Source organism: Drosophila mojavensis, unplaced genomic scaffold (assembly GCF_018153725.1).
Source record: "Drosophila mojavensis isolate 15081-1352.22 unplaced genomic scaffold, ASM1815372v1 contig_231, whole genome shotgun sequence".
NCBI lineage: Eukaryota > Metazoa > Arthropoda > Insecta > Diptera > Drosophilidae > Drosophila > Drosophila mojavensis.
This window is the reverse complement of record NW_025318772.1, coordinates 1,274,487-1,562,844: the sequence shown is the minus strand read 5'-3', so window position 1 is coordinate 1,562,844 and position 288,358 is coordinate 1,274,487. Positions and strand designations below refer to the sequence as shown.

The 288,358-nt window shown below is 39.3% G+C and overlaps 19 protein-coding genes, 3 long non-coding RNA genes and 7 other non-coding genes across 62 annotated transcripts; 19 read left to right on the top strand and 10 right to left on the bottom strand.

The window, feature by feature from the left end:
• Nucleotides 1–4,753: 4,753 nt before the first annotated feature.
• On the top strand, nucleotides 4,754–4,852 carry Trnal-uaa. The gene is given in 2 exon segments: nucleotides 4,754–4,791; nucleotides 4,808–4,852. It is a non-coding gene; the product is annotated as a tRNA-Leu (tRNA).
• Nucleotides 4,853–8,516: 3,664 nt separating this feature from the next.
• LOC6574600 lies at nucleotides 8,517–9,812 on the bottom strand. The gene has a single exon (XM_002000601.4). It carries the CDS (start codon nucleotides 9,537–9,539, stop codon nucleotides 8,616–8,618), a length of 924 nt encoding a protein of 307 aa, XP_002000637.1. The 5' UTR covers nucleotides 9,540–9,812; the 3' UTR covers nucleotides 8,517–8,615.
• Nucleotides 9,813–12,857: 3,045 nt separating this feature from the next.
• Nucleotides 12,858–13,508, bottom strand: LOC6574598 (calmodulin-related protein 97A). The gene has a single exon (XM_002000599.4). The coding sequence runs from the start codon at nucleotides 13,403–13,405 to the stop codon at nucleotides 12,953–12,955; it is 453 nt and encodes a 150-aa protein (XP_002000635.3). The 5' UTR covers nucleotides 13,406–13,508; the 3' UTR covers nucleotides 12,858–12,952.
• A 1,257-nt stretch (nucleotides 13,509–14,765) lies between these two features.
• Nucleotides 14,766–15,863, bottom strand: LOC122757001 (calmodulin-related protein 97A-like). Its single transcript, XM_044008021.1, has one exon. The coding sequence runs from the start codon at nucleotides 15,299–15,301 to the stop codon at nucleotides 14,852–14,854; it is 450 nt and encodes a 149-aa protein (XP_043863956.1). The 5' UTR covers nucleotides 15,302–15,863; the 3' UTR covers nucleotides 14,766–14,851.
• On the bottom strand, nucleotides 15,451–16,094 carry LOC6574597 (calmodulin). Its single transcript, XM_002000598.4, has one exon. It carries the CDS (start codon nucleotides 15,949–15,951, stop codon nucleotides 15,451–15,453), a length of 501 nt encoding a protein of 166 aa, XP_002000634.1. The 5' UTR covers nucleotides 15,952–16,094.
• A 44,145-nt stretch (nucleotides 16,095–60,239) lies between these two features.
• Nucleotides 60,240–61,269, bottom strand: LOC6574596. Its single transcript, XM_002000597.4, has one exon. The coding sequence runs from the start codon at nucleotides 61,186–61,188 to the stop codon at nucleotides 60,709–60,711; it is 480 nt and encodes a 159-aa protein (XP_002000633.1). The 5' UTR covers nucleotides 61,189–61,269; the 3' UTR covers nucleotides 60,240–60,708.
• A 301-nt stretch (nucleotides 61,270–61,570) lies between these two features.
• Nucleotides 61,571–63,543, top strand: LOC6574595 (nuclear pore complex protein Nup58). The gene is made up of 2 exons (XM_002000596.4): nucleotides 61,571–62,731; nucleotides 62,788–63,543. The coding sequence occupies exons 1-2, from the start codon at nucleotides 61,733–61,735 to the stop codon at nucleotides 63,520–63,522; spliced, it is 1,734 nt and encodes a 577-aa protein (XP_002000632.1). The 5' UTR covers nucleotides 61,571–61,732; the 3' UTR covers nucleotides 63,523–63,543.
• A 56-nt stretch (nucleotides 63,544–63,599) lies between these two features.
• On the bottom strand, nucleotides 63,600–65,283 carry LOC6574594 (developmentally-regulated GTP-binding protein 2). The gene is made up of 4 exons (XM_002000595.4): nucleotides 65,108–65,283; nucleotides 64,778–64,978; nucleotides 64,051–64,715; nucleotides 63,600–63,989 (listed from the first exon to the last, which is right to left on the bottom strand). The coding sequence occupies exons 1-4, from the start codon at nucleotides 65,169–65,171 to the stop codon at nucleotides 63,828–63,830; spliced, it is 1,092 nt and encodes a 363-aa protein (XP_002000631.2). The 5' UTR covers nucleotides 65,172–65,283; the 3' UTR covers nucleotides 63,600–63,827.
• Nucleotides 65,284–65,549: 266 nt separating this feature from the next.
• Nucleotides 65,550–71,124, bottom strand: LOC6574593. The gene is made up of 6 exons (XM_032733574.2): nucleotides 71,026–71,124; nucleotides 70,141–70,305; nucleotides 68,093–68,773; nucleotides 66,752–68,023; nucleotides 66,053–66,695; nucleotides 65,550–65,992 (listed from the first exon to the last, which is right to left on the bottom strand). Exons 1-6 carry the CDS (start codon nucleotides 71,050–71,052, stop codon nucleotides 65,745–65,747), a joined length of 3,036 nt encoding a protein of 1,011 aa, XP_032589465.1. The 5' UTR covers nucleotides 71,053–71,124; the 3' UTR covers nucleotides 65,550–65,744.
• A 3,118-nt stretch (nucleotides 71,125–74,242) lies between these two features.
• Nucleotides 74,243–78,401, top strand: LOC6574592 (glycine receptor subunit alpha-4). Of its 2 annotated transcripts, XM_015167541.3 has the most exons (5): nucleotides 74,243–74,433; nucleotides 75,880–75,969; nucleotides 76,024–76,478; nucleotides 76,907–77,550; nucleotides 77,646–78,401. In XM_015167541.3, exons 2-5 carry the CDS (start codon nucleotides 75,899–75,901, stop codon nucleotides 77,922–77,924), a joined length of 1,449 nt encoding a protein of 482 aa, XP_015023027.1. In that variant the 5' UTR covers nucleotides 74,243–74,433; nucleotides 75,880–75,898; the 3' UTR covers nucleotides 77,925–78,401. The 2 variants fall into 2 exon arrangements, with proteins under 2 accessions (XP_015023027.1, XP_002000629.1); XM_002000593.4 differs by lacking the exon at nucleotides 74,243–74,433 and having other exon boundaries at nucleotides 75,145–75,969.
• A 2,200-nt stretch (nucleotides 78,402–80,601) lies between these two features.
• On the top strand, nucleotides 80,602–87,589 carry LOC6574591 (serine proteinase stubble). Its single transcript, XM_032728189.2, has 6 exons — nucleotides 80,602–81,216; nucleotides 84,589–84,666; nucleotides 84,728–86,213; nucleotides 86,674–86,784; nucleotides 86,845–87,157; nucleotides 87,217–87,589. Exons 1-6 carry the CDS (start codon nucleotides 81,186–81,188, stop codon nucleotides 87,373–87,375), a joined length of 2,178 nt encoding a protein of 725 aa, XP_032584080.2. The 5' UTR covers nucleotides 80,602–81,185; the 3' UTR covers nucleotides 87,376–87,589.
• A 346-nt stretch (nucleotides 87,590–87,935) lies between these two features.
• On the top strand, nucleotides 87,936–122,009 carry LOC6574588 (nicotinamidase). 2 transcript variants are annotated; one of them, XM_015167540.3, is made up of 7 exons: nucleotides 87,936–88,236; nucleotides 106,872–107,061; nucleotides 108,489–108,675; nucleotides 118,977–119,081; nucleotides 119,880–120,014; nucleotides 121,207–121,647; nucleotides 121,711–122,009. In XM_015167540.3, the coding sequence occupies exons 2-7, from the start codon at nucleotides 106,976–106,978 to the stop codon at nucleotides 121,828–121,830; spliced, it is 1,074 nt and encodes a 357-aa protein (XP_015023026.1). In that variant the 5' UTR covers nucleotides 87,936–88,236; nucleotides 106,872–106,975; the 3' UTR covers nucleotides 121,831–122,009. The 2 variants fall into 2 exon arrangements, with proteins under 2 accessions (XP_015023026.1, XP_002000627.1); XM_002000591.3 differs by lacking the exon at nucleotides 87,936–88,236 and adding an exon at nucleotides 106,676–106,726.
• Trnav-cac lies at nucleotides 88,810–88,882 on the bottom strand. The gene has a single exon. It is a non-coding gene; the product is annotated as a tRNA-Val (tRNA).
• Nucleotides 89,046–89,118, bottom strand: Trnav-cac. The gene has a single exon. It is a non-coding gene; the product is annotated as a tRNA-Val (tRNA).
• An 11,821-nt stretch (nucleotides 122,010–133,830) lies between the features above and the next one.
• LOC6574587 lies at nucleotides 133,831–134,416 on the top strand. Its single transcript, XM_015167539.3, has 2 exons — nucleotides 133,831–134,061; nucleotides 134,168–134,416. The coding sequence occupies exons 1-2, from the start codon at nucleotides 133,959–133,961 to the stop codon at nucleotides 134,293–134,295; spliced, it is 231 nt and encodes a 76-aa protein (XP_015023025.1). The 5' UTR covers nucleotides 133,831–133,958; the 3' UTR covers nucleotides 134,296–134,416.
• Nucleotides 134,417–150,378: 15,962 nt separating this feature from the next.
• Nucleotides 150,379–198,999, top strand: LOC6574585 (glutamate-gated chloride channel). 25 transcript variants are annotated; one of them, XM_032733641.2, is made up of 13 exons: nucleotides 150,379–150,890; nucleotides 175,283–175,425; nucleotides 176,374–176,486; nucleotides 182,476–182,546; nucleotides 186,042–186,111; nucleotides 186,177–186,413; nucleotides 186,580–186,714; nucleotides 189,771–189,923; nucleotides 190,078–190,242; nucleotides 191,568–191,674; nucleotides 192,835–192,959; nucleotides 194,097–194,201; nucleotides 198,910–198,999. In XM_032733641.2, exons 2-13 carry the CDS (start codon nucleotides 175,364–175,366, stop codon nucleotides 198,929–198,931), a joined length of 1,365 nt encoding a protein of 454 aa, XP_032589532.1. In that variant the 5' UTR covers nucleotides 150,379–150,890; nucleotides 175,283–175,363; the 3' UTR covers nucleotides 198,932–198,999. The 25 variants fall into 25 exon arrangements, with proteins under 25 accessions (XP_032589532.1, XP_043864124.1, XP_043864121.1 ...); XM_044008189.1 differs by having other exon boundaries at nucleotides 191,568–191,673; nucleotides 192,801–192,959; nucleotides 194,085–194,201; nucleotides 198,910–198,998; XM_044008186.1 differs by having other exon boundaries at nucleotides 190,078–190,257; nucleotides 191,568–191,673; nucleotides 192,801–192,959; nucleotides 194,085–194,201; nucleotides 198,910–198,998.
• A 55-nt stretch (nucleotides 199,000–199,054) lies between these two features.
• Nucleotides 199,055–201,558, top strand: LOC6574584 (4-coumarate--CoA ligase 1). The gene is made up of 2 exons (XM_002000587.4): nucleotides 199,055–200,354; nucleotides 200,462–201,558. Exons 1-2 carry the CDS (start codon nucleotides 199,687–199,689, stop codon nucleotides 201,435–201,437), a joined length of 1,644 nt encoding a protein of 547 aa, XP_002000623.1. The 5' UTR covers nucleotides 199,055–199,686; the 3' UTR covers nucleotides 201,438–201,558.
• A 1,406-nt stretch (nucleotides 201,559–202,964) lies between these two features.
• On the top strand, nucleotides 202,965–204,832 carry LOC6574583 (4-coumarate--CoA ligase 1). The gene is made up of 3 exons (XM_002000586.4): nucleotides 202,965–203,152; nucleotides 203,217–203,728; nucleotides 203,790–204,832. The coding sequence occupies exons 1-3, from the start codon at nucleotides 203,009–203,011 to the stop codon at nucleotides 204,745–204,747; spliced, it is 1,614 nt and encodes a 537-aa protein (XP_002000622.1). The 5' UTR covers nucleotides 202,965–203,008; the 3' UTR covers nucleotides 204,748–204,832.
• A 1,472-nt stretch (nucleotides 204,833–206,304) lies between these two features.
• On the top strand, nucleotides 206,305–208,205 carry LOC6574582 (luciferin 4-monooxygenase). The gene is made up of 3 exons (XM_002000585.3): nucleotides 206,305–206,491; nucleotides 206,542–207,053; nucleotides 207,114–208,205. The coding sequence occupies exons 1-3, from the start codon at nucleotides 206,348–206,350 to the stop codon at nucleotides 208,066–208,068; spliced, it is 1,611 nt and encodes a 536-aa protein (XP_002000621.1). The 5' UTR covers nucleotides 206,305–206,347; the 3' UTR covers nucleotides 208,069–208,205.
• A 477-nt stretch (nucleotides 208,206–208,682) lies between these two features.
• Nucleotides 208,683–211,232, top strand: LOC6574581 (4-coumarate--CoA ligase 3). Its single transcript, XM_002000584.4, has 4 exons — nucleotides 208,683–208,934; nucleotides 209,006–209,400; nucleotides 209,978–210,094; nucleotides 210,171–211,232. Exons 1-4 carry the CDS (start codon nucleotides 208,782–208,784, stop codon nucleotides 211,135–211,137), a joined length of 1,632 nt encoding a protein of 543 aa, XP_002000620.2. The 5' UTR covers nucleotides 208,683–208,781; the 3' UTR covers nucleotides 211,138–211,232.
• Nucleotides 211,233–212,222: 990 nt separating this feature from the next.
• On the top strand, nucleotides 212,223–214,221 carry LOC116804858. The gene is made up of 2 exons (XR_004364877.2): nucleotides 212,223–213,828; nucleotides 213,885–214,221. It is a non-coding gene; the product is annotated as an uncharacterized LOC116804858 (long non-coding RNA).
• A 2,556-nt stretch (nucleotides 214,222–216,777) lies between these two features.
• Nucleotides 216,778–228,149, top strand: LOC116804857. 4 transcript variants are annotated; one of them, XR_006356848.1, is made up of 3 exons: nucleotides 216,778–217,081; nucleotides 220,784–220,869; nucleotides 227,844–228,149. It is a non-coding gene; the product is annotated as an uncharacterized LOC116804857 (long non-coding RNA). The 4 variants fall into 4 exon arrangements; XR_006356849.1 differs by lacking the exons at nucleotides 216,778–217,081; nucleotides 227,844–228,149 and adding exons at nucleotides 220,296–220,410; nucleotides 221,190–221,398; XR_004364876.2 differs by lacking the exon at nucleotides 216,778–217,081 and adding an exon at nucleotides 220,303–220,410.
• Trnav-cac lies at nucleotides 218,303–218,375 on the top strand. The gene has a single exon. It is a non-coding gene; the product is annotated as a tRNA-Val (tRNA).
• Trnav-cac lies at nucleotides 219,098–219,170 on the top strand. Its single transcript has one exon. It is a non-coding gene; the product is annotated as a tRNA-Val (tRNA).
• On the top strand, nucleotides 219,416–219,488 carry Trnaa-agc. The gene has a single exon. It is a non-coding gene; the product is annotated as a tRNA-Ala (tRNA).
• Nucleotides 222,504–280,898, bottom strand: LOC6574576 (uncharacterized protein DDB_G0271670). 3 transcript variants are annotated; one of them, XM_002000583.4, is made up of 5 exons: nucleotides 280,172–280,898; nucleotides 267,849–269,416; nucleotides 230,591–230,694; nucleotides 225,049–226,382; nucleotides 222,504–222,849 (listed from the first exon to the last, which is right to left on the bottom strand). In XM_002000583.4, the coding sequence occupies exons 2-5, from the start codon at nucleotides 268,714–268,716 to the stop codon at nucleotides 222,786–222,788; spliced, it is 2,370 nt and encodes a 789-aa protein (XP_002000619.2). In that variant the 5' UTR covers nucleotides 268,717–269,416; nucleotides 280,172–280,898; the 3' UTR covers nucleotides 222,504–222,785. The 3 variants fall into 3 exon arrangements, with proteins under 3 accessions (XP_002000619.2, XP_043863869.1, XP_032589423.1); XM_032733532.2 differs by lacking the exon at nucleotides 222,504–222,849 and adding an exon at nucleotides 223,557–224,669; XM_044007934.1 differs by lacking the exons at nucleotides 267,849–269,416; nucleotides 280,172–280,898 and having other exon boundaries at nucleotides 225,049–226,378; nucleotides 230,591–230,676.
• On the top strand, nucleotides 233,023–233,096 carry Trnat-agu. The gene has a single exon. It is a non-coding gene; the product is annotated as a tRNA-Thr (tRNA).
• Nucleotides 275,499–277,252, top strand: LOC122756977. Its single transcript, XR_006356847.1, has 2 exons — nucleotides 275,499–276,677; nucleotides 277,089–277,252. It is a non-coding gene; the product is annotated as an uncharacterized LOC122756977 (long non-coding RNA).
• A 4,660-nt stretch (nucleotides 280,899–285,558) lies between the features above and the next one.
• LOC26528688 lies at nucleotides 285,559–286,936 on the top strand. 3 transcript variants are annotated; one of them, XM_032728093.2, is made up of 3 exons: nucleotides 285,559–285,748; nucleotides 285,793–286,251; nucleotides 286,715–286,936. In XM_032728093.2, exons 1-3 carry the CDS (start codon nucleotides 285,743–285,745, stop codon nucleotides 286,919–286,921), a joined length of 672 nt encoding a protein of 223 aa, XP_032583984.1. In that variant the 5' UTR covers nucleotides 285,559–285,742; the 3' UTR covers nucleotides 286,922–286,936. The 3 variants fall into 3 exon arrangements, with proteins under 3 accessions (XP_032583984.1, XP_015023011.1, XP_015023012.1); XM_015167525.3 differs by having other exon boundaries at nucleotides 285,560–285,748; nucleotides 285,812–286,251; XM_015167526.3 differs by having other exon boundaries at nucleotides 285,561–285,748; nucleotides 285,807–286,251.
• The last annotated feature ends 1,422 nt before the right edge of the window (nucleotides 286,937–288,358 follow it).

Genomic DNA, 288,358 nt, shown 5'->3' with positions numbered 1-288,358 from the left:
AACTCCTTTGGCGCCCTGCCAATCACTGGGACTGGAGCTGCCAGCTCTGGCAAACAGCTGCTCTAATTTTTATCAATTTAATAGACTTTTTATGATCCTAGCCATTATCTCACCTGTTTTAATTATATTTGTTTTGTCTGCTACCGAAAATGTGTTGACTGCCGCTTGCCGTCCCGAACAAACATTCAACTTTAATTGCAGCCATAAATATTTTCGATACCCTAACTGAGCTTTCGAGCACATAGACTAAAATGTTGATCCTAAAAGTTGTGAAGTCAAAAATTAAATATTATAATCATAATTGTTTTATGTGTGACTTTGGAAATTAGTATATATAGTACTATACAAAGGTTTGCTGCGATATCATTTTGATATGAATTTATATATTTTGTTCGTATTGCTTATTTTTAATTTTAGCACATACATAGGTATATGTATATATTGTAGAGTATTACTTATTCTACACATTTCAATTAAATAGATTTTTTCTTGTGCAGTTTCAGTCGCCAGCCACGTGACGATGGCTGCCTGTAAGCTTAGCTGAGCCACCTAAGGCGCTCTGCTGCGAATTAATTTAGCTTTTGAATGGCTTCTGTAATTAAAATGCGGACAGCGGTTAAGGGAAAAGTATCAGGTGAGAGAGGTGGCAAAAAGAGGAGGCAAACCAGCCTTGGTAAGAATATATGTATCTTATCATTTTTGCAGATTTAGTCGCAATTTGAGTTACACGAGCTTCAATTGACAAAGTGCTACGCGGGCTAACTGACAAGCTGACTGATGAACTGCAACTGTCGGATAGACAGAGAAAGAGGAGAGGGAGAGGAAAGAGGGAGCGGTAACATTTTTCAGGCTTTGCTTTGCAGGCTTCAAACTTCAAAACAATTTAAAACCTTCGCTCTGGATTCTGTTGCCTGGTTGCCTCCTGCCCAGTTGCCTCCAGCCTGTTGCCTGGCTGGTTGGTTGGCTGGATGCTGTCAATTGCTGTCGCCCCAAGCCGACTCTCTGGAGTAGCTCGAGCATTTTGGTTTTGTATTATGCAATACGGAAATACTGTCACTGGAAATGTCCTTACCTGCCTAACGTAGTCGCTGCCGTTGCCATTGCCGTTGCCGTTGCCATTTCCCTTGCTCCATAAATCAACTCAAGTGCCTACGCCCCAGTTGATTTATTTTTGCCCTGCCAAGTCGCTCGCTCCTGCGGTGGGGCGGGGCCGATGAAAAGTGGGTGTGGGCGTGAATGCGGAGGCCCTGGCATTTGCCTAAAATATTTAACCGGCACTTGTGCACAACAATTCCAGTTGCCATTCGTTCTGCTGTCTCCAGCTCCCTCACTTCCTCTGACTATGCCTGCTTTTATTTCCTCTCTGGCTCACTTTCTCTCTCTTTGGGTTTTTGTTGTATTTTTATTAAATTCTCAAGTGGCATTCGCGTTGGTGAATTTCCACAGAGCGCTGCCCTTTTCCCATTTGTTTTCTTTGCTATTTTTCAGCCAAAAAGTTTCTTTGTCAATTTCCCGTATAATGCACAATAATAATAAGAGAAAGTTAAAGAAGGAACTCGAGTTGAACTTGAATTTAGATGGGGAGCCAGCAAACACAGCAGCTACAACAATTTGTGGCAAGTGATTACCTTAGGCATTTTGCGGCTCGCAAATTGCGCCGAGCTCAAGGGTATACCACAGCCTCTTAGCCAGCCATTGTTCCTCTGCCTGCCCTTGTTGTTCCTGTTTGCTGTAGTTAAGCGTCAGGCTCGCAGAGCGGATCAGCAGCAGCATCAGCATCAGTATCAACATCAGCATCAGCATCAGCATTTCCCACAGGCCAACAGCAAATTTTAATTTTTAATTTCGTTGCGCATAATAAAAATACCGTTACAGATACACACGTAGCATGGGAGTTGCCGCAGCACGTGTTGTATGGCCAGCAAATAGCCGAGTGGCAGCAGCAGGAGCAGGAGCAGGAGGAGCATTAACGACCTCTGGACACTTAACAGGCATTTGCATGTAAATTTAGTTGCAGCTAATAGCTTATTCAGGGCTAAAGCCTTCAAATCAAATAATGAAATCAACCAACAAAAATAAGTTACAGCTAATGGACAGCGCTTTCTATTGATACGCTAAAATGCTGCAATGCTTAAACAATCTATATGTAAATATATATATATTTTTTTTTAGTAATTGAAGTGATTATCCAAACTAAAATCTAAAATTTATATCTGCTGTGTGGTGCACGAAGCATTTCATTTATTTGCCCCGAAAAGTATGCTATATTTTAATATAATATTTTGCAAATTATGATATTTGTTACTTTGTTACATGTGGTAATATTTTATTAAAATTTTGCAGCTCATTATTGAATCTCTATAATTTTATTCAGGCTTACTTACTAACTGTCAAACTTAGTTTATTAAATATTATTGAATTAATTGAAATTTTGTACGCTTCTTAAAATATTTTCAGCTAACAATTATATCGAATATCCTTAGCTTATGTTGACGCGTAATTATTTTCGATGGAAACCAAACAACAAGAGCCAAAAGTACGAAAACAACAATAATTACCCAAAAAGTTTGTACAACAGCACGTAAAATTCAATTTCATGGGCAACAGAACAAGCGCACCAGGTTACAGTAGAGGCTGTAATTAAACGCGAAATTGGGTGTATATTTGAGCGAGAGTGCGTGCATGTATGCATGTAAGTGTGTGTGTGTGTGTTTGTATGTGTACAAAAATTACAAGGCAGGTGAGCTAATTACAAAAATTTGTTGTGTGAGACAGCTGTTTGACTGCGTCTTTCGGTTGCACAAATACACAGCTAAATGCGAAACGACATACAGTGTCTCTCACAGACACAGACACACACACACACACATAAGCAGAGACACATAAACACCCAGCGAATGCCTCATAATGCATGTAGCTAATGAGATTTTGATAGAAACTGATGAGCGGGTGAGAGCAACAACATAAAAGACAGACAAATAAGAAAACTCTAGTCGCGACTGCTCGACGATGAGATCCCCTAAGCCCTTCGGAGAACTGATATTCCAATCATTCGATTGCACACACACCCACCAAGCATAGTTATTGATGAAATTTTCTTGCAGTTGGACATTCCTAAACTTCCAGAATGTGATAATCACATTGATATATAAATATTTGTTTAATATATAACTATTTATTTATTTATTTATTATTGTTATTATTATTATTATTTTTTTTTTTTTTTTGCAAACTTGAGGGACAGTGGGTGGACAAAATATAACTAAAATCGAAATTGTATGAAATATGAAGATGAGATCGACGCGATCACACGAACAAACGGACAGACGACTCAGCTTGTCGCCTCGATCAACAATATTCCACGCCTTCATTTGTCTGTTACATACATTTAAAGAAAACCAGTATTGCCTGATTTCGCATTTTCAATGGATTCAGGGTATCCAAAATTGTTGACAGCTGGCTGATTATACGTGGACTCTTTTGCAACGCATCAAACCAGCCAAGGGCATAAGAGAGAGAGAGAGAGAGAGAGAGAGAGAGAGAAAGAGAGGGAGTTTGAGAGTGAGAGAGAGAATGAAAGATGAGTCGTGTGCAAGTGTCAGTCGGTTGACAAAGAGCATAATTTATGAAGCAGCAACAAAGTGTTGCTTTCAAATTGCATGCAAATGAAGGCGAAAAGAGAGCGTGATATGTGCACTTAAATAAATTGAAGCCTGAACCAGAAATTGCATAAATAAAATATTTACTGTTATATATGCTTATGTGATGCAATGTAAATATATTTCAAAAGTTTTCCAGTTAATTAGACCTGTTGCATAGACAAAGGCTTGAAGAGATTGTAGACTTCCTCTTGTGGCATACAGCTTGTCTCAAGTAGGTGCTTTAGTGTCAGGCTGGTGCCACCTGCAGCTGGCAGAATAACAGTAAAGAATCTTAAGTTAATGCAGGGTCTAAGTAGATCAAGTCTTTTTTTTTCATATTACTCTGTTAAATATTTGCAAGCACTTTTGCAAAATACTTGGCAGATAATTCCAGCTCTCCTCCTGATGGAGCTGGTGCAACTGCAGTTGACTGACACCATTTGGTGGTGCGGCAACTGTTGTTGGCATTGTTGCTCTTGTTGCATGAACTGCGCCCGCTTAGCGTTTACATCTTGGCTTAAAGTCTCGGTTGTTGCAGCACCTGCGGCAGCTGCTGAAATAAATCTGAGGCGGAAAACTTTGCCAAGCGTCTGCAGTCGCTTGCATGCGGCATGCGGCATGCTGCGTGCGGAATGAGGCATGAGGCATGCGTCTGGCGACTGCCCAAGTGTTATTTACCTTTTCTCTTTGTTACTTTGACTACGCCCGAGCCAAAGTCAGTGCCTTGGGACATGCACCATGAAAAGTTCACTTCAAGTTAACTTTTCTCTCTCTCACTTCCTCTCTTTCTCTTCCTCCTCTCATCATACTCTCTATTACAGTGGGAATTCTCAGCGAACAGTTGTTCGATGTTTGTGCTGCATAATTAAACAATTGTCTGGAATATCGTGTTGCAACTTTGACAGCGCCTCAGCTTGGCCCCAGACGCAAACACAACTGTCAACTGACAAAGCGATGAACACGGCCTGATTTATGAATATGTGTAAGCAGATTCGCATAATGTTGCGCTAAGCAATTGGGGCTTGAACTGATTTGAGCAGAGGAAATAGTTTACAAAGAAATCGAAGCTATAATACAAATTTCAAGTTGTTTTCTTACTCCACTCCCAACTTGTCAGAATGACCGAGCGGTCTAAGGTGCCAGACTTAAGTATAGCTTTGTAAGCATTCTGGTCCTCTCTGAGGGCGTGGGTTCGAATCCCACTTCTGACAAACTGATTTTTTGCTTTTTTTTTTTTTTTTTTTTTTTTAACGAACATTAAAAGCAACGAGGCTTAAAAAAAAAACAAAAATCAATAAACATATATATTTATACGTCATAGACAAATTAATTAAAGTATTTTTCTTGAACTCTAATATAATGTAATGTAAAAGTATATCAGTATATGTATATACATAAATTCTTTAAGCATTAGAAAATTTATTGCAAAAATATCTAACTTTTCACATTTAAAAAAAAAAAAAAATTATAAATACATTTTCTCAATTTAAGTCAATAATATATGGTTGTAATATATAAATACACTATCAACGAATTCTAGCAGATATACGGTATGATTAATTAATTATAATCATCAACTCTTAATTCGTATATATTAATTCACTTATTTAAAAAAAAAAAAAAAAATATCTTTTCCATCTTATATTTAATCAAACAAGGAAATCCAAGCACGGAATCTAGAAGATCTCGGCATTGCTTTTAATTTAATTTAGCCGAATTAGAGACGCATCTCCTGCTCCGTCTCCACATTTAATCAGGCTAATAGCACTCAATGGGCACACAGCACTACTATCATTAACAATATCAACCACAATACCAAGAGGAGCAAGTGCTATAATTAATCTAGCTGTGTAATAACCGCCATTAAGCTAAACAAACGGAATTTGGACATTTCCCAGTTGCTGTTGTGCATAAATTTCAATTTGACGAGCCGAGCAGAGGTAGGCTTACAGCACAACACCTGATTTGCCCTGCCCCGCCCGTGCTGCCTCAGCGCGTATTGCCAATTAAATGACTGCCCTTTAGCGAAATGTGCTGCAGCGGCCCGGGGAATTGTATTTTGTAAATATCATAGCGGTGGCAAATGTTTAATGATACGAAATTAATGCGCAAGCATCAACGACAATGTGGCCAAGCGGGGGCGTGTATGCCACAGCCCACCTAAATGTTAATGACAGAGGCCCCGGGGTGACTTCATTTATGAATTCGCTGCGTATACTTAATATCGATAAGTGGGTGGCTAAACCATTCAGTTAGGTAAATTTTGCTTAAACTTAAAGTTCTCTATCTGCATCTGTATCTGTATCTGTATCTGTATCTGTATCTGTATCTGTATCTGTATCTGTATCTGTATCTGTATCTGTATCTGTATCTGTATCTGTATCTGTATCTGTATCTGTATCTGTATCTGTATCTGTATCTGTATCTGTATCTGTATCTGTATCTGTATCTGTATCTGTATCTGTATCTGTATCTGTATCTGTATCTGTATCTGTATCTGTATCTGTATCTGTATCTGTATCTGTATCTGTATCTGTATCTGTATCTGTATCTGTATCTGTATCTGTATCTGTATCTGTATCTGTATCTGTATCTGTATCTGTATCTGTATCTGTATCTAAATCAAATTTTTATTTATTAGACACAAACAAGCACAACTCAGCAAGACTTTGCCCCAATCTGAACATCCACACATACACTTACACACACACACAGATGAGTTATGTTATTTGCGTGCTAGCAACAAAATGTGATTCTTTTGCTCAATTTTTGTGGGCTGACTGTCACGCCCACATGGCTCAAACAATTGGCGCCAGTTTGCTTGAATTTCAGCTAGAAAGTCGCAAATAAGTATGTATTTGGCTTTTGCCGCAATTTGTTGACTCAAACAACAACAGCAACAACAATAATAATAGATTCTCAGTTACGGTTTCGGGTTTCATTTTTATGGAGAGAGAAAGAGAAACAGACAGGGAGAGAGAGAGAGAGTTGAGTGCGGGGTGAAGGCCCGAAATTTTTATTGTCCAGCAAAAAGCGAGGAAATACGCATGAAATTAGATTTGCTTCATCGAATTGATTTCATTTGTTTTGATTTGTTTCTGAAAATACGCAAATTGGATACGAAACACACACCCACGCACACGCCCGCATACACATACACACACACACAGAGAAGTGGCTGCCTGCCATGACTGAAATGAATACATTTTGGTCAAATGGTTGAGATTCGACATTCTCATTGTCGTTGAGTTAGGGGCGTTGACAATGGGGCGTTGCGGTTTATGTTTTCTGAATAGAAAGGCAGTCAACCCTAACGCAGCACCGCCAGTAAATCGCACAATACACAATGTGAGAGGGAGGAAGGGAGCTAGAGACAGAGAGAGAAAGAGAGTGAGAGAGAGGGAGTGTCTTTTCGTCTGAGTTTTAGTAGTTTTTGCTGCTTCAGTCGCTGTTCGCAATTGAGCGATCAACACTTGGCGCTTGTTTTGGCATTAAGTGTGAGTATATAAACATACCTATGTATATATATACTCACACATATACATGTATATAAAGACACATTCTTCTGTCGAAAAACAGTCAGTGATTTAGGCCACATGCGGCTTAATATGCCAGGCATTAAGCCACCGAAATGGCAGCCAAAACGAACCGAAAAACAAAACTCTTGCCGCTCAATCAACTGGCCAAAATCCGCAAAAGCAAAACCCTTTTTTGCCCCTGTAGGCATGTCCATCGTTCTGCTTGGGGGATTAACAGATCAGCGGCTTAAGTGACCCACGAGCCAACGGAAATGCTTGGCCTTTGAGTGCTTGTCTGCAACTTTTTTGGAAGTTCCCAAACAACTTATTCAGGACTTTGCACTTGATGGCCCAATTAATGACACTCCAAAAATGTATTTGTTCACAATTTTTTTGCAAATCTATTTTTTTTTATTTTTTTTTTTTTTTTTTTTCTGGTACATACGTATATTTGATTTATTTTGTTTCATTATAAATAACAAATACTCTGGCAACAAATACTGTCCAGCCAGCTCTCCCGCAGTACCCATTGTAAAACTACAAAATATTGAAAACGTGCACAGAAAAGGAAACTTTTGGGTGCCACGCCCTGTCGCAATCCCATTACCCGCAAACAAGGGGCCCTAAGCTGACAAAAAGTCTGTCAAAACTTATAACGAAATGGCTTTGGTCAAATTGTTTTATTGTCCCTGTGCGTCCTTTGTGGCACCACCTTCCCAGCATCCTTCGGGCTTCGCCCACATTGTTTGGCGCTAAAAACTCTCAAAGGATTTCCCTTTGGTCGTACGGCTTATAGAAGAGTCGTATTTCGCATTAAATTACCATGTTGTGGGCTGGAACGCCGCCAGACATCTCAATACATGCTTAACAATAATGTGACCATGGGCGGCACATAAACGAAACCTGATTGCGAGCCATATGGGCGTAATATAATAAAAGAGAGTATACCTACATGTATATGTGTATAAATAAAATATTCAAATGACTCATTAAGAAGATTGTTTACTGCTTTAGCTTAGATGAAGAGCTTCAGAGTAGAGTCTGTGGCAATGTGAATGAAATTATTCACTATAAGTCAAAATTTCTCTATAGTTAAAATTTCTGAAAGATATAATTTTTTAAATAGCTGAATAAGGAAGCGATTCGAATCTAATGTCGGAAAAATGATGCATTTTATACTATAGAGCAGAGCCAAGTAGTCTCGAGTCTACCAGCCATAATTTACAAACACTATTTTATTTTACCTAGGGTTGAGATACAGATCATAAAAAATATACTTCAAGTTGCGTTCGACTAGTTTTAACGAAGTTCGCTTGCAGCAGGATAAAGATAAATCACTAAACATTTAAAAATTTCATTTATAAGTTTAATAAGAGAATTTTAATTGTAGAATTAGAAAATAGAAATAGGTATATATACATATAGTTCAACTAGAATTGCTGCGCACAATTTCCAATTACTGCTGCAGTTGGTCATGTTGCTCCTGCTGCTCCTGCTGATGATGTTGCCGTTTCCTGCGACGCCTGCTTCGTGCCGTGCGTCGTTCTCTGGCCTTTTTGCGTGCCTCGGCCGCAGCACTGAACGCTTTGTAGGCCGACTTTTTGATCTTCTGCAGCTCGTTGCAGTACTCGAGATGCTGTTTCTTCAGCATTTCGATGCGTTTGCGGGCCACGTCCGCCAGTTGCGTCTTCTCGTCATAGTCCTGCTGAGCACCCGCCGCAGTTGCCTTGGCGTGACTGAGATTCTCCTCGGCAATCTTCAGTCCGTGCTGCATGGCCGTCATAACCTCCTCTGCCTTGCTCGCCGACATCTTGGCGGAATTGAGATTGGTTTGGGCACTGGCAATGCACTCCAACTCCTGGCGCAGCACAGACTCCGCCTCGACTATTTCTGCCTCAAGCTGCTCCACCACCTGTTGCTTGCCGGAGAGCGCAGCTTCCGCCGCCTTGGCAGCGGCATTGGCCCTATCTGCCAGCTGCTGCTTGACCATGTGCGCCACCTCCGCCGCCGCCGACTGCTGAGTGCCGTAGGCCTGCTCCGCGTCGCTGGCGGCCTTCTGGGCGATGTTCGTAGCCGATAGCTTGGCATTTGTGCGTCCTACCCCAATGTCGCACTTAGCACCTGCTTTCGCGCTCTGCATGTCGGTGCCTGTATCGCGGCCTGGATCAGGGTTGCGTCCTCCAGGCGTATCGCACGTCTCATCCATTTGGGCCATGCTGTTGGTGAGCCGCTTCTGATGTGCGTGGCTGCGGCTGTGCAGCAATTGGGGACGCCGTTGCTGCATAGGCGTGGCAGCTGCGGCCGCCGGACTTACGAGAAACTGGAGTAGGCGCACTAGCAGGAACAGGTTGAGTGCCCGGGTCAGCTGTGTAATGCGCATAATTACGTGAGCCTTCAAAGTTACTGTAAGTTTTCCTTCCCAGTTGCCGCTCGAGCATTTTCACATTTCAAGTAGTTTGCCAAGTCAACTTTCAGAATGGAAAAATAAAAATGTTACACACCGCCAAAGTAGGCGGCGGCAAAAAAAGTCACAAACGTTGCAGCGGGAAATGGAAAATCACCCACAGTGCATAACTTTTCCACGCAATTTAACGCAATGTTTCCTAAGAGCAGCGAAGACACTTGGGCTTTCCCTTGCAACTTGAAGTCAACTGACAGGCTGGAATAAAAACTGTATGTATGTATGTGTGCATGGGAAGTACGTGCCAGACAGCCAGCACTTCCAGATATGCAAGAGAGGAAAAACTTAGAGGCATCCACCTATTGGGGCTTCAAGTGACATAACAAATATATTTATATTTTGGTTTGTTATAAATTGATTTGTATAAATAGAAAAATGTTGCATATACAAAATTTATTTGTATAAATATTATGCACAAGTGTTAATAAACAGTTTATATAAACATTTTATATACAAAATATTTCTATTTACACAGGTAAATGTACAACTGTAAAAAAAAATAATAATAATATGAACGCATGATAATATTTAAATATTGATTTTTTTTTATTGCAATTAAAGGTAAACATTCATTTATTATTAAATATAAATATCTAAAAAACAATTATTTGAATAATTTAATTAATATAGTATAGTAGTCAGCACTTTATTAAAGTTTAATATTTTTTATTTATAAAAAAGTTTTATAACAAATTAAATATTTTAATGTTATTAAGAGAAACTATGAATCTTTATATAAGTTTTTTTTATGATACATTAAAATACTATGTTATAGACATATAAGTATTTATTAATAAAAAAAAATTTTTTTTTTATATATTTACATTGTTTTTGTTTTACTTACTTATTTGACATTAGAGTTAATATAAAATTAAAACTAACTTCTGCTAACGCAAATATAAAGTATTGTAATATTTCTCTTAGGGAAACTTTTACAATTTCCATTTAAAAGTTGATTATTGTCTATAACTATTTTCTGTTCATTTATTTATTTTTTTTTTTATTTTTTTTTTTTATCTCATCTCAAGTTATTTCACGCTTTACAACACTTAAGTTTGAGCGTGTTTACTGTGCCCAAATGCGTTCGCCTGAGATAGTTGGCCACTTCTTTTTGGGCTGTAAAATTAATTGGGTCATCAAAGCCGCAGCGGCTTTGCCTATCTGCAACTGTTGTGTGCTGCGTGCGCCCTTTCGTCTCGATAAGCTATCAGCCTTATCGAAAGGGTTGGTCGAGCTGTTTGTTAGCTCGCCAAGTCCCCAGACGATGATTTGAGCTTCCATTTGTGCGTTGATCTGTTAATCCGAAAAGGGTAACCGCCGCACGAAAAGAAGGCTTAGGCATATGATTGAACGACAGCACTTCGTGTTTTTAGTAGTCGTAAAAGAGGCTGGGATTTTGGTTGGTGCGATGCGCCTACCTTGGAGAGCATTTTCGAAGGTTAGTTACTCAACTTGATTGGGATTTTAGGCTTTGCCAGTTTTCACCACCAATTAACAGGGAATCGTTGCAGGCTCTAAAATATTTAACTGAAGTTGAGTTACTGCAAATGGACACTTGACAACCGCAGCTGGCAGGACTCGCCTCCCTGCCCCGCCCACTGGCCGTACTGCCAAAAACTCATTTGCTTGCATCTCTGGTTGCTGTCATGTGGCCTTTGCACATTTACAGAGTGCTCGACGCGTCCTTCTGCTCGTACTCGTCCTCGTCCTCGCCTTCGTCCTCGTCCCTGTCCCTGTCCCTGTCCCAGTCCGTGTCACTTGCATGCGCCTTTTTGCGTGGCCAAGTACATGTGCAGAAGTGTCCCAAATGACACTCCGAGTGGGCGTAGGTGTATGAGTGTGAGTGTGTATGTGAAATGGGTGTGGCAAAAAACCGCAAAAAATTCTACATGAAATCGATGTGCACGAACATTTTTGGTGAATGCATAAGAAAATTGCAATAAGCATTCACGAACCCGGAACACGCTCTAAAAAGTAGACCCAAAATATTCATATACCGCTTCTTATGCTTCAAAAATAATATTCGAATCAAAGTTACATGTATTTATTATTTAAATTATAATATTTTTTAATTTTTAATTTAAATTTATTTCGATTTCTGTCTAGGCTTAATAAAACAGAAATACCTTGAATGGTTCATTAAAAATGTTTGCAATTTTTGTAGAAATAAATGAGAAATCACTTTCATTTTTGATTTAAATTGCAAATGCATTCAAACATATGTATATCCTGGACTTAATTTTCAACTGTATGCTCGATTTCCATTGCATCTCATTAATGCCAAAATATAATGACCCCATGCTGGGGCTGTCATCCTTTATCATTGGAATGCTCTGACAGAACCAGCTACAACAACTAATAAACATCTTCACCAGCACACACACACATACACACTCACACACACACACACACACACACACACACATAGAAATTCAATTTCCTTTGCCAGTCGCTGGACCCCCACAAATGGCATCTGTCGTCATGCTGAGCCCCAGAGCCTCTGTCTGTCGGGATATAGTCCGCATTCCCTAACTGCAGTCTGCATGTCGTCCTGTCTTTACAGCTCGCTCTCTCTCTCTCTCTCTCTCTCTCTCTTTTTGTATGCATATTATATTTATGGTCTAGCAGAAGTGCTTATTGATGTTGCATCTAAAATTGAAATCTGAAATTTTCTTTTAAATTGTTTTTGGTATTCGAGTTGTTTTTTCTTATTTTGGACAGTTTACACGAAAAGTGCATCGATTGCAGTTTCAATGATCTTGGAATTCTAATTAAGGTTAGCTGGCATTTTGTTAAACAATATGCAAAAAATAGTAGCAAGCCGAGCGGCCAGTCAGAGCTGCCATGCTCTGCCCTAAAAATTGAGAAAAAAAAAGTTGCAGGCTGAAGCCCACTGCGAATAGAGTTTTGACGCATAGGTAAATTGAATACAAGCAACAGGAAAATTGCTCGCAGGCCACAAAGGTGCTCTGCTGGCAGGCATTCCCAGCCCGACCACATATAGCACATGGCATCGAGTTTTTGGACTTGCATGAAAAGTCTCTCCCAGTTCTCGACCACAAGAAGTGAAACATGAAATTTACGCAAAAGCGAGCTAGCAATGGAGGTAAGCCAGCCCAAAGACAGCCTGGCTGAGTGCACTCGAGTTCCAGTTAACTAATATTGCTCATGACAATGTGGTTAGGCTCTTTGAGCTTCGGCTGAGGAATCATCAAAGAAACCGCAGACTAAGGCATGTTCGGTTCAGTTAATTTACTTAGTGCTTTCATTTGAGACTGCCTAATTGGGAACGAATGTATCATCTGAGAAAGAAATATTCCGCAGGGCAGCTGTTATTTCGGTGATATCATATAGATGAACTCTTCGTAGTCGATTTTGCCATCGCCATCGAAGTCGGCCTCTCGTATCATATCATCAATCTCCTCGTCGGTTAACTTTTCGCCCAAATTGGCCATCACAAAGCGCAGCTCGGCTGGAGATATGAAACCGTCCTCATTCCTGTCAAAGATCATGAATGCCTCTCGGAACTCCTCGTCTAAATCATTCTCCTGCGCATGTCTGCACATGAGGCTACAGAATTTATCAAAGTCGATTTGCTCCTTGCCAGTGACATCAACATCGTTCAACATATCCTTCAGTTCAATATCGGTGGGATTTTGGCCGAGTGATCGCATTAAATTTCCCAATTGCCGAGAGTTAATCACGCCAGAATTTTCTTTATCGAAGAGAAGAAAGGCCTCTTTAAAGTCTGCAATTTGCTCTTCAGTTAGGTCCGCTGGATTCATTGTTGGATCGCTACGCAACTAGTATCAATTTCGTAATTTACTAGAGCTTGTTCTATTGAAAGATTTGAGTAGTAATCGAATAATATTGTATTATATTTGATATATCAAATCAGCTGGACAGATTCTCTTCGCCAACTCAGTCTCCTATAGTCAGTGTTGCCAGCTATAAAGCTCCGAAAGAAATTGGATTGTGCATAAAAGCATAAGCTGAAACAGGCTTTAAATATTTTCTGCAAGTATTTCCTTAAGTATTTCCTCTTAATTTTAAATGCTTCACTGAACGATCATTAAATATATGCACTTATTTCACTTCACTTTGCTGTACTGCACGACTGACCCCCACCAGGCCTGGGACGACTGAAGAAATGCTTCAGCTGCTGCCCATATATAGGACAACTTTGAGTCAAACACGAAGTCGCTCTCAAATGTCCGACGCCAGGTAGAGATCGTGTCTGTTGATCTTTGATTGACTAATGAGAGCACTCTCTGCTGCGATCGGCATTCTAGCTTCGTTTTACGTAAATATAAATACCGAATGAATACTGCTGCATACATGCAGACAACTTAAACGATCTTCTATTGCTCTTCTGCGTCCCTTGCCTTTGTTAAGCAGGCAGACAGAGACACGCAGAGACACATAGAGAGACAGATATACAAGCAGATATATAGGCATACGCTGCTCAAGAATATATATGCTTAATAATGAAATGTTCATATGCTAAATAGCTTATGTATATTAATATTTCAAATTATTATATGACATTTACAGTCTTCTACAGTTGTCTTAAGGACTAGGAATTCTGAATTGTCTACTTCAGTTTCTGGCTCTTCTATCCCATACGAATTTTCAATGAATTTATTATAAATAGGCTAGATCTAGCCTGAAATAGGATAAGCTGGCAACACTGCATATACATAAGTCCTATTTATCAGCCCATTCATGTGAGCTGAATTATCAAACTATGTACTACAACGTGCAGCATAGCATAATAAGAATTTGCATACATTTTTATATATATAAAGAGAAATATAATATTTCTACATATACATATTAAATTACATATATTCGTATCACTGAAGTGATCATCGCAAAGGTAAGCAAACACGAGCTATAGCCCAGCCTGCTCGACTAAGAAAGCCCTTGAATCTGATATTCTATGCATACAAACACACGCACATACATACATACTCTATCCACTCAGTTCGTGGCCCTCCTGCCTCCTGCCAGCTAAATAAATTTTCACAAAAACGAATATATATTCCAGAGTATAATAAGCATTGCACATAGTGAACTTGTGGCTACATAACGAGGTCAAGCACACACACACAAACAAACAGGAGAGAGAGAGAGAGCGAGCCATATTTGCAATAGTAATTTTAATTTAAGAAATTTTCGTAATTGGTTTTAGAAAAAGATGAAGTAAAAAACGATTTGCTAGAAAGATTTTACTTTTGAGTTATCATATAGACGAACTCTTCGTAGTTGATTTTGCCATCGCCATCGAAGTCTGCCTCACGTATCATGTCGTCGATCTCCTCGTCGGTTAGCTTCTCGCCCAAATTGACCATCACAAAGCGCAGCTCGGCTGGAGATATGAAACCGTCCTCGTCCTTGTCAAAGATCTTAAATGCCTCGCGGAGCTCCTCGTCGGCATCGCTGTCCACCGACTGCTTCGACATCAAATTGCAGAACTCAACGAACTCAATCGAGCCATTGCCAGTGGTGTCCACCTCATTGACCAGATCCCTCAGCTCGGCATCGGTGGGATTCTGTCCGAGCGAGCGCATCAGATTGCCCAGCTCACGAACGCTGATCATGCCCGTGTTGCTCTTGTCAAAGAGGGCGAACGCCTCTTTGTATTCGGCAATTTGCTCCTCAGTCAGATCTGGATTCATTGTCGGATCTACTCGTAAGGACTAGCAATTTCGTGTTTTTAAATAGGGCACGTTGTATCCAAATGTATGAGTGACTATTGACTATATGAATTGTATGTTGATTTCGAATTTTTAAGTAGTGAAAACTGCTTCGCACCGCTTGCTCAGCTCTAACGTTCACTCATCATAGTGACGAAGTCTCTGTAAATAATGTTGCCCTCGGTATTCGAATTGGCATCCAACACAATCTGGTCCAGGTCGTCCTCATCCATCTCATCGCCATATGCGCTCATTATGTGCTTGAACTCGTTCTCGTGTATCCAGCCGTTACCCTCTCTGTCGAAGACCTTGAATGCCAGTATAACCTCATCCTCCGGCGTCTGGCCCTCGTAGCGCACGGACATGATGTGCAGAAAGTCGCTCAGGTAGAGCTCATCCGTGCCATTGGGATCGTATTCATTGTAATAGTCCTGCAGCTCATGCTCAGGTGGATTGTGGGCCACAGCATGCATTATGTCCTTCAGCTGCTTCATGGGTATTATCCCCGTGTTATTGGTATCGAACAGGGAGAACGCCAGCGTCAGGTCGGCCTCCTGCTCCTGGTTAAGACTGTGCGTTCTTATGATGCGCTCCTCCGGCGGCGGCGTGGCAAAATCAAAGTCCATTTCCATCCTGAACGGGTCTCCAAAAAGGTGTCACTTGTAATAGAATACTACCTCTAAAATTTGGCTGAAATAAATTGTGAATTCTTTTTGCACTGAAACTATGTAAACATTAATATAAACTGAAATCAATTGAGTCTTAGATCTTGGCCTACTCAAAGGGGAAACAGTTAGAGATAGAGCATGGTAGAGTTAAGAGCAATTATTAACTAACCATAAAGTAATTTGCGAATCTAAACTAGATCTAGGTTGGGCACATGTCGACATAGCTTAATGCATCGCCATAGTTCATACATATAAATATTTGTCCAGTTTACCTTGCAGGGCTTCTATTATAAATAATCGTTTACCTCTGCTGTCCGAAGAACATATGCAAATGAAACCACGCAATCCCATCAGAGCTGCTTGTTGTTGTGCTTGGTGTGCTGCTGTTGCTGTTGTTGTTGGCTGTGTTGCCTGATTATGCCACGATTATGGGCAAGCAAGGGCCTCGGTGAGCTGTTGCCCTTGGCACATGCCGACTCTCACCCTCCCGACCCTCGACTCTGGACTCTCTGTTGTGCCATTGTTGGTGTTGGGGCCGAGACCAAAGCTCATTCATAAGCTATGCACTGAAATTTTGACAATGGCCATCGTGTGGCCACCTATACAGGTGACTTTCCATTAGCAACAGTTTCAATTTTGCATAGTTGTGAGTGCACATTGCATTCCAGCTGGAGACAAGCCGAAAGTCATTTGCAGCCAGAAATTATGTAAATTGTGCAATTTGGATTTTACTCATTGGACCCAATAGCAGAAACAAGAAGACCACTAAAAAACACCATTACATGCAGTTAGAAGGCGGCACGTAATCGAGCAGGTAGCGAAACCTGTCCGAAAATAGCCAAACATTTTTAATTAAAAATTTAATTAGGAGAGCAACTGAGCAAGGCATATTTGGGGGAGAAAATTGCGTAGAAAAAATTGTGCCTAAACTGCAAACGGGAGAGGAAGCAAAGATAGATAATTGAAAATGCCAGAAACTTAAAGAGTATTGAGTGCATATATGTACATAACAGGATATAATGGTAAAATGTAAGTAATGCAGAGAAGGAGACTTAGATCTTAGCCTATTCAATGGGGGAATAGTAAGAGCAAGAGCATGGAGAGCTAAGAGCAATTATTATTATTGAGTGAATATATACATTTATATTATCATTGAAAATGAGAAATCAAGATATAATGGTAAAATGTAAGCAATGGAGAGAAGGAGAGGAAGCAGACGTGTCACGTGTGAGCAGGTTGTTTGTATCGGTATTGTAAGAACCTCTTGCTTTTATCATTAGCAGGCGTAGGCGCACACATAAAGAGAGAAAGAGAGAGTGAGAGTGGGAGTGAGAGAGATAGAGAGAGTGTGTCGCACTTCATAGACTCTGTCTATGGGAACCAGAGCTCTGCTTCCTTTTTGACATATTTTTATTTAATTCCACATATTTAATATTTAGCGATCTTTGTTGTTAACACAATGAAATTAATATAGGTAAATAATATTATATAGACATAAAGAATTTCTCATTTATGTTCTTAGTATTTGCTCAGACCTAGAGATAAGAGTGTCTACTCTAGATTTTTAAAAACTAAATAAAAATCGTATGACATTTAAAGCTTTACTTTATTCTGTATCCCCTTATTATACAATCAGTTAATTAAGTTATACTGTGAATATTCCGCGTGCAAATCAGCCAAGTTTTTGAAAAAGCGTGCAAAGCTTGCTTCATTGTATTAAGTGTAATGAAGGCTCTCGAGGGATTAAACGTAAGCACCTTCATTATCGCTGCAATGCACAACCTGAGGGTATGAATAGAATCATTCGCATTGATTGACAAATTCAATTTCAGTGCAGTTGGTTAAGTGGATTGTGGTTACGTTGGCGGTTTTCTATTTTTGTTATACTAAAACCACCACCCCGCTAGCACCCTCCAATGCCGTACCGCACCACCCGTTGTCAGCTGACTGCAGTGGAGGCGCGCTGCTCGATTGCATTCAATGCCGATTTCAATTAAGCATATGAAAGCAGCGCTCGGCCACACAATGTGGCACCCGGCAACAATTGAGTGGGTATGGCCACAGAGCTGCCCATTGGCTGCTATCATGTCGGGTCAGTCATTGTCAGTGGGTCGGCAAAGTAGTGCCATGAAGCAAAGCGACGCCTGCGGAGCAGAAGCAGAAGGAGAAGAGATGAGGCCACTGGGCGCCAGAGCGTTTTCAATATGCGTTTTTGTGCCTCATTTTAAGTGTGCTTCTGTGTGTGTGTGTGTGTGTGTGTGTGTGGCATGTATTGTGCTGTTGTTGAGGCATGTGAATGCCTCTCTGCCTGGCAGCGGTTGCACATGCTTTTGGCCAAGCTGTTGCCATATTTGGTTTGTTAATCTGCCTTTTGCCACTGAAGCAGCAGCTGCCGATTTTCATTAAAGGCAGCGAGGCAAGTGAAGCTCTGCTTTCTGTGGCACTTGGCTTTTCTTTTTGCAGTGTGTCTGTGTGCATAGCACACACACACACAAGCGCCAGCAACGTGTTAGCCCAGCCCCCGATCAAACATTCTAAATGGCTCGCAGCAGACTTGGAGACCCAAGCAAAGCCTGGCAAAGCAAAGGAAATGGCGAAATCCTGCCACGCCCAGCAACAATGCAAGTCAATCTCAATGGGTTTCAACTCTTTGCCGGGACTTTGATGCGGAACAGTGCCAGGATACACAAGCCAGCCCGAAGTGCCAAAACAAATATGTAGTCAATAGCAGTGTCTAAACCTGAACTCAGGCACCATAAAAAATAAAGAAGAAGAAAAAACAAACAGAAATGTAAGCCAGCTGTTGCTCTCATGTCTGGGTGACTTAAATGACTCTTCGATTTATTAAAGGGTTCAGTTTTAACGACTGTGCAATTCGAGAATATTTTTAAATTTTGCCCTCCTTGTGGTTGATATCATCTTTAGTGATATCACGTTGGTGAATCTCTCCGTATTCAATCGGTATTGATCACCATTCAGGGCCCATTTCTTCAGCGTCTCCCAGTAGGACTTTTCTATCAAGAAGAGCTTGAATAAAGATTCAGATCCATTGCCAAATAGAGCTTACCTCCGGAAATCAGCTGGAAGCTAAACAACAGCAAAAAAATGAAAGTTAATAAAGAACTTTTGGTTCTCATATTTTCAATTTGAAGGAAACCTTACGAGCTGAGATAACTTCACTTTTACTGCAACTGCATAAATATATTTAGTTTTATTTGGTTAGCAAATGTGACGAATCAATTTAGTATTGATTAAATTGCACTTTGTAAAAATACATGTAGAGAATAAAACCAAGAATAGGAAGGAGGAGTATAGAGAGACTCAGGAATTTCGTATTATTTGAATATATAAATAAAAAATTTAATCCATTTAAAGCTACATAAATGGGTTTTATTTATTCTATATGTATATACGCTTGCTCGCATTGGTAAACAGCTCAATTAGCTAGTTCGCTTGCTCTCGGATGTTGTTAATTCTAAAAACCGAGATACACACACACACTCATACACACACAAACACACACGCAGCAAAGTTTTGTTGACTTTGTATATGGGTCCTTTCGGCCATGTAAGATTCTTGTTTGCTTATGACACAAATTGCATTTGTGGATGACAACAAAAGCTTTGGTCATGCCAACAAGATGATTAAATTACTCATACGCCCCATGAGCCGTGCGCGCGCACACACACACACATACACTGCAGACGCCAGATGCCATGGCCAAAGTTTACTGCGAGTTATTATTATTGTTTTAGTTTTTGTTGCCGCCCGGCATTTAGTTAATTAAGTTTTACTGCAGCAGCAACAGCTCGACATGGCCATTTAATTAGTTTTTAATTATATATACATTCTTTTCGTTTTCGTTTTTTTTTTTTTTTTTTTTTTTTTTTTTTTTTTTATTTAGCAGTTAACGCTCAGCTCTAAGCGCTGAACGCCGAACGTTGAACGCTTTACAAACTGGACACCAGAGTTGGGTATTTGTTTTGAGTTCATTTAATTTTATTTGTATTTGGTAGAAACGACCATGCCACCGTAACCTAAGCAAGCCCCCAGCGTGAAGCGTTCCTCATGTAGCACATTATTTTTACAGGCTTTGTGTTGAGCAAAGTTTTTGCTTAATAGGCCAGTCGCAGCTTGGGCTGGGTAAATGAGTTTTGTTTAAAATTAATAAAATTTAAGCATGCTATTTAGCAAATGCCGCAAACTTCGTCAGACAATGCCAGCCAAAAGTATGCAGCCAAGCATTTTAATTGAATTTTTCAACAGGCCAACAGCGACAGCAAAAGCAACAGCAACATCATCAGACCAGGCGCTAATTGAAATAGCCAAGCAAATATTGCACTTTTCTGCATGTTTAAACGGCAGTCGAGTAGAAGAACCAGCAGAATTGGACGGCGGCAGCTGCTCTGTAAAAATATTTACACACTACGCTGTTCCATAAAACACCGCAAAACAATAAAATTCGCAATTAACCAAATGGAAAGCACCGCCAGAAATGCAATGAGGAATTGCTGCTGGCTCATGTGAAGTGCATACAATGCGAAAAGGCATCACACACACACACAAACAACTCAAACAACAATGAGCAAAAAAACAACAACAGCAATAAAGCAACATTTTAGGAAAAAATTTCCACAGTTATGTATATATGTATATACCCCTCGACCATTATACCCTGTAAAAGTATTGAGTGTAAGTTTTAAGTGTTCCATTTAAACTTTGGCAATCGAGTTTCACTTATCAATCGTTTAGCTAGTACTAAATTAAATTTGTTGCACTTGAAAAAATATTTTTAATTACTTTTTTTTTTTGGTATTATTAAGTTTATAAATTGAAATAAGAATAAAATTGTTTTTTTTTTTTTTTATTATTATTATTATTGAGCAGTTTTTATATGAGATATAATTTCAATCTGTTCATTGCTATTATTTTTTTATTATTATTATTTTTTTTTTTTTTTTTTTAATGTAAATCTCTCATTAAAAGTATTTTGTAATTTTTTTGTTATCTTATAAAAGTACAAAAATTTTATAAATTTTTTTTTAAATTCTTATCTATCGAATTTCAGGTCTTAGCCAGTGCTGCCAGCTGTTGTAACGTTAGCCTTCGTTCCGCATTCATTCCGCTTTGCCCAGCACAATTCAAGTCTTGAACAAAGCAAAACGAAAAATGGATCGAAAGGCAACGCTTTTTCATAACTCAAATTGCAAAAGGCTAAAATGCGACTGACTGGAAAATCAACACAAAAGCCAGCACAACAATGAATGGCAGCAGCAGCAACAACAACCAAAACAAGAGGCAACTGGAGTCAACTTTGATTTCCTGCGAGCAAACACAATGATACTTTGCAATTAACACTACTGCTTTGAGGCACTGTTGTAAATGGAACACCACGGCAGAGCCTCAAGAAAAACGCCGTTTTATCAAAACGAAGCATGACTAAACCCATATAATTAGCAGCGTATCCAGCTGGCCATATATATACATATATATAATAAGCTGTGCTTAGATATCGGCAAATAGTTAGAAGACCAAATGGTCATGCATCGCATTTTATTGCCAACATTTTTACTGCTAGTGCTATGTTCCTATCAACAGCAGACCACAGCAGGTTAGTCTACTGACCTAAATATATAAATATGCCAATATACAATCTTATTTATAGATTGCGGCATCAAACTCAGTTCCTCATCGTCATGTCCAGCGATGAAGAAGCAACTGCCCACGTTCCTAGAACCACAGGATGAGCTCAATCAACTGGACGAATTAGTGAGAAATAAAACCTTGAGGGACATGATATGGACAGCTATTAAATATATATTTGCACAATTTTTCAAATCAATCTTCAAGTGAATGTAATTAATAAACGTATTGCTTGCTATCTAATCAGAGTTCATTTGAATGCTATAGACAATGATCTGAATTTCTCTCTGATTTTGTGTTTTGCCTGAAGTAGGCGTCTGTCAGATACAATTTGTATTATTGTTGCTCGCATTTCCAGCTGTGCGCTTGCTTATTGTCTCTCCCAGTGCTCCACGGTGCTATTGATAAACGGCTTAGGCAGGCATATACATACATATACATATACATAGATATCTGTATACATTACTGGAATTCCTTGGGCTGTCATTTCAGATTTGGCTTTGGCTATGGCTTTAGCAGGTGCAAATTTAAAGTCATAAAATGCAATTTGTTTCTGGGAAGTGCAGGAAGTTGTTAGTTGGCAACAACATGCTGTTGCAATTGAAGTGTTCGCAATTATCACATAGTGTTAAACAACAACACATGCAACAACAACAACAACAAATGCCACTCGTGCGCCAAGCAGCAGCAACAAGGTGTCAACGAGAACAACAATTGCTGCAACAGCAGCTGCTGGCAAGTGTTGCACTTTTGAGGACCGTGCTGCAAATGGAGTGTTTACAGCAAAAAAATGGGCAGCACTGGGAGCTCGCTGTAAGGGAACAAAGGTTGCTATTGCTGAAGCGGCTTCCTCTGCGCATGAATAAATGTTAAAACACAATCGAGAGCCATAAATTTCGAGCAGTCATCAGGTAAAACAGGTGTGAAAAAGTGAGAAATGCAAAAAACAGAAAGAAAGTAAATAAAATAGTAGCAAAAATGAAAAAGAAATAGTTCAAAGCGAACAATGCGAATGAGAACAATGGCCAGGCCCAAGGCGATGGCGCCTCAGTCTAATTGGTATAATAAAATGTCATAAACGGAAAGAGCAGTGGACCTGGCCAGTTAAGCTATGAGGGAAGCTGACAGGCTGAGGCTAGGACAGCACAAAGCGAACTAGAGAGGCTGCGGGACAGGGCAGGTGAAAGTGTTGGCCGATTGGTTTCAGGTCGGCTGACTAAAAGTTTTGCAAAGACTTAAAGCTTCCGGCTCAGCGGCGATAGATAGACTGTGCACTTGGAATAAAGCAGGACTTTGGGGGCATTGCTGCACAGGAGAGATATGGAAATGGCATTAAGAAAAATGAGTGAAAAAATAATAATGAAATTACTTTTAATAAGACAATGAATGGGGCACACAATAGGTGAACTGACTTTGCGAGTTGCAACTAATTAAAGTTGCAGGAAAACTCTGCAGCAAATGATGAACTGAGGGCCGATAACAGCAGGTGCAGCTCAAGTTATTCCTTTGTGCAACTTTTTTATTTAAATTCTAATTTTATAATTTAAATTTTATAGAAACTCTGTTACAATCCTTTAGCTGTGAATTTATTTCATTCTACTTACCCTAAGTTCTGCTATATATTTCAATTAGTTCAGCCTTCATCACTTGTCCTTCATGCTGCTGAATCTCTCCCATCTATTTATACTTATATTTATTATTATTTTTTTTTTTTTTTTATACCCTGAACCCATTGAAAATGGGAAATCAGGGTATAATGGTTTTGTTAAAAGTATGTAACAGGCAGAAGGAGGCGTGGCAGACCCCACAAAGTATATATATTCTTGATCAGGGTGACGAGCTGAGTCGATTTGGCCCTGTCCGTCTGTCCGTCCGTCCGTCCGTCCGTATGTATGAACGCGTCGATCTCAGCAGATATAAGAGCTAGAGACTTGAAATTTTTTTTCCTAGGTCCGTGTATATCACGCGCATATCAAGTTTTTCTCTATATATCGATAACTACTCCCGATATTTTATTATCGATTAAAAACCTTATTGAAAGCTAGTTATTTAATTATATCTCCTACACCTTTAAAGCTAGAGCTTCCAAATTTTCAATGGAAACTTATATGTATTTTATATAATTTCGATTTTTGTTGTAATTTACCCCCCACCCCTATATTCACCCCCTCACCCTCACCTTTGTAAAAGGCGTATTTCAAGTACTAGAGACGTGTGCTTTAGAATGTGCACACATTTTTACCATATGATTACGCTCTGAAAGTTTCATTAAGATTGTACATCTAGAAATTAAATTATTCAACAAATAAATTCTTATAATGTTGCCCACACTGCAGCGCAGCCCAAGCGCAGTCGCTGCTTACTGCGCAGTTAGCAGAGCGCGTTCTAATACGTGCGTGTGTATGTATGTGTGTCGAAAAGAAGTGCAGACTGATTAGAATATCAGATTAGAGGGTTCAGGGTATTTCCTAGTCGAGCAGTCTCGACTAGAGTCTTCTTACTTGTTTTTTTTTCAATTTGTCTTTTATCATTTTCATTGCATTTCCCCCCATGCATGCACTATTTCTTCTATTCCATGGCATTAGTTGTTGGTATTTCTCCCAGTGTAATTTATCAAGTCATTTTTTTTTTTTTCTTTATACCATCCAAGTGAGCCAATTGTCAAGGATGCCATGCTGCCCGCTGCGCCCATATATCAACTGTCAATTCCTGTGCAATGCTTTGCCGTCACAATCAACGAAATTAGTTTCATTTCCAACAAATGGCAAGGCAGCAGAGACCACCCGAAAGCCAGGCAAGCCACAATCACAATCGACCCACATAGCATGAACTGCGCTTAAAGTTTAGCTGGCTCAAACTCCCTGTCCCTCCATCTCTCTCCCTCCCTCTCTCTAACTCTGATTTTTTTTTTACAATCTCTGACTGCTCCTCTCCTATTCAGTTTCCTCATACTTGGCATTCGCTGCTTTTGATGGCTGCTTTTGATCTTTTCCGTGCTCTGATAAATGATAAGGGGCTTGGACCGAGCCGGCAGGAAACGCAACAAAAAAAGTGCGCCAAAGTGAAGAAAATTGCGCCTCAGCTGTAAGGCCCGCATCGTCTAACAAGAGAAAGAGAAAGGGAGAGTGGCAGAGAGATAAATAGCATTCAGGTAAGATAAAAGTGCGACTCGGATTTATCGCCTGATTTGCTTCTTAAATTTACTAAATAGAATAGAAAATCGGCAGAACGAGCTTAAAAAAAAGAAGTAACACAACTCCAATGTCCATCATGGTGTCAATTAGCAGTAAAATGTTGATGCAACAGCACACACCTGTCCTGCCTCACCTGCCTGTCAGCATTGTGATGCCATGAATAATGCTTGTCTGCAGCGCTTCATAAGGCCGACTTCGTGCTGCAGCACAGAATTCAGAATTATGCACGAGTCTTTCACATTATGTCCGTTCCCTTACATTTATTTTCATAATGAGCCTTCACCTGCAGCTACTGTTAATTGAGTATTCATAGCTATGCACAGAGTGCAGCGTAAGTGACCTACCCGCTTGACCCTTCATGCGGCCAGCATACAAAATATCACTCATACGCAGCGTGTTTGCGGCCCGTTGGGCCTTGTTTACGCCACCACCCGCCGCCAGCCGCGTGCACCACTTGCTGTCCATCAATATTGCATTCGCCGTAGTTGCTTGTCATGTTTCGAGCATTCAGATATTTATACACCCACATAGTTTCAGATCCACGCAGTGAGAAACGAAATATGGCAAAATTTTAATTCAATTCGTGCCAATCAAATAAAAAACAAGTGAATATGCTATATTATTAAATTTAACTAAGGAAAATAAATAAACAAAATTACTATTATTATTGTCTATTGAGTCTATTGTAAGAATACTTCAATTGAAATGCTTACAAAATTTGTAAAGTACCACCAAATGAAAGAGCTGTCAAATCATTTGAAGTATTACCAATATAAAAATGTCGATGCTAACTAATATTTCTCCCCTAACTAACTCTATTCCACAATTTGTTTCCATACTTGCATTCCTTTAGAATTTTCTTCATTTTTTGCTGAATTATTTGGTGTATTCTTGGCTCATCCATATTATCCTGTCCAATCCATTTCCATTTCTGGCAAATTTCGTCATCTTTTTTTATGACACATATCTGCAGAACATTTCCCCATCGCTCCACCTTTCTGTTGTGCTGTATTCCCCTCTCTATTTTTTAGTGTGAGTAGTCCAAGTGCTGCCCCCCCCTCGCGCTCTCTGTCGGCACTTATTTTTCTTCTTTTTTGTTGTTTGCCATTTCATTGTCTTCCTGCAGCGGAGCAGATGAAACAGGACGATGATGGGCTTGGATGCTGGACGGTAGCTCAGCTTCTGTTTTACATTGCCATACACTCGAGTATTTGCATTTGTTTCTGCTGCACCTTTTTTTCAGCAACTGCTGAAATGCCCCTCGTACCACAACGTATTCAAGGCCCGTAGCTTGTTTTAATTTCGTTCTTTTTTATACAATTTCTGTTGTTTTTTTTTCTGTTGGTTGGTTGAAAGCGGGAGGCAGGCAACAGGGATTTCGATGACATCGCAGCAAAATTGCAGCTCACAATTTTTTCAGCCGGCCTCGATGCTGCATTTCAATTGAATTGTCAGCGTTTTGCCGCAAAAACGAACAAAAATGTGTCATAAAATGTTGGCTCGTTAAGAAGTCACGCATTCAGTTAAAGTGAAATCCCGCCGCAAAAAAATTGTATCCAAAAATGTAATCAGAAATTCTTTTAGGATTCTTGCGGTAATGCTGAGGTATTCAAGTACCTTCAGCAAAACCTAAAGCGATTTGTTTTTAGTCAACGAAGATGAAATAGTTTTCCAGCTAGCTGAAAACGCAATATATTGATTGATTTAGTATATAGTATATAACCTTTGAAATCAAAAAAGGATAAAATTTAAGAAGGAATTTCAGTAAGCCTATGTAACATTTTATTTATTTATTTATTGTCGCAATGTATTTAATTCTGAATAACAAGTTTTAAGCCAGAGTGACAAAGGCCTTCAGTCAGACTTATTTTTTAATTTATTTTTTTTTTTCCTATGTTTTCTGTATACATTCTATACATTATAGATATATATTTTGTTTGTTAATTATTTTTTATTATATTTTGTATATTTACTTTAACCTATGTAATACCTTTGCCATAATACTTTATAATATCTCAGATAATAAAAATATATATTTACTATAAAAAAAAATAAAAAAATAAATAAATAAATAAATAAAAAATACTATAATAAAATTCAGATTTCATTAACATTTTGTTGTTCCTTAACTAAGCTTGCATATTAAATGCAAATGTAATTCGTGAGTAAGATTTCACAAAAAGAATAATTGACACAGATGCATAATGCGCAATGCGAAAAAAAAAGAAATTACAATTAACTGATGCGTTAAATAATTTAACAGCTTAATTGCATTGTCTGGTTGACAATTGAATGCTGCCACTTAAGCTGAAATAATTAATTATCAGCTTCATAATGCGTTACGCCTGTCAGCTGTCAGCTGCAACTTGCAAGGGAATTGAACAGCAAACATTATGGATGGAAAAACAAATAAATAAAGTGGAAACTTATTTCAGTTTCGGTAATACCCTCGACGGGCCCAGCTGTCAAATGATATAAACTCATCGTCGACAAGGAAAACGCTCGATATTCTATTAAAAATCGAGATAGAAAAATAAACACAGCGTTGACAAATCGGACAGCCAAGCCGAAACGAGAGGAAGATAAAGTGTGAGCAGCCATAAATTCAAGAAGAAGACAACATAAGCCAAAGTAGCGCTGCTCTCTCCAGCTCCCTGGCTGCTGATGACATCATTTTCCATTACAAAGATAAAGCTGCATGCGTGTCTGTGTGGAAAGCGAGACTGTGACTGAATGTGCTCCATGTCCAAGTCCAGCTCGGTCTTGAGCTAAGCTGTCTGTTTGCCATGGACTTTGGCCATAAATAAGTAAAAGTAAAGCAGGCACTGGCCCAGCCACAGCTGCAACCAACTTGGCCAACTGGCAGCCCGGCCACAACTCAAGGCGCCGCAACTAATCAGCCGCGGCGAAAGGCGACGCGATGCGACGCGTCGCTGGCAAATTGCAATTTGTACGCTGCAAATTGGAGAGTGTATCCAGACAGATACCTAAGTGCTCCATCGATGCGTGCGAGTATGTGTGTGGTGTCAATTAAGCTTGCTTGAATTAAAATTGCACGGGCTGCTTGTGAAAGATTAAATAGCGTCCGGCAATGTGACGTATACATAACATGAACGAGCAGGAGAAAAACTTAATTTCTTGAATCAAATGTCGCAATATGATTACCAATCAAAAACCAATCAGAAATTTATGGGTATTTATTTTTAAAATTTAAATAAGTACAATTCGTATTATTTTATGGCGTAGAATAATTGTTTATGTTAAAATTATGTATGTAAGCACCGCTGTGTCTATTTCTTTGTCTGACATTATTCTCATGCTAAGTTCTGTTAATTGTAACGGAGATTCTTTCGTGTATGCTTTAAGTTCATTTTCGGCTGCCTGCGCTGCAGCATATATTCATTTGAATCGAATAGGTTATGGGCCCAGACAGCGGAAAGTGAAAGCTGTGCTGGTGATTGAAAAAATCAAACACGAGACTCGATTTATTAGTTAAAGCGTGTGCCAAACTAATGTGTGCAAGATGAGTTCAATGTTTGCAATTGAGAAACTAGATAGTGAAAACTATAGTTCGTGGTCAGTGCAGATGAAAAGTCTGTTAATTCATTCTGACTTGTGGTCGGTGACATGTGGACGGTTATTGAAAAATGAGAACGATACCGTGGAACAGAAAGCGTCGTTTGATAGCAAAGATGAGAAGGCTCTAGCTAGCATTTTGTTATCTGTAAAAGCGTCGGAGATAAACTATATAAAGCACTGTGGAACCGCGAGAGAAGCGTGGACAAAGTTAGCCGAGGTTTATATGCCGTCGGGACCCGCGCGTAAAGTACAGTTGTTCAAGCAACTGTTGTATATGAAAATGTCAGCTACAGACAGTGTTCGTGAGCATTTGGCTAATTTTTCTAATGTCGTAGAAAAGTTAAGAGAGATACAAGTGCAGGTGGCTGATGAAATGCTTGTAATAATATTACTAGCAAGTTTACATGAAGGGTTGGACAATTTCGTAGTCGCTATCGAGACACGAGACGCATTGCCTACATTTAATGCTCTAAAAATCAAATTGATGGAAGAAGGAGAGAGGCGCAACGTAGGCGACGAGGGTGAAAAAAGTGAGAATACAATTTTTTCGTCGCGTCCAACAAACGGTAAACGAAACAAGACAAAGAAAGACCCGAAAGACATGAAGTGTTGGCTTTGCGGGCAAAACGGGCATTTCGCGGCGAAGTGCAGATTAAAAGAGAAAAAGGGTGTTAAACACAACGAGAGCGAAAAAGCGATCGAAAAGAGCGGTAAAAAGGCTTTTTCGGTGTTCTCTTTTTCTAGAAAAATCCAGTTGACAAAAACTGTCTGGTGCGTGGACAGTGGTGCTACAGCTCATTTGTGCGCGGACAAATCAATGTTTATACATATGCGTGAGCACAAAGAGAAAATAAAACTAGCAGGCGATAATTACATAGAAACCGAGTGTTGCGGGACAGTGTTGCTTAAGTGGAGAAATAATACGATCGAATTGCGCGACGTTTTATATGCGAGAGACTTACAATGCAATTTTATATCTGTGTCAAAGGCAACTGAAAAAGGGTTAAAAGTAATTTTTGTGAAAAACAAAGTGTTTGTTAAAGACAGTAACAATGAAAACTGGCTAGTTGCAGAAAAACATAATGATTTGTTTTTGTTTGAAAGTAGCATGAACACAGTAGTAGCAGCTAATGTAAATGCAAATGTGAATCAATTGGTGAAATGGCATGATCGGTTCGGGCATCTGAATTTTGATAGCCTAAATAAAATGATCAAACAGGGCATGGTTCATGGACTTCCGGCTAGTGTGTGTAATACAAATGACTTTGTGTGCGAAACGTGTGCAAAAAGTAAGATTTGCGTGAAAAGGTTTCCAAAAGTGTCAGAAAATCGCTCAAAAGAATTACTAGCGTTAGTTCATACAGACATATGTGGACCCATGCGTACGGCATCACAAGGTGGAGCGCGCTATTTTGCAACGTTTATTGACGATAAATCGCGCTATATGTCGGTGTACATGTTAAAGAATAAAAGTGATGCATTTGAGAAATTCAAAGACTTTAAGAAGTTGGCTGAAAATCAGACTGGCAAACGCATAAAGGCTATAAGAAGCGACAACGGGCGTGAGTACCTGAGCGGTACATTTGAAAAGTTCTTATCGAGCCATGGTATAAAAAGACAACTAACTGTTCCCCACACTCCACAACAAAATGGTGTGGCGGAGCGCGCCAACAGAACACTGGTGGAAATGGCGCGGAGTATGATGGTGCATGCTGGAGTTAGTGAATCTTTTTGGGGCGAGGCGATAATGACGGCTGCGTATCTTCGCAATAGGGCTGAAACTGCAGCTTTGATTGGCAAAACTCCATATGAGGATTGGTATGGGAAAAAACCGAGCGTATCCCATTTAAAAGTATTTGGTATGGAGGCTATTGTTTTAAATAAAAAGCATAAAAACAAGTTTTCAGCAAAAGGCGAGCAGCATATGCTGGTAGGTTATTCTGAGACTGCCAAAGCTTATCGTCTGTACAACCCTGTCAAAAGATGCGTTGTGTTATCCCGAGACGTTGTGTTTTTAGAGCACAAGTTCAGGACGGGATTGGAGCACGATCAAGGATCATCACGTAAGTCAGATGTGCTAATCCTTGAGCCAGATGAAAAAGCTGATTGCGAGCAAGATGAAGAAAGTCACGATCCTGATGAGCAGCAGCAAAGTCCAACAGTTGATGGGCAGTGTCAAAGTGGTGACGAAGAAGATGCTGAGGATGAGCAGGTGACAGGTAAAAGAGGTCCAGGGAGACCACGAATTGTTCGCACTGGGCGTACAGGTCGTCCACGAAAAGAGTACAATGTTCTGAATGTACTGGATGCTCGAAATGTTGTTGTTCCCACATGTGTTAGGGATGCATTTCAGTCAGAGCAATCTGAAAACTGGAGATCGGCGATGCAGAAGGAGTATGATAGCCTGAAGAACACTGAGACATGGAGTCTGGTCGATCTTCCAGCAGGCGAAAAGCCTATTGGTTGTAAATGGGTTTTTACCACCAAGCGTGATGAGTATGGCAACGTTCAGCGATTTAAAGCTAGATTGGTCGCAAAAGGGTGCGGACAGCAATACGGAGTTAACTACATGGAAACGTTCTCTCCAGTGGCACGTTACTCCTCAATCAGATTGGTGATTGCGTTGGCTGTCGAGCACGAGATGCATCTGCATCAGATGGATGTTTCTGCAGCATACCTGAACAGCGAGCTACACGATGACGTGTATATGCGACAACCAGAGGGCTTTGTCGACGTTACTCATCCCAAGCGCGTACTGAAGCTGAAGAAGTCGTTGTACGGCTTGAAACAGAGCGGTCGGGAGTGGAACCAAAAGCTGGAGAGCACTCTATTGGAGATTGGTTTCGTCCCATGTGCAAGTGAACCGTGCATTTATACAAGCAAGATCAAAGGGTATTTGAATATTATTGTTGTATATGTTGACGATTTTATACTTGCATGTACCAGAGAAGAAGATGTGGCCCACATTAAGCAGCTCATATCAAGCAAATTCGACGTGGTCGATGGTGGTGAGCTACACTACTTTCTGGGGATGGAGATTGAGCGAGATGGCAAGACTGGTAGTCTCTCCATAGGCCATAGGCAGTACATTGAAGATCTGCTGAAGGATTACGGCATGCAAGACTGCAAGCCAAGCGCGACTCCGTTGGAAACTGGGTTCCAGACGAAGTGCGATGATGTTGACTGCGGCCAGGTGGATAAAACACGCTATCAATCGCTCATTGGTTCGTTATTGTATTTGGCGTTGACTACACGGCCAGATATAATACACTCTGTGGCTAAGCTGGCGCAGAGAAATGCAGATCCGCACAAGGAGCATGAGGTTGCTGCCAAGCGGGTGTTGAGATATCTAAAAGGTACCTCAGAGTTGAGACTACACTATAACAAAACGGGTGTGCCTATACACTGTTTTGTTGATGCGGACTGGGCTGGCGACAGTAACGATCGGAAGTCGTTTACGGGTTGGTCATTCTACCTTGCTGGAGCAGCAGTCTCTTGGGAGTCCAAGAAGCAGAATTTGGTCGCCCTCAGTAGCACAGAGGCCGAGTACGTGGCACTTTCTACAGCAGCCAAGGAGGCGGTATACGTTAGAAAACTGGTCGACGAAATGGGACTCGGGCCGATGACAAAGGTTCTGATTTACAGTGATAATCAGAGCGCACAATGCCTTGCTAAAGATGCAAAATATCATTCACGTAGCAAGCATATTGAAATAAAATACCATTTTGTAAGGGAAATGTACAAAAATAAAGTTATTGATATAAAGTACATTCCCACAGATGAAATGAAAGCAGATGTATTGACGAAGAATTTATGTAAAGTCAAACATGAGAAGTTTACTGAAATGTTAGGTTTAAAATGAAACATTTTTGTAAATAGACATCGCGTTGAGAAGGAGTGTTAAAATTATGTATGTAAGCACCGCTGTGTCTATTTCTTTGTCTAACATTATTCTCATGCTAAGTTCTGTTAATTGTAACGGAGATTCTTTCGTGTATGCTTTAAGTTCATTTTCGGCTGCCTGCGCTGCAGCATATATTCATTTGTATGTTTTAGTCTCTAATAAACCTCTGAATCGAATAGTTTAAAAACGCAGCAAAGTAATATAAAATCGAATAAATAGAGACGCGTTGTAAACTAATAGTAATAGATAAAAAACTAACTTAAAGTATTTGAAAATCGCTCGTGTGCAGTTGAGAGTCTCGCCTGAAGGCCTCTGTGAAGAATCTCAATTAATTTTGGCCAGTCAAAAAAAAAAAAAAAAAAAAAAAAATGCCTGAAAACATGCTAAAAGCAACTAAGAGTAGCTAACCAAATGAAGCTAACTAGATTGCGCCAAGCAATTTGCAGGCATCAAGGCGTCGACGCCTTGCCTTGCCAAGACGAGGGCTGACAGAAAGACAGCCAGACATCCAGACATCCAGACAGACAGGCAGGCTTGACGTGGCCAACTTTTGTGTGGCACTAGGGAGGTAGGCAAAAGGGTGTGGCAAGCACACATCAATGGCAGCTGCCAAGCTGTGTAGTTGCAAATTTGATTAGCTGCTAATTAATCTCATTAATTGAGACGACTCCGAGTTTAGTTTGCGAAAACTGTCGACAGCTGCGTGCGGAAATTGTCAGAAATTGTGCGGAATTGACTACTTAAAGGCGCCAGGCAGCCGCATCCTGTCTGCTCTGGTGTCCTGCCATTGTTTACTCGCTGGCTGCGAGCTGGCTGCATTTATTTTAGCTGCTGCAAACAGTTTTTATAGCTGACGTTTCTGCCCTAACTCGATTCGATGAATATATACGATAGATAGCTGCTGGTCCAAAGCGGAAAAAGGATAAGCAACGAGATAGAAATTTCAGCTACAAATTGCACTAGCCAAAAATTGTTAGCCACACAAATTGCAGGCAAAGATGGAAAGGTAAAATAAAACCAGAAAAGTGTGCTTAAAATTTTCTTGCAAAAAGTAAACAAAAACCACAACTATTTGTCGGTGTGTGTGAGAGGGAGAAAGAGAGAGAGAGAGGGAGAGATAGAGAAAGAGCTGTAAGCAAATATGCAAAAACTGTGAATTTGTATTCAATTTCTGCATTGGGCTACCAAGCGGGCTACAGGTCGATTACACCAGCAGCACTCCCCACACACATACACATACACACACACACAGTATCCTCTCCTTTTAGCAGCCTCCGATTTGAGCTGGCGCTTTCTAAATGAACAACGGACCAAGTGACCAACCAGCGAACTGACACAGCGTATTTGAAAATTGATTACCGGAACATCCGTGCGCTGACCGGAAATGCACAAATGCAATTCCAACTGCAGCCATTCACACAGTAAGCGTATATGTGTGTCTGTGTCTGTGTGTGCATCGCATATGAATAACTGTTTTGCATCAAGCAATTGTTTGAAATTTCAGCACCAGTGGCATTAAAGCGACGCCAACTGGAACCGAATCAGAAATATACATATATCAGCTATATGTAAATAAAATACTTAGAAAAGAGACCAAATTTATTAAAGCCTTACGAAGCACTGACACATTTCTAACCAATTTTATTTTATTTCTAGCCAAACAAAACAAACACATTGCATTGCAATGGCAATTCGCTGAGTTCATCAAATATTTAAAACTATGCGAAAACTGAGTAAAATGAAATGAGCTTAGAGCTTTAAAGCAAATTAAATTGAATAACAAATTGAATGTTTTATAAAATTTATAAAACAGCTAACTTTTTCAATGGCTCTTTGTCAGTCAAAAAATCTAACTCAAAATCTATAAATATATGCAAAATTAAAAACAGAAAAATAATCAACATTCAATGTGCATAAGAGCCTCGATAGACTGACTGATAAAATAAACCAAAGTTATTTCACTTAAATCCTGGTCTGAAATTCATATTTGATATTAAAGGAGAAAGGGATATTTGGTATTAATTATTATTATTATTTATTCATTATTAATATTAAAATTAGACTTTAGCCAATTAAAATTAGACTTTCAGATTCAGTTTAAACATATATAGCCAGATTATAATGCCTTATCCCAACTTAATTCCCACAAAGAAACTTTCAGTTGTATCTCTGTGCAATCTAACCAGCTTGGTTTTACTTCCTTTTAGCTCAAGTAATATGAACTTCATGCGGTAAATTGCAACTGCAACTGGCTGTAAATTTTAATAAAATCAGCCAACATAAAATGCCAAAACTTTTCGCGCACCTCAGCGGCAATTTTATAAACAACGAACGCGAAAAAAGGAAGAAGAAAAAATTAATTTACACGCTGCATGGGAAAAGAGGAAAAAGGAAGGGGGAGAACGGAAGGAAAACAGAGTTTTTGTTCGCCAAATGGCGCCAAACTATGAAAACTAATTTAAGTACTTAAAGGACGTATGAGGTGCAGGGAAGACAAACAGAGTGAGAGAGAGATAAAGAGAGAGAGGAAGAGGAATAACAAAAGAGAAACACATTGCAAAATGCAAAACTTGTGTTGACACGACAGCTAGGCGCCAGCCACGACCCTTGGCGCACCTGGCTGGATATGGATTACAGGGCGAATGCATAACACAGACAGAGAGTTAACATTTCTTTGACAGAGTGACAAACTTCGCACGTTGCACAAAAGACGGCAACAAAACTTGCGCAGATTGCTTGGCGGCCCCTCCGGAAGCACCCCCCCTCCCCATCCCCCCCTCGTCTATACCGGCATCTAGATTTCTTTTGGGGTTGCGGCTGCGTTCTTTATGTGTTACACTAACCTAGTACTTAGTGAAAAGTGAAAAACCAGTGTTACACTGTTGAGCTCTTAGCGGTAAATTGTTGCGCCAGAGACAAAAGTTTTCTTCATCTTCTCTTGCTTCTCTTTTATACTTTTTTGTCTGCTTCACAAATGAACAACAACAAAATGGAAAAAGGGTTACGAGTGGAAGGAAAGGAGGGAGGGGGGAGCTGAACTCCAAACAAAATGTGTCAAGCAAGTGCAATGCTTCAAGCTCAAATTTATGCAAAGTGCGTCAGTTCGTTTGACGAGTCGGGGGGCCAATATACGGGGCACAGCTCTGAGAGACAGCGGGCGGGCGACTAATGGGGCGAGCAGCTCTCCCTGCCGAGCACTCAAAGTGAATTATAATTTCAATGGAGCTACGCAGAGTCTCAAGAACTAACTAGAATTATATTGCAAACTTTAAGTAGAGAGAATATTAAAAAAAAAAAAAAAAAACAAACAAAAATATATATATATTTATACAGAAAAAGTTATTGTGGAAATTTGGCCAAAACCAACTACAGATGAACTATAAAAAAAGAAAAGTAGTATATAAAAAAAAAAAGAACTGTAGGACAACTAGCACATAAATTTATTTAAAATATATAGATATATATGAATGTAGATATCAATTTGATTATTCCTTATGTGCAATGCATTAAAATATATCAATTAATAAAATTTTGCTAAAATAAAACTTTATTTATTTGGTTTCTTAAATTCCACTTTTAAAACAATTGTAATTGCCAACACTTAAACATATTATATATACCTACAAAAAAAAAATTAAACTTATATATTTATGGATTGAATTAACCAACAAGACCTTCTTCTGCAGGGTATGCTGTGTGCGATTTACATCGCTTGCAGTTTACCAAAGTTAATCAGCAATTTTTTTTATTATTCTTTTTTTTTTTTGGGCGATAAACTTTTACAAGGACAATAGTCGGGGATGCTTTGCATGGGGAAGAACGGGAAGCAGCGAGATGCATGTACCACACGAAAAATAACAACTTTCAGCCAAACGAATTTTTAGTTCATGAATAAACTGCAGTTTTTTGTGAGGACAAAATAAAGAGAGCATTATATATGAAAGTGGAACATGTTGTTGGCTTTGATGTACTCGAAGATACCCTATTTTTTATTATTATTTTTTTTTTATGTATTACAGGGCAAACTGAATAAAAATCATGCTCAAATGAGCTTTAAAAAATAAAACATTTTCACAGCTGTAAACGAACCGAATTAATAAAATTTTTTTTTTTAAATCATGCTAATTTCTTAAACTTCACATATATTTTGCACATGATCTAAACCTTTCAAGAAATTTCTGCAGCGAATTATACACAAATTGTTGCTGAAAATCATCAGCTAAAACGCCACGTGGCTGACAGATTGACAGATTGTCGGCCTCAATACTCCTGCGGCAGTTGCTACTCCTGCTGTTGCTGTTGCTGTTGCTGTTGCTGCTGCCAGCTGTTGGAATTCTAGTCTTGTGGCCCAGACAAACGGCAATAATGCGCGATGCTTTGAGTGACATAGGAGTTGGCAATGGCCCCGAGTTTGTTTGATGTAATCGTAGCTGAGTGCTGCAAAAGCAAGAGGAAACCAGGCAAAGCCAAAGCGAAAGCAAAAGCCTCCCACCCAAGCAGCATCAATTGGTTGCCGGCTATTCCTGTTGCTGCTCCTCTTACGCCTCCTGCTGCTGCTGTCAAGTGCTGCTGGGTCTTGTAGAGTTGTCACTTCAGTGCGATAGAGTGGGGCTGCGGGTCAATTGACTGTAAGTAGCTTGGAGCACAGTGCTGCTCCTGCTGCAGCAGCAATCTGCTGGGCATTAGGATTAGAAGTGTTTATGCAAATGCGGACAACTTTGAGTGATTGCCAGACGGTGGACAGCGCTTACAGCGTGCCGAAGATGGTTGTTGCAGAGCCATCCTGAGTGGCAACAGCTGCAGTCGACCCGCCGTACCCGCCGTACCCGCCGTGCCCGCCTCCTGCGCGTGGCATGCAACAATTGTAAAATGCGATAGAAATTCCTGCTAAATAGCTTACATAAATAGCTTGTAAAATGTTTAGGGATTTGCCTAGCAACTGCAGCAACAATGAAAAGAAAAAGAAAACGTGAGAAAACGCAACGGAAATCTATGCTAGCCACCCCAACAAAAGTTGTTATACACAAATTTTAAGTTTGTATTAGCTTCAATGAGCAATAGCTCAAAAACAAACAAATCTAAATATTCAATGATAAATCTATAGCTCAAAAACATTTCCATTGCCTATGATTTATTTCCCGTTGAGTTAGCCTTGCTCAAGTTCTCTTCTTCTCTACTTTCATTCATATAAATGTTTTCTGCTTCAGCTTTGCAATTTTCCTTTAGAGTCATCCAGATCTTAAGCAAATTTAAACTTCAGCTACTTTTCTACGGAATTGATTTAGCTTTAACTTCTCTTTCACCTTTATTTGCTTTTGCTTTAACTTCCCTTTCACCTTTATTTATTCTCCTTTTCAGCTTCAAGTGTTTCTGCCTTTCATTCTCTCACCTTAAATTTATTTCGCTTTTTTCTTCTCTTACTTTTGTCTCTCCCGCTCTCTTTTCCTCTTTCATTATCTGCACATCACTCATTGCCTAGTTTCCCCTCGCGTTTCTCGCTTGCTGTGCATGTCACGTATTCGACGCGTTTAAAATCGCCTATGAAACGCGCACTGCCTCAGACGGCAATAAAATTTCAGCCATTACGCGAATTTATTTGCGGTTATCCAATTTGGTCGCAATTGCAATTAATTTCTCCCACATTGTCAACCGACTTTTGTTGCTACCACGGTGCACTGCCACAGTGTTGCGTGCCAGCTAAATGGAGGACGCTTTAATGAAATTGAGCGTTGTCTAATAATTTAATTAGGAGCGGCTCAAAATAAATATTGCCCGACTGCTTGCAATTTGTAATCAAATCAGTGCGCTGGCTGGCGCAACGCTTGACACAATTCCTTTTGCCCTTTGCGCTGCAATCGTTGAGGCAAAGGGCGTGGCTGGAGAGCCGGGCTGCAATCCTAACCGCAACAATAAAAGTCCTTGGCAAAAAGCATTTCACTTTCACGCCGCACGAGTCGAGACACAGCCAGGCTGAGACCAGGCCAACAGATTTCGAGTAAGTAATTGCTACAGTTCTCACAGCAATTCTCACTGCCTCCTGCCACTTGCCACTTGCCACTTGCCACTTGCAACAGAGCCCCATCCTTCGTCATCTTGCGCTCTGCTTGCTACGTTTGCTTAATTGTCTGCAGTTTCCTTTTCAGCTGGGCTACACTGTGATTTTTCTCTTTTTATGCTAGCCTTTGCCTCAAGTTCAGTTGAGCCTTAAGGCAAATCAATTAAACTGAACCCACAAGTAAATGCAGCACACCAAAGGCCAGCAACTGCAGCAATAACTCATTCAGCTGTGGCTTTTTGCTGAGCTGCTGCATAAAGTGTTGTGCAAATTGTTTGTCTTGGGCTTAAAATGGAACAAGGCGCACGCTATTACACCTCTCCCTCTTGCTTAGAGCTTGAAGGAGACAAGAGACAATCAGGCTGGGCTGAAACTGAAAGATTTTGCTATCGTTAACTCCATTCAAGCGAAGCTTGCGAATGATGCTGCATAGTTAAGCTAATAAATAACGGAATATGACAATTCTGAACACACTTTCAATTTATTCAAAGCCTGATTAAGTACTACAAATTGCTCAGCTGCCAACTGCTGTTAGCTGAATGAAAATTAACTATTTAAATCAGTTTAAAGCGTAAGCCAACTGGCTCAAACTGGCAGCTGGCTTGCAATTTCTTTTATGCATAGGTAAATGGATTGAGCTGCACACACACACACACACAACACTCACTCACTCAGTTATGTATATGTATGTATTGGCCGCCCGCAGGCCGTCAGTCAATTGAATAGTTGGCCCAATCGAGTCCAATCAGGGCCAGCTGGTGCTGCAGCTAGCTGATTAATTTATGCCAATATGCAATTTTCACACCAACGGGCAGCGGGCAATGACAGCTCAAGCGCATAATTGCATGGTGCCTGCTTATTTATGAGGTCAGCTGGACGCTGTGCACTGAGAGCTGTGAGCTGTGAGCTGTGAGCTGAGAGCTGTGAGCGATGCGGGCAGGGAAAGGGGCTGTGCGGAGGAGGGCTAAAAGGAAAGTTGGTTATGGAAAATGGCTTTAAGTGCAGTCGATGCCCATAAATTGAGCCGTCAGCTGGCAAATACAAGTTGCATAAATTCATTAAATGTCACGTGTATGTAGAGCAGCTGCTTTAAGAGGTCTTCCATTAATTGCACTGCACGCTAAGAGCACAAATAGCCGAAGCCAGAGCGAGCAACACATTTTTGAGAGAGCCACATGGAGAGATTGCCAGATTGGCAGATTGGCAACTCGCAAGTAAAACTACAAATTTATGCAAATTGCTCGAAAATGCTAAACACTCTGAAGCTGAATTGAAGTTCTCAATTTCTCACTCCATCTCGTATCCTGCTCAGCCGCCCTCTCTCTCTCTCACACTCACTCACTCACTCACTCACTCACTCTCTCTCTCTCTCTCTCTGTCTCCGTCTTTGTTTTTATCGGCAACGTTTAGTCTATGCACGTGTGCACTTTATGGCCAACCAAAGAGAAGCTACAGCAAATCCCAGCCACGTGTGGCAGTTGGCATTTTGATTAAGTCAACACGCCTCTCATTCAGGAATGGAAGGCAGAAAAAAACAAAGCATACATTCGAGCGCGGCCAGATTACGTATACGACGTCTGAGCCGCGTCGACTGTCAAATGAAAATCAAAACGACTCGGACAATGTAAGCACTAAAGCGGAATAGTAAGAGCAACAACAAAGTGTTCAAATGTCAACCGCAAACGTCAAATGGAAGCCACAAAGAGCTCACAACGAAACTTGAATGCCCTCGTCGTAAAGTAATTATGGTAAGATAATGTACACAGGCGTTGAATAGAAATTGCCTAACTATAATAAAAGTAGACTCACATTGAGACATGCCAAAGTTTCTTTTTCAGATAACATTTATTTCTGATATTGTGACTCCACATTTCCCTATTGATATTTCTCTTCCATATAAAAACAGCAAAATATATATGAAGAGCAAATATTTATAAATTTAACAAACATTCAAGTGCCTGAAAAGTCTCTATGTTATCCAACTAAATCCTAGGCAGATCAAGTAAGCAAAGTCTAAGATCTACATATAATTTGCCAAGCAGCAAACGCGACCACTTGAACGTGAATTGGTTTAGATTGCTCTTTGCCACGAACCAATCAATGTCAGTCGCCGTCAGTCGCTGTCAGTCGTCAGACGCTCAGTTGATGGCTCGCGGTTGAAGGTTGACGTGCGCTGCCCGGGCAGCACATGTGGCGGGCTGTACGCTAATCAGCAGAAATCTCAAGCTGCCTCGCATATGACAGCAGGCGATGAGAGCTAACCGAATTTAGGGGAAGCTCGCGCTTAAAGGGCCATGAAATTTACGCCTGACAAATGATGCTTGAAGGCCAAGTTAAACGGGTCGTTTGTGGCTTTTGCTGCCATTTCTTGTTCGCTCTTGCCATTTTGTATAAATTTATTTGAAATATTAGCAGGGACGGCGTGCTTAAGCCTTTTCTTCGTTTTTCTCTTTATTTATTTCATTTTTTTTTTTTTTTTTTTTTTTTTTTATACCCTGAACCCATTTTCAATGGGAAATCAGGGTATAATGGTTTTGTTGAAATGTATGTAACAGGCAGAAGGAGGCGTAGCAGACCCCATAAAGTATATATATTCTTGATCAGGGCGACGAGCTGAGTCGATTTGGCCCTGTCCGTCCGTCCGTCTGTCCGTATGTATGAACGCGCCGATTATTTAAGATATATAAGATATAAGAGCTAGAGACTTGAATTTTTTTTAATGCCCGTATTTACAGCGCGGATATCGAGTTTATCATTAAAAATCGATAACTCATCCCGATCTTTTTTATCGATAAAAACGTTTGGAAAATCAGTTTTAAAATTATATCTCCTACATCTTTGGAGCTACAGTCTCCAAATGTTGAATGTATATTTATATGCATTTTATACAATTTCGGTTTTTGTTAAAATTTACCCCCACCACTATATCCATCCCCTCACCCACATATTTGTATTTCAAATATTAGAGACTTGTGCTTTGGCAAGTGTACGCATATTATTGTTGTTATTAGTTTCATGAAGATCGTACGTCCACAAAAAAAGTTATTAAACAGGGGGGATCAGGGGATCTCGTAGTCGAGCAGTCTCGACTACAGCTTTCTTACTTGTTTTTTTTTTTTTTTTTGTGGTTTTTTTCTTATTCGGCTGACAAGCTTTCAACACGAAACTCGTTTTGTGACATAATAAATAATTGTGGGCACTTTCTGTGGCATAATTTATGCAGGTTGAAAAGTAAAAAGTGGCCCGGGCTTCGAGCGAGTGTGTGTAATTGAAAGTGCAGCAAAAACAGAGTCATAAAGCAGCCATATTCATCAGACATAAAACAACTTTAAGACGGGTCCGCTTACCAGCATTTACGCCACCAACAGGCTGCTGCACCCTTATCCTTGAACTGGAATTTGACCATGGCTGTTGATTGTCCTACTGTCTCGTGTGGCCGCCATAAATTGTGTGCAACATCTACATAATATCCCCTTTCTGGCAGCTCGTGTGTGGGGCTGTCATTGCCGTGCATATTAGCGCAGTTTAACGCATATTTATAACACCTACACACCCAGGCTAATGATCAAAACGTGCCACACACACACTTATACATGTGTACATACGTGTGAAGCTGGCTCAGATTAGTATTTATTTTTTTCTGGCTCGAAGCGAACGAAACAAAGTGCTAGTAACATGAATATGCGAAAACACGAAGGAAACGCATTAATTAAATTTCGGTTTGAAAAGGCAAACCGAAAATTCGTAACTCTTATTTACGGCGCCCAAGAAGAAAGCGCAAGCAAAAGGGGAAGCCCCGAAAGGGAGGCGGGCATAAAGAGAATCATGTTTCGTGCCCGCACATTACAAACAGATATACATATATGTAATAAGTATATATATATAAATATATATGTGTGTGTGTATTCGGCCGACATTTGATTGAGAATTATGTATGAGGAGCGTGAGTGGAAGAACTGAGGAAGCTCGGCCCATTAAAGAGGCCGCGCGTGAAAACGAAACCAAAGCCGATGCTTGCATTATTTATCAAGGCCAACCGCCTCCCATTGGGCGCAGAAGAAGTGAGAGATGAGCGATGTAATAAAACCCCATAAGAATGGCAAGTCGAACGGCCGCGGCTTAACCATATTGCTGATATTACAAAACAAAGATAATCATATAATGAGCAAAAAGGCGAAGGAATTCAATTCAATTATTATGCGATAAACAGCAGTCATTAAATATTAAAGTGCTAATGGAAATGCAACTTACTCTACTCTATATGTACAGAGAAATCTTGTGCGAGTGTGCCGCACGTATGGCTTACAAAGGAATGGAAAAGGAAGAGAGTGAGAGAGAGTGAGAGAGGGAGAGGTATAAAGCATCCCCAGAGGAAAGTCAAAGAGAAAGTTGCCCGCACATTTCCAGAAGAACGCTTCACTTTTAAAACAAGTTTAATTTCGCTTGTTCCAGTTTCATTATTTTAGATCCAGCAGGAGTATATTTAGTTTTTTATTCCACTGTTCCAGCTTAAAGTTGAACTGTCGTCTACTAGTTCCACTTCAAGATAATTCCATATTGATTTTCAAGTCATATTCGCACAGTTTCTCTTTGCTCTTTTCAACTATCGTTCACTTTTTTGGTTGCTCATGATCGAACTGCTTCTTAAGCGTATTTTATCGCTTACTATCGAGATCTTATGCTAAATCGCTTTTTTTCTGAAGAATAAAACCTTTATTTTGCTTTCGCACAAAATTCTGAGAAACTGAAATCCAGAACCTGGTGAACAAACAAATTTGCTTACGCTGCCAAAAAAAAAAAAAAACAAAAACACATATATACGAAACAGGGAGCTGAAACTACATTCACATGGAAAGCTAGCAAAACAACAACAAAAGCTTGTTTACTTTTTATGTTGTCTGCAAAGGCCCGAAAAAAAAAAAAAAAAAAAAATTTATATGAGAAAAAAATGAAAACGAAAATAAAAGGAAAACTACTTGGCACTTGTTTACCGTTAGCCGTGGCTTACGCCATACACCTGGCGCCATATCCATATGCCATATGTGCTTTATATGCATATCTTAGCATGGCCAGGTGTCTCTCTGAATGTGTGCCACACCCAGCCACGTCCATCCGCACACACACACACGCACACTCCCTCACTGAGACCTGAAATTGTGCTCTTGGCCATATTTGTTGGCTCGCACGCTTGGCTTAAAGTTGGCGAGCTTTTTGCCACGCCACACGACTCGAGGGAAATTTTATAGCAGTTTCCACATTTGTTTAGCGCTGTTTAATTTTAATTTATTTTATTATTTGTCGCAAAGGTTAACAATGCTTCGTGATGCATAAAATTATGACAGAGCCCCCGGGAGGAGGTGGGTCTTCCACGTATTCCGGGCGAAATATTTTGCAGCTAATTTTACGCATTTCTAATTCAATATTATACGCCATTATGCCTTGCGGTCGGATTGGCTTTAAGCTTACGGCTTACGCTTTGAGGTTAGGTTCTCCGTCGGCCCGGGTGTTCGAGCGTAGCCCGAGGCCCTTTAAAATATATAGTTGAGTGCTTCGGGATTGTCAAGTGCTGCTTTTCGGGATTTTATACATGTTGCGGTTGGCCCTAATACAAAATTGAGAATTAACAAGCATTTGTGATTTCGAGGTTAACCTGCCAACACTTTGAGGCTAGGTTGCTATCATAATTTGAGGTTAGGCACGGCATTAATTACCCCACTGAAAAGTTCATAATTTGTTTTCGCTGAAACTTGATTCATTTGTTATTTGCGGTCGTGGGAATTAGTCCGTATATAATTGATTATAAATTGGATTATTATATAGCTTGTTAATTAACCACTAGTAGTAAAATAATATTAAAATGAAGCAAAACATTTCTTGAATATCTTAAAGCCGAAACTTGATTTATTTTCATATGATTTACATATATTTGCATTACATTTATTAAATTCATTTAAATATTGGAGGTTTGCAACAAAAAAGGCAATGCAATGTAATACTGATATCAATTAATTTTGCAATTCATTTTATTTAAAAACTATAAAAACCTTTGATAAGTAATTAAACTGCTAAACAATTCTATTTCAATTTTCATTTAGCTTGCTCGCTCTCACTCTCTGTCTCCCTCTCTCATTCTCTCAAAGCAGATATTTATTTAGAGTAGAGCAACATTGAAATTCGCTCTAAGGCTTTGCTTTCACAATTTCCATTTTTAATCTCTATTTCACATCTAATTTGCGGCTTATTTTGCACACGATGTACACCTTAATTATACATATATTATTTGTTGGAGCAATCAAAAATGCGTTGCGCTGATTACAAAATTGTTGTAATTCCTATTTTGTGTTTGGGCAATTCATGGAATCGCTGGCGAAAACCACTCAACATGCAAATCAATTGAAGGGGCGCGCCATTACACCGCACGCTGCTGACAGTCGGCGCATCGGCCGTAACCAGATGTTAAATATATCATGTAATCGCTGACGTTCAAAGTTCAGTTTAAACAACATTTGTGGCAGGCAGCGCAGCCAACTGCAGCTGAATGGAAAGGCAGCAGCGCGATCTAAACAGAGACAGGTTTTAGCCCGGGAACTGGAGCCTTCACTCACACATAAATATATAAATATAAATATACATAATATATATTTATATATGTATATACATTTGGGATACACATGTACAAATGTGCACATTTTTTTAGGTTTCGTGTTTCGTTCTATGCTTTATTTATGCCATGAATAAATGCAAATTTTCCAACACCGTCGCAGATTTTGCAACAGGATAACGACAAGAGTCGCCGCGTGTCCTTTGCATAATAATAACTTGTAAAATGTCATGTAGTGCGAGTCAGTGGGTGTGTATGTGTGCGTGTGTGTGTGTGTGTGTGTGTCCTTTTGCTACGCCTTGCCTTGCCTTGTTTCTGCTTTAAGCTTTTGGCCGTGTGCTGTGTGCCGTGGGCGAATTAGCATTTAATACAAGAGAGAGAGCGTGCCATAAGGCCAAGTGCATTAAAATTGCTAATACTCACTCACACTCATTTATAATGCAACACTGGAAACGCCTGTTCTATATCTGTATATATCAAAAACATCTCATCGCAAGGTATTTTTTTAATATATTTTATTTTTAATACATATATATATACATTAGGATTTTACAAAGCAAAACATTAGCACACAAATTAAATTGCGATGACGGGCAAATAAATTGGGGCTGTGGCAGGGGCACAGCAATGGGCTGTAGCTGAGAGTGGAGTGAGGCTAGGCATGAGGCTGGAAGTAGGGTTGTGGCTGAGGCAGGGGCACGGGCAGGAGCAGGGGCAGGGGTAGCCATGTGGCTTCCACATTAATGTAATGAGAAAGAACAAAGCCATTTGTAGGAGCAAAATTATTTAGGTTTGTAAATGTACTAAATTAATGAAATATGATAGCCGCAGCATACGTATAGGCATATCAACTAAACAGAAATGTGTCTTCAAGGTAAGAGACTTTGCCGCAATGTAATTAAATTGAGGACATTTCATTAATGCTACGTTTCCTCAAGCATATCTATTTCCCATGCGAGAACTTTGACTGCTCATGAAGCTGATTGCATAACTTTCTCTTGCGTTTGATGAATGTAATTGCGTTACAAAGGAATGCCTTCAGCAACTGCCTGAATATTTTATCTATTATAGAGTATATATACATAGGCATATTTGTGCTTAACTTGGTTTCAGCTATTATCGATTATTTTATAATAGATAATATACATATATTCTATATTTAAACGTACTTATCTAAGCTAATGTCGCTTGTCATAAGCCTGATTAATGGGCCTCAGCGCGTTTCTGTATGGGGACTTTGTCTTCTTCAAAGAGTTCATCAATCTCGCATTTCCGTTTTCATGTTTGCTTTAATCATGCTTCGCTCATTTGCCTCGCTTATCAACTGCTTTTTCCCCAGTTTCCCACGCTTTGCTACGGCGATTAAATTGCATGCATTTTTCATCACGTTAATTGACCGGAAACGTAAATGCAAAAATGGGAAAATTGAAAAAAAAGCAATGTAAAAATATAAAATTGATTAGTTTCTGCTGCTGCGAAGGCTGCGCCAGCTATTTGTAGTGTCACGATACAAGGACATGGATGGCCACAGTTCAGCAGCCACAGCAATAAATCTATTTCCATGGCTTACGGCTTGATTGGTATTTGGCATAAAAAAGAAATTGTTGGGGGCTTAGCATTGGACCGAAGGTCAACATCTATTTGGCAGCACATTAATTCAAATTAAATATGCTTAATTTAATCAGACGCCTGAAAGTGCGCCATGAAAGTTAATCGTGAAGCTTGCGAGGAATTTCAGATTGCGCATACGTCACGTTGCCGCATGAGCAATTAACGTTGCGAATACAAGAATTCAGCACAAGTTCCTCGCCCGGATAGTAAGTTTCCCATGGCAGAAACGCATTCCTGTTCAGTGGCTGCGGGAATTATTTTACCTTAGTTACTTCTGCTGCAATTAAGTTGCGAGCATTTTATAACATTTACAAATTACTATCCAAATGGCTGCACCTGAAACTAAGCTAAAAAGTGCGTCAAACAAGACAACCAGCATTACACTGCACAGCAAGAAATTGAGGACGAGATGGTGAAATATAAGAATTACATAGAAATATATAAAAATTATATTTTATTGAAGAAACCTTTAGCAATCATTGAGCATATTCAATTTAACAGAAAGCACATAAAATATTTGTATATATTTGTATCATTAGCTGTATATATAATGCAGATGATTCTATCAAAAGGTCATCAAACTTTTTATTTAGAAATGTGTAAAGTGCTACACACTTATATCAAAATACTTTCCTGAATCAATTTCAATTTGATTCAATTTATAATATATTATATTTTTGTTCAAGAGTGTAATTGACACCTGACTGACTGTCTGACTGTCTGACTGGCTGGTTGGCTACCTGGTTGGCTGCCTTTTAGCAAGTGAAACCGAAGACATGCGAGCAATGCGATGAATGTTTGCAACAGCTACCAAATACTTCAGCTCTTTCGCTCTCTCTCGTTCTCTCTCGCTCTCCCTCTAAATGCGGGATGCGCGTGTTTTCTGGTGAGTACCACAAATTGCATATAATGGCAATTTGTTGCTTCCCCACACAGACAGATAGATAGAGGGAGATTGTGTGAGGGAGTGCTGCAAGCCAAGGGGGGGGCAGCAACTCGTGTGCAAGAACTGGAGCTAGATAAAAGCCATTTGAAAACTATTACGCCCATGAGATTCATTCAAGTAGTGCGGCATTTATAACTCAAATGCCTAAAAAAGAAATACACGAAAAATAGGAACAACTAAAGCTCAACTGTGAAACGGCAAAAGGATTTGCCAAGAATCAGTGTTGAGCACTGCCAGAAACTGCAACCACAACTAGCCATAGCCTGGCCAGCAATACAAATACATATATACGTCTCTATAGCTGCACGTGCGCCCATAAAAAATAGAAAAAAAAAAAAAAATTGCCAATGTAGCGTATTTAAGAGCCGCCTCTGGGAGTCTCAGTTTGCCCAGTGACTTACACAACACACAAACTCGCAAACGTTTCGCATCACTGGCAGGCAGCACAAAATGGCATTCGCAATGCTTCCCTTTTATTAGAATGTGTCCATGGAGGGACGTCGAGCGGCGTTGCCATTGTCTGATTCGACTCGGGCCACAGACAGTGCTATATATATATATGTATATATAAATATATACATAAATTTATATATATAAATGTATATGTATGTATAAATATGTATGTGTTTGTGTCTGTATCTCTATTTGTGCCTGTATCGCTGTGTGTGTGTGTAGTTTGTTACACATTTCTTAGCACGTAGTTATCTATACAGCAGAACCAACAACAAAGCAAACCACTTGAAACAACAATAAAAAGCTTGAGTAACTACAGCAGCAGCAGCAGCAGCAGCAACAACAGCAACAACATAAGTTGCCCGTTCCCATAGCTAGCATAAAACTTGAAACCCTGCGGGGTGGGAAGTCATTGCCATTGGATTGCCAAACTATGCTAAGCCTACATTTGGCTAGCAACCGCAGAAGTTCGCTAAGGATACTGGAATACAATAAGGCCTCTATCATATGGGCATTTACATATATATGTATATATATATGTATATGGAGCAGACATTCATGGATCTGTAACTTCTGTAATTTCATATATTTTAGTTTACTTAAATAGTCACATTATTGATTATAAAAACAATATATTATTATACTATAATTAATGTTATTATATTATAATTAATATATATTACGTATATTATATAAGTTGAATTATTTTTGCAAGTTCAATTGACTTGGAATATTTTAAAATATATTTTAAAGCTTACTTAACATACTAATATTTATATAACAATAAATCAAATAATTAATTAAATTATATATTTAATATTCTGCATGTAAATAAATACAAATATTAAAAATTTGTGTATTAAAAATGATTAATATTATAATCATAATTACAAAGCTTTATCATAATTATATGTATATATATTTAAAAACTTTTTTATTTCATATATTTTAATTTTAATTTTATTTAATAAATATACTAAATAATATATTATTTGTATAAATATTTGTATATACTAAATATATCATTTATTATATTATAATATGAAGTCCTCAAAACCTAATCAACTCAACCTGTATTATTCCTTGGCATTGTAATTTCCTTAATCCCAATGCAAACACGCCTTTACTTCAACTATTTGTTAAGGACTTTAAAAAATTCTCAAGAATTTCTGATTTAATTAAAGTCTTAATTGAGTGAGTTTCCCGTTTGTTTGATGTTTCCGCAGTGGCTCCTCAAATGTTTTTGTGGTTTAACAGGAAGCAAAAATTACGAGCTAATTAATTTTCTTATTAAAAGAGTGCAAATAACCCGGGGCTCCATTCTGCCTTCGCGAGCATTTGGGCCCAACCCGACTTGCTTTGTTGCCCCCAATCGCTCAAGCATTGTTTTATTTGCACGGCTCGTTATTTATTTATTCATGATTGCTTTAATATATAATTTTTTTTTCAGTTTCTTTACGGTTGTTTTCGAAACGTATTCCACAAGCAGCTGCGCTGCGAACTAATGCAAAAATTTATTGTAACTTTTGGCACTGGCGGCAACAGCTGCTGCACATTATGTGCGACTATGTAGACCCTACTGCTCGGAACTGTTTCGCTCAGACCCCAAACCCTCCGTCAAGCCCAAAAGTCAGCCAACTCTCGAGGGGAGTCAGAAAAAAAAGAAGGGTACGAGAACAAAAAACACAAACACACACACACACTTAGACAAACACGTGTGTGTCTGCGTGTCTCCAGCTGCTGTTTTATCTGCTGTGCTGCACGCGACGCATTTGCATAGTTCGTGCAACAGCAGCAGTGGCAGCTCAGCGTTTGCTGTTTATTTTACTATATACATATATCTACTATATACATATATATAGTTACTTATTTTATTTTCTTTTATTAATGTGAAAAATGTAATTTCAGGCACTTCAGGCAACTGCCGTAGCTGCTCCCTAAAAAAAATTGGCATGTGGAAAATTGCAAAAAGGCCCCCGTGAGTTTGCCTAGCTGCAAAAATAATTTGTGGCCCGTGGCTCAAAAGTTCAATAGCTTCAGGACTGCAGGCAAAAACAAACGGGTAGCAGACCCCAAGAGCTAAATTATAAAATGTCAACTTTGAGTTTGTTCCAGATAATCAAATTAAATTTTAAAATATAATTTCATTAAAATCTGAGCTGAAAGGTAATACTAATTGCTATTAAAGTATATATTAAATATATATAAAATAAACTGCTATTTCGTTTGCTGAATCAAGAGAAATTATATGGAGCAATTTCAAAAAATGTTTAACCTCAAATACAAAGTTAAATTAAATATGCACTCATTTTTATACAGCTAATTTATATGCCACAATTTAAATGCCGAATAGAGTGAGTGAACGTAGCTAATTTTGCCTGAAGCTTTTACTTAGGCTGTAATAAATTAACATAATATTTTGTTAATCATATTGAGAGAATAAAAATTTCATTAAATTTCTGAAACTCAACCAAAATTAAATTTTTATACAGGCAACTGTAAAGATATAAATAAAACAAATAGAAATAAGAGCTTTTGCAGTGCAGTTCGAAGAAGTAGGTGGTAGAATGTTAGGCTCATTTTCAATGAAGTTCGAAAATTACTAAAGATATATCAGATACTAATCTATCCAGCTTATTTTGTGTGTATCCCATTTCATATTGAATGCGCTCAGCCAAAACATACTTATCACACATTTCGGCAAGCACTTTAGTTGACCCTCAAGTCCTGATTTTGACTCTTTCCTTAAATAGCACAACTACTTATGTAGCTAATCTAAAAGGCTTCAGTTTAAAGCACTTCTTGCTGCCAAGTAAAACTAAACGGTGGCACAGTTCCTTCTACTGTGCCAACTCTATGCTATTTATGAGCTGCGGCTGTATTTGTGTCTGTGATTCTCTCTGTGTCTGTGTTTGTGTTTGTGTTTGTGTCTCTGTGCTTCAGCTTAAAGAATATACAATTTTCCAAGTGGCAAAGTTTGCTCGTTGTAAGCTCGTAAGCATCCGTTTCAACTCGAACTTTCAGACTGAAGAGAGAGAGAGAGAGAGAGAGAGAGAGAGAAAGAGAGAGAGCGAGTGAGCGAGAGAGGGGATAGAGAGAGAAGGGGAGGCCGAATAGTTTACACTTGAGTCTCATCTACAAATTTCTGCAGATGGCATATGAACAAAGTGGAAGAAGTTCGTAGTCACGTGAATGCCATAACATATCGAATTACGCATTACAGTTCGACTAATGGGAATTAGTCGAGTTCTAACGAGCGTGACAAATGCAAATGAAGGCAGGGCCCCAGGCCAACCAAAGACTGACTTATCTGACGTGCAATAACATCAATTTGTAATCAATATGCAATAAATCAATATGCGCAATAAAAAGCTTTGGCAAATGATGCATTTATAATATATTTACACAACTTTCAGAAGCCCCTAAATTGTTGCATGCGCTACAATCACAGGCCAGCAAACAAGCAGGTTTCAATTGACCCAAAAGGATGCCCAGATTAAGTGCATAAATGCATAGATCCCGCAATAACTTTTATCGCAGCTGTGCGCGCCTAAAGGCTAAAGGGCCACAATGTAGACGCCTTTACGAATGAGTGTCTTGTGCTTCCTTAAAGCGAAAGCCATTTAGACCGCAGAAGCACTAAAAGCTGACTGCTACGACACTGCAAAAGCAGTGCAGCAATATTTAATAAAATGCCAAATGTTAGTGCTGCCAGATTGCTTAAAGGCGAATGATCACCAATTTAATACTCATTAAAATTATTATAATAATAATGAGGATATTTATGTTATAAATGTACTCAAAATAAAAAATATGTAGATAAATTCTATAAACTATTAAATTATATTAATATAAATTTCATACAAAAATATTATATGAATTATATTTTTTTATATGTTATATATGTATATTAAATAATGATTTATAATAAGTGCATTAAAAAAATTTTAATTTTTCTAGCATATAGTTGTTGAACCAATAGAAAAATTCCAGCAAGCATTTTTTCTGGGAAATTTTTAGTCTAAAACACTTACTAAATTTCTTTTGCAAAAACTCATACAAAATTTTATTAATCAGAAATTATATATTATATTATATTATAATACGATATGCAACTCATTATAAGCATTCAAAATATTCTTAGCTCAAAGTTCTCTATATTTTGCGAGTTACCTAAAAGTGTTTTTCTTCAACCACAAATTGTATTCGAGCGCTCTTAACTCTTGCCAAAATGAGCTCCATATGCTGTGCAGCGGCTGCCTGCATTATTATTATTATTACTGTTATTGTGTGGCACAACTGTGCATGTGTGTGTGTGTGTGTGTGTGTGTGCGCTCGCTAAGGAAGTGGAAGCGACTGCGGCATAGCCACAGCAGCGGCACTTTTCATAATCTTTTGCATTTTATGGTCTGTGCGGTAGCAAACAGCACAAAAGTCGGCAGCCAAAATTCAAATGAATAGTAAATTGTGGAACGAGAGTGGGCCTGAGTGAGTTGCAGCTGCAGGGGCCATGAGTGGGCGGACGAATGGTGGGTGTGGCTGTGCGGCTGTACTAGCAGCGGAAACAGCTGTTTCCGTTACAGCAACTTTTGACCGAAAAACCTCCACTAAAAACGCGTTGTGCGAAATTATTATTACATTTTATGCGAATTCAACGACTTTGCGCTCTCTCTCTCTCTCTCCCTCTCGCACACACTCTTTACTTGGTTGTGGGTGTGTGTGTTTGTGTTTGTGGAGTAGGTGTGTGCATATTTGCATGATGGCTCGCATGTGGGCGGACGAGGTGGGCATGTCTGCGCCGCTGGCCTCGACTCCTTGGTTAGGTAATTTCCGCAGTGCCGTTCGCTTAATTAAAGCCGCCAATGCGAACAAAAACGCGAATAAATTTTAAGCACTAAAGCGCTCTTGAGACGAAACGAATTGCCTATACCCTCTAAATATGCAAATTCAACGAATGAGCATATTGAGCAGCTGCATAAGAGGTAATTTGACATAGTCAGCTAAAAATTAAATAAACTAAAAAAATGTATAAAATATTTCTATTAGAGGTATTGATAATGTTATACACTTAGAGTTAAATATAAAATATTATTTGAATTAAACAGAATGAAAGTTTCATTCATTAATATAATTATAGCTTGTGTAAATTTTCTGGCTAGCATATACATAAGTATGTTGCACATAAGGGATCATTTCTTTTACATTTTATTACGTAAATAACAGTTGAGCGAATCTGAAATGCATATACAGGGTATTTTATAGCTGTTATACAATGTTGTTGATTTATTTATTTGGTACAATATTTAATAAATTAATATACACTCATTAACATAAAAAGCAGCTTATTTTTTTACGAATATTTTGACTAATAAATACTGACTGCTACATATTAATTCACATTCCACTTTAAATACTCCAGCACACATACATATGTATATATTTATATACCCACTGAGTATCTGTTTGTTGAGAATAGCTTCAATCTATTTAATTTTCCCCCGTTTATAGGGGAAACATTACAAGATATCAGCCTGTCTAGCCCACCCTTTGCTTTTAATAACTTTTTTCGTGTCTGTACCGGAAGGTAATATTTTTGCAATTCGCGCTTGGACTTTAATTAAAAACAAAGTCTGTAGCAACACGATGACGACACATCTACTGTAAAATTAATGAGAGAAAAAAATAATAAAGGACAGAAGGGAAAGAACAAAACAGGCTGGCAACGCCGGACGCCGGACGCTGGGCCGCGGCTAATTTCGTATGCGGCACACACAAATCTTGTCATTATTAACCCAAAAAGCAGCAATGGAACTGGAACTGCAGCTGGAACTGGAACGGGAACTGGAACTGCCTTTTGCTCGTTTGATTTGCTCCATTAATTTTGAGGTCGAGCCGCTGAACCTCTGAGCCTCTGAGCCGCTGAGCCGCTGAACCGCTGGGTCGTTGATTCGCTTTCGCTGCCTCGGCGGCCGTTTGGCCGCTCGTTAAACTTCTGCGAGAAGCGCTTCGGCGGCGCGTTGTTTGCTTGTTGATTTGTGTGACGCTTTTCTGGGTGATTAAGTCATCCATCAGAGACAGCCGGAGCGGGAGCTGGAAGTGGAGACAAAGTTGGAGTCGCCAGGCTTTTTTTTATATTCTTCTTCCTTTTCCTTTCTGCGCGTGTTTTAATGAAGCGCAGCCTTGTGGGCAGCCGCATTTACAAAATAATTAGAGATCTGTGCCTGTGCTAATGCCCCAGGGATAAGCTGCCCCCTGCCCTGGCCGCCTGCGTGCTCCACTTTGCATTAACAGTAGCCACTTTGCAATTAGAATAAGTTTTTCGCATAAAAATACTCGCTGTCATCATTAAGCAATTTCGACAGCTATGTGACAGGCGGCGTATACGCAATATGCCCACAATGACTCGACACTTTTACGAGCCTATCGATATCGAATAGGAGTTACACTTGGAGAAATGGGAAATAGTAACAGGTGAAGGCCTGAAAATATGAAGAGCTTAGATATAATAGAGTAGTACAAGTTGTAAAAATATATTTTTGGAATTACTCAGATGACATGGTGTATTTCGAGGTATATTTATCTAACTTAGCGTAGTTCCCCCATACACAGCCAATATGTATATGCCTACAACAATAAACCAGCACAGCACTTCGTTGTTGTCGTTGGTATTTTCATAGTTAGTATTATTAATAGCCGTACGCCTGAATGGCAGCCGCCCACCTAATCAAAAGCTGTACAAGCTCCAAATAGCCTCTAAGCTTCACTCATTTGGATTAATGAGGAACAACGGACAAGAACACAAAGAAATCTGTTGCCCAGCAACTCGCAATGGAAAGGGAACGAGCTGAGGTAGCTGGCAAATTCTCTAATTCGGCTTATTACATGGCCAATGCTAAAGGTGTGAGGGAAACGGAGTAAGAGAAAAAGGAGAGAGAGAGAGAGAGAGAGAGATAGAGAGAGGTAAAGCGTTCCTCATTTTGTTAAATAGATAAAAATTTGAGACAATTTTCTATATGATTTATAAATAGATTTAATTTATTTAGTTCAATAATTGAGTTAACTGCATAAACACTTCTCATTGTTTTCCTTACGTGTTCCAGGAGGATTGCTTCAGATAAAGATTCATATTACAAAAGAAAAACTTGACGATTCCCTGAAATTTGAGAAAATTTGTGCAAATAGGGAAAATTTGTGTCGAATGCACAAATCTTTGAGAGAGAAAGAAAATACATATACAAAAAAATAAATAAATAAATAAACAGGTAAAAAAGCTCTAGTCGAGGCTGCTCGACTACGAAATCCCCTGAACCCTACGAGGAACTGATATATCAATAATTCTTCGCGTCTTTCTGCTCGCATAAGAAACACACACAGACACATATAGGCACCCGCGCATAAACACGCATGAAATAGCTTCTCTAGTATTTGAAATACGCCTTTTACAAATTTAAGGGTGAGTGAATTATAATAAAAAACGGAAATGTTTTAAAGTATTTATAAATCCACAAAGATGTACTTAAATCAGCTGCATGACAAAAGCTGAATGCTACGGGACTCAATGGAAGGTGCATTAATAAAACTTTTAGAAATATTGATCAGAATTTGCTTGCAAATAAAAGGCATATCCCTATGAAGAATGATTAGGACACTGTTATTTATCGATATCTAAAAAATATTAATCATATTTGCTTGAAACTTGAGTTAAGGGAGCTACGATATAACTATTTATAGATTTCGATAACTATGTATCTATTTCGATAACTATTTATCGGTTTCGATCACTATTTATCGATATCTATGAAACATGAGAAAATATTAATGATATTTGCTTGAAACTAGAGTGAAGGCAGCTGCATGACAAAAGCTGAATGCTACGAGATAACTATTTATCGGTTTCGATAACTTTTTATGGGGTCTGACACGCCTCGTTCTGTCTGTTACATACATTTCAACAAACCCATTATACCCTAATTTCCCATTTGCAATGGGTTCAGGGTATAAAACAACATTGCACAGTGAAAAAAAATGTTGCAGAACAAAAGGATTATGATACGTGTACACACACATGCACATAAAGAGAGAGAGAGAGAGAGAGAGAGAGAGAGAGAGAGAGAGAGAGGGAGGGAGAGAGGACGCAGCACGTGCTAGCGGCAGTTTGTAACTGAGTCTGTCTGGAATGTATATGTTTGTGTGGGTGTGTGTGTGGGTATTAATTTCTAGATGCTTGTTGATTTCCTTCCACATTTTTGTTGTCTCAAACGTTTGTATATGTGTGTGTGTATGTGTATGTTCATGCTGGTTGTCCTGTTTTCATTATTAATATGCTGCCTGCTTTTGTTTACGATACTTTTGCCAGTTCTTGTTTCTATTTTGTCATCTCTTAGCCAAGTTTTTGCGTTGCGTGACACAAATTATTCTTGTTGACACATAAAAATTGTTAACCCTTTCCGTGTCCATTTTCCCCCTTACCAATGCCTTAGTGTTCTTGTTGTTGTTGCTGCTGGCAGCATGAAAAATGACAATGAATGATAAAATGTGCAAAGTTTTTTTTTCTTCTTTTCTTTCTTTTTGCATGTGTGTGAGACATTGATGTATTTCGGTTCGAATTGAGCTGCAATTTGCTCAAGCTGACAAAAAACAGGAAAAATAAATTATTTTATGTTAGATGTACAATATATACTCAAGGTATAGTATGTATTTCCCTGGCCACGCCCCTGCAGTTAACAAAACTCCGGACGTAACTCGTAATTCATGCTTTTTAATTGCATTTTAATTGTTTTTGTTTAGCATTTGCCAATAAAGTTTTGTACATTATTTAGGCGCCGCACGTTTTTCCGACGCATACAACTTTTTCGACTCTTTTTCCCTTTTTTCCCCTCCTCTGCCTCATTTGACTAATAGAGTTTTCAGCGGGCGCTAATGAAGCATAGTTTAGACTTTTTCCAGCTGCAATTAGTCCGGCGGCGCCTTTTGTGCAGCCCACCACCCACGCCGGGCCACACCCCCAAACGGCTATTCGCACTAATGGCAAATGTGGCCCTGCAGCAAATGGCAGCGATATATATACATATATATATGTTTTTTTTTTGCCAACATGCCAAACTGACCGAATAGCCCAAAAGTCATATATATCCGCACAGGAAAACAGAAAGAAAAACAAATTAACCGACTAAAAAAAAAGAAGGAAAATACTGAAAATAAAAATAAAATGTGAAAAAGTTTTGGGCTCGCATGATGGCAAAACCTGCGGTCACAAAAGAGCTGTAAATTAAAATTTACTCGACATGAAATTGAAGCGACGTCCCACACAGAGATCCGCTCCGCCCTGCTCCGCTCTGCTCCGATTTCATTCATTCTTCCTTTGCCCATTTTCGTTTTTATATTTTTTGGTTGCCTTCTGTGTTGCAGTTGCTTTGGCGTTTCCGGTTGATAGTCGGCGGGAGAGGCTGAGCGGAATAGAGGCGTGACAGTAGCGTCAGGCGCTGCACAAAATATCGAACTGAGTTCCGCATATACATAGATTCAATAGCTATACAGTGCTATAGAACGAACATATTAGATGATTAGAAAATTCCGGAAGAGAAGTCAAAGAAATTTAAAATATTAAAAAAAAAAAAATGGAGTATATACAAAAAAAAAAAAATGAAATCAGTAAATAATATGGAGAAACAATAATTATATAATATATATGAATATAATATATATAATACAGGTTATTAATTATTTAAAATTAATGAGAATCGCTAAGAAGAGCGATATTAATTGATCATATCATAGTTTGGAATAGGGAAATACTCATTTAGTCAACGAGATTTATTGTGTTGTGACAATGCTGAATTTTCTGGGCTTGCTATTTAAGTACTACTGCGCACTTAGCAGTTAGAAATAGGCCGTTTATAACTAGACAGCACCTATTTGTAGCAAAAGCCAAAGCAAATATGTGGCCCAAATCATTAAGCACCGCAATTGGGTTCGCATAGCTCATTAGAAATTCGAGCTAGTCTGGCAACACTGACCACGGTTACTTTTTTTTTGTTTTATTGCAGCCGTTGTTTTTCATATGCATTTCGAATGCTCCACGTTTGCAGCTCGTGCATTTCGGAGCGGATTTCTTTTCTCTTGTCCTTTTTTTGTGTGTTGTGTGGCTGTGTGTATTGCGGCTGTTGCCCAGCGGGCTCGTATTTTACGTGGTTAAAGTTTTACGCCAGTCAGACAGACACACTGACACAGAAGTAGACGGACAGGCAGACAGACAGACTTACAGAGAGAGAGAGAGAGAGAGAGAGAGAGAGAGAGAGAGAGAGAGAGACAGGCAGGCAAAGCAGATTTTGTGCTGCGCAGGACGCACAGATTAAGCGCCCAAAAGTATGCAGCTTGTGCGGAGCTTAGTTGGCAGCACGAAGAAAAAAAGTAGAGCAAAAAATAAAAATAAAAGGGCGAAATTTGTAAACCAATGCGACTGCATTTTGTTTCAATCAATTATCGCGCGGCGCCTTTGTTTTTTTTTTTTTTTTTTTGCCTTTTTATCTTTCTGCTTAGCCACAAAATTGCTGCTAAAAGGCAATTTCCGCAGCAATTATTCAAAGTCAAAATGGGGAGAAAAAATCTAAATAAATTGTAAAAAATACAACAAAAATAGAACGCAATTTAAAGCAGCCGCTACAGTTGACAGCAAATGCCACGCCCCCCGCAGCGCGTGTTCTTTATCCTCTTCACACACAAGCAAATAAATAAAATACATACATGGGGAGAGAGTAAATATGTTTTACTTGTTTACCCATTAAAAGTGACAAGCCTGGGCATATTCGTTCCATGCTAATTTTGTCTAACAGACAGAAATGGGCGTGGCGTAAACTATTACGTATGTATATGTATATATGTGTATGAATATTAACAAATAGAGTAACAGACAAAGAAGCTTCAACCAACACAATTTGAAACATTAAATTGCTTCGATATATATATATATATATTCATTTATTTAATTTATTTTTCTCTTAATTTATATGTACCTTTGGATATAATATAATGGTAGTGCTCCCTCACAGTGCAGGGTAGCTGCTAGTCGCGCAATTGCTAGTTGTTCGCTCTGCTATTGCTAATATTTATGTATGTCAACTCGAGCTGCATTTTATTTATCACAACGACGAGCAGCTGTCAGCTGCCACGCCCCACGCCTCCAGCAAAGCTGCTCACTGTGGCTTAGATGGATTTATCGCCGAATTTGCAAATAAATAGTAAAAACTATTTTTTATATTTGATGTTATACATAATATATTTTCTTTTTCTTTTTTTTTTTTAGCAGTTATTAAGTGTAAAGGGTTGCAAATATTTTACTAAACTTTTTTCCTAACAAAATATTTGTTTCGGTTTGAAATAATATTCTAGACCTTAATATATTTTCATTGAACAATTTTGAATGCTTAACTTTGTTATATTAAAGTAAAATAAAAAGTTCCCAACCAATTTGCATTATATTTGAGGAAATAAAATTATCGTTCAAATGATGCAAATTTAATATATGATTCGCCTTACAGAAATCGTAGGTAAACCAATTTGATATATTTACAATTTTTAATATTAATTAAATCAATCAATAAATTCAAATATATTGAGTTAGCTACAAACTCAACCGTTCAAAATTCTTCTAGGTGCATTCATTCCCAGCACAGATTCCGATCACTATTTTGGATTAACTGCCAAGCGAAACTATTCGAGCTTAGCTGAACTTGTTTCACAGTTTGGCAATCCGGCATTTACGTTATGCGGCCCACATTCCGGTCACATTCCGCATCTTATTTGCTATTGGATAAGGGTTTTAGTAAATGAAGTTTGCAGTTGTCAACATGGATGGCATGTTTCGAGTTAATTGAATTGTTGTTTTGTTTTGCGCTATTTGCGGATGCAACAGCTGAAGCGGCGCACACGATGCCCTATTGATTTCCCACAGGTAACATCATAAAATCTACCATCCCCTGCCTCATTCGAAGCGAAGTTCTTGCTACGTAATAACAATTTGATTTGTCAGTATTTGAGATTGTTTAACGAGATCCAAATAGAGATATGGCTACGTTATAATTCGGCGGCTTTCTAGTCTAAATATCATTTGAATAAGTGTAGAGGTATAAGTACTTTTACAAAATAATATGTAAATTATAATCATATCATTAGTTATCTTAGTTTTTCATAAATACTCTTGAATAGGACTTTAAGTCATTTGAATTTCACAATATATTTCATTTTATATTAAAGATAATTAATATTATGTTTATTATTTTCGATTTTATTAATTCAATATTCATATATATATATTATATATATTTCAGTTCGAAGAACTTCCACGCAAGTAATTATTATGTGTATATATTATTAAATATTCTGACATGATATCAAGCTCTAGGCAATAATTTGAAACTTGAAGAAATGTGAATAAATGTATTTGACACTCTAAATACATATATTCGATTTTTAACGATACGCCATGTTCTTGCATGGTCTTTTGGATATTAATACCGATATAACAAGATATTAATATAGGTTTACATAATGTGCAACGATCTAGCGCTGTCTGAACTAATCAAATAGTTAAATGAATTTCTCTAATAAAATATGAAGAAATGTAAATTTTGAGATACTGTTAGCGCAGTTAAAAGTTAAAGTTAAGTTAAAAGTATGCATGTATATATGCATACATTATAATTTGTCTATATGTACTCGATACATAAGTGGATTCATCTAGAAATGATGCGCATTTATCCGGAGATCATGGCTGCAACAGGGCTCTTGCTCCTGCTCGTGTTGCTGCTGCTGCTGCTCGCTGACAGAAATTGATGCCTCCAAAATATACTGGGATGTCGAGCTGTCGTCCTCGCTAGAAGTGTTGGGCGAGTAAAGCGGCGTAACTCCCATCTCGGTAACCTGACCCACATATTCGTCCTCGTCCGTGTCGCTGTCGTACAGCTCGTCGTGGCCACCAAGCTCGATCAGCACACGACGCAGATAGCGCAGCTCATCCTGTGCGCGCGATACCTTCCTTTCCAACGACTTCATTTGAGCCTGCGGTATGAGCTGGCAGCCGAGTGCATCCAGAATTTCCATAAGCGGATCCGCGGGCAGTGGATCCAAATCCACCAATTTCTCCAAGATTTCGAGTAGGCGCGGCAATATGCCGCTTTCATCTAGATACTTTGTATATTTTTCTTCTAATGCGGCCATTGCTCTACAGAAAATTGCAATTAAAACACGAGTGCGAACTAAGATCACTTGTTAAGTGAAAATAACTGTAAAAGACTAAATGCGACATAGCGCCCCTAGCGATTTTTTTTGTTACTAATGTGAAAAGGTGGCAGCACTCGCTAGTCGCATGTATAATGAACAGCTGTTTTCATGTCTGGCCCAAAAAGCAACATGCATGTATGAGTGCAACAATTTCAATCAAATGTTTGGCTAAATTATTAATTATTGCATATATTTTTGTATACATAAGGTACCAATGCTAAAACATGTTTTGCCCTTTGCTTTTGGATACTATTTTGGAATAATTAACTAGCTATGCATTTAAAGCCAAGTATCTAAAACTTATCGATAACTTTTTTGAGTGCCGAGTTGATTGTGATAATGAACTAGTTGAATTTTTTGAACATATTTATTACTTATCGATAAATTATTTAGTGTGGGTTTTAGTTTATTGTGAAATTTCGTTTTGAGTCAATAATTAAGCTGATATTTCGACTGTTTTAAATTGATAACACGTTAAACGATGTCTTTTTCGTTCGGCACACCCACCACGAATACCGGCTTGGGCGGTAGCACTGCATCACCAGCAACAGGCGCCTTCAGTTTTGGCGCGCGACCAGCAACAAGCGCCCCGCCGCCAGCCTTTGGCGCTGCTACTGCTACATCAAGTCTGGCTGGAGCAGCAGGCGCCGCGGTCGGCGCAGCAGCGCCCAGCTTCAATTTCGCGCCAACAGCAGCAAGCACAGCGCCAACGCTCAATTTCGGCTCGCCAGCTTCAGCTGCAGTCGCTCCAATGAGCGGCGGCCTTACCCTGCCTAGCTTCGGCAGCACTACGGCTACACCAGCATTTGGAGCAGCGACTGCGACGCCGGCATTTGGCGCGACGACGGCAGCGCCTGCATTTGGTGCGGCTGCAGCAGCGCCCGCCTTTGGGGCAGCAACGAGTACGCCGGCGTTTAGCGGTCTCGGTGCGGCGCCCGCATTTGGAACTGGAGCCACTGGCTCCACTTTTGGTGCGCCCGCGTCTACTGCACCTGCTTTCGGCAGCACTGCAGGAGCAGCCCCCGCTTTTGGCAGCCTTGGAGGTGGAACATCAACTTTTGGCGCTCCTGCCGCTGCACCTGCATTCGGCGCGGCAACCGCTACGGTGGCGCCCACCTTCAGTTTCTCCAACCCCTTGACATCCGCGCCTACCACTGCGCCGCCTGCTTTCGGAACAACTGGAGCGGGAACTCTCGGATCAGGTACTGGCGCGTTTTCATTTAACAAGCCGCTGGGAACAACCGCAGCCAGTCTCAATTTCAACACGACCACAACGACGTCCACAGCGCAGCCCTTCAATTCGAGTATGCGGCTGGGCGGCTCGTTTGCGCCCGCGGCTACAGGAGGAATTTTCGGTAAGCCGTTAACGACAGGTCAACAGCCGGCCGCAGCAGCGGCTCCCACGTTTGTGGGCCTTGGCGGCATCGATGTAAGCGCCACTCAGCCCAAGATAGGCGACAACAAGCAGGACGGGATCAAGGTAACTGCGGGCACTAGCATCAGAAAGCAGCATCATTAATTGTCCTTTCATTGCAGATCAAGGAGACCCAAGTGCCGGACGAGATAGTGAAGACAGTGGATGCCCTTAAGAGTTACATCAAGCAGCAAAAGACAATATCGTCAGACATTGGACGCACGTCGACCTCTAAGCTCACCAACGTGAGTCACGAGATAACGAATCTGCGCTGGGTCCTGCAAAACGTGGCCAATTCGGTGGATGCGAACAATCGGCACATCAAGCAGCTGCGCAGCGAAACGGCCAAGGCCATTCAATCCCTGGAGATGGCGCAGCGGACACAGGACACGCCCGCCGCACTGCAGTTCGAGAACGGAGCACCCTTTCAATACTTCCAATGCCTGGTGGCCAAGTACGAGGAGGATCTGATTGCCTTTCGACAGCAGATCCTACAAACAGAAAACCACATGCAAGCGCTAGCCAATCCACAAAGTATATCGCCCGCGGATCTGAAGCGAGGCTTTCGCCAGCTGAACGAAGCCTTTATCTCGCTGGCTGGTCGCCTGCATGAGATCCACCAACGCGTCGAGGAGCAGAAAGAGCAGTACTTGAATCTACGCCGATATCGCATGCGAGATACCACCAATGTGTTTGCCGCCTTGGAAAAGCCAACCGTGCCCACCGTAGTAGAGCCACAACGCATCAGCAGCGGCCCGACACCATTCACCAACATCTCGGCGATGAGCACGCTGAACAAGAGCTACGCAGCTGCCTCAGCGGCAACGGCCAACAATGCATCCGCATCCAAATGCTGAATATATGAATATGATTTTCAATTTTTGATTTTAGTTGTTTTGTTCGATCAGTCAATAAAATTATTATAGGACGATCATGCAATTTAAAATATTCGGCTTTATTCCTGGGCAGGCAGGCAGAGAAACCATCGGCATCTTCCAAGAAGTGGGCTGACGACTCTCAATAAACCGGCACAGTTTTATATTTTTGAGGAAAGATAATGCTACAACAGATGGACGATCTGCACAATTGGGTTGCTTTAGGTAGAATATAATATATATTTCAACTCCATTAATGCCAAGGCTAAGCGCTCAACAAATGCGATCTACTTCTTGACCACCTGTATGACATCCTCGTCAGCCATGACATGGGCTATGCCCACGCGCTGTGGCGAGTATTTGGTGGAAGTGCCCCAGACTAATGCATACTTGAATTGTGCGGCCAACGTCCGGTGGATGGCATGACACACGTGCTCCACAGTGACGCCCTGTGAGAGAGCGCGCAAGATTAAAAGGGATTCCATTACATTAAGTTACCAAGTTACTTGCCTTTCGCAGAATCAAGCCATCGTCAAAGTCTGGCGGGGCACCAGGCTTTTTGGTGTATACCCGGATCAGCTGCAATGCCTCCCAGAGCGCCTCCAGCATGTAGTCCAGATTGAGTTTCATGTTACAGCTGACCACAATGGAGTTGGGCTGTCGAGCCAGTCGATCCACCTCCTCTATGGAGATCTGATCAATCTTATTATACACATACAGGCAAGGCAAATAGACGCGATTGGCCGTGACCACATCAATGAACTCATCCTCTGTACAATCCTCGCGGAATAGAACCTCTGCATTAAAGATCTTGAACGAGTGCAGAATCATTTGCACCATTTTTTCGCTGCAGCGCGTCAGGGCGCAGGTAGAATTAAAGCTCAGACCGCCGCCCTTTTTTTGTTTGAAGTATATGTTGGGTTTTCGCTTGTTCAGACGTATGCCCACGGACTCCAGCTCCCGCTCTAGCAGTTCGCGATGCACATTCGGCTTGGTGGCATCCAACATCATGAGCACCAAGTCTGCTGTGCGTGCCACGGCTATCACCTGACGACCACGACCTTTGCCCTGGGCAGCGCCTTCGATGATACCCGGCAGATCGAGCAGCTGTATATTGGCGCCCTGGTACTCAATTACGCCGGGGATGCATGTCAGTGTGGTGAACTCATAGTTGGCTGTGTGCAGTAAGAAGCAATCATTTTATATAAGGTGTCGGCCTTCTGACCACCCCACTCACCCGCCTCCGATTCGGTTTTGGTCAGTGTGGACAACATGGTGGACTTGCCCACACTGGGGAATCCAATAAGCGCGACACGCGCATCGCCGCTCTTCAGCACATCAAATCCTTCGCCCTTTTCGCCTTTTTTGGCCGGTTCCAGCAGCTGCGAGCGATACTTGGCTAACTTCGCCTTGAGCAGGCCCAAATGGTATTCGGTTGCTGCAAGATTCAAGAATTGCCAAATGAATTCTAACCCTAAATTCCGATAGCTGGCAACGCCATTGCCAGCAATGCGAATTCCGACTCCGCGTTGTCTGCGCCGGTTTCTATACATATATTTGCACATACCTTTATTCTTTTGGGTGCGCGCGATTTCTCGCTCGATCTCTGCAATCTTCTCTAGAATGCCCATGCTGGTGTTTGAATATGTCTAGGGCGCAGCATTAAGTTAATAATAATATTTAGGCAGCTGCAACGCTCTTGTTTTTGTCTACAGTTTGACTTTCTAGTGCTGAGCCAGGCACGGACAGTCGTATCGATAAGCTGACTTATCGATACTTTGTATGAACATTAATTGTTTACATTTAATTTCTGAAATATAATTGATCATAAGTTAATAAAAATAATTATAATTATTAATAATTATTAAACTGATTTGTATATCTAAATACTTCTTTTTAGTCGACTGCCGATATTCTGTTGCAACTATCCTCACTTTGATTAGTTTGCTATAGAGTTGCCACCCTCTTTGAAAACCATTTCGAGCTGCAGCATATTGGCGGGCATTTCATAAGTTTAAATATTTAATTGTATTTTAAAAAATCCGAAAATATTCACAATGACACACATAAATACTGTTACAATAACACGAAACAGCCACACAGACACTAATGACAATCGATTAATTACAATTATTGTAGAGTAGAGAGAGAGAGAGATAGATAGAGAGAGAGCGAAGAGCTTTTAGTAGGATAGACTTCGATTTTTAGTTGGCATAATAGCCATTGCCATCGTTGCCCATGAACTCAGTCCAGCGCTGTGCATCAATTGGATTCAGCTCGGAGCACACCTCACCCGGCTGCAGTGTGTGGCAGGTGCATGTTATGCCAATTCTTGTAATTATCAACTGTGCCTCGTACTTCGGCAAGTCGGGCTCCGTGTCCACGAGCCGCTCGCTCAGGCACTGTTTAAGGAATTGCTTGCGCAGCACGCGCAAGTTATCGGCGGTATAGCCTGCAGAGATAATAAATAAATATGTGAACTATTTTCAAAGGTCGCAGTAAATAAACTCACTTTTATAGGCGCTTATTTTCTCCTCGACGCAGCTGAGATCCTGCGGCGAGAATAACGGTGGATACGCCTCCGACTCCCGTATGTTGAGCACGAAGGCAAAGTCGAGCGCGGAGCTCACATTGGACAGCGCCTTGAGCAGCATGCCCGTTGACGAGATGGATGCCAAATACCAGTCCTCTGTCTGTGCAGTCTCAGTCGTCGCTACCCCATCCTCGCCAGCTGTAGAGGAAGCACTGCTGCTGCTGCTGGCCGCAGCTGAATCATCGCGTCGCTGTCGCTTGCGTCGGCGGTACTGCGACTGTGTGCTGGAGGCGGTTACAGCTGCCGCTGCAGCTGCTGCATCTGCTGCCTGCTCTTGGGCCTCATTGTCGAGCTCCAGATCCCACAAGCTAAGCGGCGACTGCGCCGACAGCGGCAGACTAGAGGTGCTGGTGGTGGGGCTGCTGGTGCTGCTGATCCCCTCCAGCTTGCCACTGCGCACATCCCGATTGTTGCCACTGGGATATTTGCTGCGCAAGTGGATGGGTCGCTCGTTTTGCTCTGGCATCTGGGGCACCTCATCGTTGTAGACTAGCTCGTACTCCTCCGGCACGCGCATGGCATTGGGATTCTCTGCAGGCAGCGGCAATGGCTCGTAGTCCTTCTGCAAGAGAAGCTGCTGTTAAGAATTTCTGACTCAAATCTATTCAAATAACTCACAAATTCTTTGTAGGGCTCCTTGATGTAGCCACCGCCGAAGCCGGGCAGCTCGTTGTCCGGCAGAAGCTCCGGCAGCGGATGCTTGCGGTGCTTAGTGTACTTGACCGCACCCGCACCAGACTGTGCCTGCGACTGCAGCTCCTCCGCTGCATCAGCTGCGGCCGCCTGCCTGAGCAACTGTTCCCGATTGGCCAGCAGCTTCTTGAGCAGCTTGGGATGCTTTAACGGCGACTGTTTGCCCGTCGGCGACGGCCTCTGTGTGCGATTCAGCTGCACCTCCAGATCATCTGTGCTAAACAGCACCGCGCCCGGCGGCTCAATGTGCCGTGCGATCGCATAGAGCTTGAGCACCGTCGATTCGTTGTAGCGCAGCCTGCAGGTGTCCGCCCGTGCCTGCAAGATGATGTCGCTGTCCGGCACAAACTCGTAGGCATCCCGGGCATTGGGTCTGTTGCGGCACTGCAGCTGCCAGTGCAGGAAGAAGTCCCCGCCAAAGCTCTGCGAAATCGACACGCCGCCCAGCAGGCTACTGGCGCCTCCCGCGTCCGTCATCATGGCATCAAGCAGCGGCTGCCCGGTGCGCCCGTCCAGAATTGTGGTCTGCGAGTAGTAGTAGACGGGGAAGCCCGGACCAGTATTGTATTTGACCATGAAGTCGGTGACATTGTCCCGATCAAAGTGGCCCGGCACAATGGCGCTGACGCACTCGCTGGCCGGGAACGTGTAGTTCCAGAGTTGGCTATAGTTATTGCCGTCGAAGGCAAAGACGCTGCTGTTGAAGGCGGCGACGACCACGTCGGTGATGCCATCGCCATTGAGATCGGTCAGCACGGCAGGCACCATCAAGCCAGACCTGGACTGCTGATACAGTGGAGTGAAGTGCTTCTCGCTCGTGTGCGCCATCAGCGTGAGCAACCGGAGACTGTAGATGCCACCAGCCGTGTTCTGGCCGCCGGTCAGCATGAGCAGCAGCTCGGTGCCGTCGGCGCGGGTCAGCAGCTGGATGGGCACGAACATCTCCTCGCGGTGCGGCGTGGGTATGCTGCGCAGCACCTTGCCCGTCTTGCCCGAGATGAGCTTGATGTGGCCCGCCTTGGACTCCTCGCGCTCCTCGAGATGCGCGGCTATCAGCTCCGGCACCTCATCGCCGTCCAGGTCGCGCAGCACGTTGATCGTGTAGAGATCCATTACAATGGGCGAGTTGGTCTCCACCTCCAGTTCGTGGAAGTTCCAGATGACCTGGCCGGTGCGTCCATTGATGGCAAAGATCATCTGCAACGGAAAATATATAGTATATAGAATGGGGAGAGTCATCCAGACTCAGTGGGAGCTGCTACTCACGCCCAATCTGCCTGCCGCTACGCAGTCGACGCCGCCATCCCGATCTATGTCCGCGTTGCAGTGCAGCGAGAAGACATTCGCCACGCTCCACGTTTGCCACAGCGTGGAGCCGTCGCGCCCGTTGAGCGCCACGACTCCGCCCTCGCAGGGCACGTCGTCGCCCTGCTGGGCGGACTTGCAGCGTGGCAGCGGAATGCCCTCGTAATGTATATTGTCATCCACGCCGTAGCCAAAGATGACGTCCTTGATGCCGTCGCCATTCAGATCGGCCGCCCGCAACGGACTCTCGCTGTTCATCCGGGCCAAGCTGCGCGTCCACAAGCGCTGCACGCTGATCTGAGTGCAGGGCACGAATTCTGTGCCCAGGCGGTTGCCATAGCTGATCCTGCCGCCGCTGCCGTCACCATTGATGGACAACATTGCCAGCTGGGCATCCTCGCGCCACCAGTGATGGATGCGCTGCATCGGCTGCGGGAACAGCGTCAGCATCAGCGCCCCCAGGCTGAGCAGCGCGCAGAGCACGGTCAGCGCGGCCAAGGCGTAGCAGAAGGGCTCACAGCAGCGGCAGCAGCGCCGCCTCTTGTGCTGCTTCATAATGGGCGTCGAGCTGTTGATCGAGCCGGAGCTGTGCTTGCGACGCGGCGCCATCAACGGACGCTTCAGTCCCTGCTCTTCACTGCGCTGCAATTGGAGAAGGGATTGAAGAGATTTAGATTAAACGAGAGACAATATGAACCAAAACGGAACTGCTTACAAGCACGAGCGAAATAAGGCGAATTCGTATTGCTTAGAGCACACAGCGAATTCGCCCGGCTTGGAGTAGACAGCGAATTCGCCCAAGGCTAAGGCCTAATATTATCTCTAGGCGAATCGCTCGTTTGCTTACAAATTAAGTAAACATTTTCGTAAACAACTTTCTTTTGAATTCGCCCGATAAACTTAATTAGCAATCCCTAATTAACATATGAACATTATGTAAAATGTAGTAGAAATCGCTAGTTCCAGTATATGCTAGCTTAGATGATATACCTTTACTTGTTAGAGCTCAGTTATTTCGAAGCGAAAGATCTTTGGATATGTATACCTCTGGTTTTATTTGGAATTACCGAAAATATTTGTATTTTACTGTGTTAACTTAAAGTAGAAGTGTCTACTTTAAACGTTCCACTGTCGACTGCATTTACTGGCTGAGCGATGTCATATCGATTGTGAAATAATTTACTCAGCCTACTTCATTTGAAGATGATGATGCTTGTTATGGATAGTTATTCCCTGTTGCAATCGATAATAGTCCAATTACAATTAGCCTACAAAACAAATACTTGCGCAATCTGCCAGGCAGCTGCATCGCCGCGAAGATGCAAAGATGGGGTCGCAGTATATATACTATACAAATATTAATTGGGTAAATACAATCAAGAACGCTTTCTGACGAGTTCCACTTAACAATTTCGATCGCATTTCGCCTATAAATTCCAAATTTGAAAACTGTCGGAATTTTGCTGAAGTAATTGTCTGTTACTATTCTAAAATAGTTAAAATCAGATAAATATAATATAATAAAAAAAATATTATTAAAAATTTATATATATCTATAATAATAAAATTTAGCAAAATTAAAAAAAAAAAAAAAAAATTTAAAAAAAAATAATAGTCTAAAAGAAACATATTGCAAATCGCAATCGACATAATCAAGAGATTTTTACAGTCAGGCCAAATGTATATATATATATATATATATATATATATATATATATTTTTTTTTTTTTTTAGCTTAGACAGCCTAAAGCAGAACTTGGCCAGATGCCAAAACAAATCTAAACGAATATACAAAACAAACAGTGAATGCAAGTGAAAGGCCTCCAAATGCTGTCGCATATGTTTAAAAGAAGAAAAAATCTCTTATGCGCCGTTTACAGCGAGAGTGAAAAGAAAGCGAAAGCGAATCTAGGAACACGAACTGAGTGCAGCGAGCAGCATCAAATTTTCTTGCTGATTTATTACATCGATAAAAAAAAAACAGGAGATGAGTTCACTTGGTGACTCACCTTGGCGGATCTGGCGTCCTTGATGAACACCTCATCGTCCACGTCGTCGCTGATGTCTTCATCAATCGAGGAGTCCCGTATGGCGATGCGCTTGGAGGGCACATATGGTCGCAGTTTAATCATGTTGGGCCACGCTTCCGTATTGCCAGCGCGCAGCTCCTTTGCCTGCCAGCCAAAGGTTTATGAATTATTTAGCAATGTTTGGCTAATTTTTGTTATTAATTTTCACTATTGTTTTTAATGCATTTTCTGTGCGTGTTTGTGCGTTTGTGTGTGCGCTTCTTTTTTTTTTGTATTTTATATTGAAATGCAGTGCGCAGCGATGCGCGTCTTCTGGCCGTGTAAAAATCAATAGCGACGTCACAGCGGAGCGCTCAGCTGCTCGGAGCCGGCGCATGCGCCGTATGGGCACGAGCCACCCCCTGGCACCGCAACCACTAGCCGAACATGCAACAACTAACTAACCACCGAGCAGGGGGCACACGTGCTGCCACAGAGTCGGCTACAGGTTTGTTTATCAACATTGGCGACAATGACGCACTGGGTAGCTCTCCACCTGGGCAACTGTTGCGTTCAACCCCTAAGGGCGGCACCCCCCGCTCGCCCAGCCCCGTACGCAACTCCCTTATTAACCATTTCGAAGCCGGTTCAATGTCCTCGTCTCATGAATGGAACTCGCCTTGGGGAGTTGGGGTGGCTGGAGGTTGCTTAAGCGCGCTGCAACTTTCCATTCAATGGACTTCCGCATGTGGTGGCCCAATGTGGGTCACATTTTACACAGACACACACACGGCTACACACAGACACGCAGAGACAAGTCTTATTAATTTTTGAATAGTTTTGCAAATTGTTGCAAACAGGAAACCGCTAAAATAAAAAACTCACCTGAAATAGAGTGGATAGCAGCGTCATCTCTTGATATTAATTAGTATCTCTGTTTCAGTTATGAATGCTTTCGATCGAATATCATTGAATTTATTTGAGTCACTTTTCATGGCTGTCAAGAGATAAACATAGAACTGAGTATTTAGTAAGCAAAAAATGTCTAAGCTCTGCTGAAACAGCAAAGAATAAATCTGATCTGAACCAAACGGATAGACGACTGTTTTGAATGGGAAGAGTCCTCAAAGCAGCTCCAAAAATTTTTACAATTTTTTTTAAAAGATCTGGAGAAATTACAAGTTTCTCAGATTTGTCAAAGAAGTCGAAAAAGTTATAAACTCACTCAGAGAACAAGTCGTGTCCTTATAGAAATTGTTGGCCCTTTAGCTAGTAAAGATTCGTATGTAACTTTGATTCCTTTGACTCCTGAATAAAGTGTGAATAATTCATGTCTTCATGCAAATCAGGGAAACAGTTCTCGCTCTTTCACACTTTGAGCGACCTTCGCTACCTTTTTAGCCTACGCAAAGACACAACTCATGGGCGCGAATATAAAATGTATTATACAAATTTTCAATGACGTGCAGCCTGTCCAAATAGAAAAGTCTCCCCACAAGTCTAATAAAAACTATGCAAGCTAAAAAAAACATTGAGAAGAAATCTTTGCCAGCGTCTCGCCTCGCACCTCCTGCTGCCATCAGCAGAAAGTTAAGAGCACCACTTAAAGCGGTTGCCAGAGACCCAATGAGTGCAGCGGGTGGTGCGGGGCAATTTTTGGTTTGGTTGAAAAGCAAGCGCCGCATCTAGCCACAGCTTGTGGCAAGTACTCAGGTCCAGGTCCAAAAGCAGCGTCACGCTCGACTGCATTCGAATAAACTATAGAAAAATCAGCAGCTTTTTATAACACAATCAGGCGGGGTGCTGGGGGAATGGGGGCGGGGCAGGGCGCTAAGAAAGGAAACCTTAGTTAGATCCACGGCGAGTAACTTAAGTGTGTGTTATTATCGCATCAGAGATAATTTAATGACGATGCTGCTGACGAGTTGTTGTTGCTGTTGTTTTTGTTGTTGTTGTCGGAAGGCCAAAGGATGTGTTGCTAAAGTGTCTACGGCAAAGGCGTTGAGTGCTGCAGCTGCGATGAGCGTGGCAAAAGGCCGCACGCCTAAGCATAGGCATCTTGTGGATATCTTTGTGTGTGTGTGTGTAAATATGTGAAATATGCTTCAAGGTTAGCTCTGGATACACAGACGCCCCCTTTCACAGGTGGCACCGGACTTGTCTTCTAAATATATATGTGTGTGGTCCTATACAGCTCATCAGCTTCCGTCTAACACTTCGGCCACTTAATTTAATTACTGGTTTTCTAATGAAAAACTAATTCACTTGCGGTTTCATTTGAATCTTATTTCTATGCAGTTTTTCAGAAGATTTGCATGCACTAATTCTATGGGCTTACGTACAGCTTTGACTAGGTTTCATTACAGATGAGTTGGCCTTCGTCAAAACTAAAAGTTTCTTTGATTACCATTTTATCTAGCTCTGCATTAATTACCGTTACATATTATATATGTATATATATATGTATATATATATATATATGTATACATATATATATATATATATATATATTTTTTTTTTTTTTTTACTGTTTCCTTATCTATTACTCTTATAACTTCATTTATCGTTATATATAATAGGATTCTTTTCAATAATATTCTATTGTTTTATGTTGGCTCTCTGCTTTCCACTCATTCCCGCTATTCTCTTCATTGTTTCTTGCTTTATTGGTGTCTCCCTTTTCGTATCACTTTCTATCTGCGTGCTTATCCAAGCTCTTCTATATCAGATGGTCTCCTCATCAGTCTCTCTCTCTCTCTCTCTCTCTCTGCTGCATTTTTATGTATTTTATTAATGACCTCTAAGGAAACTTATTTATTACCCTGTCAAATATCTGGATGTATTTTTACTAATTCTAATTTATCCTCTCTCATTCAGAGATCTCCCTTAATCGTTCCAGATCATTCTGTCATTCTCTCTAGATACTATACTAAATATTTAATCAGTTCGCTAAGTTATTCATAAGACTTGCCTCCAAGCAGCAGCGTCAGCAACTAATGCATTCCATTTATATTCGCATTTTCAGGTTCCGTTTGACGTCAGCGGGTTCATTGGATTATCATAAGACGTCTTGCCATTAGCAGCCATTCAGAATCCTTCGGCACTGCAGGCAGCTGCAATAAATCAAGAAATAAAGCAAAATTCAAAAGTTACGACAAAGAGGGAGAGAGAGAGAGAGAGAGAGAGAGAGAGAGAGAGAGAGAGAAGGAGAAAAGAAACACTGCTCTTGGGAAGCCACTTGAGAAGTTGTTGCCTTGTTTCGTGGCAACTAACAAGCCAATTGATTGGAACAACTAAAGAAACAGTTTGCCCATAATGCAGACTGGGGACAGATTTTCACGCGAATTCGATGCGATTGAGGGTCCAGAAGCAATCAATTGGCGACAGCAGCAATGCAGCTAAACGTACAGAATTCTAGCTTAGAGCGACTGTGGGAGAGGGGGAATGCGGGAGATTGTTGAGGTGGAGGGGTTAGGATGGGAGACCCTGGCTCATCATGACAATGACGATGACGACAGAGACACGAGCAGATTATGTGGAAAGGCAATGCCAAAGCACTTGACAAAATTATGTTAAGTGACTATGACAAGACAAACACACACACACACAGATATGTATATATATATATATATATATATATATATATATATATATGTGTATATATATAGACAATAGGCACATATATATCGCATACTTGCACAAGAACAGTCTGTATTAAAGAGTTTTCTCTAGTTCTCACAGGGCTTTCACTTTTTTTGCTAGCGTGCAAAGGTTTTTTTAGCGACTCAACCACATAGTCTCAGTAGCACACACACACACAGATACACACACACACATAGAGCAACCCATACATCTGTATCCGCGCCTTGTATCCAGCATCCTGCGCCTGTTCGTTGGCAAATAAGTTTTTTTTTTCTGCCCTGTTCGCCTGGCAACGTTTTAAATTCAAATCGCTCGTCTCGAAACGTCAGTTGTCAGCGACACTTCGAACAGCAAAGACGTTCAAATCGGCATAAATATTCAACTAAAATACAAATTTATAATTACAAATTAAAGTGTTGAGGTTTAAGCTAAGAAATAAATTTAAAAAATAAATTAAGAAATAATTAATAATTTAAATAGAGAAACTTTTAAAATTTAAAGCTATTAAATCAAATTTAAAAATTTGTCTTAATGATCTGCAAAATGTCTATCACTGCGTCGAGCTGATGTTATATAACCGTTGTGAGGATTTCAAAATCTGTGTAACACATCCGATTGCTATAGCTACAGCAATTTTAAACCATTCAAAAAGTAATTAGAATACCTCAGCTTCACCTCAGACGAAATAAAATTATATAATGCGTTATAATGCAATTCACAGACACCCCAAAAAAATTGCAGTCATTTTTTTATTTACTTTTTTTTATGAAATTTTTTTTAAAGTTTCAGATCTTTTAAATAATTTTTATTTATTAAATTGACAAAGACAAAAGATATTTTTATTTATTTATATTTTGTCAATATGAATTTTTAAAGAAATACTTCATAAAGCCAATCACACTGTCCAAAGACTAATATTAATATTATTTTAATTACAACAATTAATGGCTTTATAATTACCAAGTTTTCTGAACGTTTTATCATTGATCGAAATTTCTTTAAAATCATATAATTAAGATTGAACTGAATTATATTTTACTCAGAAACTTGATTATAATACCAAAAATAGTTGTTCCTTTTTTAAATAACAGAAAATTCTATACGAAAATATACAAAATAAGTTTGTTCTCATATTTATTACAAGATATTCTTTATTGTAAATCTAATTTTAATACATCTGTCCTTTTTCATCAGTTTGAAATTTAGAAACATAAAAGTGAAGGCTTAATAGAAATAAAATAGAAAATTGTTAGACTATATTAAAACTTTATTAATGAAAGAAAATTCTCAGCAAATATTCTATGTGTGCATTTAATTATCCAATAATTCTCGACTAATAATATTCGTTAAATCGATGCTTGATTTAATTGAGGAATAAATTGAGCATGTTGGCCTAGTTACACGCATGTGGAATACGAATTTCCAGTTACCCTGCTCGTTGGCCATGACGTCTAGTAGGCTAGGGCGCTAGCTACCTCGGCATCATCATTTACCATGCGAATTGTCCTTGTCTAATGCGCCCGTTGCATTCGCAGTGCCTTCAGACCGTCGCCGTGTCGCGTTCAATGGGGGTACACGCTTCTGCGGCATCGGCATCGGCAGTGCACAAAAGGCGCATGGGCCACTTATGGAGTGCCTCTCCGCTGCACCGCCCTAGCCCCTTGGCCCATAAAGCGCCCACGCGCCCGCTTCGAGTGGCTTTAATTGTGAATTAAGTCGGTATTGTGGGCTACACGTGTAGACAGAGCACGACAGAGATGCAGCGAACGAGGGGATATGTATAGAAAGAGAGAGAAATAGATAAAGAGAGAGAGAGAGAGAGAGAGAGAGATTCAGGTAGTTAGGCTGGCAATGCCGAGGCTATTGTGCAGGAAGTGCGCTAACTGTCCCCGCCATTGTCCTTTAGTTCGTATTTTATTTACACCGTTAAGCAGCATAATTGTCGCTATTTTTGTTCCACTCGATGCGAGGCATTGTCAATGCCAGTGACACCGTTCGAGAGCTTTGCTTTGATCCCGAGCAAAGGTTGTCTCACGGCCATCAATCGATCTACGGCAAGCTCTTTAAGTACTCAAGATGATATTCCCCTCGTTGCAGAAGGAAACAATCTGTAGACATGGTAGCGCAAATCATTCTGCTGGTCATATGCTGCATTTGCTTGAAACACTTTGCCAAGGGTGAATTTCAGTGAGTATGGCATCAGTTGCTGGGAGCCCCATCTTAACGTTAAACACTCTCTAGACAAAGTCTGGCTATAACCGACATCCTGCCGGAGGACATCAAGCGCTATGACAAAATGCGCCCGCCCAAGAAGGAGGGGCAGCCCACCATAGTTTATTTTCACGTTACTGTCATGGGCCTCGACTCCATCGACGAGAACTCCATGACCTATGTGGCGGACGTGTTCTTCGCGCAAACCTGGAAGGATCATCGCCTACGACTGCCCGAAAATATGACGCAAGAGTATCGTCTGCTCGAGGTGGACTGGCTGAAGAATATGTGGCGACCCGATTCCTTCTTCAAGAATGCCAAGTCGGTTACATTCCAAACTATGACCATTCCCAATCACTACATGTGGCTCTACAAGGACAAGACCATACTCTACATGGTAAAGCTAACGCTAAAGCTATCCTGCATCATGAATTTCGCCATCTACCCACACGACACACAGGAGTGCAAGCTGCAAATGGAGAGCTGTGAGTTTTTCACTTATCTATATTATATTCTCATATTCTTTCTAGGGTGTGGATAGAAAATTTGATAGAAGTATTTGATCTTACAATAAATAAAATATGTAATTAATTTTGAAAAATTGTTGAAAAAACGAAATCAGAATGAACAACGAACGATCATTCATATCCAGAGAAGGAAGTTTGATTTACAGTCCAACTTATTATTCGTTCAGATAAATTAATATATAATATTAGATGGAAAACTTGAGCGAATTTGATAAAAATCGATCAATTTAATAAGAAATAATAGATGCAATATTTTTTACCAATAATCCAATAAGAGTTATGAAGAACAGTTAGTTGAGAAGCAAAAAGTGATAGAGAAAATCACATTAAAAAAAAATTGGACTCTTTTATAAATCGTTCCCATCTTACTTAATTCCCTTTGTCAGTATCTCACACAACGGATGATTTGATCTTTCAATGGGATCCCACCACGCCGCTGGTGGTGGACGAGAACATTGAGCTGCCGCAGGTGGCGCTGATACGGAACGAGACCGCGGACTGCACCCAGGTCTATTCGACGGGAAACTTTACGTGCCTGGAGGTGGTGTTCACGCTGAAGCGGCGCTTGGTCTACTACGTGTTTAACACCTATATACCGACCTGCATGATAGTGATCATGTCGTGGGTGTCCTTCTGGATCAAGCCGGAGGCGGCGCCCGCTCGTGTCACGCTGGGCGTGACCTCGCTGCTCACGCTTTCCACGCAGCATGCGAAGTCGCAGTCGTCCTTGCCGCCCGTCTCCTATTTGAAGGCTGTGGATGCCTTCATGTCCGTCTGCACGGTGTTCGTCTTCATGGCCCTCATGGAGTATTGCCTGATAAATATTGTGCTCAGCGACACGCCCATACCTAAGCCCATTGCATACCCGCCCAAGCCCGTGGCGGGCGAGCCAGGCAAGAAGGAGGCGGAAGGAGGAGCAGCAGCCGGCAGCAATGCCGCTTCGAATAAACAGCCCACGATGTTGCCCCTGGCGGATGAGAAAATTGAAAAGATTGAAAAGATATTCGACGAGATGACCAAAAACAAGCGCGTAAGTTGAAGCTAGAATTGGAAATTGAGAGAGAGAGAGAGAGAGAGAGACAGATATATTTCATACTCTATATTGCTTGGACGTTGCTCTTGCAGATTGTGACCACAACACGGCGCGTGGTGCGTCCACCCTTAGATGCGGACGGTCCTTGGATTCCGCGCCAGGAGTCGCATATAATATTGACACCAACCATACGGCCGCCACCTCCGCCGCCGCCAGCACCGGAGCCGGAGTTGCCAAAGCCGAAGCTGACGCCAGCCCAGGAGCGTTTAAAGCGCGCCATCTACATCGATCGATCATCGCGTGTGCTCTTCCCGGCTCTATTTGCCAGCCTCAATTGTATCTACTGGATTGTGTTTTACGAGTATCTCTAAGATACTATCTACTATATCTACTGTAAATATGATATGCACTCCTCTCTCTCTCTCTCTCTCTCTCTCTCTCGCTCTCTGCAAGTCGTACAACTTTATTGAATGTTAATTGTTCGCAAAATATATGAATATACAAAAATATGTAGGAAAAAATCTTAAGCTTAGACACAAAAGCTTTAAGTCAACGAATTTTAAACTGAAAGATCAAAAGAATTATTGTAGCAAATCGTTGCTAACACTCTATAAAGTATCTCTCTATATATACATACATATATACATATATATATAAATATGATAAGCATATGAATTCAATTCCTAAATGCTTATGGTTAAAACATTTCAATGGCATTGTAGTCGTAGCCTAATTCTTAATGCTAATTTAATGTCTTACAAGCTGCTTTTAATTGTAAATAAAATGAATTAAGTTAATAAATATATAATGATAATAATAAAAAATTATAAATGGATAGTATTTCACAGAAACTAGTTTGATTGAGTATGCAGAGATATATCAAACATAATAAATGAAAATATAATCCACAGTAAAAAGTTTAGGTGTAATTCGTTATCTTCAGTTTTAGCGACGATATATTTAAAAAATAATATGTAAATACTTATTTATTATTTGTTTATTTATTATTTATTTATAGATTATTCATTTATTTTTTTATTCATTTATTTTTTTTATTCATTTTATTTATTTTATTAAACTTAAAATTAAGTCCCGATTTATTATTTAAATTTATATCTAGAGTTAAAGTTCAAGCCCTGAATAATTTGATTCGTGTAAAAGAAAGCTCTTCGCTTAAGCTTGAATGTGCGGCGCGTGTAAAAGCTTTCTTTCACTTCATTCACTGCGCCTGCGCAGTGCTTAAAGCTCCAGCGCGCGCAAATCAAACGAAAATCTTTCAAGCCAACACTTTGTCTACTTGGCTTTAGTTATATTTCTTTGGCTTTATTTCCATAGACCCACATAAATTTATTAAGTTATTGTCACATTTTCTCAGCCATTAAGCCAGACGCTTGCTTTTATTGGCAGTTTTCTTTTCGTGTAGTAGCTGCAAAGTTTTTGTTACATGCTGCCATTATGGTTTTATGGCCTTTGTTGCTTTTCCCCTGAAAGGTGTCAACAACTGGCGAACAATGAGGTAAAAAAAAAAAATAAATAATAATAATAAAAAGAAGTAATGTTTTCTAACTTTTGCCGTTGTCAAACAGCTTGAGGCGCGGAATGAGTATGAATACAAAATTAATTATGTTGGTCACACGCTCCATACTTTTCATTTTCACGGTCGTTAATGACGCGGCCAGCATCACACACACTCTCCTTCGCAGCATCGATGGTGCAGATGAGCTCGACAATGTACATGGCCTGAGGCTGAGGGTTACTGTTCCAGGGCATGAACATTCGGTCTGAGCAGACCTCAACTTTCCAAGAAGTTCTCGCAATTGGGAACTTTGTCTTGTGGAAGATGACCTACATTTCATGTCAGACTACATCGATTTGTCAAGAGCACATTCATTAAATTTACTGTAATATTTGGATATTTTAAAAATTTAGACTTCAAAGAAGTTTGTGGCTAAGGCCTCTGGCTTAAGTCGATCTAGATTTGGTATAGTTTTAGCTTTTCATAATTACTATAACTAATGACTTCTTTTTTTTTTTTTTTTTTTTTTTTTAAGGCTTAAATTTGATGTAGTCAGTCTTTTGCATATGCAAAGTCAGCAACTGTACTCAATTCGATCATAATAACACCCAAAGAGCTTATCTATGGTTTTTGTACAACCTTTGAAGATAAACAAGTCAAGGATTTCACCTTAAAAAACCGAAACAGCAAAACACTTTGGGATTTTCCACAGCTCTGCTGAACTCAAAACAGTTCAATACAGAAAGAAAAAAAACCTCCAATATTTCGACCTTTTTTGACTGAAAAACTTAGCTCATAATCGATTCGCATTTTAAGTAGGCCAAAAACGGTTGCCGGGGGAAACCAACTAGCAAAGTGCGTGAATCATCCGGAGCCACATTGAACGCGCACTCTCGATAGTCGATGGCAAGACACTAATTTCCAGCAACTACAACAAGCACAACAAAAGCAACAAAAACATGCGAAGGTTGCGCAAAATATTGTTTTTGACTAAATATGTTGGGTATTACCTGAAGTGCGCTAATGCGGGAGGCGGGTTCATTGGGGTTTGCTTTGAAGGTGCACAGAATGAGGTGGAGTGACAGCAGCTGCTGGTATTTGTTGCTTTTTTTGTATCTTTGTTTATTTATTTTCTGTGTTTCTTTTTTTCTGTTTTTTTTTTTTTTTTTTTGTTAAGCCTCAGTTAATTACAGAATTTAAAGCACAGCTTGCTCGTCGAAGCGATCCATCAATACAATGCGCGCCGACGCTGAAAGAAAGTAAAACCCAGTACGTTGCGGCGCTACCTTCGTGGTCTCAACTCCGCACTCTATGCACAAAAGCAAAATGAAAAGAGAGGTCCGCGCTCTGGCGACGCTCTCCCGCTCTCCCGCTGACCCCCTCATAGCCAAAAGCCAAAGTTAAAGCTGTCTGCGAGCGCGACTTGAAGCGCTTTTATTGTGTTGCCTGCTGTAGAAGCTGTTGTTGTTGTTGCTGCTGCTGCTGGGGCTGTTGTTGGATCGTTTTGTCTTTTGCAGTTTAAGTTTCAATTTCAATTTCAGTCGAACTCGGGCAGCAACGGCACACGGAAGCAGCCGCGGTGCAGACACAACTGCTACAGCTACAGCCACAGCTGAAATACAATATTTTGTTAAAAAAAAGTACCAAAAATCATCTGAATTCAAGTAAAAAACAATAACAAAAATTTGTGTCTGATTTACAGAGTGAAATTTATTTATGCAATTCAACAAAAATAACGAATAAACAAACGTAATAAGTAACAACAAAAATATTACAAAATTCCAGCAATAACGCGGGTCAATTAACAGCTCATAAGCAGCAAGTGGCTAATAAAAATAAAGCGAACAAATTTCTTAATAAAAATATATGTATAAATACTTATATATATAGGTTTTTTTTTTTAACACCGCGCTTAACACTTTCATTTTCATTGGAGCGAGCGAGGTTTCGTTAAGTGCGTGAACGCTGGCGGTTTCGTTAAGTCGTGTTAAATAACGTTACAGATTCAACGAAATCCCAAAATAAATTCAAATTTTATTGCAAATGAAATAAGCGCTCAAGCCGAATCTTTTGTTTACTGCACAAAACAAAGTAATAAAATAATAATAAAAACAAAATGCATTTGAGTGCATACCTATTGTGCCTAGGTGGGTATACGAAAATTAAACACATTTTTATTACAATTCCGATGGATTCCATAGATTTTGTAATATTTGAAATATTTCAAAAATTAGATAAACCATATGTTTATTTGTGCAAACAAAAGACTTAGGCAACGAACTTGAATTTGGGATGGGCGCGGAGCGGGCAGCAAATTGAATTCATGTCAGTTCCATAAACAAAACAGGCAGTGCTCCAATCTATTTGATCAGTCATAAGGAATCGACATCGTTAGCTTTGTGCATCTCACTCTGTGTATTGTAAAAGTGAAACCCTAAACTCAAGTTCAAGCCGTATTGCTTTGTTGCCGCTCGTTTTATTTTGTAGTTTTTGTGTTCAAATTAATGAGCCGAGTCACAAAAAAAAAAAAAAAAAAAAAAAAACACATAATGCGCATTTTACAGCAAGATAAGACATTAACAACAACAACAAAACGTGACTAAGTCTGTAACTTTCTTTGGCAAAATCTTCCGCCAAGTGACGTCACAAAAAAACGAGTTGCCCAAATGCAAATTGCACACTCACACACACACACACACAGGTGTCCAAGGCCAATCAAATTGACTCAGCTACTGCACAAAAAAGTTGTGGTTACAAATTAACATTTACCAGATATAGATACAGAGTAAGAGAGATAGAGATAGAGATAGATAGAGAGAGAGAGAGAGAGAGAGATAGAGATAGAGAGAGAGAGAGAGAGGGAAAGACAGACGCTTTGTGCATTTTGAACATTGACAGTTTGTGACTTTTCGGTATTACCGCAACAACCGCTCAGCCTATCCAAACATATTATGCAACTACATATATTTTATAAAAACAGAAAAAGAAGAAGCTACAAAAACAATATTACAAAAAAAAAGTGTTGCTGTCATCGCTCGCTGCCCAAAGCCAAACTCCTCCAGCAATTCGTGTTTCTTGTCTGCAATTTAATGTAATATTTATTTGTCGCTTCGGAAGTTATTGCAGCTGCTTTTTTTTTTCATTTTAATTTTTTTCTTTTTCTCTTTTGTTCGTTGTCGCTTTTTATTGTCGCATCGCATCTGTGGCCATTGCTCAATTGCAATTTTTCCCCGGTACGCTAGCTATTTGCAGTTTCCCCAGCCGGTTAGCCGGGATTTTCACTTTCATTGGCATTGAAGAAAAATAATAATAGAAACAGCTGCTTGATTGTTGCTTGCAGTTTTAACAACGATTTGCACATTTGATTTGATTACGCTCAGCAGAGGTTGTTATACAAATTCATATGTATATACACACATATATATTCTGTTGTATATGTGAATTTATATATCTTATTCAACTTTTACAATATATTACTCTGACTTATTACTTTCAAAAAATATTATAAAGGTGATTATTCATTAATTATTGTTTATTAGCTTATCACATTATTAATATTTTTATGTAAATTAAATTTTTCAAAATATAAATAAAATTTTAAATATGTTTTTAGTTTATTTTTAAATTCTTTGAAAATTCATTTTAACAACATTAAAAATTTTATAAAAAAAAGAAAAATATCAGTCAAATTAATTCGAGCCTCAATCTTGCTTTGAACATTCATTGTTAACAAGAAAAAGTTCTTTACAATTCGCCAATTACACAAATACATTGATGTTTGCATTAACAATAGTTCGATTGTGCCTCGAGGCTTGTTTCTATATGCGGGCCAAGTTAACTTTACGTGTAACTGCCCAGTATTTTATTGTATGGTGAAGGCAAAAAAAAAAAAAAAAAAAAAAAAAAAAAGAAAGAAGTCAGCAACAAAAAATAAAACAATTTGGCATTGGCATGGGCAATTTTATTCCCAAGTGAAAGTGACAAAGTTGCAGTGCGCACCTCAAAAAATGTTAATGAGCGGCGCACAAAGATAAAAAATAAATAAATAAATAAAAAAAAAAAAAGTAAATACAACCTCGAGTCAAACTGTAACAGCCTAAATGTTTCGTCAGATCGTACAGATTCATCTTGATTAATCTCGAGTTGGAGAAATCTTCAAGCGACCTTGAGCTGCAGCTTCAGCTTCTGCTTCAGCATTTATGCAAAATGTGCAACTTAACTTACTTAACTTACTTAAGCATAGCTCGAGAGCTCTGCTCCGCGAAACAATCAACTTGCAAGTCATTTGATGGGCGCGTAACCAATGCGAACTGCGATTATGTCACAGAGACAACTAAATAAACATTAAACGCTTCAGTTGAAGAGCTACACGCGGATATGCATGGCCAACACAGTGGGCGGGGCAGGGCGTTGCGGAGCAGGGCAGGGCATGGTTATACAGCTATAGAGGTGTACGCGCGAGAGACTCAAGCGACATACTTTCTCATTTTTTGCCGCACTGCAGATGCGTAATGCCGATTTGAGACATTACCCAACTCGAAAGAGCTTTTTGCATAAGTTTTCAATTTGAGTTTTGACTTAGGTCAGTTAGTAACAAAAGAGTTTGATTGGAGTCGAGCAATGAGCATCAGACAAAACTAATGATAGTTTATCTAAGCCGAAGGGCTAGTAGAGCTTAACGTCTAATAAGCGAATAGTTTAACTAAGGTCTGCTGTAAGTAAATGAAAAAAAATATAGTACAATATTACTCAATGTTTAAGTAGATATAAGAATTTAAGCTTGTCAATATGATAATGGATTTCTGATAAAATAACAGAGATTTTTTGAAATGAGTGGAAAGAGTAGATATATACAATATTGTATATAAATTATAAAATAAAATTTATATGTGCTCTTTTGCATTTTGTATAACGTAATTTTGTTTGAAATCGTATTTAATTGATTGATTCTCAGCCTAAAAGAGCTCAAAATGATATGAAAGAATATATATGTATGTATATATCACTATAACCATTTGACCCTCTTAATTGATTGATAGTTCAAACCAAACAACTTGAAACGCAAAATTTTAATCAAATATATAGTGACTCGATGATGTCTAATACTACTTTTCGAAGAGCCTAAGAATCGAATTATGAAATACTTTAATGCAGCAGTTAAACTTTGTTGTATGAAAGACGGTTTATAGGTATTCACACAGTTGAAGTTTTTGTTGTTGTTTGAGAGCAATTCATTTGAAGATCTCAAATAATTTGGAAATATACTATTGTTATTATTTTTGGTAGATTTTATTATTTTTTGTATTGTGTATTGCAACTTTATAGAATATTATTTGTGAATTTTCTCGGCATCACAAATAGTGTAATAATAACTGTATAAAGGAATTATAATGAAGAACAATCATTCTACCAATTCTCCTTTGTTTAGTTCTGAGCATTGTCTATAAAATTTTTTTTTGTGTTATGTTTTATTTGCAATCAAGCAATGCATATAATATCTTTATTCAAATATTTTACAGCACTTGGGGCTGGCATCTTGGTGCAGGCACAAGCTCCCGCTGAGGATGATGAGCAGCCGCAGCACTTGACAAACGATGGTAAGTGGCTTCTGTGCACTTTGTTTACCACGGACATTCATAACTTTAACTATTAAGGCAGCGTCTTTCTTTCAGCCGCACCTGCACGACAAGCGCCTGGGCCGCCAGCTGGCCGAGGAATTGGAGTACAGCTCCTACTCGGCCAGCAGCGGCAGTAGCAGCAGCAATGCCAGCGAGGATGACGGCGAGGATGACTTTGAGGGCTCCAGTGAATACTATGACAGCGATGAGGAGCCCGCTGCGGACGGTGGCGCCGACAGCAGCAATGAGTCCCTGCCCCGCCTGCTCTCCCCGTCCACATTTCATCGCATCTCCGAGACGCTCGGAGCACTTAACCATGTTGGGCACATACTCGTGGATATGACGCGCGGTGGTCAGGAGAGCAAAGCGGAGAGTGCGGGTAGCAGCAAAGCTGATGGAGAGAGCAGCAGCACTAGCAGCACCGCCTCCATCAGCACTAGCAGCACCACCAGCAGAACCACCAACACCAGTACTAAATCTACAGAGCGGAGTGACGATTCCACAACAGCCTCGCCCTTTGCCAAAGCTGAGCCCTTGCCGGGCATCTCCGGTAAGATTTTGGACACCTCCACCGCTACACTCTCCGCCAACAGTTTGCTGCCAGCGGGCAAGCCCGCCAATTTGAGCGCCATACAGGTTGCCACGAAGCGCATTGGACAGGCGGAGCAGGCGCCAGGCAAGCCCATGTTTGTGGAGAACAAGGAAGCGAAGCAGCAGCAGAAGAAGAAGCGCAAGAAGAACAAAAACAAGCAAAAGGTGAAGAAGCCCAACGAGGAGCTGACTCAGGCAACACCACAGTCCCAGCAGAAGATCAAAATACCCACCACGCCGCGCACCACCCAGTCCCCCAGCTCAATCGGGAGCAGCACTACGCTGCGCCCGCTCGATCAATTGGCTTTGGCCAGCGAGGAGGCCGGCACCGCGAAGGATGTGGAGAACTATTGCAAGACGCCCAGCGGCAGACCGGGTCGCTGCGAAGATCTGAGCAGCTGCCCCGCCCTGCTTCTCAACTTGAGCAGCCTGCGGGAGTCGCTCTGTTTCAAGAGCCTTTTTGTGCCAGGCGTCTGTTGCCCCGTGACCACATCCGCCTCTGAGAGCTCCACGGTGCTGACGACTCAGCGTCCCCTGAAGCTGACCACCAGGACGCCAGCAAGCACAACCACACTGGCACCCACCAAGCGCACCACACAGCGACCGACGGCAAGGCCCACCTCCAGTCTGGTGCTCATTCCCCAAAAGAAACCGCCGACAACACCAACCACCACAACCACAGAGTCGCCACTGGAGCCAGAGAATCTGGACGAGATAGCCAACAACATCGTGGATCCCGATGAGTGCGGTCAACAGGAGTATTCGAGTGGTCGCATCGTGGGCGGCGTGGAGGCGCCCAATGGCCAGTGGCCCTGGATGGCCGCCATCTTCCTGCATGGTCCCAAGCGCACCGAATTCTGGTGCGGCGGATCCCTAATTGGCTCCAAGTACATCTTGACCGCGGCGCATTGCACCAGGGATTCCAGACAAAAGCCGTAAGTGAAAATTATAGATTATTGGAAATGAATTTGGTTTAATATTTAAGCTTTGGATTTAAGATTAATAATGCCACAGCTGATGGGAGATATTAGAAAGCACAGTAAAGCTTTCCCTTAAGAGCCTTGGCTAATTAAATGAACTTAGTTAACAATTTTAAAGAATTAGTGAAATACTATTAATTATATATGATTTATTAAGCTAAAGAGATAATGTTTAAATATAATTTATAAAAGTTAAGCAAATCTAAATTCAGAAAAACTTGACACCAATAGCAGTTTGATAAAGGTATATTCAAGGTTTTACTTGATTTCATATACATAGTTAAGGAATTAACTCTCTATCTCTCCCGGCTATATTCCTTTATATTTTTGTGACTACAAGTAGTCTAAGATTAAGATCAGATTACAAATATATATTTGCCTGTTAATTTTTTATACAATCCCGATTCCTTTTCAGGTTTGCTGCACGTCAGTTTACCGTACGCTTAGGAGACATAGATCTGTCCACAGATGCCGAGCCCTCCGATCCGGTTACCTTTGCCGTCAAGGAGGTGCGCACACACGAACGGTAAATGCTCTCAAAGCTCTCAAGTTGAAGCAAACTAATCCGATGTCCGACTCCTTTCAGCTTCTCTCGCATTGGCTTCTATAACGACATAGCAATACTCGTGCTGGATAAGCCCGTGCGCAAGTCCAAGTATGTGATACCCGTTTGTCTGCCTCGCGGTGGTCGAATGCCGCCCAAGGAACGCTTGCCCGGACGTCGGGCCACCGTCGTGGGCTGGGGCACCACCTACTATGGCGGCAAGGAATCCACCAGCCAGCGGCAGGCGGAGCTGCCCATCTGGCGGAACGAGGACTGTGATCGCAGCTACTTCCAGCCCATCAATGAGAACTTCTTGTGCGCCGGCTACTCCGACGGAGGAGTTGATGCGTGTCAGGTAGGTTACGCTAGAGCCTCGGAGATCTTAGCATACTAAAGAACCTTTTATTTTCACAGGGCGACTCTGGCGGCCCACTGATGATGCGCTACGACTCGCACTGGGTGCAACTGGGCGTGGTCTCCTTTGGCAACAAGTGCGGCGAGCCCGGCTATCCAGGTGTCTACACACGGGTCACAGAGTATCTGGACTGGATACGCGATCACACGCGGGACTAGGCGGACGTCTTAGTTGTAACTCTAGCTAGGTTTATGTACGCGCTAGTCTATGTACGTTTAATTCTCTCCTCCTGACACTGTTTATACTATATTTATGAGCTCCCTCAACAGGCACAATTTGTATACCACATTACGCGTTGTTGTGTATAGCATTTGTTACTTAAATTATTTAATCTTAAACGACAAAATAAAACACGATTTTTGTATAGCTAAATCAAGTCTTTGTCTAATATAAAATCTATGGATTAATATATAATGTAAAATATCTACAGCTCAAATATGTTCCACAAAATAACCAGTTTTAGTTTATTGCTAGTATTTCACAATTTCGTGTATATAAAAGATATAAGCGTACGCTTGGTTTCTTGTAAATATCTTGAAAACGCAACGCTCATATTAGGAAAAATGAGCTCGATCATTTTTGTTATTCATTCTGAAATCGTATTCCTCAAACTTGGCTCTAGGCGTATAGTAAATAAACAAAAACAGCTGTGACTAATGCTGCAGAGGGTAGAGGAGGGATATTTGGGGCAAGTTCAATCGCTCGTAAAATTCGTATTCAGTTATCGCAAAGTTCTCACAGCTGTCGGACGCGTCAGCGATTTGTTTTGTGCTTTTGCCGGCAGTGTGCGCGTTTTTTTGTTTTTTAGTTTGATGATTTCTCAATGAAATTTGTAAAAGTTTAACGATAAGAATATTGGACTCCTGTATTGAGATAAACGGGAAGCGGCAGCTGCAAAAATTATTTGTTTATAACGCTGATAAGGAAAGTTGTGTTTGGTTTTTGGTATTGTCGGCATTGTGTTAGCAAAAAGCTTTTACGATTTGTTTGTAGAAAGCTTTCTGTGCATAAAACGCGTGGTAAGTCAATATTTCTCACTTAAAAAAGTTCTCTCTTACAAATCGGAAGAGCTGCGTAAGAGAGCAAGCGTGAGCTAGCAAACGTCTGCTTTGCACTCTCTGGTGCTCTCTATTTCTATTTCTTTTTGGATGGGTCAGTAAAGGTCATGAATAAATTAAAATAAATAGTAACATAGAAAATGGAAAAAGGGGCTTTTTTATTTCATAATTAATGATTAAACAATCACACCATCATTTTAGCAACTGTAAAATTGTATTCAGTATTAATGACATTCAATATAATAACATGACTTGCAGCTGTTTTACCAAGAAGCTTTAAGCTTTTGTACATACTGCTATTATAATCATATGTTTAGCATGGCAATGTGTTATGCTACTGTTAAGTTTCTGTAAAGCTTTTTGAAGCGATTGTTTAGCGTTTTGCTTGCGTTTTTTCGGCTGGTAGTTGCATGGGATAATTGATATTGAGTAAAATTTAGATTAAAATATAAAAAAATAATAATAATAATGGCTTACTTAAGCAAAAAACTTTTAAATATTGAATTTTAATTTTTTAAACTAAAAAAAAAGTTTTGTTCCCGCCCGGGTTCGAACCGGGGACCTTGTGCGTGTGAAGCACACGTGATAACCGCTACACTACGGAAACAGCTGATTGCGATCGATTTAGAGCAATTCAAGATTAGTAACAAGCACAATTTAAAATTTTTGAACAAGTAAACTTTTTCTAAAATAAATATATGCTCAAAAAAATTACAATAAATTAAATCCACTAGCACGAAATTTATGTTTCAAAAAAAAACATTTAAACCTGTTCCCGCCCGGGTTCGAACCGGGGACCTTGTGCGTGTGAAGCACACGTGATAACCGCTACACTACGGAAACAACTGACGATCCATTTGCTCAATACAGTGTATCATAGGACGGCGACACTTTGGCAGCCGGGCAAATAATTGTATCACTGTGGCCAATCTATAGATGTGCCTAACTGCGGAGTTTGGCACACTCGTGGCACACCCACAGTTAATTGGCAACTCGCCAAACGGCCCACTTTCAATGGCTGCTCAATTGGCACCGAGGGCACATGAAGCATTCGAGGTATTCGCTGAAGTTGAGAAATGCCTGAAACATGCACACAGATTACCAAGTCAAGTTCCAACAAGTACAATCCCACCCAACCCGCAACGCCCCCCAGCCACCCTGTTACGGCACACCTTTAAATAAATTTTGCCCATGCTGATCCTTAATTAAAATTCCTATTGTCTGTGCTGGCCTGCATAGATTTTGCCATTCCCCTCGCCATCTTATCGCCTGCCCCTGGCACACAATTAATATGCAGGCCAAGAACGCTCTCTAACTGCTCGCACTCGTTATAATTACGCATTTAAATTGGCACAAAGGTTCGGCCAGGAGAATGGGGATGACAATGGGAAAGGGGACAAAGCGACGATGGAGACAGAGTCCAGGCCAGGGATATTCTAGCCGTGGATGTGAATGTTGAGCTAGCTGTTGGCTTGCTATTGTTGTTGTTGCGATACCTTGATAACTGAGAGTATTATAAATTTATAGCTTAAATGGTGCATGCTGTATAGTATTTATTGTAGACTATAGTACAAATATCAATACATTTTTAAATTCAAATGTTAATTTTAATAAATTATTATCAGCGTTTAGCTATTCATTACAATCTATTTCCACCTATTATTTTTTGTTAGTTTTCCTATAAATATAAAATTAAAACTGCAAATATTAGATTATCATGTCAAACAACTATTATCGAATCAGAGTTTAGAGTTTATCAATGGAATTTCACGGGAAACATTCATGTGCCTTGAGCCATGGCAAAGGTATTTAATCTTCGGCAATCCAGAGATAACTTCAGATTCTTGTTGTTGTTGTTGTTGTTGCTGCTGCTGTTGCTGCTGCTATGGCTGTGTGGCATGGCCCCATAAATTTGGGTCAATGGGAAAAATGTCAGAATTGAGTAATTACAACATAATTTTCAATTTTGCAGTTTACGTTGTAAATTAATTTGCGGTCGACATTTGCAAAGCGGACTGAGACCACCGCCACCACAAGCGCGCATTGTTTGGTACGGCTTCTGGACTGCGCCTATAAGCAATCTCAATCCCAATCCCCAACCCCAACACCAACCCTCAGCCCCCAGCTGCCAGCCCCGCCCTCGAGTACTGCCAGTCGCAGTCGACTCGAGTCTATGCTGATGAGGCACACAATCGTGACTGGGCGCGGCTTCTAGGGGGGCTTTGTTGGGGTCAGAACAATTATAGCAACAATTAAGGGGCAGCTGGCATGGATTTGTGTGTGTGTGTGTAAGTGCGTGGGTGTAAGTGTGTATGGGTGTGTGTGTGAGGGGGTCGAGCGCGTCATTTGTTGTGCATAATTAATTTGCAGTTATTTTGCACGTTTCTTTGTTTGTTGTAATCACAGCGAGGGTCGCGGGGGGGTTGGGCAAAAACTGTTTACGATTTTACAGTCCAGCGCGTTCTAATTGAAAAAAGACAAGCCAGTGTCAACGACACATGGGAAGCAGCAGCACTAGCTGGGGGCGTGGCAAGGGGCTCTAGTCAACAGCTGTGAGCAAGAATCACGAGTGGGAGCTGGCGCGGCGTAGCCCGGGCTGGCCTGGCTTACATAGGATGCAATAAAAAATTGACCCGAAAATGTGTAACAAATGCTGTGACGTATTTTCAGCAAACGATAACCCACACTCACATACGCACACACACACACACACAGACATACAGCAAATACCCCGTTAGCCGCTGCCAATGATCCTGAAAAGGAATGAACGGAAAAGCGACTCGCAAAGGGTGTTTCAAATGGGGCGTAGTTTGTAGCTAGGGGCAGCTTTGAAGTCAAGGGGCTGTAGGGGTGTGTGTGTGTGTGTGTGTGTCTGTGTGTAGTGAAAATCGGTTGCGGGCAACATTTGTTTTGGGCTATAGCACAGCAAATGTGCAAAAATGAATATCAGGAAAAAAGCAAGAAAAACAAAAGCAAAAAAAAGAATAAAATAAAGTCAGGCAAATGGCGAAAATCTGTAACTGTAACTGCAACATGGCATGAACTTAATCTGCTGCCGATTGTCGTTGTTGTTATTGTTGGTGTTTATGTTGTTGTTGTTGTTGTTGTTGCCAAGGGTTTGTTGCTCAATTTGTTGGCCATGCAGGGCGGCAGCAGCTACTTTTAGTAGCAGCGTGTTTATGGATGTGGGGAGGGAGAGGGGGAAGGTTGAAGAGAACCAATCCGAACCAAATACTGCCGCATTTTCAATATTGCGGCAACAATTTTCATCGTTGTTTGTATTTGCGAGCTGTGTAATAATGAAAGCAACGATTTGGGCGTGTAACAGTCACGCGCTCACTCCTGCTCCCAATTCGCCCTTTTTGCATGGGTTTTGCGGATTGAGGCTTGCGGATTGCGGGCTGCGGGTTACGGTTCACGGGACGGCTGGGAGGTCAGCTCTCTATCCACTCGACTCGAATCGACTCGACTCGACTTGCCTCGACTCGGCACGGGGTGTTCATTTAATTGAAAACAACGCGACGGCACTTAAAGTGAAACCGAAAACAGATGGAAACGAAAAACTTACAATAATTGCTTGGAAGGCGCTTTAATCGACTTGGGGCTGCTGCCCAGCTGCAAAGTTGAAACTTGCTAAAGCTGGGGGCCCCAGAGCACAGCAACAGCGGCTAAAGTTCAACCCGAAACTCAAGTGTGCAGCTAATGAATTCTTTATAGAGCTTTGTATCAAAATTATTGAGCCATTGCCTTAATTAACAGCGCATTAAAACAAAGAGAAACTTGAGAACGGCTCGGAAAGATATTTGATTTTTATTTTATTGTTTTTACTGTGTAACACATTGTTTGCTAAGCGTAAGCTATGCGTATATATTTAAATAATATATTTTTTATATCATTACGAACTAAAAAGTGATCAAGATCTCAAAGGATCATTGAGATGGAAGTTAAATTAAAATACGTTCCATTCAATTTGCAGTTTCTGTTGAAGGTATATTGACCTAGATGTCCTTTTACATCCAAAATGACTTTTGAGAAGCAGTTGAGGCTGAAAGAGAAAAAAGTAAAAATTAAAAAAAATGTAGAAATAGATGTAGAGTTATCAATGGCATAATCGATAGACAGATGGATGGATTTATTTCTTCGTTGATATAGCATCTCAACCAAGTATTTCCTCTTAGAATTTCCTTTACAACTTTCCTCCAAGTATTCCTCCAAGTATTTCTCCTAAGTATCTTCTCAAGTATTTGCTCTACGTATTTTTCTCCAAGTATTTCCTCAAGTATTTCCCCAAGTCTCCAATGTTTCGCTGAGCGATCATTAAATATTTGCATTCACCTCACTTCATTTAGCTGCACTTCACTTTACTGCATGACTCACCTCACCAGGTCTGGAACGATTAAAGAAATGCTTCAGCTGCTGCCCTTTATATAGGGCGACTGTTACTCAAACACGAAGTAGCGCTCAAATGTTGGGCCCGACGCCAGGTAGAGATCGTGTCAGTTGAGCTTAAAGTGACCAACGAGAGCACTCTCTGCTGCTTCGTTTTACTTAAATATAAATACCGAACTACCGAGCAACTGAAACGATCTTCCCTTACTTTTGTTAGGCAGATAAGGTGACTGACTTTGAAATTGACAGGGAGACAGACAAAGAGATAGATATACAGACAGACTTACGAACAGATATATAGACAAACAAACAGGCATTCTTAAATCTGATTACCATGAATATATATGCTTGATAATGCTAAATGTTTATATGCCAAATTGCTTAGGTAGACAAATATGTATTATTATTAAATGTAGACAGCAGTTTCTTCTACTTTATATCTCTCTTAAGGACTAGGCTATCTTAAGGACTGGCTATTCTATTCCTAGAGTTTTCTTATTATCGTATGCCTGAGAAACGAGTTATATCTTGTCTTATATTTATTTGATTTTAAATCCAAAAATTTAATATCTTCACAATGGAATTTGATTGTGGTTTGGTTTGTGGAACTAATTAGAATACAGTATTCGAAATGTATCCTCGGTTGTTCCTAAGCAATGTGAGTTTCCTGCCAGCTTCGATGCACAGGCTATTCGCATGAGCTGAGTTTGTTGGATTCGAAGCCAACATGCAAATGTCAAATGGCACGAGGCAAAGTGAAAACAGAGCCGCCATAGCAACCTGATTGAAATAAGTAACAGGAAATGTCAATGCGGCGGCAGTCTGATTGAAGATTATACTGAATCGATTCACTTAAAGCCGCAATGGGCATTTTAATGATGTGGTGCGTCCCATTCGAACAGAGAGCAGATAAAGCTCAGTCGCTGCCATATGAATCTCAGCATTTCACAATATTAAATGAAGATTCGGCAAGCCTGTGGCACTCGGGTGGAGGTAATCAGATCCCTCAACTAAAATGTTTCTGCATTTACAATCAATTGAAATGCGAGGCGAGTGTGTGCCAAAGAGCTGCTGTTGATGTTTTATAACTGTAATCGGATATTTTTGCTTGTTGCAATTGGCGGCGCCTTTGCCTTGTGCAACAGACGCCTACGCAGCGACCTTTACGCGTGAATGCGTGTGTGTGTGTGTGTGTGAGTGGGTGGGTGGGATTTGTGTAACTTTGGCTGTGTGTGTGAGACGCCCCTCTGTTGCATGCCCTATGTTATCTCTCACCATGTGTATGTGCACGTGTATGCACAAGTCTATGTGTGTGTGTGTGTGTGTGTGCATAGCCCGTTTGTAAACAAACAGCATACAAGGCCAGGCAAGTGGACATGCCAAACAGACGCCGCCCATGGTTGCTCCGCACTGGACAAACAGGACGACCAGCGGCGATTGCAACTGAGCTCTCTTAAACGCATGCCATTCGTTGTTGCGTTATGGACGGACAGGACCCAGCCAAGAGTACAGAATGTGGGTATTTTGCCAATCCGACGTTTACTCTCTCTCTTTATCTCTATGTGTCTCTCTCTCTCTCTCTCTCTCTCTCTCTCTGTCTGGCTCTGTTTGGCTGCCACTTTCTCTTTCTCTTTCTGTGCGCTCGCAGCACAAAACCAATAAGTCAAAAGACCAAAAAGGCTTAACGGACTATAAAAAGCAAAAGGCAACACGAAAGAAACTCAGCACAAAATTACAACGGTTGCAAAACGAGTAAGGAAAAAATGTATATCAGAGAGCGTCGAAGAAATAACCAGATTGGCGAAAAAAAAAAAAAAAAAAAAAACAATTATGCAGAGCCAAAGTTTGAATACTCTATAAAAATATATATGGAATTTAACAGGAGGCGAGAGATGATGACGATAATGATAATGTTGATGAGGATGATGAAGATGATGATGATATTGATTATCATACTTATTATGATATTATATACAATTATAAATCCATAATTAACTTTATCCATAAAAATCGAAGGATTTACGTATACTTAATATTTTTTAAATATTATTATACAGCATTTTCTTTATTAACTAAAAGGCTATTTAACCAGTAGATATACATATATAAGTACTTTAACTGTATCTCAAGTCAGTTTTTTATAAATGACTAAGCTTGATTGAACTGAAGCCAAAAGCTAGAATTCAATTTAAGTATAGTCTCAGTTTGTGCTCCGCCCTATATATATATATTTGATGATATTTTCAGCTGTTTCAACGTACGCTATATACTTGACTAGCTTTATTGAAATGCCATAAAACCTGTCGAAAGGGTATCGATGGCCATAACAACAACACGTGCTGTTGTTGACTGTTTTGTGCTGTGATTGCCGTATGGAGGAGTCTAGGATCTATGAGCTGCTGTTGTTGCCCGAGCAGCTCGTCCAGCGACCCATTTGTGCCAAGTGTGTGACAATAAAATGTTTACTGATAGGCAACAACAACAACAACAGCAGCAACAAAAACTACTAGAGTAAGCCCGGCCAAGCAATTGAATGTGGCACAAACTGCTTGCCGGATGGCTGGCAATGTCTCACTGGGTTTGGTGCGTGGGCGGGTGGCTCGCTGGCTCAGTGGCTCTGTGGCTGTGTGGCTCGGTGGCTCGGTGGATGGGTGCGCCTGTCGTCTATTAAAAAAGGTTGCCAAAGCAAACTAAATGGCAAGCAAAAAGGAAAGCCCGGCGACTATTATAAATAATAAATGCTGACTGGTCAAGCCAGAGAGAGCCGAGAGCCTTCGAGTTGGTGGAGTGAAGTAGCCCTAACCCACTCGGCCCCCGCCTCACCATCTCCCTTATCTACATTCTCATGCTCAGTCCAGGTTCCAGTTCCAGGCCCAAGGCGCAACTTTCGGCGCCGACTGAGCAAAAACAATTTGCTGTGTTGTTTTTCTTCTCTCTTTTTTTGCTGCTGCTGCTGCTGCTCTTCCTCTTTTTATTTTACCGGCTAACGCGCCCTTGGCTCATAAATCTCAACCAAGAGTGAAATAAAGCTAAACGTACCAGATACGAGCTACTGGCTTCTGTTGATGCGGGGGGGCTTTGGGGCCTAGGCACCTGGCAAATTGATTTGTTGGTTTATTCAGCTACCTATAACCCGCACTCTCCCGGGCCCAGGCACAGTCACGGGGCACCGGGCACCGGGCACCGGGCGACGCCTGTTTGTGTCATAAAATACGACGACAGGATGTTATATGAAGTGTCCTGGCTTGAAATGACATTACGATGAAGTGTAGTCAGGCTGCAGGCATCGCTATAAAGCAATTTACAATTGCACCCAGCTCCCGGAGTTCTTGATCGATTCAATTAGGTGGCCAGCCGCCTAATAGCTTTAATTTAAATCAATCAATCAATCAATCTGCTGCTGCCGCTGCCGCTACCGCTACCGCCGCTGCTGTTGTGGTCCCCAAACTTATTGTTAGTTTAGTTTTAGGCCTGTATTTATCTCTCTTTTTGTTTGCTTTTGCTTCGCTCTCATTTTCGGGCGTTGGCTTATCTAGCCTTCATTTTTATTTGGCTGCTTTGGACTGGCTTAGTTTGAATTGATTGGGACGCCTTGACCCAGAGATGCTGCTCTTGCCGGCTAGTTTAAGGCCGGAGCTTACGCATTTCGGGTCCTTTGTCTTACGGCTAAGCTACTTAATTTATTTGACCCTATTCATGTGGCTCTGCTATGCAAAATTTAAAGCCGTTCCTGAATTGCCAACAAATTGCCAGCAGGCTTTTAGCTGAAAAGGTGAATCCAAACAGAGCATGACCTGCATTTACTGACATCCATTCTAAACAGAACTGAGTAAAGGCTGTGCGTGTGTGTGTGCGTCTGTGTGTGTGTGTGTGTGTGTATCTCTCTCCATGTTTCTACATTCACATTTCGTAGTTTTTGGCTTGTGTTTGCTCCGAGCTTAAATTGCTGTGAGCTCTTCAGCAATTCTGCATGCATCCGGTGCACTTGTTAAGGAATTATTTCTGCTTTAAATTGCTGCTCGAATTTCAACATGTGACAGCACATAAATCATTGTTATGCAATGTAGCAAAGGCCCTCATTTATATGTGAAAATACAAGCTCTCATAAATATAAATATATATGTATATATATAGATAGCACACTCTACCGTACCTTCGGTAAACAGATAATTTGAGAGAATTTCCTCTTTGGGGCAGTCTGAAATTTGCATGACTTGCTTCTGCTCTGTTTTAAAGGAAAATCTCCTCAGCATATACATATATTTTGAAATATATTTAGATACTGTTTCCGTATATCTAAAACTAATATTGATATTAGCTCAGACAATTATTAAAGACAAAATATAAAATGAAGAGGATGCGAATGCATGAATTACTACAGTACAATTCGCCAATAAATTAGCTACGAATTTCAGATTAATTGGCAGCCAATTGCAATGGCATTTGGCATATTGGCATTGAATGCCTTTCAAAGTGATAGATTATTGAATGCACGTCAAAGTGCTCGTCTAATTGGAAATATGCACAATTGAAAGATGATAGTCTTTTATATGTAATACAAAGGGTTCTTCGAATCTCTATTGTTGGTTTGTTTGGTTCTGTTGAGAGGGAGATTTGTGAAACATTTGGTATTGCATGACCTGCATCTATGCAACGGTGTGGCGGCTCGTTTGCTGCCATTTGCTTGCAATCTTTCAATAATTCATGATGCAATCAATAACGTAAACTAACAACACATGCACCTGGCCAGGCGAGGACAGAGGAGGGCAGGCGCAAGCCAGCAGAAGGGCATTGGTGGCAGCCAGGGCTGATTGAGTTAGGAGCTGGCTGCAGTTACCATTCTTAACCGTATGCTGACTGGCATTTCGTTTACATTTAGCTACGATTCGTTTCACCTGCATATTTTGCCAATAAATTGTGCCGACTGGCTGTGCGCCTTGCTCGATTCCTGCCAGCCGGCTTTATCCTAACTGCCATCGAATGGCTTCGATATATGCGTGCTCGTTTCTCTCTGTGTGCGATATCAAAATGCCAGAGTTCAATGTGCAATTTAAATGCAACACAGTGCGATTGGCCCAATGCAGGTGCAACGATTGCCGGAGCAAATACAGGAAAAAAATGGGGAGGAAGGAGGACGTGGAGGAGAAGAAGAAGAAAAAGCTAACAAATGCACACAATTTATATTTAAATGTGCTGCAATTTGCAGCAGCTGCGCGAAGGATGGAGGCATTTGATATTGCCTGCGGCAATTTTTAATTGGCAAATAAAAATGTGCAGCCAGCGAGAAATGTTTGCATATGAATTGGCCCAGCGAGCTGCAAATTGAAAATTTATTGTGAAAAATCAACGCGACGCCAAAAAGTATGCTGATCATAGAGAAAAGACATACACACACACATATACATATGTACACACGCACACACTCCCACACTCACACACTCCCACACACAGGAAGCATCGATTATTCGAAACATCCGCAATTGCGAGCGCTTATCAACAATAGCGCCATCTAGCGACTGACAGGCGCAGTTTGTCAAAATCATTTCTAGTTTCGGTTGCCTTCCTCTTTTTTTCTCTCTTTTGTGCGTGTGTGTGTGTGTGTGCTGCACAGTGTGTTAAGGCTTAGTGTCTATTGTCACACACACTTACCCACACACACCCACACACACGCACACATACCCGCTTCATTCATATGCATGACGATGTGTCCATTTTTGTGGCTTGTCATTAATGCATAAAAAATGCTAATGGGGCCAACGTTTATGGCGTTGCTTTTGGCTAAAGCCAAAAAGAAAAAAGGTGTAAACTGCTGTTGGCTCTCGTTGTTGCTCCCGTTGTTGCTCCCGTTGTTGGTATTGGGGCAAATGTGTTGTCGTAATGCCTTTTAAATGAAGTTGTGCGCCGTTTGCCATTTGAAGTTTCCCTTTTTATTATTATTTTGGACTCTTTTGCACCGTTTGCACTGATGGCCACAACACACACACACACACACACACACACACACACACACCGAGTCATTCAAACTGCGGCCCAAATTGACTTGAGGGTATAATCTGCACTGGCAGATTAGTAGCAAGCATCTTGCTTCTGACTGTTGTAATGCTAAAAGATTTTTATGGCGTAATTCCCTGCGAATTGGCACTTTGACGCTGCTCGTCGGCCATATCTGGACTAAAGCCAGGACATGTCGGACTGTTAAGTAAATGTCTTTAATAGCCGGACAGCTGGTACATAGTGATAAGATTGCGTCGATCTAGCAGAGACAACAAATGGGGAACGAGAGAAGGTGATAGGCTGAAGTAGGTGATAGAAAGAGACAGTGAAAGAGAGAGAGAAAGACAGAGTGACCCAGCAAGCGGGTGAGAGAGAGAGAGAGAGAGGGAGAGTGAAAGTGAGAGAGGGAAGGAGGGAGAAAGAGAGTCAGAGAGAGGGAGAGTGAGATAGAAAGAAAAATGAGAGGCAGAGAGTTAGATACAGATAAGAGGATAGAGAGAGGGAGAGAGAGAAAGAGAGAGACAGAGAGAGAGAGAGAGAGAGAAAGAGAGAGAGAGAAAGAGAGAGACAGAGAGAGCGAGGGAGGGAGTAAGAGAATGAGAGAGAGATAGAGAGTAAGATTGAGAGAAAAAAATGCATGATGGCAAGTATACATATATACATAAATATATATATTTAGGTAGAGAACACACTTTGATGCATCGATGATAGAGTAACATAAAAATTGTTGACTGGCATTTTTTAAATGTTACATATCTATTCAAAACAATATAGTTTATCTTTTGCCATATCTAAATGAGCTCTTGTTTACCTCAATAATCTACAATATTTAATTAATATTTAATATTTTACATTTTAGACAATTTTTATTATAAATTTCTCTGTTTTCGCTTTCATTTATTTATTCATCTGAATAACAAATTTTTAGCTTTCTAAAAAATCTTAAAAATTTGTTAACATATAATAACAAATTTCTTGTTATGTAAATGTATGCTTTTTAAAAATTTTTATATATATATATTTTTTGTTATTATTTTTTTTTTTGACAATTTTTTTTTTATTTTTATTTTTATTAAGAAAAAAGAATTTATAATAATATTTTGCTTGTAAATCCAATATAGTAATATCATCTTAACAGAATCATAATATCCATAAATTCTCTCGGTACATTAAAAATCATTAAAAAAGTACATAAAATATATGAAAAATGTCAGTTATATGTGCGAGCTAATTGGTTAGCCATTTTTTATGCGTATCTTTAAAATTAATGAATTATTAGACAATCATGTTGTATTACAAGGTACGGGTGGCTGTATCTGAAATGCAACACATCGTAACGTTTAATGGGGCTCTAAAACCCCAGCATGTTAACCATTTCATTAGGTCTTTTTGTCGCTCTTCCGTTTAGTACACGTTTTATGCGACACCATTTTAATGTCATGTTGACGTGTGCCCAGGCCCAGACGCAACTCCCAACGGGCCGCCGAATGAAAAGGTCGCCCCTGAATGGGCGATATTCAATTTACCTTTTCGTGCCAAAACGAAGCCTTTCGCAGGTCTTTCTCATTTTGAGCACTTGACCAACCCCCTCTCCCCGCTAGTCAGTTGGAGCTGTATCTTTATCTTTATTTTTATCTCCATCTTTATCTGTAGCAATATCTGCGGCACCGTCTTTATCTAGACGCGCACCACTGTAGCCCAGCAAGCGGCAGCACAATACAAATTCAGATCACCATAGGCCAACAGGAACAACAAATGGCAAACAAAGCTATTGCTGCATGTGCACGCCTCTGTTTACTCTGGTTAGGTGTATGAGTGTGTGTGCGAGTGTGTCTGCCTTTGAGAGCGCGCGTGTGTGTCTGTTTGCTTTAGTGTTATCTGTGCGTCAGCATCAACGGCGCGTAACGCGAACATTTTTCAAAGCTACGCAGCAATAACCAACAATATCCCAGGACCCAGATACAGACACAGGATACGGACGATAGCTTCTATCGCATTCCACTTGAGTTGCGTTGAGTACGCGTCGTGACTCGTGACACGACTCAACCTGACCTTTTCAGCACATGTGTTGAGTCTATTAAGTCAAGCAACATATCTAATAAAATACAGTTTAACTAGAGTGGGAAGGAACTTAAATGATTTGATATGACTGAAGTGAATGTATTGTAATATTACTGGAAAATTGTTTAAAATAATTTAGAGTTGGAGAATTGGAATTACTCAAGTTACTCAATATATTAGATGATGATGATTAATAACAGAACTTAACTTATTGTAATATGACTAGGTCACGACTTGATACGATTGACAAATTACTGAATCTACATTTACGATTGAGCTCATCTCAAATATTTATTATAAGCTTGCCTTAACACGACCTAGCTACACCCTTACAATAAACTCAACATGACTTGGAATTCTGAATCAGATGCGATTTCACACAAATTACTCCAAATAAATCACGAGCAGATAACGTCTTGCACGGTTCCATCTCTAATCGCACGCAGTCGCTTTGGTCCAAGCCGCGCCCATAGCGCGTGCAGCATTCGAGTTCATTTTCATGAAGTTTTCGATTTTTTTTTTTTTTTGCCATTTTTAGCGCTGCGCTGAGCACGACGAGGTCACGAGGCCGAGGAGCAAAGGGTAGGGCGTGTGTCAAGCAGGCAGGGCAGCGCAATCGACTGGGGGGTGGGATAGGGCCCGAGCCAAAGGCTTGTGGAGGAACTGTTACTGGAACTGGAACTGGGAGTGGGACGAGGACCGGGCGGCAGCTACAGTCAAAATGGCAATTTATCATTTTGTGCTTAAGCGGGCGGCAGGTAAAGAAATGAAATGAAACGAAATGAAACCAAATAAAATGAAATGAAATGAAATGAAGGGCGGCATGTGCGCCACGTATTTTTAGATACTAACAAGTGATAAAAGGCCAGCACGCAGCTGCCAACACACACACACACACACACAGAGATGAGTGACTGACAAACTGAGGTACAGCTCTGACACCTACAGCTAGGCTGGGTAAGCGAGGGGCGTTGCGGGGCAGGGCTGCACTGTTAATGGCCAGACCGCAAGGCAAGTGTGTGGAATGTAGCCAAGAGCCAAATGCTATGCCACGGGCTGAGCTGCTGACGTGGCATTCCACGCTGCGTATCCATCAATGTCTGGCCCATGTCGTCCTGCTCTCCTGTCTGCCGCTGACGTGCCTGCATTAAGCAAGCCCCAAAGAACATGGATCCACACAAAAAAGGAAAAACGAACCAAAAAATATGCGAAAATGAAGCAAAGGTTTGCCTAAAATTTCAATTTGCCGAAATTTGAATACGCTTGCAATAGCAAATATATCAAAGTTGTATGCGTAGACAATAGTTTTCTAGTGTGTGCAGGGTGGGATAGAAGAGTTGGACAGAAGAGTTGGATAGAGGAGTTGTATAGATGTATTTGGTAAAAGAGTTGCATATGAATTTGATATACCATATGGAGTAATACACGGCGAAGTATACGAGAGATTAGAGGCGATCATTGGAATAGTTACGAAGTTTCACTCTGAAGAGAGAGGGGGGAATTTAAAGATCCTAAACAGTGTTTCATATAAACACTCTCCATATCATGTGTTCCATAAATGAGTATAAGATGTTTCATTCCATATGATTTTGTTGTACTAGATTGATAAAACACCTCGAACACTCAGAGAGCTTACGTTAAGCAACAGAGTAGATTACTGGAGTTATTACGAAGTTTCAGTAAGAGAGAAAGATAAATAATGTTTCACAGAAACACTCTCTCATATATGGGAGAAGAGGTTTCTTTCCTATTGCATAGCATTTTATATATCCCTCTATCCTTCTCATTCTCTCTTTTATGTACAGCAATGGAAATTCACTTCATTCGAAGCGTCTAAGCTAAGAGGCTTGAGGCATAGCTATAAGGCTTATTAGCTATGCCTCATATGCCTATATATCTCATGTAAATGTAACAAACTTGCCGAACATTTCGTTACGCCCACAGCTAGCGTATAAGAAGTGAAAAAATTGAAAGGCTTTTATAGGCAGCTGGCTGGGACGCTGCTCCAACAGAAGCTGCTAAATTTTTTGGCAATTCAATTGATGGCTGGCGCCCCCTCAGCCTACATAGCCTAACAAAACTGTGGCACGACCTCGGGGCGTTTGCTTTTAAATGCGCCGTGCCACTTAGTGGATGTTTCCTGCTTCAGCTCCTGCTCCTGCGCCAGTTGGTGCCGCGTGCATTGCGTGGTTTATTAGCTGATCCCACCGGCTTGACAAGCCACTTTTGACGCGCCCCCATCCAGCTGAGCAGGAACTCTTAGGCGGTAATTTACTTTTCAGTGCCCCAACTGGCAAATTATGCAAGACTTTCAGGCTTCAGCCCATCAGCCTTCAGCTTTCAGTTTTCACCGCTTACCGTTCACCGTTCACCGTTCACCGTTCAACGTTCAACGTTCGGCGTTCAACCATCAGCGCTTAGCTGTCCGCCATCCGCCTTCCGTATTCCGCCTTCCGCTTCGCCTTCTGTGAGTTACAGCTTTTGCGACAGCCCTGATGAAGAACCACTAAAATTCTTCAAAAGATTCGCAGCCATGATTTTTGTTTATGGCTGACTTGATGACACGCCGCTTGGAGTGATTACATAAAGGAAAGGAAATAAATGGCGTTTGGGGCTAGTTTCTGAAATTCGTTTGCCTTGATTTCAGTTTGCCATGTAAATAGTTGGTTCGTGCTCCTCATTTGCATTGATTTAAGCCGCGAGGGCTTTGTTAAGATTTGCTAAGACCCTGACTCAAGTCTGTCGAAGCTTGGCTTAAGATTTCTATCAAAAATTCTCTTTGAATTTAGTTTAGATCTAATTTAAATTTAATATGTAAAATAATCTAAAGAAAATATAGAGCTTATCTACCTTGAAAACTCTTGATGTACTACGAATTTTCCACATGTTTGAAAATATCTCCAATAAGCCTTTTCACATTCAGTTTCAGTTTCAGGGCGGCAGTTTCAACTTCTTATAAGCTCAAATTCAAGCAGGAAATTCATATCTCAAGTTTCACGCATTCAAATTTTTTTTTGGTTTTTTGTTTTAATTTTCATAATGCGCATGGCTCTGCACTGCGATGATTGGTGGAAAGTTGAGCTTAAAGTGTCTTTCAGGTTTCTTATTCCATCAAAGTTTGGAGCTTCAGTCACAGTCAAGCAGTCAGGATGAAGTTCTTCTTGGGTGCCAACTCGGGTCTCACCTTTCGACTGTCTCACCTGGAGCAAACAATTTCGACACGTGCGGGCTTCATTATTTGCCAAAATTGTCAAAGTTTTTTGCCGTTTGATGCGGGCGAGGCCAAGTGTGAGGGGCAATGACGAATCAGAGTTGGGGCTAAATGCTTTCACTTTTATGATGCTTTTTATTTAGTCAATGACTTTGACGTCGACAGCTTTAATCGAAAACAATTGGAGGCTCCGCCTAAAAGAGCACAAAAACAACAAATCTAAATAAATATGTGCTGGCCTCGCTGAGGGCCTGGTAAGGTGAGCATTTCAGTTTGCGTTTGCGTTTGCGTTTTGCTTAATGCCGCGTAAATTGTTTTGGCAGCAAAAGTTTTGCGCATTTCGCGTTATCCTCCATTTACATATTAACCCCCCGCCCGGGCACTGCGGGCCATTGCCTAAAAATAGTTTTCAATTAGTGTTGTGGCGCCTGGAAACTCAATCCCTGCCTCCCCCACCTCCCCCGCATCCATCCATTACCTTGGGGAGTTGTACTTATGTTTATTTGGGCGAAACTTTTGTTTAGCTCAGCGCAAATTATGCGCATTTTTATTGTAGCACAAGGCGAACAGCAGAAAGACCACACACACACACGCACACACACACACACACATGCACAAGCGGCCCTTAAAATTGTTTGTTATTTGTTATTTGTTTATCTGCGGCCAAGTTTCCAGTATATTAAAGTACAAAAGCCAGAGAGTGGAGCGAAGACTCTTAACTGAGTAATCATTTATGGGTTTTATGTGGCTGCTGGGCCTTTACAGATTTTTACTGCTGATTCATGCGGCTAGCAAAAGCAGTGGAGTGTGGGGGGAGGGAGGTTACAGGAGTGGCTGGAAGGGGTCTTGGGTTCATAGGTCAGGGATTGGCTTCTATGCGTTGGCATAAATCATGACCAGGCTCCATTGCCGGTCACATTTGCTGTGCCATATTTTTATTTTATTAGACCTTTTCCACCTCTATTCATATACATATATATATCATATACATATATATATATATATAAACGTATATATTCTCATGTGAATGACTGCTGCAGTCGCTGTGCCCACATATTGTGCATAAATCTTTAATATTAAGTAAACATCCATATAAATTTAAATTTATTGCTCGCTGCGCATTAGCCCGTATATGTCGGCACAACATGCACAATGCTCGGCTTAGAGCCGGCCTGTATGCCTGCTGCTTGGCGGCGACGGCGACGGCGACTTTAAGTTGAATGGAAATCTATGGCTTTATGGCTTATATACTTTGGTTCTGGCTGCAGAGCTCCCGGCGATTGCGGACCACAAATCCCACTTGTTCACGGGGGAGCAGGCAGCAGAATGAAGGATTATGCTGCTTCTAGCTGCGGCTCAGGTTACAGTCAAGACGCTAGACTGAACGGGACATTATTTATATTTATTTTTGAATAAACATTGATAATCATATTTTTATTGTTATTGCCATTATCATTACTATGACTATCATCAAAAAAAAAAAAAAAAAAAAAAAAAATTTAAATAAAAATATGTTATGCATAATTTGTCAATCAATCACATGTGATGGATCTGCCATCTTTGAGTGGCTATCCCTTATATCGTCAAAATTCAAGGTGTAACTTTGACTGAGCACCGTTCTCTCACTTTCTTCGATCAAATATTACTGTTATTATTATTATTATCATTATTATCTTAAGCTGTGGTATCATAAATATTTTTAGCATTAATATGATTATCATTATCTTTCTCATTATCGGTCATAAACTACAGTAGAATCCGGCTATAACGACTCTGTCCCTACGGTTATTGCGACGAGAACTCTGATCCAAAGATAAATTTATATGATTATAGATATATATACGTATATAATTTTAATTTCTTAAAAAACTCGTACCCTAAACTAATGAGCTCCCTCAATTTCCGCGTAGCTAAATAGCGAACTACATACAGTTAATAATTGCCAAATTGTTAGCTAACAAAATGCTCATTGTCATTCCTCACAGACGATATGAGAAGTTGGGGCTTGGGCAACGAAGAAGAAGAAGAAGTAGTTGTAGCTGAAAGCCCCTCAAAACGTCAACAATTGGCCTTGTTAGTTAGAGCTGGATTTCAAGTCGTCGAGTGGAGCCCTCTACGAAAATTTCCTTTCCCTTCAACAAAGCAAAAAGAACATATGCCAATCAAAAGCAGGACCAAAAAAAAAAAAAAAAAAAAAAACACACACACACACATATGATGTTTGTGTGCGCAACTGTACTTTCGACGCGTTTAAAATCGCCTCCGCCACTCGCATACATCGCGACTCGCACAGTTCGTTGGCAATTGCAGTGGATTCACCCGCATTTCTTGTTTTTTTTTTTTTTTTTCCTGTTTTGATGGTTACGAGTTGGAAACTTTGGTGCAGCTTTTGGCATTTTGTTGTGGCAACTGCTGCAAAGGCGTTTTCACATTTTCACAACAAAAGCAACAGCAATAACAGCAATAACAGCAGCAACAACAACATTCACTAAAGGCTTACACAATGCGCAGTTTTTGATTAGGAAAAAGGCCGCCAGGTAATCGCTGCGGGCGCAGCCACAAAAGCCGCTCTCGCTTGGCTGGCTCCGGGTGGCAATGGGTGGGGCGTGAAATCAAATAAATAAAATAAACCACAAGATGACGTCGTCGTCATGACAATGCGAACGGTGCGAGCGGTGCGGGTGGTGCGGGTGGTGCGGGCGTTGTTTTGTTTATTCGATAAATCTATTGCAAGGCGAGTATCGGAACGGGCCTCGGCCGGTGGCTCAGTAACTGGCGGGCGTCCAAACTGAGCGGGTAAGCCGGGTAACCACCAGACACTAGTCTTAACGGTACTGGGCAGTGGGCGTGGCATATGTGTGTGTGCATTTGTTTGTGTGTTGTGTGAGAGAGAGTGTCTGCCTACTGGCGTTATTATTGATGGTTTCACTTTAACTTGCAGTTGGCTTCGTCTCCGTGCTTCATTAAGTGGCAAGTTCAGAGAGGCCGCACGTCGAGCGCCCTAGTTGTTTGCTGCTTGGACACGTTAGCAACGTTGTCGCAGTTATGGATTCACCAACACCGCCAATTGTCATCGACGATTCGAACGGTTCAGCTATGGACGCCTGCTTCACGGCATTCGACAAGGATGGGTGCGTATCGAACAGACAGAGGACAGACGGACAAACAAAACGTAAAAATAAAAAAAAAAATAAAAATAAATAAATAAAAAAATATATAAATTATAAAATGTAATAAAAATTATTGGAAATGTAAAAAATAAGAAAAATATTAATTTATACAAAAATGTATATAAACTAAAATCATTTAAATAAAATACATCAATAATATTAATTCAGAACACGCATTGGAAAATGCCTTAACACATTTTACATATTTACTGACTAATTTCATTATTAATATAATACAATTCGCGTGCCGCTTGTAAAAGCATTCGAATAATTTTTAAATGCACTTTAATTAACTTAAAAACAAACAGTTAAATTGCATCAAATTGCATAAAGTTGTGAAATATTATTAATTGTGATAAGCACATGCAATATTTTTCTTAATAATAATTCTCTTTGTACACCCTGTGGACAGAGCCGACTGCGAAATGGGCATATTGCGATTAAATTAATTAAGCGAAACTGCATGAATATTTATTTGCATTCAATATTCACTGTTTGCATTCACATATTCACATATTCATTTAAAGATAATTGAATAATACACAGCATCCAAAAATGTGGCCAAACTACAAATTTTATTTAATTATTGAAGCTTAAATGTTATGAAATGAACATTTGGTGGATCTGTAGACAAGTCAAGATGAAATAATACAGCGAATTGGAATTGAATTGGCATTAAGTGCCCGTTTGGGCCTGGTCAATAGTAAAATAATTCTTGATAAATGAGAGAAGAAAAACATTGAGCAAACAGGAAAAATGTGAATCATGAAAATAAATAAATAAAATCAAGTGAATTACCAGCATCAACAAGGGCCATGACAGGTATTAATAATTAATTATGAAAAAAATAAAAGAAAATAAATAAAATCGCTCGATTCATTTGAGGGCGAAATCTAAGTTAATTTATGTACGCAAAAGTTGAATAAAAAATTTATGCAAATGTTGCATAAATTAATTCTAATTGACATTTTCAACAGTTTTATGGCGCCATTCATTTTAAGCGCAAATCAATAAACGTAATCGCATTAATTTTACCTTAATTAAACGCAATACAAATTGAAAGCAGCTGCTGTTGCCGAGGGCGCGCCCCAAAAAGTGTGCTATAAATAAGTGAAATCTGAATGGAACTTAAAGCTCGGCTGCCAAGTGACAGTCGGCTACAATGACAAACAACCCCAACTGGCAGCTAGCAGCAGGCTTATAGAAACATCAGAGGACCTCCGCTCGCCCTCCCCCCCTCAAACACGGCCTGACTCAATGTGCTCTCATCTGATTTTGTTACTAGAAACTAAGTTAAGTTTATTTTCCATCTGGCAGCCGTCTCTATCTTGCGCTCTCGTTTATTTTCATGCCTGATTCACCTTTGCTGGCACTCGACTCCCACGCAGCGATGACCGTCTGAATCTGGCTGAGTTTACGCTAATCTGCCGTGCTCTGTTCCGTAATGACAAGGGCCACATCTACGATGTGCCACACGAACGCCTCGAGCAAATATTCGCTGTCTTTGATAAGAACGGCGATGGCTTCATCGATAGGGAGGAGTTTAAATTTTGTTGGAATCAATGGATAAAAACGGTAAGCAAAGCTTTCACTATATGTATGTATGTATATATATGTGTGTGTTTGTGTATTTGTGTGCTTAAGCCCATCATCCACTGTTATGTGTCTACGTGATAGTGTGTGATTGTGTTTGTATGTGTGTGTGTGGGGGGTCGGTGTGGAAAACGTCTCACCACTCAGTGATTCATATCCGGGGACTCATAAAATCATAAAATGTGATAATAAAATATTTGTCAACGTTTTGCTGCGCGGAAGTTGCGTCATAAAAACCCAAACACACACACGCACGTACACAGACACCCACACAGAGACACACACATACTAGCCCAGTCGAAATTCGCATCCATTCGCAGCGTTTGCAATCAAAGTGACCGACTCCCGGATTGTGGGTGTAATTCAATCCTGATCAGTCCATGTTGGACGGTAAAATGTCGCTTACAGCAAATGTCACACATCAGGTTGGGTCTGTCTGCATATGAGGTTATATGCCTTTCAACTCATACACACACACACACACACACACACAAACACACAGATGCTGAGACAGCCTTAACTGAAACTCCTATATCATATCCCTTGCCGTCGTCATCGTCATCATCATCGCACTGTCCTGTCACGAAGCAACAGCGGCGTATGCAAATGTGATAATCTGATGCTGGGACCACACACGCACGCACACACACGCACACCCACACACATACATATACATCCACACATACGCTGCCTTTACTCTCTCCCCCACGCAAAGTGATAAAAACGCGTGACAAATAAAATGGCACAGCAAATGTGAAGCGGAGCTGCATTCATTTGGTTAGCTTCTGGCTCCTCGAGTGGCATTGCCCGCATATTAAAATATCAGAAAAAAAGAAATATATACATATATATATGTACATTCGAATAATTTTATTGTTGTCTACGGCTTGGCGACTTCATTTGCTGCCTGCTTTCTTCTAAATTTCTTTCAGAGTATGCTCTTTACATTGTTGCCCACAGTGGCTGTCGTAAAGTTGCGTACGTGATGTGAAAATGTTGTGACTCTTTAAAGATTTTCAAAAATCTCCAAGAGCTCTGCACTTCATACATCTTGAAGTAAATCACAGTCTTGAAATTAAGTCGAAAATTCCGATTTAAATTTGTGGGGCACAAACAATTGGCACAGACTATATATGTTTATATATATATATTTTATTTTTTTTTTTATTTTTTATTTTTTTATTTTCAAATTTACGCAAAACAAAAGTTTTTGTTTACGGCGGTAATTTTTGCGGGTTAATGTACTTTTAATATAAATGTGAATTTAATTCTCAAGCCGAAATGCAGAGTGACGAAAAGTTTTGATGTACTAGTATGCAAATTATATTTATATATATTCAGTTACGCTAAAAAGCTGCGTAAATATATACATATATATTTATATGTGTACATATTTCGAGGTTCCACGTGATTTTTCTGTACAAAGCGGAAACTCTGACAAAAAGCGAGTGTGCTACGGTTGGTGCTTGAAAGGAATTGCCTACCTGGAGATTTTGATTCAGATAAGATATTTAATGGAAAATATATATTTAAAGAAAAAAAAAAAAAAAAAAAAAATGTGAAAATATGATTTGAAAAACCTTGCAGCTCTAATCGCGTACCAAATATTATCTTATCAACTTAAATTTTCTTCAAAATATTATGTTCTATATATCCAAACAACTTCAATTTTCTTTAATGCGATGAAAAGCGTTCTTATTCCCACACTCTTCATTCAATCTTCCCACATATGTCTTGATTTTTGTATATTATTTTTTCCTCAAACTGCAAAGATTCTGTAAATCTCTTGGGAAATTAGCCATAACCCTAGAAAAGTGATAAAATTTGTTCGTGAATATGTTGGGTTGCATTTTCGCTTAATTTTATAAAGAAAAGTTTTTAAACTTTCCTTGCAAATTGCTTTAATTTATGCATCAAAGTTTTCCGCAATTTTGAGAAGTCAACATCTTTAGGTGAGCTGCTCTTCGGGCAAACTCTCTTCCAGCTATACTTTCCGCTTGCATTAGTTTGCTGGCAGAATATTACGTATACGCATGGTAGGTGGCACGCATTGTCTGGCTGGCCTGGCCGCTTGACTGCTTGGCTGCCTGTCTGGCTGCCTGCCTGTTGAGTGCTGTCCTCGTTTGTCCCGCGACAAATTATTTCACAAAAATAATTTCATTTTTGATATGCCATTTAAACGATGATGATTTCGCCATCCTCTCGTGCCAGCCCAATTGTGTAATATTGCATAAAAATTTATTAACGCATATAAAAAAAAAATTGTCCCGGCAGCTGATATAATAATAAAGGGAACACTTAAAAAATGGCAGCCCCCACTCTGCTTCCTTTGGCAACCGTATATTAAGGGCTTGCCAAAAAAAAAAAAAAAAAAAAAAAAAAGAAGAAAAGTAAATGACAACAACAACGCCGAAGGCAACAACAATTTCGCCCCATAAAATTGACTTTTGTTTGTATTTCCGCATGAATTGCATAAATGGTAATTTGCAGTTTAATGTTTGCGCCCTGACGAAGAGCGAGTGAGAGAGACAGTGTGAGAGGGAGAGAGAGAGGGAATAATAAAACGAAAGTAATGCAAAATGAAAATAAAAACAACAACAATTGGCAAGCGCGAAATTTGCATAATAAACAAATCAAATGTTGGACGAGACCCGCAAAAACTTAGACGAGCCAAAACTTGCGGCTGGCCCATTTAAATGACATAAACACATAAATAGAACATTTAGCGCCCGTAAATCATTGGCAAATTTATATCGCGGCTTTGAGGTACATTTTACATTTTACAGTTATTCGGCGAGTGTGCGTGTGACTGCGTCCAGCTGGTTATAGAGCGCGTAAACGTTTGAAGTGCGCCGGAAACGGAAACGAGCGCAAATTTATGGAAATAATGTGACTGGCATTCATGCCCGCCCGCCACGGCCAAAAACAATCAACTCAAAGCAACCCAGGCCAAGGGAGGGGCAAAAGGGCGAACTGAAGGAGGCAGCAGATATTTCAGCAAATTCAATGCAACTGCGTTTACATTTTGATTATTTCATTGTGAGATGCGTAATTTATGGGCTTAAAATGCTTTTTAACCAACTGCACAAAAGGTGTGCCTAGGCAGTGTGTGCGTGTGTGTGTGTCTGTGTGTGTGCCTTGCCTGTTTGTGCGTAATAGTCCTGGCGCTGTCCTGTGAAGCGTTAAATGCTGCGGTCTCCAACAAGCACTCGCCGCAAGAGGCAGCCAAGCAGCGCTTTTGATGAGGGACAAAGTGCACGAAAATGACCTTTTCCACTGAAAGTTTAAGTGCTGGAATTGAAGGCAACAGCACGGCACAAAGGGACGGCGGCTGCTGGGAAGGAAGCGGGCAGATTGCGGCTTTTGCATTGTACCATAAAGTATGGTATTCAGATTAATTGACAAGCCGAAATTGCATTTGAAACTTCAAGAATTCCATCCGAAAAGTTCAAAGAACTTTAAAATATTCAGCCTAACTTTATAGACTAAATAAGTATCATAGGATTAATTATCTAAGGGAGTATTTCCTAATGATTCTTCGGGATAAGAAAACGTCATTAAAAATTTAATGAGTAAAAAAAAAAGTTCTACTACTACTACTACTACTACTACTACTACTAACTACTACTACTACTACTAAAAATAACAGAGGTCTATAATACCCAAATATTTATCATATTTTCGTATATGCTCGGAATGTGACCTTTAGTCTTTGTTTACTCATTTGCGAGCTATAAATGTTTATAGGGGGCTACAAAATAACAGTTGATAATACTGAGAATCGCCTAGAAAGGCAGCTGCTGGCTGTTTCATTTTATGTGTGTATGCCATTTCCTCAAACAGTTTTATCTTCATATAATACATTTATTGCCCGGCTGCCACCTGCTCTTATATGTATATATATATATATATATATATATATATATATATATATATATATGGGTATATATTTGTAGGCTATGTGCGCTCGCTGGCACATTTGGGAAGCTGTAATATATCATATAAGGCGCGTCATCATATAGTTCATTGAACCCCCAACCACAAAGCGACTCAAAAATCTTCAGCAGCTTTAAGTGTCTTACAATGTCTACCGTTAATCTTGGGCTCACTTACTTACACACATACCCACGCAAACTCGTACATGTACCACCACCCACCCACACATACACACACACACACACACAGTCAGATTGAGCGTGGTCTCGGGTGGTTGAGGTGGGTCGTGCTGCAGCATCGTTTATAATGTCTTCATTTATGGCACAATGTGCCGGCGTATTTTTTTTTATTTTTTTATTTTTGTGCTCAGTTACGCACCGACACCGAGAAACACGGCCACAGGTTCTAGATGGAAGCGGGCAGGGCTGGCAGTCATAAGGAACACCGCCGCACAGTGAGTGCCAAAAGTCGCCCTACGACTTGTCTGCTCATCGAGCGGAAAATAATATCTTGCTATAAATTTTGCTCCGGTTTTTGCGACGTTGTCGCGTGTCCAGAGAGCTTAATTTTTTCTCATCTCTCTCTGTCTTTGCCGTCTCTCTCTCACACTCTGTGTGTGTGTGTTTTTTTTTTTTGGGATTCTCAATCCTCAATCCAGCATCCCAGCAGTTACCGTTACGTCCTCGACTGATGAAAGTTTAACGACCAAAGTTGACACGCTGCGGCGATTATTTAGAAAGTTAATGACTTATAACATACAAAAAGCACCAGCTGCGAGAGAGGGAGACGGAGACGGAGCGAGACAGCCGGTGCAGGAGAAAGCGAAACAGTTGATTTAGAGGCGCAAGAGTGAGAAAACTGTTGGCAGCTGGGCAGTTTTTGTTTAATTGGATTGGCCAGTTGTCTGACATGAAAAATGCTTTTCCAATAGAAAAAGCTTTCCGGTAGTAGGCATCATTAAATCAAAAGGAGGGAGAGCGAGGGGCACAGAGTGAGTGAGAGACAGCCAAGTTGATAGTAAGCTATAAATTATAAATACCTTGTGTAAAAAGAGCACAAGTGCAGAAGTGAAACAAAGCGTTTTACGTGTCCTGCAAGCAATTAAATATAAATATATATGTATATATATATGTTTGTCAATTACTTATAAAATGTGTATGTATGGATGTATGTATGTGTGTCTAAATGCCGAGCATAAATGCATTCTCAGTAGCTTTTTTAGACTCAATTTTATTTGTTCACTATTTAATTAGAGCAGCGAGTCGCAATTGTGTCTTATCTCTTCTCTCTTTGTCCTGTAAGTGTGTCTTGCAATTGTGTTTTATCTTTTCTCTCTCTCTCTCTCTCTCTCTAATGTTTTCTTCAGTGCTATGATTATTGCGCTTGGTCGAGGCGACTCTCTTGCTGTGAGTCTTTGTTCTAACACAACACTGAAAGACAAAAGATTAAATTGCAGTTGCAGTCTTTTGCTCTGAACTTGAATTTCTGTTTTAATGCAGTTAAATGAAACTAATAATAAATCAATAATCAAAAATAAATAATTTTCCGACTTATTTATAAGCTTATAAAACTTAAATATAATCTAAACAATATTCACATATAAATTATAGGTAGATGAATTTCATGTATAAACCTAAGATTATTGAGATTACTATAGAATATTATTTATCAAAAAATTAAAGGTTTTTCTATTTGTAGCTTAAGCGTTTAAAACAAGTTTAAAACATACACATACAAATAAAAATATATTTCCGACCTCAAAATATTAACTGATATATAAATCCGTTATTTGATACTAAAATACTAACAATAAAAATATTTTTGCAAGCCGCGCAGATTATTGGAATAATTTGTGGAAAAGTTTTACTCTCTTAAGCCGCTTATTGGCACATCAGCTCCAGCGCATTTGTTGTTTCACTTGTTTATTTATTTATTACTATTATTTTTATTTTTCGGATGCCTGCAAATGTGTCAAAGTTTTGTAGACGTTTTTCCCGTTGAAGCGTCTAGCTTATTTATAGTTAGTTTGCGCTAGATGCTCGTCAGGGAGTTGGCCAAACAATTTCTGGTCCCAGTCAGCCGCATAAATTGTATAATGTAATTTTGTTGCCTGCAACACGCACACACACACACACACACACACACACACACACACAGAGACAGACACACAGACACAGAGCGAAAACCCACAAACTGTCAGCGACAATGTTTCGGGTGCTGTCTAGCCTATGTTGAGGAGTAGCCAAAAAAAAAAGAAGAAAGTTATATACATTATATATAGAAAGGGCGAAAGCGCGCGAGTGAAGTATGTGCCAAATGGCAGGCCCAGCTCCGAGCTGCCAGAGCCGCCAACTTATGCAACAATTTCAAAACGGAAATTGCTTTAGCACCTGCCTCAAACCCATACATATGTGTGTGTGTGTGTGTGTGTGTGTGCAAGGGTATGTTTGGGTATGTGAGTGCGGGTGGGCACGTTTCCCTTTTGGCACATACTTCAATATCACGTTGAATTTCATTCGATTCGTGCGCCTTCGTCTCGTCCTATCTGTCTGTCGACGTCACCATTTGCCGTACTTATTCGTTTAGCTTGGCAACTTTTTTGGCACACACAGACACAGACACAGACACAAACACACACATACACTTTGACAGTTTTGTCTGCGGCTCGTGAGGAGCAGCAGCGGCAGCAGCAGTTCTCAACTAAAGGCAAAAAGAGCTCAGCTCTTTGGGTTTTACGGATTTTGAAATTTATTCAGCACTGAAATTGACTCGAAATGTTGCATGGCAGCAGCCAAAAGACTGAAACTTTCGCCAGCCACACATGTCAGCCAAGACGAGAGAGGGAGACGGAGAGAAATAGAGTGAGAGAGAGAGATTGACAGCGGCAGAGAGAGAGAGAGAGAGAGAGAGAGAGAGAATGAGCGCTAGGTGTAGCAAAGATATTTCTATAACTTGTTTCTTTTGTTGCCAACTCTGACAGAATCGGGCTGAAGTGTAATTTGAATTTAAGATTTGCTGTGGTTATCTAAAGGTGCCCTGTCTTGGCCGCACACACACACACAGACCGCAATAGCCTGGCACACGGCAAAGGCATCCTATAGGTGGGGTGTCACATCCACAACATGTCTGTGGGTACCGCACTCCAATGCTCAATAATTAATTTAGCCGTAACATATTTGCCAGCCAAATGAATGAACAGGATTTCGGCCTGCTCGAAGCTCCTGCTCTGAGCGTTTCTTGGCACTTTAATCAAACATTCATAGTTTCAACTTTAAATTAAACTGTAGCAACAGGCGAGAAGGGGCGCGCCAGAGGTGGGAGGTGGGCGGCCATAACAATAAGTGCTCGGGCCAAGGGTCAGTTGTTTGCATTAGCCAGTGCAGGAGCAGAAGCAGGAGCAGGGCTCGGCAACGGAACGGGACAGTGTGAGGTGCGTGTTAATTTGCCAACTTACTTTGGCTTACGAAGAGCGAGGGCGTGAACGAGTGGGCAAGGGAGGGGGCGGGGGTGAATTGAGGCTCGTCAGCAACAGCTGCGTCAAATGGTTCATAATTGGATGCTGCTCCTCTGATTTCTTGTGGCGACTGCCGCACTTGAGGTGAGCGAGTGAAACTCATGTTCAAATTGTGAACCAAAATTGATGGACGCAGAATTTTGGGGTCAGCTGTGGAAACTCTGACAGGTTGATCCACTATGTATAATTAATTGATGAAACTGAATGAGAGCTGTAAGTGTGAAATGAAAGAGAATTAGATAAGAAATACGTAAAGAAAATTAAAAATTAATTGTATAAATTTATGTGAAGGAATATATATGCTCTTCCCATTATATTATTTAACTTTACATTATACATTATATTATTATTATAATTATTGCTATAAATTTGAATTTTCAATTTTAAATTATTAAATAGATACTCGATATAAATACAATTACAAAATGAAACATAAATCTTATGGTATTAAGCTTCATATATACTTACGTTGACATTTCTATTTTAAGCCACTCAATACCTTGCGAGGCAGCTCGATTTTGATCCGCTTATGGGCTGCTAAGCCAGTTAGAGCACATTTAATTCCCAGCGTGATATATGCTCGTTCCAGAAATAGCTCGCCCCCACACACACACACACACATAGAGACACAGAGAGTGAGAGAGAGAGAGAGATGTGACAGCAAATTGATACATTAACTACCTTTATCCGGCCATTATCTCTAAGTATGCTAACCGAAAACTATGCTCAAAATACGTCGCATGCTCGACATGCGAAATGTAAATCACTTCCGCAACTATGCGGCTCCCGAGCACCGCTGCATCGTTGCACCGCTGCACCACCGCCATGTTTGCAGAGGCACTAATGCCAACCACTGGCAGGGCAACAGCTACTGGCAACAGGCGATAAATCATCAACTGCTTAAGCGCTGTCTGCCCCGCACCAGAAGCAATAGCAAGCTAGCCTTTCAGCGTGGAGCCCCTCTCTCTCTCTCTCTCTCTCTCTCTCAGTCGCTCTCGCTCTCATTTTGCTTCTGCTCCCACCAAGTCGCACAGCTTCATTTGCGTACCACCTGCTGCTCCTGCTGTTGCGGCTGCGGCTACAACTATGGCTACGGCTACGGTTACGGCTGCGTTTACGGTTACGGCTACGGCTACGGCTGCAACTCACGTGGGCCGCTTCAAAGCATTTAGCTGGATGACATATTTTAAACGCTCTGCCAACAGTTGCAACAGCAACACAAATCAAAGCTGGCAACAACAAGCGGTAAATAACAGATATCTAGAGATGGCCAAGCTGAGTGCACATTCAGCATTCAATGAAACATGCTCCAAGACAAATTAATTACGAGTGTCTAAAACTTTTCCTATTCAAGAATTATACTAAGAATAATTCAAGAAACCAACTCGAATATGAATATATATATAAAATATAAATATAATATAAAAATAGTCTTGGCCCTTTCTAGTATATGAAGAGATATACGACAAAAAATGACTTCATAGATGAGCGAAAATAATTTAATGCATTACATATATAGAAATATAGAAATCTCATTGATTAATAAATAATAATAATACAAATTTGTATAGCATTAAAAACGTCAGCTTTAATCGTGATTCACGTGTCACGCAATCATCTCTCATTTGCATGGCGCTTGCAACGTGCTGACGCTAATGTGCCACTGCTCCTGCTGCTCCTGCTGCTCCTGCTGTTGCTCTTGACTGTCCTCCCAGTCTCTATTCCTGTTCCATTTTCAGTACTCCCTTCGATTGCGTATGCGTGTGTGTGTGTGTCTCTGTGTGGGTGTTTGCGCATAGATCATAATCATTCATAATCAGCGTGCACATAAATAACAAATTAAAAGCGCTTCACTAATTTTAAATATGCTCGAACATAATCAGCTTAGACGACGAACATCGTGCATCAGCACCCGCTCCTGCTGCTGCTCCTGCCGCTGCTGCAGCTACTGATGATGCTTTGCTCTGCGCAGCCCCTGTGCTCTATACTCTATACAGCTACTGGGCTGACAGTCAAGATAGCAATGGCAGACCTAACGAGCTCTTTGCTCTCATGCGAGCGTTTTTTCGAAAGCTATTTTTTTTTTTTTTTTTTTTTTTTGACTGGCTTTTACTTCATTTAAAACGCATTTATAATGGGCGGCAACAAAAAAGGAAGAGGAGCAGCAGCAGAGGAAAAAAAATGAATAAAATGAAGAAACTCATCAGCGCACACACGAGCACACACACACACATGTGCACACACATATGTACGCTACACCCACTAATGCACGTGTATACAAATTTCTTTGTAGCTTTTCATGTTTGTGCTTATGTACTTTGGCCCGACGTCTTTTGTGGTGTCTGCTTCACTTACTTTGCCCATACAATTTTCTTACAATTTTTCGTGGCTGTTCATGTTGCCATCTTAATGCCCTGTATTGTTAGGGTATTAGTAAATAGTCATTGAATTTAACAGGCGGTTGCTTGAAGATTGATTAGATTGATTTGGGTTTTCTTTCCCAACAATCTATCGCTAACTTCTGCATTATTAATATTTGCAATTAGATTATTATCATATTACATATTTAGCTATCGGCTTTCCTAACTCAAGGAATCGTCTCTTTGCTTTGACTGACTTGCTAAGAGAAGGCAGAAATGAGAAACATTTTTTAAAATATAATTAAGTTAAGATTTCTCTTATAATAATTTCTTCTGTAGACACCTCAAAATATCTACATAGTAAGTAAAGGTATTTCGCATTCGTTAATTATATTTGTAGAGAAATTCGTGTATGTTGTGCTCGCTCTAATTCCATATAACTTATCTCGTTCTCTTTTTCACTCTCTTGGCAGATTGTGCGACCGGTGAACGCGTTTCTCATTGTTGATGTACAAAATGATTTTATAAGTGGTTCCTTGGATATAAGTAATTGCAGTGCACAGCAGCAAGGACATGAGGTGAGACCTGGAGTTGGTGAAGAGAGAAAAGAAAAGAAAAAATATAACGAAGCCAAGACGAAGATAATATTGAAGCTGGCAGTTGTGAGTCGTGGGCTGTGGCCACAGATAGGGCAGCAGTTCAGCTGATAAAACGCAGGCGGGCTGGGCACCGGCAAGCTGGTGCGGGGCTGGCAGGTACGCGGCGACGGAAAGACATAAAACGTAACAAGAAATGAAAATGGAGGCAGCCAAGCGAAGCGCAGGATGAGCCAAAGTCATTGCCGCCAACGAGAGAGAGAGAGAAAGAGAGAGAGAGAAAAAGAGCCTGACGCTCGGTACTCTGCATGTCAGCCACCATCGAATGATACTGTTGCTCTATATATATAGCTGTAGCTGTAGCTGTGGCTGTGGCTGTAGCTGTGTGCGTGTGCATAGGCGGAAGCGGATATGCTTTACTTAAGTCGCATCCGCGCTGCGACATACGCCGGATGCCATCGTCAGCGGCAAAGCCAACCAAGTGCCGCATCGGCAGCAGCAGCATCGACATCAGCTCTTGGCTGCCATCTGCCGCAATTGGCTGAGCCGAGGCCACCCGCCCACCGCAGTACGTCCGCCTCGGTGGTGCACTTGTGCTGGCCGGCACTTCACTTACTGCCCTCGCTCGAACATGAAAATTTGTCAAAATTAATAACACACACTTCCGTCGTCGCTTTATGGACTGCTCAGCTGACAGACCGCTCCATCTCCCGCTCACGCTTCCCCTGCCCGCCTTTTCTTATCTGTTGTGAGCTTATCCAATGACCGCTCTCCTTGCAGATACTGGAGCCCATTAACAAGCTGCTGGACTCGGTGGACTTCGATGCAGTCTTCTACTCCCTAGACTGGCATCCCAGCGATCATGTTTCATTTATTGATAATGTCAAAATGCGACCCATGGACGAGTCCTCGGCGGTGAGTGAGAGCCATATATACATACATATATTCGAATTGTCCAAGCATTTTAACCAAGTAGATGGCAGTTTGCATTTTGATATTGAAATTGAAACCTCAATTACAATCAGTTAGTTAAAGCCTTAGGGATTATGATAGTGTTAAGGCTCCAAAATTTCAATACAAATGAACGTAACATATATCAGATTATGAAATGGGTTAAAGTTGCGAGAATATGATAAGTTTATAAGATAGGTAAAGTGTAATTGTATATACTTTGCAGCTCCGTTCCAATTATATGATTTGATTGATTTGATTTTTATCTCATCTGCTTAATCCCTAAATGGTCAAGTACAAAGCGCTATCCAAGTAGTAGAGCTATAATATTGAAATATATTTTATGTCTTAGGATGGCAATTGTATTTATTGTAAAGGAATTGTATTCAAAAGAGAAGTTTGCCGCTAGCATAAAACATTGCCGTAAAATAGAAAAATTTAATTTAAAGTAAATAAAAATTTTTGAGGTTATAAACGAATAGAAAATTGCTATAAAAATTTGTTGTATTGAATTAACAAATATGGGAAAGTACAGTATATTTCAGTTTTAACGACTCCGATTATAGCATCCGTATGGTTATTGAGATAAAAATTCTGGTCCCCAGACAAACTTATATGAGCAAGCTCATACGGCTATAGCGTCTTTACGCTCGTGACCGTCGTTACATCGAGATTCTAATGTATGAATTATGAACGGGAGCAAATTAAGTCTGACCCTCAATTCCTAATTAGCTAATTCCACTTGATTCATCAACACTAACTGAGCTTGTTGAAATGATTAGGTTCCCATTCAAACTACTATGATGGTGTTTAGTTAAGTGTTGATCTTTATTCTTCTGAGCCCGGGTTTTTATACTTAGACTCCTGCATATTTTCAACCTTTACATCTAGTGCGTCTATTGCTGAGTGTGTAAGGTCTATAACATATTCTTATCCTATCGCTGAGTTTGTAAAGCTCAGCGCTCGTCTCTTACATAATCTGACTCTGGGGTTGCAAGGGTTAGTATTCATCTGTCTATTTATAGACTCCGTACATGAACCCTTACCTTATTCTATTGCACTCCCTGCAAATCGTTGAGTTCACTTTAATGATATTCAACATTATTATAATCAAATATATATATATATGAAATATTTTATGCATTTATGCTCGCAGCTGGATGCTGATTCGGCGAAGGTCTTTGATACGGTCATCTTTGCCGGGCCACCGCCGATGAAGCAACGTCTGTGGCCGCGTCACTGTGTGCAGGACTCTTGGGGCGCGGAGCTGCACAAGGATCTGAAGGTGGTCGATCATGGCATCAAGGTATACAAGGGCACCAATCCGGAGGTGGACTCCTATTCCGTGTTCTGGGACAACAAGAAGCTGTCGGACACCACGCTGAATGCCCAGCTCAAAATGAAGGGCGCCACAGACATCTACGTGTGCGGCCTGGCCTACGATGTGTGCGTGGGTGCGACGGCTGTGGATGCTCTGTCCGCTGGCTATCGCACCGTCCTGATAGACGACTGCTGCCGCGGCACCGACTTCCATGACATTGAGCACACCAAGGAGAAGGTGATCAAGAGCGATGGCGTCATTGTGCACAGCAACGAGGTGAGTGATGCGGCAGAGTAGCTAAAAATGGGATTTACTGGATAAACTTTTGCTTTTGATCAGGTCAAGGCAATGGCTGAGGGTCGAGATCGTCGGCCCGAGCTGGGCTATAAGCTGGCCATGGAGCTCAAGAGTCCCGATTCAGTGCTATCGCAGCGCAACGGCTTCAGGCCCAGCTTTTAAAATTAAAGACATCACAAATTAAAGACATCACAAATCGCACAAGCTAAGCATTCACAAGAGGAACAGCTGGTCCGGACTCTCAAACGATATCAACTAGTTTATATGGTTAATTAAACTTTAGTGCATTTCCATTTAAATCCAATAAACAAAACACCTGACAAGTGCCTTTCCTCAACGTAGCTCAGCCGGCTCTTGCTGAACAAATAAATGTAGAATTTCGTAACGTTTCTAACACTACTAAATACCCTGGAAATGCCAATAGTTGCCTAACAGTTTCTGTAGATTGACAGCTTAAGTACTAGCCTCTTAGCCCTCGCACCTCTCTGGCAAATGTTGTGTATGGCACCTGTTGCATGTGAAATTCCTTTGAAAACCCCAAGTTAATATTACGTAGAAAACAATTACAAATGACATGTTGAGCTTATAATGACAAAATAAAACAAACAAAATGCATAAATGGAAAATAAAATGGAAAATGAATAAACGAATTTTATCTCCAATTCTCTTGCGAGCTGCTTTCATTTCAAAATATAACTATTCAATCAATCAGTAGCAGCAGAAGCTTCCAAATATTGCAATAAATGTCGGTCTGGGAAATATGAGCTCCGCTGTCACCTACATGCCACGCTCTGTGGACCTGTAGGTAAATGCAGCTATCGATATATGTATGTAGCTTGGAAATTGCATAAGCAAAAACATCAAAACAAAGCTAATAAATGTCCTGCCAAAAGTGCACAAACACACGCATACACGGACGTATACTTTGTGCACAGACTGTAAAACGTTTTTTTAGCGTCGCAAATGGAAAGCTGGACAACAGCAGCAGCGACAACAACACGTTGCAGTTGTAGAGGGAGAAAACAAGACAAACAATTCATGCAGCGTTTAAAGAAAGTTTAAACTTTCCTACAAGCACACACACTCTCACACACATACACAGTCGAGCAAGTGTGTGAATCGTCTGCTGGCTCAGTTGTCTATTCAATTTTTATTTCGCTCTGGTCCGATTTTCCTTTTTGCCCAGCAAAGTAAAAGCAAAACTTTAAATTTATTAACAGCTGGCGAAAGTAACCGAAGCGTCTGACCAGCGGGCGTGAGCTGTGGGCGTGGCCATTTACATCTGCATTGTGGCAAGTGTAAAGTGTAAACTGCTATTTTTCACTTCTAACCATATTTTTTCTTCGCATTCTCTTTTAAGAATTCTTTTCCTTTTTTTCTTTTCTTTGTAAATGTAAATGTAAATGGGTATATGGGATGACAAATCCTTGTTTCTATAGGACAGCACTGATGCCAATTGACATGACTCTGAATATAATTTGAATATTGTAGTCTATAATGCTTAGAATTGCTAAAATGTGTTTGTTGCTCTTTAGTTTCATACCAATTGGACATTTAGGTTTTAGTAAAAAATATAATTTTTTTGCTAATGAAATTATTAATTATGATCTACAGATTCGGTCTATTTTTATCATTTTTGTTCTTTTAATTTAATTTATTAAAATATGAATATACACAGTGGCTCAAGATGATTGTGGCTAACACCTCAGATACTTAATTCCGATCTCAACTCTTGGTCGAGGTATCGACTAGGTCGACTACTCCTGATTGCCGGGCCGTCTATTTGTTTGTTTTATTTTTTTGTTTTTCTCTCAGTCAGGCTTGTAAGCAACCCTATCCAGCGCTTAGGCCACAGTGCAGCCCGCAGCCGACTCTCAGTCCATATAGGGCTCAGGGCCTAGAGCTGGTTGAGCTTTATGGTAAGTACTGCTAAATGGACTTAGCTCTGGGGAGAGCTATGCATGCTGGCTGCGGTTGCACTGGCATTAGTTTCTTATCGAGCTGGCCTCGAATCGTTTACCTTTTGCCTGCCGGAGACAATGAAGTTGTAGCCCCTGGATGCCGAGCTGGATGTGGACATGGGCCGCACTGCAGCCAAATGCTAAATGCGTTTGCCCAGAGATTTCTCTGCAGACTTTGTGTGTGGAGGATTTGCAGCGAGTTGCGGTCAGACACTAAGCAAAATGCTCGTCCTGCCTGTCAGCAGCAGCTGTGGCTACGCCTGGTAAAATGGTAAAAAAAAAAAAAAAAATTCATACATATATATAAAAGCAAAATGAAGAGGAGGAAAATGCGCTGATGAAAATTGCTTGCAAGTGGTTTCTGTTTCTGCCCGTCCGCCCATGTAATGGTCGCTCGTTTTGCTTGTAAAACTTTTGGATTATTGTCAGCCCAACACGCACACCCACACACACACACATGGGCTGGCCATGTGCCAGTCGGGAAAAACTTTGCCCCGGACATGGGACAAGGAAAGTCCGCGTTTGCTTCGGCAAATTTTCGCATATTTTTCTCAACGTAGGCGTCGCCACATTTGTCCCTGGCCTGCAACTGAGTTCGATGGGCTGCAGTTGGAGTTGTGCACGCGCTCACATAAACAATGTGTGTGTGTGTGTGTGTGTGTGGTGGGTGTGAGTGTGTGAGAGTTGTGGTAACAGCTGCTGTTAGCCCAGCAGCTGCTTGACTTGCAGCTTGTAACTGGGCGCTAAGCTTCATTGTTTGCGGCATGTTGTTGAGGTTAGCGGCAGGGTGGCGCAGCGTGGGGCAGGGGAGGGGACCTGAGTGGAAAATGGGCATGTTTGGTTGCACTTTTTGGTGAACTGCCTATATCAGTTTGAACAACTGCCCCATCGCGTTTGCTCTGCCGGCACCAAAGCAAGCAGCTGCACAGCAATTAGGTGCTAATACAGTTTCCCGATTAGCTAATGCCCGCCGCATAAGTGTGCTGATAACTTAAGTTAAAAGAGCGGCAGAACGTGCACGGCGATATTTTCAAAAGAAGCTGTTATTAAGGGGGATTTTAAGGGAGTAAAAGAGAGAGAGAGAGAGAGAGAGAGAGAGAGATAAATGGTTCAGAACTGTTTCATGATGAATGTTTAGTTCATTGGCGATGTCATGGCTGCTTATGTCACGGCCCTGGTCAATCCTTTCCATAATTTCATCGACTTTTTCAAAGATTGGTCGACCAAAGCGAGGTGCATCTTTCACATCGAAATTTCCAACTGCCCAATATATACTAAAACATCTTTCAATGCATGATTAAGTGCTCCAAATATTACGTAAACATCTCCGGTGCTAAACGATACTGCTTTGTTATCTGTATTTATAGTAAATTTAAAATATGCATTATCAAACGTTTTCATATTCTTAAGCATATTATTTATAAAGATTAAATACAGATCGAATTGATCCATGGATCAATAATAATAAGATTATTAAAAACAAACTTATTATGGGAGCTTACAAATGTTTGAAAGCTTGATCAGATAACTCAGCTTAGCTCTTATTTCAATAATAAATGATTCAGATTCATATATATATTTTTTAGTTATCTACTATTTATTCGATAAGATTTCATTTAAATTATATTTATAAATCTTCTGACTATCTACAAATAACATTATTATGAAAATTTGCATTTCAAATGTTGTTTTGCTCTATATTTATTTATTTTAATCAAGTATATTTATACATACATTACTCACCATTAATCCTATTTTAATAAATTTATAATTTACGGTATATATTTTTATCAACAACAATTTGCAAAAGATTAATTTTCTTTTAGAGCGCATCGCGAGGCTATCCCAAGCACAAATCTATTTATTTGCTTATGAAAATTGCTGTTGACTCTGCAACGTTGCAGCGGCAGCTGCCATTTTGACAGCAGCTAAATAAGCTGCAAAAATAACAACAATAAACAAACAAACAACAATTTGGCTGCTGCTGCTGCCGTTGCTGTTGTTGCTGTTTCTGTTGATTTTGATGCTGTGAGGCCAACGGGGCGTATGAAATTTGTTTTACGTGCGACAAGCTTATTGAAATTATAATTTGTTTATTAACAGCAGGCGGCGTGGGCGTGGCAGTTGCTTAAATAAAACTGTCAAAGCAATTTGCAACGTTAATTTTCAACGCTGATTAGATTGCTGTCACTCCCAAAAGTTTTTAATTATGTCTACATCTTCTATATATACTTAAATTAATATATATGTATATGTATAGTGCCGAAAATTGTGAAATTTCGTGCCCTACTTAGTGTTGGCGGATACAGGTAGTGCCTAGTGCGGCAGTTGTGGCTGTTGATTAAGTCGCGGATAGGCAAAGGTTTTGCGGCACAAAACGAGCGAACTTTCGGCGTGCCACGCGGCGTATGCGTATTATGGCCACACATCTTTTTATGCGTGTTTTGCGGCAGTTGCGGAAATGCAGCAGGAAGTTGTCAAGCCGCATGCCGCAAAACAATGGCTGTAACAACTGATGCTGTTTCGCTCAAACAATCATTCTATCTCGCTCTCTCTCTCTCTCTCTCTCTCTCTCTCTCTCTCTCTCTCTATCTATCTCTTTCATTCCCTGTCTATCTCCCGCTGTGGGCTGGCCTGTGTTAATTTTAATGCAGTCAAATGAGTTTGTCCTGGCTGCACACAAGATATGAAGTTTTTGGCTTGCCGCTGCCACACCCACATCCTGCCAGGCCGGCCTCCCACAGTGATATGAGTATTTTGTGCTGAGAGCGATTATGAGATTTTCGTATATCTTATGTTATGTCTATCATCTAACTGCTCTTAATTGCATGCGTGTGTGTGTGTGTGTGTGTGACAATAAAATGCTTTTCTGATTTGCAAACTTTTGTCATTAAGCACACTTGCCGCCATTTGAGCAGTGCAACCCCTGCTCACCCGTTAGTCAACAAATGATTTGATTATAGTTTAGAATTTCATGAATATTTGCTAAGCCTTTGTATATCTTGGACTTTGTTTATCAGTGCCACCAGCTCGCATTCGTCAAAAGTTTCATTCGAAATTCGATCAATACATTCGCAATACATTCATGGCAAGTCGAAATGCATTTAAAATTGCTTTTAGTTCTCTTTGTAAATGGATAATAAAGCTGAATGCCAGATTGCTTTCATTTCTGCAACGGCAAACAGAAAAAAAGGAAAACAACGTTAATTGAATAGCTTTAATTAAATGGCAATTCCGACTACGCCCTGCTATTCCAACATTTCCGAGCAACTTTATAATCAAAGCAAATACGTATTGAATGTTTGCAGAGATTATTAATTGGACAAATGAATGAGTTTCCTTTCATATAAATTGAAATATATTTTTGCATGCAAAATGAAATTTTAAATGCTTAACACTGATTCATAACCTTAGGAGTTTCGGTTAGTTATCAAAGGCTAATTTAAAATAATAAAATATTCATAAAAATAATTCTTGTTAAGTGAAAATTGACCAATCAATTTTTAGATTAAATGTAAGCTGAGCAAATTTACTATTTTTCTAATCTTTATCATAGCTAATCAACTTTCATAGAAATAGAAAATGTAAACGTACATCACATGGGATTGGCGATGCGAAATCTCCGACTATTGTGGCATAACAAAACAACCAAATATGCCTCAGTCGCAGTTGGGCGAGACTCTGAATATAATTATTCAACGGAGCTAGAGCTGGAGGTGAAGCTGTTTGCTGGTTGCCGCAGCTCCGTTTCTACTGAATCTGCTCCCCCATCATAAGCCATAAGTGGCGCATAAATAGCGGGCGCTGTGCGTGTGTGCGTGTGCGTGAGCTTGGGCGCCTGTTTATATTTCAATCGAGTATAAAATAAGTTTGACTTTAGCTTGAAAATGGGGCTCATAAATAGGCAGCAAATCGTACCCGTGGGGCAGCACGCGTCGTATACGTGATATTTTTTAATTACATTACAAAATGCTCCTCGCTGTGCGTGTGAAAAATGTCGTTTTAATTGCCCCCACCTCCTGGTGGCTCAGCGCCACGGGCTGAGATAAAACTAATACAAAGAAAAAACTCTGTACGCAATCGCAATCGCAGTCGCAAAAGGAAAATGCGAATTTAATTAATGGGAGCTCCGACCAAAAGCCAAGAAACCCTAAGCCGAAACGAAATCCCAAGCAAAGCCCCAAAGCAAAAAAGCAAGCGAAACAGCTAAATGAAATCCATATGAGAAAATGCCAAACGAATATGGGAAATATTTTGTAGTTGCAGTCAAAAGCTACGCGGAATGCAGAAATGTGTGTGAGTGTATGAGTGTGTGTGTGTGTGTGTGAATGAGTGTGTGTGTGTGTGTGAATGAGTGTGTGTGTATGTGTGTGAATGAGTGTGTGTGTGTGTGGAATCATTAGCCAAAGCGCTAAAAGATGTTACCAAAAGTCTTCGAGCGGGGTCTCAAAACTTTTTGGCGCTAATCAAAAGCAAATATGCAAATGGTAAATGGCAAAATGTCAGCCAGAGGCGGGCGGGTCAGAGGTCGCAGCTAGAACTATTCAATTTAATGTCAAGTCAAATTTTGTGGCATTTAAGCGCAAATGGCAGGAAATTAGCGACGGCTGATAGAAAGAGAGAGATAGAGAGAGAGGGAGTTAGTAGTGTGTGAAAGAACAGACAAATGAAAAGGCATTTAAAATGTCAACACGACCGCATAACATCGTGTGCGAAATGGTCGAAAAAGGTGTACAATATGTGCCTGTGTGTGTGTGTGTGTGTGTGAGAGAGTGTGTATATTGCAACTTTTGCGGTTGCACAAAAGCTGAACAAGGCGCAGCAGGTCGAGCCAAAGGAGAGCGGGGCGGAGGTTGAGGTTATGGTCAGGGTTGGAGCTTAAATGCTTGACCACGAAAGGGCCATTAGGAAATGGTCAGCATGTGTGTCTGTGTGCGTGCGAGTGTATGTGCGTGTGTGTGTAAGCTTCAACGTTAAGTCGCAAAGGCAGTCACTGCGACAGCTGAAATTAAGCAAAGCAAAAAAAAAAAAAAAAAAAAAAAAAAAAACAAAACAAAATAAAAATAAAAAAAACAAAAAAAAAGAAAATGCGCCAAAAACAAATTTAGTTTTCTTTTTCCTTTTTTTTTTGGACTAAGCTTTGCCAAATGTAACCGCAAAACGTTTCCAAACACGTGTAAACTTTTAAAAGTTTTACCTGTCTGTCTGAGTATGAGTGTGTGTGTGTGTGTGAGTGAGTGAGTGAGTGAGTGAGTGAGTGAGTGTAAATGTGCGCGCATCTGTCACAGGGTTGAACAACTTCTCGGTCAGAGTAATTATCGTTTAGCCAAAGTGATTTAGGCAAGAATTACACTTAAAAATCTCTTAAAGCCATCAATTTTCAAGAGATGTTTAATAAATTTTTAAAGCAATAATCAAGTTGGCCGCAAAAATGTTGGGATTTGTCAAAGGACAAACTTTTACATGTACTTACATTTCGTAAAAACAATTTATATATGAGCAAACGCTTGAGAGCTAAAGTTGAATACACGTAATTCAATTATCTTATATAGAAAGGAGAATGTAGAAAGGCAGAGACACATTGAGAGAGGTGAAGAAGCAGATGTAAAGAGAGATATGAGTGAGTGAGTGAGAGAGAGAGAGAGAGAGAGAGAGAGAGAGAGAGAGAAAGAGAGAGGTAATTATTCAGACAAACTAACCTATATAGAGTTGGCTACTAATCGACTGAGCAATAATAGGTATCTAAATTCTCGTGTTTAGCCAGATCTAAATCATAATCGAAAATGAATATAGAATTCTCTATTATCCGTGGAGGTCTTTTATATTATATCTTAATCTAATCGATAGTTTAACAAATTAAAATAATAAATTATTTGGGTGTGTTGAAAGCATAGCCCATACATTGGTTGCCTAAGATATAGAAGAACTCTTTAAAAAAGTTGACATAAAATATAAAAAAAAACATACACTTACAAATTTATCGGAATTAGGCTTATGTTGATATTGGTAGATAGCTAGATATGCCTTCCTTTCGTTATCTAAATCTTGTAAGAAAAAGCATTTGAGTTTGTAAGATCTATCAAACCAATTTTTACAGCTCGGGAATATTTTCATTTCATCGATGAAATGATAACTAGATTACAAAAAATTATATGTTTAATTAAATAAGACTACAATTTCTTTAACACTTTCTACTTTATTATGCAGTTTTTCTATTGAGATTACGGCAAGACTTTTGCAACTTTATGTCAAAGAGCAGCTGGCAGTTAGCACAATAAATCGAAAAACAATTTGAGCTTGTAAATGCGTTTACACAAGATACGCATCGCTGCCCAGCCCTAGCTGCACAGTTTGCATGCATTGGCATGCGCATATATGTGTGTGTATGTGTGTGTGTGTGTGTGCTGGTTTGTGTGTAATCTTTGTCGCATTGCCGTGAAATGTGCAATAAAGTCGCATGACTTTGGCTTTCGGCTTTAGCGCTGCGTGTCAAAAGTTGGCCGCAGAGCTTAAAAACATCAGACGAAGGCAAACAAAACAAGGGCGAGCTTGCTGCCTGATGGGGTTGATCACGATAATGTAATGCTGCTGCTGCTGATGATGATGATGATGATGATGATGATGATGATGTTGGTGTTGGTGGTAATGGTGGTCAAGCAAGCAAAGAGCAACAACAATGTGCCGCAATTAAATGTCAAACAGGCGCTTCTGATGGACGCTTAAAATCAGCGCAACTGTCAGCCAGGATCTGCCGGCTACTCTATGGCCATGTCCGAGCCGTCACACATGCAATCACACATACACGTACACACACACACACACACAGAGACAGGGACACAGACATGCACATGTCACCTGGCGTTTAAAATGTACACCCCATAAACAAAAGTGCAAACAAAGCCATAAACAAGCAGCCAAAGCCCCCGCGCTCAATCCAAGCGCCCATCGTTCTCTAGTCCAGGACAGGCTGATGTTGTTGCCTGTCGTTTGTTAGTTTTGCCTGCCACTGCTGTTGCTGCTGCTGCTGTTGCTGCTGTTGCATTGTGGCAGCCAAACATAAAACGCTAACAACAACTGGCAAACAGGCGGGCAACATTCAATGGGGTTGACGCTTCATTCCGGTCGCCGGTCGCCTCAGTTTGTTAGCTTTGCTTTGTGTCGTGGCTTTTATGACGAGGGGCCGTGAGCGGCACCGGCTGCCTGTCAGCGTTTTTCTGCGCATTGTTTTTAATACATGTACGTGGCGCATCATTTATTATTTTTGCCACAGCAACAGCAGCAGCGACGGCGGCAGCAGCAGCAGCAGCGCTCATGCTGCGTATACGCAATATGACGCATACGCAGCATTGGCCACAGCATCGAAGTCGGCAGTGGCCATCGCCCATTGGCCCCCGGGTCCATATCACGCACACATTAGCTAGGTTAGCACGCATCTGGCCACGCACACGTTGCATAAACATTTGGATATACCAACAACAACGAAGACGTTACCTACGCTATGGCTATGGCTATGGCTATGGCTATGGCTATGGGCGTGGCACAATCGTGTGTGGCTCGGATTAGGAACTAAATTAAATTTTTACATCAACATTTGCGCTTCATTAGAGGTAAGGGCCGAAGCGCTGTAATGCCAAGTGTTGCTTCCATGTTGAGAGGCCACTCGACTGGTCGCCTATGGGATACACACACACACACAGAGTCACACAGGGAGATAAGCAGGCAGTATAGATAAATGAGTTGAGTGTTATGGTGGGAAATGTCAGACGGGGGGCCAGTAAATTAGCCCAAGCCGAGGTGCTGAGCCAAACCATTCCCATATCATAGTCACAAACATGTTGAGCACACATACATACATATATGTATATACATATGCATACATATATGTATGTATATTTATATACATTTTCTCGAAACACAAAATAGTAGGAATAGTTGCAGAGCCGAGCCAAGCCGAGCAGAGGCATAATTAGATATTCTTAAAGCAGAGCAGTTCGAGCGAACTTCAAGTGGAGTATGCCTTGGCGCCAAAGGCAGTTAACACGTTGCATATTTAAAGCGAATAGCTAAGGTGAATTATGTGTATTTAAGCCACGTGTAAATAGTTCATGGAATGTGGGATTCTTTTATGGTTTTTTTTGGTTTTTAATTTGAAAAGTGGAAAGTTTGCCACCCCGAATTTCAGCTGAAATAATAATTATGTGTGTGGCATGCACAGGCACGAGTTAACAGTAAAACTATTTTTATATGCGGTTCTGTTGAACATTAATGACCTAGTTTCTGACAGCAATTATGTGCTTTCAAACTTTTCCAAATATACATTTCATATCCAATTACACTACTTAAAACTGATACGTTGAAAAACTAGCTGCACATTTTCATGGAAATCTGCACGGAAATTTGCATGGAAATCTGAATGTGTGTAATCTGTTGTTAAATGATTTGATGTGGCATCCATGGAAATATTATACATAATGAGATATCTATGAGACCTGATGAAAATGAGCTTTTGGTGGAAAATATTAAGTATACAAATATCGAGCTAATATTTACAAATATATTAAATATAATATAAATATAAATATATATATATATATTATGATCAAACTGAAATAAATATAAAATTTAATAATCAATATATATATGTATATACATTATTTAAATATATTCAAACCTTCAGCTAGTCTTTAGTGCAATGAAAATCAATATTACTCAAAAATAAATTGATAGTCCGCCTACTCCATAAATTGGAAAGTTTATAGCTGGCTCTATATATAACTCATCTGATTAAGATGAAGCCTCTCGCGTTTATCTCAATTCTCGCTTATTGATTGCCCTCGATTGCGGGCTGTCAAATATTTAATATGCTGCTGGAGTCCAATGGAGGAGCGAAACTTTAAGTGTAGCATCAAGTTGGGTAACAGTGGACAACGGGCCAAGATGAACTTTTGGCTTTTATTGGACATGTACTACCAATAACTGATAGCCACCATTTGCAGCTGCAGCCATTCAATTTTCGACCAAAAAACACTGCTAAAACTAAGGGGAAAATGGCAAGAAAGCCATGGAAAGCAGGAGAAGGCGAAGCGAAAGGAAAATAAACCGCTGCAACTTTGAAGCAGCGCACAGAGCAACTGACAGCTGGCACCAACTTATAACTCGGTCTATGTATAGAGCGGCGGGGCAGCTGGCCCAACTGGAGCTGCGCTGTCTGAGCCCTAAGGGCAGCTGCTATATCAAGAAATACACACACACACACACACAGAGCAAAAGATACAAAACTTGCTTGCGAAAAAAGAAAAGAATTGAGTAAAAATAAAAAGAAGCTGGAAAAAAAGTTTCAGTTACGTGCTGTTGCTTTTAATTGAATTTTTTTTCTCAGTGCCTAGACTGACGCTGTTGCTGCTCACTGGTCGCTGTGGTGAACCAATGCTCGGACCAGCACATCCGTATCCGTCTGGCGTTTCCGCCGCGGCTTCAGACACCAACCGTAAGAGAGCAGCAGCAGCAGCAACAGCAGCAGCAGCAACAGCAGGAGCAGGAGCAGCAGGAGGAGCACCTAAAGCATAGACTTGGATTCGTGACCAAGTACTAGCCCTGACTGGAGGCAGTTTTCTTGTTATTTTGAAAGCGCCAAGTCGCAAGTCCTTAAGCGGTTTATATTCGCTTACACTGATTTGCAGCTTGAAAGGTGTCCCGACCGCCCGACCAGTTTGCAGCTCGTATACCCTGCAGCCATTCAAATGAATGAGCGAAAGTGTGGAAAAGAAATGCCGCTTAAAGACTTATAGTATGTATGTGTCGCTACCGATAACTTGAGCACATGCATGCTCTGATCTGTTATCGCAGTATTATCGATAGTCGATAGTCGCATGCTTATCTAGTTTATCCATGACAAACATTTCAGCAATTCAATTTCAATTCATGTCATATATTACTATCGATATTAGCATGGCATACGTCGTTATCGATCGATAGCCTTTGCTTAACTAAAATGAACATTCATGGAAGTTGAGTAATTAGAGGCAAGTTTTGGGTCGAGCATACCCGCTGCTCGCGTGCCGCCTTGCTTTCCATATCTTTTGTTTTGGTCTGCTGCAAGCTTTTAATTAAGAAGTTTCAATTTAATGGCTCACCTGCTCAGCTGCATTGGCCGCTCAGCCGGGGCTATCATAATGATGTTATTTACTCCCTCACATAGCGGCTCTGCCTGGGTGGAGTCAGTTGTATTCGGAAACTCGGCCATGACTTAACCTTCAACGTTTATTTTTTTTAGTTTATTTTACATATATATACATCAAAATACTGAAGCCTTTGACTATTTGTTAGGAAATGTCTACGAATAGTGTGGGCTCGGTTACCTCGGCAGCCGTGCTGCTGATATCGTTGGTGCTGGTTGGCGACTGCCTTGCCTGTCGACCCGTCTACAGATCTGGTAAGATTCGGAACACAACGCCCCAGCCCCCAACCCCCAGCCCCCAGCCCCACCCCCTCTCACATCGTATACGAGCCACTCAATAATGTCGCACTCGCACTTGTAGATCTGGTATCGTGCACCAGAAGCGGCGGCGTCTGTCGCGAAGTAAGTGCCTGCCCCAAAAATCGGCATGCGGGGGTGAAAACCATTTGCATATTGCGTGGCAAAGTTTGCTGTATGAAGGCAAAATGACACAAGGGCATCCAGCGAAGGCAACTCAGACGATCAGCATCAGCAAGGACCATCTGCACAGAAATTGAATATTGTTTTGTAATATCTGATCTATCTAATTATATTGTCTGTACTAGCAAAACATTGAGCCTGTCTAGAAATTCTCTTGTAAAAGCCTGCATGTCAAATTTGTGCATCTAATTAATCTAAATTATACACAGGCTCATCCGCTCTTGTTTCATTTGCATTTATTTGATTTTCCAGCTATTGACCTTTTGCAAAATAATTTTTCTAAATTTCTCGTCATTTTTTGAAAGCTTATTCAAGGATAGAGTTTATCACAAACAACATATTTCTCAAGCTAATTGGATAGTTTTACAATTTCAAGCACTGTCAACATATTAATCCAACTACCCTTGCTTTAGCTGTGGATCATATGCTTAGCTTCAACCCATTTCCAGCTGTGCATTTGTGTGCATGGGTGACTAAGCGAGCGCGCAGCAACAGCAGCAGCTTTAGATTGTGGGCCAAATGACGTCACGAAAAATCAGGTCAACACCACGCGCACCACGGCTGAGCGAGCGCAACTAAAATCCGTGTGCGTTTTTTTTTTTTTTTTTTTTTTTTTTTTTTTTTATTTAAGCAAAAACGGCGACTCACCGTACTACACTCACTTGTCTAGATATATGTGTGTCTGTATAAAACTGTATTACTCTGCTCAAGAAATGTGGAAGGGCGTATTATCTTAGCCTTGCAGATGCAGAGAATCGAGACTCACTCACTATGGCTTAGATGTAGGCAGCATTCCTTGGAACTATAGCCAATTGGAAGAACCTTTTACTTTTATCACTGTCAGCAGCTAGAGTTCTTTAAATAAAAATAAATGTCAAAAAATGCTGTGCTTATACAATTATTTACTGAAAGACAGTAGAGAGGAAAAGTCTGTTCGAAATATATATAATACAGCAAAGTATACAAGATTATGAAATAAATAATATATAAATTTAAGTGATTATGTAGTCATCTTCTCAACTCTTGAAGAGTATTTTGCAGTCGCATAGGCCCTCTTGTTAATCTTCACACTTACACTATTTTTTTTTGGGTCTGAGCGAGACCTTGTACCTAGTCTTCGCTCACTCTCTCTCGCTCGCTCTCTCTCTCTCTCTCTCTCTCTCGTCCTAGCTCATGCTCTGCCCACCCCTCTCTCTCTCTCTCTCTCTCTCTCTCACACACACATCTCACACATACTCACACTCACCTTGTCTTGGGGTCTTGGTCATTAATAGTCCTCTATTTTGTTTTTATTTTCTTTTTTTTTTGCTACACCGCCCGCTGCTGGCTTCAAATTTTTATGTTTGGCAAGCATTTCTTTCTTTTTGACATTTTTGTTGAATTTTTGCTGTGTTTGGTGAATTACTAGTAAATTCGGCTTCAGAAAGGGAGGGAGAGAGAGAGAGAGAGAGAGAGGCAGGCTTAAAAGTGAATGGCATTTGTTTTTCCAAATATTGATTGGTTTTTAATGGATTTTCTGTGGACTCTGGACCATAAGGTGACCGGGGGTCGATCATCTCTCAGCTGCAGCTGTATTCCTTGCTCGTATTAATTTTATTTACATAGTTAAATGGTTCAATTGTTTGACTGTTGATTTACTGCTGGAATTTCAGACAGCAAAATTAATTGTTTGATTTGTGGGCAGCAACGACTGCATACATATATCTAGGACATACAACTATGTCAACTGCGTGGGTTTTGCTACTGATTTACTGATTTTATTTGCACAGTTTATAAATAAAAAGCTGACAGACGTGGCCTGGCAGCTGCCACTCTTGCGGAGTTTTCCCAGCGGCTCAATGTTTTTCTTTTCGATTCGCTTTTGATATCTGCTTCTATTGTGTGCTCCGGCTGAAGTTCGCCTGCATGCGTTTAGTCAGTCAAACGATTGTTGTGTGTCAATCAAGCAGGTAACTGGCTGCAACTAAGTTGTAAGACTTCTGCCATGTCGCACAACAAAACAATAACAATGGACATGATGTACACACCACACACACACACACACACAGAGACTCACATACATGCGTACATTTGGAAACTATTCACCACGTTGCTGCTCTTTGATAACGGCAACTCTTTGGCTCTCTTACGGCATTCGGTTCAGCTGGGCAGCTGTGGCACAAGACTCTCACGCATTCCAAAGACTATGGCAACAGTCACGGCAACAGTCAGCTTTCATCTTTTTTCGTTTTTTTTTTTTTTTTTTTTTTTTTTAGCACACGCGCCTGACTTGCTGCCAGGGCCGCCAGGCTGCTAGGCTAGCAGCCCCTCAGCTGGTCGCCTGTCGCCTGTCGACTGTCAAATCAATTTGTCAGAAATCAGTGACAGCTGCTTACAGCCAAAACACACAAACATGGCCCAGGCCACAGAGCCACAGAGCCAGGCCTTTCCCCGATGAGTTGTCATGGCAAAAATATATAAATATATACAAAAAGCAAGAACAACAACAACAGCAACAATAGCAACACCAAAATATGTTGCAAAAAAAAGAAAGAAACGGAGCTGGCCTGGTGTGTAAATTATAGCGCATATTTCCCCAATTTCTTTTTCTGTTTTCTCAAATTGCTTTGCAGATTGCCGACATTTGAAAATTGTCTACGGCATATCAAGCACTTTCGACATTTACAACTCATTTTTGTGAAATCTCTACTCTCCTCTTCTCTTTTATTTTTCAAGTTCGAAGCTGACAGCCAAGCGTCTTTTGTTTGCATGCCACACACACACACATACACCCATACACACATACGCATACATTTATATCTAGACACATGCTGCTCTGTGCGATACCAGGCGTATACGCAATTTCGCAGACAATAGCTGCCCAAGAAGAAACCCCAAAACGCAAAAAAAAAAAAAAAAGAAAGGGGCGAATAAAATAGAATAGGAAAAGGTCTTTGACTGAGCGTTGCTGATGCCCTAGTCGTTGGCGCAACATGCTATTTTTGTCAATCCGTTGGGCATCTAGAGGGTTAATTATAAACACAATGGAACCGGATCTGTTGTGTTTCTATTTGAACATTATGGCTGTGAGGCAGGCCGGCCATTTTTATTATCCTTTTTTAAGCATAAGGCTACAAGGGAACAAATAAAAACAAAAACACTTTAGGCATTGAAATAATCATACTATTTGTTGCAAAATAAATATTATTTCATACAAGTTTACAATCATGGAAGACAAATTAGAGAAGCGAATCGGATTATTTTCTCTTAGCCGTGGTCAAATTATAAAAATTTGATATATTTATTTTTAAAACAATACATTATTATTTATATAATATATTATTATTTTTACTTTATATTATTACTTGATGAAAGTCTCAAATGGTTGAGATGAAAGTTAAAGTAATATCAGTAGAATTTTGCCAAATATGATTGAGTTGCAAGCAACAAAAAAAAAAAAATAAAAATAAAATAAAATAAAATAAATAAATAAATAAAAAAAAAAAATAATAATAAAATAAATAAATAAATAAAAAATAATAATAATAATAATAAAATAAACAAATAATAAAATAAATAAATAAATAAAAACTTAACCCAAAGTTAAAAAAAAAAAAAAAAAAAAAACAAAAGAACAACAAAAAATATATATATTTTTTTTTAATATTTAAGTTCATAATATATTTAAGTATTTAAATATAAGTAATTATTTAAAAATATTTAAATATTTATTTACATAGAACTTTAATATGATTTTCTATTAATTTGAGTATTTATTTGTATGGAAATTAATTTATGCATAAAAAGTTTTTATTTATTTAAAAAAATTAATAAATTTACATTTTATTGTCTCTGCTCTTTATATATTATTTATTATATTTTGTATATTTGTTTGATATATATCTAATAAAACACAATTGCATATCGAATTTCTATTATTTATTCAATTAGAATTTCTCAATCGAAAACAATTTCTCTTAATTAAATTATGTTTCTCTCCTGCAGTTAGAGAGTAGCTTAAAGTCGGGCGTGCCTCGAATTATGTACGCAGTGCTATTATCTTTTTTTTTTCTCTCTCTATCTTTCAGACTCGCTAGCAGTAGCTAGAAAAATTACGATAACAACAACAACACTAAAAGCAACAACAACAGGAACAACGACAGCATATACAGCAGCCAACAACAAAAATCAGCAGCATGTTTGCTGCAGCTTCTTTTTATTTATTTTTTCGTTTGTAATCTCTAACCCTTTTTTTTTGGGAGACGGTACTGCTGTTGTTCCTGTTGTTGTTACGTCGTTTTTTGTTTGACCAACTACCAACATACAAGCTCATAAATAAGTAGGCAAAGGCTTGGGTCCTGTTTGGCCAGCCCCCCTCACACACACACACACACACACAGAGAGCGCCAACCCAGCCTAACTCGGTTCGACTGCTACGACTAGTGGCAGCCGCCTCCCTATGCTTATGGTTGAAAATGAAAAATGGATTTCTGTGTCAGTTGGTTGCCATAATTTCAGTTCGTTTCAGGCTTTGACTCAACCTCGTCCCCAGCCCTCGCCTCAATCTCAGAGTTCGCTTTGAGGCGCATTCATCATTTGGCATTCAGTCATCACTGCTATTTTTGTTTTTGTGCGAGTGTGTTGTTGTTGTTGTTTTTTTGTTTTGTTTTTTTTTTTTCAACTTTTGCTTTTGTGGGCTATTTGTTTGCCATGTTGCCCGTTTATTTAATTAATTATCTCAAAGATTCCCTTTTTCGCTTTTAATTAATTTATGAAAAGTGCAAATAAAAATTGTTCGCGCAACGATCAAATTCGAGTGTCCTTTACAGGTTGGCCGCTGTGCTTTATTTTTTTTGTTTCGCGCTCCTCTTGTTTAATATTTTATTTAAAATAAAGCAAACTTTAAATTAACCCCTGCCAACGCCCGACAAAGTGGGGTTAAACAGCGTGGCGCGGCTCCAAGCGAAGCCAAGCCCAAAGTTCGGAGAGTAGAAAAAAGTTTGGTGCTTTTTTTTACGATTTGGTTTTTTATTAATTTCTCTTTATTATATTTATATAATGTATATGCACATAAATTTATGTTGCCGGTGTACCTTGCTGCTGATAGGTCTAATAACTCCCCGGGTCGCTGTAATCCTTTGGGTCACGTTGTTTGGCCGTCCTGCCATCTTGCCATCCTGTTGCCGGCCTAATGGACACGGCAAGTCACGTAAATGACGCTGATGATAATGTTGATGCCGCTGATGATGATGTTTATGTCGGCTACGTGTTCATTGCTGTCACAGCAGGCTCTAACTTTTTGCAAACCAGCCCGCTCCCCACTTCCGCCTCCCTCTACAGCCGTCCGTTCGCCTTTTGTGTGTTTTTGTCTCTGGCCAGCGTCCATCGTTGCGTATGCGTTATATTCAATGAGTAGTTGGCAACAGCCGTTGGAACTGTGCGTCTGGTTGCATTAAATATTAATTTGTGCAGCTCAATTCCCAGAGATGGGGCCACCCCCTCTCCGCGTCCTGCACTGCCGTATGCACACAGACATGTGTATGTGGACACACATCCGCTTGCCAAATTGCCAAAAACGGAAATTAGTTACAGAAGTTATAATTAAATTCCTTCGAGTAACGGACAAACAGGACCTGCATGTACCACTGTCCGTCTGTATATGTATATGTGTGTGTGTGTCTGTGTGTATGCAACAAACTGTGCATGTAAACAGGCCGTGTAGCTGCGTCCGGAGCTGTTCCATAGACAACACTTGACTGCACAGGAGGCGAGAGCCCATTTTGAAGAGGACACCCAAACAGAGCCGCAGAGGCAGGACCCAGAGTCTTAATTAGAAACACTTTGAGGCTGACTGATTGCCGGTGGTGGGGTCCACACACATGTGCGTAGGTATTTCTAAACAGAAGGTTGTCTGCCCCAGTGTATGTCTGTATGTGTGTGTGTGTGTGTGTGTGTGTGTGTCTGTGTGTGTGCTGTTGACTTTCAGTCATTAGTAGAAACATTTTATGCTCGAAAAAGGCTTTAAATTTGCCTCCCCACCATCCGCCCGCCCACACTTGCGCCTCATGTTCCAGCTTACGAATTCTCATCTCAATTCAAAAATATTTGCATATGATGTTGCTGAACATAACTCAAAAGAGAAACAGAACAAAAATTGTTGGCAGCATACTTGCGCAGATTCTATAATTAGGCGAGCTAGCTTTAAGGTACAACATGGATTTGCTAGGAATTTAAAAATGTTCTTCATACACTTGATTCGAACAAGGACTATAACCATAAGCCAAAACAGTTGAAGGAAGTAAAGAAAAGGCCAGGCCAAGACAAAGCTTCAGACAAATATGGCTTCATCTTTTAGTCCTGCCTAATATTTTAGCCCGCGTATGAGCTAAGGATATCTCTTAGCTGCAAATACGATGCTTTTATCAAAATATACATTATTAATAAAGATATACTTAGAAAAATAAAAGAAAAGGTCAGTCATATAAAATGTTCACTATAATATCACATGCATGTATAATTGAAAGTTACCTTATATTGCTTGTAGAATATATAAGAATTCAATTTAAAATTAATTTTTATATCCTTTTTTTTTTTTCTTTTTTGTATCATAATAAAAATAAAAATTTTATGGAAATTAAATATAAATAAAAATATAATTCATTTTTTTGGCATATTTCTGGTCTCTGGTCTCTTTCTCATTGCTTAATAATAATAATGAATTTTTAAATTTATTTTAATTTTTTCTCTGAAATCTTAAATTTCAATCCTTCCATAGCAACTGGAAAAGCTGTTGTCTCCAATTCTTTCCAAAAGCAATCTGACCAACACTGCGTATACGCAACATATCAATTGATTATATTTGCTTGTATTTTTGGCGACAACTCTGACAATTCGATGGCATAATTCGGCGCAGTTACAGCGACGCTTACAGCTTCATACGGTCTGAGCTCGTATTTCGCCGTTCAAACAGCTGTTCGCGTATGTCGGCATGTGTGTGTGTGCGTGCGTGTGTGTGTGTGTGTGTTTTTATGCACATACGCTTTGACTGCCCTGGTGTCTTTTATTTTCTGATATTTTTGCTGCTGTTGTTTTTGGCTGACAGTCGCACATTGCGTATACGTAATACGTATATGTGAGTGCTTTTAATAAATGCTGTGGCATGCGTGCGCCGCTGCCAACGGCGCTGCCGGCGACGACGTCACTTTATTATTGAATATGTCGCCGTGCCCATTTGCATAATTGATCGGCAACGATGCGCGAATCGCAGAAACGGGCAAATTGTAGGCCCGTAATCGGCTGACAAGCATTCGATTTGAGCATTTGCTAAACAATAAAACTTCCGTGCGTGACAGCCCTCACATTGTTCATAGGGGGAGGATGAGAGGGGAGCCATACAAAATACGCAACATATAAATGTATATACATATACATACATATATGTATATACTTATTTCAACATGCTTTGTTTCACTTTTATTTTCTATGTGATGCACAGCATAAATGACGACAGACCTCAATAATTGATGCACATGTGCTGTGCGTGTGTGCGTGTGATGCGTGTGTGTTTGTGTGTGCGTATGTGTTTGATTTATGCGTGTCCTCGCCTGCTATTCAATTGTGCAAATCAATTACAATAATCGACGCACGCAGCTCGAAGAGGGGCGTTCAACCATATAGATCAAGTGCGTGTGAGTTTTTTACGGAAGTATATTGAGGGCGTGGCCGGGTAAAGCAACAACGTTTGGGCGTTTTATGCTGAGAAGTGATAGAAATATTTGAGATACTAAAGACTCAGGAATCATAAATAAAAAAAAATAAAAATAAAAAAAAAACGAACAACAAATGATGAGTATAAAGGAAATCAATTTAAATAAAGAGAGGAAGAATTAGATTAGAGAAAGTGGAAAGTGGAAATAAATGACTTGAATTGAGTGGAGTAGAGTATAAGATATTTAAAAAATGGAAGATATATAAGAATATAACAAGATATATATAGAAGGTATATATAGAATATAATAAGATATATATAGTCTAACGAGAAAGTAACAAAATACAAAAAAAAAAGTGAACAGGGCTTCAGTATAATTATTTTCAGAATCTCTTGCTTCTATCATCATTTCCTTTCCTTTACTAAAGAATGAAGTCAGCTATTGCAATTGCTTTTTACAGACCTTTCTCTCTTTCAACTGTTGTGAGCTTTGCTCGACGTAGCTGTGCCAAATCAAAATTGGTCACTTCTGTGCGCATTTTAAAAAGTCAATCGCCGTTGTTGTTGTTGCTGTTGTTGCTGCTCCCAACACAAACTCGAGTCAATGGCAATTGTAGCTTTAGCTGAGCTCCATTACTCACTCCGCGCACTTAAGTATACTATTTATTTACCTATTCGGCAGTCATTTAGCCGCAATTACCAAAGCATCCAATTGTAATCAGTGATGGGCCCTCGCTGCTCGCTGCTCGGCTCTCTGCTGACTGTATCCCTGGAGTAAAGCGCGTCAATTACTTGAAGTTTCTGTGTTTATTACCCTCGGATGGAAGAGGATGAGACCGAACGGAAGAATGCCTGCAGCTGCTACAAGTCAAATAAAACATATTACAAACGCCACGGCCAGCCCCCTTTTGCCCAGCATCTGGGCACTATTACTCAGACTTAAGCGCCTCGAGATGTGCCAGCAATCTGACAAATTTCGCACAAATTATGCGGCGAACACCACAAAACGATGACGACCATGATGACAGTTGTGTGGGATGAGGTTAGCAAGCAGTGGAGCAGTGGAGCAGAGGAGCAGGACGATGTCCTCTGTCTGTCTGTTGTCGACTTCGTGCCCGTGCCTCAGCCGTGCCTCAGCCGGGCCACAACAAAAGGCGACGAAATTATTATTGCATTAAGTGGAATTATTAAATTTCATCGGCATCGACGGCGGCCGCAAACGGAAACGTAACGACGGCTCAGCACAAATAAAAATAAATAAATCTAATCAAAAATAAGCACACAAATAAAATCCACAAATGATAAAATAAAACAAGTAAGAAAGCTCTAGTCGAGACTACTCGACTACGAGATCCCCTGAACCCTTGGAGTAATAGCTATTTCAATAATTTTTCGCGTCTTTCAGCTTACACAAGAAACACGCACACACACACACACACACACACGCACGCACAGACACACACATACACAAACAACGCTTTAATAACTTGCTTAATAACTTTTTTTGTGGACGTACGATCTTCATGAAACTTTTAGATTATGATTATAACATGGATATGCATGTAATTGCCAAAGCACAAGTCTCTAGTATTTGAAATACGCTTTTTACAAAAGTGAGGGTGAGGGGATGAATTTAAGGGTGGGGGGTAAATTTTAACAAAAACCAAAATTGTATAAATTGCATATAAGCATACATTAAAAATTTGGAGACTCTAGCAATAAAGGTGTAGAAGATATAATTTTATAACTGGTTTTCGATAAGGGTTTTTATCGATAAAAAAAAGATCGGGATGAGTTATCGATTTTTAATGATAAACTTGATATGCGCGCTGTAATTACGGACATTTAAAAAAAAAAATTGAAGTCTCTAGCTCTTATATCTTCTGAAATCGACGCGTTCATACATACGGACAGACGGACAGACGGACAGACGGACGGACGGACAGACGGACAGACGGACAGACAGACGGACAGGGCCAAATCAACTCAGCTCGTCGCCCTGATCAAGAATATATATACTTTGTGGGGTCTGCCACGCCTCCTTCTGCCTGTTACATACATTTCAACAAAACCATTATACCCTGATTTCCCATTGAAAATGGGTTCAGGGTATAAATACAGAAAAAAAAAAAAATAAATAAAACAGCACTGCAAAAGAAGAGACAGCCAAAATAAATCAATAAAAGGAGACAATGACACAAAAAAATATGCGGACCTTAGCCCGAACCCGGACCCGGACCCGGACCCGGCCCGCTGCCCGCTGCCCGCAGCCCGGCTTCAGTTACAGTCGGCGGGGCGCAAAGTTTTTGGCGGGCCACTCAAATCAACATAAAGTTTGATATATTGTGCCGCATTGGCAGCGCCCGAGTCCTGCCAATGTCCTGCGTTGATTTAATGGCCGGCAAGCCGAAGGCTGAGCCAGGGGGTGTGGCATCAGGATAGGCGAGCGGGCGGTGCGGGGCGGCGAGAGTAGCACTACTTATTACGGCCGCCGCTTGTCGCCATTGTTGTCAATTTGCTCGTGTCTTTGACACTGACAGCCACAGCCTCCCCTCCAGCCACACCCGCTTCTCCACTAGCCGGCTAAGCGGAGCAGGGGTTAGTTGAAGAGGGGACTGTGGGGCGTGCTGCCCTGCCCTGCCCTGTGGCCTGCCATTCAAATTGTAGTCGCATCATCATCTTTATGGCTATTGTGATTTCGGAATTAATTGCTGCCGCTGCGACACATAAACGGCGCCCGCTAGGTGGCGCCACAGTGCTTAAAAGGATTTGTACAACACTGCCCCACTCTCTCTCTCTTTCTCGAAGTCCCTCTCTGCCTGTCTCTCTTTCGGCAAGACTTCTGAGCAGCAGAGTGAGTCTGTGTGTGTGCGTGTGTGTGTGTGTGTGTGGGGGTGGGCATCTTCTTCGGTTACTTGATTGCCCTCAAAAGTATGCAATGCTAATAAATTCAGTTTTATGTGGGGCAGAGTTTGAGTCGAACCCACGCTCAATTTTCAGCAACTGCCGCTGGGAATTCCGTTGTCTTCGGCTGCACACTTTTATGACAGATCATTAAAATTTCTGCTCCTCACTTCTTCTTCTTCTTTTCCTCTTTTTTGTACGTTTAAGTAGCCTGTTTGTCTTATATTTATGGCGCCCGATTTGGGGGCTCGAACTGTTGCATTCCTCTCTCTGTCGCTCTCCCTGGTTCTCGCTCTCTCTCTCTCTCTCTCTCTCGCTCTCTGTGTGCGTGTGTGTCAAAGGGTGCATTAATATTGAACTTTATTGTCTCTGTGGGTCAGTGCCAGTTCCAGTTCGTCTTCAGCTCGGCTGGCTTGACTGCGCCGCATCTAAAGTGTTAATGGCCCATGTGGCCCCACAGTACTTAGCGAGGTTAAACAAATTTGCTTGGGTTAGCTACATTAATTTGAATACTCAAGGCGCATGCACAGCGACGGCCGATAGGCCGATTATGGGTCAGAGCCAAAGGGCAAATGTAAATATTTATAAATCTATAAATATATCATTAAATTTCTAATCATTTTTGCCGGCACTAAATAGGTAAAGTATTTTATACAAATTGTTTGTTTGGGGTCCAATTCGTTAATTATATAATAATAATATATATTTTATAGTTAGAGTCTTTCTAAGCAAATTTCCATTTAATCAAATCTGATATTATGTAGTTACTCCCAACATTTATAAAGAACTACCAGCCGTAAGGCAAAGTCCGAACAACCTTTGAATTGAATTGCTTCTCGGTTTCTGCCGAACAACAGCTTAAGACGTGCAACCAATTTCTATAATACTCCACGATTTGATTGCTTTAAATGCTTGAAACGTGTTGGTAGAGGCACACACACAAACACAGAGACAGATAGACAGACAGACAGAAATACAAATTTGAAGTCAATTGATGTAATCTATTAGTTACAGATGTAAATGTCAGAAGTACTTAAGAAAGTATCTCAATTTCTTCCGCTCAAGCGTCGGCGAGCTAAATGTGACATTGATTTTTATCTTTCTAGCAATACCAATAGCTATTTGGCTATTTTGCGGCAACAACTTGGCGTCGACAAGCTGCCTAACGCACCTGACAAACTTGCTTTAATGTATGTCAAATCTCAGTGTGCGCTAAGAAGTACCAGAAGAAGATGAAGTAGCAGAAGAAGAAGAAGAAGATGTTTGGCAGGTAGCATCACCGCAGCCGCAAAAAACAGCGGCCTCTTTCCGACATTTGAGTGACATTATTTGTGTCAACAATAAAACACTCAAAAAACATGTTAGTCAAAGCGAGACAGTGAGAGTGAACAAGAGAGAGAGAGAGAGAGAGAGAGAGAGAGAGTGGCAGAGTGAGCTAGAGAGTAATACAGAATGAGATAGCGAGAGAGAGAGAGAGTGAACAACAGATATTGCTAGACAAACGGAACCAGAAACTGAATCCGATGCGGACAGTACAATTTAAAATTCAATAAAACTTCAATCAGCGTTTTTGAATGTGTGTATTGGCGTGAGTGTGTGTGTGTGTGTGTGTGTGTGTGAGTGTAGCTGTACGTGTGCACACATTGGCACGCCCAGCAACGACGACAGCGCCCAGCAATTTAAACAAATTGAAAGCAAGCGCAAATAAAAAACAGTTTGTTGCCACTTTTCACATCAATTACGCACTTCAGCCAAAACAGACGACGATGACGACGACGGCGATGGCGACGGCGACAACATCGTTGGCAACGCCGAAGACGTAGAAAAACGAAGCAGTGGCCGCTTTCATAAGGACGAGACGACGAGATGTCCTCGTTGGCGGCTGCTTCTAGCACAAAAATAACACTTGAAACTAAACGCGCATTCAGGCGACGACGTCGCCAGCCGGCAGCACAGTTGTTGGGCGTGCCACACCCCACACAAAGCAAAGCATACCGCCCGCCCCACTCCGCACCGCCCTACGGCAAAGTCTCCCACTACAAGAACAATTTTCGCCTGCGTACACGGCGTTTTTTATGCGCCAACTGACAGCCCCTCGGTTCTAGCTACCTTACCTCGCCCTATGCTCGCCCCTTTCCACCGCCCACCGCCCATCGCCCATCGCCCCATCGACCTACACAGAAACCCAAACCTTCAGAATTTGAATACGTGTGCATTGGTGTGAGCCTGTCTCTATGTGTGTGTCTGTGTTTGTGTGTTTGTCTATGTTTTCGTTTGCGAAAAGCGAAAGTAAATGTTTGAAAATCGTAAGGAAGGAAAAATCAAGTAAGCATCAAAAAAAAGCGAGTGAAAAAAAACGGATATTTATCTTTGACGAAGATTATATGCCCTTGACGGTGGGGTCTATTAAAATGATTGAGCATTTGCCGAATGCACGTCGCAAAAATTTATGATTCGCTATTAACCAAAGATAACATTTTCGCCTGCATAAACATGCTATATATCATATAGGCATCGAGGCGCTCTAAATATATACAATTGATTTGCGATTAGCTTCTGTTCATATTCTGACTAATTTAAAATGATTTATTTTCCACCGATAATCAGATGTTTAAGCTATAGATTATGATGGGTATATAAAATTGACTTGACTACAATGACTTAGAATGAGTATTTAAGTAAAACGAAATAGGACGAGTTTGATTTCCATTTTGAGAGTAGATGTTGATGGAGTCTTAAGTATATATATACCAAAAATGCAAATTAATCTTTTAACTAATCTAATCTACAATATATGCAAATATGAAATCTACTCTTAAATAAAATATATTATACCTACAACATTGTAAATGTATACCTATTGCAAAAGTAACCCTCTTTCACGCCACTACAATTTCATATAAAATTCCCCAAAAGAGAGAAGAACATAACGAAGTCAAGAAGCTTTGAACTAATTCCTTTCATAGCCACTCCCATTGACACATTGCCATCTTCAAGTGAGATTCAGGGTATCCTTTAGTAGAGTATGCAGAAACAAATACAAAAAAAAAAAAAAAAAAAAGCGAAAAAAAATCAAGTAGAGAAAAAAATCCAACTTGGTTTTTATTGCGCGTGATAACAAGCGGGGAGTTGCGTGGAAATGGGAATGGCAATGGGAGTGGGAATGAGAGTGGGAATGGGAATGGGACTGGGTCTGGGTCTGGGCACTAGACCTGGATAGACATGGGCACTGGGTTTTCAGCTTGGCTGGGCTATGCTGCTCTGGACAGCACTGTTTGATGTTATTATAGATGACGATGATGGCGATGACGACAGCGTATGGCACGCACACACACACACACAGCGAACGAAGTCAATGATGATTTTTGCCTTCTACTTCGGCCTCAACTTTGACTGACTCGGAGAGCTGCCAATCAGAGGCGACGCGGCAAATGTCTTCTTGTTCTAGCGCATGTTTCAGGTTGTCAAGACGGCGTCAAGTACCAGAATGGGCGTGTGTGTCGGTGTGTATGCGTGTGTGTGCGTGTATGCGTGTGTGTGCGTGTATGTGTGTGTGCTATGGCCATTACTTTGTTGCCTAGGCATTGCTATTGACAATAATTCCAGGTAAGTTAACTTGACGCTGTCTGTTTCAGCTCATAAATCTCAACAAGTCTGCATCTGCCTTTCATAATTTATATGCTCGCATATAAAATAAATAACAATTTGAGCTAGTACCAAGAAATTAGGTAGTGGAAAATGTGTTTTTCACACAAAAATATTAAGTATACGCAGCAATATTTAACAAATGAAAAATTGAAAAAAAAAAAAGAAAATATATATTAAACATTAATAAAATTTATTAATTTTGTATAGCATAAGACTGCTCTGCTGCCCACTTTATTTTGCAATTTGATTAAGGATATTGACTAGAAAATTGGGTGCAAAGGTATTCGGCCGCTTTTCTTATAAAAGCCTCTGGTTAAAAGGAAAAGGTATAGTTTTCATTTTGTACATTCGCCCACAGCTGCTGCTGCTGCAGAGGACGAGCTGAAAGGTCAGTGAAATAAAAGTTTGGTTAGCAAATAGGATATTCCCTGGAATTGGAATGGCCTCAACTCAAATTCAATACAAGAAATTACTTTAGAATATAATAATACGATTCGTGCAATTAACATTAATTTTGATGGGCGGCCAAAATGTATTTAAATAAGCCAAAGGAATTCGTTGAATAAACATGAATTCAAATAGAGGCAAATTCCCATTACGCGCCGCTATGCCGAAGTAATTATAAGAGAAAAGCGCGAGTACATTTCCACGGCAGATATTTAAGTGAAATTTTCTTTATTTTTATTCTTTACCTGCTTCCGCTGTTGCTGCCATTGTTTAGGCCACACACAGATCAGAGCTGGCAAAGCTCCTGCTGTTCTTGCTCCTGCTCCTGCTCCTGCTGCTGCCGCTGCTGCTGCCGCTGCTGCTGCCGCTGTTGCTGCCACTGAACAATATGCAATAATAACAATTTACATATTCATGAGCCGCTTACGCACACAAACACAGTGAAAACACGGCAGCAGCAGCAACAATAACAACAATAACAGCAATAGAGGGGGCAGAGTTTGCATAAAGAGCAGCCGCCGCTTAAAAGAAAAAACAGAAACAGCAACAACTCCCAATTCGAATAGCCCGGCCCGAGAATAGCAGAGACCTTTTGTTAAGCTCTGTAACTGTAGATGGCCAAATATTTATAAATGTTTATTTATTTTGTTCATATATAAATATATGTGCATATACATTTTCATGATATTTGTCAACTGGCAACTGGGGGCCGTTCGTTTGATGCCTGCAAATTATATATGCAGCGTATTTGATTTCAAATTTGTTGATTTCAATATGGCCAATGATAACACGAAAAGGAAGAAGATGCTACAAGTAACATCAATTTTGCACTGGGTCTTGTCTTATTTATAGTTGTCAACATGAGTTAGCAGGCACTGTCTGTCTGCGTGTATGTGTGTGTGGGTATGTGCGTTCGTTCCTTGGGGAGTTTCTGGGTCAGCGCCGTTGGCTATGAATTGCAAATGAAAGGCAATTCTCAAAATAGCCGTAGTTATGCGAAATTTTCGAGGCTGTGGCTGTGTGGCAGCTGAAGCTGCTTTTGGTTGCTCTTAGCTTTTGCTCTTTGATAATCTCAGCAGAACCTACCACAAAAATAAATCAAAACAGCGAGCAGCGACGCCGGCAGCGACTGAGGCGTGCACCAAGCCAAACAAAAAAGAAAAATACACGAAGAGCCGAACGAAGATGTTGTCGCTGTTCTCGCTTTGCAGCATCCACATTCCGACAGAGTCGGCGCTGCCATCGATTTTGCTCTCGCTCACGATTCGCTTTCCACTCTCTCCCTCTCTCTCTCTCTCTCTCACACACAATGGCAGTGGCAGCGCTAGCAGCAGCAGCAGCAGCAGCAGCAGCAGCTTTTGTGGACGCGCTGGACTCTTTGGCATGCTCAGCCAGCCAGTCAGTCAGGTACAGACAGTTGACGTGTGCGGTTTGTGCAGCGGCTAAGCGCAATAGCAGCGTATCGAGATAGTCATAAACAGAAAATACACAAGTTGCCTGCAGAGCGTCCATCGAGTGGAAGAAGAAGAAGAACAACAACAAGAGGAAGAGCACAGCGCATGTAACACTCGTGTGTGATAAAATGTGAAACACAAACAACAACAGCAATAGCAGCAGCAGCAGCAGCAGTGACAATAACAACAACACGGCAAAAGTGTCGCGCGCGTGTGACTGTGAGCGTGTGTCTGTGTCTCTGTTTGTGTGTATGTGTGTCTGTGTCTGTGTGTGTGTGTGCGAGTGCTGCGTGTCACATATCAGCTAAAAAGAAAGCAAGCATACCAAAAAATACAGTGGAAAACGCGCAGCGCAGCGGCAGAAAAATTCGTTCAACGGCAACCGCCGCCGCCGACGCCGTCACCAACAGCAGCCGAAGCAGCAGTAATAACAGCAGCGACGCCGACAGCGACGCCAGCAGCAGGTAGGGCGCAGCATTAATTTTACAGCAAGAGCAAGAACCGAGTGCTGGCAGCATACTCACCACACCCTGATCCTACAGCAGGCAGCGACAGCAGCAGCAGCAGCAGCAGCAGCAGCAGAAGCAGAAACAGCAGCAGCAGCAACACCAAGAACAACACGCGGCAGTTGCGCAAAGAGCATCATGCGCTCTCTTTCAATGCACGCTTCTCTTCTCTTCTCGCACACTCGGCTCTCTGCTGGTCTGCACGTGGAGCCTGTGCAGAGCAATTGGCATCCCAGTTGTGCTGAGTTTTTGGTTCAGTTGCCTTTTGTAATTTTTCGTAGCATACTTTTATGCTGCTGCTAGCTCAGCAATTTCTTTGCTGCTGTCGCTATTTATTGTCACAGTGTCTCTGTGTATGTGTATGTGTGTGAGTGCGTGAGTGTGCGATTGTGTGTGTGTGTGTGAGCGCCTGCGATTGCGAGTCTGTGTGCTAATTGTGTTGGCCAATTTTTGAGCGTTGGCTCCCGCCTGGCGAAAATTGATACAATGTGTAAACAAAACTAAACAATTACGTGAATCGAAATTGAATTTTCTTGAACAACTGACCTTGCGGCCATTGAGATAACGATAACAGCATGAAGCTGTGCCACAATTAGAGCAATGGGCGGCTGCTTGATGGGCAAAGCCAATAAAAATGTAGGATAGTGTGTCAGCAAAATACACACAAACCCACACACACTCACACGCACACACACACACAGATATATACAGGCAGAGATTGGCATGCCATGTGCGGCATGTGTACGTGTAAATGACCGGAAACTGTGCTCAAGTGCCTAGGCCAGTCCCCCTACCCCCCTCCGCCAACCCTCCCAGCCAATCGACTACTTCTCAGTAGTTCTGGCTGAGTTCTTGGCTCTCTACTTCTCTTGTTGTTGTTGTTGCTTTTTCCTTTGCTGCTGTCTTGGGGCAGCACTTCAATTGTCAAATTGTTCTTGTTTATTGTTGCAATAGTTTTGTTGATGGACAGGTTTGAGCCCACTGACTGCTCCATGATGCTGTGTGTGTGTGTGTGTGTGTGTACGGTGTACACTCTGTTCGCCTTTCACTTGTTTTTAAAGTGATTTTCGCAGACGTAGTCACTTTTTATGGCGCTTGTCGTTGACGTTGACGTCGTCTCCGTTCGCACAAGCAAAACAAAACAATCAACACGGAAGTCTTTTTTCGTTGTTTGCTTGTTGTTATTCTCGTTCCTTCTTCCATTTTGCTTTTTTATTGTTGTTATTGCGCTCAGCATGTGTGTGACTCACTATCTTTCTCTCTCTCACTCTCCATGTGTCCATGTGTGTGTGTGTGTGTGTGTGTGTGTGCGTAAATCAACGTGGCCTAGTGCGCTGCTTGAGGTTGACGTGCGCGGGCTTTTGTGTGTACGATTTTTTTTTTTTTTTTTGTTTCCAGCGCAGCGAGTTTTATGCACAAGTTGATTGTGAAGTGTTTTAGCTTTTGCGAGTTGACATTTAAGTTGTGTTTATTTTATTTTTCTTACTTCACTTCACTGCTCCCACGTTCCCTCCCAGTTCCGCCGGAGAGTTTCCCAAGTAGTCGACAGCAGCCAACCTAAGTGACTGGCCAAAAATATAACTTTGTGGCTATGTTTTATGGAACTCACTTAGCGAGCCACTTTTTGAAATGCTTTTGACTACTATTCTTAGTCCATATCTAATAATATTTTACGCTCATGTTTATTTAAGCGCTCAACATTGGTTTGATGTATTTATTGTCTCATTTTTAGCTCAATCATGCAATGACATATTGAATATGGTTTTCTAAATTATTCAAGTGATAGAAGTATGTTTTGAAGGCTCTCCATATGTCTTAAAAATTTTAAAAGCATTCCGATACGTAGTCCAAGTGCTCTCCTCATTAATATATCAAATAAAAATCAGTAACATCGAAACTTGTTTCGAAATTTATCTGCAATATAAATCTGCTATCTGCATATATCTCTTATCTAGCTAAAGTTTAAAGTCGTTTCATTTTCAATCTTGCCATCAAATGAGTTAAAGCTTAAACAATTTCCAACTCTTCTAGAGTAAACCACTATTAAAGCTTCTGACATCAATGCGAACTGATGAGGGTCGATTCAGAAGCAATTTAGAACCACAAATCACAGAATCCAGTTACAAAGCCAACTGTGACAGGTCGTAGTACAAGCAGCTTTCATTGGAAATTGAATAAGCTCATAATTGCATTGCTCATACGCCACGTGGCAAATTGAATTCAATTCGAAATGCACGCGAAATCGTCAAAGGGCATCAAATGCATTTATCGAAACGAAAGAGAATTCAAAAAATACAAAATAAATGAAAGAACCCACTGAACTTTGTCCCTAGTGAAAAATGTCAAAAAAATGAAAATAAATAATATGAGCAGCAACAGCAAGAACAGAAGCGAGTGAACTGAATTGGGGAGAGCAATCAACAATTTTACAAAAATGTTGAGATACTCGAGGCAGCTGCAGATAGAGATACATAGATACAGAGATACAGATGCTTGGCGCTGAGCGCTGAGCGCAGACAAAGGCAAAAGGCAATTATAGAAATATACAGACGAGCAGCAACAAATAATAAAAGCAACTTGCCATAGACAATCACAACAGCAACAGCAACAATAACAACTACAAACACACCAACAATATTGTTGCTGGCGTCGCCGCCGACGACAAGTAGCTGCAAAAGTTCTGCAACGTTTTTCGCATATTAAACAAACTTGAAGTGGGCGACGGAGGCAGCGACTGTGGCAGCAGCAGCAACAGCAGCAACAGCCTCATTATTTATTTGATTGCCCGCACAGCTAGTGCTCAAATTACCCCTAGGGAGAGCTATACCACAGTCAGAGAGCACAAAAAATATATATATATTTAGATATACATATATAAAGAAATAGAAACAATCGTCGTTGTCGGCAATGGACATAAATGTAATTAATAAGGCAAATTAATGCAAACAATAATACAAATTCATTTTCATGCACAAATGAAACTAAATTACAACAACGTGCGCTGCCAACAATGAGCAGTTAGATTCCGCCAGTACACTTGATGGGGTCCGCCGATGACGAATAGAACTACACACTAAAACGCATTTGCACTAATGATTCGATGTATCATATTTAGAAAAGAAATACCTTAAATAAAATTATTTCAATATAAAAGTCGCATTTTTCACCCAATGCAACCCAATGAAATAGCGTGACAGAATTATGTAGAGTAATGACAATGATAATGACAATGACAATGACAATGACAATGACAATGACAATGACAATGACAATGACAATGACAATGACAATGACAATGACAATGACAATGACAATGACAATGACAATGACAATGACAATGACAATGACAATGACAATGACAATGACAATGACAATGACAATGACAATGACAATGACAATGACAATGACAATGACAATGACAATGACAATGACAATGACAATGACAATGACAATGACAATGACAATGACAATGACAATGACAATGACAATGACAATGACAATGACAATGACAATGACAATGACAATGACAATGACAATGACAATGACAATGCGAAAATTGATAATTCAAAATAATATATTTCTCTGCCAAAAAAAAAAAAAAAACTTTAAATTAATATTTCTGTTCGACTCTCGTTCTGTTCATTTGCTAGATATAGAATATGAAATTCTTGACATAATATCTATTTAATGTGTTGCCAACTAGTTGATCAAGTGTGTTATGCCGACTGTCGATTGGGTACATAGTATATATGTACACTAATAAGCACAGGCCACACAGTAATACACACATACAAACGTACACACAAAAAGAAAAGCAAAAAAAACTAAAACAACAAACACATCGACAACTAAACAGTTCGTTGAGCAGAAAAACGAGGAAATCTACTTAATCACGTTTAATTAAGGTGAGTTTATAAGTAGCTGTGTGTATTAGTGTGCCGCCTATACATTAACATGTGCACGTGTGTGTGCGCTTGACTACTTTTTTTTTTTTTTTTGAATTGCTTTTATTGCTTTTATGCAGAGCTAAAGACACAAAAGCACTCGCCAGGTAATCGCCGAGGCCAGGCTTCGAAGCGGTTTCGGGTCCCTACTATAAACCAAACAGCTTTCATGTGCACATAAATGCAAATTAGGGTTAAATGTTGATGTGTTGTTGACTATGTATGTGGGTGTGTGTGTGTATGTGTGTGTGTATATAGGTGTGTGCAGCATTGCGGATTATAATAATAAGCAAGTGCTTAGCATAAATGGATTTATTGGCTGCACATTCATCAAGAGTCAAATGTTGGCACTTTGTTTGCATTAGACGCTTAGTTGGGCATTATTTCCCTTTCAGCATTATAATGTTCTCTATATATGGTGCTTGATGTAATTGTTGCTGGTCAGCATCTTAGACACACTTGGCTGGTCATCTGTGCGCTGCCCCACTCCACTTCACTTGCTAGACTTCAGGGGGATAAAATCATCAGTGGGTGTTATGAATGCGAATTTCTTCTTCTTCTCTTCCGCTTTTTTATCCCCCCAAAACGATAGTTGATTCATGGGCTCAATACGTGATTGAGGTTTAGGATTTTTCATGGCCTCCAGTTCTTGAGGCTTAGGATTTTTCATGGCCTCCAGCTCTTTTTCCTCGGTGCTACGCAACACCATCTCCCGCACGGCATTCAGCTCGATTCGCTGAATATCGGCCAGATCCGTTTCCGGAAAGATCTTAATCAGATGGTTGCTCTCGGACATGGTTACGTCTCGCACTAAAACTTTATGAAACAGTTTTTTTTTTTTTTTTAAGATGTCTGTCAATTGCACAAAAAACTTTTAATTTACAGCAAAAATTTTTGCCACTTGAAAAAGACAATTTCAATTATTATTTCAAAGTCTACTCGATGGGGTTTCTTTTCAAGTTTTACAGTGAAACCTCAAACCCGTGTTGATAAATGACGAAATAATAATTTAATCGAACGTCAATTATTGTGATACGCTTAAAATTTTTATAAAATATCTACATTCCAAGCCCAGCTGTTAGAATACGTATTGTCTAGCACTAAGTTTTAGTATTGTCTAGCACTATTCTATTTTCCTTTGTTATAATTTTCATGGAAATAAGCAATTATAATATAATAATAAGCAAAAAATAGCTCTCTGTCTAGTGCAGCTTTAGTGCTATTTGTTACTTGGCGTCAGGTCTGTTTTTTCGATTCATCATCAAAAGTTTTGTGCTTGCTCTTTGAGTCATTTTGCATTATCTCGCGCAATCTTAATAATTTGTGCACCTTTGCTGCGATGCTCTATTCAGTGATTCCGACTTCTGTTGCCAATCCTCGTTAGTTCCTTCTCTCAATCTGCCTCTGTCTCGCCCACTCCCCCTCTCTCACTCACTCCCTCTCTCTCTCTCTCTCTCTCTCTCTCTCTGTTCTCTGTGTCATTGCTGTGATTGTCACATATGCGCCATGGTTCGTTGTTGCGCCACATCGAATCAGCGGGAATGACATGCTGCAGCACAGTGGCAACCTTCTGCTCATTCGGTTAATTGAAAAATCATGATGGTGCTCATCATTAGCTTGAGCTTCGTGACTTATGTCGTACTATACAACTACCCGCAGCCGTCTGCCTTGCACTGTTTTCCATTTATGTAATCGATGCATGTCAAACAGCAAGCACAACAACTGCATGGCATGTGTGAGTGTATGTGTGCGTGTGTGTGTGTGTGTATATGTGAAAAAATGGTAACGGCAAGCGCAACGAAACGTAACGAATGGCTGGGAGAAAGGCAAGGGGAGAGAGAAGAGAGGGTAGCGGGCGTGACAACTAAAACGGGGCATAAAAACCTATCAAGCTGTAAGCTCGTTGATTTCAATTTCTGAATGCAAAATGCAGTCGCATTTGCATATTGCACATACGCCATGTGGCACATCGCTCAGCACGTACTTGGACAAAAAGGAACAACAAAAAATTCTTTCTAATTAAGCGCCAGCTAGAAATTAAAAAACATAAAATGCCTGTCACATGACTCTGTGTGTGGGTGTGTTTGGGCTTCTTCTTCCCCATGCTCTTCCCTAATTGTTTTGTATTGTATAAATTTGTGGCTTTGGAACGAGGCAAGGCGAGGCGATGCGAGACGACGCTTTGCTTTTTATTGCATAAACAAAATGCGAGGATTTTAGTTTTGTCGTTGGCTAAAAAGTACATAAATATCAAATAAGTCACGTTTCCGGCATTCTAGCACCAGCCCCCGAATACACTCATCCACACACAAACAAATAAAAAAATAAATAAATAAATGTGCTTTGTTGTGGCGTCTGCGGGCAGCGAGAACAACACATATTTATATCATACATATATACTGCATATATACATATACGTATATATAAATAGTCAAACGAAAGCCACGGACTATAGCAAACAAAATGCTAAAATGAATGTTAAATAAAAGCATCCCGAAAAAAAAAAACAAACAAACAACAACAACAAAAGCTCAAGTGGCGCGTTGGCTCGCTGGATCGGACAACTGGTCCGTATTCAAAAAGTTTTTGATTTGTAAAGTTATACGGTTCAAGTTGTTTGTGGAACTGTGATATTTTCCCGTACCTTTTAAGCTGATTTGCAGATTATTATCAGCAGCAACAGAAGCAGCAGCAGGAGCTCTGCCAACAACAATGGCTGGAGAGTCGTTAAAAATAATGTACTACATAAATACCCTTTCTGCCTTTCGAACTCTAAGCGCCAGTGAGAGAAGTCGCAAATTTTAAGTGGCGCCATCTGCTGTTGTAGTTGCGCGAAATGGAATGCAGGGCACAGGAAATTTGAATTTCATTAGCTTTCATTACTCGAACAGCATTGTAGGGATACCAAACCAAAACCAGATAAATGAAATTAGCTTCATGGCGGCAATTAATCGAAAACAAATTTTCAATATTACAAGACAATTGGAGTGGCATTTGTGAGAGACTTGCTAAATATTGTTGCAATTGCTGTTGTTATGGGAACAAAGCACAACTCGCATCAATGTTAAGCTAATCAATACATTTTAATATCAAATTAGCTGTGAACAGTCAGTTATCTCTATCATTGATTAGTGCATTAGTATCTTATCAATAAATAAGCAGAGTCAATTAGCTATTTAGCGTATCTTCGCATACCCCATATACCCTGTAGATTCCAGTTATATGCACACCTGGCCATTCACCCAGCAGGAGCCGCAGCAACAGACAACTGCCAACTTATTTTTATGCACCGCATTTTTATTCTACCATTCACAGAGTTTATTGTACTGCACACACACAGACACACAAACATACACACACACACACACACACACACAGCAACACATGCACACACAGCACATTTATTATGGACGCTTTATGTACATATTTTTATATACACTTCATGCTCGGGTAACATAACTTAGTCACGCCGCATGTGCTACACTACTGCAGTCATAAACTAAAGCAAATAGTATATACTATTTATTTGTATGCGTCCTCCCGACTATTGCAGTGCTATGAGAACCCGCCAGTTACTCATTCCATAACAATAAAATTTGATACATCTATTGATTTAGGTTTCGTGGAGAACATTAAATTAAAACCGCTGAAGTCGGCGACTATTTTATGTTGTTCTCTATAAAAACCCAAAAGGAGTCTCGTAAATGAAATGAGCAAAGCTTCCCATATTTCGTACTTTATATTCAACATTTCTATAGGATTGTAGACTTCAATAATAATTCAGATTTATCTTTAGTTTACTCAGAAGCCTACTTTAAAACAATGCCACAAAAATATTGGCATAATCTTATCACAATTATTAATATTATCATAACGTCATATATATGAAATTTTGACATATCTCAAATTGAGCCATTCAGGAAGGGCATTTGCAGTTGTTTCTCCCTGTTGTACTAAAGTAATAGAGCCAGCTCGCTTTATAGCTATGGCTGAATACCGTTTACTTTGCATTTTTACGACTCGAATTTGTCGTCTGTTGGTGTTTGCTTCGCCTGGAAGTTTAATTGAATAAGTTTTAAGCGGATTCCAGTGGCAGGCAGCTGTTGCTGTCTTTGTGTCACATGGCGTATGTGCAATGCTAAATTGAAATTCTCTAACTGCGTCCAGCGCTCAGTGCTCACACAGTCCAGCCTGATTTTTGAATAACAAATGGCAACACCAACAACAATCATAGCAACAACAACAGCAACAAACACAAATACAAATCCAAATACGGCACACAAAGAGAAGCGAGGTGCTGCAATTTGATTGCTGCCCTTCCCCCAGCCAGATTTGCATTCATAATGCGCTTTCATAAAAGGGTTATGAGCCGAGAACGTCAAGCTTAGCATAATTGGCGTCCAGCAATTGGATTAGCGCCGACTCCCCATAAATATTTGAGCTTAATTTGCATCGAGCGCAATTTACGACTCACTGTTGCCAGAAACGAACGAACTGGGAAATGTTTTATTAAACAAAAATTGGGTTTGATGAATATTTTCTGAGCTGACGCACATATTTTGGAAACATTTTGGAGGCCCATGTCTGCTCATGATATATTTATAAATATTTTACTAAATTGTTAATTTATAAAATTATTATTATACTGTTAGAAAAGTCTATGGTGAATATTCATTCTATCGAGCTAATATGAAATCTTATGTAGCACCGTCTTTTAGTTGTGGGATAATGTCAGGGAAATTTCCGGCATATTTAACTCCTATATGTAATCTCAATCAGTTGAAATCCTCTTTTATTCTTTTTGCGTTCCAGCAACCAATTGTATGTTTATATATTAATATGTCTCATTGTTATACTTATGGCCTTGGGAGTCAGGCAGCTCGATGTCGTGACCATTTCCTGTGCAGAGCCCGGTGCTCAGAAGTGGAGCATCGAGTGGATCGTGATAGCTGCAATGTGCACAACGCCAATTGCAATGATGTGCACAGGAAGACGGCCATTTCCATATCCCGATGGCTGCTGGTAGCACTTGGACGAGTTCCCTATTTTGTTTCCACCTCTGCTGAATCCTCTTTTTCTGTAATATAAAAATCAAGCAGTTGCCTTTGTGCGTTGCCTACCTTTGGGCACTGCACGTGCTCCAGATGCTGCTGCTGGCACACTCAACCAGACACACACACACACCCACAGAGAGAGACACAGAGTGAGAAAGAGAGAGAGAGAGAGAGAGAGAGATTCGTACGCACGTCGAAATGTAATTTCATGGCACACAAGTTTTTAATTAAATTTCATGGCAGACGATGCAGCCGAAGCTGGCAGCAACATCAGCAGCAGCATCAGCAGCAAGGCAGACGCAAGGCAGCGGCAGCCTTTTAACATGCAATCAACAAACCACTCTGGCATGCATATAGGGCAGCCATACAAGTGCATATGTATGGCCATAAGTTTATATGTGTGCACTTACACTTATATATATAATACATATACATATATATAATACGCATACAAATGGCACAAAAAACTGCACCATTAATGCGTTTTTCAAGTGGCAGCTTCGGCTGCAGCAGCAGCATCTGCTGCAGCGGAAGCAGCTGGCGAGGCGGCCATTTTGCAGGCGGCCAACGATCCACATCCGCTGCTGGACAAGCCATTGAAGTTCATCCCCTTCGTCATCCTTTACTGCACACCTCTCTCCTTCCCTCTCCGGCACGACCTCCTGTAATTTTACAACCTTTCACTCTTTGGCATGCTCGAGCAGCAATCATCGTCACATAATTTTATTAAGCTCTTAGCCAGTCAGCGGCCACAGCCTGCCCGGGCTCTGAGCTCCTGCTGCTGCTCCTGCTCCTGCTGTTGCTTCTGCTCTCAATTTGCGGTTCACTGACTTATGCAACATACTGTCATTGTTGTTGTTCTTGTTGTCGATGATGTTGCTGGACAACATTCCAAGCACTTAAGCTTCATGTTCATTTCAGTTCAGTTCACTTCTATATTTTTAATGATCAAGCAAAACCCTAGGCTTAAGAGAGAAGAATTACAGCCAATTAATGTTAAACTGAATATATATACATATAGCTAAGTAACCATAACAATGTTTTTATCAATCTATTAGCTGAAGAATAAGCTTCGTCCTCATCAAAAATACATATATTGTACATTATTATATACTAAATACTACAGAATTTGTCACGCCTTTCAACATATAATTTTTTTTGTTTTTTTGCATTTAAATTCTCACCTTTGCTGGGTATGCGCCAGTTGGTAAGGTTTCTTGGCTGTAAAGGTAATATTTTCTCATTTTAATTATGCACTTGGCTGATTGACAGTTCACTTAGCCGCGCTCAAGCTGACTGCCGGGCAGATCAAATTGCATTTAGAGCTGCCAAATGGCTCAGGCTGCAGGGCGGAACGAGGAATTAATTGCAGATAGGGTATGCGGATGTAGTGGCTTCCAGGCTAGCAATTTATTTAATTAGCCACGAAGGTTCGCCGAGCGTTTGCTGGCAAATCAAACAAAAATGCCTGTCAAGCTGCTTGCCAAAGACACTTTGACTTTGTTTATGGTAAACAGACAACAAGCGATATGGCCTTCGGCTTTTAGCGTGGGCGTGGCAGAAACAGGACCCACCCACACACCCGCACACACACATATATACATATATACGTATGAGTGTACTGTAGCTAATGCAATTCGCCCGCTGGCCTTGTGTTTTCGTTGTTGCTGTTGGCTGTAGTTCTTAGACAAGCGACAGCCGCTGTCCCACAATCTGTCTGCGGCAAGCAGATATATGCACACACACACACACACATACCCATATGGTACACACATGTGTTTGTTTGCTAGCATTGCTGAGTCGCAGCGGCGAGGCGCTGGCGGTTCGGTTAGGTGAAGCGCAACAAGTTATGCAGCCGCAATTAGTTGGCACGTTCCTCCACAAAATTTCTTGGCACTAATGCCAAAACCCAAGCCGCACAGTCGACGACAAGAGCGGCAACAACAACAATCGGCAACAGCATCGGCATTTCAGCGTGCGGCATACGCGGCGTATGCGTTATGTAATCTCGACCGCACCCCTCCATGGCCCATATTCCACCTTCGACCCAAGCAAACACACTCGATTTAATGATATTTATCTATAAGGCACATCGAATGCCAATTAATTGACGGCATTATAGCTGTGCGATTCGACAATTGCAAATTTATAATGTGCAGCACATGAATGAGATGGACTATTCAATAATAGTCAACAATAAAAGCAAAATGTTATTATTGAAAAACATGTTAATGCTCGCTGCAGTAATTCATGGGCACTTGAACCATTTCGCCTTTGTTTCTCATACACATTTCACTGAATGCCTGATTGATTGAATGATGGTCAATGAACGGCCCAGAAAACAATGTTGGGCTCATTTTCTTTTGAATTGTCTTTCGAGCTGTGGCAGGATGTCACAGTTGATACGAAAAGTATTGAAGCGGAATGCTGATAGAGTTTAAAGTGTAATGCAGCAATTGAATTTTGAGAAATTTTAAAATAATATTTGTTAAAATAAATTTTGGTATATATCAACAAAATATTATTTGTGTATATAAGAATAATCTCATCACGATGTGCTTATACTATGTATATTAAAATATTTTTAGCGCAATATGATTGCACATGTGTATTTTATAAAATATTTTTGTAATGAATAATAAATTTCATTCACTTACATGCCAATGTGAACAAAAATAAAAAATTATAATAATAATAAAAATAAAATAAATAAAATTGTGACTATCGTTTCGTACAAAAGTTATTAAATTTTTACTTCATATTAACTAAACTCATATTAATTAATGATTTTTGCTCATTTTTTTCATGTTTATTATTTATTATTATTATGATTATTATTATTATTATTATTATTAATTTCTTATTTTTTTTAAGCAGTATTATTAATATTCAGTATAATGGAATTTAATGGTCTATATTTCATAATATATATTTTTTAAATCATCTCGAACATTATTTAATTCAATTTAATTTAGTCTTACTTTCAATGCTCCTTTTTTTATGCACTGCCGAGTCAGCGGTATTTACATTCAAACTCGTTATGGCAGTAGTAAAAATATTTTTTATTTTATTATAATTATGTTTGAAGAGTATGCCCCAGCAAGGTTTGAAAAATTTCTTTTATGATCTCATTATATTAAAATGAAACTTTCATAAATGCCAAAGTTTTTAGCATGCAAATGAGTCTAATTTCAATGCGTCTATATGCTGAAGGTCTATTAAATAAAGTAGCTCGGTCGACTCGACTATATATATGTTCGTATATATATAGTTCGTTTGCCGTTAAAAATGAATGCACATTAGAGCTGACCTTTAAAACTGGCGACGACAGCAACAAGAACAACGTTTTTGATTACATTCATTATGCAAATAGATATACATAAATATTAAGCAAATTGAGTGAAGAGCACTCTATATAAAAATATATAATACATGTATGTATACACTATATATACTTTTTGACTACTCATTTGTGTGTGTGTAGTGGTGTGTCCAGCAAATTTATGTGGCAATTAACAACACTCTGTGTGTCCGCAAAATATTCATTAAAATTTTCCATTGTTTGGCACGAGCAGATTTTTGTGGCTTATCGCAAATGCAATGTGTCTTCAGTTTGTAGTTCGCCTGGTGTGAGGTCTCTTGTGTAAATTTAGAAATTTATAGTTATTTAAAAATTCAGGCAAGCACACACTCACACGCAGATGAGTGTGGCACTTTTGTTGCCAAATATGAATAAATTATCGGTCCATTGTTTGCTGCTTGAAACGTAACCAGAAATGGTCCAGTGCCCTACGGAGAGAAGCTTAAGCCAAGACTTTGGTCAAAAGCGACACGGATGCGGACAGCCTGGCAGACCACGCACACACCCATACACACACATGGATCTAAACTAGTTGTGGTAACAGACAGGGCATTGTCTTAGCCTCCTTGGCTGCCCACACTCCATGCGAGTCGACTCGACTCGACTCGACTCGAGCCCTTGCAGATGCTGTTGACATGGCTTTTGTCATTTTCTGGTTACGGGCAAGCGAACAAAGCCAAAACTCGAAGGGTACGATTGGAAGTGGTTGGTGTACTGGTCGCTGGCATAGAAATGGGAATACCAACGGGATGGGCGCACTCAGCTGAATGTGGACATGGAACGTGAGCAAACTTTGACTACAGTTGGCGCCGTGTTGTTTATGTTGTATCGAATTTAAAGCACAGCTAAAGCGGGAAACGAAAGAACGTAAAGGAGGGCAGCAGAGAGGGGCAGAGGGAGAGAGTGGGCGAGTAAGAGAGAGAGGGATAGTCACAATGGGCTAATTTAGGCAATTTAAATGCATTAATTGCACTTGATATGCGATGCCCAGATAATTATTGCCGTATTTATTTACAATTTCATTTTATTTGTGTTAAGTGGCTTCTACAATTGCAAACAATTATTTAATTTAAATGCGTTGCGGCACGAGAAGAGCGAGAATATATTTAGATGCAACATGACAATTAGAGACTCTCAGCAAAATCGGTTATAATCGTTGCTTAGATGAATTTCTCTTAGCTACAGTGCTTTAAATTTATTTAGTTCTCACGTCTCGAAGTGAATTTCTTATAGAATATGCATTGCACATACAAATTGTGTATTCGTGAATTTATTCGATTCATTTGGGATATTCATATGCACCAAATTGATTAATAAATGTATTATTAATTTGTGAGTAAATAGATTGTCTTTGGTTTATTAATCGAGGGCACGTTTCGGCTCTTAGCAATCAGCTCAATGGCTGCTGCGAATTGTATAAAACAACTTTAACTACAGTTAAAGCCAACTTGGAGCATTTCAGTTATTGTTGTTGCTGCTGTTGGTGTTGCCGGACAGGAAAAGTTGTCGAAAACAAATGCAGCATTTCAATTAAGTTGCTCTGGCAGCTAGCTAAAGCTGAAGATTGAACGCTCCATCGGGAGCTGCGGCATGGCCAAAAATGCGGCAAAGCCCGAGTTGCTCAACAAAGTTGAACAGCTAGCCAAATGGCTAACATTGCTCATACGACCCCCCTACCCCACGCTGCCAGCCACCTCACAGGGCCCTGCCCTGGACACAAAATAAAAGGTGGCACAGCCAAGTGCGACGGCAAATGGGCAAATCGTTAACATAGAGCCAACTCAATGGACGGGATTTTATGGCGAGAATCGAGCTGAATCGCAGACTCGCTGACTCGCTGGCTGACTGACTTGTCCTGGCTAGGCTGGGCAGGGCTGTCAGCTGGGGTCTTCGCATCGCATTTTGGCTTTCATTGTCAATTGACACTATTGCAACTTGCACTCAGCGCCGTGCTGGTCAAATTGACCGGCTCCTGCTCATGTTTGTGCTCGCGTTCTGGCTCCTGCTGCCACAGCTGCTGCTCCTGCTCGTGCTCCCACTCCTGTTTCCGGTCGTTTTGCCTCGCCTGGCGTTCGTGTGGGACGCGCGTTTGTTTTATGGCCCTGTGGCAGCAGCTTATTGCAAACGCTTTGCTTCAATGTGGCAACGTGTACCATTACCCAATGCATTTTACCACTTTGTTTACGGGCCAACTTTCGAGCGCAGCTGCAAATTGAAATTTGTTGCAGCTTCCGCTGGAGGTTGAACGCAACACTTGCGCTAATTAATTGGCATAGCAAATTAATATTAACTTTAATGTGTTTAACCTTGATTAATGAATAATTGACGGACAGCTGCAGCAAATGACTAAATGACTAAATGACTGACGGACTGCCTGGCTGGCTGGCAGGTTCGCTAACTTAAAGGCAAAACTCACTTCAGAGCGGACGATACAAAAAACAACAAAAAACAAAAAAGTACATCAAGAAAATGTTGACATTTTTAGCTTCATTAATCATTTAAGCGGGTCGCACAACTTGACAAGGCAAAAACAATGAATGCGGATGCTTTGCCTGGGGAAACAGGCCAAACGCCATCACAACTTTTTCGTCCCCATCGCCTGTGGATTATTAATTACACAAATGGAACGGAGACCGGGCCACCTGGCCAAATATGCAAGTCAATAGCACGTTAAGTCAACAGCAAACGATATATAAAAATAAATAAATTTCAAATAAAAAAACGGATTAATGAAAAGGGGAAGCGCGGCTTACTAAAAACCTAAAAACAAAACAACAGTTTGCGTGGACACATAGCTATGGTGGGCACTGTAAGCACGCGACTTTCCAACGTAGTTGGGCTCGCTTTTTGCATGAAAACGTTTTTCTTCTGGTAAATATGCATGAATTTCAATAAGCTTACAGCAGCTCAATGATGCATTTACCGGGAAAATGTGCCACTAGCTTAAATACACAAGCGCGTAAACACGCACACACGCACACACATTTATCGATAAAACGCCATGTCTCGATGGAATTTATTGAAAGCATTTCAGGCAAATGAATCGGCTGTATGAATATTGCGAGCAAAAAATACGAATAGTGTGACGAAAAATAAATAAAATAATATGTGCATAAAAAAATATATCAAAGGAAGAGTAAATATACATTGAAAATATATTTACTTTATTACTATGTATATAAAAATTTTAAAAAAGTAATATATATATGCATAAAAATGTAATATTGATTTTAATACCATAAAAACGCTATTCTATTGCAAAATATATACAACAAAACAAAAATAAATAAATAAATAAATAAAACAATTATTTTGTAAAATTATAAAAAACTCTATGTATATATATTTTTTTTAATATTTTGAAATTCTTATAAAAGATAATAATAAACTTGAATAAATTAGCTTGAAAGCAGAAGAAAAAATTTCAATTGAAGCTCATATTTTATATAAAAATTACTATTAATAAAAATTGGTATTAATATTTTTTTTTTTATTTACATTTTTGCGTCACTGGATATTAAAATAAATTTTACACAAAAATTTAGAAGTATGATATAACTTCAATAAGCATATATATAAATATATTTTTTGGAAATTTATTCAATCTCAAATCTGAAGAATGTCTTTAATGGAGTGCCAAGCACTCGGAATGTAAATGCATAAATATAAAAACTAGTCGATATACATACATTTAAGCATAATAACCCACCTTTTATGCAATTACAACTATTGTACAATAGATGTGTTTTTGCGATACACAATGAAATGCACTTTTCTCGTATAGTTGGACAATAAATGTTGGCATTAGCCAACACTAAAGCACTGTCACACAATTTAAGGCAATTATTTATTTGGCCTCCGAGTCTGGTACACTGACTGCTTATCTTGACAGCCATTAAATGGCGGCAGAACGTTCGGAATTTCTGATATAGTAGATGGTCGAGGCTCTATGTGTGTGTGTGTGTGTGTGTATATACATATATATGCCTGTGTATACGCTTTTGGCACGCACCGTGTCCATTTTTGGGGTTAGAAGCGTGACCAGATCCTGTTTGTAAACACACAAGACTCGCCGGACGAACATGCGAGCGCCTGATTATCGCGCTTATCACGCGACTGTTTTGCTCTATGGCTGGCAAAATGTGTATAATTTTTATCGGCCAGCCTTTGGGGGCTAGTTTAGTTTATTGACCCAACAGGACAGACGCCAACTAGGTAAAGTAACAGGCTGGCAATTTGTTATCCCTGTCGATGGGTCATAAATTCTGTCAGTGTATTTTGTGGATATGCTCGGCAGCTTCATGTGAGCTAATTTTGAGCTAAGGTTGAGATTCCTTTCGGTTGTCTCTAAATATAGCACGCTCTGCCTCCCTCTTTCACCACCTCTCTCTCTCTCTCTTTCTCTCTCTCTCTCTCTCTCTCTCTCTCTCTCTCTCTCTCTCTCTCTCTCTCTCTCGTTCTCTCTAATTTCACAAGCACACACGCCATGATAGATGATTTTGCTTTTTGTGTCTAATAATAGCTCTTCATTATTTGGGCTCTCGCATCCCTCGGGTGCCCGGTCGTCCGTTTCATTAAAATTTTCGCCTGAACGTAGGCAATGTATTGACATTTCAATTAATTAAGAGCCTGGAAACAGCGCTACGCGATGACCTACGGCCTATGCTGTGTGGCTTTGACAAACTACAACAACGACAACATCAAGAATACTATTATGTACGTGCTTATGTGTGTTTGGACAGAATTCTCTCTAAAGAAGAAAAATTGCTTTAGGAAAAGGTCAGCAACTGCAGCTAATGAATTAATTACAAGACAAAATGTCTTAAATTAGATGTCCATTGAACTAACAAACTTCTTGAGCCTGATTAATCGCATTTGCATTGTGCTTGGCTTAGCTAGAGTAAAAATATCTAAACACAAATTTAAAGCAAATTATATTTGATTATTAATTGGCATAGAAATTTCCATGTCTGGTGGAATATTATTTATCTCATATATTCTAATATAATTTTAGCTGGCATATTTCCACCAAAGCTATCAATATAATTCTGGTTTGGCATTTGAATTTATTTTCTGGAATTTCTTTGATAAAAGCACTGAGAACTTTCACAACATTTCAAATGCCAAAGAGCGCCAGAGTAAAGTTTACTCCGTGAATTTAATTTCTCCTCATTTCCGGCAGTGCACTTTGACCTTTGCCGCGACGCGAACTCTTTACTGCACTTATTCCACTTCCTGCACGAGTGGAGACGCACACAGCAAATTTCATTTGTTGTTGACTGGCAATTGGAAATGTTTATTAAATGGCAGCCGGGATAAATGTTAAAGTTAAGTCTGCGGCTGAGGTGGGCTTTATGCAAATCCTTGCGCCACAAAATCTCACACACACACACGCACACACACGCGCACACAACTAAACTGCAAAATGCTACTAAGCCCACTTACTTACAATTTAGCAAGGCAAAAAATGGATGCGAAAATCATAAAAAAAAAAAGCACAAAAAAAAAACACAAAACAGAACAGAATGCTGCGAAAACGAGAGTGTCAAATTTTTTGCATACATAAAGAGACGGGCGAGAATAAAATGAATCCAGCTTTATGGCACGCACACAGCCGCAGTTGCATGCAGGCAGAGAAATAAAGAGAGAAAGCGAGAGAGAGATAGAGAGAGTAACACACAAACGCAATACTTGACTTTATTCTGTTGCCAGCAACGCAAGTGCCTTAATAGTGTGCGTGAGCGCGCTGTGTGTATGTGTGTGTGCGTGTGCATTTATCTATGTATGTGTGGACTACTTTCGCGCCGTTATACAAGCGGGCGGCACAAAATCCAATCAACATAACGAGCTACAAGCGCCGCTGAGCGGCATAAAATGAAAAAAAAGTAAATAAATACTTATATACACACGCCTACACACACACTCACATTTGCAGCTGTACGAATGTTGAAGTGTATGTGTGTGTGTGTGTAGTGTGTGCGTGTGCAAGCTCAACACGCTCGACATGCTGCTATTTGGCAGTGTTGCGAAACACTGCACGAAATCAGAGCTGCCTGCTGCTGACGCCTTAAGCCCAACGCCTCCCTCCCCTCCCCTCCCCTCCCTCACCAACGCATTCTTTAAGGCTCCGAAAATAAACCGGAAAAAGGGTAGACCAAAGCAGAATGCCCTGATGTTCCAGCATTTGCGAAATTATTGCCGGAATAATGCCCTAAGCCATATGCAGCACTTCCTCATTGCTGGCTCAGTATTTTAGCTTAGCAAGCAAAAGCATTTCTCTTGCTTTCATAAAGTCCTTCGGCTGTGACCAGGAATTATGCTCGGACCATCAACTGTTAGAGTCTCGAAATGCTTACGAGCAGTGTTATAAAGCGCTTCGAGGTTTTAGCGAGAATCAAAATATATCTGCTTAAAGGTCTCTGGGTATAAAAAATATATTTCGCATAAAAGAATTATATTTTATAGCTCTGATTAAAGTAGAAGTTCGCAATTGCTAAGTCTTTTCAATACATGCATCATACAAAGCTAATAACTATTCCATTTCCTCCTTCTTGGGAATTATATATTAGAGAATTCTGAGAATTCCATTTCTGTAAAGCTCATACCAATTCATCTTGAAAAGTGAGAGATTTTCATAGAAAAACTCATTTAATTTACGGTAATCATTGCAGATATATGATATACTATATCATCCTAGCTCCGATTCATCAGATTATCATAACATAATTGCAACCTCCGCTTACATAATTGCTCCATTTCTCTCTCTCTCTCTCTCTCTCTCTCTGTATCTCTCATTCTCTCTCTTTCTGTAACATAATGAACTGCTTTGCTAAATAGCCTTATTAAGTTATCTACCTCTGCTCAGAGCTCAGGCGAGTGGCTTCTGCAGCAGCAGCAGCAGCAAACAGGCAAATAATTCACAACAATTCACTTAAATTTAGAAGCAATTTCATTTCTATAAATAGATAATGTAAACGGACCAGCAGCAATTGGCAACCCTGCTGTGAACCCATTGACTGTCCATCCATGTAAGACCCAACTCTATATATCTTTTTGCTGCCCATTAATATTGTCCACAGAGCCTTTTGTGCTGGGCGTTCATTCAACTTATAGCCAAGAGCAGCAGCAACAGCAGCAGGAGCAACAACAACAACAACAATCGCTGTGACAAGCGACATGCAAAAAAGAAAGAAAAAAAAAAAAAAAAGCGGCATGGAAATGAAACTGAGACGCAGTGAGTCCTGCCCAAGCCCAAGCGAGAGGCTGGAGCTTGTGGGATGAGGGCGGGGCCAAGGGAGGTAGACAAAAGTGTAGTAAAAACTGTGCGCAAAAGTGTGTCGACTTGGCAACAACAACAACAGCAGCAACAACAACAAGAGCAACAAACAAATGAAATAAAAGTAAACCCATTTACACCACAGCCAGAAGAACGATGAGCAGCCCATGAACTGTGAGAAGGGGCAGTGGGTGTGGTTAACTGTGTATGTGTGTGTGTTTGTGTGTTTGTGTGTGCTGTGCTGGGTGTGAGACGCTGCGGTGGCGCCAGCTGCTTGGCAAACGGCAAATGTGGGGCATTTGGCAGTCGCCGTTGCCGTTGCAGTCGCAGCTGCAGTTGCTCCGTCACATTGTTAACTTTCTTTGACAGCGGGCCAAAAACGTGGACCACCCGTGGAATGAACATCAGAGATGAGAGTGGATTGCATGAACTTTTACTCAAATTCTGTTTCGTCACGTCTTCTCAAGTCCTATCGCTGCGAAGTCATCTCCAGGTCATGTCAAGTCACATCAAATTGAATTATATACAACATGATGTACAAATATATAATCAATATATAACGACCACTATATGCATATCGTTTGTCAAATTGTCATCTCTAAGAAGTTTTTCTATTTTATATAGAGTTGTGCCTATATATATCTAGCTAGATCATGCTAAATATTAATTTGTCATTTGTTCCTGGGAAGGTTTAAGACTTAAGAAGTTCTGTATATTTCTCAAAACTTCTCGTCTTATATTGTGCTTAAATTTCAAATCTAAAATACTTATTATATAGTCTTAAGCTGAGATGCTTCTCAGCTCAAGAGCTATCGGCTCATTCGTGTCACGTCATTTGAACATTACAAAAATAATTTCTTGTTATTACCAGCCTTATCCCTAAACAAAATATACAGTTCCTATATAATACGTTCCATAAATACTATAACACTCGTGTCACGCACGACTCGCGCTCCTCTCTATCTCCATCTTCGAAGGCTCGATAGGTGTGCGCATGATTTAGCATGTGTTAGTCGCTCGCTGCTGTTGCTGTTGCTGTTGCTGCTGTTTCAGTATCAGCTGAAAACAAGTAAGAACGTTGCAGTCGGGCGATACCGATTGCAGAAGACTCATTCACAGCCCAAACGCTGTCAACCAGAGTATATAGTGCAATTTTCGAGTCTAGTGCGCAGCAAAAAACACGGCATTTTGCCATTAAAATTGGAAAATCATCGATAGCTATTGCATTCAAATTACATACATATATAATTTATACAATTTTGATTTTTATTATATATGTATTTATATCCATACATTGGATACCGGCTTCAAGCTAACAGCAGATCAGCGCGATTTTCCTATGCTTGTGCACACACTCATCGTCTATTCTATGCGTACAGACAGAAGCGCGCCTTTTCTCACATTCTTAGAATTTCGATTGATTTCTGGACTTTCTAGCCGTTACTGTAGTTTTGTCTGATGACGCTCTCTTATTAAGCTATTCTATTTTAGCAACTGATTCCCCGATCAAAGCAGTGGCGCGGGTGCTAAGGGCGACACAAGTAATGTTAGAGTAGGGGAGGTTCGAACCTCTACTATGTTATTATTATTATTTTTTTTTTTCATACATATTTCGTTTTTTATAAAATAGATATTTTATTGGGAAGGTGCGAGCTTGACTGAATGGCACTTAATACTTTTCATTTTCTTAGTCGAATAATTTTATAAGTTTAAATTTGTTCTTCTTAAATAGCCCTCAAATACATATACGCAAATACATACATATGTATATATAATTATATATGTTTGCCTGCGCGCATAGCATCAAGCATTCCAGCCTTATACACGCGCTCATTTGTATGTGTGTATGTATGTACACATAAATGCGTGCTCTAGCAAATTCTAAGAATCCCGTTGCGATTGATTTGTCTTTGCATTGTTTTTTGAATTTCCAGCCGCTACACTGGCTTTTCTTTGCTATGTGGCGTCATAACAATAATGTGATTTCATTTTAACTACTATTGATCGAAACGACGCGGTGGTGCTGTAGGCTGAAGCGCCGGCGATCTTTATTTTAGCTATTTTGACAAACATGCTGTTTGGGTTGGGTGCGAGTTCAAATCCCGCTGAAAACATTTTTTTGTAAATTGCAAATTTTTGTTATTTTAGCTTTTTTATATTTTATTAATTTTATAAAAATGTTTCCTTCCGTGCTATCAATGCCTATAAGCCTACTTATGTGTACATATACATAAATAGATGACTGACGCATATAAATGTCGCAATTCGGGCACTGTAAATACCGATTGCCACGCCCCTAGTGGCCGTAGACTCCTCAATTTTAGCCAGTTCTTAGAACGAGCAAGCGGTTACATAAATGCAAAATTTGAATTCTTACGCTCAAAAAATGTGAAAATTACAGGGTATTTTTCGATATGCCACGCCCCTAAAGAGGCTTAATAATTATTTTTGGGGCATCGATAGAGGAGGCCACCAGTAACTTAACTATCCAACTTTGAAGCTTCTAGCTCTTAAACTGTAGGAGATATAAACTTTTGCGGTTTGCCACGCCCCCTATAGGCGGACATATATCTACCATAGCTCGTTGGACTTGGGTGATCAACCCGCGTATATATACCAAATTTCAGATCTCTAGCATCAATAGTGCCTAAAATATAGCAGAATTCGAAAAATCACTATATCTTCAGGTCCGATTTGCCACGCCCCTAGTGGGCGTAGATATATAATTTTTTCACCCATCTTCATAGAATTAAAACATTAGCCTACGTGCAAAATTTCAGCATTCTAAGTTTATAACTTTAGGAGATACAGTTTTGTCCGATTTGCCACGCCCCTAATGGGCGGAGATATATCCGCCATAGCTTGTGATCTTGGGTGGTCGGCGCGGACCTACATACCAAATTTCAGCTTTCTAGCTCTTCAACAAACATGATTTCGGGTATATCGGAAAATGCATTTTCCGATTTGCCACGCCCCTAGTAGGCGGATCGGGAAAATTTTAACACTTTATAAATCGGAGATATACACGAGTATGTGTTCCAAATTTCAAGTCTCTAGCTTCAATAGCGCCGAAATAGATTGCGTTCATACGGACAGACGGACAGACGGACAGACGGACGGACAGCAAGACGGACATTGCACAAAACTAATATACTCATTTCACTTTCGTGAATGAGTCTAAACAGTCAGCAGGGCTGACATGGCCAGACGAGGCCTGCAATGCAATAGCTAAAACAACAAAAATGACAAGAGCACGAGCAAAAGCAAAAGCAACCGCAACAACAACAACGACAAAAACAACAACATGAGCGACAGCAACTTTGTGTATTTATGGCACGAAATTGCAGGCACAGCAGCAAATTAACACAATGCGAATCCTGGCCAGCCTGTTGCCTTTCTCTTGCCGATTGCGTTAAATTGATTATTTGGTTGCACAGCAGCCACACACACACAAACACACAGAGCCAGGCACACACCACTACATTCCCATCAAACACAACACATTCAATTCCAAACGACTTGGTCATGGCCAACGCCATTGCAATTGTTGTCCTGGCCCGCTGTTCGCTACTCACTGCCCACTGCCCCTGAGTGCTTCACTGCTGATATGCATAAAAGCCGCATTCCGCAGGGGGCGTGGCAGCCGCACACGCACTTATCGGCATTCACAGCACGTCGGCACTGACGTGGCCCAATGGAGTGCACAAAAATGCTTATAAAGGGATTAATTCGATTGCAATATTCACAGTTGTATTGCACCACACTCTGGCCATGGCTTCAGCTTTCCGATCCTAGCTTCGGCCTCGGTGCCAGCAGGAACTCGCTGCCCATTCTCGGTCAGCGGCATTGTTTTAATTGTCCGGCTCGTAATGATTTTTTATGGGTCTCACCACCAATAACAATTTGCATACGACTTTTTAATCTAGTCTACAATTGGACATCGTTCAATCCAACGAGTATACATATACATATATACATATATACGTTATCCGTGAAGTCTTGAATTATTATGATTGCCTTTGTTGATTGCCTATGGGCAATCATGATTGTAAATTATATTTGTTTCCCAGAACTTTTCTCACTAAATAATATTATAAAATATAACGAATTAATTGCCCATTTTCTGCACTCGGCTTCTCTTGATTTGTCATCTCTATTTAGTCTTATTTGTCATAGAAACATTCCCAGCAATATCTTCCGGCATTGTCTAATAAATTTCAATATCCAATTGCAAATACACACACACACAAATACACATACATTCTATGCACAAGCTCAAATGATAGCTGACCATTTCAAAAAGACGAAATTCGAATAGAAATAATTGAATTTAAGGCAATCATATATACATATACACAAATACATATACACATATAAATAGTTACATGCACAAGTTTGTGCTTCTCTGTAGGAATTCTCTTCCAAAGTTAATTGGTTCAATTTGATTTTGAATTAAGTTTCACACGCATCGAGTAAAAACGTCCCCAACTGTGTCTGTGCGTGTGTGTGTGTGTGTGAGTCAAGGTGTGGAATTTAACATTTGGGAAATTAAATTTGAGAAGGTCAGGTGCAGATTCAATTTGTACGAATTAACATACATTAAGATGTCTTGAGCAGATATTCAAATAATTCGCTTCTGGCGCATTAGGCTAAGACAAATATTGATGACTGAATGAATGCCTGTTAATATTAACAATTACCATTTTCTCTTGCAGTCCGTTAACAGCCTTAAGCAGCGGCTCATTCAGCTATTTGGTATCGGCTTAGACATCTGGGCATTGAGCTTGTGCCTAGCCATGGGCACCGGACACTACTTCTGGGCGATCTTCTACTTTACCAGCCTGTGCAGCGCTTCCCTGTAAGTAGACGTCTTCCTTAGCGAACATGCCTCGCATACAGTAGATGCTAAAAGTATGCTATATTATGTTTTCACTTTTGTTCTCTGTTTTTTTTTTTTTTTCTTTCACGCTTTACTATTGTTGTTTTTGATTTTTGACTTCATGTTGCACTCGAGTGTTTGTGAGTGCCGCTCCAAGCGGGCCATTTGCATACAAATGCCGTTAATTTTCCAGATGGCCACGCCCATGGCCCAAAGAGGCCGTAATGCATATGCCGTATAAGCATCCATACACATGGCACACACATCTAGAGTGTGTGTCGCCTATGAGATACATGATATATACATAAATTTCAAGTAGTGCTTTAGTCAGTTGTAGTTCGCTTATTCGCCTCGCCTCGCCTCTGCCGCCTCTTTACACCCATCCCAGCAACGCCCGCATTACCATAACATGTTTTTATGTATTTAAACACTTTCACTCCTCTAACAAACATCATCATTAAAATGTAATTAATTTTCATGTAATTTTTGTCGGAGCATAAATTTTGGAATTATTTACGCTCAAGCCGAGGACAGAGCCGGCCAGCGCACCTTTTGTGGCTGGGCTTTGTCGAGGCTTCTGATAAGTGCGACAGTGTATAATGCAGACGCCGATTCTGATTCCACAATCGAACACTCAATTTGTATATAAAAGCCAAATCAAAAAGCCGAACAAATTTCAGCCAAGTCTCACTGCTGTAAATTATTATGCGAATATATTTTTTTATGCAATTCTAAGGAAATTATTACAACAAATTTGTTCAGCATCTTTTTCAAAACTTCTTCAAATAACTGCCTAAAAAAAAAATCAAATTGTACACAAACCCAAAAAAATAAAAATTAAATTATAATAATAATAATATTGAATCAATTGAAAAGCAAATCAAAATTAAAATTATACGTGCGTACCTATCCATATCCTGATTTCAGAGCAAATAATGCCAAAATAAATTTCCGAGAAAAGGAGAAAAAAGTCTTAGATCAAATTTTAGGTGCAGGCAAATACGATGCCAGAATCCGACCATCGGGAATAAATGGCACAGGTGAGCATATACATTTACCAACCACTGTATAACAAGACATACTGTACCTCTATGATAGCTTCTACTAATACTAAAGTCTTTATCATTTTACAAATTATTTTATCATTTTTTAAATTTAAACTACAGTTAAAAATGCTAACAAGAATTGGTATTATTATATAACTATTGTATATTTCTAAGTCTCTGTTAAGTACTTATAACAAAAAACACACAAAAAAAAAAAAAAAAATAAATAAATAAAAGCTAAATTAGTTTAGACAGACCTTACGGTGACCTAATCATTAGTTTAGCTACATAATAATATTGCATTTGAAACGATATTAAGAAGAACTCACAATTTAAACCAACCAAACTCTATGCCAGACGGTCCCGCCATAGTCAGAATCAATCTATTCGTACGCAGTATAATGACGATTAGTGATATTAAAATGGTAAGTCACATACTAGAGTGAGCCAAAACCAAAAACCAAAAAAAAACAAAACAAAAAACTTAAAAAAAGTAGAAAAAAAAACCAATTGATAACAAAAACCTTGGCCATCTAATTCGATAGACCCAATAGAAATCTCGCCCTATTTCGCTCGCTCTCTCTCTTTCTCTCTGTCTCACATCAAAAAGCACACCATTCGACATGCAGTACACTATAGAAACTCCCCATCCATAACTAAGCATAACCAAATGATTTCGGTAGTAATAACAGCGACTAGAACCACACAGCTGAATGCTCTATGCTACTCTGCTCACACAGACACACACACACACGCACATACACACCTACACATATATAACATACATATCTATATAGATAGACGCAACTCACTCACATATACATATATACTTAACTAAGCAATAGCTCAAATAAAATAAAAGAGATTTTACACCTTGTTTGTTTTTGCGTTGAAGTTGTGTTTCTAACTTTCTCTATCTATTCATAACAGTCTCTCTCTTTCTCTCTCTCTACGTCTGCCTCTGTGTCCCACCCCCTGAATCTTTTTTAGTCATTCTATATTGAAAATACCTAGCTGACCCTTCTCCCCCTCTACCCCAATCTCCCTCTGTTTCTAACCCTATATATAACTTTGTTTGCTGTTCTTTGTCTATTGGAATTTGCGTTCTTTGCGTTTGTTTCATGTTCCACTTTCTGTTCTTCTTCTTTTTTTTCTTATTTCGTTCGTTTTGTTAGAGCAAAGCCACATTTATGGCACATGTATTTTGATACTCTTGTATGCATACATATCTAAAAGTGCATATCTACATATCCATATACCTACATGTATTTGTTCTATCTTTCAGTTTTGGTTTCACGCATATTTTAGAGAAAGCGTTTTTTGCATTTTCCGATTTCATTTCGTTTGGGTTTTTTGTTTCTTGACTTTCATGTTTTTTGCCAAGGATACAATTACGCCAGAGCAACATTGTTCTTTCCACTGTATTCATATATATATATAAAGAACTATTTGCTTATATACTACTTACTTATATACTACTCAACTATCTACTACTACGACTACTACTACTACTACTACTACTATTTCAACTAGCTGCAGTCATAGCTGTCAGTTTTTGCTTCTTAAGTTCTCCTCTTTTGTGTTTAATTTGACATGCAAACGCATTACTCTTATACAACAAACACGCACACACACGCACGCACGCACACAACTTTACACTTAAGCCAAGTGCTGGAAAAAGTCCTGATGCCTTGGCAAATCGATAAGTCATCAATTTCAAGTAAAATTTGGACATAAAACTGTTGCCTACTTCTGGGCTGAGCACAAAGACTTTTCGTCCTGCTGGCTTTTAACACACACACACACGCTCACTCAGACAGATAAACACACAGTCACACCGACTCACTTCTGAGTGCCCTGCAAACATTTAAACTCTAAAAAGATAGATAACTAGCATCTCTCTATGATGCAAAAAATGTAGACTGAGATGAAAAAAATATATAATTTTTTCTGTTTGGCTATCCCTAATATATACCTTATATACTGGAAGTAATTTAGTTTTTCTTATATGGTTAAAGTTTTTCCATAGTGAACTGATTTGCTGTCCAGTATTTTTTGCAATGATAATTTACTTAGAATACAAAGATGTTGTGACAGATGAAAGTGTTACGTCATGTCTATACATTAACAGTAAATACCAGACAACCCTTCTTATAGAGATAAGACTATCTTCAATGTATGTCCTAATCAAACCGATTTCCCTGCACTGTCAATTGCAAACAATTCACTTTACAGTTATGGTAGAAAATATAGAAAAATAATTAAGTGATATCAATAACAATAACTTTTTTGGCTAGTCAAAAAATATATTTGCGGAGTTGGCAGATTTGAAATATATATACTTATATGATATGGATACAAGAACAGCTCGAGCAATCACCATAAAAATCATGCTTACAATTAAGTGGACTACATGTAATCGTGTTTCTGTTAAATGTTTTTATAATGTAAATCAAGTTTTGCTCTCTCTCTTTCTCTCTCTCTCCCTCTCCCTCTCTCTCTGTATTTATCTGTCTCTCACACACCTTTTGGCCACATCAAAAAGTATATAAATGTGTGTTCGGGGGCTTATACAATGAAAAATAAATCACTCTATAATTGTGTGCGTGTGTTTGAAATTCACTATCCACTTAGCAAACATCGCTTTATTTCCAGTTTGATTGCAACAAAATTGGATTTTATTTCCAGTCGTGTGTGTGTTTCAGTGTGTGTAGCTGTCATGTTGACTTTTGCCGCAGCACTGACATCATTAAAATTACAAAAGTATCATCCATATGCATAAATACATGCTGCGGCCCACTCAATAGTAATTTGTTAAAGTCAATAAAGCTAACGAAAAAAGAGAAAGAAAAAAAAAAAAACGATAATTATTTGACCATCAATTAGCACATTTTTATAGCGTATCAGGTCTCATCCGCCATGTTCTATAGTTCTTTGTTTTGGTTTTCGTCACATTGCAATTGTCACTCCCACGAAACTCATACACATACGACTACTTAAACTATCTAAGGATCAATTATGTATTATATATGCAAATCACATCAATCTATAACTTTATATGAATTAGCTTATATTTCTAAGATATATCAAGAGAGCATAGTAATGCCGTAACTAATTTTAAGCAGTGCATAGAAATGAAAATAAACTTTTATTACAGCAACGAAAAATAAATTTAAAGCACATGAAACCATATAGAAACCAGACTGGCCCAAAGCTCATTCGCCATTCTAAATATATGATATGCTAAGTTTTTAGTACCACAAATTTATCAGCAGCAGAAGCAGCTGAAGAGGGAGCTGCATGGCCAGCCGGTCCGTTGCCAGTTGACCAGTTGTTAAATTTTGTTTATTACCCATTGTACAAAACGGTCTATCTATATGTATCATCCCTCCAGATGGTCCAGCCGTCGTGCGCGTCAACATATTCGTTAGAAGTATATCGAAAATCGATGACGTAACCATGGTAAGTGCGCGCAAAACTCAAAAATCCAAAAATAAATCAAAGTAGTTAAGAATCACAGACTCTCCGACCCTGCCCTTGCCCTTGCCCTTGTCCTTGCCCAAATGTATATGTGTTTGTGTGAGTGCCACAAACTATCAACATAGTCCTCTCTCAGAAACGTTCGCTCTCACTCTGACTAATTCTTTAGTGTCTCCCCGTCTCTCGCTCTCTACCCCTCTCTCTCTCTCTCTCTCTCTGTGTGTCTTTGTCTCTCTGTCTCACTATCTCACTGTCCATGTCCCGTAACAGTGCGCGTATCTTAGGTAACTGCTGTTAGTTCTTATGTCTTATCTACGACCAGGCAATTGACCAACAGAAAAACACAAATACCATTAAATATTATTAATAATAATTATTATTATGCTATATATATATATTATATCGGATATTGGTATTTAAAAACTATCGATGTTTTTTAATTTTAACTTATTTTCAATTCAATCAACAAATTATTTGCTTTTATTGATTCATAAAAATAAAAATTAATACGACAAATTGAAAATTTTTAAAAATTCTGTAAAGAAATTGTTGTTCCTCGTTTTGAACAATAAATTCGAATTGATTAGCGTTGTAATTAGATTGTGCATATTATACAAATTTTAGTTCCTTTTTTTTTAAAGTTTGCATTGGTAACGTTAAGTTTTTTATTACATTTTCAATATATGTTTGCTCTACAAAAATGTAAAATAACAAACTTGTTTTGTAGTATGAAATGAAACAAAACATAAAGAAAATGTCTTTTTGGATCTCTATCTCTCCCTCTTTCTCTCTCTATCTCTCTATCTATATTGTTATCTATCTCTATCTACCTCTATATATCTCTCTCAAATATTTCTAGCTCACACAATTTGTATATCTCTCTCACTTTCTTGATTTTAACCAAATTACATTTAAATCTAGTTTTCATTTTAAATATTTAATCATCTTGTAACTATCAACCTACCAAATTTTCCATCTCTCTCTCTCTCTGTGTCTATCTCTCTCTGCCAATATTTAAATATATACCTGTCTCTCTCTGAGTTTCTCACATATCCACTCTCCCTAACAATAAACATTTATAAATTCCACTTAATGTTAATTATGCCTACATAAATTAACTTATTATCTTATATCAAATTTCTACTAATTGTGATGATAATGATGACTGCCGAACAACAGCTATTCAATTATATATACATATGTCTATGTATATATATACATTGCTGGTCCCTTATACTGGCTGTCGTGTGTATTTTCCGTTGAAAATTATACATTAATAAGCAAACCTTGATTGATTGACGATTTTACATATAATTCTATTAATTAAACAACAATATCCAATTTTATCAATTTTATAATTGCTTTCGTTTTATTGCCTAATATATGTATACTTAGCATCGAACAACCTAATTGCCTACAACAATGCAGCAAATTGTATGCAAAATATATTACTCGATTTTCCGTGTGCTTTGTACGTGTGTTGGTTGGTTAGCTATCTATAATCCCTCACCCACTTCACAAGTACCGCCCCGATTCACAATAACATTTTCATTTATCAATTGTTTGTTATCTGTTTAGTTTGATGCCTGGAAGCAATAGATATATTATTTCTATTTATAGACCAAACCAAAAACTACCAATTTTAAAATAAATATAAAAAAACGAAAACTAATTAGTTTGAAGCTTTCAAAGTGTTTAGCGAATTGAAAATGTGTGGCATGCATTCGATCATAAAAACAATAATAATAATAACAATTAAAATGTTATACAAATTTATAACATGTTTTAAATGTTAAAATCTATCCCACTTCGGATTATCGAAGATTTCATATCCTTGCAAAAAAAAAAAAAAATTATTGAAATAAGAAAATATTCATAATATAATATATATATCTTGTTTACGGATCCGATTGCGCTGGCAACTGAAGATATAAAACCCAAATTTCTAATCAGATATTTATACATACATTATACATTTATACATATATGAATGATCAGCTCGTGTAGGCTGAAGCGCTTTGCCCGTTGCAAGGGTATATGGTTAAAATCGATTTAAAAAAATAAAAAAATTATGTAATACTTAATCAAATGTTCTTATTGCTGTTTTAGAAAATCCACAGGAAACTAAATGAACCTAAATTTCACACTTTAATGAGATCCATGCAGACATTTTTGTGTATCAATTTGAAAAATTTTTTAATTATTCATTTTTATTTTTATTCTATATAATTTCTTAATATTTCTATATCATTTAAAGTTTTAGTTTTAACATACAAATCGTGCACACATAAAATTCATCAAAAACAAACAAACTTAAAGCAAAAGTCAATGTTAAGGTAGACATAAGATTATGCTAAGACATAAATAAGTATATAAATACATATATGTATGTATATACATATACATATATATCATTAGGTATATACTTGCACCCGATCGTTCATGAAAGCAATGATAACTCATAAAGCGAATGCTGCTCGATTTTGATATGATAATTTTTTAGCGAATTTGCCCACATTAGTCCAGGTCAACATGTTTCTGCGTTCCATATCGAAAATCGACGATTACAAAATGGTGAGTGCAGGCGCCTAGGCAGTAATCGATAATACAATCTATGCATAGGCGTAAATACATATATACTAATACTAATGCAATTAATATCTGAATGAATGTACATGCATACAAGTACAAGTCCAAGCGCTTTAAAAATCTTGCTCAAACTATATGTTATATATAACTAAACAACAACCACAACAACAACCAAATACTCGCATATCTTATTTAACTTCTGTGTATGTACGTGTGTGCGTGTGTGTGTGTGTGAGTGTATGTCTGTGTAAATTAAATTCAAGTCACAAAACCTTTGCTTTTTCAATATATATCTACTCTACATAAATACAATAGTACGAGATGTATATCTATGTATAAATTATGGACTAAATGTTAATACTAAATACTAATTATACATATAAATATATTAAATAAATGAACAATTCAATTTATTGGCTGTATAAAATTCTAAATATTTCATTTCTTCAACACTTTCCAACTGTCTTGCAAAATTCAAAACACTTACCAGAAATCTCTTGCACACAAAAGTGTTATTCAAAAAATAAAAAACACAACTTATTTCGGCTCACCGAAAATTCTGTACTCTTGTAGTGTTGAGCTATATTTCCAACAAAGCCATTTCATAGAGCAATAAAATAAGTCTGAGGTTAACTGAAAAACTGGATATCTTTCCTATCCTTACTTCTTGAAATCATTCAATTGCAACTCAAGTATAAATATAATCTATATATTAGATAACTAAGACCATCTGAAATATTTTGGCAAAACTCTTATCTACAAGAGTATAAAGTTGTTCATTTCGATGTCAGCATTAAATTGTAATATAATTCCGATTCACCCACATGTAAGAGATTTCTGTTTATTTACTTAGATACATATTCATTTATGTTTGCAAGCATACATGTCTCAATGTATGCATCTCTATCTATGTATATTTCTCAATGTACCTTTATAGAAACACGTTCAATTCTAATATGTTCTTTCACTTATAGCTATTTTATATGATTTTCTCTTCTTTTGTTTCACACGTAATCTCAGTAGGCGCGCGCTATCTCTCTTTGTCTCTGCAGTTCATTTTCCCTCTCTCTCTCTCTCTCTCTCTCTCTGCCTATCTCTCTCTCTCTCTCTCGCTCTCTCTCACTCTCTCTTATATACTTTCTTTCTCTCTATCTCTATCTTTCACTCTAAATATGTATGTATATATATATATAGATAAATATATATATGTATGTACATATATGAAACTTTTTCAACACTCGCTGCAAATTTAAGAGAAATTTAATGTAATTTAAGCTAGTTATTAAGTTTACATCTGTAAGTTTCTCATAGCTTAAAAACAATGCTCTACAAATTGAAATTATGTTAGTCTAAGCAAGCAAGCTAGGAAAGTAACTAACTTCAGACTTTCAATCACCTCGCCAGCATCTGCTCATTAAACAACCAAATTTCACCGATTTTCAGTGCCATTCGTTTCTTTAGCCAATAAGCTTTCTTCATTTAACGTGTTAAGTGTCATATATATATTTTTTGATACTCAATTGAGGACAGTAGGATAAGAAGAAATGCTTACCACACATGCCACGAGCTCAACATATTTTGATTTTAGCTAAAACCCAGCATTAACTGTAAGTATGAGAAACAATGAGTTTTCATTGAATTCATCGCGTGTTCAGGGACTCTGCATTTGTCATTCGCATATCCGCCACATGCAAAATAAAATCTTGTTACAATACAAATTACAGTTCCTGAACACCTAAAAAACAGTCCTATTCATTCTGACAGTTGCGCCATAAAAAATAATGTGTATCAAACAAATAGCTGGCATCAATTTATTAAGTGGAGCCACAGTCGCATTCGAACAAATACGTATAAATGACATATAGTATGAAAAACCTTTATTTGTTATAATTATTCAAAGTTTTTTGTTGTCAGTTTTTTGCTTCATATGTTTACAAATGCCATTTGGCCTTGCATTTCTTTCATTGATATTGAAAAAAGGTATACAAATAATGCAAAAAATAAATTGCCGACTTCATTATGAACAGCTAATAGGATTTTATTAATCAATTCAAGTTCTGCTTCCTTTATAATTTATGCCTTCCGCTGAATGGAAACCCCTAGTTTATTATTTCATCTGCCTATATATGTATATAATAGCATGCTTTACCAATATTTATGTTTAAGCATGCACCATTCGGGGCTACAAAAAATAAGTATGCATAGTAATAATAACTTTCATGTAACTTTGGGATGCAGAAAAATTTGTGGTTTACCGGAAAGGTATTCAAGTCGCTGTCTTTACTAGACTGCTGAAAATAACCATTTCTATGGGATATTTTATATAGTTTATTTTCAAAAAACCATTGATCCCTGAATTTCTTTTAGAGCACAAATAAATGTATGTTAATTGAACATGTCTTTGCTCCAATTACAAAATGAAGTGAAAGTTTTGCCAAAATCATTTTTATGAATCTTATAAAAGTTTTGCATGCAGAGTTTTAAGTTAACTTTAAGCATATATTTCTATTTATATATTTATGTATATATTCAAATATGAATGTTTAAGTCTAGGCCAAGTTAAAATATAAGCCTGATCCTCTTGCTATATCATATTGCCTGCTTTGTTGTTGCCTCAGCTATTGGCTTTGCTTGCGCCATCGCCTTTGCTTGCTTGTGTCGCCTGCTCAATAGATATTGTATGATTGCTTATGAATTTTTGGCACGTTGCAAGCTGTTTTTTGCTCTTTTTGCTTATTGCTTATTGCCTGCTTTGTATTTTGTATGCAACACGTTGCGATGCGCCGAACAATGCATTGGATAATGATGTTCATGGTGAATGTGGTTGATGTTGCATGCTCAGCATCGCAGACGCATCTTGAATTGCATTTTGATTCTATTTACATACATACATATACATATACATATATATATATATATATACATAAGATATATATACAAACTTATGTATGTGCCATGACATGAATACTACTCACATACAACTTATACCAATACCATGCCGAGAATATGCAACTAGCCGAAAAGCAAAACGCTATACAACAGTTTCAATAATAATCGCCATCATGTATACTCTTCTTACTAACATATATAAACTAACTACTCGAACAAAATTTATCTAAAAAAAAAAAAAAAAACGTTCGCCACGCCTTGCTCGCTCTCATAAACAATCTACCACAAAACAAAATATAAATATATTCAAAAAGAACAAAATCTATCCAAAAATCAAGTTAATGTCCCCTCGCAAAAGCAAGCCCACCAATTGATACGCCCCACACCCACCACAAAAATTGAAAAAAAAAAAAAAAAAAAAAAAAACAACAAAAAAATACTCGAGAAATTTCCAAATTTTGAGGTTATTCGAAATTTGCATTGAAACTGAAATTAAAATTAATGCCTATAACCGACCCTACGATTCGCAGCACTAACAAAGTTCTCTTTTATCCCAACACAAACGAAAAACCTTTCGATCGCGCACCGCAGGAGTACAGTGTACAGTTAACCTTTCGAGAGCAGTGGACGGATGAGCGTCTCAAATTCGATGATATACAAGGTGAGTAGCCAGATGAAACTTCCCTATGGTAGAGATCTCTAAATGCATTCCAACTATCCCTAAAGGTCGCTTGAAATATCTCACACTGACGGAGGCGAATCGTGTGTGGATGCCGGATTTGTTCTTCTCCAATGAGAAGGAGGGACACTTTCACAATATCATCATGCCCAATGTGTATATACGTATATTTCCCAATGGATCGGTGCTCTACAGTATACGCATCTCACTAACATTGGCCTGCCCAATGAATCTCAAGCTGTACCCATTGGATAGACAAATATGCTCACTTCGAATGGCTAGCTGTAAGTAATATTAAGTAGCTACATCACTGTATATAAAGAAGTTTCGATTTATATATCTATCATATTATATTCAAATCGTATACATATATACAAGAGCCTCAATCGATTATCCTACATACCTACTCTCTATATGTGTCAACTAAATGACCTTCCTCTTCTCTCTTAGACGGCTGGACTACCAACGATTTGGTATTCCTTTGGAAGGAGGGTGATCCCGTGCAAGTGGTAAAGAACTTACACCTACCTCGCTTCACATTGGAGAAGTTTTTGACTGATTACTGTAACAGTAAAACCAATACGGGTATGTTTGTTTGTGTGTGTTCCTTGACTGTTGTGTTGATGGTGTTGAGAACTAACTCTATATAATTCAACTTTTACTTGAACTTATCTATCTATCTATATCTTTGTCAATATGTAGCTTTAGTTAACTTTCATATTTTCATTGCGAGTTTTTTTGCATCTATGCATCTATGCAACTTATGCATTCAATAACTAATTTATTTATATGTATCTATAGTTTTTATTTCAAATATAGTTGTTCGCTTGTATACTCTATCTATATCTATAATAAACGGCATCATAAGCACTTCATAGCAAACACTAATATACACACACACACACACATATATATGCAACCACACGAACACATGTAATGATGCCGTTTACACATGAGCATCTCGTAGGACCGTTATCAATGCCCGAATCGCATAAAAACCAAGTTTTTACGATGTAATTCACACACACTCGCAAGACACTTACACCCACTCACACACACACACACACTTACTGTTCCTCTCTAGCTGCCACACTCACACGCCCATTTTAAGTGCAGTTTTGGCATCGCGTGTCGCCTTACCTTAGCCGAGTTTTTATGAGCAATTCGAAATCAGTTGGCGCTTTAAGCAAATGTTTACCTTGGCTACCAAGAACTACCTCGCATCTGAGTATCGCAGCTCTGAGCATCTGAGCACTGCGAGGCGGCAACCAAATACGAAACGGATAAAGAAAATGAAAGAAAATGGCAAAAGGCGGGCCACGGAAAGCAAATTAATCGAGGAAATTGTCTGCGACGCAGTTGCTTAAACTTGCACAAAGAGCAAATATCCCCCAATCCCGTGCCCCCATCCCAATAATGATGATCTATGTGTGTGTGTGTGTGTGGGGGCGGATGTGTCTATGTGACTGAGCTGTGGCATACAAACGCGCAAAACTTTTTCACAAACTTGGCGAATAGTCTGTCAGCATCTTTAGGTGGATAATTTATAGCTAGAAAATGCAACTGATGTGGGCCTCAGCCATTTGCCTACCACGCCCACTTCTCTGCAAATGCGTATGCTGCATTTCTGCCAGCGATAAGTGCAAGTAACTAATGATATCCACTTGCATTGTATTATGGAAAGCATGCATTTAAAAATAATCGATGGCAGATCCTCCATCTGATTTGCATGTTTCAGTTACAGGATTCCAATAGAAAGGTGTATAGGCGTAGGAAGATTATGGAACTTGAGCTGCATTGCTAATTAGGCTATTGCAATGAGCCATAAATTTTTGTAAAGATTCTAGTAAATCATATAGAATATCAAAATACCAGAAAAGAAGTAACAAATTTGTAACCAGGGCTGCAACACCAGTTTATTTAAAACTGGGGTCCTAATCATATATTTATAATTTCAGTTTAAATATAGTATTTTTTCACAGCGAATCACAAGATTTTTTAAAGAAACAAATTTGATTGCAATGAGTATTTCTTATATGTATAAGAAAATGAAGAAAGTGCTCGACAATAATGAACCTAGCTTGCGTAGACAGTTGATTTCAACTATTATAGATTTAGATTTTTATACATTCACTCAAACGTGGATACTAAATTGAATCCGTATACAACCCACAGTTAATACAAATTTTTAACAAGTCTCTCATCATAGCTCAATCGAATGCCCATTGAAACCCCTTTCATAGCTAGCAGAATCTTTAGCTCATTCGAAGGCTTCGGATAATATCAATTAAAAACACTCATCTCAATCATTTGCCCGCATTAGAAGCGATGCATGAGCCTGCCCGTTCACTAGTCTAAAAAGAAGATATATATGTATTTGCATATATGTATGTTTTTTTTTTATATATTTTTTTGGTTCAAAACATAACCCAACCCGTTCTTAGACGTTGCGTAGTTGTTTGCATTTAGTTCGCCTTGAACTTAGTTGCTCACATAAAGTTTATTAATTTTATATCTTCTATGAGCGTTTAAAATGGAGAGAAAACTGGCCATAGATAAAATGCAAAAACAAAAACAAAATAAGTAAAACTTAAATATCCAAATAAAAATGCCACATGCGACTGCGAATAAATATATATAGTATATATGTGAAAATATATATATCATACCCCACAGAGAGCCAGAACCCTCGAAAAAACCACAGATCAATTGAAACGAGAGCAATGCAAACGAAAATGAAAATGAAATGAATATGAAAATATAAAAATATGAGAATGTTAAATATTAAACAGCTTTGTCTTGAAGAGTATGGAACGCAATGCCAACAAATTAACGGAAATGAAGGGCGGCTACAACCAGGCAGCATGGGGGCGTGTTCGCAGCGGAAGCTAACAACAGGAGCGACAGCAACAGCAACAGCGACAACAACAACAACAGCCACAGCAACAACACACGCACCCACTCTACAAGCCCCTGCGAACTTCATTTCCGTTAAGAATTTTTGTTGCAAGCAAGAAAATGAACAACAACAAAATATACAACAACAATTGTCAGAAAATTGAATTGAATTTTGCCTATGATGCCATTTTATAATTTTCCAACTCAACTCTGTCTCTTATTCCGTCTCTCAATGTCATTCGTTTTGTATTATTTCATTTCTTTTCCCTCACTTTTCGTTTTGTACATACATTAATTTATACCACCCACTGTGCATCATATTATGTTTTTTATGTCTTCTTTTTTTTTTTTTGAAGCCATCCTCTTTCCTGTACAGAAAAAAAAAGAACACAAAGAACAATAAAAAATTCATGAAAAGTAAATGTTCTCCTAATTTCTGATTCATTTCTTCGTGGCAAAATTTCAAAAGCAAGCAAATTGATTTTGGTTTTTACTGATTTATTGGATGACAAATTTGTTTTGATAAATATATTTAAAATATTGGAAATGTACGTGTGTTTTGTCTGTGTGTTTCTACTTATTTTTTTGTCAGTGTCTAAACTCACCTACTCTCTGTGTACATATATATATACATATACATATGTGTGCGTGCGTGCGAGATCAAAAATGAACTAACGCCATTTCGAATCCTTCCCGTACATTTTGAGTTTGACACAGTTTTATATTACCTTGTATACTCATAGGTGAATACAGTTGCCTCAAAGTCGATCTACTATTCAAGCGAGAATTCTCATATTACTTAATACAAATTTATATACCATGCTGTATGCTGGTCATTGTATCATGGGTATCATTCTGGCTGGATCAAGGCGCAGTGCCCGCGCGCGTATCGTTAGGTAAGTGCCCAACCGCAGATTGCGTATGAAAATCACGTTTCAGCAAAGCCAACTCTAGACTGCTGGTAACCCATATATGTACATACGTATATATCTGTTCTCTTCTAGTACATCTATCAGAATTCAATCGTCTATATACTTACATTTGTTCTAGGTGTAACCACTTTACTAACTATGGCCACACAAACATCGGGCATTAATGCCTCACTGCCGCCCGTTTCCTATACAAAGGCAATCGATGTTTGGACCGGCGTCTGTTTGACGTTTGTCTTTGGGGCGTTGCTCGAATTCGCCCTGGTGAACTATGCCTCCCGCTCAGGTTTGAATAAAGCTAGTAATTGAGATTTGATATGCTTCTTAACAAACTTACTTAATGTATTAATCGATGTGTTTATTCTATTTTTACTCTTGTTTGTTATTTTTCAACATTATTTTTGTCGAGTACAATGCATATACATACATATATATATATATATGTATTAAATAAGTATATATATATATATTTATTTATATGCTCCGTGTAACGTATATTGTGTATATATACCTATATGTAACTACAATTTACTCGCATATCTAATAAACAAACTCGTAACGGACTGTCACATATACATACACACACATCTCACACACACAAACCAACACTCACACACCCACACCTACACACAGTTGAGCTTCATATCTACACTCGCCGGCGTTTCACACAATTTTTGTCGGAATACAAACAAACTGATTTTTGATCTACAACAAAAACAACAACAACAACTACAACTACAACAACCAGCAGCAACTAAATATTTTTAACAGCTATAAGCCAACAATTTGTAGTCTAGCATTTATTTTTCATTCAATGTATATGTATCAATACATGTATTATTTTTTATTGTCGATTCTTTTTGGTTATTTCATTCACATAAATATTGTAACAACAAAATGATTTTTGCATATATACTTCTACTAATCCAATTGTTTTGATTTACTCTCTTATTTCATTTCACACTCATACTCACATATATATTCATCCAACTCACTCACACACACATACATACATATACTCACACACTCAAATCCTACACGCGTTTGATAAAAAATTGGAAACAAATCTGTAAAACAACAATTTTTTTTTTTTTTTGCTTTTTTGACACCAAACGCAATTTTAAAATTGTTATATTTTTTTCTATTGCTATTTAATTGTACATATTTAAAATAAAACAACTAAACATACATACAAATTTTCCAATTGACAAAACAACTTGCACTTGATTATAAACATTTCAAAAATTTTATTGCAATATTGATTTTTATTTTGACAAACCTTTCAAATCGTTTAATGTTTCTGTATGTGTGATCTATCTATCTCTGTCTGTCTCTCTTTCTTTCTCTCACTCGCTGTCTCTGTCGCTATCTAACTGTATAACTGTATAAATGTGTGCTATGCATCTTACCTAAAATCTGACAAAAATACAAACAAAACAAATACAAAAAATATTAAACTCAATTGTAAATTACGCAAAAAAAAAAAAAAAATTAAAATCAACAACAAAATTTGTCTATCGAAATATTCGAAATATCCAACTTTTGTGGAACAAATAAATTCTTGTCCAACATCTTCCTATCACATGCTACAATATACGGATCGGGCCGCAGACATGCATAAGGAGAATATGAAAAAGAAACGCCGCGATTTGGAGCAGGCCAGTTTAGATGCTGCTTCAGATCTGCTCGATACAGATAGCAATGCAACATTCGCAATGGTACTTACCTTTCAATTTACTAACGATTTGATGTATATTCAATAACGGAAGAGCTGAGGGATATTCTAATAAGAAGAAGAACAACTTAAAGCAAAGATAAATGTGATATGTTTACTTAGATTTCGGAGTAGGAGCTTCTCTAGTATTTATAGATTTTTTCCTTTTAAAAATGAAGAGAGAACTAGATAAAAAATGATTTCGAGCGAGGCCTTAGGGCTATACAATTTTAGTCTAACTCTTGCTAGCAAAGAGTAGATAAGTAATCAATATTAGAGCAGTCAAGCAATATAAATAAAAAATAGATAATATGATAAAAGAAATACATATAAATAGCAGAAAATGTCGGAAAGCCACATTGAGTCGCGTTTTTTTTAGCTCTTCTTCGTGTGTAAGTAATAAATATTTGAATAATTGCAAATGTTAGGTAATAATCTCGTAGGATTTGTAAAGTTTATAGAACCCATTGCCAAGTTTAATCCACATCAAACCATTTAACTTAAAGCCAAATCCACTTTAACAATCAAATGAAAAGCAAGACCAGAACTCAAATTGGCAATTTGCAAAATGTTTATGATAAAACTATTAAAACAACTATTTCCTTTTATATTTGCCTCTTTTTATTAAAAACCACACGCACACACACACACACACACGCACACATATACAAAAAATACGCAAAAATTAACAACTTTTTTCAAACGTGCTCATACGCAACAAACACACACACACACACACGCACATACACATGCCCAACTCAATTTCCAACACTCAACTTGACCTCAAAAATGATAAAAACAAAAAAAAAAAAAAAAAAAAAAAAAAAAAACACACCCACACACACAAAAAAAACATCATCAAACATCGCTGCGTGGCATTCAATCGACTCAACCAACTGAACTGGAATTTGATGAAAAATTGCAACGAAATTAAATGAAATTACGCACATGCCACACCCATGCGTCACTCGCCTTTTTCCATTCTCCATTCTCCATTCTCCACTCGCTATTCGTCATTCGCCATTCACCATTTGCGACTGCATTTCGTAATCGTAACGCCATCCAATTACCCAACACCCCCAACGTACCCCCCTCATTGCATCAACTACAATCAAAATTCCATCTCAAACGGCATCGCAATATTCGCGCGGGGCTGGCCTGCAGAAGCCCCTGGTGCGTCATCCAGGCGATCCGTTGGCCCTAGAGAAGCTGCGCCAATGCGAGGTCCACATGCAGCCACCGAAGCGCCCCAGCTGCTGTAAGACTTGGCTATCCAAGTTTCCCACAAGGTAACTCAACTCAACTGTTGTAAGCAACCGTATTACTTAGTTGAATTTCGTTAAACAACATTTTGTAGTAGTTGATGGATTTCCTTTTTGATGTTGTGAATATGTATCTACAACTTGCTCACTCTGTCTCTCTTTCTCTCTCTCTCTCGTTCTATATACTATAAATTTGCTATATATCTATTTACATTGACTTTTTATGCCACTAATTAACAGTAATTGAATTGGGTCCTCAAACTGAATCTTGTACTTTACATTAAAGACAAACCCGATTCGAGTTCTGCTTTGCTGCTTGCCATCATCATTTGTTTTGCTCGCTGTCTTTTGTTTCAATGCTTGCTGCCAAATGATTTGCCATCTGGCCCTCGAAGAGTCCAGAGTCAAGTAAAATGTGACAATATAATTTGCTTAACGCTCTGCGTCAATTACACTGTGCAACAAAGTTTTAAGTGATGCCAACTTAACTGTAATTATCTTTTTATTTGTAACTGAAGCAAGTAAAAGTCAACTTTAACTTAATGCAGAAATTTATACACTCTCTCAAAGCTTTAATTGTTATGTTAAAAATAAATAAAAATAAATTCTCTTTTTTGTAGAACACAGAGTAATAAACTCTTTTTTTTCAAGCTGGGTATCTTCGAGTCGAATACACCCAACTAGAGCACTCTTGCTGCTTTGTCTTTCATTCAATCTTATTTCTATAAATGAAAACGAAAACTTTGTTAAACAGTGTAAATTGCTGCAGCTTAAACTTAAAAAGTTTTGTTGTGTGCTTTGCTTTCTATCGATTTGTTTGTTTAAAAAAAAAAGAAATTTTTTTGAGTTGTAGAACAAAAATTTGGATCCCTTAGTACCGAGCCACTTCCCGAAAATCCATATGCCCTGCTAGCTGCCCATGCGCTTATGATTATTTTGAGTAGATCTTAATTCCTTAATAAGCACTTTTATGATTTTCACGCAAGTAGCTGAAACTGAAATTTTGATTTTCATACTTCAAATATTTAAAACAAACAAATTATTGTGCCATCGAATAAAAGCCAAGCCAAATGAAAGAACAATCACAAATCAAAAAGCCAATCTCTAGATGATCAATTAATGTGTTTCGTACTTGTTGAATATTTATCCAAGACAATGTTCTAGATCGAAGAGAATCGATGTTATCTCGCGAATCACATTCCCGCTGGTCTTTGCGCTCTTCAATCTGGTCTACTGGAGCACATATCTCTTCAGGGAGGAGGAGGATGAGTAAATGCCGTTTAACTTATATTTACTTAACATATATTTACATATATTTAGAGAGAAACACTGGCACCACAATACCAGAAATTGTACTAACCTATTATATCTCTCTTTTTTTAATTTCTACTTTCATTTACCAATTTACGTTCCAAATTCTTTTGCGTATGGCTTTCGTTCGGCTTGGTTTTTTGCAAATAACCAAATATGTTTATATGATTTTGATTCGATTTTTCATACTGAAACTGAAATGAAAACGAAAACGAAAACGAAAACAAAAAAGGACCTTCTAAAGCGCGTCCGCGTCTCTGAAAACCAAAGGCTATGTAGAATCCAACATGAAATTTACAATACGGCACATATATATATATGCATACCGATATGTATGCGTATATGTTCGTATATATAAATATATATAAATATGTGTATGCTTTACTTGATCAAATGGGGCGAGACAAGGCTTCAAGGCATTTCCACTATAAGAAAATTTGATGAGCGACAAGATATTTACTAACTATAAGTTAAATTGATCAAGTACGACTGCATAGTAGATAAAAGAAATTAAAGAAATTGAAGAGAAATCACAGCTGTATTTTAATGAGAACAAAAAGAAACGCACAAAGCGATTTGTGGGCGTTTTGCAAAACGCTTTCAGCTCGATTTGTCTCAATTTGTTTTTAATGCTCAAAATTGTTAAACTAAAAAATTAAAAAAAAAAAAATACAGATTTTTAAATAAATTATTTATAGGCCTAAATCCATATACGTTTTGTTCATAATTCAATTAGTTTAGTTCCAAACAAATTACAATTAATTTGTACTTAAAATGCGCTAAGTTAGTTGTAAAGAAACTCCAAAGAAGAAGAAGAAGGAGATGAAGGAGAATAAAGAAAAAAGTGAAGTCGCACGACGTTTGTAAATATTGTCATATTGTCAATAAGTTTTAAGCCAACTAGTTTATAAAATTCGAATTCTAAAATGCAAATTTACTGCGGAAAAAACGAACAACAATTGCGTGTAGATAAATTTAAGTTTAGATATACATAAGCAACAACTGCAACTGCAACAACAACAACAACAACAACAACAACTAAAAACAAATTCTAGGCAAATTCAATTATTATGTTCACAATCGAATTAAAAGAAAAAAAAAACCCCAAAAAAAAAAAAAAAAAAAAAAAAGAATAACAAATAAAACTCGATACAAAACATTATACGATGTTTTGTTTATTCACACACACACACACACACCAACGCATAGCACACAAAGCTAAGTGAGTTTTCTATACAATGATAACCTGGCAGCACGTATTACAAATATTTTTGCCATGCCACATCATTTGTGTCCTATGTAAACTCAGTTTCCTTTGGGTCAATGCGACTGAAATTTGATAAGGGCTGCTTCTTATCGCTGCTAGAGCGACATATATCGGAACATAACATATAGCTGCCATAGTTCTATAGTTAGACCAAACAAATCAAATAACAACAATAATTACCCATTTGCTCACATATGAAATATACAACTGCCAGGGTATTCAACCTTCGGCACGCTCCGATGCTTAAGTTCTCTCTGATTTATCACAATTTTGAGTTGGTGCAAGGTGCATTGCATTGTTTAAATGGAACTGGTGGGTATTGCAAGTTTTTATTCCTATTGAAATGCATCAACTAATAGATCGATTCCAATTATATACAACTATATACTTATCGAGTTTTCCTTTTGCTTGTTTACTACCTTCAATCAATTCAATTGTTTACGTAGCCACAAATTATAATAGATACATTCCTAGAGTTAATTATCTTATTTTTTTATACATATATATTTTACTTAGCATAAACTAGAATAAAATTTCAATTCGATTATTTATTTGGAAACAAGCTAAACTAATATTGAAATTATGTACGATTTGAAGCTTGTGTTTCCATTAGTTAGTTATTTTCCTTAAGTAGATTAATAATTAATTAATTAAATTTAAATAAAGCCATAAAGCCAGTTAACAGACAATACAAATAGCTTATTACGTAGCGCAAAAAACGAATTTTTTATTACCAAACCAAAACTTGAAACTTGTAAAAATCGAGAAACATTTACAAAACCAATTTACTAAATAGACACCTTGGATCACATTTTGATTGAAGGCTTGGCACTTGATTCCGAAAACAAAATAGTGGTTTTGTTTTCTTTCTTTTTTTCGTTTTTATTAAGTGCCTTTTGTATGAGGAGTGAGTCCTGCAGTTAACAAAAAGCTGGCCGCCTACCCAGTTGGAACCAATTAATAATATACGCAGCTCGAGTTCCCCCTTAAAGTAACTTAATAAAAACTATGCACAAACACCAAATAATTACGATCCTAAGATCATAACTGAATTCTACATAGCAACGACATGTACAACAAAACAAAAACAAAAAACAAAAAAACTCCTGACTAAAAAGCAACTAAGATTTTGTAGTTCTATCATATTTTTATTCAGCTTGTTTCATTTTCTTTTTTCAACTTCTTTCTAATATTTTGTAATGCTATGCTTTTATCATATTTTTGCCCTTTGTTAATATATACTTAAAAAAAAAAAAAAAAAAAAGAAACTATTTATAATAAAGGTAAGCCCAAAATAAAAGAAACAAACAAAACAGAAGAAAAAAATCAAAAATCAATGATTAGTACGCACATATATGTATATATATATATATGTATATTATATATATATATGTACGTATAATCTATATTATACGATTGTAATTGTCACTAAACAAACCTCAAGAGGAAATGAAATAAATGTTGTAAAATTCGTGCCAAGCAAGAAACAAATGCAAATTTCACCAAGAAAATTAACTAAACTAGCTAATAAATATACACAAAAATAAAATTGAATGAATAACAAAAAAATTATGGGCAGTTAAAGTAAAGTCTAGTTGTATATGAAGCTATAGCTATTGAACATACAGGGTTTTAAATGTGAGCAAATAAGTAGTCGATGGTTCGGGCAAACAGTTAAAGGCGAAAAAAAAAGAAAAAAGAAAACAAGAATAAAACAAACAAAAAAATGTGTTTGATTGATGTTGATGATACACTGATAAGCAAAAAGAAAACTGAAAAGAGATAGAAAACTAAATGAAAGCGTCGTAGTTCTTAGCACATCGATCTATCGATAGGAATAATTGGCTAAGCTATTCCAGTTCGTCTCTATAGTATATTAGAGCTATGTTAGATCAAAGTGTTACGACCAATCCGAGACTTGGCGTAGGTTGTGTGCTGCCTTCAGTTGCCGTTCATCAATTTGGTCAATTATCATTTTGCAGAGGGAGAGAAGTGGAGGGAATTTCTTTACCGCGCGGCAGTCCAGTATATCGGTGTAAATAATTTATATATGTATATGCATATATATATATATACAAAATATATGTAAATGTCATATGGTTAGGTTTAACAATTGCACAACTTCTAGATGCGATCCAAAAGTAAAAAGACTTACAAGTTTCGAAGTGACATCAAAATAAATGACATTTAGCAACCAAAATGTAGCGCATAAGTTATGTGTAGTTAAGTTAAGTTCCAAGCAAACGCAGTGTTGCATAACGCATGCACATAGAATAGTCGAGAATGAAAATACAAAAATTAAATGAAAACACATTACTAATATTAATTAATTAATACTAACTAACACACGGCCAAAGCCCATTCGCAATCTACACCAACATAGACAGACAAACGATTGATTCTCTTCACATCACTTTTCCAACACTAATTCACTCTTTACTCTAACGAAATTTAACTCGCACAAATTGAAAATAAATGAAAAAAAAATTTTTAAATCATAACACATATCTTCAAGCATTAAAAAGCGGCGGCCCTTTAGCCAAGCCCAATTCTAACAATCAAAAAAACAAAAACAAAATATGAAAGTAAAGAAAGTAAACAAATGAAAAACTGCAATTATCATTTCTAAGAGGAACAAACACATATATTGAAAAAATGTAAATACGAATCAGTTACAAATTGAAAACCTGCAACATCCTTACTTTATAGAGCTAAGTGTACACACACACACACACACATACAGATATACACAAACACACACACATAATTAATAATTAGCTAACAAAAATACATCAGCAAGAAAATTCTAAATAGTTAAGATCATGCGTTCAAAGTAAAAGTAAATAAAAAGGGGAAAAACATTTGCTTTAGTGCAGCCCGCGAAAGTTAATTGAAATAGAAAATATACCGAAATCAAAGAACAACACCAAAAACCGCAAATAAAAAAATAAAATAAAAAAAATAACAAAAAATCAAGGCAAATAAAAGAGATTATGAAATTTTAATGCATAAGTAAAATATTAGTGAAATAATTATACAAAATAGTTGAAATAATTGTTGTATTGCCATCAACCCGAATTGAAAACAAAAACAAAACAAATCCAAAACAAATGTGTAAAACCCCAAGAATAATGAAAATGTTTGTGAAATGTTTATAAATGATAAAAAAAGAAAAATTAAATTAAATAAAAACAAATACAAAAAAGAAGAAAATAAGAAAAATACACAACATGGCATGTTTAAATAAAAACCAAATTTAAAATGCACCAAATCTTTTTTTATTTTGCGAATATGGCAGCTTTTCTCGCTTGGTGTCGACTTCTTTAATACTAAGACTGAAGTCATAACTGTTTCTCTATTTATAAATTATTTTTAATTACTTTCATTTATTTGTTTTAGAGTCCCCTTGGGGTTCGTCTAAGCCAAGTGGAGCTGAGATAATGTTGAATGGAATTGAATATTGAATCAGCTTATGAACAAACTACAGATCATTATTTTCTTATAAAAAAAAAATATATATATATATATTTAATTAACTTTTTAATATATATTTTTCTGAAAAATTTATATTTTGCTTTTTGTTTTATTTAGATAAAAGTTTCTGTTAATCTTATTTTAAATAGAACATATTTTACTGCTTGCAACCATTGAAGAAAAATACCAGCAGCACTATAAAATTGTTCGTATTATATGACACCCAAGTACTGCTTTCCTTAGAACAATCAAAGCAGTTGCGATCGAACAAAGTATACAGTTTCATGACAGAATATTTCCACTGCTTGTCATGTAATAAGCAGTTATTTCATTATAGCAGTCAGTAATTGAGAGTAGTCATATGTTCAAAAATTTGCACTAATCAATTGTACAGGAATAGGTAGATAAAAAAATCATATTTTAATTGAAGTTAATAATCCTATGAATGCAACAAACTGTCAAACAAACGTCAAATGCCGGCATATGGCCATATGGCCTCAAATAGTTCACATATGCATTAAACACTTTAAGCGCTAAATTGACGTCCAATTCTCGGCACGATCTTGCCGATAATCATAAAAGTGATCGCGTGTCATGTGAATCTGTTGCGTGCCCAACTGTTTACAGTTATCACGTAAAGCAGGCAACTTTTGACCTTTAAATAGGGCCAATCCGTGCGACAACTGCATCAGTTACATCAGAATGTTGGATCTCAACGCTAACCCAATCACCAGTTACAATGCCGAGCTCAAGATATGGTCAGGCGCGCGGGAGCAAAGCTACTACAATGACGATCTGACCATAGGTCAAATCATATTCCGCCAGCTGCAAAGCGATCCGCATCGCATATTTCAGATCTCGCACAGCGAGAAAACACGGCTCACCCGCTCTCAAATGCTGCACAATGCGGCTAAATTCAGTGTGTATCTGAGAGCTCAAGGCTTCGTCGCGGAAACGGACATTGTGGGCCTGCTGGCTAGGAACAGCACGCACTTGGCAGCTCTGGCCTATGGCTGCCTCTTCAATGGCACGCCCTTTCATGCCATCAATCCCAGCCTGGAGGAGCGCACCATACGCCATCTCTTTGACATAACCAAGCCGCGGCTTATCTGCTGCGACGCGTCAGACTATGAAAAGCTGCGAAATATCGCCTCAGCACTAAATGTTCCCATTATAATCATACATGGACGCATAGCGGGCGTCATGAGCATTCAGGAGCTGCTGCAAGCGTCTATTCCCGAGGACTATAAGCCCAGCCAGTTTAAGCGTGGCATCGATCGCATCATGGCCATACTCTGCTCCTCGGGCACAACGGGCACACCCAAGGCCGTAACCATATCGAATAGCCGTCAAATATTCGAGAGTCATAGGTAGGACATTGGCTAGATATACCGTATGCCCAATATCCCTGGGAAACTTTTTTATTCAATCCAGAGTAGAACACAGGGTATTATGATTATCTCTTACCTTCCTCCAGATATCTGAATAGCAACGACATACAGTACGCGCCCAGCACCCTGGACTGGCTCACAGGCTTGATAACCCTAATTACGGCTGGGGTCTACGGCACAGTGCGCCTCATATCGCAGCAGGCCTTCAGTGCCGAGCATTTCCTATCCATGTGCGAGCAGGAGAGCGTCAGCTGGGCTGTGGTGGCCGCCTCGCATATCGCCATTTTGGCTAATTGTCCAGCTACTGACGTGCGCCAGCTGCTCAGTCTGAGGCACTTACTCTTCGCTGGGGGCCACACGCTGGTGGCCACGCTGAATAAGATGCAGAGCTACCTGCGGGGCGAGGGCATCTTGCGCAATGCCTATGGTATGACAGAGCTGGGCACCTGCGTCTCCTGTAACTACACTACCCACTCGAAACCCACGTCCGTGGGCCGCCTCCTGGGCAACATACGCATGCGCGTGGTCAGCGAGTCAGCTGTGTCGCTGGGTCCGAACGAGCAGGGCGAGCTCTACTGCCACAACGGGCAGCACTGGAGGGGGTATTATGGCAACTCTGCGGCCACAGCAGAGATGCAGGACAAGGGGGGCTGGTTTCATACTGGCGACGTGGGCTACTTTGACGAGGATAACTATTTGCACATCGTAGAACGCAAAAAGGATATGCTCAAGTATCTGGGCATGATGTACTATCCGCATGAGATCGAGGAGGTCATCGCCCAAATGCCGCAGGTCGCCGAGGTCTGCGTCTTTGGCATTTGGAACGAGACCGTAGGCGACGCAGCCGCGGCTTCGGTGGTGCCCAAGCCAAATGCCCCACTGAACTCCGCTCAGGTGATCGCCTTTGTGGCCCAGCACATTGCTGTCAAGTACAAACAGTTGAATGCTGGTGCTCAGATTGTGCCCCAGCTGGCCAAAAGCGCCAACGGCAAGGTTAATCGTCAGGCTGTAAAAGCTGCCTATCTGAAATCGGCCCAGAAAACAGAGCCGACCAATAAGTAGTTAACATAAAAGCCAATCCAAGTCTATGACGAAATCTAATGCAAAAGGAATTGAGTAAAAGTTAAGACAATATGAAAGTTTTATAAAATAAATATTAAACTTTTGGATTTCTTAAATTGAAGCTAACAACAATATTTTCTTCTGGATCAGCAAAGTAATTAGCTAAAGAGATATCATAATAATTGTTTACATAATTACAATGTACTTTAGGGTAGTCCAAAACTGATCTACAACTGGAAATATACCTGTCATAGATAAGAATGCTTGCGAGACCAACATGGTTCATTATCATCTAATTACGTTAAATACTTTGGGAGAATCTGTATATGGTTACCCCCAAGTCAAGACGAGTGAGAGCGTTACAGTCGGCTGTAACCGACTGTCAAATACTGGTCAAAAAGATAAGTTGGTGTTCTTTCTGTATAAATAAATATAAAATATATTTTATATGTCTGTGATGTATAAATGGAAGAGTATGTATATAATCAAACTTACAATTCAATATTAATAAATATATTATATGATAGTTTGCTATACTCATAATTTATAGACTAAATGCGACTATTTGTAGAGACCGATCGAGTTTGCTTGCCATTGCCCAGTCCCAATAGACTCCGTTTAATTTGCGAACGAGTATAAAGAATTTGACGCTGTAAAAAGTGGGTATATAGTGCGGTACCAAAAATTCCATGATAAACAGGTTAATCTATAAAAAACTGATGCTATATAAAAACCCAGTGAAAACTAAAACACAATGAACAATTTTTACTCATGTTTACGAAATAACTTTTAACTCTTAACAGATGACAATCATGAATCGAATCTTAATACAATGTATACAATAAAATGTCCCATAAAAATAAATAAATATAATCTTATGTATCAAGCAATATGATCTAAGGTTAACTAATAAAGCTATATAGTATTAGCTATATAGTATTAGCTAATACTACACCTCAATAAGATTTATGCAAGTCATGACAATTTTGATACTTTTGAATTAGCTGTGTGAGTGTGTTGTTTGAATATACATACATATATGCATATACTGCTGTAGAAATATATATATATATATATATATATATACATATATGCATTTCTTATCTCAGTTGAATGAGTGGAAAATGCAACTTGTTTTGCTCTCGGATCCGTATTTTTTATAACAACCAGCAGATAAGATGAGCGTGCCTACTTTGTAAGCATATATTTTCATTGATTTTATTGATGCTCTATCAGTGACTCAGAGTGACTCTTAAGCTCAACTTACGCATGTTGATAGACGCCTAAGAGAATATATAATTAGTTATGAATGCCTAAGAAATTATAATATTCATCATCGCATATCGTAGCCAAACATACACGTAGTTTAAATTGGTATCAAGTCAAGATTATCTCAACAATTCACTTGAATATAATTGTGAACTTGATCTACTCACACACTCACACACTCACACTCACACGAGCTACTGCTATTTACAATTTGTAATCACGCTATCGCTACAATAGTATAAAAGCACAAGTACATCCAGCATCATGTCATCAGTCACGATAGTAAACTAGCTGTATTCGGAATGCCTTACAAGCCGGAAAACACTTACGATGCGGACCGCAGAATATGGAGTGGACAAGAGGAACGCCACTATTTTGCTCCAGAGTTATCCATAGGGGAGATCATCTTCCATGAGATGCGACGTCATCCGAAGCTCATAGCTCAAGTAGATTTCTTAAAAGGCTAACTAGGACAATCGCTAACTAATAATAAATAATCATTCTGATTAGATATCTGTCACTGAAAACACCGTGTTAACACGGGAAGAAATCCACTTGAACTCGATGTGTGTGGCCAGCTATCTAAGATCCCTAGGATTATTGCAGTCAGATGTTGTGGGAATCATCGCAAGGAATACCACACATATTTTTGCCGTAACCTACGGATGCTTCTTCAATGGAATTCCCTTTCACGCCCTCAACATATCATATGAGCAGGCGACTATCGAAAAGTTGTTCAACATAACAAAGCCAAGTATTATATTTTGCGATGGCGAGGACTACGAAAAAGTGAAAGCAGCTACGGCTGAGTTAGAAGTGAAGATCGTTACAATGCGAAACCATCAGATGGGCTCTATTAGTATTGATGAGGTATTGGCCACCCCTGTGGAAGAGAACTTCAAGCCTGCTCACCTTGAACAGGGAAATCTTCAAACTCTCGCCATTCTCTGCTCTTCGGGTACTACGGGCACTCCCAAAGCAGTGACCATCACGAACAGCCGAAAGATTCTTAACACTAGTCCGTAAGTAGTGTCACTAAGTATTATATTGATTTTCTTAAAATATAATTCCGAATCGTTCTAGCGACCTAACCACTGCGGACGTTCAGTACACGCATAGCACTTTAGACTGGGTGACTGGTCTACTTACAACGGTTACCTCTGGGGTTTACAGTACAAAGCGAATCATAGCTGATAATCCATTCGATCCGGCGCATTTATTGCAAATCATTGCGGAGCACAAGGTGACATGGCTTATACAGGCGCCTTCACACTTGGCTATGATAGCAAACTGCCCGGAATTCGAGAAAGCTGATTTGCTTAGCATACGAACTTACCTATATGGAGGTGGTCGCTGCTCCTTGGAGGCGCAGCATAAAATAAGGAGTCGATTGCGCAACGATTGTATGCACTTGGCCTACGGGTTCACGGAAGTCGGAAGTGCGGTGTCCAAAAATGATCACTTTGATAAAAAACCCAATTCAGTTGGTCGTGTGATGGATGGCTTCAAGTTAAAGATAATCGATGATCAGGGAAAGCCGTTGGGACCGAACGAGGTGGGCGAAGTGTGCGTCTACTCTGGTCAGTATTGGCCTGGTTACTATGGCAACCCGAAGGAGTCGCACTCAGTGCGGGACTCAGCCCTTTGGTTTCACAGTGGCGATCTGGGCTACATGGATGACGATGGCTTCCTCTATATAGTGGAGCGGAAGAAAGAGATGCTCAAGTACCAGAACATCATGTATTACCCACACGAAATAGAAGACGTGATTGCTCAGATGCCCCAAGTGGCAGAGGTCTGTGTCTTTGGCATCTGGAATGAATACAATGGTGACGAGGCCGCCGCTGCTGTCATTAAAAAGATCGGATCCACCCTACACGCACAGGATGTAGTAGACTTTGTGAAACAACATACCAGTGCCAAGTACAAGCAATTACATGGAGGGGCTATCATCGTGGATGAATTAAAACGAACTGCAAATGGCAAGACCAACCGCCAGGCCACAAAAGCCTACTTTCTCGAGGTTAAAGATAGAAATTAAAGGGTTGAGGCCCATTTTTAAGGGGATTAGTTTAAGTTAAAGTGAGTTATCAAATAAAAAGTTCAGTACTATATTAAATCAAAAATAGTAAAAGTAATAACATCTATCTACGTATTAGACTGAAGAGGACCTGGCGTTTGCAGTCAACATCAAGTAATACTCTTTTCAGAAATTCAATCAAATTCAAACATCGATCATTGATTATTCACAATAAAGATCATACCATAATCAGAAGGGAACTCCTTTAACCGCGAAACTTGCTAAATTATAACGAGTCATCATTTACTTAAGAATTTAGACTGAGGAGCTGTGGATCAATGAATGGAAATGTATGTGAGGCAAGAGATCACAGGCTTATCACTGATATCTTTTAGCTCTGGAAAACAAATAACACGAAACCTTCTTAAGTATGATTATAAAAAACGAAAACACCATAAAAAGCACTCCCAGAATGTCGTCAGCATTTAAATATATGATATTAATTGCAGGCGGAATGACTAACAATATAGAAAATATGCAATGTAAGCAAAAAAGAAGTAAGAAGGCTCTAGTCGAGACTGCTCGACTAGGAGATACCCTGAGCCCTCCAAGCTGATATTCTAAGTATTCTGCACTTCTTTTATGCACACATGCATCCACACGTATGTATAAGCACGCGCTTTGTTAACTGCGCAGTAAGCAGCGACAGCGTTTGGGCTGCGCTGCAGTGTGGGCAATATTATGAGAATTTATTTGTTGACTAATTTCTTTTGTAGATGGACAATATGCGTATACAATAATATGTGTATACATTCCAAAGCACAGGTCTCTAGTACTTTGTAAATTAGGGACGATGGGGGCGTGGTATCCAAAATCTGTAAATTACAAAATCTTCGTATCCATCAACTGTATATACACAGTAAATCTGAAGTCTCTAGATCTAAACGTGTTCAAATTAGGCTGAAAAAACTCAACGAATTAGTTATCGAACAAATATAAGCTTGTACTGCGTATGGTACACACGATTATGCATGCCAAATTTCAGCTCTCTAGCTCTTATAACTTCAGAGATCGACGCACTCATACGGACGGACAGAGAGACGGACAGGGCTATATCAACTCAGCTCGTCACGCTGATCAAGAATTTATATACTTTATGGGGTCTGCGATGATTCATTCTGCCCGTTACATACTTTTTCACAAAACCATTATACCCTCATTTCCAATTTTCAATGGGTTCAGGGTATAAAAAAAAAACAACAGTGATAGGATATATGAAGTTTTTGATGTTTTTTATGGTATTCATTTACAAGCAGAGATAGTTACAGTTAGCAACCATCCGTTTAGATCTGGCAACCCGAACAGACAATAGGGAAGTCACCAAGCCTACGCCAACAAATACCAATTACATTCGGGGTCTGAGTAAATATGAGCGCTAGAAGTATTAACACTATATGTTCAGATTTTTGTGGTGACTTTCCTAAGCTATGCTCATTTATTAATCTAATGGCAAATAAGATTAGGCTGCGTTATCTTTCCTTAAGACAACCCCCAGCTCTATAAAAAGCAGCCCGAACCTTTTCGTATCACCAGTCATTAATACTAAGTTTTTGAAGTCGGCATGTTATTCAAACCAGAGATCACTTACGATGCGGAACATAAAGTATGGGGTGCAGAAAATGCACGTGATTATTTTGCACCCGATTTATCAATTGGAGAGATTATCTTTCATGAAATGCGACGCCATCCACAGCTCATAGCTCAAGTAAGGCAATAGTGATATACATTCTTGCAAATATTTTAATGTTCGTGCAGATCTCGGAATCGGAAAACACGGTGTTAACACGGGAGGAACTCCATTTGAACTCGATGCGTGTGGCCAGCTATCTGAGATCCTTAGGATTATTGCAGTCGGATGTTGTCGGAATCATCGCGCGGAATACCACACATATTTTTGCCGTGACCTACGGATGCTTCTTCAATGGAATTCCCTTTCACGCGGTCAACATGATCTTCGATGAGGCGGCAATCAAACACCTCTTCAATATAACAAAGCCACGACTTATATTTTGCGATGGAGATGAATACGAAAAAGTGAAAGCAGCAACAGAAAACTTGAAGGTGAAGATCGTTACAATGCGTAACCATCCCATTGGATCGATTAAAATTGATGAAGTATTGGCCACTCCAATAGAGGAAAACTTTAAGCCTTCCCGACTTGAGCAGGGAAATAATCAAACCCTTGCCATTCTGTGCTCATCCGGAACTACGCGTATTCCCAAGGCTGTGACTATATCGAACAGTCGAAAAATCCTTTCCGCAGCTTTGTAAGTAAAAATAGCATTTGAAATAAAATCAATTTAATTATGCATACTAATCCATCTTAGAGATCTAACCACTTCGGACGTTCAGTATGCGCACAGTACTTTGGACTGGTTCTCTGGTTTTTTGACAACGGTTACTTCTGGTGTCTTCAGTACCAAACGCATTATAAGTGATATTCCATTCGATCCTGTTCGTTTCCTCAGAATAGTTGAACAGCATAAGGTGACGTGGTGTATGCATTCACCTCTTCACTTGGCATTGACCGGAAACAGCCCCGAATTAGAGAAAACCGACATGTCAAGCATACGAACATTTCTTTATGGAGGTGCTCGGTGTTCCTTGGAAGCTCAACAGAAGATAAGGAGTCGATTGCACCAAGATGGCATGAACCTTGCATATGGCCTAACAGAGATAGGTGCAGTGACAATTAACTTCCATTTTGATCAGAAGCCCAACTCATGCGGCCGTCCTGTCGATGGTAAAAAGATAAAGATAATCGCTGAGAACGGCGATCATTTGGGACCGAACGAAGTGGGAGAGGTATGCGTGAGAAGCGGTCAGTATTGGGCTGGATATTATGGAAATCCGGAGGAAACTCAGAATGTCCTTGATTCGGAGCAATGGTTTTACACGGGTGACTTGGGCTATATGGATGATGATGGTTTTCTCTATATAGTAGATAGGAAAAAGGAAATGCTGAAGTACCAGAGCTACAAATATTTTCCGAATGAAATCGAAGACGTTATCTCCCAAATGCCAGATGTGGTTGATGTATGCGTCTTTGGCATTTGGGATCCCATGGGTAGCGACAAGGCTGCCGCTGCTGTGGTGAAGAAGGTAGGATCACAATTACAAGCTCAGGATATTGTGGACTACGTGCGGAAGAACATACCAGTAATGAACAAGCATTTGCATGGAGGTGCTATAATAGTGGATGATTTAAAGCGAAGTCCCAATGGCAAAACAAATCGCAAGGCCACTAAGGAATATTTTCTTAAACTAATGGAATCCAACTGATTTACAAACACACAAATGTTGAACACTTATTAGCCTATCTACTTAGTAATAAAATCGCTTTTCATAAAGAAATTCAAACACAATTGTTAGCCCACAGGTGGCGCTGCAGCAATTACAATAAATAGAATTTCAATGCATTTTATGCCTATTTACACTGCTTTATGACTGCTTAATTGCACTGCTTATTTAACGAGTGAAATGTGTAACGAACTGTTGCTGCTTCTACTTGTATGAACTGCTTAGCTAGAGTCCACAAATGTGGAACATAATCATAACACAAATATTTATGTATAGATTAAACGATATATGAAAAATTCCAAACACTGCGCGCTGATATTTTGTAGATTGCCCTTAGATGGTGTGGCTATGTAATATTGAAAGCTCGAGCAATATCTGGCCGAAGGTATTTTGTATTCTGTAAAGGCGAACATATCATGAAATAAGCGTCCCTTGCTATCAGCTGGACAGCTTTCTGGGCTTATCGCCAACATTGGTTGTATCTGAAGCTTTTTGTTGTTTTCGGGCGGTTCGTCTGATAGGTGACGTTTGTTAACCGTTTGATAGGATAGCGGTTAGCTGATAACCAACTGACAAGCTGGTCTAGTCAAAGACCACTCCAGGTGCTTGTCGGCAGTAGCTGAACGACTTGCGCGACGCTTGGACACTCTGCTCGACGCATCCACATTAAATCCACGTCTCTTATCAGTTAGCTAATGAAAAACATGGAGGGCGGCCCCAGCACACAGTTCGATAAATATACAAAAGTTTGGAGTGGACCAAGGCCGGCGCATTTCTTTGACGCCGATTGCTCCATTGGCAAAATACTGTTTGCCTTCATGCGCAACCATCCAGCAAGCCTGTGCCAGGTGAACTTCAAAGCAGATCAGTTCTCTCTTTTAGAGGGAATACTAAAATACTGTTTGCGCTTTTTATACAGATCTGCGACACGGAGGGCACAGCGCTGACAAATGGCGAGGCCATCAGCTTTGCCATACGCATCGCCCAGCAGCTGAAGGCGATGAATCTGCGTCAGGATGATGTTGTCGGCATTGCCGCCACCAACACCACATATCTGATGCCAGTGGTGCTCGGCTGCCTGCTCAACGGCACGCCCTTTCATGCCGTCAGCCCCTGGCACGATGAGCCCACCTTCAAGCACTTGTTCTGCATCACCCGGCCACGGATCATCTTCTGCGATGGCACTGTCTACGACAGACTGAGCGCCATAGCCAAAATGCTCAAGGCGCCCGTTTACACGCTCAAGGATCATCGCCTCCAACTGCCGCGCATTGAGGACCTGCTAGAGCCGACCAAACAGGAACTCCACTATATGTAAGTAAACAATACAGATCATGAAGGCAAATGTTTTCAGTATTTATACTTAAACAAAAAAAAAATATATATATATATATATATATATATACATATGTATGTATATATTAACAAAATGCTAGAATTGAAATCAATTAATTAAAAACAAGTGAGTAGGTAAAATATATTTACTTCTGCTTATAATTGTGCTCAGAAAATTGTTGGAGGTGAAATATATAGTTTAATTAAACTGTTACTAGTTTGGTACAACCATATATTAAATTAATTATAATATTGTAAAATTTTTTTTATTTTATTTATTATTATTTTTTTTTTTAAATACTAAATAATTTAATATAGTTCTTTATATTTATATATTTATTTATATAAATATATTTATTTTTATTTTATATTTTTATTTATATTTATAAAAAAAATGTAGTAAAAGTTAATTTTACAAAACACTAAATAATTTATTATATTTATTTATATGTATGTATATATTTATTTATTTGCTTTCTTGTTTAAGTAAACACTTTTACTTTTAGTGTCCACATTTTTTTCTAACTTCTGCATTTCTCTCTTCTGTTGCTCTTAGACCGGAGCCCCTGTTGCTGGGCGGGGATCAGACAGTGGCCATACTCTGCACCTCTGGCACGACGGGCTTGCCGAAGGCGGTTTGCATATCGAACTCCGCTTGCCTCTTCGACTTTGGGTAGGATGGGCAGAGTGAAGCTCGACTGAGAAACATCACATTAATAATGTAAATTAATCGATTCACTACTCCATAGTTTCGTCACCGGCCAAGACGTGCTGCTGTCCTTCAGCACCATCGACTGGGCACCGGGCTTGTTCAACATGCTCTACAGCTGCTGCCACGGCGCGACGCGCGTCATCACTGACCATGCCTATACGCCGGAGTACCTGCTGCAGCTGATCGAGAAGTATAAGGTGACGCTGCTGACTCTGGCGCCACAGCAGGTCGCCTCGCTGCTCAAGGCTCCCACGCTCAGCCAGCAGAGGTTGGCCAGCGTGCGCTTCATCAGCATTGGGGGCGGCAGTTGCTATGTGGCCAATCTGCTGAAGCTTCAGGAATATCTGCTGAATGGCCAGATCTCGTATGGCTACGCGCTAACCGAATGCGGGGGTGTTGCGGCAAACATGGGCGTGGCCAAGCCCTCATCCGTGGGCAGAATAGTGCCGGGAGTCAAGGTGAAGATTCTGGACGATGCCGGCCGCAGTTTGGGCCACGGCGAAACAGGCGAGATCCTGGTGCACAATGGCAAGGTCTGGAATGGCTACTACGGCAATCCGAACGAGTCGAAGCGCATACAGGACTACCAGGGCTGGTTCCACACCGGCGACATGGGCTACTTTGACAACGAGAACTTCTTGTACATCGTCGAGCGCAAGCGCGACATGCTGCGCTTCCATGGCGCCCAATACTGTCCCTACGAGCTGGAGCAGGTGATCGCCGAGCTGCCGGATGTGATCGAGGCGTGCGTCTTTGGCCTCTGGAACGAGGTCGACGGCGACCCAGCCGCAGCGGCGGTGGTCAAAGTACCTGGCAGTCGGCTCACCGAAATGGATATTGTGGAGTATGTGGCCAAACGCCTGGTGGTCAATCACAAGCAGCTTCACTGTGGCGTCTTCTTTCTCAGCGAGCTGCCCAAGACGGGCAGCGGCAAGGTGCTCCGACAGCAGGCCAGAGATCAGGCACTGGGCAAGCATTGGACCGACTTTCGCAATGGACATTAATTGCTATTGTATATGTATTTGTGTACATGTGGTTTATTGTGGCTTTAGGCCTTAGCATTTAGGCATTCTATTTATTAAATGACTCATACATTCCAGTATTCAATCAAAACAGTTGTAGTCGGCTGGCCTAACTGTCAGCCAGAAGTCTGGCTAAGTAAAGGCAAGCTGAAGCAAAGATACCCTTATATTTCTTTTGTAAGAGTTCAGTTTTCACTAGAGCAACCTCAATATAAAATTCATCAAATGTATATACTCTAGCATGAGTATAAAGTTTATTAAATGCATAGTACAGAATATACACTCTAACCTGAGTATAACGCTGATGAAATTCATATATCATATATACTTTAACATATATACCTTAACGCCATATACTTTGCAGAGTAAAATCAATTGCTGAATCGCGGCGGAAGCACTAACTGGCCGAAAGTTGTTTTAGATAGTCGTTAGTATTCGTCTTCAATTTTTTATTTTTTTTTACGGACTATGCATTTATTTTTTCCATTATCACGTGCTTATCTCGAATTGATTAGCCAACAATTGCGATATGCTGGCACCTAAATATTAAAGAGGAACCTGCTTTAATATAGAACGGTCCGTATTTGCAGTAGTCAGCCAGTTGTTTAGATATCAGTCTAAACAGTTGAGAGCTCTCCACTTACTTCTGTGAGAATTTTAATGGTTTTAGCTGTAGAGTCGCCAGCTTGGAGCACCATAAATAATATATAGAAAAGCCTGAGCTTTTTATTGTATAATTATAAAAAAGTGTTTTTCAGCAGCCAAAATATTCTAGGACCACAAGTAGTGCTGTAGCTACTACTTTATATTGAGGGATTTATAATAAAGATTGGATTGAATTTGTATAATCAGTCTCTAAAGAAAGCCTTATCAGTTATTCCTCTTTACATAGTGAATCACATTATGAAATAATGATCATTATATTAATGCGTAACCCAAATATCTTTATCGATCACTTATATCTCAGCCTATAGCTAACACAGACACTCCTACACAGCTAGCTGTTAGTTAATTCTCTCGTCGCCTTCGCTCAAATGAAATTGATCAACCGATCAGAAATCTGTCAACCCTCTGTGTGACATCTAAATTCATAGTGGCATAGATTAGCCCCATTTTCAGTTCAACAACCCTTTAACCTTTCCATTTCTGTTGAGGGTTAGTCCCCCAAACGCAAACTGATCGCATGTAGCATTTGATTGACAGCTAAGCCAAGTTGCACTTTGTACGTGATCTTGTCAGCATTGCAATTGGATACATTGCCCCCTCCTCGTCGCCGCATGAATCACGATCGCCGCTTGGGTGCAAACCCTAAAAATAAACTCAATGTTTGGATACGCCCAACAAGAGCAGCCGCAGCAGCAGCAGAAGCAGAAGCAGAAGCAGAAGCAGAAAAAACAATTAAACGGGCACTTAGACACTGAGAAATTAATTTCATTTGGGATCGCAGAGGATCATTGATAATGATCGGGAGCTCTTAGGTTGATTGACAGTTGCGAGTTATTGTTTTCAATGTCAAGTTCAAGTTCATGAAACACAATCTTTTTGGGGGGCATTTAGATGCATTTGTCATTGATCATGCCAGCGATCATGTCGCTTTCCTGTTGCTGCTCTTGCCGTTGATGATCGTGGTATTTGCCTCGGCCGCTGTCTGTTCAGGCGTATCAAATATGCAGGAAGTGCAAGCCATAACCAATTGCATTAGTCTCGGCACCGGGCACCGGGCACCAGGCATGGGGCAACATATCAAAGCTGCCTGGCGCCTTGGCCAGCTTTGGCTAACTTGGCAAAACCTGACTGATCTTATTCACAGGGAAATAGAGAGAGAGAGCGAGCGAGATAGAGAGAGAGGGGGCTGTAGCACCTCTAATTGTCATGCAAATACCAATTATCATTTGTCAGTAATGCCACTTAGAATAATGTGTCTATGTATAATTAAATGCCAGCGACTGATTCTTTGATCGATCATTACCAACCAGCTACAATCTACAATCTACAATCTACAATCCACAATCTACGATCTACGATCTGCAATTTACGATCAGCGATCGTCGCGATATAGATCAGAACTCATGAACTAAGCTCTCGCTGATTAATTCATTAGCAACTGTCGACCAGTTTGTCAGTTACACGCATTTGACAACAGGCCTTACTATATGAACTTGCCGTTGATCGTGCTTATAACGAATTGTCATTATATAAAGAATTGTCAAGGCAGAAAATCTTTGTTTTTATGCCTGTCGTCTATGCTACATGAAGTATTGCTTAATTAGCTCTACGATTTGCATATGTCAAAGCAAAGAACTCACCCAATGGTCAGCATATTGCCTCTCTAACAGCTCTACATGGCATAGTAAAGCCATAATTAATGTGGATTCTAATTAATTTTCTGTATGCAGATTCGAATGGAATATACCCTAGGAATATGCATATGTATGTATTCACATATATAAATATTTTATTAAAATTCCCAAAGACTTGACTGTCACTCACAAATTTTAACCCTAAACAAAATTATACAGATAATAATGGCATATTTTTATAAAAAACTTGTTACTCATTTAAGAACTTGTCTGGGATCCACAGCATTTCAAGCGCCTCTTCTTATTGGATTCTATGTGTATAACTATATAGATTGGCCGAAACGCGCTCGTGCATTCGAAAATCGTTTATACGGTAAGCAATAGAGTTAACTCCATAACGAAATCAACAAATCCAACCAATTGTGCTAGGCAAAGCTTCCGGAGAAATCAACGACGAATTTCAAGGAAGATAAGGTCCAAAGGAGTTATAGAAACCCCAATTTGATTCTTGCTAGGCGAAATAATTATCGTGATGATGAGAGCCTGGACGTTTATGAATGCGCAAAGCCAAATTCACGCAGTCAAATGCAAGTCTACGATTCTAACTGCTCTTTTCAATTGACTTTGATTTGGGGAATATTTTAAGCAAATTTAAGCTACACGTACAACAATTATTAATAAAACAATTGCATCCTGAGAAAACAAGCTCCTGGCGAGAGCTTCAGGTAAAGAAGGAAGCAAATGGTTACATATTAACCGTTCTCTATCTACAAGATGTTTTACTTGCTAAAAAAAAGAAAATGGGGATATTATAGAAGAATTTAGGTATATTTCTTGGTAAAAACAAAAAAAAAGTGGGGATAATATAGAATTTAGGAATATTTCTGTCATATGTGAGTCATATAGTCTAGTTTTTTGCTTCTATAGTGGGTTAACACTGTGTTTAAATGCAAACTGTATAGTAACTCTCGATTTCCAATCGTCAATTATCAAATATATCTAATAAACTTAACTCTTTATATGAGGAGGGTATACACATAGGTAAAATACCATATAGCTGGACAGAAAATGAACAAAACCAACATACTCTCCTCGCTTCAGGAATAGTATTAATCATGGCTCACGAAAAGTCGCTAGCTAAATAAAAGTATTTAATTCGAATTCGCAACTTAAATGAATTTACAGATTATCTTTCAAAATACTTTACAAATATTTAAATAAATTTGCTTACAACCCAGATCCACTTCTGCATCGCATACACCATGCAGTATACCCCTCTGTCGCATACCCTGTTTTCGAGTTTGACACTTTGCCAGCTACAAGGGAGAATGTTGAGAGCCCACAATTTATGGCGCTTAAATTGCAGTCATGCGCATGAGCTAACAAGCTCAACGTCTGAGCCGTTTGAGGAACCTACCCAAACCGAGGCGTATTAAATACCCAATCCCCTTTCCATAAATAACCCCCCTCTCGCTGCAGAAGCTAATGCGATTGCGGCTTTGGGGCGGATGTTTGGTGTCAAAACACGCAGCGCATTTTCCGTGGAATTTCAGAGCGGATCCTTGCACCTCATCAACGGCTCCAGCCTCCATCTTGGACGCTGTGTCCCCACACCGTCCGCTTCATCGAGCTGCTTAATTTATGTTAGCGACGTGTTCGCTCAGTGAAAACAAACGGATCGATCGCAAAATGGGAACGATGCATCGATCGCCGCTTGGGCTATAAAAATAGTGGCCCAATGTTTTGTTGTTGTTGTTGTTGTTGTTGTTGTTGTTGTTGTTGTTGTTGTTGTCGTCGTTGTTGCTGTTGTTGCTTTTATCAATTTGTGTTCATTTCTAAGCACGAATCAAGCAGCATAGATCATAAAATTCTTTGCCCCCGGCCCATGGTCAATGTAAGGAAACAACAACAACTTGGAAATTTACATAATTACCGCTGGCGGTGCTTTTCATGAGAGCCGCCCAAACGTGTCAAAATGAAAAGTGTTGCATGATTAGCGCGTAAATAACACGGCCAGGGCATAAATCTCAACGTCGAGTGGTCGGACTCCCCAGCCAAGGAGCTGGCTTTGGGTAAGATAATCAAATAAATGTACCGATTAATAAAGATGAAGATGCTAGCCGAGCTCCGCAGCGTCAGGCAAAAGAGAGATGGAGAGAGAGGCAGGAAGAAAGAAAACAACCGTGAATGAATGACTATGGGGTACCCATTACCCTTTAGCTATTATTATTTTTACTGCTTCTTCGTACTCATTCTTCTCTTCTTTTATGCCATATTTCTAATTAATTTTTCGTCTTTTATATGTAAATGATGTATATATAAACTCGTATATCAATTTTGGAGTCGACGATCAGCTTTTAATCGAATATTATCAAACCTGTTATCAAAAGAGATGTTATAATTTAATAATAATATAATAATAATGTCATGAATAAAGGCAAATAAACCAGGTAAAACACTTCGTGCTATTTACACCAAAATATCTCTTCACATTATATATCTAGGCACTCGCCAGATATACCCCATTGATAAAGCTTTAATGGGCATATGCAAAACAGAGAGTGAGAGAGAAAGAGAGAGAGAACCTAACAACAATATCAATGTGGCTGCTGATGTGGCCAACTGGCTGATTAGCCAACCAGCCAACCAGGCAGCCAGCTGTTTTGGTTCGCCTGGCGCCTGCAGCAACAGGAGTCCGCCTGGGCGCAGCCCCGCCTCCTCCTTGGCCTGCCCCCCCATTGTGGGAGGTGTGAAATGTGTGACGAGGCGTAGGGAAGGGGGCGGCCAACACATTGCCAAGTTGTAGTCGCCAACGGGCTAACATGACACATGGCTGTAGCTGCAGCTGTAGCTGCTGCATAACTTGGTCAGTAATAAGCCAGAGCCAACAAGTGATACGGCCTGTGCCCGTTGGCCCAAGATGAAAACCGGCCAAGTTGTTCGCTCATATCGCAGATGCTGCGATAGACAGCAATTCCTTAACACGTCCCGAGGACCGCAGGCCGGCAAAAAATATGAAATGAAAAGAAACAACAAAAAACTGTTAGCATTAAGATGAACAGACGCCAAATACCCTTGCAGATAGGCCTTTTGACAGAGAGTATTATATTTAAATATTAAAAAAAAAGATTTTAAATTATGAGCTTTCAGCTTTTCGATATTTGATATAATAGTCAAAGATATTACTGTTAACTTATGAATATCATGAATAATATTGCTGACATTTCCGTCATGTTGGTTTAATTAAAATCTATTTAATTGAATTTAACTCCATTCTCAACACTTTTCATAACATTTTACCACACTTCTCACAGTTGCTGTCAAAATAGTAACACAAGTGGAATATAAATTTGCAATGCCCACGATTTTCTCCCTCTCTAATAACGAGACCTGTATAGACGGGGAAATATTTCAGAAATGATATTACTGTAAACTTAAAGCGTAGTAAGCTTTGTATATATATTCAGTTTTATATGTTAAAAATATTAATAATTCGTTGTTTTAGCAAAAAATCCTTTTAGAATATCTTTGAAAAAATATTTAGATATTTTGAGATTTTAATTATTACATTGAATCGAATAAATCAAAAATTTAAACACTGAGAGCCTTCTTTTATAAATATGACGGTAAGTAAAACTAATTACCTTAAAAATATAATATATGAAAGGTAATTTATTAATATCAATACTAATATAGAATAAGACAAACAATATAGAAGAATATCAAAAATCTCAGAAATCTTCAAGCTTAAAATCTACAGATTAGAATGTGTTACATACATCGTCAGCGATGTCTCATGCCCTTTGTGAGGGTATTCAAAAACTTGTTAAGAGCAAAATGTTGTTAGCGTAGTTGCAATCACTTTTGGCCTGTTATAAAGTACCATTTTTTAGCGGGTTTCATATTACCGTTGCGTTGCGGTCAAGGTCTTTACATGTGTCGCTTTCATTGAGAGACATAACCGATTCTTCATATATGCCTTTGCATATACATATACATATATGAATACATATAGAAGGCACATTGTATTGCTTACCAGTTCAGTTGTTATTTGCGTCCCTTTCCACAGATAAATTAGTTTTCCATGTTCAGTTGTCACTTGTATCGCCTGGCTTGTGGCTAATCAGTTGGCCAACTGCAATTTGCAAGCATTTTAGGCCCTAACTAATTGCCAATTTCTTACGTTTTACCATGCCCTTGCGGCCACACACTGAGAGAGCGCGCCTCTGATAGGGCATTTCCTTCTTTGGCCACGTAAGTGGCTTATTGCCCTTGAATTTGCGCGTTTGTCCGCACGACGGCTGACGACAAATGCGCTTAGCATTGCAGAGAAATAACTTTATTTCATTATTTAATCACATTAAACTCGCACACTTATGCGAACAAAGGTACAGAGCACAATCGACTTGCTGACAAAGTTTTGGTCTAAGTGTAAGAGAGCAAGAGTTCGCAACCAACACATCAATTTAAGCCAAAATCTGAAATACACCTGTTGCGCACGCACAATGAGAATCACGCACATTCACACACACAAGTTCATAGACCCTGAAATAAATTTATCAATATATGTATATGTATGAAAGACCTAAATCTAATAGACTTTGCTGCCTGCCTGTCTCGTTTGGCCTGGTCTGGACCAGGCAAACACTTTTACTCCGCTGCTTATCGCAGTGCCCATAAATAAAGCTCACGTCTATTAGCGTTGTCATTAATTTTCCTATTTGGAAAATATGTAAATTAAACGCTGATTAATTGCTGGCAGGAAAAGTGAATCGGTTTCCCTGTAATAGACGACGCGTCGGGGCGGCTAGTTACGAACAGAGTTTCATGCCGCTCGATCCTCAAGTGTTTCCGTAGTGTAGCGGTTATCACGTGTGCTTCACACGCACAAGGTCCCCGGTTCGAACCCGGGCGGGAACAAGTCTTTTGTTTCTCTTTTCATTTTTCCACAATTATTATTTGCACGCAATTTTATTGCTATATTTAGTTGCTTACATGTGTAACTTTTCCCTTTTTTGTTTTTTATCAAGTTCATGCGTGTAGAGGCCAGTTTACACGCAAGCAACACATGTAGTAAATGCATGTAAATACACACACGCCTGCACCTTAAGGTAGTTTTATTTAGTTTTAATGAGCCTCGTTTTACGATCATTTAGGTGTGTGTGTGCGTGTATGTTGTGTTATATTTATAAACATACAACCCTCGGCACACACGCACCGATTTCAACTGTTGCTGTTTAACGAGCCGCCAATGTCAGCCCCTGCATGACTTCCAGTCCTGACACTTTTATGGTTTTCATTTATTGACCCCAGCGCCTTTTATTGAGCAGCGCACTCAACGCATGCCACCCATAGCGGAAGCGGAATGTTCTATTGAATAGCTATAGACTTGAAGCAAGAACTCTCTCAAGCTTAATGGGCTATATTGACAGATTCTTCGTTCTAATTAACATTTTCAGGTTCTATAGATATAGCTATATATAAAAGTGTGCAGTGCTTTTCCGAATCATTTAACAGACTTTGTTGTTTTAACGACTTTGTTTATTTTGCTGTTCTCGCTTGAAAATTAATGAAGTCTGCTTTGCCTTTGCTTTTCATTTGATGTGAAAGTTCAACACGGTTTGGCTGCTTCATCTATGCAAGTTTCCGTAGTGTAGTGGTTATCACGTGTGCTTCACACGCACAAGGTCCCCGGTTCGAACCCGGGCGGGAACATTCTTTTTATTATTTTTTTATTTTATAGTATAGTATACAATGTAGTTGCTATTATCTCCCAACATTGCTGCTTATGTTGCAATATTTATTTTACCAATAAGTTAAAACACTTAGAATTAAAGCTTAAAGCTTTCACGTGAAAAGCTTTTTTGTTTTCTCAAGGGCTGTCTACTGCTTTTATTTTTAACCGGTTTTGTATAGTGCAGAGGCCCTTAAATAGAATCAAAACTACAACGCATTCAACAGGGGATGTAGCTCAGATGGTAGAGCGCTCGCTTAGCATGTGAGAGGTACGGGGATCGATGCCCCGCATCTCCAAGTGGTTTTTTTGTTTCTTGATTTTTTAAAAATTTTTTTTTCTCTTTTAATATTTGACTACGTCTGATTGACAAGCTATTTAAGAGAATTATTTTGTGGAAATATTATGCTGGCTGCATCTTAGCTCTTACTAAATGATTCTAAATGTCAATTTTCACACGCATCCGACATGTTATGCAATCGGGTTACAGCATTAGATTTTACTAGTTTTCCGGCTGTGCACCCATTGCGCCTGCTGCCAGAACGGGAAAAGCGAGCCAAGCCGGGACAGAGCTCGGCGACGCTAATCCAATTAAGCTTATTCATCATATTCACGCAAACGCAGGCCATGAACTAGAAAGGCAACCCGCAAATAAAATAAAGAGAGAGGGAGGCAGAGGAGTTATATGAATATCATGAATAATAATGCTGACATTTCCGTCATGTTGGTTTAATTAAAATCTGTTTAATTGAATTTAACTCCATTCTCAACACTTTTCATAACATTTTACCACACTTCTCACAGTAACTGTCAAAATATTAACACAAGTGGAATATAAATTTGCAATGCCTACGATTTTCTCCCTCTCTAATATCAAGACCTGTATAGACGGAGAAATATTTCAGAAATGGGGAAACCGAAAGCTATTCATTTCATTCATTGAATATCGCTGCCCATTTTGGCTAATTTAACAGAGTTAGTTACATATCCAAAGCAGCGATATTATCGTTGTTAATTGAATTTATTGAATTCACGTAAATATTTTTAGCCCGTCATTAACCGGTTGGCTATATTGGCTATCTAATCTCTTCATTAGATTCGCCTGCTAATATTAGCATTGGCATTGATATTGGCATTCAATAATTGCAGTTGAGGTGGGCAGGTGGGAAGCCAGCTGTTCTGTTCCACTGCCGCTGCTGCTGCTGGGGCGAGTCTCACCTGGTATGGTGTATTTTCTATACGTCACGTAGACAGCGCAACACCCATGAAAAGACTAGAAATCAGAAACTGTATACTCGACTGGCCATAAATTTGTGAAAAGCTACAAAAGCAAATAAACAGTTGATTGCAGAAATTTGCAGCTGAGATAAACCGACGTAGAGCTGAAAGTACAATACCCTAATTTAATATAAAGACTTTTAAGATAAGATTCAAGCTTATGTTGGTCAATTTTGGTCAGGATGACAATCAATATTTTACATTAAAATGCTGGCATACGCCCATAGCTCGATTCTGATTAAATTCTGATCTGATTCTGATCGCTTCTAAAACCCCTCACATTCTAATAGCAATTTATTGGTTCTCTATTTTTCAGAGGTAAAATTAAAGCCGAAGAGTCCCAATCTTAGAGAATGACCTTCACTTGCATCGGTTGCTTGCCCAAAAAGCATTTTACTTCAGGTACGATCTACATAAATATACACGTTTACATTATCTAATCAGAAAACATACATACATACATATGTACATACAAGTTACACGCGACCCATCACAATACGGATTAAAAGCCGTTACAAAATAGCCGACGAAAAGCGTTACAAAACGTAAAAGCGTGTCTTATATGTACAGCAAATGGTAGATAAAAGTAGACGAAAAGGTTGTTTAGCGATAGTCCAATTAGAAACGGGTAGGCCGGTGCGATCAGCTGACGCGATTGCAAAAGTGAAAGGTAAACAAAAACAAAAACCCCAGCTGATAGATTCTTTTTTGAATTTCTACAGACTTCTAATCAGCCGACAGCATTTATCAGCGCATTGCGCATTGAATGGGAGCAAAGAAACAACATAGAAAAAATAGAGAGAGAGAAGAGAGAGAGACAGCGAGAGAGAGAGAGAGTTGCGGAACGGAAGGCAGAGCAAGCGCCTTCGCCGTGTCATTGTGATCTTCAGGTTTCCCTGATAAGCAGATAATAAAAAAATATTCCTATTTTTTTTTTTGCTTTCTTTTTCTTTTTTTTGGCAAATTTTGCGCGTGCCGAGTGACGTCGACTGCGACGTTGACTGCTACGTCATCAACCAAAGTGCTTTGCGATTTATGCTTTATGCTGACTTTTGTGCTTTTTTGCCGCTGCAAAGCTGGAGATGGGGTAAAAATTAACCGATGAATGGCTGCGAGCACGAAAATTAGTTGAAAAATATATACCTATAATATATATCAGTAATATATTTTAAAATAATTGTAAAAACATTTATTAATAATATAATATTCAAATAACAAATATTTAAATTTAGTAATTACAATGTTAAGCTATAGTTTGCTACTTTATTTACCATACCATTCAATTTATAAATCATTATTGGCCTAACTGACATACATAACTTAGATATGTTAATATATCATAAGAATAGCATTGATCTGCTCTCATCTCTAGCAAACACTTTTCTTCTCTGTTTGTTGCCAAGTGCCGGAGAGCTTTTGTGCTTTGGCTGCTGCGTTTGCCCATATTCTGCCTCAGGTTTCGTCTATTCATGCGAAATTTTGAGCAGAGTTAAGTGAATGAATGTGGGAACTTGAGCGATCGACGACAGCAACAGCAGCAGCAGCAGCAGCAGCAGAAACGGCAAAAACAGCAACAACAATTCAAGGCCTACGTGACTGGTCTCACATATGTATATAGCTGGGGTTTGTGGGTGCAGAGTCTCCTCGCTTCGCATGTATTTTCACAACGGGGCAGTCTGTATAAAATTGATACTATAAATGTTTGTCGCAATTTGAGCGCAAATTGTAATTATTCTCACTGTTACTCAATTAGAGCTGAGCGCACACCGCACACCACATGATCGCGGCTATTGTCACACGTGCTAGCTTGCCTGTCTGTTACGACAACGGAGAGGTCTTTGACTGTCGGGTAAAGAGATAGCTAAATATACGAAGATAATAAAAGACGCTCTCTCTCTCTCTTTCTCTCTCTCTCTCTCTCTCTCTCTCTCTTTCTCTCTCTCTCTCTCTCTCTGTAGCATTTGACTTCATTTACCATTTTCTCCAACAGATTTTTAGCAAATGAAGGGGTTCGCATGGAAAATAAACACCATTAATATTTGTAGAATGTTTTCAGCATAGTATAATTTATTTCATGAAATTTCAATATCTTTGTGTATCCATAGTCTTCAGTCTTAAAATAAATATATAAAATGTACTTAAGTTAAACAAAAATCATGCTCTATCTAATAACTATAATTAAGATCTATGTATGCGTATATACAGTTTGAAAACGTAACTTATGGCTACATTAGATCAGGAACTATAGCACGTGCATATCGGTGGGTGCGTCTAGGTAGTCGATAGGTAGTTCTATTGGTATTTTATTATCCGGAGACTCAGAGGGCGGCACTGCGCTCCACACAGAGCATTACCAGCAACTGCAACAGCAACAATTGGAGGCTGGAAAGTGTATAGAATATGGAATTTAATAATATTTTCGGTTAGATCAAAGATTAAAAGGTAACAGGGGAAGAGCAACGAGGGGCATAAAAATGAATCGCATGCCAAATATCAAATAATTTTATGAAATTTTGTAGTTTGCATTTCATTTTACAATATTCTTTTGTTATGTTTTGTTTCGTGCAAAATGTCAAATGATTATTTTTTCTAAATTAAATTTTTAATTACCATGCAAGAAAAAATTAAACAAAAAATGAGACAACCCATCGAGAAATAAAAAGCTCAAATTTGTCTAACTACCTTTCTTTTAGCTACATCACGCTTACCATTAAAATATTATTTTCATTTTGTTTTATATTTATTTTCATTCCACTCAATTGCAAACACATGTTTTTGTTTTTTTAATTTTTTATAATCTTAATTTTATATTTTTTTTATGTGTTTTTCGTCGTACGTTTAAATATTACTACAATAATTTGTTAGTCTACATTTTTTGGGCTTAGTTTAAAATTTATAAATTAATGTTTAATATGTTTATAATGTAAAATATAATAAATTAATAACCTAAAAATGTATATTAAAATTATATGAAATTTATATCAAATAATTTCACGCAAATAAATAAAAATAATTACAGGTTAGTTCTAGTATTTAATTCAAATACAATTTTTGATTTGTGAGTTTTTGCTTTAAGATTATTCATTCTATTTTTTTTTTTTTTTTTTTTTTTTAATAGTTTTATCGTTTTTTTCGTTGGCTTTATTGTTTCGTTTATGGCTTTTAGGATTTTCATGATTTTCGTTTTGCCGCACTTAAGATTGGTTCACATAGCTTAGACTACGTACTGAGAGGCAGCGAGGTTCGACAATACCACAATTAAATTGAATATATAAATATATGTATTTATATATAAGTGGGGATATTTATAATAATCGTCTGACTGACTAATCGCAATCGTAAATCTATTTACAAAACAATTTTCGCATGCGAACTATTCGAATTGTCACATTTTGCACATATGTACTTATAGACTCTTGCTGTTGCTTCTATATTTATAATATTGATTTGCTGTATAAGGAAAACATGTTTTATAACTTTTGCAAGCTTTGCATTGTTTCAGATTTTGTTTTTTGCCTTTTTCTTCAATTTTGAGTGGTCGTATTTTTGAGTATTATTTATGTTATTTGTTTAAAAGTTTAAGAGCAGAGACTCAAGTATTTCGAATAGCCTGTAAATAGCTAAAGTAAATTGTATATTTGGCTAGTTGAGTTATTTGATCGATAAATAAAATAGTTGTTAATAAAGTATAATATGAGCGTGCAATTTGATATATATATGTATATAAATATTTTCGCTTTATATGGATCGGTGCCAATAGAAAAACACTTAAGCAAAAAATACTCGAGACTCCGTTTTGTAGTAATACATCATTTAATTTGATATTCTTATTCGTGATCGATTGCAGACGCGCATCAAGCTATTATTTTTATCGATAATTATCGACATCTGGGCGCTGCATCAAAAATACTTTTTGGGACCACAGTCGTTGGATAAACATCATATACATATCAGGTGTATGTATATCTTCGATGCGGTGTTTTGCTTTGTGGTTGTGTGGTGTGTTGTGCAGTGTATTGCATTTCTCGGTGTGTATGTACGTACGTGTATGTGTGTGTGTTGTGTGGTGTGTGTGGGTGTATGAAAACTTGCAAATTACAATATCGCATACTCAAGCCAAACTTTTTACAAGATCTTGCTCGATTTCTTAGTCATATAGTGGGATTACTTAATATTTTCATTTTGCAATTCCATTTTAATGCCTTTAAAAAAAAAATAATTAAAAAACAAATAAAACAAATATTCAGTTAGACAATTTGACACATTTTGTACGTTTTCAAAATACCAAAAAAAATATATATATATATTTATAAATACCAATTATTGAAATTCATTTAAAGACGAAGTATTAATTTTGAAAAAAAAAAAGAAATAAAAAACAACAACCAAAAATAAAAATTTCGCAACAGTACAAAATGTGAGAAATGTAAATAGATAAAAGTTAATGCCAATTAGATAATAAAAGTATGCCAGAAACAAATTCAATATTGAAATATAATTTGGAAAATTGTAAAATTTGGAAAAATGATTTGTATTAGTTTTGTTTTTGTGTTTTTTTTTTTTTTTTTTAGGCAAACTCACAAATCAAGCTGATCGTAGTAGACCGAGTCGTCCACAGCGGAGCCGCGCGCCTGGCCCTCCAGCGTGGCATTCTCGTAGCTGCTTTCCGGCTCCTCCTGCGAGTCCAGCTCCGGCAGGTCGTCGTCCTCCTCCTCCGCATCGTCTTCGCTCTGTGGCTCCTCAACGCTGGCGTGGGACATGCGCACATTGCGCTCGACCCGATCGCTCGTCTCGCTGAGCGCCAGAGCAGGCAGCGATGAGCTGCTCTCCCAGCTGTTGCTGTAGCCCGGCGTTGCCAGGCTGCTGGCCACTGTGGTGCTCGTCGTCGTTGTCGTTCTCACAGTCGTGCTGCTCGGGTCGAGCAGGCGCTGCAGCTTTCTCGTACTATTGCGTTTGCTGGCATTGCCTGGCCGCTGCCTTTTGGGTGCGTTGGGGCGCTGCTTGGGCGCTTTTCGCTTGCCAGACGCGCCGCCTGGCCTTGGCCTTTGCATGACGCCCTTGGCGACGACACCAGACGCTGACGCTGCGGCGGCTTTGCGTTTGGCTGCAGGGCTGCCGGACTTCTTGCCACATTTGGGCGGCGGCGCACCTGTTCTGGCTGCCTCGTCGCGCAGGTCCTTGCACAGCTGGGCCTTGGGACCGCGCTGGAGTGTGCCACGCCTCTGACAGTTGTGCGTTTGCTCCTGCTCGTGCGGCCGGCACTTGCGCAGCTTTTTCTTCCTCTTGTGCTGGGTTATGTTACTGCTAAGATTACTGCTATTGCTACTGCTACTGCTACTGCTACTGCTACTGCTACTGTTAATGTTATTGTTATTGTTACTGGTAATGCTACTGCTAATATGGCCGCTGTCGCTTTGACTACCGTTACTAATACTAATCAGGCTGCTGGCGCTGTACGCAGGCACAGGAACGTTACTGCTACTACTACTACTAATGCTATTGCTACTACTACTGCTGCTGCTGCTTCTGCTGCTGCTGCTGCTTCTGCTGTTGCTGCTGCTGCTGCTGCTGCATTTGGGTCGCGGCTTAAAGTGCAGCGCATCGATGAGCTCAATCAGCGGCTTGCCGGTATCACAGAGTTGGCGCACGCCATGCTTGACGCGATTGGCACCAAAGTTCTTGGCTATCAGCTGCTCGACCCGCTGCTGCGGCACCGTCTCGGTGATCGCATTCGTGTAGGTGGACAGCTTGCCCAATGTCCTGGTCGCCGGAATTTGTGTGCGACGCGGCGCACCTTGGCCAGTCAGCGCCAAATAGAACACTCGTCTCGCATTCGAGTTGTATGTGGAGGAGTATGTGTTGTAGTTGTGCAGCTCCATGTTCTCATTGAACACACAGTTGTCGTCGAATTCTTTCTGTAACAGTTGAGAACTAGAATTAAATTATTTGGCTAGAAAACGGGCGTCATATAAATATGTTTAAAACTAGCTTGATAACTTAAAATTTTATTAGAAATAAGGCAAAAGTACGAGAACTCTTAAGTAGAGAAAAATGTTAATAAAAATGTTACCATGTTAGTTAACAGCACTTTACTTACGCATGTGTATCTGCTTGTTAAGTTAACAGAATCAACATACATAGGGAAACTAACTGTGCTAACTCGGACTGATAACATTTCTTTAAAGATATGTAAATGTTATGCTCACAGCATTTGCTGGTATGTTATAGTAGAAACTATATTATTTAACAGCGCGAACAACAGAGACTGCTATAGCTTAACATCTGTAACGCTAACAGCTGCTGTTAAGCGAAAAGAATGCTTTACAGATTATTCTTCGAGCTCTACTTAGGCATTTTGATGGACAATTAATGTGAATGGCATCCATGCTGTTATGCATAATACATACAATTGCCATCGCATAGAGGCTAATAACAAATCGAATGGCTGCGTTGATGCCTGCTCATATGCATAACAAACGACTGGGCCAAGCTCGAGCGGGAAAACCCAAGCATATTTGAGTAGAGAACCAAATGCCTGGGGATGGCTGGCGGCCTTGTTGAAGGCTCCTGTCGGTGGCCGCTTTTGTATCTGGCTCGAATGGGTATCTGTTAGATAAATGTGCTCATTATCACAGGATGTGCTCGCTATCGGCGTTGGCGATCGATAGACGCCGGCACCCTGACGATAGCACTGGCCCTGACCCCGAACCTGACCCAGACCATAAAGTTGCCTACTTTATGAAAGCCACATGACAGCCGCACAAAAGGACAACAAAACAAGTCGCAGACTTCAATTATTTTCGTTTAGGTAGAAATGTAAAGCAGCTACAAAGGATTGAGAGAGAGAGAGAGAGAGAGAGAGAGAGAGCTGCCAACTTCGAACTGAGAAATGGGAACTAAGAAGTGGGAACTGAGAAATGGGAACTGAGAACTGGGCTGTGTCTGCATCTGTGGCCTTTAGATGCGCCGCCTGGGCGCTTTAGATCAAATTCAATTAACAACATTGAATTAATTCGCTTGTCAGGCAATTAAAATTGTTTCGAGACTCAACTTCCATGTGGAAATGTCGACGATTAAATTTAGAAATTAATCAGCCCAAATGTCGCGCCGACTGCCGGCTACACCAATTTGATATGAAATGAGCCGTCCACCAACTAGAGGGCCTCACTAGCCAGATTGAGGATTGGGGAGGGCGTCTGCGAAATATGGCTGAAATGTTGACGCCATTCTTCTAGGGAAGAGGCCGCAGCCTAGAATAATTTTCCGACACACATATGACAACAGAATGTGGCAATCGGCGCGTGTGTCTCGCTCGTGGCGTCTTTAATGTATTTTCTCCTTATTTTTTATTTGTTATTTCCCTCGTCTAATTTTAGCCTTAAATTAAGTGAAAATTGCAGTCGGAGCGAAAGGAAATGAAGTCGTACGCCACAGAGATAGCTGTAAATGCGAGCCTATCAAAGCCATTAGCTGAGCACTTGCCGCCTTATCAAAGCTGGCGCCAGGTGGAAAGGGTCAAGGGTCAGCGCTTAGACGCACGCCTACAACAAGATTAGAGCAACAAATAGCAAATGATGGACTAGCAGATGCTCTATTAACAGGCCAGCAAACCTCGAATAATATACGAAAAACAAGAGTTATAACATTTTGAAAATAGAAAATCTAATGGATATAAGTTTTTACCGGTTTTGTTTTGTTTCCAAATCATAATATCCCTCTTCTCGGCTATTGTCAGTTGCTACAGGGTATATGAAACGGTACCACACAAGTCCAACAGAATTTTTTTTTTTTGGGTCCAGCACTATCAGCTGGAACAGGACCATAACAATGATAATGCGGCAACATATTCATTGGCCTCTGATTCTGGCTCGCATGACAGAGCATTAATTGATCGCCGTGTAGCAGGCGGGCGCTGCGGGCGGTCCGTTTACGTGGAGACTCCAGTCGCAGTTCGAATTATGCAAATTAATAATCACATTTGTATACTTATGGCTAAAACATTTTAATTGGCCAACAGCGCTGACTCACACGCCTCCCTTTGCTCAGTCCGTCTCTTAATCACTCTCCCTCTCGCTCTTGCTCTTTCTCATTCTCATTCTCATTCTCTTTCATTTGAAATTTATGAATTGGCAAACGTTTTGGGCTTTCAATTAGCCGCCCCATTAGGCAACTAATCAAATCAGCTGCCAGACGGTCACAAGATCAGAATGCGGCTGGCATTTGAAATAACGGGCCGAAAAGCCAACGTAGGCCATTCGCAAGTGCATGAAAATCTATTTTAAGCTGCTGAGAAAGTGTCTCGAATGGAAATCTATAATTATATATAAATATATTTAAATGAGCTATTATGGCCAGATGCAGGGGATTTTGTTTGCTTATCGCCTGCTCTTAGAGCACTGTATAAATAGCTGCAATAAAGCGTAAACAAATTGCTTAATACAACACAAAGTTGTCTAGCAGCTGACTCTGATTGAAAAATATTTAAAAATTAAGTTATATATATATATAACTTTGATGACGCTTGTAGACAATTATAGAAAATGAAAATGATTTTAGAGACAAAAATTATTATTTATATATTATGAAAATGAAATTTGTATATTAAATAAAAATGTCTTTCAACAAATATATCAAGCGTGACTTTTAATTTAAGGAACTGATTTTTAATGAAGTTAAAATTTATAATAGATTAGTAAGAAACTAAATTACAAATTATTTACTTTCTTTTAATGATTAATGGTAAAGTTTACTATAGGATATATGCTCTCTAGTTAGGAACTAAGTTTGCTTAGTTTCGCCGAAAACCCGAATGTCAGACAATACAAATTGATGCCACTTCCGTTGCCCAACTCAATTCAAACTCAGCGGAAATCATGAATTTTAGATTTGACCGCTTCAAATTGAACTTTAGAGAAAGCTAGAGCGTGAGAGAGACACGGATAGAGCAAGCAAGTCCCTTCTGGTTGCTTCTTTTTGCTTAATTGTCGTAATATTGTCGGCAAAAAAAAAAAAAAAAAAAAAACAAAATAAGAAAAGTGTACAAAGGCCGCCCAGTCAGAACGCCCACTTGACCAACTTAGTGAAAATGCTTGAAATGCGGCGCCATCAAAAGGACCGCAAAGTACACACATGAGACAGACAGAGATGCTGCGTCCGCTGAGGCGCATCAATCAACACCAAAGTATCTGCAGCTATGGCTGCGAATGTATCTGTCAGATACAAAACGCGCCGTTGCGCGCTTGACAGAATTGGCACAAACGCGTCTATTTTGGCTGCGCATGCGAAAAGGTCAAAGTGCGGCGACAAAACACAACAACAACAACAGCAATAACAACAACAACAACATATGCAGCCGCTTGGCGCCAGACGGCGAGAAATGCGACGCGCACTGCAGCGGGGAGTCCAGGCGATCAGAAAAAACTGTCACATTAATTATCGACAGGACATGCCAGGACCCGACTCACTTGCCACTCGACAAAGCACCCCAGAGTGAGCTAAAAAAGAAATCGAAAAAACCGAAACTAAAACCAAATCGAATCTACGAATAATAAGAACAAGGGTTGGCCCAAAGGACCTCTTGACGGATGCTGTGTGTGTGTGTGTTTGTTTGCTCTGCCAGTTGCCTTTTGTTGTTGTGCACCTCAGTTAATTTCGTTATTTATAGCACTTAATGTTTGTTCCCTTCTCTGTGGGCCTTCGTTTGTTTGCCTTTGCCTTTGTTATTGGCTATCATCGAAATTTGCCGCTTCACTTGCTTGATAAGGCCACATAATTTGTTATTGAAATAACAATTTTCGGCAACAATTCATTAATATTTATTATTATTCCACTACTGTGCGGCAGATGGCGCAACAAACGAAATAATGAGATCGCAATTCAATAATAAAATATGAGTACAAGTTGAAAAAGAAATACAAATCGCATTGATGGGCGTTGATGAAGAAGGGATTAGAATTGAATATTAAAATAATGATTATAAACCAATTTGATAGTTTGAAAAGAAAATCTATATATTAAAAATACTAAAAAAAAAAAAACTTTTATTTAAATCTGAACATTTTTCACTTGCTCTAGGTTATCGACTATTTTTGATCTATGCAGATCTATTGAATGGTTTACTTACCGAGGCATAGGCCGCGCCACACGCATCCATGCACAGATACAAGCAGGTTGCCACACTTTGTATCTTAATGCGACCCACATCCACAGTGGAGCGCTGCAGAATGGCTGCAAGAAACGAAAAGAAAGCAGGTCATTAATTAATTATCAATCAATTTCCAACGGCGAGCAGCTGCCCAAAAAGTAATATATACACCATATCTGAATGCATATACATATGCTTAAGAGCTCAGAGCACAAAAGCCGCTTGATTAGCCCAACCAGAACCAGTGTGTCAGGATGTCAGCCCAAAAGGCCAGACCCAAGCTGACCAACTGCCAAAGCTGTTAATTAAATGTCCGACACTTTTAAATGCTGTCAAAAGAAATTGCAGCCAGCCAAACTGAAAGTCACCCAGCACTGTGTGCAGTGCATCAAAATGCTATTACGAATCCATAAATAATTTAAAGAAAAACAATAAAAACCACACTTAATCAAACAAAGTGAAATACGCCCTCCGGAGTCGAACCCGCCGCGCACTCAATCTAAGCACAGAGCGCGATAGACGAAGCGTTCAGCGTGCAGCGCCACTGCTGTGCGAAATTTGTCAACTGTACAATGGGGCGTTGCGGGCTAAAGTGAGGTTATAAATCGCGTATTTCGAGGTTAATTGAAATTGCTGCCATGAATTTCAAGTTCAGGCGCTGTGTAAAGGTCAAACCACTTGTGTGGCCACAGGGACCGCCTGCTCGACTCCGGCTGCCTGTCAATTTCCCAATCGCCTGGCCAAAGTGTGTCAGCACTTTGTGCCCCACACACAGAAACACACACACACACACATACATACATTCGTTCAATGAACCTTATGCACTTTATGCCATAATAAACAAGATTTTTTATAAATACTTGAACTGCAGCTTGTTATGAACCAATTGAAAAAGTCTTGGCAGCTGCCGCGGATATCATCAAAGCAGCCCAAAACTAAAAAAATTAAAAGAAAGAGCAGATAAAAGATTATTGAGGGAGTTAATGCCGGAACACAGTCCGTGGTTTCGGACTGCCAAAACGAAAGGGAAGAAAAACTATTGAGTGGCCACTTGAGTGACGGAAAAATTGATTTTTGACGCCAAAAAAATCGAAGAAGAATAGCGCAGTGTGTTTGCGTGTGTGTGTTTTTTCTTTAAAGAGTTGTTTACGTTACGGTAATGATCAACTATGGAGTACGGGCTGATTGGCCAGCAGATGGCGCTAGACCCAAACAACAAGCAGAGCATTTCTTTTGCGGCAGCACTTTATGAGCTATGCCCAAAGGAAATGGAAAAGTCTTGGCATATATGTACGTACCCCCAACAAACAGTAATATATTTCTGGAAAAGTCGGCAAGCCGCTGCTAAATCTTTACGATGCAAACTTTTGGTAATTTGTGTGAGCTGTGACAAATGGAAATGGAAAGTACATGAAAATGTTCAAAGAAAATGTGATGGAAAGTAGGCGTAAACTTTTGCCGCCTATGGTAAATGCGTGCACAGAACTTTGTTATTTTATTTGCTAGAAACTGTGTCAAAGATAAGCAGACGCCAGGGCGGCGCAAAAAATAAGTTTTATTGGGAGAAAAAAAGAATTGCTTTCCGCGATTTACGAGTCTGCATATCCGTATCTGTAGCAGCTGGCCAAACTAAACAATTTGGAATGCATTTGCCTTTTCGGTTTATTTACAGCATTACGGAAATTATAAAGTTGCAGCCGGATAAAAGTAAAATTGTGGCTTTTGCTTGATTTATAATTTCCCACCCAAAAACTAAAGCAAAACAAAAAATATATATATCTTCTTTTTTTTAAATCGAAGCCATGAATTATTGCCAACGTTGTTCCTTGAAATAAATGAAAATGAAAACGAGATGAAAAACTAAAATAAATGATATGCTAAGCGCTACACTTCATTTGCTACAGATCTTAAGAGCTGGGCGGGGGATATGTTGGCAGGGGTAGGGGTAGTTGCTGCTCGTAGCAAGTGACAGCCTTTCACTTTGTGTGTGTCCAAATGGCGCTTTTGGTGTTGCATTTCACTTGGTTTGCCCCATTTAAAAACCGATTTGTTTAGCTCGAGTTAACATAAGTAATTTTTCTTGTTTATATCTGTTTTTTATATTTTTGTGGATATATGTTTTTAACATATGAACACTTTTAGTTTGTATTGTGTGTGTGGGACGCACAACGAATCGTTCAAAATTATTAAAATTCCACGCATTTTGCTGCTGTTAGCTCGTTCTTGTTCTGCCTTCTCGCTCTTGCGCTCTCGCTCACTCTGTTGTTGTGCTGCCTGTGCTATTTTTAACCCCTAAAGCAGTAACAACAACAACAATAGCTGCGTGAGAACGAGCATGTCCATTCAATGTACGCAAGAGCAAAGTTCTTTGTGCTGCTTGTATTGATTGTTCGTTAGCACTGCTTGCATGTGGCGCCGTGGCTTAGTTGGTTAAAGCGCCTGTCTAGTAAACAGGAGATCGTGAGTTCGAATCTCGCCGGGGCCTAGCATACTGAAGTGTGCGGTAAATTTTTTTTTTTAATTTTTATTAATACATATAAATTATATTTTTATTTTTAATATTTGTTAAACAAAAAGTATGCATATAATTTAAAAAATCATTTTTCATATCATGATTTAAATTTTAAATTATTTTTTCATGACAAATGTTTAAAAATCAATCTTTTATAAACTAGAAAAATTTTTATGAACTTTACCATTTTTTAAGTTTCTTTTTATACTCATTCACGAAAGTGAATCAGTATATTGGTTTTGTGCAATGTCCGTCTTGCTGTCCGTCCGTCTGTCCGTCTGTCCGTCCGTCCGTCTGTCCGTCTGTCCGTCTGTCCGTATGAACGCAATCTATTTCGGCGCTATTGAAGCTAGAGACTTGAAATTTGGAACACATACTCGTGTATATCTCCGATTTATAAAGTGTTAAAATTTTCCCGATCCGCCCACTAGGGGCGTGGCAAATCGGAAAATGAATTTTCCGATATACCAGAAATCATGTTTGTTGAAGAGCTAGAAAGCTGAAATTTGGTATGTAGGTCCGCGTTGACCACCCAAGATCACGAGTTATGGCGGATATATCTACGCCCATTGGGGGCGTGGCAAATCGGATAAAACTGTATCTCCTAAAGTTGTAAACCTAGAATGCTGAAATTTTGCACGTTAGCTAATGGTATGATTCTATAAAGTCTGAAGATAAATTATAAATCTACGCCCATTGGGGGCGTGGCAAATCGGACCTGAAGATATAGTGATTTTTTAAATTCTCCTATATTTTGGACACTATTGATGGCAGAGACCTCAAATTTTGTATATATACTCGGACTGATCACCCAAGACCAAAAAGTTTTGTCGGATATATGTCCGCCCACAGGGGGCGTGGCAAACCGCAAAAGTTTATATCTCCTGAAGTATAATAGCTAGAAGCTTCAAATTTGGATAGTTGAGTTACTGGTAGCCTCCTCTATCGATTCCCCAAAAATAATTTTTACGCCTCTTTAGGGGCGTTGCATATCGAAAAATACCCTGTAATTTTCACATTTTTTGAGGGTAAGCATTCAAACTTTGCAGTTAGGGTACCGTTATCTCTTTCTAAAAACTGACCAAAAATGAGGTGTCTACGCCCAGTTGGGGCGTGGCAAATCGGAAAAACCTGTATATTCTACAGTATTAGAGCGAAACTTAACTACTAAATTGTTGATGGTATGTGAATGAGTATTCCGCAGTCGGTAACGCCCGACTGCAACGTTCTTACTTGTTTTTTTATAAAACATCCAATAATCTAACTGCTTATGGATCAAATTTGATCCACAACCAAAAAAAAAAGAAAACAACAACAATATAAACCGATAATTCCTTACACTTCACAGAGGTGTGAAATCAATGCATAATAATAAATACCCGAATGATCATTTATTGAACAATAAATGAGCTGGCAGCCCACAAATTGCTCGACAGTTCATTGAACCAACTGTGAAATGTTTTGTGGGGCCAAGCGGGAACAATATGCAGAATCAAACAAATTTGAATCCGAATCGAATGAATATCCGAAATTCAAGGCACGCATCTGAGCTGCTTTAAATTGCCCACATATTAAGCACGTAGAAAAGTCAGTCGGAGGCACGCACTTCCAATAATTAAAATGTCAAAATATGACTGTCAAAAGTCGAAGTTCTCGAAGGTGTACGCGATTGAGTTATGCGACAAACTTCATCAAAAAATTTTCCCCTTCGTGTTTAATCACCGTTGCAGCCGCACAATTTATGCTAATGAGGCCTTAATTTCGAGACTTTGTCACCGACTCGACAGTCGATAATGATTAAATTTATGATCGGCTCTTCAATAAAGGTTAACAATGAAAAAAAAAAAACTTTTTATTTTGGAATTTTTTTTTTTTTTTTTTTTATTGCTCATCAGGCATATTAAATTTAAAAATGCATGAATATATTTGAGAATGTAATTTCCATTATATGTTTAATTATGCTCACAACAAATATAATGTGTGACATATAATACAATTTATGCCGCGCTTTTTGTGGATATTCAACATAATTTGACAGCAGCCCTATAGAGGCCAATATAATGGCCATTTACTACTGTTCGCCGTTTTTATGATCGACTTATGTTTTCTGCCTCTTCATATATTTATATGGTTATGTATATACATATATTATTTATGTATGTGGCCAGCGTATTTTGACAATTTAATAGCATTCACAGCGACAGCGCATATCAATCAAAATAAAGTTGTATCTCACAGATACAGCTGGCACGCAGCTGAACTTTGTGCCACCAAACCAAACTGCTGCTATTAAACACTAATTAATTGCGGTTTATAGAGTTGTCTCTTTAAAGACAATAAATCTTCAGACTTCCAACTAGCAGAGGAAGAATCCGCAACTGCGGGCGCTTAGATAAGCGTCTTATATTTGGGTGTCGTAAAAGATTTAATGGGAAGGGAAGAGACACTTCAATAAAAGTGAAAACGGACTGTAAATCCCACAGCAGGCTCACCCCTATAAGAAGCTGAAAATATATTGAAATACATATCATATCAATTTATATATTCAATTCGCACACAGTTTATACAGTTCACTACCTTTTTCCTGCTTTGCTTAACCCCCTGATGCCGGTTCGGTTTTGCCAATAACCGAATTGCATTAACATGTCTTTTGGGGGTTGTCAACGGATATCCGATGCCAATATCCGATAGGACGAATGCGCATAAGTATAAATTATTAAAACCCATTGACAGCTGATGCTTAGGGGTTGCTACAAATTGGCATAGTTCTTGTTGTTGTTGTTGCCAATGCAGCCACGCCCACAAATGACAATAAGATAATCACATATGAAATTGCATATTGAAGAAATTTTTGATTAGTCTCCGATCTATTGTTATGATAAATGCGCAGACATTGATGGGATTTGTCAGGGCCCCAGCTGTGCGGTGCTAGAACTAAGCATCTAAACATAACTAGCCATGAGTCTTAGTGGCTTTCACTGGCAGAGGCCATGCCGCATAGGAAGCTACCGTTTAAGAGCATGACTAAATCTTGATATATCCCAAGTCCCAATTCATTAATGAAAAATGAACGTAGTTATTGAGCGTGCCTTGATTTGATTAAATCAGACTAATAATGTGTAAAGTATGGGGCCCACCAGGCGAGTCCCCGTCCGCGTCGGAGTCCGCTAAGCTGCTTTGCCGTAAAGGTTTTACCAAGTTTTACCAGTGAAAGTTCAGCTGATTTGAATAGAAAATATGCCAGCAAGTGTATAGCATGTTGTTCTTACAAATTAAAACAAGTCGAACAGCAAAAACCAAATATGAAAATTTGAAAAACAAAAACTTCAAACAATTTGTAGCTGTTGTATAAGGAAAAAAACATGTTAAAACATGTCAAAAATTTTTAAAGAAGTTGTTAAAAGCTTGAGAGAGAGAAAGAAAATTGTTTTTGAATGCATTTCGTAAAGGTGCCACGCCTCCGTTTGACGCTGCCGCCCCGCCGGACTCAATGACAGGCCAATTTGAAGGCGCCCGCTGCGCGCGCCTCTGCCAGCGTCGCAGTCGGCGTCACAGTCAGAGTCGATGTCGTTGTCAACTTTGCGGTCAGCGTCTAGTTTTTGTCTTTCTTTCTTATTTTTTTATCTTTTTTTTTTTAGTTTTGGTTTTGGTTTTCCGCATTTTCTTGTATCTGCCCAACCAGTTGGAGTGGAAATGAAATATGTAGATGAGTCTTTAATTAATTTGAGACACGACACGACAAGTGGCGTCGTCTGTGGCTGCGTCTGTGGCAGCAAATGCAACGGCAACGGCAACAGCATCGGCAACTGCATCGGCATCGCCATCAGCATCTGCAACTGCAACGGCGACTGCCTCCTGCCGCTTTTTGGGCCCCGCCAGCTTTTTAGGCCAAGAATCAGGCGACAGGTTTAGGTCCCAGCTCTACGCACAACTATTCAGTGACGTGAAGGCAGGTGTTGACTCACCTGGCTGACTGGCCATTAGAGGCTGTGATCGGTTTTAAATGCGCCCATTGATCATATCGTTATATCTGCAATTGTCAGGCGCTCAGTGTGTCAGCTATTAAATTCATGTTCAATTCAATTAAACTATCGTCCAATCAATTTCCATAAGTTGTTGGCGATCCACAGGCCAACAAAAGCTGCATACAAAGTGGTTCAGCCTGAAGTTTCAGTTTAGATAATATATTCCATAAATGTACGTGAAAGATGCCAAGATAAGTTAAAGATAGTTTTTTATATTCTTTAGTCATAAAAGAAATACATATATATTGATGTCATAAGAAATATTATATAGTGATTTGGACATTTAATTTGTATAGTAGATTTTACAAATTCCTCAGCAGCTGATTTAATTTCTTTGTTCAACTTCATTGATCATCAAGAATCTTTTGTTTCTCGATAAAGCTCCAATAGCTTTGATTTATGATAGAGAATAAATAGAATTATAGTTATCAAAGAAAGTTTTCTTCATATCATATTACCCCATACAATGAATGATCTTAAAAGCGTCATCTATAGATTTAGATTCTTCAATACAAATGTTCTGATCCATTTACTTTAATCACTGCTATAATACAAAATAATATTTAGTTTTATCTGTATACTCTAAGATCTCGTTAATCAACGCCAACCCATTGATCTTATTGCAGCATCCCATCTTATTATAGAGCATAGCCTGTGATCGATACGAGATAAATTATTTCTAATCTCTTGAAGACTTACTCCAGTGCATGCTAATCGTTGCGGTCCATAATTCTTTGTCAATTTGTCAGTGCTCTGTTGATCTTGATGCAGCTACTGATCTTTCCAAGAACCACTGAGATCTGATCTATGCCGTCAGTCAACTCGGCGGAACCACAAACACATTGCACGAGCCACAACAGGCCATTGATCATTCGCTTAACCCATATATCTATTATAGACAAAACATCGATCGGCTGACACCAGAAGTGTGCGACCGAAGACTTCCGCCCGATGACAGTCGGTGCGGACAGTCAGCTGCCCGCATACAAGAATTCTATCTGTGTGCCAGACAATTTTAAAAGCTGAGCGTCTGCAAATGCTAAAAATGTTTTATGGATTCTATGTAGCAACTATTTTTGTTTGTATTTCTTTTCATTCTTTTTAGTTTTTTTTTTTTTTTTTTTTGTTGTGTGGCATAAAAAAATGCAGTCTAACCAGACATTGAAGTAAGACGCTGACAGGCGGGCGGTCGGTCGGGCGGTTGCACTGGGTCGGGGTAGGCTTTTGGCGAACGGGTCTACCAAATAGCAATTGACAGGTTGGGCTTTGACAGCGATGCGTGCAAAACATGCGGCTTATAACAGTTCATTTTGGCCGCATGTATGCATGTCTGCATGTCCGCATGTCGCGCATGTAATTAAAAGATTTATATATATATCTGTATGTAAATTGCATGCGAAAAATATAGATACATTTATCTTTTTGCCGCATAAATCAAACATGTGACAAATTGTCTAATTGACTTCTGACAATTTGCTGATGGCAATTAAATGCACACTTTATTGGCCGAGTCTCGAGCCAAGCTTGTTGCTCTTAATGCAAAAGCAAAGACGCATGCCACGCCTACAAATAGCACATCTTATCTCACGCTTTGTTGACTGTTTTGTTGCCAACTTTGTTGTTAATTTAATGGGAGCCTTAATGTGTCACATAATGATAACGAGGATAGGGCGCAGTGTAGTGCCCTCTAGCACTTAAGATAGATCAGCTTAATGCTGTATGCAAATATTTGCCACACACACACACACATACACAGGCACACATCATGATTGTAGTGCAGCGAGCGCTGCTGCTACAGTTGGTTCTATAAAAGTTCCCAGCGCTGTGCGTGGCAGCTAAAACTCTGAACAGAGCCGACCATGAAAAGTTCGCTAAATTGAAGCTTATCGCGTGGGTCGTAGCATAAATTCTATCAGAATTATCTGCTTTATTTGATTTTCATATTAAGTGAATTGTTATTGTCGGCTTGATCCAAGTGGAAGCCTCAATTGAATTAGGGTTTTCTAGAAATAGATAGCTGTAGTGCGTAAACAAGGTAGAATGTTCCATAAAACAATTTTCCAAATACATTATACACACCTAAGTAGATTTGCATTTTCTATGAAATAGATAACACTGAATTCTTAGTAATTTTTTCATGATTATTTTAAAGTACTCTATATTTGGTTGTAATATCCCATTCGAAACAAAAGTTTCTCCCACAGCTAAGAACTTGTTGCTCGACTTTCCAGATATTTGACTAACCGTACAGAGCACCCATTAATGTAATGGCTCCCCAAACAGCAGTCTGATTGGACTTGTGGCGAAAGTGGGGGAATGGGCGCTCTGCAAACATATTGTAAATTCGAGTTACAGTCAAAGTTCAAAGCGTTTCCATTTGTATTAGAGACGACGTCGTTTACGTCAGTTTGACATGATTTAGCCATGTCAAGGGATACGATTTGGTTCGCTACGGCTTGGTAATACGAAATCGAATTGGCATTGGAGCTGCCTGCTGACACACATATTACACGCCCCAGGGCACAGAGATACATATAGTCAAATATATATAAGTTGTGAATGGTAGACATCTTAATACTTGGAATCTGGAGCACAACGAATTGTTGCTCATACTGTGTTATTGTGCGTGCAGCTAAATTGTCGCCTTGTCAACGTCAAGGGGCAAATATATTTTTAGCTGTCAGCCCGCTAGACATTTGACATGTACTGCAGCACCCTCGCCTCGTCGCGCTCTTTTTGAAAGAAGCAAATATTTCAATTAGTTAGAGTTGAATTGTTGTGGCCAAAGTTGTTAATGGCAGCTAATGCTTCCTTAAATGTTGTCGGAGAGATAGATGTAAGCTTAGATGTAGTTACGTAGATATAGATAAGGGTAGAGGCATAAATATATCAATATATAGATACAGATACAGATACAGATACAGATACAGATACAGATACAGATACAGATACAGATACAGATACAGATACAGATACAGATACAGATACAGATACAGATACAGATACAGATACAGATACAGATACAAATACAGATACAGATACAGATACAGATACAGATACAGATACAGATACAGATACAGATACAGATACAGATACAGATACAGATACAGATACAGATACAGATACAGATACAGATACAGATACAGATACAGATACAGATACAGATACAGATAGAGATGCAGATAGAGATGCAAATAGAGTTACAACAGCCATAGATACATTAGATACGGATATATCTACCAATTCATGCGCTCTATTTGCAGCACGCGTAATTGTGCCCACTGCATCGGGTGTTAGTTAAGCCAACAATGTGTCTCATAGATACGTTTCATAGCTGCAGCTGTGTTTGTGCGCGCGTAAATAGCGCAAAGCGCGCTTAGTGGCATTTGCAATTAATTCACAGCAAACAGCAAATGTTGCAAATAAATTAGCAGGCCAAATGCAGCAACAACAACAGCAACAATATCGGCAGCAGCAGAAATTCGTGTGTAATTGTAACGTACCACAAAATAAAACACAGGCTGTAAAAAGTATCTGTAAAACGAGCTGTGCGCTGCAATGGAAGCCGGGCAGCAAAATAAAAATGAAAAGTGCGACGTTGTCGCTTATCGAGTGGCCGGCAACAACGACAACAACTACAACCACAACAACAAACAGTGCACCGTCAGCAATTTCGGTTGTTGTTGTTGTTTCTGTTATTGTTGCTATTGCGCGCACACGTCATAATTATCGGCGCAAATGAACGACGAGCCGAACACACACACACACACACACACACACATACAGACAGGCAGGCAGACTACCTATTGCAGATACATTTACAGATACAGCTACAGCTACAGATACAGATACATTTGTACACGACCAGCACAATGCAAAATATATTGGCTTAGGTCAGTGGCTCATTGAACGCAAATGCAAATTGTTGTTGTTGTTGGTATTTCGCACTTCACACCATAGCAAAGCACGAGGCGAGCAACGAACGAATGTTTATATGTGTCTCTGTGTGTGTTTTAGTGTATGTGTGTGTGTGTGAGTCTGTGTATCTGCAAGATACAAACTGCAAGTAGCTGACTTAATGTGATAAACAAACTAAACGCCCGCCTTGGCGGTCAGTTAAAATTTTTAAACAAATATGAAAAGAGCAAATACTTTTTAAAGTGTTACCTCATCAGTCCAAGTAACAGATACAGATACATGGGAGCTGGGAGCTGCAGATACATTTGGTGTGCGATATGAAGTCAACTGTGCAAATAAATCAATTGCTGACTTTACAGTTACAACTGTTTAGATATAGATACATTTGCAGATTCAATAATGGAAATGTAAATACGATTAGTGATAGATACAGATACAATTTCAAATGCAAACAAATACATAGATACATTCTCAAACACACATACTCAATGAGAAAGACAAAGATACTGTTCAGCTTCAGATGGTGTATGTATATTATATATTCACTCTTCATAAATGACTTGTAAACTGTGGTCTCCTCTCGTTTGGACTATGCGAAGCAGGTTCTCTTGGCATTCCATATAGGCTTACCATATCCCCTATAAGAAAACTATCGAATTTCAAGTGCCCCAGCCCCGAAACCAGACCTGACTGAGTTGGGTGCGTAGATAAAAGAGCGAATTCTATTATTATGATTCTTGTTTATTAGCTGACCGCTGTCAGTCTTTATAAAAGTCAGAGCTCATAAATATTAACAGAAATTCCATGAAATCTATAACATACTCCTGGTAATTGGCCATTAATTAAAATTAAAATATTCGAAATGCTATTTAAAGTTATTTATAAACAATATTAACGAAACTGTTGCCCAATTGCCAGGTCTTATAAAAGATGCCATAAAAAATAAAAAGTCCATAATGGAGACATACGAAATCTGTCATTAAAAGCACGCAACAGCCAATAAACAGAGATACTATAAATAAAACATAGATATAGATACAAATATAAATATACAAATACCAAATGCATGTATATGCTATCGAGGCAATATCGATAAGGCATGGAATCGAGAGTGAAAGTCTTTGCTCCACTTCCCCAAATGCACATAAAAATTAACAAAAAATCAACAAATGCGTAGAAATTGAGATAAGCGCATGCCTAACAGCTAGTATCTCTACTGCAACTATCTGTGTATCTATGTATCTTTGGCGGCTTTATTGTCGCCGACATGCATCATAAATGGGGAAAATTGTTGCTTTCATCGCGGCCATCTGTAAAGTTTTTACATTCGAAAATTTCCACGTTACATGACCGCATACTACCGAAAAAAGAAAATATATTATTGGGCTGAGAAAATCTTTATGATGTGTTAAGCCATTATGGAAATGTTGATTCTATATCGCTTTCCCATTATTCTATTTGTTTCCATTTTGGTTTACGCCTCGCTCTTAATTATTATTTAAATGTTTGCCTTAATTGACCTCATAATGCGGCATGAAATTGTATTGCTATACACTTGAGTCCATAAGCTGAATGTTTTGCACGCTTGATTGAATGAGCGCTTGACTAAACGAATGCGCCAACAACAGCTGAGGGTGCAACAGCTGAAAAATTGTGGGAACAGCGCGACTGGCCTGGGGCAGAATCAAAGATGCAGTAGCAGCTTGGAAGCTGCCAGCTTAGAGACAGCTGAGGGGCCCCATATAACTAATAATAATAGACAATTTGAAAGAAAAGAAGAATTATTGAGCTGTGAGATTCTAAAGGTGTGTTCAGGTAGGGCTTTTAAAAATGGGAATATAAATAAGATTCTCTGAAGTTGACAGAAAGTGAAATTAACCAATTCCATTTTGAAGAAAGTGAATCTTATTGAGTCTGGGTATTCGAGCTAAACTAAACTAATATTTCCCTGAGTAACTTTATCTATATAATCTACTTACTATACTGTTCCCCACTTAGCAGAAACTTGATGACCTTAATCAAATCATTGATTCAACGAAATATTCATAAATCATAATTAATACATCATTTGCAAACACTCCTTTAACGATGCATTGTTGATCCGGCAGCCTTATTGCTTGTTAAGCGCTTGTCAAATGCATTTGTCAGCTAATGTCGCGGCCACCTTGTAGCACTTGTAGACATTTGCAGCACAGACACGCGACGACAACAACAACACTTCGCCTACTGTGCAATCAGCCGCAATAAAAAGTCGAGCATTTGGAAAACGTTTAACAATAGACGCGATCTGGCGCATTGCCAAAGCCAAAGCCAACGCCAAAGCCCCAAAGGCCCCCAGAGTCCAGTGGAACATGGAGCGTTTGTCATGCATCGTGGGCAACACTTGCCACCAGGCTGTAGTTGTTGCAGTTGCTGTTGCCATTGCAGTTGGCAGTTGGCAGTTGTTTGTGTTGTTGTTGTTGTTGTTGTTATGGCTATAACAGCACATATATTTTGTTTGTTGGCCACGTTATGTTCACACTTGGCGCGCGTGTTGAGATCGTTTATCGATTGACAGGCAATTGTGATTTATGCAAATTACAGCTCGACACCTTAGCGAAAATCCAACAAAGAAGCAGAGGAAAAAAAAAACTGCAACATGAATGAAAATTTGTGCGCTTTCTTCTTCTAATCTTTTTTATTCGATTTGCCATGTTTTGTTTTGGGCTTTGTTTATTGACTTGTTGCAAGAAAATAGAGTCAAGACATTTGGGCAGCGTGGCATGCCACACACGCACACGCAGACACCCACACACACACACACACACACACACACACACGTATAACAACAATTTGATTGTTTTCATTTCTATTAATATTTTCTTTGGAAAAATTATTCTTGCACCCCATAAAAATGTTCGCTGTTGTGTAGCATCAACAACTGAGTAGCACGGACAGGCATTAATCACATGCCAAAAACCGCATTGCTCAGCTAGCCATCTGAAGTAGTTCTGCTCGCATCTATTTCGTTCCGATTTCTAAGCAACTTTTCCTTTTTGCGCCTCTATTGTTATTTATAGCGGCCAGCGGGCAGACGCCCGAGCGCAAAACAGAAATCAAACACACTGAAACATGCGTCAATAACCCCATTCTCCATAGACGACTAAGCGAAAATCGATTTGCAATCATTTATGATATTCCCTGCGAATTGAATGTGGTGTGAGTGCTATGCTCAGAGCTGTTTATACATTGATTTGATAGTGGATTGGAGTGGAGTGTAACCCAAGACGATGTGCAGCTTATCTACCCGGCTATCGAGCCACTTTTCGACTCACTTTAACTTTGCTCTAATCTCTGTCATTGATATTGTGCCTCAATACATATGCGTGACAAGATCGTCTGATAAGCACGCCACTTTGAGTCTTACACAAGTGAAAACCTTCTAGAGCTCGCAGGTATTCCTATTATTATGAAAATTATGAAGGTGTCTCTATGTACAAAAATAAATAATAGGGTATACGAATAAATCATTCTATGATTAAGGCTACAATAATAATAATAGAAATAATAATAATAATAATAAGAATAATCATAAATATTAAATAAATAAATAATAAATAATAAATAATAAATAATAAATAATAAATAATAAATAATAAATAATAAATAATAAATAATAAATAATAAATAATAAATAATAAATAATAAATAATAAATAATAAATAATAAATAATAAATATTAATTATAAATAATAAATAATAAATAATCAATAATAAATAATAAATAATAAATAATAAATAATAAATAATAAATAATAAATAATAAATAATAAATAATAAATAATAAATAATAAATAATAAACAATAAAAAATAAAAATATAATATATAGTGCTGAAGAGCTGTATAATTATAATTAATAATGAAAATTATAATAATTCTCCAGAACATATATAAGACATTTTTATTTAAACCTAGTGTTTCCCATTAGCTCATTAGTCGCATACAAAAACGGCAAGACAAATGAAAGAAAAATAATGCTTAGAGGTGTAAATAAAGTGAAGTCAGATTCCCACAGCTCTTGTGACAACAATCATTAGATAGTCTCGACGCAATCGTGTGCACAGCAACTGCACGACTGCGGCGCACCCAAATGAAAGAAAAGCGCTGAAGAAGTTCGGGGCGGGCAACTTGGGACAGCATAATTGATTTGTCTAATGCGGCAGGCAGAGCGCACAACTCCGCATGGGCTTTGGCAATTACGGCTAGGCGGCCGGAGTGCTGTTTGTTTTGTACGTACGTTGATGCAGTTGCACGATAAAAAGATACAAAGATACATTTCTGCTCGTTTAATTGCGGGCTACACGCTGAGCTCGTTCCGTTCCCCACTCAGCTCCCGCCACCCCATCAACTACGCTGATTAGCTGTTGAGTTATTAGCAAACACAGACATGACTGTGCATATAGATGCGTATGTAGATACATCTTTAACTCAGTGTGAGAGAGATCCGTGTGAGTTCTGCCGAGATCTGAGCTGATAGATACTGATAACTTGCTGGCAATCAGTCATTTGTTCAGTTATTCATTCACATTGGCCAATGTTTGGCAATCAGCAGCTGGCAGCGTTGCGCAAACAAAGGTGCCACACGGAGCGTGGAAAGCCGCCCCAGGATTGACAGCCAGACAGACGGGGCGACAGTTAGCCAGCCAGCCAGCCCACTTGACAAAGCTAAACAAAGCTCAAAGGTTTCATTGCTTAATGTCAGGAGCTCCACAAGCGACTTAAACTGATTTATAATTGCGATACGATACATTCTTTTAGCTGCCGCCCCTCTCACACTCTCTCCCTCTCTCTCTCACTCTCTCACTCTCTGTCTCTTTCTCTCTGTGCAAATAAATAAGCGCCTTAGTTCAGGCGTTGACAACGCCAGGCCATGGCCAATCCTCAACCGGGCAAATATGTGGGCAAGCGGCGCTCGAGGAGCAGGCGACAAGTGTGTAAATTGAAACCCATTTGACTTGCGATCTCGTCTCGGTCTGCTCTCCGGTCCGGTCCATCGTGCCTGGGTGTTAAAAACAAGCCAAGCACTAGCATCGATGCTGGAGACCACCGACTGTGTCGCTGGCCATTTAACAGCTACTAAAAACCCAACGATGGCCGATCTCGCATATAAGAAATTGAACTTTAAGCACTTTTCTGAAGCGGTTTATCATCAATACACCGAAGTGGATTTGCTCTTGAGCGGATTTAATTGCATACTGCTGATTGACATTTATGTAGCCATATATCTATATATGTATATATAAATATATTGTATACTTAAGTAGAGCATTTTGCATATTACAGCTGCTGCCAACTTGAACAATACTATCGTGTTTTAGTAATAGATCAAAGATTGCGATGAAAATTCTGGTGCCCAGACAAACTTATATGAGCAAACTTATATGGTTATAGCGTCTTCCAGGTATAACGACGGTTCCTTGACCTAACGACGACCAAGTTTTACAGTATTTTTTATGAACTAAAATTCTTTTATCAAATTTTGATAGTCGACATATTAAAAGATATCTGATTTTAAAAATATTTATTAATATTATATAAGCTATTAATACTTATATATTTCATATACCTTTACATATTTTGATCTTTGATTTTTTTTCTATTTATTCACAATTTCACAATATTTAAACTTTATTCTTATTCCAGCCCACAAGATTTGTTTGCTGTGCAATTGCCCAAGTCTAACGAGCCCTCTAGCTTTTATTGCCAGTTAATTACGAAATACTTGGCTCGACCAACTGTTTGACAAGTTTATAATACCCTCTGGCGGTGGTGAGGGTATGCAAAAACGAATTGAATAAAACTAAAGAGCGCCATCAAAACAGGCAACAAAATATGCGTAATTATCGGCTAGCCATTGGCAGGCGTGCAGTTCCGCTTCGCTTCGCTGCGCTGCTCTGATCTGAGCCAAAAGCTCAAGACAAGGCAACGGCTACCATTCGCAGTCGCGGAGTCTGGGCCTTTGTGTCTGAGCCGTCAGTGTCTGTCTGGCTGTCTGTCCGTTTGGCATCCTGGCGCTAAAACGAACGAAACCTGCGAGCGGCAACAATGCGATAAATAACCCGGCAGCTAATTTAAATGGCGTGGCCAATGCGCGGCCCATAAAAACCCAATCGAAACTAGATCTGATTAACTTTGATTTATCGTAGGCGGCGGCGGCAGCGGCGGCGGTGGTAGGCAGCGGCAGTCGCTAAATTTAGCCCAGCTGCAGTTGTATCTGTGAGCTAGGGCCACAGCATCTGCAGCAGCCACAGTCAGAGCCACAGCCAGAGTCGCAGTCGCAGTCGCAGCTTCAGCTTCATTAGGCTGCGGTTAAAAGGGCAGCGCAGCATCCTTTTTGCGAATTGAATTGTAGCTCTGCGTCTGGGCGTGAGTTTGAGTAATGCGTGGGCGTTGGCTGGCTGGCGTTGGGTCACATATTTGCACTTTGACTGCCAGCCACGGCTGCCACCCTCGCACCGTCATCGCCAAGTTGAATGGCCTTAGCGGCCTTGTTAGCGCTAACTTCCTTATGCAAAGCAGGGCAATAGACTAGAGTGAGGCAAACTTTTGCTGCAATTTGCATGCAAATCGTTGACATTATTTGGAGCCACTCTTCAAGCTCTTTCACTGTTATGAGCCACTCACGACACCGTCACGTCCTACGCTGCCAAAAAAACGAGAGAAATGAAGTGAGATCCAAAGAAAGGGCCTTTTCCCATTTGCACAGCATTTCATTAGCATAGCAAAAAGGCGGAGCTGCATAAAGGCCATGTAGATTAGGCATAAGATGTAGAGCTGTAGTTGAGATATCGCAAATGTGGCTCAGTTCCAGCTCAATTTGAGCCGCAAAGTTCAATGCCATCTGTCTCAAGGCGCAACGGGCGACAACCATCAAAATTCGCATGTCGCGCACAAATCGCATGCAAACCGCGCATAATTCGCTCGCTCAACAAGTGGGGAGTGTTGTGCACTCCTGCTGCTGCTGCTGCTGCTCCCGCCCTCCTCTCATCGGTCTCAATCAATTTGTCAGTGAATTATTTTGAAGAACGCAATTAAGCCAGAAAACAAGTCATTTATTAATATGGCATAAATTAATTTGCAGTTTTGTGCAAAAGTTTTGCATTCGCTAAAAGTATCTGTCGAGCAGCACGAACTCTCCGGCAAATCGCGGCGCCAGCGACATTGATCTTGGCACATGTTCGCTTTAATTAGGCTGACAACTGGGCCCAACTGGTAGCATTGTCCATTAAAAACGACTTAACAAAACTGCAATGCAAATAAAATAAGATAAAAATAAAATAAAATAAATGACAATAAAATGAAATAAATAAACAGAAAACCGTTCGATGAGCTGTTGGCATTCCTGGGATATTCGCTTTATTTGTCTCCGTTTTCCGTTTCATTTGCGCGCATTTACAACTTGTTGCCCAACACTTTTTAATCAGTCTGACAACACACTGTTAAGGTCACCGCGGCTCACATTAATTACTGAAATCCGCAACACGTACGAGCCATTAAAGAGCGCTTTATGGGCGAGGCTCCCGTTTCGCAATGCTAATGAAAGTCACAAAATGCGACGACACCAAAACGCACAGCCAATTAGCTGATTGTGCGATACGTGTTTTGGCAAGGATTTGCATGGACAGAGCGCCAAGTAAAGCAGCTGACAGAGCAGCAGGAGGAGCAGTTGTAGGAGGACCCAAGTCAACTCTATGGCCAGTTGCATTGCTTTAAATTATGTGATCGAAGTCGGTCAGTGGAGCAAGTGCGTACTTGGCAAATAAAGTACGTAAGACTAGACTAAATCTAGAGGCATTAGTATTCAAATGATAAGCCTGAAGTGCAGGGAGCCCGAGTTTCTAAACGTTCCCAACGAATATTTTATACACTTGCTAAGAAACTGAACTCAAAAAGTGTTGGATTAATTTAGAGTTTGACTTTGTTTATTACCTTGCAGTTGGCATGGTTTGCACTTTAAGCCAGCTTAGCTTTCTCTGCAATTGGTTTTGTGAATAAAAGCAAATTTTCACTATTGTTAAAAATACTTTTAGTTCACATTTAATTTCACTCCTTGGCTCTGTCTGTCTATCTCCAAGCTGGAAGTTCTTTTTGGCGAATTGGCTTGAAACTCAAGCACTCAAGTTGATTATCATTAGTACTTCAATATTTCAGTTCACATTAAACAACCTATCTTAAATGGATTTCCCATTTCAGCTCTGCAAATTGAGCAGCTTGGCAACTCTTTGGAACCCATCCAAAACTCACATAATTTATAATGCAATTAAAAATCGTTTTTCACACGCTTTCTTTGGCCCAAATGCGTGACTGAAAAAAAAAAAAAATATATATATATATACATATATACATATATTACAGACACTATAATACCCTTGCCACATGAATCGCAGCGACTGCCGAAACAAAAAAATGTGCAACAAAATATCGAAAACAAATATCAATCATTTTCTATGTGTCTAGCTAACAAGCTGCAAGCACTTGAGTGCTGCGCGAGTGTGTGTGTGTGCGTGTGGGATCGAGACTGAGATTTGGTATTGAGATGGTCGCTTATCAATGCAGCACGCACAAAGGCCGACAAATTAAAAGCCATAAACTTAATGAGCGCTCATAAAAATGCACTTGAGTGAGACAGCAGCAGCAGCAGCAGCAGCAGGAGGAGGAATTGCAGCAGCAGCTACAGCCGCAACTGCGTTGACAACGACAACGACATCAACTGAGGACTACTGTAGTCAGTTCGGATCATAAAGCACATTTATATTAAGTACAACTTATAGATACTTTTGTATCTGCGCTGATAATTAAGTGGATTACCATAGCCAACTGCATAGGCTGCGAGTGCTACATTTATTATTCCGTCTTCCGGTTCGGTCTTTTGTTTATACCAAAACTGAGTCCATGTGTGTATGTGTGTGGGTGAGTGTGCGCATTCTTAAATATTTTGTTATGTATTTTTATGTTTATGCGTTTTATAGGAAATGGAGCTGAAATTATTCGCCAGACCAACAAATTATATTGCTTCAGCGGAAGCAAGAAGAGATTTTTGAGTATTTGAGTAGTCGAAAGAATTTTACAATGCAAGAAGCTTGACAGACTTTATCACAATTGAATAAATTGAATCTCAATCCGTTTATATCTTTAGCTACTTGTCAATCCAGTTTAAAAATTTAGTAGGCTTGTCTGCAGCTGGTTGTTCTGGTATATATATAATGATTTAGCTTTTTAAATAATTTATACATTACATTATATATTTAGTACTCATAATGGAAAGTAAAACTGTTGATTTCCCTCATGCCTTAATCGTCAACACGCGAGATAGTCTAATCTAAAGTGCAGAACCTTTAAACCGGAAATGGTTGGTTAGTTAGTTCTAGCTATTTCTGAGCATTTGAAGTTAAACCATTACAGAACTCTTAAATTGTCCATTGAGGCTGATGAGCTGCTTAAAGGCAAATAATTACATAATGTCGCCGGAAGCTGAAGTCAGCTGACGATTTTCAATTTTCAATTGGGCACATCAGCAGCTTTGCTAGAGCTCGCGATTAATACGAATTCTTATCAAAAATTCGCGGGCCAATAACCGATAAGAGTTGACACATTTAGCTGGGCAATATATTTATACACATATATTTAATATAGTTTTTTATGGCCTTTGTATGTGCTAGTGCTGCGCAGTTCTTGATTCCGAAAGCAGCTAATGGGGGCCGGTCTGGCAAAAAAAAAATACTATTAATCAATATAATTGATGACAATTGGCGGGCTAGTTTTGGACTGGTAACAAAACGCTTATCGCCGTGCGCGAATCTAACACTATTAGTCAATGGATCTTTCCGTTCCTTAAAGTCTGCCAGCTGCGCCTGCCCCCATCGTATCATCAATTTATCCGCAAGTGCGATCTATCTTAAGAGCGGTGCTGCATTCCAGCTCAATTGAATGTGCTAACAGAATGAGAGGGAGAGAGAGATAGTGAGTGGGAGAGGGGGAGAGGGAGCGAGTTTGTGTGTGTTTTTTGCCTAGTTGGAGGGCAGCTGATTTATGAATTTGACCGGAGAAGTCAACGCGCCTTGCCTGTCAGTTAATGACCCTGTGTACGGGCCACAGCACAGACATTTTTGTGCATAATGATCGAGCTGGCAGCGCAATTGTCCATCACTTGGCGCTGATTTGTCGCTTGATTGCGAATCAAACACTAAGTTAGTAAGGCAGAAGGGCAACCACTCACAACTCACAACTCACAACTCCAACTGCAGGGCACTCCACACCACTGATTGAAGGAACACTCCTAACACACAAATGCACATTGCTGCTGCACTCTGTGTTGATTGCCTCGCCGATTGGCAAACTGACCCACAGTCGGTGACAAGCGACAAGATCAATAAATGTTGCTCTTCAATTACCACAGATGAATTGAACAGCCGCAGGAGTAGACGAGGTCACTTTATATGCAACAGAAGTGTCTCGATGAAATGTAAGTAAGATTTATAGGCATTCCAGAAAACTAAGAAAAACTGATCGAAAGGAATGTATAAGATTATTATCAAACTGAATAATTAATAATAATAAAAATGAGCACGTCATGTAGAAGTCAATTTAATATATCTGATAAAAAAAAATTAATATTCATTTGCAAACAAAAAAATCACATTTTAATGAAAGAATTCTTTTTTTAATTATATATTAAAATAATTAAAGACGTCACAAAAAGACTTTTAAAATATGTATAATTATTTGAATAATGTTAATTTGTCATACTCTTTAAATTATATTAATAACAAGATGTATTTGCGTTTAAAAGAAAACGCGCGCGATTTTAAACGCGTCAAATATGTGCGTGTTTTATGTTTGTTCGGCATGTGAGTTTGAGAATTGTTTTACCACTTGTGCCAATTTGTGTGGAGCATAACTACACGCACATACACACACGTCCACGCACACACACATACATGCAAAAGTGACTAACTTTAGATGCAAGCGATTTCTAGGCGCTGCTTTCTCGCGCGTTTCGGCGTGTTTATTCAATTAGCATAGCTTTCGTTGTTGTTGGTATATTTTTTGTATTTGTTTCTTTTTTTCTTAAATTTTGTAGTTTATGTTTGCCGGCAATGCTGCCTTTGAACCAAACAACAACAAGAGCAAGAGCAAGAGCAAGAGCAAGAGCAAGAGCAATTGCAAAAGCAAAGAGAAGCAGAACATCGATGGCTGCAGATATAGACGCAGCCGACATAATTGTGGGCCATTTATCATGGGGCAGTTGGCAAGGCGGAGACAAGCCAACTGACAACTCAATGAGCAAAGCGGCGGCTCCGATGCGCTACGCAATCAGCTCGAATTAACACACCTACGGCACGTAGTTGCCCAGAACGAGTAGTCCAGACACCTGCCGCTGGGCCAAGTTCAGCTTATGGCCCTGTTTTATAGAGTTTCTCTTGTCCTGTACTATTTTTTTGTTTTTTTTTTTTTTTTTTTTTTTTGTGCCATTTAAATGCAGACAAAGTAATTTTTTGCTCAGCGCGCGCGCTGATTAAAATGGATTTTATAAATTATACAGTCGAGCCTGGCGGCGGCAGCTACAGCAACAGCGCGATTAAAATCGCCAGGCTGCAGTCGCGTTGGCGGCGGCGCTAACAAAGCTGCAGTTGTTGCAGCAGTTACTGAGGAATCTAGCTGCTGCAGTTGTTGTCCGAACTCTACGTGCTCACTTTGGCTAATAGAAAGATTTATCACTTGGCCTGGCTCGCGTTTCAATTTTCATTTCATTTGCACGCCGCGTCAATTTGGCTCGAAGCTCGCATTATTTATGCCCCAAATCGCAATTCCCGATTCCATTCCATTTAATTTATCGCATTTAAATTGCAATTTCTTGTTCGGCAGCTGCAAGCGGCCTTAGCCCTCATCGTCTTCTTCTTCTTCTTGTTAAGCTTGTGGCCTTCCCCTTTTAGCATCCGCTTCCCCTTCCCTTCTTTTCAATTCTTTTTTTATTCACACCTCAAATGTAGCGCGATTTCCGAAGTGCTTTTCTATTAGCATGTGGCAGCCCACATAGCTCAGCGCTCAGTTTTCTTCTTGATTTGTGTTCAGCGTGATCCAGAGATCACATGAGCTGCCACAGCAGATAACGGTCAGTTCTCATGCCGATTCCCTGCTGCTTTTTGGGCAAAAATAATAATATATTTCACTGATATATGAGCAAAACTGAAATCAATGGCATTACGCATCCTCAACCAAGTCGGATACTGTAGCGCATCTTGCAAATATTTATTTATATAAATATTTCAATTTTAAATGAAAAAAATAAATAAATAAAATAAAAATAGAAAATGAAAATTCACATTCGAATTGGAGGACTCTTCCATCATAAGGAAAAGTAACGACTTAAATCAAACCTGTTTGTCTACCTCAGGAAAAGACAACTCCAGTTTGAATGTAGTAGCCCTTAAAAAGGTTTCTTTTACCGCTGAATCTAAATAAAATATTTACAAAACTATAACCAAAATCGTAGCTAAAAAGTGAAAGATGCCTACGAAATTCGAGGCAAAATGCTAATTTTAATAATTATAATATTTTTTTGTAAGGCTGAGATATGGGTCTACATTCACATTTTTTATAAAGTTCCATTTGGACTTATTTAGGTAGATCATTAAGATAAATGAAAGCCCAATAATTAAGCAATTAACTGATTCAGAGACCGTTTAGAAGCCATTTGGAATTTGTATAGAAATACTTTAAATATTTTAATATTTCATTTCGATTTCAATAATCTAATGCCTTAAGTAATAATGGAAAATACATAACAAAGACAAGGGCTGGCTGTTTTAATTGGTCTAAATAGATTTGATGCCCTGGAAAATGTAACTCTTTCCCATTTGATATAAGCTGTCAGTCAATGACGCAAATGCTTCAGAAAAATGATATAAAATTACGCATACGCCGCGTGCGTCAAATGGGAGGCAACAAATTGAAATCCAAAAGAAACGTAAAAACTTCTTGCGGCTGTCAAATGGAAGACAGCTGCTGGCCGGCTATATTGGCCTAAAGCGTGGCTACCAAAATAAACAGCCAAAAACCGTAAACAAGCCGAGCCAAAAGAAAGCGCTGCTGCCGTTTGATTTAGCCAACGAAGAAAATGTTCAATGAATGGAATTAATTTCGTGGCTACATATCAATTAAGCTGCAAACAGCCCAGAGACCGCCCAGACTATGCATGCAGACATTTTTCTTCATTAGCCTGGTCAAGATACAAATCAATCTGCCAAATCAAAGTCGAGTTCGAGCGACAGAGCGAAGGAGAGAGCGAAAGGGTAAGCGAGATAAATGTAAATATCGATTGGCTCTGCCTGATGTAATGCTGTAGATAGGCATTGATTTCTTTGCCAACTGTGTGGCAATGCCATGGAAAGCCAGCCCAAAAACAACAAGAACAACAACAACAAGTGCTGATAGGCAAATCAACAGATTCAACAGGCGCCGCTGGAAAAACTGGTAGCCAGGCGCTCAGCGACGCAATCAAAACAAAATCAAACTGAAAGCGGGCCTATAAAGCGCAGCTAGGGTGGCAGTGGAGGCTGGCAGGTAGGGAGCGACATCAGCTCATTGAATCGCATTGAATTGAATGTAATCAAAGCACCGTTAGGCAGCGTTTGAGTCACATTTCATAGTAGATCAGTATCTAAAGGCTGCTCAGCTTGTCAGCTTGTTGCGAGAGCATTTCAAAGCAATTAAAAGAGCGTATACGTAGAACCCAGACCGACCCCGGCTGATTGATGTTCTGTTTTCAGCGACTATTTAAGCGCAAATCCTCAACATATCTGGGAATGCAACAAATATGTCTGCTCACTCGATCGATTATGGCCAGTCAGCTAGATGGGGAGCTCAAGTGTCGCGTAGCCAGCTGCTGCTCCTCCGCTGCCACTCCTCCTGCTGCTGTGCACCCACTGTGCAGCAAGAGTCGAGTGCCGTTAATACTTTAATGGCACATAATTGAGGCGCGACTCTAAGTACATCACTTTAGATGTTAAACCGTACAGAATACTACACGAGCGCAGAAAATCCAGCAGCTGGCACTTCCGAAGAACACCCACGCTCCTCATTTAAAAATAAAATACAACTTGTGCCCTGGAAATGGCTCGAGTTAGGTTCTTACTCTTACTCTTTCGGGTTACATGATAAGCCCTTAGCATTCTCTAGCCGCTGCCATGCGGGTGTGCATACTGCTGCGTGCCACTGTCAAGCGACGTTGATGGCTGCGATTAGCGAGTTGCTTAGCGAGAGTGTTGCAGCTTAGCTGCAGAAGTCGCGTTGAACTCGCAGTGGACAGAGACAGAAGTGAAGCGAATGAGAATGTGAGGAGAATCAATCAATCTGCCCATAAATCATATGAGTTGCATTAGTTTTGGTAAAGATAGTTTAGAGACTGCGTTGGTGTTGATTAAGCTAACTTCTGAGTTAATTGAATGTAAAGAAATCATTATTGAGAATGAAATATTATATAAAAATATAGACTACATAAGATACAGAGCAGAACTTTTCTATATACATATATTTTTTACATTTTAAGTTAAACAATAAAATTCATTGTTAGTTAAAACTAAAACACATTCAAGCTAAATATGAAAATAAATAATAAGAAAATTTAAAAAATATTTATAGTAGAACTAAACATATTTATAAGAGAATTTATATACATTTTTTTATGAGTAATGCGAAAATGAATAAATATATTTTTTTCCATTCAAAGTTAAGCATTCAAATTTATTGGTAGTTGTTTTTTTGTCAAATGAATCTTAAATTCAAATTCAAATTTAGAAACAGTTTCAAGTTAAATGTAAAATTATTAGTAGGAAAATTAAATAAAGTAGAAAAATTTAATTCAAAGTTAAATAGGAAAATAGGATAATAAATTTTGCATGTCAAATGAAATAAAATGTAAAGAGATTCAAGTGAAATATGAAATCGTTAGTAGAGAAATAAAACATTTATAGCAGAATTTCAAACATTGTAGTCACAATTTATACACAAACTAATATGAAATGCCGCATTATCAGATGCTCATGCAGATAACCGTCACACGCTTGCATGTGAAAAAATAAAATGTTTGCATAATGATATTAAGCATTCTCGTGGTATGATAAATATGAGCACGAGGTTTAAAAATAAATAATTTATGGATATATAGTATTTTGAGTTTCGATAGTGCGACGTGTAAACGTGCTGAGTCTTTCGCAGCAGCCATAGATCACGGCGTCGTTTGAGAGCTGGCTGTGTGGGCGTCTGCAGTAGTCGAAGCGACTGTCAGGAGAGCTGTCAGAGATCTGTTGCAATGGCAATTAGCATGGCACGCCAAGATCTCTTTTTATTTTGGGTACGGACAATGCGAACTCCCCTGACATTTGTCAACAATCTGTCCGAACGGAGGCCGCTCTTATGGCCCGGCCATAAATATTATGGCTAGCACAAAGCACGGCCAGCAGCCACTGGCTTATTTAAATGCTCGCATTCACAATGCCAGCGACTGATATGCGATATCAGTGGGCACTCTGTGGTCAATTAGTTGGGCACGACTTCAGCGTGCCTCTATTTGTATGCACACATACACATACACATACATATGCATGCATAAATATATACTTGTATAATATTTGTAAAAACTATATTATTTCTTTTGTACCATAACAAATTGTGGCCTTTGCGCGACCCAAAGTGGGTCACACGCTTCAGCGAGAACTGTGTGGCACGAACGGCCAAATGAAGTAATCGAAACAAGTTGCAAAATTGCGGACAATACACAAAAAAAAGAAAAAAAGAGTAAATAAAGAGAGAAGAAAGCCAAACAGCGAGTACAAGTTAACAAGTTGTATGGCTCCGGGACCCACTTTCAATTGTCGCACAGCGGGACAGCAAAGGACAGAAGCTGACTCAGAGCTCAGGGCTCAGCGCGTCTGTCCCGCGGACTGCAAGTAGTCGGCAATTTGATGCGACCAAATTGGACGTTTTTCTTTTCTTTTTCCTTTTTTTTTTTTTTTTTTTATAATTATTTTCTTTTTGGTACTTTGGTTTTTAAATTGATTGTCCTCAGTCCACGTGGGTGGGCCACTTGATTTCCCGCTTGCCAGCAGCTGGGCAGCATTTTGAAAGTTTGTTGACTTGACTTACTTGTAAAGTACTTGGGGCATATAGATGTTGAGGCAAGCATGCTCAATGATTGACTTTATATGAATATCTGTTGATACTTGTATATGTCAACTAAAGTGCAACGACTAGAATCTCTGATCTAGATTGGCTGAACTATTATTACACTATATATACTCTACTCTACTCTTAATATAACTTTAATCAGCTGTCATGCCAAGCAAGGGCATTTGGCATTCGCCAGAACTGTTCCCGACTCCTGCTTAGTGGGTCAGTGGTTTTTGTTCGGGGTCCATCAAGTGCCTCATTATGCAATTGCTGCAACAAGCTGGTCATAAAAATCGAATCGCCAAGCATTTTATGTGCTCTTCAATTAAACCATCTTTAAACTGGCCATTGGCTGCTGCTAGCTGCTAGCTGATTGCTGACTTCTGGCTAGACGACCGAGCCGAGATGAGCAGCTCGCTCGCCTACACACAACACACACGGAGCACACTTGACTGGCAGTCGATGTGTGTTTGGTCCGTGTAAATAATAATAAAGAGGAAACCCGCATTTGGTGTTTGGCAAATTAGCGAGCTCGTTAAAAACCATAGCATGGCCATAGCCATAGCCACAGCCATAGCCATAGCCAGTGCTGTACTATTAGGCCCAGTGGCTGACCATACTAAAAAGATGATATTGAAAACAAACAAGTTGAGCTCGTTGCGCGTTGCGCGTTGCGCGTTGCGCGTTGCGCGTTGCGCGTTGCGCGTTGCACGTTGCACGTTGTAATCAAGTGCAGCCCGTGCTGGGGGCTGGGGTAAGTCATCTTGTTAGCTCATAAAATGCATAGCTGCCACGGAAGCATTTGGCGCTGTCTGGCGAAAGTGTTTGATCTTAATGGACGACTTCATATGGCTTTAGAGTGCCTTGCGGCCCATAAAGCCTTTGAGTTAGATTTGTGCTGAAATTAGTCGGTAGGCATTTAAAGAAAAAGTCTCACTTTTAGCCAGCTCATAAAACGTGCTAATTAATGGCCGATTTATAAACGGAGTACGTATAAACGCTAATTAAATGCGGTATTTTGGCAATGCGGAAGCCTCATTTTCCATTTACAATGAAACATTGAAAAAAAAAAAAAAAGAGGAGATAATAATATTCGTAAAACTTGTCTTGGCTGAACTCCAAGAAATATGAAAGAAACAATTCAATTTTTCATGAAAAAAAAAAATATAAGAATAAATAAATAAATAATTTTTAGCTATTTATCTGGCAACATTTATTTTTAACACTGACATATGGAAGACTTATTGGCCACAAGACGACTCAGTGCTATGAGAAGGGGATTGACAAAATCTCGTTCATAGTCCACTTAACTTTATTTGCCAAACTTAAGATTTACGCTATAGATGGAGTCATAAAACTTGAGAATATACCTATATATGCTTTACGGGGTCTGCCGAGCCTCTTGCAGCATGTGACATGCATATTAACAAAACTAATTTGGCCCAAATTTGCATTTCCAATGAGTTCAGGCTATACAAACTATATTCTATTACCTCTGAGATAAGACAGTGTCTTGAATTTGAATTGAAGTCGGAATTTACTTTAGATTTTATCAGACTATATCTTTGCTTACAGTTATATACTAAAAGTAGAAGATTTGTTTGTTTCTATAATAGACAATGTTTACTTTATTTAGACAACTTAAAACAGTTTGTTTAAGCTTAATTGATTGATAAATTTGATAGATTGATAGATAGCTGAAAACTGAAAATATACATGGAAAATTTTCTTTGATTTTTGATTGGCCGTTAGCTCAATTTTCTTTGTGAATTTTGGGGAAATTCCTTGGGCTATGAATAGCGCTCAAGTTCATGCAAATAGTGTGCTGAATTTAACCAGAAGCACACCTACACACACGCACACACACACGCACGCATTACGAAAATATGCCGTTGCAAGTTCAAGCACCCACAGCCCGGCTTCTCCGCGGCACCCCCTCGACTAGTTGTTGCTGTTGTTGTGGGTAACCCGTTCAGCTCAATCAGCAAACCATTCAGACTTCCTCATTGCATGGCATATCACAAATGGCCATTGCAAGAACTCAACGTGCCAACTAATTGAAACTCATTGTTCATTTTGACGCGCATCAATTGCTGAGTAGAGAGTTGCACCCCTCCTGCTGCTGCTCGTCCTCCAGCTGCACCATAGTATCCGAGCAATTGACACTTTTCCAATTGCACCTCTGGGCTGGCGAACCCGCACACCTTGCATATGGTTTGCGTTAAGCGGCGGGCGTCAATTAGTTTAAATAAAAGCGAGCAAGCGAGCGAACGAGCGAGCGAACGAGCGAGCGAACGAGTGAGAGTCAATGGCCCAGCCGACGGTAGACGAGATAGTATGGCGATAGTATAGCTACACATACTATATAGTCGGTGCCGGTGCCGGTGCCGGTGCCGCTGCTGTTGCTGTTGCTGGTGATGGTGACGGTGCCAGACGTACGACGCGTCGCGTCTCGTGGCACGCATGCCATTAGAATTTTGTTGTTGTATACAGACACACACACACACGGGCAAGCGACACACTGTGTGTGTCATCACCTCAATTGGGTACACTTCCTACTTGTAAGATACATAAAAATGTATCTGCAAGATACAACCAACAGCGCCAAGAGCCCAAAGGCAAGCCATTAGGCGAACGCTTGAGCATTTTGTCGATTGCGCGACTTTTCACTTTTCCAGCGGAAGTCATTTAGCCGCCTCAGTTAATTTTAAGCCAAGACCCCCGCTCTGCAAACGTTGTTGCTTTTCTTCATTTTATCAGCGCAAATTGCACGCACTTAACCCGCTTCCAGCAGTAGCGTATGTGGAGCGGGTTTGACACAGCCGCAGCCACAGCCACAGCCACAGCCAACGAGCCTCAAGCGTTGTTTATTGCCCGCGGCATGTGGTGCGACGCATATTAAGAGCCGCCCGTGTCCTACGCCTCATGCATGACAAATACGCAATGCCTCAAACATCACTGACAACTAGTAGGAGTGCTGGAATGGGGAGTGATCGACTAATATATATCCGGCAATGATTAATTGATATCGATATCTAACTTTTCAGAGAGCAGGAGAAGAAAAAAATTTGTATATCTTTAGCTCTCTCATAGTTCTTGAAGTAGACTGCATAATCAGATTCACAGATAGCTGCTACCAATATTGCCAAATTCAGGACAAATCTTGTTCAATAGTTCTCTTCAGGCCTCTGTGACATACACATACATCAAATCGATATACCCTATTCGTCGGCCTTCTTTGAGCAACAGAAATGTATCTTTTTTCGCGCAGCATAGATAAACGCGCCAATTTGTCGATTGCCGTAAACTTGAGCTATTAAGTGCGAACATATCTATGCGTAAGCTGCACTGGGCAAGAGGCGTTTTTTTAGATGCCCAGGTGGGTATACGAGAGAGCTGCTGTGCTTGCCTGGGTGGCTAGGCGATGCCAATGGCAACGGCAACGGCAACGGCTTTCATTTTAAAACCGGATTCAAAGTACATGCTGTAATTGAAATTTGTTATTTTGTGCGCGTGTGCGGCATGCAACAAGTGTTGTTGTTGTTGTTGTTGTTGCTGTTGTCGTGAAACAGTCATTAATATATCATTTACAAGCCGGCGAATTGTCGCTAATAAATTGTTTCGATCAGCGAGAAATACGAGAGATACGTATGCAACTATTTCCAATAGGCGACCGCCACGCCAAAGTCCTTGTCCCAGAGTCTCTGTGTGGGTTACGCATGAAGAAATGTTCAGGAAGCGTCGAGAGTCTAGACATCTTAAAATGCCATAGCATAGCTGTTCTCAATGCTATAAACTAAAATCGTCAATAGACTAATCTCTCACAAAAATAAGCTTAGCTAATAGGTCAACTCATTCCCGGCAGCTAAATGCACGTTGAGTCTGCTCTGGAGTGCTCACGACCCACCCAAACACAAACCGCAGAGTAGTATAACTCAGCTCCCTACACCTTTCTAACATCTTTCCAATACGTTGAGCAAACACTTTCTATACACACACACACACGCACACACACAGTTGTGTGATACTTACACACATCCTCTACATTATTTTTCTCTCAATTTTCGTTTCGTTTCATTTTAGTTGGCATACCAAGGCGATAATTTTTGTTGTTACCATGCGATTGGATTGGTTGGGCACAATTTTGAATATACGTACACCCCATACCAGCACGTTCATGGTCATACGAGTCGTAAATCTTCGCTGGCCGAGACACGCGTCCAAAATAAGAGAAAAACCCGAAACTCGGGGGAAAAATTTGGGTTAGCCAGAGTGCGGGCGAATGAGAGCGGTTTCTGTGTGTGGCTGGGGCTGGGGCTGGCTGTCTGGAAATTCGAGCACGAGCATCGGCCAACATCAGAGAGCAACAAGTGGTTAAACAGTCCAGAAAACATGGCCACCTACAAGCCACTCGAAAACTGGATCAATTTATTAATCCAGTGCGCAAACGTTGTAGACGCTTTATTGCCGCTGTCCGGCGATCGGATAGCTCGAGTGCAACGTGTTTTGAAATTCGTGCAAATTATGTGATTAATTTGCATTGCGATTGCCACGGAGTGGCCGTCGCTAAAATACCAAAACGAATCAATAAGCGCATGCAAGTGTTGCCACTAATATGGCTCATCGATACTTATCGTGCTCGTTATCGTTATCGCTATCGAAGCGCACAAACATATATTGGTCAGCCGCTGAGCCATGCGACTTATGACTGATTATTTATGACTCATTGCCCAATACATTAAGCCTAAGTCCCCCCCCCCACAAATATCATTTCATGCGTTGGAGCCTAGTATTTCCCCACATATGATATATGTATACAAATGCCCATGCACCTGCGCTATCATAAATATCATATCAGCCGGGGCTGGGCGGGGCGGGGCGTGGCCAGCCCAGTGCAATCGCATATCGTTCATGTTGCCCCACTCACAACATTGTAGAGCGAAACTGTGTCAAACGATCCAGTAAATGGGTCGCGCGAGTTGTGTGTGTCCGGGGATTATAAATTAATTGCACTCTAATTGGCAATCGCTGAGCTATCATAAATTTTAAAAGCAAAAAAAAAAAAGAGTAGTTCAAAGTATTTCACTCTCTTGTATTGCTGGGAACAACGAATTTCATATGCCTTATAGATAAGCTTCGTGTATTTGGTTATTAAATCATTTTATATGATATTTCCATTAAAAATAATTGGAGTTGAATATAGTAAAAAATATATTTAATATATATTAATATATATTTATATATTTATATATTTATATATAAATATATTTAATATATAAATATATATTAAATATATTTATATATAAATATATAAATATATAAATATATATTTATATACATATCTATTAATCAAGTTTAATTTTTTTATATTTTGTCTAAGCATATTTACTATTTAATTTTATATTTTTTCTGCTTCAATTTACAAAAATATAACGAATGAGTTTTCTTACTAACTGAAGTGCCCTCAGCCGTTAGCCACAATGATCTCTTGAGACTGCGGCAAGTGCATCCAGATTAAAGATTACGCATACGCCGCATGAGCCAATTAGCCTTCGACTGCAGCGCAAAGCTTTTATTTAGCATGTTGTTAAACACTTTGAATGCTTAAACAATAAATTTTCAATATCTGCTTTTGTGTTCGCTTTTCTTGTAGTTTTCTGTTTCTGTGTCAATGTTTTTGCCACCGGTCAGCGGTCAATATGTGACTGGCTGCTGGTTTTTTTTTTTCACTCTGGATGGCGAGTGAAAATGAATTGCTCGTAAAAATGCTTGTAAAACAACGGCAACTACAAGAGCAACAGCAGCAGCAGCAGCAACGGCCACTCAGAAAGCAGCCAGCAGCCAGCAGCTTGGCAACAAACTGCGTGCAAAATATCATTAATCATGTTAATTTATATAGGCTGGTCAGCTTCATAAATATTACGAAGCAACCTGGTAGGCTTACCAATTTTAACGAACTTTACGCATAATTTAACATTCTTGTCGATGTCGCTGCTCATTTTATTTTTGTTTTTGGAATTTGAATTGAAAAAAAAAAAATAAATAAATAAAAGTCAATTATTCGGCCATAAAATCAGACCAGCAGCTACCAAAATTGCGGGTGTTGGCATGATTCGGCCATTACCCATAGGCTCAATGGCCTAGACCTTTTATATAATCGCCGAGCGGTGGGCACTTGAGCAACTACAGTTCATTGCCATTTGTACTAAAAATAGCAGCACCTGGCAGCCGGAAAACTTTAGCAAAGCAACAGAGACGCCAACGCCAACTATATAAATCCATGTGACATATTGCGTTGTTCGCTTCAGTTTCAGCCAAATAGACGTATATACGCTACATAATCTTATCTAAAACAAAACACTTTCTCAGCATTTTCATGCTGGTACGTACGCCACATAAATCACTGCTAAACACATAGAGAGAGAGAGAGAGAGAGAGAGAAGGAGAGAGAGAGGGAGGGAGAGAGACGGAGAGAGGGAGGAGAGAAGGAGTGACAACGATCTGATGAGCCAACTCGCTGACAATGGCACATCAAGTGCTGCAGCATCAGCACCGAGCCGCCGAGCCACCGATCCACCGAGCCACCCACGCAACCAGACAGTGGCAGTCAGCTCATTAGACTATCGAAAATGTTGTGGAATGAAAGAGAAACTATCCAAATACTTAACACATCTATCGAGATACACAGTATCTCTTGTGACGTAGCTGCCTCAAGTCTGTTGCAAAGAGACAAATTATATAACAACAAAAATGTCTGGCACAAGTTTCAGTTTTATTTATGTGAACTTTAACAAATTGTGATATTAAGTGCCGTTTAAGATATATATAGATACAAATGTATCTCAAAGATACTTAACTATCGTTTAACTAATCTGTTCGCACAGAGTCCCAAACATATTTAGTGCGCAATAAAAATATTTTAATAGCTTACTGATTTCATCTTGACCCATATCTCTCCATTTAGCTGGCAGATACAAATGTATCTAGATATATATCAGACGGAAACAAATGTGTCTAAAAATGTGTTTATTATGACGCATGACGCAAAGTAATATAAAATCTCAAAGTTTATAAGGTGTATAGACTGTAGATACAAATGTATCTAGATACGCATAGCTGAAGATGTGGAAATTCTAAATGTTCAACAGTTTTGCGTATGATATAATACCTCACTGAAGAATCCAAGAGAAATAGCTCATTCCGGGTCGTTGCCTAATTTATAAAGATGTATCTAGATACATCTAGATTTGTATCTCAACAGATTTGTATGCTCGACAGCTCGTGAGTCTTTTGTAAAAATTAATTTATTGTATTATGTGCTGAAAATGATATAATAGCTTTGGCTCTTTGGTCACGCTACGCTACCCTCTTCGGCCTGGTGTCTGTGTGTGTTGAAATTCTCCCTGAATAGCCCTTAAGCGAATGATTACAGTATTAATCATGCCAATGCCTTGGGCCGGGGGACTTACGCAGTTTATGCAATTTGTTTGAAGTAAAATGTTTAGGTATCTGGAAGTCCAGCTGCTTTTGGAAAGCTCTCAGCTAGCCAGCAATAACTTATATGCTTTATGTGTTCTATTGATGGGTCATAAAAATAAATAAAATAAACTTATAATCGTTTCGGGAACAATGCAATCATTTGTTGCGCCCATTTCTGGACATTTATGGAGCTCTGATCTGACAGTCTTTGATCTGGTACGAGAAAATAAAATGCATACGTATATGCTGCATAAAGAGGCCTATAGTATTTACTAAAAGCAATTAACACGCCGGCCACAAGGCGAGTGACAGTGAAAGTAACTCGCTGCTCGAATCCGCTGAACAACTTATTTCATCAGCGCGCTGAAGACGTGCCGTAAATTAAGTTATCAAAAAATCTGTCGGAAGCTTTTAGCATCTACCCGAAAAGAAAACAGAGTCGGCCTCAACGTCAACCACTTCAGTTAACTTCACACCTTGCACCACGCACCACACACTAAATCAGTCGCATAATTGCCCACAGACCCAGACTTGGCGGCTAAAACCATCAGGTAACCAGCTACACTCATATATCATTATGGAAATATGCACGCCCCCAGCAACAGCAACAGCAACAGCAACAGCAGCAGCAGCAGCAATGGTAGCCGAAGCAACTGGAAGGGTTTGAGGTCAACCACAAGGATCCGGTCTGGGGTCCGTTAGCTGCTGAAGCAAATTTCAACTCGAGTTCCATTTGTATACCCTAAGCATGCAAAGTAGCTAAGAGGAGATGATCATTTCATGTTAACATAAAGAGAAAGAGCTTATGCCAATATATAGCCTCATATCTGTAGTCTCACGACTACATAGATTTTTAATCTCTCTTTTAGTTATGAGCGCCTTCTAATCTTTGAATAGTAATAAAATTTTAGCTTGGTTCTTTGGGCACGCCTAGACAATTATTAGAGCTAGAAACATAAAATGTAATTTATAGGCCTTTTACAACATATTCAGCGAACAAAGAGAAAATACTCACAACGTGGGGTATCTCCTAGTCGAGCACTTCCGACTGAAGCATTTCAGCATGCTGCATTGTCTGACTTTTGGAGGTCAACAGCTTGTTGAACTGTCGGAAAATGCGTGGAAATGCCCAGCAATTTTCTTGTCGCTAAGACAGCTTTAATTTTCGCAAGTTTAGGGAAACTTTCTAAACGCTTCTTTTTTTTTTTTTTTTTTTTTTTTTTGGCTAGTCATCTATGTCATTTCCTTATCAATGCTGCAGAACAGTTATGACTGCTGATAAACTAGCTCTGGACAGAAGCTAAAAGCTTGGCAAGTGCGTGATTTCTGTTTGGAAACTCATAAAAAACTCAACAGCCATGAGCAATAAAGTAAGCACTGCTCTGTGAAAGTGGTGGAGTGCCTAACATTGTGCAATTGCTATACAAATCTTTTTCAGACACCTTTTAACCAAAGAAAAACAACCGAAATCGAAACAGTTTTCGGGCCAGATCTTAACAGCTGCGCATTATCGCATGAGGCAGACGCACGAAATCAAATCAAATTAACACCCGTGCTGCAGGCAGCGGCAACAACAGCGTAAATTTCATTAATCTACAACAACAAAGCCAACAACAACGTGTAGCACTCATATGCACTATCTATGCAGCATCGCATCGTTGATGTCTCAATGACGCGATGCCTGCGCGCGATTAAAAACGCGCGCAAAACCGGCCGCGCGCTCAACAAGTTTTTCGGCTGCTTTTGTTATCAGCCTTGCAAATTGCCGCAGCAAATAGCAACAGAAAGAAATGTTGAGGAGGAAGAAGAAGATGAAAACTGTATAAAATGAAGCTGTAAATTAATTTGGACAACAAGTTGCGATTGGCTTAACCAGCTGCCTGCCAAGTTATGCAAATGCCCAGCTGATGAGTTGGCTGACTCATGAGCAGCAGCAGCAGCAGCAGCAGCGGTAGCTAATCAGGTCGTTCAGTACATTAAAGCAAGATTTATGCCAAGCAATTCAGCCTTAACTCACTCACACGCACACACTCGCACGCACATCAATTTATATGGCAAATAATACAATAGATGCCCCTCCTGGGCGCCCTGAACAGCAGCGGCCGGCAGCATATTGCCAAATCAAGTGTCTGACTTAATGATGCTCAACATAAACAGGCTACGCTACGAATATATTTCTAACATTTTTCTCACTTTTTTTTCTCTTGTACATATTTTCTTGGCCAAACGCAATGCCCAACCAGCTCCGCCCCCATCCCGTAGCGCCCTAGACTTGCCGCTAGAAAAACTTTTGAAACAAACACACATCTTTCTTTTATGAGAACTTTCAACTTGTGGACGCGGCCTGAGTGGGCGTGCCAAGTGATCTAAATATATATATATATATATATTTACATGCGTATGTATAAGGAAACATACATATTGCTCTGCTGATATTTCATATACGCATTAGTTTATTTGCTTGTTTATGTCGATGAAAAAATGCTAAACAAGATTTTTGGGGCAAGTTTTTGTGGAAAGAAAACTTAAACAATGGGGCGTCGACTTTGAAGTTTACTTTGGACACTTTATTGTTACAAACATAAGGTCAAAGTTACAATCTCTGATATTAAAAAAATGCAGCTCGAAATGATTTTAGTTGCTTTCCATATTTCACAATACCTAAACAGTTTGACGAAGAAAACGAACAAATTATATAAACATATATATTTATACGTAGATGTTTTTGAATCGAATCTTATGTGGTATTATGGGATTTTTTATGGCACCTAAATAATATAAGAATAAATTAAATTTAATCTATTTTGAACATTTAAGTAATATAAAAACTGTATACATTTTTAGCGCAGTCTTTGATTTTTTGTTCATTAAAAAAAGGAATAAAAAATATGTATATAAATGTTTTTAATACATATACATATATATATAAATATATACATATATCGATCAATTTCTAACCAGAGCTGATTGAACAAGCTTGATCTAGCTTTTATGGATCGCTCGCCACGCTCGACTGGCAGCATCACTCTAAGTCATGTCGATTCTTGTTCCGTTTCTACCTTATAAATAGCGCATATTATAGAAAAATGTACTCACTGTATTCACTCTGCTCGTCCTGCGTGCCATTGACGGTGCCATCTGGCAGTATTTGCAGTATACGATTCTTCATATATAACTGTATTTTGCGAGATGGTCCCGCCAAATGGGAAATTGTGGAGCGTTCGTTACGATCCAAATTGCTGGGATTATTGTTGAATATGTTGCTGTTGCTGTGGCTGTTGTTGTTATTGCTACTATTTATGTGTAGATTATTTCTAGAGTTATTCAGTCTTTTCGATTTCGAACCAATGAAATTGCTGTTGTTGTTGCTGTTGCTGTTGGTGGCAGCAGTCGGCTGTTGCTGCTGCTGTTGCTGCTGTCTCTGGTGCAGTTGCTGGTGATGCAGATGCTGATGCTGATGTCGTATGCTGCGCTCGGTGCGTGAGAGTATGGCCAAATGTTCATGCGGCGCAGATGAGAAAATGAATCCCAATCGATCTGCATCAGCAACTGTTGCTTCTGTTGTGATGCTCCTGCTGCTGCTGCTGTTGGGTGTTGCTGTGGTGGTTGGGCTTATGGCAGTTGATTGATTTGTGTTGTTTAATGTTCGCATATTAAATTCAGCGCTAATACTTTGATTTTGATCTAAACTATATTCACGCCTCAGCAGGAATAGAGGACTATTATGACTATGATCACTTTGCATGGAACTATTACTATTATATTGATTATTGTTATTGCTACTGCTATTGTTATTGTTGTTGTTATTATTGTTTGCATTACTACTGTTTGTTTGCGTACTATTTGTGTCTTGGCTCGACATTGTCGTTACGGCAAACGACAGACCCGCCCGGGTCTCAATCGATAAAAGGAGGGCGCCCAGCAGCGCCAGGGCCCTCCAATTCAAGCGCAGGTTTCTTCGCATGAAAGATTACAATTACAGTTGCACAAGAGTTGTTGCTGCTGTTGCTGCTGCTGTTGCAATTGCAGTTGCAGTTGCTGTTGCAGTTGCTGTTGCTTTTCACCTTTCTTTTTATTTTCTTGTTCAAAGTACTTGGCTGGTTTGCTGTTTATACAAATTTGTTGCTGCCTCAAGTTTGTCAGTTGTTGCTGGGCGTGCGACACGCCCTTAAATATCGTTGAAACATATGAACGCCCCGTTTGAGTAACCAAAAAAAAAAAAAGGAAAAGGAAAGGAAGTTATATCTCTACATTCGTTTCGTTGTGTGTTTTTGTTTAAATTATGATATTTGTTTTTCTCAGTGTATTCGTTTTCTTTTAGAGTTCTGCGTTCCAGTTGATACAAAGTTTTCGCCGCTTGGTGGCAACCAATTTAGGTTATCATATCGTAGACTTGTTGAACACTTTTCAATTTCAGCGATTGATGCCCTTCCTTGTGCTGCTGCTGATGTTGTTGCTGTTGCTGTAGCTGTTGCTGATCTTCATCGTCGTCTTCCTCGCTGATAATGCATTTTATCAACTCCAATGACTTCCTAGTCATGTCAGCACAGTTAACAGCGGCCTTTCAAGTCTGAAAATCAACCAACGCAGCTCGATTCGTTGCTTTTGCTGTTGCTAGGGCCTTAGGTGTGCGGCTGCAACGCCAACATGTTGCACTTTCAAAACTATAAAGAGAGAAGGCCACAGCAAAGGTTATTATTGAAAGCAAACATATTTGAGCTACATATAAATTACAAATTAGATTTTCCAGACATACTTTTACAAAGGTTAATCAAATGCCTTCAATGAAGGTATTATAAGGTAATAAATAATAAAAGTTCCATGTAACTCGTACAGAACTGTTTTTATATATCAATATATAGTTATCTATCAATTACATCTAATTTTATGTAATCTTTATACTTCCTTCCATATGCCATTTCTTACATATATATTTGTTTTTCTCTTGCTCATCTTTCAGTCAGATATCTTCTATCTATTTATTTAGACAAAATCCATTTATCTTCCCCTTAATCCGCATTTACACTCGCCTTTTGCTCTTGTATCTTTAAGCTATATATACAGTCCATATCCTACATGTCTTTGTATTCTTGCACTAGAACCTTGAAGTAGATTTCAGCTTTCTTAACAACAGATATTTCCAGTAGTCGTACCACCTGGTAAAGACTCTATTTCTAGACATATGACATTTGGAAAATCAAAGATATGTAACACACAGAAGTTATTGCATATTCGAATTGGCTTTGAAAATTCCAACGGCAACATTTCGGATTAGTCGAATTGTACATAAATTCATCGTTCTAAGCGCTTTTATGCGCAATTTTGACATTTAATTAGTGCCGTGGCTATATTAAGCCAACGCCTCACGGCGGCCGCAAAGTGGAACAGTTTATTTTTAGGCACCGCGACTATCAGTGCGAACAACCGGTAGATACTAAAAAGAAAAAAAAAGGAAAAATAGAAAAAAAGATACAATTGTATCTATGGGCGCGTCAAGTGGCCAACGAGTTGCATAAATACCGCCCAAAAGGGAGACGATCGCAACGGACAGTTATGCAAAAAACTCGGTGAAAACATCGAAAATGACTTTTCCCCCGCCCGCCGAGCAGCCAAATGCACAAATTGGCCAACTAAGCAAGCGAAGAAAAGTGGGCAAGAAAAAGATTGGAAAACAACTCGCAAAATGAAGGGAAAAGCGCAAGGGGCAACACGACTGGCAAACTGTTGTTTAAAAATAAATGTGGCAACAAAAACAATTCGCGCATAAAACTGTGTCGAATTTGAAAATAATCACGCACTAACTGCAGCAACAACAACAACTGTGGCAACAGCAGCAACAACAGCAGCAGCAACAACAACAACAAAACAACAACAGCGACAAAATGTATCTATGAGATACAATTTGAGGAAGTGCTGCAGGGCTGACAACGGGGCGGCTGAGTGACGTTGTCGTTGCACTTAGATGATGTTGTTGTTCGTGTTGCTGGTGTTGCTGCTGCTGCTACGTTTTTGGCACGTGTTCAGATGCCTACGCAGCAGCAGCAGCAGCGAAACAGTAGCAGCAGCATTTTTTATGCAACATTTAAGTGCACTCCGGTTTAATTACTATAAACAACAACAATTCAATTGCCGCCAACTCGCCTAAACGAAAATAAATAACCGACTCATAAGTTGCTCGTTGCCAATGTCCGTCTGTCCGTTTGAGTTGTGGGCCAAATTTCATGTAAATTGCTTTTCTGTTGCATTGACGTCGCAGCGTTCTATTGCAGATAATCACAGCACACACATGCACACACATACGCACACATACGCACGCACACACACGCACACACACCCCGGTCACCCCACTTATGCAATAAGCAATGGCATCGCCATTTGTCGCCATTGCCACGTTCGCGTTTTAAAACGCGCATAAAACGCTAACAGTTACGACCTCTCAAAGTGTGTCCCAAAAACAAGACAAAAAATACGGTATTCGCATGCCTAAGATTTTAACACACTCACACACTCCAGCGCATGTACCGCACGTCAAAGCCAGGGCCAAAAAGCTGGTTCTTATGTCAATTGGGATTTATAAAATACATTAACAATTTATTGCCAATATATATTTTTATATGTCTCTCTAACAACTTTATCGTGTTTGCTGTTATAAATATATTGTTTTAACGCGCCTTTGCTAACAGTCAAACAGCTGCTTGACTAACAGGCATAATTTGGCTTTTGTACAATTAAAGATAACAAAATGATAGAATTTTGTGTTCTTATATACGCACTTTTGCTAACAGCATCAAGTCATGCTAAGCTAACAGAAACTCAAACAGCTATTAGATAAGATAACAGCGTAGTTGAGACCTGTTAACAGCCAAATAGTTGATATAACATTTGTATATTATGTTAAGCTGCAGACTTGAACTTCTCGAATAGTTAACATTTCTCTATTATGTTAAAGTCTCAAGTAATATTGTAGCAGAATGTTAACACTTAAGTTGATATATTAAATTAATGCATTTTAATTCGCTTTTTTTAACAGACTTAGCTTAGCTAAATTAATTTAAATATCAGTATGTTTAAAGCGACATTTTATGTCATAATCAAAAGTTATTAAAATAAGCAAAGTGATATTTGGCTTTAATTAATTGACAATACTTGAAAGCCTTTCACTTAACATGCTAGATTTTGTTTTTGTACGCCCTTTAGAGTTGAGCTTCGATCCAAACAGTTTTTTATTGGTATGCTTCGAGCTTTTTATTAAAGAAAAAAAAAGAAAGAAAAAACCTTTTGAGCATTTAAAATATGCATAACCCTTTGCCAACCTCAGCTTGACTTTTATTTATGCCTTTCACCCGAAACAGCTGCCAAAATAAAGGCCCAAAATGTGTGCCAAGTTGCGTTCTTCCTCTTCCTCATGTATATGTTGCTGTTGCTCTTGCTGTTGTTGTTATTGTTACTTGGGCTGGTAGAATTTATGTTAAATATTCTGTAAGGGCATCAAAAGCCCCCAAGCCGCACAGTCGAAACCACAACAACTGCACCAACAACAACAAAGGCGCAGCATAAAAATTTGTAAAAAACAAAAAAAATTAAAGCGTGAAGAAAACTATTTAGGGACAAGCGACACATGTGCCAAGTTATAAAAAATAAAAACAAAACCAAAGCTGAACAAAAAATCATTTGGATTGTGTATAAAGTAACACCTCAGACGTTGCCCACCGCACACATACAAATCAAATGTATAATTTAATGATCCCCGCTCCGTGTTGGGCCACCGTGTCTGTCATTCATAAGTTCACAGCAGCCGGGGGCGCATAATCAACAAATTATGAAGAACATAAAATCGAAACCAACAACAACAACAAAAACACCAAACAACAAAAACAACAACAGCAACTAAATAATGCGCCATATAAGTATGTTATACAACGGCCGGGCCACATCATCTGATAGCCGATGTCAAGGAGCTGCCAGCTTGTGTGGCAATATAATAACAGTTATTGCTGGATCTGCAAATTACACATTTTTGCCTGCAGTTGGCAGTTGCCAGCACGCCCAAGAGACCCCAAGACAATATATAACTGGACTTGCCCGATTGGGAAAGCGAAAGTTTACTTTTGATAAACCAAATCTTATCGCATATATTTCCGCCTAGGCTTCCCCCCACAATTTGACACACCCCATCATGCCATTGATATAACCCAAATTCTAAGCGCAACTTTTGCGGCTGCTTTAATCAAATTTATGCTCTAATAAAACCTAATTTAAATTAGAGGCGACAAAACAACATAAAAAAATGTTGATTTGAATAATAAAAAAATCAGTTGCCACTTAAAAAAAAATCACAAACAAGCCCAATTTGAACTGACTAAAACTATGAGGCAGCGGCTTTTATTATGCAAAAAATAAAATAAATAAATAATAAAAATTTTTTGTATCCATAGTAAACAGAGCATAGTTAACTTTCCCATTGTGTGCAAAAATATTTTTTACTTGTTTGACACTTTTTAATGTCTTGCGGTTAGTGTTCGGTCACTGTGCGACAAATCGTTCAATAAATTAGACGAGTTCATCTTGCTGCTTGACGACAAGCTGAAGCAGTCGCCAGAGACAAACACAAGGCACGCAGTCATCGATTCGTCAGATCATAATGATCGACGAGTGTATATACCCTATACACTCGCTTCGCTTGCTTGAAGAGAAACTCCATGACTTATATAGAAAAATATAAAAATGTAATGTATGAATGTCTAAGAACTTATTAATCCACTCTTAACTCGTAGAGAATATACAAATTGTAATTCTTCTAGACTCCAAATACGTTTAGCCAGGCTTTGATATACTGAGACAAAACTTTAGATTGATGTAGACAGCATCTCTTGATTGTCACCCATTACAGGGTATAAAAAGGTTTTCTATTCGATTGCTAAGATCTGGGCACAGCTGACATTTAGCCATAATCCGCCTAGACCTAGTCATTGAACTGTCCGCCAAAAACGATTATCGCGCGTTTTTTTAGCAATACGAAAAAGCAAAAGCAAAAACAAAAACAAATTTATGCGTCTCAAATGAATTTGACATTTGCTTTTGTTTAGATTTATTTTCATTTATTTTATTTTTGTTTTTTTGTTTTTGTTTTGTTTAAAGGGCTTGAGCTGACAGATGGATAGACGGATGGATGCGAAGTTTGGGAAAGTATCGCCACGGATCGCTGGGGCAGACTAAACTGGTCGGCTGTAGTAAATCTGAGCAAACTGCGCAACTTAATTAGTCCATGTCAGACGCTTGGCTGCCCCGCCCTCGGCCCACCACCGCCCCTCCCTGCGCTTGGGTAACAACACTCGCCATAAACCGAGGGGGGCTCGCTCGAGTGCTCGAACATTTATCACCTAAGCAGCATTTGAAATTTAAATGCGTTTGTTTTCATTTTATTAAACTGATTTTGTTTTTCTTTCTGATTTTGTGTTTTTTTATGCAAATTTGTACACATCTACTTAGTGGCGGGACTACCTCAGAAATTGTGTTATTAATTTAATATATAAATAAAGTCGATTGATATAAATATGCATGGATACTTCTATTGAATAAATACATAAAGCCTGTTTATCTGAGCATTTGTTTAATACACACTATTTATTATTATTATTGCTGGATTTGTTGTTTCAAATGCCTTTTAGTTTGTTTTCAAAGCAGTCGCTGTCAATGATTAAATTTATTTTTGTTTTTATTTATTTTTAATGACATTAACAAAATAACAAGTTTTGCCTACCACATTCCAATTGCTGACAGATAAGTTAGCTAAATATATTTTATTGATCAATGCCTTAAATATTTTTCTTTTGTAAATGTATATAAAAACTACCCAAAGTGAATGTTTTGAGTAAGTATTTATTTATATGATTTTTTATAAGTCGAGATTTGATTAAATAAACCAAGTGGAAATATATTCAAGTTCACAAAACTCTTTCGTATTTCTTCATCCAATTTTCTTTTTATTTATGTCTAGTTTTAACTTTGTAAAATTATATTTCCGTCCCACATCTATTTGCTAACCGTTCATTGGCTCCGCTTACCGCAATTTCAATTTTGGTAATGCAACTTGGCCGAAACAGAGCCAAACCGCAAAACCCACTTACATTATGCTTTATGTGCAAATTATACTATTGTGGTTACATTTTTTGCTCAACACTTGGATAGCTTCGCTTTTGTTTCCCCCCTTCTCGTATTTAGACTACAATGCGGGGCAATAATAAAAACAAATTGCCCAAACAGAGCTGGCCGAGCAAACAAACAAAGCCATGTTAATGGCGTGTTGTAAGAATTTTTTCGACTCGATATTTATTTAAAAGCCATACCACTTGAGTCAATTCAATGCCAAAGTCGGCTGTGATCAGTGCAAGCATACCCTGTAGTAGCAAACAAAGATGGGGTTAATTCTTGAATAGTTTAAATATATTATTAATATTCTTTAAATATATTTAAATATATATTCTGTTTATTCATTTGAGAACATATTAACTGGATAGACAACAACTGTAGGGTATGTGAAAGTCGTTCAAGCTATTTCCTCGGAAGATTATCTTTAATGAAAGCGAAAACATTTTCGTTAAAACAAATATTAATAACTAAATAACAAGTGAAATTATCATAATTTATTCAATGCATTAGCCTAAACATGTGATTTCAGTCTCTTCGGCACAAAAGTCACAAGATTAAAAAATATATATTTATACAGATATATATATATATGTGGTTTACAGACCGTTATATTTATATAAGGTATAAAGTGCTTAGACTGGGTGATTGATGTACGGCAGCATTTGCTGACAGCCCATAGATAAATGTGTGTCCATTTGAATGCAAACAGCGAGATATTAAGATGCATATTGTCTCCGCCAAGTGTAATATACATATGTCTGCTTATGAAGCGCACATATATACATAGGTATTTTTATAGATATACGATTTTCGATTTTCGTGTATATATAAGCAGCTCTGTTTCTGTTCAGTCTCACGGCAATTGTCGATTTTCAATGCAATGCGTTGTCAAACCAGAAAAAAATAACTCACGTGTTTACAAAACAATTAATTTTCTTTGGAAAAAAAAAAAAACAAGAAAAGCAGCAAACTAGCGCTCGAGCCAAAGGAGGGAGCGGGAGGGTTAAATGCAATAGGAAGAAAATGAAAAAGATACCGAAACATAACTCAAACAAAAGGCAACTACACAAATGCACTAATCGCTGTGCACTTCATTTGTATAGAAACAAAAACAACGGCAACAGCAACAACAACAATAACAAGAAGGAGAAGAGCTGCAGATACTTGAGCGCTCACTATTTGATACTTGGCAAGCATTCACGCGCATTTAGAAAGCATCGGAACCCAACTGCAAACAGAGATGAGAACCCAGTAGTCTTTGAAATAGAAAAGATGAAGATGAACAAAAAAAAAAAAAAAAAAAAAAAAAAGAGGAAAAAGAGAAAAAAAAAAGTGCAGCGTGCTTTTGTGTAATCCATTTGAACCGGAAGCAATTGGGCCGACGATACCGCTGTCGGTGTCGCTGCCAGCGATGCAATCCTCTCGAGAAATTGAACAATTTTAAATATTTAGTGCACGAGACAAGCGAGGGCAAAGCCACATGCAACCGGATCACATGCGTTCGCCCGCTCACTCGCTCGCTGCTAACTACAAAGCAAACATCATTGACTGGGCTATTGACAAGTGTATCTGTAAGATGTTTTTTTTTTCGAGTACTACGAGTGAACAGCTCTAACATCTTTATGGAGAGCACGCACTACAAGCAAATTTCTTATGCTCAGCTTAAATATATATTGTAAGCAGAAAAGCTGTCAGTGACTGTGGCTACTGATTTGGCACAGTTATTTGAGAGCTATAGCTTTAGGATACCAAAGACGGTGGAGATGCTGAAAAATGGTGAGTGAAATACGTCTATTAATTTATCTAAAATATAGCTAAGATTTGACTATCTGAAAATCAGAGTTTCAATAAAATCAACATTGTTTTATTCAAAAGACTTTCAAATTTAAATAAAAATGATATTTAAAAAATGTATATATATTAATTGCAAATAATTAATCATCTTTGCGTATCTGGCAATACTCCAGCTAGTCGGCTTACGTATATTTAGCATGGAAATTCCTCAAGATTGCGACAATAAATTCCTACATATATATTCAAATATCCATATAATTTATTTTTGTTTTTTCCACAAATTTTTGTATTTTATATCTAGCCGTATCTATCTTCAGTAAATATTTAGATCTTTGAAATATGAAAATCAATTCCAATCAATTAATCTTCTCTAAATATCTGGCAATACTCCAGCTGGCTAACCTCTCGCTTTCCCCACCGAAATTCCTGAAGATTGCGACAATAAATTTGTGGATATATGAAATTATTATCCACGAGCAGTGAAGCTGTCATCAAATGTATCTACGTCTTCATAAAGCTTAAGCAGACAGTAATTAATAAAAAGAACAAACACTAGAGATGGCCAATGTACCGACTCCCACACATTTTCGCACATTTATTGTAGTCTAATTAAAAGTCACGCACTTTACGCGCGAAATTAAAAAAAAAAAAAAAAAAAAAAAAAAAAAAAATACAAAAAAGCTCAAAGACAACGCGTCGTATTAGTAATGTGAAAAGAGACAGCAACAGCGAGAGCAACAATTACGTCTAGGATATTTTTAAAATGCGTCAAATGAATAAAATAAAATAAGATAAAATAAAACGAAATGAAATAAAATACAAATGTGTAGAAAATGCGCGACAATTTTCCTATTTTCCTATTTCTCTTTTGTCATGTTCCTTAAAATTTTCTTTTTTAGGGGCTACGTCGTGTAGCACTGCCTATATCTGTGTGCTTGTGTGTGTGTGTGTGTGTGTTGCTGTTGCCAAATGTGTGCCGCACATTATGTGGTCTAGTGTTCACGCTTCGTTAATACTAGGCAAAAAAACGAAGTGCAATTTTTATTGTTGTAGTTGGTGTTACGTCCCTCCTGGTTGCCCCCACTGTGGCAGCCCCTCCTCATGCTGCTGCTGCCTGCTGCCCAAGGGGCGATAGTTTTTGCGCCACTTTCAGCTAAGTACTTTACAGTATTTACGCATGGCCATAAAACTTGTCGTGCGATAAGAATTATCTAACCTCCGCCTACACCCTCAACCCCCCTACCCGGCTACCCCCACGCATTTCGCTGATGGTATATGATGGTTATATTTCATGTTGTTATTGTTGTTCTTTTTTTTTTTTTTTTTTATAGTATTCCAGGGCAATCGATCAAGCATAGAGCAGCAACAAAATGTGTCAAAGCGCAGATGAGTTTGTTTGTTTAGTTGTTTCTTAATCGCGCTACAATTTCAATTCCATTAAATGGTTATTCAAACAGTCCAATAAATATGCGTGACTGATAATTGAGTTTTGTGTTTTGTATTTTACGGCAGCAACTCAAAAAACTAAATAGAAGCACCACAAGCTACTCTCTATAGAGCCTAATGAATGAGTCCCTTAACGACAAAGTCAATGGAATTCGAATTATTTAATGGCCGGCGAGTATCAGTATTGAAATTCCATTTCAATACAATTTGTTTAATATTTGATATGGCGATTCTGAACAGTTTTTGTTTTATTGTTTGCCCTTTTGGCCTGTAGCCCCATAGGCGTTGACGTAATGCCTGGAATGTACTTTTTTTTCGACTAAACTCAAATGTGACATGGAGCATGTAATCAGCCATTGCGTAACTTATCAGGTAAAGGCTAAAGAAAGTTCTTTCCACAGAAAACACAAAATAAAAATAAACTAGATTTCGTTTGTGACGTTATCGTCGATCGATGGTGAAATTTTAATAGAACGGACTATTTTAAGAAGCTGCCAAGCTAAATTTAAAACAATAATTGATCGTTCTATTGATTTTATTTTATTTCATAAAATCACTGCCGATAGTCTTACTTATCGTTATCGATACACGCTGCGAATGCTCGCGGTCTGTGTAGTCCAAATATCATGTGATTAGCAGTTGTTGAACCCAAAGCTTGACGTAACAAATAACGCAAATTCGCATGCGGCCGCACAAAACATACACAGATACAGATAAAGATACAGATACGGATACAGATGCGGATACAGATACAGGTACGGATACAAAAGTAGCAGCAGCAGCAGCAGTTGAGCTTAGATAACTAGCAGAACTATTAGATAACTGCAACCGGCATTTCTTTTTCTTGATTTCTTTCTTTTTTATAGGACACCGCGAAAGGTTTTGCACGGTAATTGAGAGATTAGAACGTGCGTATTATGAGATACGCATGCCGGCACACACAGATACAGATACAAACACAGTGGGCAGATGTGAAACTTTTGCAAAAAAAAAAAAAAAAAAAAAAAATGCCAAAAAAAAAAAAAAAAGCAAAAACAAATTACTATAAATAAGTGAGTGAGAACTGCGCAACGCACATAGAATTCTTTTTAATATAAATTTCGCTTTCGACTACCTTGTCGGAAGATAGCTTAAAGAGAGAAGGAAAAAAAAAAGAAGATATAATCATCATTATTATAATTTTTTTTTTTTTTTTGCTTTAGGTTTATCTGGCGGAAAACTACAGCGAATAGCTGTTGATTTGGCTTTGGCGAGGACGAAATACAATTGCAAACAAAGTGCAATTAGTAATGAGATTAGGTTAATTAGACCAACTAACTGAGCGCGCGACTTCTATTAATCTTATTCTGCTGGAATTTCTCCGTTTTCCTGTTATTTTGCTGCGAAATCTAACCAAAATATACGAAATCAAATCTAGCTGCAATTAGCAGCTAGCTAATGGAATATCTGCCTTTGACAAATTTTTATTCTTTTTTTTTTTTCATATTATTATTATTTGTTCAAACGAAAAGGAAGTTTTTTTTTTTTTTTTTGTTATCAGTAATAGACAAAAAAAAAAAGCCATTGACTTCTCGCTGTTGTTGGCTAAATAACGGAATATAAATTTAAAACTCAACTAACTTTTTACCATTTTTTGGCTATTTTAATAATTTTTTCCGTTTCTATTTTATTTAAATTTCGAAATGATTTTATCGTTCGGCTGTCTGCCAAGTTCAAAGTATTTCAATTTGTTTCGAATGCCAACACTTTAACGGCATCGTTGGCTAATTTATATATATTAATTTATGAATACACCCAAAGTGCATGATTTAATCCCGGTCATTTTAAAAGTCTATTTAAACAAATTAAAGTCTTAGCATATTACTTAAGCGCAGGCCATAATGGAAAATGCAACAAACATTTATTCTTTGGGTTATTTTAAGCAACGTCAAATATATTTTGCAATTTTTTAGCAAAGTTTTTTACGTCAAAGTCTAACTTATGTAATGACAGTTTTTTTTTTTTTTTGTGGTGAACTAAAATTTACGCACCTTTTACGATTTTAGTTGTTTTTGGCTTTACTGATTTTTCTGTAGACGTTTTATGTTGTGTTTTTTAATCTCTATTTTTTACTTGGCTGCACTTTGGCACACTTTACAAAATTTGCTCAATTTTCTTGGAGCAACAATTCAACATTTTCTGGTTTGCACTCTTCGAAAAACTGCACTCGACTTTGATTTTTTATCAATTTTATTTATTTGTAATATTTTTGTGCACATTGACGATAATTTTTCTTTATTTTTATATTGAGAGACAATTTTACAATTTTATTTATTTATTTATTTTTATTTTTTTTTTTTGGAAAATGGGAAAATGTGTGAAAGTTGCGTGAGCAGCGACGTCAAAAATTTCAAATTTCGAAACTATTGAGCAGTGACCGGCTAGAATTGCTGTCAAAATGCTCTTTAGATAATATTTAGCTGTTATTTTGCACAATTCCTATTTATTCATTTGATTTCGGTATTTCCTTTTACTTTAGTTTTCACGAGGTTTCGTTGGGGGGAATTGGGTGAAAACTATTTGAATTCAAACCGGAGAAACAATTTCAAAAAACACGATCGACGCGACGCAATGCGATGCTACGACAAACGTCCAAAAGAAAAACTGTTCGATTTCGAAAAAATGAAAATGCTGCCGACGGCGCAATCAGCGGACCCTCCGCTCAGCGTGTGTTGTCAAATCGAATGCCAGCGAGTGACTAAAGCGAAAATTTCATTCAAACATACCACTCGGCTTGCTCGGCTGGCCTCAGTCTCCGTCGCGTGGCTTCGTGTGCGCTCGGGTCGGGCAGTCGTGAGTCTTTTTCAATGGATGATGGGTGCCACAGGGCGTTAGAATAGTGCAATATCTAACTTACTCCACGAAATATCATATTTACATATATCTGTAATCATATTTAACTGGTATCAGGAGTGGTTACCCTTTGCCGGGTAAACAGTCTATAAGAACTGCAGTAAATTCTTATATATTACGGCACTTCCTTGAAAACAACTAAGCTGAATTCTTTGAATTTACAATTCGTTTTTTTGTTTTTTTAAGAAATAAAAAAGTTTATTAATGCTAAATATGGTTGTCAAGCGGTTGCTGATAAAGATCTTTTTTTAAATAATTTTAAAATATATATATTTGTACGCATGAAAAATTGCTCAGGGTATTAAAATTTATATCTTATGTTTTGCAGATTTGATTAAATATAAATCATATTTTAGGAGTCTTGAACATATATAGTATATGTATGTATATATTTGTGCTTAATTTACAGCATAATACAAAAAGTAATTTAGTTTTATTTATTTATTTTTATTATTATTATTTTTTTTTTTTTTATTTTTTTTTTTTTTTTTTTTGCAAATAGTATTAAATTATGACTGAATACACCTATGCAGGTTTTTGCTCAGTTCTCACAATTTACTGCATTTCCTAATTTCCACTAGCGATTCGCGCGCTTTTATGATTATAACGCTTGGGGCTGGCGTTTGTGCATTTTGGCGCGTAGACACTTATTCGTTGCTGTTTCACTTTTTTCCCTTTGTTGCCAATTTCACAAGTGCACAAACACCAATATACAATGCCCAAAGAGCAACTGGAAAAAAAACAACAAATGACGCACAAAGCGTCGGATTCAGAAAAGCTTACCAAATTTTATAAGCCAAATATGATAAGCCATAGAGATATTAAAGGTGTCAGTGCTTCCTCTACCCGTTTTGGAACGTTTATTGATATGAATAGTTATATATTCATCATTATCGTCATGATCATTTGATTTTCTTTAGTCTAGTTGAGCAACCGAATGCATCCGCTAGGAGTAGCGCATTGATCAAAATAGGAAATGCATCAAACATGTGTGAGTAGCCAAATCAACTGTTGTATATCTTATCTTTGAGCTTGAGGAAGCTTATAAAAATCACATGCTCCACAACGGGAAACGAGCTAACAATGTTTTTGGGGTATCTCCAAGTCTATCTACGTCATTATTTCCGATAAAAGCTATGCATAGATCTGGAGATAAGAGGCGTTATAGCGAATAAACCTATCTATTCCTTGTCAATATGGGAATTTATTGATGGGGATTCTTAAGTAAAAAATAAAAATATGAATGAACATGGAGTTTGACCAAAGACGAATTTCTATTAATACTAACAATATTCATATTAATACTATAAATAATTAATTAATAATAAAATTAAAATTTATGCATTCTTGTCAATTTTGAGTACACAACACTAAACTCGGTCTCTATCTCTCTCTCTCTCTCTTGACCTCACACAGTCTGTCTGTCTTTCTCTCTCTGTCTGTCTCTCTCTCTCTCTATCTATCTATCTATCTTTATCTATATATCTCTATCTCTCTCTAAATCTGTCTTTCTCTCGCCGTTTCTTTCTCTCTCTCTCTCACACACTATCTCTCTCTATCTCTCTCTCTCTCTTTCTATGTCTTTCGCTCCTCTCTCTCGTCACTCCCTTTTTTCTCATGTACCTGCTCCCTGATCCTTCTTGAAACTCTTTACCAATGACCATTTTACGCATATTAATGTCTTTAATGTTTCCACCTTATATTTAGTAAACACAAATTGCATTATTCAAAATACCAATGCAATCTTCTACTGAACATTAATTGTACGACAATTTGTGTAGTAAATTTAAAATACATTTTCCACTATAAATTCTTTGTCTAAGTAACTCGCTCAACTAGCAATTCTGCCAAAGGAAATTATCTCTTAAGTTCAGTTCCACTCTATGAGCATAGTTCCTTAAACACATTCCATTCTGTGGCCACGCTAAGTGCAGTGCGCAACCCCATTCTTGGGTCGGCTGACAACCAGAAACCACATTTGTAACATTTGTGCCCAACATTTTAGTGGATGGCAGCGCATGCCAAATGTCAAGACCCGAAGCCAGACCCAGACCCAGACCCAGAACCTGAACCTAAACCAGCCCCAGCATTGACCTATAAATAACTAAAGACAAAATACGCTCCCCCGCAGTTTTTGGGCACAATTCTTTCCAAATGCTTTGTCCTTGACTTTGCCCTGGCCCTGCCCTGGCACACTCGAACAATTAAAATGATTAATTAAGGCGTCGAACAGCAGGACATTTTAGAGCTAATGACTTAATTAAGGCTCTAGCGCTTGTTGAGTGTTTCGGCCTAATGTGCTCGCCTCAACAGCCGCCGACCTTTGACCCTTTTTCCGTGTAATTGCTTGGCCTGAGATGTTGGTTTAATTAAAGCATACCCAGCTAGCAAGTGCCACGGCACCAAGACGATCCTGACCGGGATCCTGCTGTTGCTTCTGCTGCTTCCTGCTGGTGCTGCTGCTCCTGAGGTGTTCCCGCATCTAAATGAGCTGCTGCTTTTGTCGCGCAGCTGCTACGATACGCTGAGCTGACACATTATTAAACGCATCGCCGGCTGATCCTGACAAACGTGACTGCCCATTTTACACCTTGTTGTTGTTGTTGTCGTTGTTGTTGTTGTTGCTGTTGTGTAGCGGACGCACGCGTTTCCTGCGCGTTTTTAAACGCTCGCTCAAGGCTGCGCGTATTTCCTGCTTGTAAGCTGTCGATCTGCTGTCGTCCAGTTGCCCCGATTGCAATCTCGGCATCGTTTCGATTGGCCCAGATTAAATTACAAAACATATTGTCATGTACATTGTCACGATATGATAGTCGTTATGTCTACCATAAAGTAGCTGCTGATATGTACCCTATGCCAAAGACTGGGCGTAGTTATCAGACGCAGCAGTCTCTCAACACATACATATAAATATTCGAGCACAGATTATTCTCAACGTGGGATCGTCGTATATTTATATTATTCTCAATGTCAATTTTCAATATTAATGGAATATGTGTATTTTATATTTATATCTATATCTGACTATATCAGCCATCCAACATTATAGGGCAACTTCCACTCTTGCATTATTTGTCCATTGCCGCTCTTTGTCGCCAGTTCAATCTAATGCGCATTGCCAGCAATTAACTGATTGAGCTAAACAATTTCGCCACAATGCATTAGCGTACATTAGCTTTACAGCATCGGCCAGTTTATAGGCAATAGATAATTGATGTCAATAGAATTGTAAACGTCGTCTATCAGCGCATGGCGACACGGACAGCCAACATTTAGCCCGCAGACAGACGGACCTCCAATCAAATCGAATCAATTACAGCTTGTACGGCTAATGTAATATCGAATGCTGCCTTTTGTTTATTTGAGCCAACTGACTGACTGATTAATATGAACAACTCTGAAGATAAATAACTGTTTCAATGCAAAACAAATTCTTAACCCGTTGATTGTAATTCGCATGCGGCGAAAAACTCAGCTGGAGCACTTTTTTTAATGATATTATATGATATTATTATATATATATATATAATATATTTTATGATATATATAATATATATAATGATATATATTATTATTATTTTTATTATTATTACCATTATTATTATAATTATTATTATTGTTATAAATATTAAAGTTTAATTTATATAATCATTCTATTTTTTACATATATATTTTTCCATATTTTTATATTATTCCATTTCATTTTAATAAAACATGTTTCATCTGACTTGGTTGGGCTATAATCATATCATTCTTAAAATTCTGTATTTAAAATATCTTATTAATATGAACCTTTAATATTTACCTTATATCGGTTGTCCTAATATTAAAAAAAATATATATATATATATTACTTAGGCGATTCGTCTGTTAATCATATAAAAACGTCTAAATTAAAGTGTTTACAATTATTATTATATATATATATATATATATAGTAGTATATATATATATATATATAGTATACACATTTATATATCGCTATAAAATACTAATAGCTAACAGTTCTATGATTATGTACATTCGAATAATTTTTCCACAGAGCTACGTCAAGCTCTAGCGTTTTTCAAGTTGACATAGATTCATTGAATTTCCGGCACATTTAAAAAACAAATTCTTGAACGCTATCCAAACAAAAATTGAGTTTTTCTAGCTATACGAAAAAGTTTCGAAAATCAAAGTCAAGTATATATTTCCTAGAGACCAGCTCAAGGCTAGTGCATCGACGGCATTTGTGGTATAAATATGCAAATATCTCCGGACTCGCGTCTCGGATCTGTCGACGCAGTTGGTCGCCAGTTGGTCGCCGGTTGGAGTGGCCCCTGGCTGGGTGATCGATCATGCTGGAAGTGATTGCAACAGTTGCTAATCATAATAATAATTGATTTGTAAATATTTTGATTCAGATTGCAATGTTAATTAAAGTGCAACCGTAATGAAAGAATAATATTTATTGAAGCAAACTCAAGGTGCACAAATCACATGCCCCGATCCATAAATCAAATTGTTTTGCCTGTTGACAACGGAAACAATATCTTTCGGAAAACTCAAATGCAGCGTATAGCACTTTCGATATTTGTCAGACAACATTTTATATAGCAAGTGACAAGTTTTAGGTTTGCTTTTATATCTATCTCAAAATTTTACATTGAAATGTTGCTGAGCCATGAGCTACTTGGCCAGCAGTTGCGACAGCTCTATATTAGGGAATGGCAGTAAGTGCTACTCCGTCTTATGGCATCTATATACGTATAGCCAGCTACCAATCCACAGCTCAGTCTCTGCCATTCTACAGAGCCGTCGCCATTGCTGGCAAAGTGTGGGCCGACGGGGGGCACGCTATCCAGGCGGCGAGGAGGCACGGCTCGTGCACTTGGAGCAATTGCAACTCCAGTCGGACTTGCCGTACGGCCCAAATAGCACTGAGGACTCTACCTTAGTTGTGCCCCTCTACCATATGTGGATGCGTCTCCACTCCATTGAGCCCAACTCAACGGTCAGCAATCCGCTGTATAGTATTTATCGCCTTCGACTGGAACAGCAGTCTCTGCAGCAGAACCTGTGCCGGGTCGTCTCAATATTGTGGAACAGATGTTTTCTGAAGTTTTGTAGAGGACCTCAATTCGTGGACGCAATAACTCAAACGGGGAACCCCCAACTAACTACAGCCATAAAGAAGCGGAATTGGTTGCAAAATTTGGTCTTTGGATTTCTATCGGTAGGAATTAAAAAATGATCTTTCACTGCAGCCTACTCTGTGTAGAGTTGAAGTATTATTAGTTTTACAATATTTTTACTGTCGACAGTTTTCGCATTTAAACATATTTTTAATACATAATATAATATAGTATAAAATTAAATAATATAATATTATATAATTTAATATAATATTATTTTCATAGATAAAATGGATACAAAGGAAAAAATCAACATTTATCGATCAATTTTAAGTGATCGATAGGCATAATTCAGCATAAACAGTTTGAACATCTGAATAAATCTTTATTCACTTCATTCTACAAATAGTAATAGACTAGACATTTAGCAAAGACTATAGAATTACTATGAGTGTACATTTTATAAGATTCTCATCTATAAGAATAGTTATTATAAAAAGTTCTATTAAATTAGTATGATCCCATTATAATTATTTACAACACATATTTTCTCCCCTATCAAAGATAACCGAAAAACTGGAACAAGCACTTATTCCTGTGAATCCAAATCTTAGATATGAGTACCAATCGGCTGCTATGGACATGATCAATTTGAGGGATATAAACACGCGTCTGAATTATGCTCTCGTCGATTATATTGTAAATAACGATGAACAACTGAAGGACATATTCCAAACTGGAGACAACGCAGTCGTATCAAAGAATAAATAACATAATTTCATTGTACTTGAAGTGTTGTGGAATGGCTGCAGCTGCAACGGGTTTTTAGCCAGACTAATTCTAGTTTAGTGGACTTTTCACGCCCATGGGCGTTTGTCAGTCCATAAACTGAGCATAAAATAGTCTGTTTGGCTAAAATCAAGATTCGACTAGCCAAGCTAAGAAAAAAGTTGGCAATTGATCGATGGAATTGCCGCCCGAAAGTGGTTTGGCCAGTCGGCGAGGCTCGATTGGTCGGGCTCCTCCATTGCTATTTACGATAGCATTAAATCTATATTTCTATGTTCGCCAACAGGTGCCATACATAGCCTTTGACTAGCTGGACAGTGGACGATGCTTGACCCATTTCGCTAAGCAGCCTGCGAGGTGATTCATTTGATGGGGCAACTGGCGCCTGTCGCCAGCTCCTCTCAGCCGCAATGAATGTCATCATCATGGAAACTTATGCGTTCGACACATGCAAACCGAATGCTGCATTCCAACCCATTGAGGGTGCTTCCCACACGACGACGACAGCTAAATGAATCTCATTTAATTTGCCAAAATATTTATGCATGCCGCATTGGCATTGATTTCATTGGCTTTGGGCTAACAATTTCACCAGTGTCGATGGCACGCCCAAAATGTGCCAGCCCCTAATTTATGAGCGTTATGAATCAAAGAAATCTGTCACACAACTTTATGACACTTTTTTCAGAGAGTATTTTATTCGTTTCTTTTTCTGTCTGTTATTTTTTTCCCCCAAACTTGTTGCTGGCTGACATTTTAATTTGGCAGCCATCGATGGCAATTTAATAAATTAAGCGCTTGATTCTTAATGGGATCGCAGAGTCTGGCCAGTGGTGAGCAATTTATGGGCAGCAAGTGAAGGGCACCTTCATACGAAATGGGAGCCTTGAACCTCGAATTTGGACAAGAAAAAGATGAAGGGATTTACTGTATAGAGTAAAGAGAGTATTAAAAAGTCATTAATTTAATTGAAATAAATATAAAAAAAAATAAATAAAAATATAAGCTTAGGCTCTATTTCATTAAATTCAATTCAAATTCAAATGCTGTATTTTTTTTTTTTTTTAAGACTATTTAAATGATTTATACATTTTTAACTAATTTTTGATATATTCTATTCATGTGTAAAAATTGGCAAAGCTATTTTTTTATATAAACTATTTTGTGGTACATAAATTTGTCTGCTGCTCGCATATTTAAGGAATTTTTCAAATATTTCTAGTTCTGCCAAGTAAATATATTTCTCGCAGTTCATTTGGTTAATCACTTTTTTTTCAAAATATTTCAAATATGTAAAGTATTCATAAAGGTAAAGTTCTTAAATTTCTCTTCTACAAACAAATGCCTAAGCTCCAACTTTCATCTTATCTATGGTAGCTCCTTGTCTTGTTACCGTTTCCCATGGTACGGACAGACACC

Coding starts and splice junctions, on each gene's coding strand:
- LOC6574600 (XM_002000601.4), bottom strand. CDS start 9,539: ATGCGCATTACACAGCTGACCCGGGCACTCAACCTGTTCCTGCTAGTG.
- LOC6574598 (XM_002000599.4), bottom strand. CDS start 13,405: ATGAATCCAGCGGACCTAACTGAAGAGCAAATTGCAGACTTTAAAGAG.
- LOC122757001 (XM_044008021.1), bottom strand. CDS start 15,301: ATGAATCCAGATCTGACTGAGGAGCAAATTGCCGAATACAAAGAGGCG.
- LOC6574597 (XM_002000598.4), bottom strand. CDS start 15,951: ATGGAAATGGACTTTGATTTTGCCACGCCGCCGCCGGAGGAGCGCATC.
- LOC6574596 (XM_002000597.4), bottom strand. CDS start 61,188: ATGGCCGCATTAGAAGAAAAATATACAAAGTATCTAGATGAAAGCGGC.
- LOC6574595 (XM_002000596.4), top strand. CDS start 61,733: ATGTCTTTTTCGTTCGGCACACCCACCACGAATACCGGCTTGGGCGGT. Junction 62,732..62,787: donor ACAAGCAGGACGGGATCAAG/GTAACTGCGGGC, acceptor CTTTCATTGCAG/ATCAAGGAGACCCAAGTGCC.
- LOC6574594 (XM_002000595.4), bottom strand. CDS start 65,171: ATGGGCATTCTAGAGAAGATTGCAGAGATCGAGCGAGAAATCGCGCGC. Junction 64,979..65,107: donor GCGCACCCAAAAGAATAAAG/GTATGTGCAAAT, acceptor TGAATCTTGCAG/CAACCGAATACCATTTGGGC. Junction 63,990..64,050: donor ATGGCTTGATTCTGCGAAAG/GCAAGTAACTTG, acceptor GCTCTCTCACAG/GGCGTCACTGTGGAGCACGT.
- LOC6574593 (XM_032733574.2), bottom strand. CDS start 71,052: ATGACGCTGCTATCCACTCTATTTCAG. Junction 68,774..70,140: donor AGGACGCCAGATCCGCCAAG/GTGAGTCACCAA, acceptor CTCCAATTGCAG/CGCAGTGAAGAGCAGGGACT. Junction 65,993..66,052: donor GAAAATAAGCGCCTATAAAA/GTGAGTTTATTT, acceptor TTATCTCTGCAG/GCTATACCGCCGATAACTTG.
- LOC6574592 (XM_015167541.3), top strand. CDS start 75,899: ATGGTAGCGCAAATCATTCTGCTGGTCATATGCTGCATTTGCTTGAAA. Junction 75,970..76,023: donor TTTGCCAAGGGTGAATTTCA/GTGAGTATGGCA, acceptor AACACTCTCTAG/ACAAAGTCTGGCTATAACCG. Junction 77,551..77,645: donor AGATGACCAAAAACAAGCGC/GTAAGTTGAAGC, acceptor TTGCTCTTGCAG/ATTGTGACCACAACACGGCG.
- LOC6574591 (XM_032728189.2), top strand. CDS start 81,186: ATGCATTTGAGTGCATACCTATTGTGCCTAG. Junction 86,785..86,844: donor GAGGTGCGCACACACGAACG/GTAAATGCTCTC, acceptor GACTCCTTTCAG/CTTCTCTCGCATTGGCTTCT. Junction 87,158..87,216: donor GAGGAGTTGATGCGTGTCAG/GTAGGTTACGCT, acceptor TTATTTTCACAG/GGCGACTCTGGCGGCCCACT.
- LOC6574588 (XM_015167540.3), top strand. CDS start 106,976: ATGGATTCACCAACACCGCCAATTGTCATCGACGATTCGAACGGTTCA. Junction 107,062..108,488: donor ACGGCATTCGACAAGGATGG/GTGCGTATCGAA, acceptor ACTCCCACGCAG/CGATGACCGTCTGAATCTGG. Junction 120,015..121,206: donor CCATGGACGAGTCCTCGGCG/GTGAGTGAGAGC, acceptor TTATGCTCGCAG/CTGGATGCTGATTCGGCGAA.
- LOC6574587 (XM_015167539.3), top strand. CDS start 133,959: ATGTCTACGAATAGTGTGGGCTCGGTTACCTCGGCAGCCGTGCTGCTG. Junction 134,062..134,167: donor TCGACCCGTCTACAGATCTG/GTAAGATTCGGA, acceptor TCGCACTTGTAG/ATCTGGTATCGTGCACCAGA.
- LOC6574585 (XM_044008186.1), top strand. CDS start 175,364: ATGGGCACCGGACACTACTTCTGGGCGATCTTCTACTTTACCAGCCTG. Junction 175,426..176,373: donor AGCCTGTGCAGCGCTTCCCT/GTAAGTAGACGT, acceptor TCCTGATTTCAG/AGCAAATAATGCCAAAATAA. Junction 186,112..186,176: donor CAAATTCGATGATATACAAG/GTGAGTAGCCAG, acceptor CTATCCCTAAAG/GTCGCTTGAAATATCTCACA.
- LOC6574584 (XM_002000587.4), top strand. CDS start 199,687: ATGTTGGATCTCAACGCTAACCCAATCACCAGTTACAATGCCGAGCTC. Junction 200,355..200,461: donor CAAATATTCGAGAGTCATAG/GTAGGACATTGG, acceptor ACCTTCCTCCAG/ATATCTGAATAGCAACGACA.
- LOC6574583 (XM_002000586.4), top strand. CDS start 203,009: ATGCCTTACAAGCCGGAAAACACTTACGATGCGGACCGCAGAATATGG. Junction 203,153..203,216: donor ATCCGAAGCTCATAGCTCAA/GTAGATTTCTTA, acceptor CATTCTGATTAG/ATATCTGTCACTGAAAACAC. Junction 203,729..203,789: donor AAGATTCTTAACACTAGTCC/GTAAGTAGTGTC, acceptor GAATCGTTCTAG/CGACCTAACCACTGCGGACG.
- LOC6574582 (XM_002000585.3), top strand. CDS start 206,348: ATGTTATTCAAACCAGAGATCACTTACGATGCGGAACATAAAGTATGG. Junction 206,492..206,541: donor ATCCACAGCTCATAGCTCAA/GTAAGGCAATAG, acceptor ATGTTCGTGCAG/ATCTCGGAATCGGAAAACAC. Junction 207,054..207,113: donor AAAATCCTTTCCGCAGCTTT/GTAAGTAAAAAT, acceptor AATCCATCTTAG/AGATCTAACCACTTCGGACG.
- LOC6574581 (XM_002000584.4), top strand. CDS start 208,782: ATGAAAAACATGGAGGGCGGCCCCAGCACACAGTTCGATAAATATACA. Junction 208,935..209,005: donor ATCCAGCAAGCCTGTGCCAG/GTGAACTTCAAA, acceptor CTTTTTATACAG/ATCTGCGACACGGAGGGCAC. Junction 209,401..209,977: donor AAACAGGAACTCCACTATAT/GTAAGTAAACAA, acceptor TGTTGCTCTTAG/ACCGGAGCCCCTGTTGCTGG.
- LOC6574576 (XM_002000583.4), bottom strand. CDS start 268,716: ATGCGAAGAAACCTGCGCTTGAATTGGAGGGCCCTGGCGCTGCTGGGC. Junction 230,695..267,848: donor GGACGAGCAGAGTGAATACA/GTGAGTACATTT, acceptor CGTTTCTTGCAG/CCATTCTGCAGCGCTCCACT. Junction 226,383..230,590: donor GTGGCGCGGCCTATGCCTCG/GTAAGTAAACCA, acceptor CAACTGTTACAG/AAAGAATTCGACGACAACTG.
- LOC26528688 (XM_015167526.3), top strand. CDS start 285,687: ATGTTGCTGAGCCATGAGCTACTTGGCCAGCAGTTGCGACAGCTCTAT. Junction 285,749..285,806: donor CTCTATATTAGGGAATGGCA/GTAAGTGCTACT, acceptor ACCAATCCACAG/CTCAGTCTCTGCCATTCTAC. Junction 286,252..286,714: donor TGGTCTTTGGATTTCTATCG/GTAGGAATTAAA, acceptor CCCCTATCAAAG/ATAACCGAAAAACTGGAACA.